This window comes from Rhinoraja longicauda, chromosome 3 (genome assembly GCF_053455715.1).
Source record: "Rhinoraja longicauda isolate Sanriku21f chromosome 3, sRhiLon1.1, whole genome shotgun sequence".
Lineage (NCBI taxonomy): Eukaryota > Metazoa > Chordata > Chondrichthyes > Rajiformes > Arhynchobatidae > Rhinoraja > Rhinoraja longicauda.
In genome coordinates, this window is record NC_135955.1 from 27,411,002 (window position 1) to 27,654,970 (window position 243,969).

Here is a 243,969-nt window from a genome sequence, read left to right on the forward strand (position 1 = left end):
CCACCAAGAAGGGGACACGTTTAGCAGGTGCATGACAATAGCACAACTTAGAAGTTCTCTCCACATCACTCAGCTTCCTAACTTGGAAGTATCTCCCTGCCCCTTTGTATCGCTGAGACTAAATCCTGGAACCCCGCACCCAACCCGTCTGCAGTGCTTCCACTTGAAAGGCGGCAGCAGTTCAAGAATTCGCTTCACTGCCATCTTCTCCAGGGTAATGAAGGATGGGCAATAAACATTGGGGCTTTGCCATTAATGGCTAGATCCCAATAACGTTGAAATATGCTTAGGGGAGAGGAGGGGGTCATACTATCCTGCTCCTAAGAGGAGCTGTGATTTGGTATATTATTATCCAGCCCTCGATGTCTGCAGAAAAGGGTTTTGAGATCCAACCAAACTCTCCCGACACTTTCTCCAATCCACGTGGTTTTGGTGGGAAACTTGTAGCGAAGCCCGTATCTGCCATGATAGTCAATTTATTTGTCACATACACATAAATGTGCAGTGAAATGTCTGTGCTTAGTGGACACCCATCTTCCTTCTCTGGCTGAATTTTAAACAAACCACATCACTTCAAGGCTGTGGGTTTCCACTTCGAAGGGGGTGTGGGTGAAATGGTTGGATCTCGTGGTCCAAATGCCGGGGTGTAGAGGCAATTGTCCGTGTATCTCCAATGATCCGTGGATCTACACTGGTCCATGGATCGACCATGGTACACTGCCTCTCCCTCTCTCCCTCTCTCTCGCCCCCCTTCCCCACCCCTATTCCAGACTTCGACGCATGCTCCTCCGAGCCGGGCTGAGCTGCATCGCACGGTCAGAGCAATCGCAGGTTTTTTTTTAATGGTGTTTTATTTTGTAAATGCAAACTGTCCATCGCCGATGACTGGATTCGCGTGGCTTTGCACAGCGCTGCGGCAAGTTATGCCAGCACCGAAGTCGGATAGATTGTCTTATTTCGTTATTTTCTATCTGCTGGTAGGTATTAATCCATTAAAGCAAAATTCAACGTTATATGCTCTCTGCAGAATTCTGCATCAAAATATGGTTTTTTTCCCAATAAATGAGTCCAGAGTGGTGTAAAATAAATGCACCCGTAAATATAGACTGTCATTGAAAAGTTAGGAAGTACATGTATTTAGTTTGCGATACCCAATATGCAAAAGTAATCGAAATATCATACGATTATAAAACTTTCAACTGAGCAACAACTAGAATAGATTTCAGACACAGGTTAGTAAGTACGGAGTTTAGTGCGACAGTCCCTTTCGCCGGGGAATTCCCATTGGAAGAAGAGACATTTGTAACCAGATTGTTTCAGCCTCTCTTCTCCCACTTTCTCGAGGCCATCCTAACGATCAGTGCCCGAGGATGGCATGACTTGGACAACACCGACTACGACTGCTGGCCCTTGGAAAACCCGCATGAGTACAACATGATAAATTGCCAGGGTGAGTTTCCATTTCATTTTCCTCATTGTCGGCAATTCAACAGAATGGTACAGCGTTGAAAGAAGCCATTCGCCCCATTGCTCACCTGTTGTTTCTTCTGTTAAATCCGGCCCGTTTGCCCCCGCTGCACCCCCCAGGGCCCTTCAAATGTCCCTCATTGAATCTGCTGCCGACTCTGCCCTTCAAGGGCAATGTTTCCGGAACGGCAACCGGTCGAAATTTCTCTTAACTCCGTCTTCTTATTATATTCACAAAATGGCTTAAAAAACGCAAAGACACAACTTGAGACAGGCCGGAAAATGATAATATTAGATAATATTAGATATATATCTCGAATATGCACAGAAAAAAGTCCTTCGGCCCATCGGGTCTATGCTGACTCCTGGTAAAGCAACTCCAGCAGTCACATCTGCCCGTTCCTTCTCTACAACCTTACCCATTCAAGAGAGTCAAGTGTTTTATTGTCATATGTCTTAGATAGAACAAAGAAATTCTTACTTGCAGCAGCACAATAGAATATGTAAACATAGTACACTATGTTTATGATATTGTAAATAATATAATAAACGAGAGAGAAAAGAAAAGTTCAGTGTGTGTATATATATATATATACACACTTACTCACAAATACACATGCATAAAGATATATATACATGGCAGTGGTGAAATGAATGTGTGGCCAGGGTTGTGTGGGTCTCTGATGATGCTGGCTGCCTTTTTCAGGCAGCGACTGGTAAATCCCTTCGATGGTGGGGAGGTCAGAGTTGGTGATGGACTGGGCAGTGTTCACAACTTTTTGCTGTCATCTTCGCTCCTGAACGTTTAAGTTGCCGAACCAGGCTGTGATGCAACCAGTCACTACTGTACACCTGTAGAAGTACAAGAGAATCCTCCCTGCCATACCAAATCCCCGTAAACATTCTCAGGAAGTAGAGGCATTGATGCGCTTTCTTTATAATTGCATTAGTGTGCTGGGTCCAGGAAAGATCTTCGGAAATATGCATGCCCAGGAATTTGAAGTTTTTGACTCTCTCCACCATCGTCCAGTTGATATAAACAGGATTGTGGGTCCTCATCCTTCCACTTCCAATGTCCACAATCAGTTCATTGGTCTTACTGATATTGAGAGCAAGGTTGCTGGGCTGGCACCATTTGGTCAATCGGTCGATCTCACTTCTATACTCTAACTCACGACCATCTGTAATTCGTCCAACAACGGTGGTGTCATCGGCGAACTTCTATGTTCCCACTACTCCTTTCTAGGTGTTTCCCTTTCCACCTCCCTGACAAGCAGATTGAAACTATTCTTCACATTAAAAGCATTTCCGCTCATCCCCTCTGTATCACTTGTCCAACATTTTACAACCTGTCCCTGGCAGAGGAATGCACGTTAATCTTGAAATATTCCATCTATTTGCCCAGCCCGAACCCATCATGCCCTTGCACAATTCTCTCAAATCTCTCATTCTTCTCCCCTTTGGCAAAAACAGCCCCAACTTCCCCAGACTAACCTTGAAGTTGAAAACCCCCAAAGCTTCTTTGGAATATTTCCTGCATCCTTTCCAGGATGTTCACATCCTCCCTAAATCCCCTTGTGGAATTAGACAGAATATCGAACCAGTGCCCTAACTGGAGTTTTATAAAGACTCAGCATAATCTCCCTGGTTTTGGAGCTCATCACCTTTCCCTTTATCATGTACCTGTACACTGTGGATGGCTCGATTGTAATCATGGACAGTCTTTCCACTGACTGATTAGAACACAACAAAAAGCATTTCACTTTAGCTCGGTACACGTGACAATAATCTAAAACTAAACTAAAAAAAATTGTGATTCCAAAGATTTGTTCTGATTTACTCACCATCCACATAATGCCCCCTGCTCCTTTCAAGGTTCCTAAGCCCTGCACTGTTGCCTGTTCTTTGTTTACTGCACTGCAACCAATTGATTTATTATTCTTTATTGCATTTATAAGTGAAAATATCGGGGATGTTTTGAATGTGGGCCATTGCTACTTGATAAACAGTCTATTGCAGTCTGTTTGCCTTCTGAATGCTCAGTATTTTTGCATTAGTACAATTTTTAAAATATTATTTACATGGAATGATTCTGCATTGGTGATAAATTTGGAGAGAAAATTTAGATTTTCAAGTCAAATTAAATAATATATTTGACAAGTAAAATGTTATAATAATTAGACAGAAGAGGCAGAACATTAAATTAAACCCTGGATGTTGATTCTCTTGGTGAAAGGTTTATGAGTTATCCTTGGCTTCGTTGATGCACATTAATTCAATAATAGACTGTTTTTGATGGTTTTGCACATTGAGAGTCAATGGGGCAATGACAAGTATTTTTAGGAACAGTGCTAATTATTTAATATTCTGTACAGCAAATGATTCTGATGATGAATTTTGATGAAAATTTTAGCAAATCAAATATTTTACCGAAAGTAATATTCAGATAGTAATAACAATTAGGCTGTACAATATTCACAATAAAAACACAAAATGAATTAATTGTAATTTAGACCCCAAATCTTGTTTCTTTTGGTTAAAGGTTGATGAGTTATTCTTGGCATTGTTGATACACATGGATTCAATAATGGTCTGTGGAGAGTATACAAAATTGATGGACAGCAAACCAAAGACAAAGAGATGAGTCCAGATTAGTGATGGTTGTACTCACCTTCCACACCATAGGCTGCTTGTCTGTTAACCTTTATATATGTTTTCCCTGGAGCAGAGAAGGCTGAGAGGGGACATGATCGAGGTGTACAAGATCATGAGGGGCATAGATAAGGTAGATGGCGGGGAACTTCTTCCACTGGTGGAAGGTTCAACAACGAGGGGACATAGATACAGGGTAAGGGGAGGGAGGTTTCGGGGGAATGTGAGAAAGAACTTTTTCACCCAGAGGGTGGTTGGAGTCTGGAACTCACTGCCTGGGGTGGTGGTGGAGGCGGGAACACTCACAACGTTTAAGAGGCATTTGGATGGGCACTTGAAATGCTACAACATTCAGGGCTACGGTCCAAATGCGGGAAAATGGGATTAAAATTAGACTGTGTTTGGTAACGGGCGGCGCGGACACGATGGGCCGAAGGGCCTCTTTCTGTGCTGTAGGACTCTATGACTCTAACATTGAAACTACAGCACAGGAGCATGTCCTTCGACCCACAATGGTTGTGCCAAACATGATGCCAAGATAAACTAATCTCAAATGCCTGCACATGATCCATGTCCCTCCATTCCCTGCATCTTCATGCATCTATCCATAGCCACTTAATTGCCACTATCATATCTGCCTCCACCAATAACCCTGGCTACACGTTCCAGGCACTCACTGCCTTTTGTGTAAAAATAAATTGTCACACATATCTCCTTTAAACTTTGCTCCTCTCACCTTTCTGTAACAGTCTCTGGATTAAGCTTTGTGTCAAAATGTGGGCTGGAGTGGAGGTGGTTTAATGATCGTACTCTTTCTTGGTAATGTTCAAAAAAATGTTGCAGTGTAAAATATTTTGTATTTCTTCTATTCGTGGGCATTTTTTTCTTTCTCCAGCAAGTGTTGGTTCTTCTTCTTGCATCTGTTTTCAAAGTAACATCTGCCTTGGTTGGTAATACACTTGGAAATTCCTGTATGTAGGTAATAATCAATGAGTTACAATCCCCGGGGTCAGACCCACAGGTAACACTCAAGGTGCTGCAATCCTTTGTGTAAAACCCAAGGGTATCAATCCGAAGTTTGAATCGTCCTTTTGGCAGGGTTTGCAGATTGCATTTGTCAATCTATTGGTTATAAACCATAGAATTTAAAAGTGGCACTTTTAATCAGCTACAGGGAAAGTGAAAGGAAAAAAATGGAATGGAAAGAGAAGTATTGGCGGTGGCGATGAGGGAGAGAATAAACTGGTGGAAGAAATACACTGAATGAGAGGAGAGAAAGCGTTGCATTCGAATTAACTCCAGAAGTATAAACCCGCTCCTCTTCACATGGCCAGGACAGAATGTGTTACTTGTACTAAATTTACTCCAATTAATCTGTTCTCTTTGAGACTAGTCAGCTGGGCTGTGCACAAGCTGGGTTTGACACTAATCTAGAACAATTCAAAGAACAGATGCAGGACTGCCAAAACTGAAAATAATCTGGTGAAGAAAGAAACATAAAGCTGGAGTAACTCAGAGGGCAGGCAGAAACATCACCCATTCCTTCTCTCCAGAGATGCAGCCTGTCCCGCTGAGTTACTCCAGCTTTTTGTGTCTTGCTTCGGTTTAAATTAGCATCTGCAGTTCCTCCTGTGGATGGTGAAAATCGCCTCCATTATCTCACGATCTGCACTTTCTACTGTCAATCACTAATTTAGGATCAGAAGTAGGCGAACGAGCCTTGCTCTGCCATTAGCAAGAGCACGTCAATCTTCCAGCTCAGCACAAATTTCCCTGCATTAACTGCATAAACTTTGAATTTCATAATAATGTCAAGAATGGACTCCATATTTGAGAATTCCTAAAGTTCATTGACCAGAGTTTGAAGAAATGTCTCAGTATCTCCATCCTAAATTGCCTTTCCCTCATTCTGTGACCCTGATCCTGAAGCCCTTAGGCAAGGGAATCTCCCTCCCTACACCCAACCTGTAATGGCTTTGAGAACTTTGGAAGTTTCGATAAGATCTCCTCTTATTCGTCTAACCTACAAACTTCAAAACAATTGGCTGACATTTGATTTGGGACCTTCTGAGGCTTGTCGATCAAATCCCGAACAAACAGACTTAAGAACAGTTTTTACCCCAGGGCCATACGAGAACTGAACACTACCTTGCACTAGGCAACACCGTTAAAAAATCGGTCATATAATTGTATTTAATTGTATTTATGTATTTATTTGTTTTTGCATTTATTGCATATATGTTTGTACGCACCGTCAGGATTGGCTATTTTTTAATTTCGTTGTACTCGTTGCAATGACAATAAATGAATATTATTATTATTATTATTATTAAGACTTGAGACTTAATACTTCAGAGATACAGCGCAGAAACAGGCCCTTAAGGCAAACCGAGTCCACGCCGACCTCACACTAACTTACACACTAGGGACAATTTACAACTTTACCAAAGCCAATTAACCTTGTACGTCAATGTACGTCTTCGGAGTGTGTAAAGAAACCTGAGCACCCGGAGAAAACCCACGCGGTCACACGGAGAACGTACAAACTCCATACAGACAGCACCCGTTGTCAGGATCGAACCCGGTTCTCTGGTGAAGTAAGGCAGCAACTCTACCATCGCACCATTGTACTGCCTAAATGCTGTGTAAGGCGTTTTAAAACTGCAGGATGTCCTTCAGTGAATTTTGAAGTTGTTTATTTAACATGTATCAATCCTTGACATCTTTAGTCAGTTTTCGGCTTTCTGCTCTAGGTCTGGAGATGGCTTGGGTACAGAGACCTTCAGCGAGGGTGCTGAGTGGTGAAGAATTCAACGTGACCTACGCGGTGACAGTGAACGATCGTTTTTACCGCTGGGCGGTGGAGAGCAGCATTCTCTCACACGGGTGGGTGACAGGTTCCTGCCGCTTGTAAGTGTGTCGACATTGATTGATATGTTTGTGGGATCCCACAAGCCAGGCGGCAAAGGTAATGTGAATTGGCCAGACTATCAAACCAGCTGGCTTCCATCTGCCGCCCTCTGGGTTTACGGGAGGAACAAACTGACCCCCTTCGGGCAAGCTGGTTGTGGCATGCTAATGCAATGTCTGAAAGTCAGGATGTACAGTGGTTCATCTATTGACTGCATGGGCTCCATGTTTGAGAGTCAGGTTGGTGGAGAAAAATCTTTGCCATAGGACAATGGGGAGAGCTTCGCTGAGGTAGATGAACATAGAAACATAGAAAAATAGGTGCAAGAACAGGCCATTTCGCCCTTCGAGCCAGCACCGCCATTCAATATGATCATGGCTGATCATCTAAAATCGGTATCCCGTTCCTGCTTTTTCCCCATATCCCTTGATTTCTTTAGCCCTAAGAGCTAAATCTAACTCTCTCTTGAAAACATCCAGTGAATTGGCCTCCACTACCTTCTATGGCAGAGAATTCCACAGATTCACAACTCTCTGGGTGAAAAGGTTTTCCCTCATCTCAGTCCTAAATGGGCTACCACTTATTCTTAAACTGTGACACCTGGTTCTGGACTCCCCCAACATGGGAAACATTTTTCCTGCATCCAGCCTGTCCAATCCTTTAAGAATTTTCTATGTTTCTATAAGATCCCCTCTCATTCTACTAAATTCCAGTGAATACAAGCCCAGTCGACCCATTCTTTCACCATATGTCAGTCCCGCCATCTGGGAATTAACCCGGTGAACCTATGCTGCACTTCCTCAATAGCAATAATGTCCTTCCTCAAATTGGACTAAAATTGCACTCAATACTCCAATTGCGGTCTCACCAGGGCCCTGTACAACCGCAGTCGGACTTCCTTGCTCGTAAACTCAAATCCTCTCGCAATGAAGGGCCAACATGCAATTAGCTTTCTTCACTACCTGCTGTACCTGCATGCTTACTTTCAGTGACTGATGTACAAGCACACCCAGGTCCCGTTGCACCTAATCTGACACCATTCAGATAATAATCTGCCTTCCTGTTCTTGCCATCAAAATGAATAATTTCACATTTATCCACATTATACTGCATCTTCCATGTTTCTGTCCACTCACCCAACCTATCCAGGTCACCCTGCAGCCTCATAGCTCACCCTGCCGCCCAGCTTTGTGTCATTCGCAAACTTGGAAATTTTACATTTAATTCCCTCGTCTAAATCGTTAATATATATTGTAAATAGTTGCGGCACTAGCACCGAGCCTTGCGGCACTCCACTTGCCACTGCCTGCCATTCTGAAAAGGACCCGTTTATTCCTACTCTTTGCTTCGTCTGCCAACCAGTTCATTATCTATGTCAATATCTTACCCCTATACCATGTGCTCTAATTTTGCACACTAATCCCTCGTGTGGGACCTTGTCAAAGGCTTTTTGAAAATCCAGATACACAACATCCATTGACTCTCCCTTATCCATTCTACTTGTTACATCCTCAGAAAATTCCAGATGAGTAGTCAAGCATGATTTCCCCCTCATAACTCCATGCTGTGGAGAGTGTGAGGGGAGCAGATTGCATTCTTTACCATGGGATACACGCCTCTAAGTGCTTAACACTGAGTATTGAAGTGTGTGAGGGGAGCTGATTGCATGCTCTACTATGGGATACACGCCTCTAAGTGCTTAACACTTAATATTAGAAATTGTGTGAGAAGTTGACCAATAGATACATGCCTATGTGCTTAGCGCTAAACCTTTGAAACTTAGGACTTCCACAACTAGGCATTAACACGCCCTACTAGAAATGATTTGAAAATGTGGCTGTAGGGCCTAACGGAATTCAGTTGAAAGTCCACTTTTCCGTATTGCAAGCTTTTAATCAAGATTTTAAATTTATTTTGTTAAAATTAAATTTTGGAAAAATGACTTCCTGTCCCGGTGATTAACTTGAGCTATTCATTTTGCCTCACACAGAAATGCTGACGAAGCAAAGATATTTTGTGAGGAGAAGGAGTGCCCACTGAATTGGAAGGAGGCAAATGAAGACAACTGCTGTGTGCATCATGCTAACATACATTCCTGCCCTCTGGCATTCATGGTTAGTGCCTAGTTTCCCACCGAGTGTGAGATTCTTTGGGTGGGGGATATACTGTGTGCATATTATTAATTCTTGCCTTGCACTGAAAAGATGCCATCAGTCTGTTGGACCTCAGTAAATAAACGCCATTGTATGGGGCTGATATTATGCAGGTAAAAAGCACAGTAGTTAATCCCCTATCCTGTTGTTCTGAGAGTCCAATGTTTCGGCATCAGACTCACCAGGGCACCCACATCCTGTGCTCCCTTTAAAAATATTGGGGGCCCATTTTAAATACACTGGGTTCATAGAAAATTTGTTATACTACTATGTAACATCTTACAAAAAAGAAACTTAGAATTGTACTGTTGTATATTCACAATGATATTCAATAGTCAAAAAATTCTGCCAGGCCAGTGCACCAAAGTCCAATGTGCAAGAGTACCAGAGCTCTACTGTCATGTTTATTCATTGACTCGGTGAGATCAGGAGAGTAGTCCTTTTCCTCTTGTGGCTATTGGAGTGAATGTTTTCCCCAAGCCAACTATAAACATCACTCAAAAGAACAAAGATTTGCATTAACTTAGTACCTTACACAATCATGGGACATCCAAAATTCCATTCTACCATCAATGGAATGTTTTCTCACCATGACATGAATCATACACTGTCAGTTATCTCATGGCTACTTGTGAGAGCTCGCCAGGTATATTTCTCCACGCAACCACCGCATGATATCACACTTGGACATATTCGAATATATCACCGTGGTTCTTCCAACTGATGTGTATGGGAGTAACTCCCTTCTCGTGACCGCTAGCTGCCCAGTTAAACATTTGTGACAGGGGTCAACCACAATGATGGGACCTTAATCCGACAGCATTCACTTGTTTCCAGGTGGGCCAAGGCATCAAGCCGTACAGCTGACACGCAGTCTTACCCTTGAGTCAAAGTGTGAGTACAAGGGCCAGCACACACACAGACACTGTCAGTCATGGCTGACACCCAGAGCAGCTCTGAATAAGTACTACAGTCTACCTCACATTCCCAGTTGTTTTCTCTGTAGCCTTCTAGCACAAGCCACTGTCACCTCCTACTTGCTCCTTCCCAGAGATATCTTTCACATTAAGTCACCTCCACTTGTGCTACAATATCTCCTTGTCCACTTTCACAGGCTTTCCCTTCGTTTCACTCTGTCCATCTGTAGATTACCACATTAGATCACCTCACTTATTATGCATGCTGCACATTCCACATGTGATCCAGTCCAGATCTTCATCCCTACCTTGACTATGTAAGCTGCCTTACACTGTCTCACAGCAGGCTAGATGCTGACTACGGAGACGACAGCATGTAATGTTTCCTCCGCTTGTGTTACAATAAAACTATGAGTCGTTACTCCTGTGTATGGGTTTGATTCCAACAACATGGTGTCAGAAGTGGGATCGTTCCATTACCTGGCACTCCTGACAGCACGTTCAGCCAGCCCGTTGGACTGTGGGTACTCGGGACTGCTGGTGATATGACAAAAGTCCCAGCGTGTAGCAAAGTCTCTGAAGTGTTGGCTGGTAAACTGACTGCCGTTGTCGGAAAGTAGCTGATAGGGAGCCCCGTGGACAGAGAAGTGGCGTGGCAGTTTCTGGGTTACTGCTGCAGAGGTGGCGCTCAGGACTAGATCAATTTCAAACCCTCCGGAGTACAAGTCGACTAAGACCAGGTAGCGCTTGCCGCGCCAGTCAAAAATGTTGGTTGCTATGGTAGACCAAGGGAGGTCAGGAACTGGGTGTGAGAGAAGTGGTTGCTTTGGTTGGTGCGGTGCTAGGCCGTTGCACACTGCGCAGGACTCTACCTTCTTACGTATATAATCAGTCATTCCAGGCCAGAAGAACATGCTTTTCACTCTTAGAATAGTCGTCTCTGCGCCTGGGTGTCCCCCATGGACACTGTCAAAGTATTTGCTGTGTAGGGAGGCAGGAATCACAGCTTTGTGGCCCTTTACCATAATGCCGTCCTGTAGTACCAGTTCGTCGCGAATGGAGAAGAAGGGCCAAATTGCAGGTGGCAGTCAGTCTGTTCTGCTTGTTCAGCCATGACAGAGGAGAGTGATCGTAAGGTATCGTCAGCAGCAGTCTGGGCTGTCAGGTCTACCAGGCAGGACGAGGGAATGTAAGAGACCATCATGACAACGAAGCTGGAGCACGAGACAGGGTATCCCCCAGGTGCATGTCTTTGCCACGTTTGTAAATCAGAGAAATGTCGTACCTCTGTAGTTGTAACATCATACGCTGGAGACAAGCTGGGGCAGCGTGTATCAGTTTGTTCAGAATGCTGACAAGTGGTTGGTGGTCGGTCTCGATAGTGACTGTTTTTCCGAGGATGAGTTCGTTGAACTTCTTGCAGGTGAAAACGACCACTAGCAGCCCTTGTTCAATCTGCGCGTAGCATTGTTCCGTGTCCATCATGGTGCAAGAGGCATAGGCAACGGTCGCCGTTACCGTCGCCGTTGTTTTGGAGGCAGACTGCTCCTAGTCCATATTGGGAGGCATCGCAGGTCAGTGTGACAGGCAGCTTGACATCAAAATAGGTGAGAGTGGGGGCACAGGACATCTGCTGTTTAAGAGTGTTGAACGCTCTCTGTTGTTGTTCGTGCCTTCCTTCTGAAAGTCATTCTAACTTTTCCCAGTTCTGATGAATGGTTAATCCCGTTACTCCCGTCCCAGATGCTGTCCGATCAACTGTTCATTTCTTGTATTCTCTGCTTTCATTTCAGATTTCATTGAGGTTTTTAGTTTAGCTGCCCTACAAATCAGATTGTGCAGTTATTAACATATAACTACATATAAGTACTGAAAATGGGGTTCTGCTTTGGGCAAGGCTTTAGTCTGAAGAAGGGTCCCGACCCGAAACGTCACCCATGCTTTCTGTCCAGAGATGATGCCAGTCTGCTGAGTTACTCCAACACTTTGTGTCTATCTCTGCTTTGGGCAAATTGGCTGATGAACTTCCTGCATGACATTAACAATTCTGAGAATAGATAGGGTGAATGCACAGAGTCTTTTATTCAGGGCAGGGAGAATCATAACTCAGAGGACAGAGGTTTAAGCTGAGAGGACCAAGGTTTAATGGGAACCTGAGGAGCAACTTTTTCACTCAAAGGGTAAATTGAACAAACTGCCAGAGGAAGTAGTTGAGGCAGGTACTATAACAGCATTTAAAAGACACTTGTACTGGTACTTGGATGGGAAAGATTTAGAGGGAAATGGGGCATATGAAGGCAAATGGGACTAGCTTAGATGGGGCATCTTGGTTCGGCATGGGCAAATTAAGTTGAAAGGCCTGTTTCCGTGCTGTGTGACTCTATGACTTTAAGTAGTTGATTGACTGTAAGTTGCTTTAAAATGTCTGAAAGTGATGTGAATGGCGCTTTTGAAACACATTTTGTTCTCTTTAAACTTTAATAGTACAATTTTTAGCTGTGATTTCTATGCTCCACCATCTTCCATAACCCTGATTTCATTCCCCACCCCACAATTCCTGGTAGCCATGTCTCTAGCAGTGTGTGGCCCGGAATCTGAAATTCCTTCCATTTTGACCTCTGGTCTTTGACCCCTGGTCCTGGCACTAAATGTTACCAGCAGCTGATTGTTGTACACCACTTCCAAAATACGGTTCCATTGGGTAACTAAACCTGGAAATTAAAGGGCCTTTTCCAAAAAAAAGACCAATTTGTAACAAGACCTTTGGCAAAATGAGCTTATATTTTTGAAAGTATCACAAAATGCTGGAGTAACTCAGCGAGTCAGGCAGCATCTCAGGAGAGAAGGAATGGGTCACGTTTCGGGTCGAGACCCTGCTTCAGACATCTCCTGAGATGCTGCCTGACCCGCTGAGTTACTCCAGCATTTTGTGATACCTTCGATTTGTACCAGCATCTGCTGTTATTTTCCTATTATATTTTTGAAATATTTCAAAGTATCCCAAAGTAGTGAAACAACTTATTATTCTTTTACTATTCATTCTCTTTTCATGATTGAAGGTGAAAGAGGGTATTTGTGGTCCTTGGATCCCAGATGATGGTCAGATAGTAACTCATACGGTGTCAACAGCAGGGAAAATGAGTCAAATTAATTGGACCGCCAAGGTAAGTTATGACTGAGTGTTAAATAGAATGAGCACAGAAGTAAAGAAAAGGATCATTCGGACCATGAGTCCTTTTGCGGGGATTTCTCAGAATGATATCAAGGCAGTGGGCCTTTATTTAGAGAGGGTCTGAGTTTAAACTCCTTTGTAGAGGTGGGCAAGGGTAGTGGGTATGATTTAGAAGAATGTATAGACATACAGCTGTACAGCAGGGAAACAAGCCCTTCTGCCCATCTTGTCCATGCCATCCATATAGGCATATTGGGCTAGTCCCATTTTCCTGCATTTGACCCATAGCCCTCTGAACCCTCCATATCCAAATGTTTTTTAGTTTAGTTTAGTTTAGAGATAAAGCCTGGAAACAGGCCCTTTAGCCCACTGAGTCCACAATGACCACTGATCACCCATCACATGAGTTCTATATTATCCTGTGTTCTCACTGACTCCCTACACGATGGTCAATTTTACCGAGGCCAATTAACCTACAAATGTGAATATGTCTGGGATGTTGGAGGAAATCGGAGCACCTGGAGGAAACCCATGTGGTCATGGGGAGAACGTGCAAAATCCACACAGACAGAACCCGAGGTCAGGATCGAACCAGCACCTCTGGCACTGTGGGGTAGCAGCATAACCAGCTGCGCCACTGTGCTGTGCTCTCAAAAGCATGAATGTTATTTGCTTCTGTAGCTACTTCTGGCAACTCATTCCAGATGTCGACTACCCTCTGAGTGAAAATGTTGCTTCTGAGGTCACTCTTAAATCCCCCCCCGCCCCCTCTCACTTTAAGGCTCTCCCTCTAGTTTTAGAATCTTCTACAGTGGGAAAGACTGTGAGCATTGACTTTATCCATGCCCTTCATGATCTTGTGCACCTCAATAAAGTCACTTCTCAGCTTCTTGCGCTTCAAAGAAAGAAATCCCAATTGCCCAATCTCTCCCGATAACTCACCCCACCAGCTCAGAGAACATCCTGGTTAATCCCTTCTGCACCCTTTCCGACTTAATGACATCCTTCCTGCAGCCGGGCGACCAAGATCCAAGAACTATCCCCAGCACCCTGGATCCAAGATTTGGTCTTCGTTCAACATTACCAAGACTGATTATCAAATTGCTGTTCACAGAAACTTGCTGCACAAATTGCAAATTAACTACTGCATTTCTTACATTGCAAGAGTGACAAGAATATAAAAAGTAGATTTGAAACTGTGAGGTGTCTGGAATAATAAATTCATGTTCATAAGTCATAGGAGCAGAATTAGGCCATTCAGCCCATCAAGTCGACTCTGTGATGGCTGATCTATCTTTCCCTCTCAACCCCATTCTCCTGCCTTTTTTCCATAATCCTTGAATCCTTACTAAACAAGAATCTGTCAATTTCCGCCTTAAAAATAACGGCCTCCACAGACGCCTGTGGCAATGAATTTCACAGATTCACCACCCTAATCTAAATTTGTTAGGGGTAGAAATGTAGTAATCCAACTGTAGTCAGACAAAACATGCACTCTGGAGATTAACTGTACACTGCGAGCCAATAATTTATTTTATCAGTTTCTATTGTGAGTTTTAAAGAATTGTGTTTCACAAAGGAGAGTTTTGTTTAGTATTTGCTTGCCAATTCTGAAGGAATTTAGTTCCATTAGAATTGGAGAATGAGAATGCACTGATTTTAATTCCTTGTGTCTTCTGTACATAGGTGATCCTTGTCCATCTTGGTGTAACCTCCCTAATAGCTCACATCAAGGTGGGACGAATGCAAGCAGCATTGGAGGCAAAAACCATGGTGCTACCTGCAAAAGGTAACTCAGAGGAAAATGGACTGTGCAATACTATCAGAGTTCAAATAAAGCAGGGCCCAATAAAATGGGAAAAGCATTAGAGGAATAATGTCACATTGACAGAAACATCTTCCCTGCAAATACGATGTGGCTGGATTTTAACTGGAGGCGTAAGTTCACTTTAATTTGGTTTGCACTGTCCAAGATCCCACCGGCCTTGCACAGTCATACTTGTGAAGCTTGAGGCAAGATCCCACCTGCCTTCTCAATGGCCTTGCTACTGCTTTAAGGGATAGTGTTTAACGCTTGGCTAGTACCAGCAGGCTAATGCATAAAGCGAATACCTCGGCTAATACTATCTGATCATTCTCACATTGGTATTTGTGGGAGCTTGCTTTGCACATATTGGCCACCGCCTTGGTATTGATTAAAAAACAACTTGCAAGAGTAACTCAAGGTGTCAGGCAGCATCCCTGGAGGGAACGGATAGACAATGTTTAGCATCAGGACCCTTCTTCAGATTCTCCATCCCCTCCATAGATGCTGCCTGACCCAGAGTTAAACCAACATTTTGTGTTCTGCTCAAGATTCCAGCAACTGCAGACTCTTGTGCCTCCACTTTGGTGGTGATATTGTTTAAATATTGTCACATGTACCAAGATCTAGTGAAAATCTATTTGTATAGTATCCTGGCAGATCATACCAAACTTGACACAACAGAGCAGTGCATACCTTGCAACGTCAAAAGCACCATATGACTTCCTGAATTGATGATAAATGCCGTATCTTTGTGAATATGGCTCTTCAATGTGCCTCAAGAGTCTAGAGGTTTACAGTATAAACAAGGGACTCACCATTAACAAAATGCCCTTCTCCAGTAAATCTATGCATAATTTTCATTCTCAATTACTTTGATAAACATTTGAAGAGCTTTGGTTATTTAGGAATTATAAGAGGGCCACTAAATGACCCAGTGGGAAAACAGAACTACCCTGAGGCAGAGCGTGGTGGGAAAGTAGATCTCGCTCCCATGGGTATTGGTTGAAGCAGAAAGCAGAAATAGATTTCAAGGAGATGTTGGAAGAACATTTGTGAAAAAGGAAAGATCCTGCCAGTAGGATGAGGTGAAGGAGGGTGGGAGGAGACTGTGGATCAGATGGTCTGAGTGTCCTGTAACTGCTGTTAATTCTAAGCAATACCTAATGCTATTGCCCAGGGTTGAGCCATGTATGAATAAGTTTCTCTTTCTGTGTTGAGTCTGCGGAGATGATAACTGCGATGAAGATGAAACGTGCTCCACCTGTCCTGCAGACTGTGGTGATTGCACTGCCACCATCAAAATTGCCATAAGTTTCCCCATCTCGCTGGTCTGCACTGGCCTGATCCTCACCATCGCGGTAGGTTTTATTCCGATGTTCCACACAACCTTCTGCTCGTTTTCATAAAGAAAAATGTGACATTAATGAATGCTCATCTGGTATCAGTCAATGAACTGGCTGGGAAATCATCGAGCGGCTGCTTCTTCAGGCCTGGGTGTCGAATACTGGCGGAGTGTAGGGGTGGGGATTGGCTTTAGGATGAGGACTCAGCCATAGAGGAGATGTTTTTTAATCAGCATGCTGCGGCCCTTTGGAATTCCTTCCCTTGTAGGTAGATGTTCAGTCATTGACTGTGTTCAAGGCTATCAGAAGATTTGTGGGTGGGGGGGGGGGGGGGGGCACCAAGGGAATGAAAGGATATGTGGACCAGGCAGAAAGGTGGGAGGTAGCAGATCACCCATGTTCTAATTGAACGGCAAAGCAGGCTTAAGGGGCTGAGTGGCCAACTCCTGTTCGTATTTCTTATGTTCTCTTTTTTGATTGCAGTGGGTTCAGTACCAGAAGCAAAAGATGTTGTGGGATGAAAGCTGGATCATTAACTTCAATCAAGTTAAGCAAGGTCTGTAGCACGTCATGAATCTGTAGAAGTTGAGCTGGTGTTATTAACTGGGTCTTTTGTCACCAGCGATAGTGCATGCATGAAATAGTTCATGAAATTTGCATAGAATGCAAGCTGAGTGCAAAAGACATAGAAATTGACAGACATTGTGTGCAACTTGAGATGACCGTTGACTGGTTGCAATGCAACCTTGCAATGATGTTCCAGGCTGGCCTTGATTTACAGGAACTAAATGTGCAAACGTGTGGGCCCTGAAGTCCTGTTGAAAGCGCAGGGATGAGCATGACTGCCGATTATTGAGCACATTGCCGATTATAACAGCAAAGTCTTTAAACTTTAGACTTTGGAGATACAGTGTGAAAACAGGCTCTTCGACTCACCTAGTCCACAATGACCAAGTGATCACCACTCGCATGGTCCTACACAATCGGGACAATTTACAATCTACAGAACCCAAATAATCTACAAACCTGTACATCTTTGGAGTGTGGGAGCACCCAGAGAAAACCCATGCACTCACAGGAGATTGTACAAACTCCGTAGTCAAGATCGAACCGGGTCTCGGCGCTGTGAGGCAGTAATTCTACCACTACGCCACTGTGCCACCCCAGTCATCCTCTTATATCTCTTCATTACAAGTCCAGTTCAGATGGACCCTGAGCCTCCGCCTGTGACGTCATCAACCAAGCATGCATTGTGCACATTACCCACATAATGTCTGCAATGGAGTTTCTAAACCAAAACTCTGCCAGTTGCAGTTCGTATCAACGTTTTGGATTGATTCTCAGAGTATGGGCATCTCTGGGAGGGCTGGCCAAAGACGAATAGGTATGAATGGTAATTGGCTTCTGTAAATTGCCCAAAGTGTGCAGAACATAGAACCAGTATTCAGGTGACCGATGGTCAGTGTGGACTCTATGGGCTGAAACACCTGTTTCTGAGCGGTATCTCTAAGCTCTGAGCTCTAATAAGTCAGCTCATATCTCCATTGTACTGTCGCAACTTTCTTAAATTTAGTTAACTTGGTTTCAATCAGGTTCATCTGTAGGTACTTGCTGTGATTTGTTTTGTAGACCATGCCATGCTAGGCAGTGCCATCAGCATTCCTAATGGAGTGAGTGATTCCAACACCAGCTGCATCACCACTGCCAGCTCATGCACAGGAGCTCTCAATGCATCAAGGAAACAGCACTTCACCCAGACAGGCATCTTGTAAGTGAAGCACAACTAGGAAATTATCCATGACAGTAAAGGTAGCCACGAACATCTTTGGTTTCCATTGTGACTCTTCATCTACTGACCAGTTCTTTTTGCCTCTAGTTTTGTTTCAAGATAGTAGGTGTTGTCTGTATTTAGAGTGCTGAAAATTAGAAATGCCATTTTAAAGGTGAGATTTTAAACTAAAGCCCCACCTCTCCACAAACTAATGTTAAAGATCACTTGGCACAGTTTTAGGAAGTTACCCACCGGCCAAACATTGGCAGTGCAAATATGTTGGTTATTAACATGCTGTTGTTTGCAAATAGGCTGCTGTATCTCCCATCTTATGACTGTGACCACAGCTCAACAAGTGGCATTAAGGTATTGCAGGAATTCTGGGATTATGAAGGAAAAGAAAATTGCAAGTTGAGTTTTCTTATATTTCAAGTAGTTTTACAGCATCAATGCTGTTAGTTGACTCATTGCTCTCCCTCTGACTGATCCTGTTTCAATTAGTTAAAAGGGAAAGCACAGAAACAGGCTGTTCAGCCCATCTGGTTTGTACAGGTGTCTATGACATAAAGTTATTTCCGTCCAATTTCATTTTGGCCTCTCAGCGGATCACTGTATGCACATTGACCCTGAGGTACCTAGTTTAATTACGGCCACATAAGTGAGTCCATCTCTCCAGTTAATGCCTGGTACCAGTGATCAGTATTACCCAGGTCTAACTGCCACATATCATCATCTCAGGGCTACTGAGGAGAAACCACCTCTTGTGTTTGTGGGGAGAAGCTGCTGAATGGCCAAAATCTCCAGGATTAACACCTAATAATGAAAACCAAACATGCCAGAAATACCCAGGAGATCAGGCAGCAGGTATGAGGGGAGACAAATACACATCCACACACAAACATTTGCATAAGCATGCACACATGCACAGATACGTGCATGGGTGCACAGACACACATGCTTGCACGCAATTATTGTTGAAGGGAGCACATATGCATGCACACACACATGCATGTGCACAAGCCTGCATACTACATGCACGGATACATGCATGTATGCATAGACAGAGACTCATGCACACAATTATTGTTTCAGGCCAATGACGTCTCATCAGAATTGTTAAATGATTAATGATATTGGTTTTAACAGATTGAGAGGGAGAGGAAAGAGAACAGGGAGGAAAGAAGTTCTTTGCTAAGATGGAGAAATTGGTTGACAGAACCAATAGATTAAATGATGGATGCAAGGCGAAGGGTCTGATAGTGGACAAGCAAAGCAAAAAAGGATGGATCTGAGGAGATGGAAATGGTAGAAGCAGAATCACCATGGCCGAGACAGTGTGAACAAAACAACTGGGAACGTGGTTTGATCTGAAATTGTTGTATACCTCGTCTGGGGGGCTGCATAGACTCTAAGAGAAGTGCGTCGGAGTGATGTGAGAGCGGGCGACCTGTGGGACATCACGTATTCCACACGGAGACACGACCACAATACCTTGCCATGGTGTTCATTTGGAGAGGTTGAGTGCACTCACAGGAGCAGTTCTTCACTGAGACAAGTTTAGCCAGGTGTGGACGGTGCTGCCGGACCTGGACTGCATGAGCCTCGGTTCAGGGGAGACCAGACAGACCCTGGGATCAAGTTATGTAATTTCTCCCTGCACCAGGTTAATTTTAACTTTTCACTGTTTCAGTATTCATTCACTGGTGGGTGATGCATGGATCATTTCTCTCAGTCGAATTAATAAGCTTTAGTCTAAATGTATAGGAAGAAAATGCAGATGCCGGTTTAAACTGAAGATAGACACAAAAAGCTGGAGTAACTCAGCGGGTCAGACAGCATCTCTGGACAAAAGGAATGGGCGATGTTTCGGGTGTAGACCCTTCTTCAGACTGAGAGTCAGGAGAAAGGGAAACAAGAGATATAGATGGTGAGATAGAGAGATATAGAACAAATGAATGAAAGATCTGCAAAAAAGTAACGATGATAAAGGAAATAGGCCATTGGTAGCTGTGGACTAGATGAAAACAGGTTACAGACAATGAGACTCAACATGACGACTTTGAAGCTAGTACAACTTGGGTGGGGGAGGGAAGGAGAGAGAGGGGAAGTTAGAGAAATCAATATTAATACCGCTGGGTTGTAAGCTGCCCAACGGAAATATGAGGATCTGTCCCTTTAATTTGTGTTTGGCCTCACTCTGACAATGGAGAAGGCCCAGGACAGAAAGGTCAGTGTGGGAATGAGAAGGGGAATTAAAGTGTCCGGCAACCAGGAGATCAGTAGGTTCAGGTGGACTGAGCAAAGGTGTTCAGCGAAACGATGGCCCAGTCTACGTTTGGTCTCGCTGATTTATGAGTCCACACCTGGAACAACGGATACAGTAGATGAGGTTGGAGGAGGTGCAAGTGAACCTCTGCCTAACCTGAAAGAACTGTCGGGGTCCCTGGACAGAGTCGAGGGAGGAGGTAGAGGGACAGGTGTTGCATCCCCTGTGGTTGCAGGGGAAGGTACCTGGGGAGGGGGTGGTTTGGGGAGGAAGGGATGAGTCAACCCGGGAGTTGCAAAGGGACTGACAGCCTTCGTCTAAATGTTTAGCTGAAACAGGAGATGACCAATAATTACTAGCATTGTCGAAGACACCCACATGGAATAAATCAGTGAAACATAGTTATTCCCCACCCCTTCTTACTCTGAATTTGCAAATGCTTTGCCTTTCATCTAAACTCTGTGACAGGCCTCACCGTCGACCCATTGAAATGAACCAACGTCCTCACAAACTTAACAGTGATCTTCAATGCAGTGGCAATCCATCACCATTATTCCTTCTGTCTTTACAGTGATGGTCGAACCGTTGCCATCAAGAAGATAAAGAAGAGAAGTTTCACCCTTTCAAAGTCCATTCGCAAAGAGGTGAAGCATATCCGGTGGGTTGCAAACAGCGCATTTCTGTTTCAATTGACAGGGCTCGGTCACCTGGGCAAATCCACACGTTAAGTTATTTTTGGGTAGTCTACACATTCCTGTGCAAGCACTCACCAACCTACGTTGGGTCTCATTTAATCCCCAAATTAATTTACTCCACCATCAGCTGCTGTGCCTTCAGCTTGTCTCCCTGAGCCTCTGGAATTCCCAGTCACTCCCAGTCATTATCTCCATTCCTCTAAAAAAAGACACAAAGTGCTGGAGTAACTCAGCATTCCATGTTCCATTTTCCAGAACATGGAACATGGAACATGCCTGCCCCATGTTCTCAGGCAACAAACCTGGGGAACATGGATAGGTAATGTTTTGGGTCATAGTCATACAGCCTGGAAACAGGCCCTGCATCCCAACTTCCCCATGCTGACCAATAAGTTTCATCTACACTAGTCCCATCTGCCTGCGTTTGGCCCATATCCTTCTAAACCTATTTTATCCATATCCTTCTAAACATATCCAATCCATGTACCTGTCCAAATATTTTTTAAATGTTATGATGGTACCTGCCTCAACTACCTCCTTTGCCAGCTCATTCCACATACCTACCACATTTTGTGTAAAAAGAAACGCCCTTCAGTTTCTTATTAAATCTTTTCCCCCTCACCTTAAGCCCCTATGTCTTCTGGTTCTTGATTCCCATACTCTGGGTAAAAGACTTTGTGCATTTACCCTTTCTATTCTTCTCATGATATTATACACCTCTATAAGATCCTCCTGTGTTCCAAAGGATAACATCCTAGTCCGCTCAACCCCTCCTTCTAGCTCAGGCCCTCAAGTCCTGGCAACATCCTCATAACTCTTCTCTGCACCCTTTCCAACTTAACATCTTTCCTATAACAGGGTGACCAAAACTGAACGCACAACTCTAAATGTGGCCCCACCAATTTCTTCTACAGGACAAAGGAAGCTCCCAACCTGAAACATTACCAATCCATGTTCTCCAGGGATACTGCTTGAGTTGAGTTACTCCAGCACTTTGTGCCCTTTTTTTGTTGTAAACCAGCACCTTCAGTTGCTTGTTTCTACATCTTCATACTTCTTTTTACTTCTTTAAGACTCCTTAGCTTCTTCCTGGTTGACCAAGTTTTTGGTCAGCTGACCAAATATTTCCACATTTGCTTTGGTGGACAATGTTTGATGACACTCATCTTCTCGGCTTTGGGATTCTTCACTAAATGAAAGGCATCTTATAACTGGAAACAGCAACAGTTTTTGAAGATGCTCTTGCCATTCTGCTATGCCGCTGGTGTTGAAAGAAGGCCACTTGGCCCTCTTATTCTGAGGTGTTTGGAAGAGCCCAGGGCAGTGGTGGAAAGACCCTTGATGGATTTGAGTTTGCTAGAGCTTCAAAAGATCAATGGTTGGTATTCCATTAGGGTTAAAGACAAAGTTTTTAATGTTTCATGGGCATTCTAAAACAAGCTCCAACTGAGACAAAATGAAGCTGGAGAGAGGGATAACTTTCTTGAACATCATTATAACTGTGACGGTGGCTTCCTATCCATTCCAACAGCCGAGAATCCCAGCATCTAAGAAAATTGATGCAGTAGACACAGTTTATATGAATTTTAGTAATGGGTTGACAAATTAGGCTAATCTATGTACTTAAGGCACGTCATGTGGGCAAACTGAGTCCAAAACAAGCTTTGTGCTGGGAAGCATAGGGTAATGGTGGATGATGTTTCTCGGGCTAGAAGCATGAACAAGTGGTGTACCATTGCGATAGGTGCTGGGACCTTTGTTATTCAAAATATACATAAATGACCTGGAAGAGAATGTCAAGGATATAATTAGAACATTTGCAGATGACACGATAACTGATAGAATTGTAGACAGCAAAGAAGATTGTCTGAGGATACACTTGTATCCTGACAGATACTGATAGAGATCAGCTGGAATGTTAAGCAAAGCAGTGGCAGATGGAAGTTAATCTAGACAAGTGTGAGGTAATGTCTCAGGGATGTACAGGGAGAAATTAGAGTGCAATTCCATAGCTCCATGGAAGTGGTGACACAAGGGGACAGAATGGTGAAAAGGCACTTGGTATGCTCGTCTTCACAGGCCCACACATTGAGTGGAAGAGTTGGGAAGTCATGTTACAATTGGACTAAAGATGCACTCTAGATGGTGTGGTTGCCACATTGCAGGAAAGGTTGTGGGAAAACTAGGGAGACTGCAGAAGAAATTCACTAGTATCGCCCGGAATGGTGGAGAGATTAGTCTGGGTTTATTCTCACTGGAACATAGGAAGCTGAGGAGTGACCTTATTGAGGTTTATAAAATGATGAGGTGCATAGGTAGGATAGTCAGAGTGTTTCACCCAGGGCAAAGGAGTCTGGAGCTAGAGGGCACGGGTTTAAGCTGAGAGGGGAGGAATTTAAAGGAGATCTGCGGGCGAGTTTTTTTACAAAAGAGGATGGTGAATATCTGGAACAAGCTACAAGATGGAGGTGGAGGAAAGTACAATTACATAATTTGAAAGACATTTGGACAGATACGGATGGGAAAGGCCAGAGGAATATTGGCGTAATTCAGGCAAATGGAATCAGCTAAGATAGGCAAGACTGTTGGCATGGATGGAGGTGAGTGAAATAACCCATTTCTGTGCTGTACATTTCCATGATTCTATGAACATCCAGCAAATGACACAAATATTGGAGGTCAGGCTGAATGTGGTTATCTTGCAAGTTAACATATTGTGCATGGCATGGTATCATGCTCGCTTTGTCAGAAAAAGGTCTACTCACAACCTTCGGTGTGAGTAACATTTTGATCAAACTAATTTCTGGAAATCCAGGTGCAATTAATGCCTTTCCATTAGTCAATCAAACCACTTATATCTGTTCATCTAAAAGCTACAGTACAATTGGATCAAATGTGTAATGCTGAGACTTGAGCATTGATCCACACTGTGCTGAGGGAGTGCTCCATGTCCTTTGGGTGAGATGTTGGCCCATCTGTGTTCTCAAGTGGACCACTGATCCGAAGAAGAACAGAGAAGGTTCTCCATAGGTCCTGATCAATATGTACCCCTCAATCAACAATTAGAAACAAATGTGTAGAAAGGAACTGCAAACGCTACTTTAAACCGAAGATAAGCACAAAATGCTGGAGTAACTCAGCGGGACAGGCTGCATCTCTGGAACAAATGATCTGGCCAATATCACTTTGCTGTTTGTGGGATCTTGCTGTGTGGGTATATGAGTAAACATGCTTCCTACTTTACAGCAGTGATCACACTTCAAAAGATGCTTCGTTGCCTGTAAGGTATATTGCAAAGTCCTGAGGTGGTGAAAGGTGCTATTGAAATGCATAGTTTTTCTTTCCAACATACAAGTCTTCTGGTATTAGGAAGTGAAAGAAGCTTTACACTCTGTGCGTGTGTTTGGATTTGACAGGGAACTTGATCATCCAAACCTCTGCAAGTTTATTGGTGGCTGCACTGAACTTCCAAATGTGGCATTAATAACAGAATACTGCCCGAAAGGCAGCTTGAACGATGTCTTGCTCAACGAGGACATCCCCTTGAATTGGGGCTTCAGGTATGGATCGAACACAAAGTATTATTCCACTCTCTGATCATTTCTCCCCATTCCCCTTCTCCTTGCGTCTTTAAGTTAATATGTTTGATCAGCCTGCAGTGACAGATGTGGACTATGACAGTTTGAATTCTGCATTTATCATAACTAAGCCCATTTCTGTCTAAACTCAGTGTCCACACTCTCTCCTTCACACACACCAGGCACACCAGTCTCACGCACACTTACACATACACCAACCAGTCTCACGCATGCGCGCAGATTCACACACCAGTGTCCACACTCTCTTTCACACATACCAGTGTTTCACACACACCTACACACCCCGGACTCTCTCTCCCACTTTCCCCCTCTCCCTCCCTCTCTCTCATCCCTTCCCTCACCTCTCATTCACATGAACACACAAATACACGCGCACACACATGGACACACTGAGACACGCACTCAAGACACACTCACTCATTCTCACTCACACCAGTCACAACTCTAATGCAGGACTGAGGGAGAGCCAAATTATTGGAAGTGCTTCCACAGGAATTTATACCAGGCAGTTTCGGTAATCTTTTTTCTGTAGCAGAATCTCAGTGTATTATGCTTTACCTTGGATATTCACTGCTTTTGCCTCTGGTGGAATAAAATTTGGAGGCAGGGCAGCACACAGTGACGTGACTATGTAATGCTTCCATTGCTTCCAACTGAGAGTGAATTTCAAAGCAAGAGTACTTCAGGTGAGATATTAATCAGAGTCTGTGAATGCCCCCTGAGAAGAAATGAACATGGAGTTGGAGAGGGTGAGACGCTGTACAGAAATGACAGGTAAGCTGAGTCAGTGTAATGTTTGGAGGATGTGGGACACCGCTGGTGCCTCTGGCTGCTACAACTGTGGAAAGTGTGTCTGGGTTCAGCTCCTGAAGGACAGTGTTGGGGAACTGGAGGGACAACTGGATGACCTCAGGATCATCTGAGAAAACGAGACTTTCTTGGACAAAACCTTCAGCGAGATTGTTACACCGAAGGTACCGGAAGAGAGAAGGTGGGTGACGGTGAGGAAGCTTGGAGTACAAGAGACCCCGGGGGTTGTACCTCTTGAAAACTGGTTCACCCTCTTGGCAGCAGTCGGGGCAGAAGACACTGTCAGTCTGAGCGGCAGACAAGTCTGCGAGGCAAAACATGGCGCTGAGGCAAAGTCGAAGAGACCAAGTCAAGTCAAGTCAAGTCAATTTATTTGTATAGCACATTTAAAAACAACCCACGTTGACCAAAGTGCTGCACATCTGACTAGGAAAAAAAAAGAAACATACAGTAACGTCAGGCAGAGCCGTGGTAGTAGGGGACTCCATCGTGAGAGGTAAAGACAGGGGTTTCTGCGGCAATAGGCGGGATTCAAGGATGGTGTGTGGCCTCCCTGGTGCCAGGATCCAAGACGTCACGGACCGAGTGCAGAGCATCCTCAAGGATGAAGGTGAGCAGCCAGAAGTGGTAGTGCATGTCGGCACAAATGACGTCGGGAAGAAGAGGAAAGAGATTCTGCAGCGTGACTTTAGAGATCTCGGAAGAAGGCTGAAAGCAGGACCTCCAGGGTGGTTATCTCTGGTTTGCTTCCAGTTCCTCGTGCTGGTGAGGGCAGGAACAAGGAGATAGGATCTGAATGTGTGGCTGAGGAGCTGGTGCAGGGGGCAAGGATTTAGATTCTTAGACCACTGGGATCTGTTTTGGGGTAAGGGTGGATTGTACAAAAGGGACAGGTTGCACCTCAACAGGTGGGGGACCAGCATTCTGGCAGGCAGGTTTGCCACTGTTACACGGGTGGTTTTAAACTAAATAATGGGGGGGGGGGGGGTCAAATGGGATAGACAAGGATGTAATTAAAGGGAAAGAGAGTATAGGAAAAGTTATGAAAGACCCCAGAATTAACGGGACAGAAAGCTCACGAAGGGATTGGAGAGTAAGGCCAAGTGTAATAGGAACCGATGTGGAAGGTGAGATGAGTAAAGGATGAAAAGTATTATATATGAATGCGAAAAGTATAAGAAGTAAAGTGGATGAGATTGAGGCTCAGTTAGAGATTGGTAGATATGACTGTGGGGATTACAGAGACGTGGCTGCAGGAGGATCGGGACTGGGAACTGAATATTCAGGGTTATACGTCCTATACAAAGGACAGGCAGGTGGGCAGAGGAGGTGGGATAGCTCTGTTGGTGAGGGATGAAATTCAGTCCCTTGCGAGGGGTGACTTAGAGACTGACGATGTAAAGTCACTGGATAGAGTTGAGAGATTGTAAAGGTAAGAAGACATTAATGGGAGTTATCTACAGGCCCCCAAACAGTAGCCCGGATATAGGGTGTAAGTTACAGCAGGATGACACAAAGCTGGGTGGCAGTGTGAACTGCGAAGAGGATGTTAGGAGGTTGCAGGGTGACTTGGACAGGTTGAGTGAGTGGGCAGATGCAGTAGAATGTAGATAAATGTGAGGTATCCACTTTGGCGGCAAAAACAAAGAGGCAGATTATTATCTCAATGGCGTCATATTAGGCAAAGGAGAAGTGCAATGAGACCTGGGTGTCCTTGTACACCAGTAACTGAAAGTAAACGTGCAGGTACAGCAAGCAGTGAAAAAAGCTAATGGCATGTTGACCTTCATAACAAGTCGATTTGAGTATAGGAGCAAAGAGGTCCTTCTGTGGTTGTATAGGGCCCTGGTGAGACCACATCTGGAGCATTGTGTGCAGTTTTGGTCTCCTAATTTGAGGAAGGACATCTTTGCTATTGAGGCAGTGCAGTGTAGGTTCACGAGGTTAATCCCTGGGATGGCGGGACTGTCATATGAGGAAAGATTGGAAAGACTGGGCTTGTATTCACTAGAGTTTAGAAGGATGAGAGGGGATCTTATGGAGCTGTATAAAATTATAAAAGGACCGGACAGGCTAGATGCAGAAAAAATGTTCCCAATGTTGGGGAGTCCAGAACTAGAGACCACAGTCTAAGAATAAAGGGGAGGCCATTTAAAACTGAGGTGAGATGAAACTTTTTCACCCAGAGAGTTGTGAATTTGTGGAATTCTCTGCCACAGAGGGCAGTGGAGGCCAATTCACTGGAGGAATTTAAAAGAGAGTTAGATAGAGCTCTCGGGGCTAATGGAATCAAGGGATATGGGGAGAAGGCAGGCACAGGTTACTGATTGTGGATGATCAGCCATGATCACAATGAATGGTGGTGCTGGCTCGAAGGGCCTAATGGTCTCCTCCTGCACTTATTTTCTATGTTTCTATGGAGTTATCACTGGAGTCTGAGCCAATGTTTATCCTTCAGCAACTATATTTTACATTAATTATCCAGTATTCAACACAACACTGTGGAGACTTGCTGGCATAAACATGCTGCTGTTGCCTTCATTTCAAATGTGACTGCACTTCAAAAAATGCTTTATTGATGTGCTTCACGGTATGGTCAAAAGTGAGAAGGTTCACTGGTAATTGCAGAATGTAGCCCCAGCATCTGATGGTTGCTTTGTGCAACAATAAAGTTTATGCAAAATTAGCATTACACAACAAAAGCTGCGCTGGTGCATACTTTGTCAAGTCAAGTCAAGTCAAATTTATTTGTCACATACACATACACGATGTGCAGTGAAATGAAAGTGGCAATGCCTGCGGGTTGTGCACAAAAAGAATTACAGTTACAGCATATAAATAAAGTTAATAAGTTACTATTAGTGTCAACAAAAATTTAGTCTCTGGGGTTATAAAAGTTGACAGTCCTGATGGCCTGTGGGAAGAAGCTCCGTCTCATCCTCTCCTTTTTCACAGCGTGACAGCGGAGGCGTTTGCCTGATCGTAGCATCTGGAACAGTCCGTTACTGGGGTGACAGGGGTCCCTCATGATCTTACTTGCTCTGGATCTGCACCTCCTGATGTATAGGTCCTGCAGGGGGATGAGTGTAGTTCCCATGGTGCGTTCTGCCGAACGCACTACTCTCTGCAGGGCCATCCTGTCCTGGGCAGAGCTGTTCCCAAACCAGACTGTAATGTAAAACAAGCACAGTGATATGTTCATGAAGCACAGTGATATGTTCATGAAGACATTGGACTGAGTTTGAAGAGTCTTCTCATTCCTTCAGGCAGTGCGGCATTTATTGCCCATGCTAATGACCGCTGCACTGCTGCCCCCCCCAGGCCATTTTGGAGAACATACTGTGATCCTGGAGGTACGTACTGGCTTGGTGGGAAATGGACAAAACATACACTTCCCTAAAAGACAGTGAATTAGATAGGTTTTGCAGTAGTCCAGAGGTTTTCCAATCACCTTTGCTGCTACTAATTTCTTATTGCACATTTTTAAAATTAACTGGGTTTCCATTTCTCCACTGCTTTGATGGGTTTTGATGCGTCTCTAGATTATTAATCTAGGCTGCTGGATAACTAGTCCATAACCCACACCACCAGCAGGACAATGAAACAGCTAGGAGAATTGATAGAATTGTGTTAGAAACCTTTCTCAGTTTCTGAACAAATGTTGGGTAACAGAATGTGTTTTTGCCCCAGATTCTCTTTTGCGACTGACATTGCCAGAGGGATGGCCTATCTTCACCAACGTAGGATTTACCACGGCCGGCTAAAGTCTACCAACGCAGTGATCGATGATCGGTGGGTTTGCAAACTTGCAGGTAAGCATTGGCCATTCATTGTGAGAAATAGATGGATAATGGGCTACCGAGCACATGTCAGCCCTGAATATGCTTTTAATGGAGTTACACAGGACAGAAAAAGCCCACTCCACATATCACAGCAGGGTCTGCACTTTGAAAGACCCATTGATTTGGTCCAATTCCACAACTCTTTTCCCATGCCACTGTAAATATTTTTTTTTCATTGGTAGGTCCACATCCCTCAAAAAGTTTAATATTGAATCAGCTTTACTGCATTTTCAGGCAGCACGTCCCAGATTATTTGTTCATGTTGCAGCTTTATAAAACTTGTTAGGCCGTAATTGGGGAAATGTGTGCAGTTTTGGTTGCCCGATCACACGATGTATGTGGAGGGTTTGGAGAGGGTGCAGAAGAAGTTTACCAGAATGCCACCTGGATTAGAGGGTGTTAGGGTTAACGAGAGATTGGACAACTTGGAGTGCTTTCCCTCGAGCATCAGAGGTTGATAGGATAGCAGTGTATCAAATTTTGAGAGGCATAGATCGGGTAGACAGTCAGAACTTTTCTCCCAGGGTGGAATTGTCAAAGATTAGAGGGCATAGTTTGAAAGTCAGAGGGGAACATTTAAAGGAGATGTGTGGGGCAAGCTGTTTATGCAGAGCAATGGATGCCTGGAATGCATTGCCCAGGGTGTAGATGGAAGCAGAGAGTAGTGGCATTTTGGAGGCCTTTAGATAGGCACATGGATATGCAGGGAATGGGATGATACGGATCACATCCAGGCAGAGGAGATTAGTTGAACTTGGTATCATCTTCGACACAGACATTGTGGGCCAAAGGGCTTATTCCTGTGCTATATAGTTCTATGTTCTATCACCACAATTCCTACTTAAAGAAAAAAATTCATATGTTATCCCTTAGATCTGTGTCATTTGATGATGTTTCCTGTTTTTTCCACCAGACTTCTGCTTGCCAATTTACAGGAAAGAGGACATTTTTGACCCCCCTACAACCTACTGTCAGCGTTTGAATGAAGTATACTTACCCCCTGAGGCCCAGGTGGCATCAAACTTTGACCCCACCCCTGCTGCTGATGTTTACAGGTAAACAGCAGAATAATTTCAGTGAACGTCAAGTCACGTCTCAGTGGGTGGCACTCCTTTGCATTAGAAAGTTCAAGTCCTGCCCAAGCTTTAATTATTTTAATTTTTTTAGGTTTATAATGCCAAGCTGAATCCAATGCCACCTTTTGGTCATCATCCCATGATGTAGAGAAATCCACCCTGATACTGCGTGTAGATAGGTGGAGGCAATGGCCTTCAGATGAGACATTGGTCAGTTGTCCCAATTAGTCCCAAGACTCCATACAAAGAAAAGATGACTTCTCTTAAGTATAATGGCCAAATTACTGAAGGTTTTGTTGCTCAGGTGGTCTACCATTTAGTGACCCGTCAGAGGGGCGTAGACAACATATGCTTCACACCAGCAGGCAGTAACCTTTCCCCTTCTGCTTGTTCATCTGGTGGCCAATGATGAGAGTGATGAAGTCCAACTGTGGAGAGGAAGAGGACAATTATTATGAGGCAATTTCCTCTCCAATTTTTACTTCTCCTAACACCGTTTCCGGAAGTTGTTCCCATTTCCTGGCCCCTGTGTGTGAGTTTGATGTGTGTACCACCTGAATGGTGACTGCAGTATTTGATCTCCTGTGCCCGGTTTGTGCACTGGGAGATGGGAAGTTTGGACCCTGCCTGAGCTGGGACACATCATTACCACTTGGAGGTGCTTCGAACTAAACCAAATGTACCAAAGATTAAGATTATGATAGAAGGCAAAAGGAGTCTCAACTCAATAGTCCAGAATTGAAGCTTAGCAACAGTATTTGAGCTTATTATTGTTAAAGGAATATGTTTTGGTTTTTTTTACAGCTACGCGATCATTCTACTGCAAATTGCAACTAGAAGTGACCCTATGCCGGTAAGTTTATTTTAAAAAGCCAGGCAGACTGCAAAGCTACTCTTCAATGAGAATCCTGCAACAAGCTGTTTGATACTCATATTTCTGTAAGCAGCATCAGACCAGAGGAGGCCAGGCAACCATGTCTGATCTAGAACACAAAATAAGGGAGAGTACAACACAGGAACAGGCCTTTCACCCACAATGATATGATTCTATTTTTTTCATTGTGGGCTGATTTTTCCACCTTGGCGCTCAACGTATTAACTGATCTAACATCTGCGTTTTTACATTTTCTGTTGACTCCTGGCTTCAGCTGCTAGTTGAGTTTGGTAATGGGGTGGAGGGGGTGGGAGAGAGGTGAGTTCCACATTACCACTTTCACATCTGTGAGGAATTGCTCCCCTTCGCCTATCATGACTGAGAGCGATTTTTTTACGTGAGAATTTGCTGGATTTTTTATGTGAGAATTTGCTGTATTATTTTGAACATCCCAGAAGAGGAAATAGAGTTTTCTACCTACCTGGTCAGGTCTTTTAAAAACCTCCCTTATTCTCGATACCTGATGGATACAACACTGGTCTGTCCAATCTCTTCTCATTACCTAAACCCTTCAGCTCCAATATCATTTGCGTATATGTAGTCATTGATAACTTGAACAAACTTTCATTCTCTCAAATCTGTTCCAAAACATTCTTTGGAGAAGGATAAATGCAGATAAATTTGACCATGGTGTTATTTTCTAAGCAATTCGCTTAGCTATTTGCTAAATTTGACCCTTCCATATGAGTTGAAAGATCAGCACTAGTAAAGCTGAACACATAATTCATGAATGAAACCATGGCTACGGGAAGAATGGTCACTGAAGCATCTGTTGTCAGAAAACAAAAGAGAAGATTTTATTATTTGGTTTACGTAAGATGGAGATAATTACCCTCCTGGAATATTTCATTTAAAGGGCAGAAAATCCAGCAAATTTGCACATAAAAATAGAAACAGGAGTAGACCTTCAGCCCTTTGAGCCTGTGTCACCATTCAATAAGACCATTGCTGTTCCTCTAACTCATCTCTAGATTCCTGCCTGATCTCATATCCTGTAATTCCCTCAGTATCCACAGTCCATCAGTTTCATCCCTGAACATATCCAATGACAAAACAACACAACCTTCCGGGAAAGTGAATTCACGCCCATCTGAGTCAGGAAATTACTCAGTATATCAGACTTAAATAACCCACCTCCAATCATGTGGCCTAGAGCTGTGAACTTTCCAAAGATGATGGACTACACCTCTCATCTTGAGACCCACATCTGCTTCAAATTTCCCACCATTTGTATAATTACCTTCCAGCAAATTTGTAATCCCTCAGGATTACCCTTGGGATTTTTTCTTTTGCAGTTATTGATAACTCAGGCCATTTTTGGCGTCATTCCTTTGCATAATACGCTTTCACTTTGTTGGTTCACCTCGTGCTCTTAGACACCACATGCCTCAGTGACACCGACTGCATCTCCACGTACCAACAGTGGGCCAATGGCTGACTCTGGCTCCTATTTTTTATGTGAGAATTTGCTGAATTTTCTGCCTGTTAATTGGAGCATCTCCCAAGAGGGTAATTACCTCCATCTCACTTAGCCAACCAAGAAAATCTTGAAGAAACAGGTAAGTCTGATGAAGGGTCCCAACCCAAAACATCAATCTGAAGAGGGATCCCGACACAAAATGTCACCTACCATGTTCTCCAGAGATGCTTCCTGACCCGCTGAGTTACTCCAGCACTTTGTGTCTTTCTTTTTGTAAACCAGCATCTGCCGTTCTTGTTTCAAAGGAAATTTTCTCTTTTGATTTCTGGCAACTGATGTCCAGTCACCATTTTTGGGGTAACCGTGATTTAATTCATGAGTTAAGTGTTCAACTTTATTTGTGCTAATCTGTCATCTCATAAGGAGGGTCACGTCCAATGCAAAATGCAGTTTAATGCAGAGTCGGCTGTACTTTTTAAGAAGGCTCCATTCCGTCAATGTCTGCAGTAATCGGTGGTAGCCAGTGCCATCTTCTATGCTGTCATGTCCTGGGGCAGCACGCTAATAGAATGAACAAACTCATCAGGAAAGTTGGCTCTAGCCTGGGGGCGGAGTTGGATTCATGGGAGGTGGTCTTGGAGGGGAGGATGCTCCTCAAACTGCGGAGCATCCTGGACAATACTGCTCACCCGTTCCACGACACACTGGTCAACCTGAGGAGCACCTTCAGCAACAGACAAGATGCAGGACAGAACACCACAGGAAACCCTTCATCCCTGTGGCTATCAAACTGTACAACTCTTACCCCTTCTGTCATGGGGTAGACTGTTACTGACACTGACTCCCTCCCCCCCTCCCCCAATCTTTCCACATCCCCAATCATTTCCACTCATCACTTTAATTTCATGTTTCATGTATTTTGTGTTTTTATGACTGTTGGCAGATTAATTTCCCTCTTGGGATAAATAAAGTTCTATCGTATCGTATCGTATCGTATTGTATAATGCAGACTGGCCTCCTCACTGCCCACAGTTCACCAGAATAGTCACTGGATGTTGGGCTTATCACAGCACTTCCCTTCAGACTTTGCTATTTTATCTTGCCATGATGGTTGTCCATGGATCTATTTATCAATAGACAATCGGTGCAGGAGGAGGCCATTTGGCCCTTTGAGCCAGCACCGCCGGCTCGAAGATCCTTTTGGCCTTTATATCCCAGGTCTATTTTTGTTTTAATTACGTCATTAAACTGGAAAGAATGCAGAGAAGATTTCTGTGGAGAGAAGGTTGTCCGAGTTTGAGGGGAGGTGAGTGGCTCTTTATCTCAACCCCTTCATCAGTGGGTTGAGAATCAGGGCCTTCAGCCGATTTCAAAGTAGACATCAAGGAAACTCTGACTTGTCTTTTAAACAAAATGATTGTGTTTACATTAATGTTCAACTTGTGTCCTTGAATTATACTCCAGAGAGAAGATGGAAATTTGGCTGAATTTGGGAGGTGTCCACCTTTGCCAGAATTAATAAGTGGAAAATCAGAAAATGCTTGTCCTTGTCCCTCTGAATATGTGATGGTAAGTGAGCCAGTACACCAGGAAAAGCCACGTTTGCAGCATATCTGGGAATTAGCAGATGGCCTTGCAGGTAAAGTGATGCTTTGTTTACAAACATATTTTCTGTTTGTTGCTCCACAGCTGATTAGAAAATGCCGAGCACAGACTCCAACTCACCGACCCTCCTTTGAACAAGTCAATAAGTACCTGCACAAGATCAATCCCAACAAAGTCAGCCCTGTGGACATGATGATGACTCTGGTACAGATGGAAATAATTGCAAACACCATTATCCTTTATAACTGGAGCTGCAAAACTCCAAAGATATATTTTGCTTGTATTTTACTTTATATTATATCGACAGATCATTCCATCCAGCTGCTCTGTGCTGGTCTTTATGCTCCATGCAGGCTAATTCCCACCCCTCCTCATCTCATCCTCCCAACTTATCCTTTTATTTCTGTCTCCATTCTCCAGTGGAACCCCTGCCCATTCCTCTTTTACTGATAACAGCTGTTCAGAAGCTCTCCTTGCTGCCCTCCCTCATTCTGCTCTCAATAAACTTTCAGCTCATTCAAAACTCTATTGCCCATCACGCACCAGTCCCCATTTATTAAATACCCTGTGTTCGCTGATGTAGGTCGGCTCCTAGCTAAACTCCATCTGGATTCTAACTTTCTCATCCTTGTTTTCAAATGCCTGTAAACTCTCCAATCTTCTGGCACTACTGAGCTTCTCTGCTTCAGGCTTCATGCTCATCTGGATTGAATTGTTCCATCATTGGCAGCTGTGCCTTCAGCTACTAGGGGCAGAAGTTCCATAATTTCCTCTCTATACCTTTCCGTCTCTCTCCTACATTAAGCTGTTCCAGAGAATCCTTATTTACCAAGTACAGCAGAGGAACAAGGCCTTCGGGCTACAATGGCCACACCGACCATAATGACAGTCCAGCTAATCCCACCCCCCTGCATATGGTCTGTATCCCTCTATCCCCTGTCTGTCTTCTAAATACCTCTTAAACCTTGCTATAGTATCTGCTTTCACTGTTTCCACCACGTTCCCTGGCAGCGTGTTCCAGGCACTTACCACTCTCTGTATGTAAAAAAAATACCTTGCAGATAATCTTTAAACTTTTCCCCTCTCATCTTAAACCTATAACCTCCAGTATTCCACCTGGGGGGGGGAAATAATATCTATCCTATCCGTGTCTCACATAATGTAGTATCTGCAGATCATCCCTCAGCCTCTGACACTCCTGAGACAACAGCCTAAGTTTGCCCAACCTATCCTTTTAGCTAATACTCTCCAATCAAGGCAACACTGTGGTGAACCTCTTCTGCACCCTCTCCAAAGCCTCCACGTTCTTCTTATAGTGTGCCGATTGGAACTGCACATGATACTCCAACTGTGGCCTGACCAAGGTGTTACACCGCTACAGCATGACTTCCCAACCTTTATACTCAATACCCCAACTTACGCCTTCTTTAACACTCCATCTATTTGTGTTACGACTTTCAGGGAACTATGGAATAACTCATTTATATTTTTGTGTTTAAGATGGAGAAGTACAGCAAACATCTGGAAACATTGGTGGCTGAGAGGACTCAGGACTTGGTCCATGAGAAACAAAAAACTGACCGTTTGCTTTACAGTAAGTCCTTGAGAAAACCCATTCACATTCCTACACAAATGGAATCGAGATTATTAAATGTGATTTTAAAGGAAATCCTCCTCAATAGACATTATTCTGACTAAAGCAGATTATAGACCAGATTAAAATTAGAAATTATCAACAAACAGTTTTATGAGCTCAAATGACGCCCAATGATACCAATGTGTTCTCTATTCAATGAAAAGAATTAACTTAGGAATGTTAATATGGTTAGGACGCTGGGCTTTGTCTCGTATGAGAGTCATACACTTTATCACATTACATGCCTAGAAAGTAAAATAGTCATCTTGAATTCTCTTATTTTTCTCCTATGTACCTATAATCTAATAAACTCTATCTTAATTTATATACTAAGTACAATAGTTCAGCCAACACTGCTTGATTAAAATTTGAAGTAACAATTCTAAACCACTCAGAATGTAGTGGGGATTAGATTGGGTAGATGTGGGGAAATAGCATAAATGCGCGCAGTCTTTTACCCAGAGTAGGTGAATCAAGAACTAGGGGACATAGGTTTAAAGTGAGAGGGGAATGATTTAATAAGAACCTGAGGGGCAACGTTTTCCATACAGAGGGTGGTGGGTGTGTGGAATGAGCTGCCACAGGAGGTACAGTAGTTGAGATAGATACTATAATAGCATTTACGATATATTTGGGCAGGTACATGGATAGGAAAGGTTTAGATGGATATGGGCCAAACACAGGGAGCTGGGACTAGTGTAGATGAGGCATCTTGGTTGGCAAGGGCAAGTTGGGCTGAAGGGCCTGTTTCCATGCTGTATAACATTATGATTCTTAAATTTTTAGTTGATGGGTCACAGCTTCTAATCTTTAGAGGGCAGCAGAAGAAGAGGACATCGGTGACAGATTGGATTGTGTTTTGCATGTAGTTTATGAATGTATCTAAAATATTGTCCATTCCAGGTATGTTGCCAAAGCAGGTAGCTGATGATCTAAGGCAAGGAATCATTGCTCAGGCCCAGAACTACTCAAGTGCCACTATATTCTTCAGGTAAATATCTGTGTGATAAGTGTGGCAAATGCAGAAATTGAGGGAGGTGGTCAGAAATGAACTTAGTCTTCCAGGTGGCCACAGCTTGTAAACTACTGTGCAGGGATATTTAGAGAGCTTTGTAAAATGAGAAGGAATCTATAAAAATAACTAATGTATCCTCCGTGAACTTATGTATAAAAATAACTGTAGATGCTGCTACAAATCGAAGGTACCACGTGCACGAATAGCAAAGAGTCAGCAAGCTGCTACAGAGGTACGTACTTCAGTCTGCGAGACGAGAAACGTCATTGTACATTTATATACTTGCTGCCGTCATCAGCATCTCTTCCTGTTTGGCAAGCAAACAATCCTGACAATGTCAATGATGTATGAAAGGGATGTGCAGAGGGTGTGGAGGAGATTGATTGGAATTCCTATCTCTTGGAGTTGGGGAGGAGAGACTGGAGCTCTATGGAAAAGATTTAGCAGAGAGGTTTAAGATCATGGAGGATCTGGATTTGAAGGAAAGAAACTGTTCCAATTGGGGCATCTCTCAGGAGGCGGTGGTGGCAGAGCCCAGCGGGTGGGTGGAGCCTGCCTGGGTCTACTTGAAGGCTTCTCGCAGAGCCGTGCGGCAGAAGGCTGCAGCTGTGGACCGGGAACCCAGCCAGAGGCCTTTATCGAGGAGCCGTGATCTCTATGCTACCCCGAAAGCCTCCAAGGCTCGACGAACGGCCGAACCCACCCGCCAAGAGAAACAGAAACCAGGTCCCTGGGGATTTTAAAAGAAGCTATGGGAACCTGGGCTCCAGTCGGTGAAAAGGAGCAGTGGAACGAGGCTCCTGTGGACGTCCAGGGCCATTGTGTCAGAAGGAGCGCACGGATCAGCACTCATTGAGCCTGGTGATAATTCAAGTTCTTTACCTTCAGCCTGAATAACACACGTATACTGGATGGGTACATCAGATTGATTCCACAGTGGGGTTCTTCCCGTGAGGATCTCCAGACACAATACTAGTGTCTGAAAAGATCTCGACTGGGGAGAGGGGAAGAACCACTTTTCCACGATTGTTTACTTTTTTATACAGAAAGGAAAAAGGGGTGTGACAGAAAATAAATCAATGACCAATTACAATTCTAATACAATTCCCATGGTTACAGAGAAAACAAAATCATTAATACAGGTCACATGCTCAGAAACCAAACCATTAATATAGGTCACATGCTTTCGGGGAAACGCATCAATTTACCTAGAGTGGATTCAAAACTTTTCCTACTTTCACACACACCCATATAAGGAGTTGTTATTGAGAAAGAAACTTTATCTCTTATACACGAGCAATCTCACAGCTGCACGACCTTGCTTCTAACTGTTTTAATACACAGGCTCACACTGTCAGACAAGGGAGTAATTTAAGAACAAAGAACCCCTATACTCCTCTGTCTACTCCCTCTCACTCATAAAGGGACAAACACATTCCATTCCCAATGATGACATTTCTGCCACAAGCATCCATCTTACTGCTTTCTACTGAAAATAAGCATCCATTTTATATTAGCTAAAACAACAACAAAAGAAACCATCTTCAACAATCTACAACAAAATATCAATATCTCTAATTAACTATATCAGCTAATAGCATAGATTCTCACTGGTACCGAACTGTCAGGATTTCCAAATGGTTGAAAAATAGTGGTTTGTTTTTCAATTGAATTTAGATTCTTGAGGCCATTTCATTTAGACTTTGGGGCAGGCAATTCTGCACTAACTATTGGTTGTACTTTAAACAGAGCAAATAAAGCACATGGGAGGAATTCTAATCCAGTGTGGTTTTAACAAAGCATTTTACCTTGTTGCATTTTCATCTTCCATGAAGAGAATACTCATTGCGCTCTACTAAACATTCAAGAATTTTGCTAAACTGCATTTACTACATTTGCAACAAATAAATTATATTTACATAAAATATGGTTGTACTTAATAAATTCAGTGAGAAGGTCATTACAATAATATGGATGGTTCTGGTAGTAAGAAGGAGGGAAAAAAGGGAAATACTATAATTTTCACAGCACCATTCACAACCTGAGGTTAACCAGAAATGTGATGTAAACATTTCCCAAATCATTTTGCACACATAGTGCAAACAGCTATGTAGCAGTGAGCATTCCTTCTGCTTCCTTGGTGTTAGCTGTGGAATAAATATTGCCCTCAGACTCTGGGGAAACTTCCCTGATTATCTTCAAATGGTGTCACTTATGTCTACCCATGAGGGCAGATGTGTCCATCTATTTGGAGATATGAAAATCTCCAGGTATTGACAGAATTATAACGAAGTATAGTCTTATGTTCTGTCTTAATGTACGAGATGACAAGTAATCCATGTGACAAGTGTGGACATGTGATGTAATGCAAGATTGATGTCATTGTTTGCAATGTGATGCACATATGATCTACCAAAGATTACCAAATGAAAGATTAATACAGTCGCATTAAATTTCTTCCCACAGTATTTGAACTGGTGACACTAATTTTGTGTAAGATAAATGGGTTAACACAGCAGCAACTAGCCAGCTTTAACATTGAGGAAGGTCCCATAGGGGCAACATCAAACAGAAGTTGAAACTGAGCTGAATGCAGAGATATGGGAACTAGTGAGTAGAAGCTAAGAAGTAGGTTATGAGAAGTGCTTTGAGGGGGAAAAAAGAGAAGTAGAGAGGCAGTGGAAGGGGTGGAGGAGGTGTGGAGCATTCCATACCTCAGATCCTTAAAGCCAAACCCATCTCAACAATACCATTTTGTAGTGGTTCCCACACTCATGTCATTATATAAAGAGTTTTAAGTCACTTTTATGTATTTCCCTTTCTTTTTCATAGTGACATTGAAGGCTTCACACAGCTGTCAAGCATTAGTACACCATATCAAGTTGTAGAATTGTTAAATAAATTATACACAACCTTCGATGAAATCATAGACAATTATGATGTCTACAAGGTAGAAACGATAGGAGATGCATGTAAGTATAGCACAAAGATATTTGTTAATCAAAGTACTTGATTGCTTAATCTAAAGCAACTGTTGGGATAAAATTTGTTTGAGGTGATACACATGGGTTGTGGAATTTTGTTGTATATGCTCACAGAAATTTCCAAAATCAAGTTCCACTGAGTCACTGAGAGTGAGTTTTGGAAGTGGATTACAACGCACACTTCTGCCACTTAGTTTTGGTGACCTGTGGACTGCACCTTGCTTTAAAGAGGAACGTTAATGGAGTAAAATGGATCATGGCACTCCACAGAAGTGTCCTGAAATTCAATGTGACAGTTCACCACACAGTGCGGTAATGGGTCAAATGGTGCCAATGACCAGCGGTATTCCATAGAGAGGCATTAGTGAGCTGTGTTAGTCTGGGTGCTGTGGCCCTTCTCACCTGCACTCTACAACATGGAGTCACCATGTGCCTATCTTCCTGTTAAGCCGCGGAGTCTCATTATAAAGTCATATGGAATAGGAGTAGAATTAGACCATTCGGCCTATGAAGTTTACTCCACCATTCAATCATGGCTGATCTATCTCTCCCTCCTAACCCCATTCTCCTGCCTTCTCCCCATAACCTCAGACACCCATACTAATCATGAATCTGTCTATCTCTGTCTTAAAAATATCCAATGACTTGGCCTCTACAGCCTTCTGTGGCAAAGAATCTTTGCAGGGATGATGTTACCCATAGCTGAAGGTACCTGGGATTTACAGTTTCAGAATAAGATATAGGTCATTTAGATACAAAATAAGGAGGAATTGCTTTATTCGGAGGGTGGCAAACCTTCGGAATTCCATAACCTGGAGAGCTGTGGAGGCTTTGCCACTGAGTTTCATCAAAACAGATTCATAGAACTATACTGCTTAAAAATAGACCTGATAAAGCACCTGCTGAAATTCTAACAACCTTCTTCACTTTCTACACTACCTCCTATTTAGTGTCACCTTCAAACTTCCAAGCCATGCTTGTACACTTTCATCCAAAATTACAAACAACAACGCGCCCAACTCTGATCTTTGTGTCACCATCGGAACTGTGGTTCCAGTCCAAAAAACAGTGTTCCACTACCCACTTTCAGGAACACCCCCTTCCCCTCTCTTATCAGGCTTCTGAACAGTCCTTCCATAAGCTTGGGTACATTCTGAATGTCTTCTACTTTGTTGCGGAGATTGGACTTTGTCCCTGGAACTTATTATTTGAATGCTTGTCAAGCATTTATAAATGTCTGTGAACTCAGAGACATTGACAAAACACTGGAAAAGTGCTGGGTCAGCATGAGCTGTCAGAAGGCCACCAGGGTGGTGCATGGGTAGGGCCTGATGGAATGGCCGCAGTTGCAGGGTCAACAAGAAGTTACACAACCACAAAAGGGAAAAGGTTTGCCCTTCTGCAGGCGATCTACAAGGGGAAAATGCTGAGCAGGGTCGGTACTGGTACAATCCGGCTTATCAGTACAAGCGACAAAAGCTTTCAGGGATTTTGTTTTAAAGGAAGATGGGATGGTTTAGGAAGGGAATTTTGGAATTTAAGACCTTAGTGGATGAAGTCAAGGGCACTAACGAAAGAGAGACAATAAGCAATTAAGCAGAACTGGAAAAGTCACAATTTGTCAGGCTGGTGCATAGAAGTTGCAGGAAGAAAGTGAAGTGAGAGACCCTGGATTGATTTCACAATTATCCACACAAGGAGGTTAAACCTACAACCATTGAGAGAAGACGTTTTGTTACTGTGCTCAGTTTTTGGGTTGGGTTGGTAAAATAAGTACGCCATTATTGTAGGATTGTCTTGGGGTCTCCAAAAATTAAGTTATCTTCAGTGAACAGCCAGGGAGAAGAAGAGTCTTTTGAAAAAAGTCTTTTGAAATGAGCTGTATTTTTTGTGTTTCCTTTGAGCATGTATTTGTAAGTCAAAATGTTCCATAAATGAGTGGGCTGTCGATAGCACTGACACCCCTAGCAGTACAAACAAAGCTGACAACTCTCTGGTGAAATATTTTGTACTTTGAGCTCTTAAAACCAGTTAATGTGGCCCACCAATCTGTCCATAAATTGTATTGGTATTAGTTTATTATTGTTATGTCTTACCGAAATACAGAGAAAAACGTTGTTTGTGTCCTATCCGAATGGCCTTCTCCTGCACCTATTTTCTATTGTCTATTGTCTATTCTAAATTATTTCATACATGAGCACAATTTAGCCATTCACAAGTACAATAGGTATGCGTGAGAAAAATAACCAGAGAGCAAAATAGAGTATTATAACTGCAGAGAAGGTGCAGATAAAAAAAAGTGCAAGGGCTGCAATGAGGTAGACTGAGGGATCGAGACAACACCTTTAGCCGATGAGAAAATCATTCAGCAGTCTGATAACAGTGGGGAAGAAGGTGTTCCTGAATCTGGTGGTACATACTTTATGTACCTTTGGCCCTGACGTTTGAGGGGAGGGGTGTGTGACTTGGGTGTGAGTGGTCCTTGTGTATGTTGAAATCAATGGTGGATCTGAAATTTGATTTCATACCAAGGACCTTTTGCAGTTCGTAGTGAGAACTTGAAGGCACAGGTTCCAACTTGACAAACCATGATGCTTAGTCTCCATGTGATGCTTGTGGTAGGGTTTAGGGGGTTTGCGAGAGTTCTGGTATGCGTTGATCCTGACTTTACTCCAAAACCAAGAGCCTTGGTAATTTTCCTAAACAGCCTTAGACTCTGAATAAAATCCAGAGGATTCCTTGTCATGTTTGGTCATTGTTGTTTTCCCAGTGGATCTTAATTGCGATTGGAATGGAACCTATGCTTGTGTTGGGTCTCACAGCAGAACAATGAAGCAACATTCTGGGATTTCTTCCCCCGTTTACTTCACCATCATCCTGGAACAGTAGATACAATGGTGGGATGGTGTAGCAGGGCTTGCTGAGGAAGTGGGAAAGACCGCGACTTGCGTTCCTGTCACTGTTCCTTTGTCCAAACTTTTAGAGGAGCAGCGATTCCATTGCATAACTTTGACCTCAGTCGCTCACTTTCAAAGTGTAATATCACAGCAGCATGCTCACTTTCAAAATTCTGCTCCATATAATGTGTCCTTTCTGTTAATGTGGTAGATATGGTGGTTTCCGGAGTACCAAAGGAAAACGGCATTGTTCATGCAAGTCAGATCGCAAGTATGGCCCTGGATTTGGTAGCCGTGTGTAACACTTTCAAAATTCCACACAAGCCACAGACTAAACTCAAGATTCGGGCTGGAATTCATTCAGGTAATGTGTCCCAGTTTCCAACGGACTGGGAAGACACAAGAGTGTGCAGAGGGACGTTAAAACATTGGGCAATCATGAGCCAGGGATGTTTAATGTGGAAAAATGTGAGGTTTGTCACTTTGGTTGGATGAACAAAAAAAGAATGGTAAGAATTAGTACAGGTAGTTCTGCTATAAAGAGACAGTTGTTTTGCTAAGAAATCTCATGTTATAGAAAATCACGTTATTAAGACAATTGTGTCAATGAGGGAAAGGAGATTGGCGTAAGAGGGGTTCAGCCTCACAATAACAGTTATTTTTCTTACAGGAATTTCAAAAATAAGGGTATTTTCAATAACTATGTTCATTTTTATTACTGCAAGCTAAAAATAGTAAAGATTGTTTAAAAGAGTATAGTAGTGTCAATAGAAGCAATTGCTTGTCAATGTTAATGGCCACCTACGGTTAAAGTAGTCTCTGTTCTTCAGAGACAATGGTGTCTTATAACTGCGGGGTGGTTACGTGGAAACGTGTTTTGTTTTCCCATATTGTCTAAATCCAAGACAACTTTTTTCTACTTGTCAATTTCCAAAGTAACTATTAAGTGGTTCTCGAGTTTACGATGGAGATTGCGTTGTAACCAATTCAGCCCACATAACACAAATAGTGTTACCAAATTCATCAGTCAGGTTATATCCAACTGACATTATGGAAATGCACTTTGTAGCAGAATGACATGTAGATATTGATATGTTACTTCTAGAAATTAAATAAATTAACCTGCAGATACAACACAAATTTTGGAAAGTGGATCCTTCCTACACAAAGTGAATGGTATGTTGGCCTTCATTGCAAAGAGGTTTGAATGCAAGGGTAAGGAAATCTGGCTGGCCACAACTGGTCCCAGGTGTAGTTTTCTCCATAATTATGAAACCTTGGAAACAGTGCTGATGATTGCTTCCTGGGATGAGAAGGTTGACATTGAGCTTTGAGTATAACAGGAATTCCCATTGGGATTCCAATCCCATTGGAATTTAAATGAAAATAATGATCTCATTGACACGCAAGATTTTGCCAAGTATGGGAGGTGGATGCTGAGAGGACCATTACCCCAGCTTGGAAAATAAAACCACAGTCTATGGTCAAAGGATAAGGAGCTGACCATTTGGAACTGTGGTGAGTTCTTTAGCATGTTAGAAATTCCGGACACAACTGGGAGCCCATTCAGCCTAGTTGTGGATTTTAAATGAATCCCACCTTCTAGCTCTTGGTCAATCGGTCTGCAAGTTATAACTCTTCAAGTGAACGTATGGGTGCTTTCTCTCACTACTCCCCCTATCAGTGGGGGTTCCAAACCCCCACTGAGTGAGAATATTTCTCATTAACCCTCCAATAATCCTTCCCACCAATTAACAAATTCATGACCCCTGGTTTTCTTTGAAGATTGTAATTCTCTGATCCAGGGTGATGGGTCCTCAGTCATTGAGTACATCCAAAGCTGAGATGGAAGTTTGTTTCAATGTGCAGGGAATCAAGAAATATGTGGATCAAATGGATCATTAACAACAATATCAAAAGGATTCGTAACAATGGGGGAAAATGGGATAAGATAGGAAAATGAACTAGACTGGCAGAGCCAGCTCTGTGGACTATAGTTGCTTCTCCTCTTCATATGGTGTAATAAGTGTTTTGCCCGAACAGTCCGTGGCTGATAGCGCTGTGGCCGGTAGCGCTATGTTTAAAGCCTCAGAGCGCTCTGGCCGGTAACACTATGTTTAAAGCCTCATGGTGCTGTGGCCAGCAGTGCTATGTTCAATGGCTCATAGCGCTGTAGCCAACAGTGCTTCGTTTAAAACTTTGCGCGCCAAGCCGATAGTGCTGTGTGTATTGCCTTGCGCACCAAGTCTGCAGCCGGTAGCGCTTTGTTTCTAAATGGAGGGGGGTCTCACTCGGATGCACGCCCCAACCATTGATTGCAGTTTGAATTTGGAAACGACACTATTGGCCAGGACTTAACGGTGGTTATTTCAACAGCTGATTTCTTTTGGTTTGAAGGCAGGCGCAGGTAAGCCATGAGTTAGTTCTTGTATGAGGGGTTCACCGATGGGCTGGGTCGCAATCAGCGCCGCGGACGAAAGCGGAGAGAGAGGTGTGCTCCTGTAAAATGGGGCCCGCGCATACCGAGACAAGTATCGTTTTTATTCTCTCTACCCTCTCCTGCCAATAAATCTGATCTGTAACTAAACAGACGAGTGAGATCCTTGAACCTGTTCCCTTGTAACATATGGTCTAGAGATAAGTAGTTGCAGTGTTTCAAAGAACTCCACTCTGAACACCTTTGACATTGTTTTCAGTGACCCATTGACTTATTGGATTGCATCATTGAGACTATAGCTTCCAAGATGTTGTAATGTCACTAAAATCTGCTCTTGTTATGGTAACGTTGGTAACTGTAGGACCTGTGGTTGCCGGCGTAGTTGGGACAAAGATGCCCCGGTATTGCCTGTTTGGTGACACTGTAAACACAGCTTCAAGGATGGAATCAACAAGTGAAGGTAAATTGCATTCTTTGTATGTTTATTCACTAGTTTGTTTCGATATAATTTTTCTGTTATTGATTGTCTCCCCTGTAGCATTGCTTGCAGCTTCATGGAGATCCAGAACAGTACATTGAGTGATATAAAATAGAAGCTCTAGTGATCTGCATCACCACAGACTCAATGCAGAAAGAGAGAATTGTTAGGACATTGTAACACGTCACAATCTTGGATAATTGAAAATCAGGTATCATATAGAATTTGTAGAGCACTAATAGGGCATTTGGTCTAAATGGGCTATATAATACTCTCCCCACCCCGCTTTCTCCTGACTATAACTGTATGCTTCGATTCCTTCATGTGTTTACCAACTTGTTCTTAACTCCATCGTTCCTGTTTGCCTCAGCACACCTTAAGGAGGTGAGTTCACATTCTACACTCGCTGGGTAAAGACGTTTGTTTTGAATTCCATGTCGGACTGCTGTATCTTGATCAACCCTAGTTTCAGATCCACCCCCTCCCTCCCCCATCCTCTTCCACTTAGTGGAATATCCTAGATACACCTCAGCAACACTATGTGTGGATGCTGTGATAGTATTTCCAGGAACTAACCGCAGAGGAATCATTTCATTCAATTACCACCACATAAGTACGGAAAGTGGACTAAAGAATGGTAGAAGTTATGGGTGGCTTTGAGACAAGGGACAATGAGATGTGAGGTAGAGTTGGGTGAGTGGGACTGACTGAATAACACTGTCAAATGGGCTGAATGGCTTCCTCTGTCCTGAATAGCTGGTTGTTAATCTTTCAGCAATGAAGATTCAGTGCAGTTCCAGCACGTACAGTCTACTGGAGCAGTTTGGAGGATACATCTTAATATGTCGTGGCACGTTTCAAATAAAGGTATGTTAATTTTATGTTATATGATGAATTTTCCTCAAACAAATTAAATTACGAAAAAACTTTTTTTATGAATATTGCGTAATATTGAGGATGGACTTCGCTTTCCTATTAATCATACTTATCAGGCAAGAATTGACGAAGACTAATAGCTCTGTGCTTCAGTGTTAACTTTAACCTGGGGATGACAGAAAATCTCAGAAACAGTGAATGTTAAGAGCAAGTTTAATGGCATTATACTTGCCTGTAAAACTCCAAGAGTCCAGCAATGCAAGGGGCTTTGGTGGCTGAACAAGCAGATTTTCTGGACTACTGGAGGTTATTTCTATTAATACTCCAACACTCTAATTCACCTTTGTTGCATATTACAGAGTATTTTAATACATTTCCCAGAGAACCAGCTTCATTTAATGCTACTATGGGGAATCGGGACCCTGATGAATTAAAAGAGAGCATGGGTAGGGGACTGGCAGTGAAATGAATGGGAGCACAGAAACCACTGTCCCAGCAATTCAAAGGGAGCGCGCAAATGGGGCCATGACAAGTTGGAGGGGAATGCAGGAACCAAAACCCCAGTGAGCGTGAGGGAGCACAGAAACGGTTACCAGATGAGCCAGCCACTGAACCTTCAAACCGTCAGAGAGCGGATTATCGGAGTTTTATGGTACTTCAATGGAAAGGACTGTAGCCACCAAGATAAGCTCTTTGAAGTTTTACGGTATTTCAATGGAAAGGACCATATAGCCACCAAGATGACCCATAAAACTAGGGGCCACCAATAAAAGATAATCTGCAGAAAATTCAATAGAGAATTCAGGTGAAAGTTCTTTACCCAGGAGGTGGTAAGAATGTGGAACTGAATGCTTGAGGTGAGCGGCAAAGACCCATCTCTGGGGAAGCGAGATCAGCACATGAGGGAAAAATTATGGAAGGATATGGTGATGGGATGAGTGGAAGAAGGATATGGAGAAGGCTCAAGTGGAGCCCAAATACCAGCATGGACCAGTCGGGCTGAGTAGCCTGTTCTGCACTGCTTGTTTGAAGTAATTTTATGCCTTGGGCCTTCTTGCATTTTGCAGGGGAAGGGCAACATGGTGACCTACTGGCTTGAAGGAAAGCGAAGTCCATCCTCAAACACCTCAGCAAGTACACCAACCAAGGCACCGCTGAACAAAACACGACCAGAAAACATCGCCCCCATCCCAGAGTCCGAGAGAGCGATGTACAGTGCCATTCCTGGGGTGTTGACAAATGATCTTCAATGCACTTCCTGGTAGCCAAACATCTAGAGCTTGAGACCACTAAGTAGACATCGTTCAATGTTTTCAGTAATTCAGAACTAGCAAAGACTCATTCTGAGGGGCAAGGTCATGGGTTCAAACCCCCTGCACAACTGTGGGTAGTGAATAATGACTAACTAGTTATCTAAAGAACAGTGCAATGGAAGACATTTTATTAGGGGCCACATTACAAATAAAATTGTGTTTAGACTGTTCTTTTCCTGGCTTCAGAGCATCAAAAGTGTTTTACAGCTCATGAAATACTTTTAAAGTATGTTTACTGTTGTAATGTAGGAAATATAGCTGCCAGTTTGCGAACAGCTAAGCTCACAGACACAGCAATATGCTATTTGCCAGATGATCACTTTCAGTCATGTTGAGAAGGGGATAAATATTGGCCACGGCATCAGGCTTTGCTTTCAACTTTACATATACATCACGGAAACAAGTCCTTCGGCCCACTGAGTTTATGCCGACTACCGATTACCCCATACACTAGCACCAACCTACACACTAGGGACTATTTTTAGAAGCCAATTAACTTTCAAACCTGCACATCATTGGAGAGTGGGAAAAAATCAGACCTCCCAGAGGAATAGTGCAACTCAATCTTTCACCAACATCCAGGAGTGCAGATTGAGGTTCTGTTTAATGTCTCATTCAAATGATGATCCCTCTGGCAATCCCGTGCTCCCTCTGACAGTGAAGTGCTCTCTCAGTACTACATACGACATGCCAGCCTAGATTTTATGTGTAGGTCTCTGGAGTAGAATGTGAACTCCACAGCCTTCTGACAATGCCAAGGGCTCAACACACAACTATTCCCCACTCGTCTTGGGTGAGGTACGTTTCCCAATATCACAATCCTAATGGAAGGCTGACATCGATTATTTATTTTGTGTACATGAAGGCTGTTTAAAAATTGGATCTGATTTAAAGACAAGCACATGAATTTTCAGAAATAGAACATAAACACTTCTGGTCAATTGTATCATTTGAATCTTTCTAGTTGCCATGTAATTATCTTGTGGTATATATTAGTCTCACATACAGTTAATATCTGTGTTTCATATGCTGAAGAAGTATTTAATAGTTCACGATGGAGGTAACATATTCTGTGCACTTAAGGACATGAGGACACACTCAGCAAGAGTAGGCCATTCAGCTCTTTGAGCCTGCTCGACCAATAATATAGTAACTGACCTTCAACTGCAACTATTTTGCCTCCCAGCCTACAAACTTCTTGATTCCCACTGTCTCCTTAAATGTATTGCTCCCCCTTGACTGTGCATCGCTACTGAGCTTCCATTGTCCATAGGGGTTGAGAAATTCCACGGTTTACAATACTGAGAGTAAAGAAAATTCTCCTTCTCCCACTTCCAAACGGCCACTCTCCTACACTGAGACCATCAACCCTGGTCCTGCATTCTCGAGCCAAAAGAAAGTGCTTATTGCTGATAAATCAGTTGGAATTTTATCCCTGGCCTTTTATTCTTCAAAACTCTGGTTAGCTAGTCCCTCATTTTGAACTACCCCTCAGCCTAGAACTAGACCTATTGGGGGAGAGTTCACATGAGGAAAATAATCCATCAAAAGCATGTTTAGGTGCTGTGACATCCTCTGTGAAAATGTAAGGAACCTGACTTATTTAGAAACTGAAGCATAACAAAAAAGGTATGCCAACAAAATCCCTTATTTTGATCTTCTCATTGCACATTGTTCTGAAAAAATATTTGTGAATGTTGGTTTGTGACTCTTACATTTTTGAAGAAGCAGCTGCTATTTGGAGCCACAATCAGTGATATCGAGAGAGATTAAAAAGTTACATACAGTAGAAAGCCAAGTCTCCATTTATGTGTAGCAGGAACTGCAGATGCTGGTTTACATCAAATATAGACACAAAATGCTGGAGTAACTCAGCATCTCTGGAGAGAAGGAATGGGTGATGTTTCAGGTCAAAACCTTTCTTCAGACTACACTGAATTTATATCTTTGTCATTTATGTAGTCTTTTACACAACTTCGTATCAATTTAGGAAATGCTGATGTTAATTTGCTCAAAGCATGATCTCACGGAGAGCAATTTGAGAATCTTAACCACCTTTTTAGTGAGATAATCTTTCTGTGATGCTAATTGTGGAATAAATATTGGCTACAGGTCATTATTTGTCATTCAAACGATTGCAATAAACTTCTTCACTGAATTGGCTTCAATTTTATTTGTTCTTTGCCGTTCTGTAAATCAGAGTCGGCAATGAATATTACCATCCTAATGAGCAACTCCTAAAAGCCAACTATAAACTTATAACCATATGTGAAAGACAGTAGGTAACATTGGTAACACCTTCCCAAGTACTAAAAAAAATTATAAGAAATTTAGCAGTATATGGCGATTTTGCCACTTGAACTTGGTCCATCATTCAATCAAATCATGGCAGATCTCACCTTGACTTTTTAGGTTAGTTTAGTTTAATATCACGTGTACCATAGTACAGTGAAAAGCTTTGTTGCGTGCTATCCAGTCAAAGACTATGCATGACTACAATCAAGCTGTCCACAGTATACAGATAAAGGATAAAGGTGACAAAATTTAGTGCAAGATAAAGTCTGATTAAAGATAGTATACTTTCTACTCGTTATCCAAGATTCCCCTTGTCCAGAAATCTTACCAATTTCAGTCTTTAATATCATTTTTGTTTGTGTTTTCTTCATTCAGATATAGCACGTCCACTTAGCAGTCTGCCTGACAATAAATGTAGCACTGCAAATGATTCCTGACAGTCATTTTGTCTGGTTGGTTTCCTTCCACTGAGGCTCTTATCTGTGGCTGCAGAAGACTGCAGATGCTGGAATCTGGAGCAGATACTAAACTTCTTGAAGAACTCAGCAGATCCAGCACCACCTGGAAGCAAAGGGATTGTCGATGTTTTGGGGCCTGGACCCTGCATCAAGACAGAGTACAGGGGAAAGATAACCAGTGTAAATCTATGAAAAGAGCAGAAAAGCAATTGAAACAACAGAGGGAGGGCATTGGGAGATAGAGAGAGACGCACTATTATGTGTGTGTTAGAATATCAGATGCTGTTTGCAAGGCTGTGTCACTGTTCTGGAGCAAAATCCCTCAAACCCAGTAGCTTTGGTAAACACTTCCTATTTTATGTAACTGCAACACTCCAAGTGAATCAATTCCAAAGGTCGACAACCAAGCAATTAAATAATTCTGTCTCATTTGGTCCTTAACCCACAAGTATGTATATCCAGTAGGTAAACATGATCTCAGCATTTACCCTGTCATGTCCTCTCAGCGTCTTGAATGATTCAAAGAGTTTAAGGTCTCATTCTTTTAAGGTCCAGGGAGTTTTAACCCACTGAAAGAGTCAGTCATACAGCAAGGATACAGGCCCTTTGGCCAAACTCGTCCATACCAATTCCACTCACATTTAACTTATCTCCTTTCCACGGAATCCATCAATAAACACAAGTTGGATCTCTACTTATTGCAAGAGATTTGTTGAACTGCCCTCTTGCTGCCCAACGCCACCATTGGGAATACTTTAATCAATGGGCTTTCGTGCATTGGTTGAATGTACTCCCACAATGCTGGTGTACTGGGATTTTGTCTCAGTGACAATGATGAAATGGCAATATTTTTCCAAGTCAGTATAGTCTGTAACCTTTTGTGAGTGATGTGCCCATAGAGTGGTTGCCAGTTATTGGCAGATAATCGGTTGGTCAATTTAAAATCTATGAAGGGATCAAGAGAAGGTGTAGTGAGATGAATCTGGGAAGCCGGTAGAAACAGATGCTGCGTTTTCCGATGATTTAACTGAAGAGGCAGTTTGTGGGTGAGAAACGGAATGCAGAGGGACAAGGACAGATCTCTGGCGGAGCTGAAAGGTAACAGTGCAGAAGCAGGAAGAGTGAACATTGCAGGTAATACGATGATAGCTAGAAATGGAAGCAGGTGAGAGTAGTCTCAGCCAGCTTCACGATGAGAACAGGTATTAAAGAGATGGTCTGATCAGTCTGTGCAAAGATGAAGAAGGATGAGGAGGTTGGATTACTGTAGCCACTGACAAATGGTACGTAAGGAATGACTTCAAACAAACTGCTTTTGTATTGTGGCAGGGGCGGAAACTGAATTGGAGGGATTCAAACAGAGTTTTGTGAAAGCTGGAGAAAGGGTCAGTGTGTTCCAGGACCTTGGAGGGAAGGGGAAAAGGGAGAAGGGTCAGGGTGGTCAAAGTTTGATGTTTCTGAAAGAATAATGATGATGAGGGATTTGAAGGAAAGGGCCAGGGCATGAACCATTAATGGCTTTGATTAACTCGGGGTCAGGATGGGAAGTTGGTGGCCAGTAAATGGGAGATGGGGGGAAAACAGGTTTGGGGCTGGGTCGAGAGTGAGTGAAGGAGGGAAGCATCAGAGGTGAAGAGGTTCATGATGTGCTCCCACTTGTAAAAAGTGAAGGTGACAAAAACAAGGGATTTAAGGATGGAAGATATAATCACAAAGTGCTGGAGTAACTGCGGGTCAGGCAGTATCTCTGGAGAAAAGGAATGGGTGACCTTTCAGGTAGAGACCCCTCTTCAGACTGGATTTAAAGATGGACACAAAATGCTGGAGTAACTTAGTGGGTCAGGCAAAATCTCTGGAGAAAAGGAATAGGTGACATTTCAAGTCAGAACCCTTCTTCATACTGACACAGTGAGTTACTTCAGCATTTTGTGTCTATCTTTGGTATAAACCAGCGTCTGCAGTTCCTTCCTACACATGGGATTTCAAGGATAGTTTACAGGGGCAGATACAAGCTGGGCTCATCTTTGCACTGCAGCATGTTTCCGGAATTACGAGCTATCTTGCAGAGCGTACAGACTCCACACAGACAGCACCCCTTAGTCAAGATTGAAGCCGGGGGTCTCTGCTGTAAGGCAGCAAGTCTACTGCTGTGCTATCGTGCCGTCCTGATTCTGTTTTATGTGGTCCAACAAAGTTGACAGTGCATAACATAACATTGAACAGGAACAAGTCGTTTGGCCAACAATGTCCGTGCCGAACATAATGCTCGGTTAAAACAATCTCCTCTGCCTGCATGTGATCCATATCCCACTATTCGTGCATTTGCTTGTGATTACCTAAAAGCCTCTTAATTACCACTATCGTATCACCCACCACCACCTTCCCTGACAGTGCATTCCAGATCCCCACCAGCCTCCCTGTGAAAATAATTTTCCCCTCACTGACCATAAACTTATGCCCTCTTTACGCTGGAAAAAGCTTCTGACTAACTACCCTATCTGTGGCTCTCATAATTTTATATCCTATCTGACTAAACCGGCCACCTGATCCATGTTGGAGCGGGGATGATGGTCGGGGGAACGAGGCAGAAGAGAGGAAGTGATCATTACAACGCAGACAAGGGATGGAATTGGGGATTTGGTTAAGCAGGTCGACCTGCTGCAGAAATGTGGTGGCTGAAAGAAAGCCCAAATGTTAGATGGTCAAGAAAGTTCAAAAACAAACATATGGGAAGAGGGGTGTGAGTGGAGAATTATTAAAATATTCTCATCCTTTCTCCATCTCACATTAAACTTACTGTTGAAACAAACACTTTGAGGTGGAGTGTAGGAAAAAACTGCAGATGTTGGTTTAAACCGAAGATAGACCCAAAATGCTGAAGTAACTCAGCGGGTCAGGCAGCATCACTGGAAAGAAGGAATGGGTGACGTTTCGGTTTGACACCGTTCTTCAGACTATCACACTACATGGATGCTATAATCTCAGTTACCTGTTGTCCTTAATTCTCAATATATCCAGTTCATTGACTACTGCACATTTAACGCTGCAACTAAAAGGAAAACATTTGCCCCTTAAAATTGTCTTTTTTTTTGTAATCATTAAAAACCTACTGAAGAGAGCTCAAGTGATATTGGAGGAACAGTTGATTGGATTTAACAATGTGATAACCCCAATCACTGGACAGTAGGTTCAACAGAGAAGGCTTAAATGCTCATCGTCAGGCAGCACCTATGCAATGAAAAACAAGGTTAGTACTGGGGCGATATAATGGTGCAGGGGCAGTAAATTGCGCAGCTGCAGAGTTACTGCCTAACAGTACTACAAACATCGATCAATTCTGAGCTCGGGTGCTGTCTATGTGGAGTTTGCACGCTTTCCCCGTGACCCGGTGGGTTTCCTCTGGGTGCTCCGGTTTCCTCCCAAATACGTGCAGGTTTGCACGTTAAATGCCTTTAGTATATAAAGCGTGGGTACGAAAGTAGGAATAACACACAACTGGTGTGAATGGTGATCAATGGTCAGCGGTGAGCTGAAGGGACTATTCCCATGCTGTCTCTTTCAATCAATCAATAGCTTTCATCAAATATAGACACAAAAAGCTGGAGTAACTTAGCGGGCCAGGCAGCATCTCTGGAGAGAAGGAATGGTTGACATTTCGGGTCGAGACCCTTGATCCGAAACGTCACCCATTCCTTCCTCCAGAGAGGCTGCCTGTCCCGCTGAGTTACTCCAGCTTTTTGTGTCTGTATTCGGTTTAAACCAGTATCTGTAGTTCCTTCTTACACACAAGCTTTCGTCATTTTGGTTGAGCTGTTTACCAGCACTCTCTCCCTGATCTCCCATAAATGATAAATCAAAACTAGAAAGGTCTTCCTTCCCTTCACAAATGGTACACTTTCTGTATCCCGCCCAAAGAGAATAAGAAATAATGAAACCATTAGGTATATTAGAAAATTATATCTTTATGGCATAGAGTCCACAATTACAATGATGACTACGTTTTAATTGGCTGTAAAATGCTTTGGAATTTCTCCAGTGGGATGTGAGAGGCGCTACAGAAATGCACGTCTTTCTTTCCTTCCGTCACGGTTTGTTTGGGCGATGGTAAATTGCTGCCACAACGTACAACGCGCACCGTACAACCGAGTATCCATCTATTGACAACAGCAGATGAGTGGGAGGTGAAGTGAGTTATCATATCACTCGTGGCAAGCAGCCTATTGACCAGCAACTGAATACTCAGAAAGCAGCAAAAGAAACATGACTTTCGGCAAAAACTACCGCAATTTCACTAACTGGAGCAGGATGATGTCTCCAGAAAAAAAATACAGTGAATGGATTAACATACAAGCGCGGTAATGACATCTACCTCAGCCAGCGACCCCGGGGTTGTCAGCAAGATTATTTCACAGTGAATTACCCAACCATCGCTACTTTACAAATCCTCTCCCCTAAAATATCTCGGGCAAACCTTGTGGATGACCAGCCATGATCACAATGAATGGCGGTGCTGGCTCGAAGGGCCAAATGGCCTCCTCTATGAATATTTTCTATGTTCCTATGTAAACGGTCTCTAAGTAAACGCATACACACACACCAGTCTTAAAATGTCTTAATTGGAGGATAGTTGATTGGCATAAAAAGCTTCAGAAAGCAATGCAAAGGGTTAAGAGACTGCTACTGCTTGCCAACACACATCTTGTACATGGATATTTGACAACATTTACAACTGGACTGCTGTAGTATCAATCAGGGTAACATAATTATATTCACATCGGTTATAATTCACAGTACACGCCTTGTAATATCTAATTGACTCAAACCCCCAGTTGTCAGCGCGTCGAAAAGACCAAGGCTAAGCAGTGGGACATGTTTGGGCGCAGTTGCTGTTCGACTGGCGGGGCTGCGCCTCGGAATTGTCCGCCCACGTTCAGGAACCCCCTGGTTTCTCACACTATGGTCTCGTGGTCCCAACAAAGTCTGACGTGAGGGGTTTCCCCGGGGCTGGGGTAGCAGCAGTAGTACCTCCCGTAGGGCACACTGTCCCGGGGCGAGTAGACCACGCTGTCCCGGGTCGAGTAGACACTGGTGTAGAAGGAGCTGTGCCGGTTTGAGCAGAGACGGGCGAATGCGCAGTAGTTGAATACATCGGAAGGGTAGTAAGTCTCCAAGTACTTTCTGGCCGCTTCCTGGTCGCTCACCCTGATCAAGCTCTTGGAGTCCACGGCCAAACTCCCTTCCTCCGCGTCCGGGGTGTGGGACCTGGTCGAGTCCTGCGAGCTCCCCTGGACACTCGGCCCATCCAAGAGCTGGTCCTCGGCGCCTCTTTTGCGGAAGAGATCCCTGCACCTGGGCCATTTGGAACAGCCGTCCGTCTTCTTAGCCAGGAGTATGGCAGCCAGTCCGGGCAAGAAGATGGCAGGGCCGATGGCAATAAGAGGGATGTCGCCCAGAGTCTCTCCTCTGACTCCGGACACGGTGAACATGAACCCAAAGACTAAGAAGACACTGACCAAAGCTACCACCAGCCCGGTCCGAGGGTTGATGTTGTCAGGTCTCATTGTGACAACTTTGGTCCTTAATCCAGGAATCTTTCAACCCAGGAGACTATCCTATCGTTCAGCTCGGACGGGTAGACAATCCTGTGTTGATCTCAAAAACCTTTCTCACTTCCCTCTGGAAGAAGATGTACCTTCTAGGCTTCGGTTTCAGCCTGTCCCGTCTGATGGACTATGACTAAGAAGATAACTGCAGATGCTGGTACAAATCGAAGGTATTTATTCACAAAATGCTGGAGTAACTCAGCACGTCAGGCAGCATCTCCGGAGAGAAGGAATGGGTGACGTTTCGGGTCGAGACCCTTCTTCAGACTGATGTCTATGACACTCAGCTCTTCGACAAATCTCTTTCTCGCTCTCTTCGAAGTACCAGGGGTGGGCATTAAAATATCCACGACCAGAAACCCGAGAAGGGTAATCAGAAATCCTCCCCATCCTTACTGGAGAATTCGGTGCGTGTGTAGCCAACTGAGTTGAGCAATTCGAACCATCTTTTCGCGCAGGTCTCCTTGACAAGATATCCTTTTGTATTGAATTCCGTTTGAATGCCAATATCTATTTGTTATACGATATATAACCAAGTGGGTAGAAAGATTCTTATATTTATTTATTTATAGTATATGTATCGAATGTCTTGTGTATTTATTCCAGTTAAATATATTGTATCAGGAAACCTTTTATTACTTCCCAGACACTGGAGAGGGTTAGGGGTCAGGTGGAGCGGTGGAGCGATATCCTTTTTTAGTTTGGTTAAACGTACGTCCATAAGATATAGATATCTTTCTGTTTATCTATGCATTATTTATGCAACATATTCTGCATATTCTGGCTGAGATTTGATATTTTGTGAATTTGGAGATGTTATAAATCTGGCCGGTCGTGTCTGTCATGTCTCGCATTTAAAACGTGTTTTACTGTATATGTTGTTGTGGCAATGTGTAGCTTTCCCCCGAATATTGACACAAACTGTTGGAGTAACTCAGCGGGTCAGGCAGCATCTCTGGAGAAAAAAAATAGGTGAGGTTTTTTTTGGGTCGAGACCCTTCTTCGCCCCGACTCGAAACATCGCCTATTCCTTTTTCCAGAGATGCTGCCTGTCCCGCTGAGTTACTCCAGCTTTTTGTGCCTATCTTTTGTTTAAACCAGCACCCGTGGTTCCTTCCCACACATGCTTGTCCCCACCCACTGTAACCACCTTTGCTGCCTGCCCGCAGCAACGTTACCCGCCGTGCTGTTGTACAAAGAGTTAGAGTTACAAGTAACGGCGATGATTGACATAGATTCCTCGCTTAGTAGGATGCTATTATATAATCACTCAACGTAGAAAACAAACCGACAGGTTGCCAAAAGTACTCCGTGTCTCAATTCCCCTTTTAAGCGCTTCCTCGACTCGGATCTGACTTCTCGCGGGTTGAGGAATGCGAGTAAGTGTCTGGGCAAAGGAACTTTTCTAATATCCGAAACACTTCCGTATGAAACCCGAGCCGGGGAACGAGAAGCGCTGGCAGCTCCTATATATAGCGCCGCGTCGCGCCATGCCGAGCCGAAGCAAACTGCTGAATAGTGCACGGATTTGTTCTGATGAAATGGTCAGAACTGACAGCATTTATATTTAACCTAGTAAAATGTCCCAAATACAAATATCTATATCTTTAACCACCTCCCGCCCTCAGAAAGGGTTCAAAAGACGTATTTCTATAGCGTTTTTTTGATACCCTCCAAGTTCAACCAATTAATTAATTTATCTGAAATTGAAAAGCAGCAGAAACATGCTGGTGGAAATTCATCAAATCAGGCAGCATCAGGGTGGAAAAAGAGTTAACGTTAGTGATCTGGTCAGAACCCAGAACTGAGGAAAAAGTTGCTCTGGGTCATAGAGAAGGGGGCAATGGGAGGAACCAGGGGGTATGGGGAGAAGGCAGGAACGGGGTACTGATTGAAAATGATCAGCCATGATCACATTGAATGGTGGTGCTGGCTCGAAGGGCCGAATGGCCTCCTCCTGCACCTATTGTCTATTGTCTATTGAATGTCCCTGATAGGTTGAAAGAAAATGGTGTGGAGGGGAGATGAGCTTCTTTTTGTAAAGTGCTGCTGATGCTATGAAGCCTGTGTCATGTATGATATGATCTGCCTCAATGGAAGGTTTGCATGATGGTCTGGATTACCTCCACAACTCTGCAATTTCTTGCGGTCTTGGATGGAGCTGATCCCAAACCTTGGTTTGATGCTTCCTGATAAAATGCTTTCTATGCCGCATCTGTAGAAGTTGGTGAGGGTTGTTGGGGACATGCCAGACTTCCTAAACCTTCTAAGGAAGTAGAAGCATTGGTGTGCTTTCTTGACCATTGCTTCAATGTGGCTGGTACAGGACAAATTGCTGATGACATTTATTTGTCAGAACTTGAAGCTATCGACCATCTCTACTTTGTTGCCATCTATGTATTGTGCGTACTGCTTCACTTCCTGAAGTCAATCACAATCTCCTTTGTTTTGCTGACATTGAGGGAAAGGATGTTGTCTTGGCACCAGGTTATGAAGTTCTCAATCTCCTTCCTGTGCTCCATCTCGTCATTATGTGCTATCCGGCCAACTACAGTGGTGTTATCTGCAAACTTGTACATTGAGTTAGATTGGTATTTGGCTGCACAGTCAAGAGTGTATAAAGAGTACAGGACACATGCTTGTGGGGCACCAGTGTTGTGGATTATTGTAGAGGATGATTTATCACCTATCTTCACTAATAGTGGTCTGTTGGTCAAGAAGTTGAGGATCCAGTTGCAGAGGGCAGTGCTGACTCCAAGTTCCACGGGTTTGGAGCTGAGCTTAGTTGGGATAATGGTATTGAAAACAGAGCTGTGGACTATGAAATAGAGTCCAACGTAAATGTCCTTTTTATCCAGGTGTCCCAGGGATGAGTGTAGGGCCAGGGAGATGGTATCAGCCATGGACCTGTTGTAGTGGTAGGTGAACTGCAGTGGTTCAAGGCTGCTTGGTAGGCTGGACTTAATGTGAGCCAGAACCAGCCTCTCAAAGGTCTTCATGTTGGTGAATATCAAGGCCACTAGATGGTAGTCGTTAAGGCATGAGATCTTGCTTTTCTTTGGCACTTGGATGATAGTGGTCTTTTTGAAACATGTGGTACTTCAGTAAAGAGTAGGGAGAGACTAAAGATGTCCACCTACCACTCCATCCCCCCGGGCACATTTCAGGATGTCTGACCATCTAGCTATGCTTTTACTCCTCGCCTACACATTAAAATTGAAACGGGATGATCCTGTACAGAAAATATTTCACTGCTGGTCTGAGTTATTCAGGGAATATTCGGGGAATCTGCGGCCAACCTGAATGAGTATGCCACTGCTGTGACTGACTTCATTGGCAAGGGTGTAGAGGAGTGTGCGCAGAAGACAAACCAAGGGTTCCCCAACTGGAAATCATGGGTGAACCGTGAGATCTATTCCCAAGTGAAGGCCAAAGCAGCTCCGTACAAGTCAAACGATCCTGAGTGGTACAAGAAAACTCGCCATGATCTTCGCAAAGTCATCAGGAATGCCAAAAAAACAATGTCGGGACAAACGTGAGTCGCAGTATAATTACTCGGACACCTACTGATTGTGGCAAGGCCTGAATACTATAACTGGCTGCAAAGTGAAGTTAAGCAGCAGCGCTGGTGGTAATGTGGCCCTCCCTGATAAACTGAGTGCTTTTAATGCTCACTTTGAGCAGAAGACCAACGGCCGATGACATCTGTCAGACTCAAGCGTGCATTTTCCCAGGGTCACCACTGCAAAAATTGGATCGGGCCTTCTGTTGGTGTACCCACGGAAAGCAACTTGCCAAGGTACTTCCTACACCCTCGAGTTCAACTGCCCAGAGGGACAAAGGGAGCAATGCATGGGAATACCATCACCTTCATGCTGCAGACCATCCAGACAGATGATGTGGGTTCACTTAACCCCTTATTGTAGCTGCAAAGTACCTGATATCCTTTTCGAATATGGACCTTGGGTGCCTGTTATGGATCTTTACCACAATGGCTTTCAGGTTAAACTGGTCTCCTCTGCCTGCATTCGTTCCATATCCTTCCATTCTCTGCATATCCATGTGCCTATCTAAACCCTTGTTTTGTTGCCTGCGTGACTGCTGGTTGCTTGTGGTCCATGGAGAGGAGAGGAATCGCATGGTAGGGATCCTTGGCAATGGTCTCCCACGATGGAGGATCACATCCACCACCCACAACATGCAACAGTGGGTGACGAGGGATAGTATGGATGGGGGTAGGGTTAGTGTAGTGGTGAACAGCTACCTGGTCTTTACTTATAATGCCATTTGAGGGCTTTATTAGATACAGAACCATCCTTCCCTTCTTTAAAATAGTTCTGTGGGTCCTCTTATGTCCAGTTGAGAGAGTAGATGGTGCTGTTAGTTAACAAATTATCCAAAGGGCGATATTGTTTATGTACCAAGGTTTCTGGAGCAGGACTTGAACCTATAATACTCTAATACAGAATCAGAAATACTGTCCACTAAGTCCATCTGACATACAGGTCTCACCTATTCTTCAACACTACCTTAACCTTAAGCTCAGACTAAGTGCTAAGATAAAATCAGGTATAATTTAGCTCTTTTATCTAAATTAAAGATAATTAGGGGTTAAATTAGAAATACGTTCATCTTTGAAACTTCAAATACATAATCATGATGCAAAGACAATGCAGAATAAATCAAGAAAGTTAATTGCCAAAGATCATGAAAAATTGAGAATAGGTGACAAAACCTAGCCTTAAGCAAAATATAACACGACATATGTAAATGAAGGAAAATATATTCGCCCATGTGAACAAATAGCCCATTTGTTCGCAGGGATCCTTTACCTCTCGTTTCCCGTTCCCATGACTTTCAGTCTGAAGAAGGGTCTCAAACCAAAACGTCACCCATTGCTTCTCCCTGGAGATGCTGCTTGTCCCACTGAGTTTCTCCAGCATTTTGTGTCCATCACCAGAAATGGGACATTTTTCGATCCAGATCTTCCTTTGGGATTGTTCTTTGCTGCTAAAGATCTATTTCACTTCCTTTGATTGGGCTCCCCTGCAATCCCCACTGGCAAGTGTTAAGTACAGTTAAATCCGACAGGTTGAGGGATGAAAAGACTGGATTGGATTTCTACGTTGAGTTAACTGACTGTGCCATCTGAACGATAACATGTGCTCCCTCTCAATTGCAGCTGCTTTAATCACACATGGGTTGCCAAGAGAAATGAATTGCATGCACAGGATACCCCCGGTTCCTGGAATCAGAACAGTTAGAAGATATTTCTTGTATCAATAATCCTTTCACAGCTTTTCCTGAAAGTACCATGTGGCAGATGGAAGGCAGAAGAAGAACTAAATTTAATCCACAACAATCTTTTCAAGTTTTTGTTACATTTTACAGAGCTTCTAGTTTATTACTTTACTTTGTTCATCCAAGTTTTGTAAAGTCACTAGACGGACTCCACAATGAAGATGTGAAAGGAAGTGACATTAGCAGTGTTATTTTTGATCCAGAACACAGAACATTTCTGGTCTTATTCCCAACAACAATTTGCATTTCGAGAGCACTCTTACTAGTAAAACATCCCAAAGGATGTGTTGCAGGGTTTGGAGCTCAGTCTCCAGCTCATGGACCCTGACCTGAATTCCCTTCAGCAGCCAACACTTGTTGCAGATATGGCCACTGTTTACTCCAATGGGATCCACCAGTTCCCACATATTGTGGTTACAATGCACCGAAGGCCCAGCCACCTATTCTGATTTAGTTTAATTAATTTGTATTAGATTTCACCACTTTAATTGTGCATACCTTCCCATATTAGTGAGCCCTGATATAAATCTCTTGATCAATTAGATTAGAAAGAGAACAATAAAAGAACATTCACCCACCTGCTGCTTGTGCCTTCACAATCGGGAAGAAACTACGGGCCGTTTCTTTGTACTCAGACTTAACTCTGAACAGGTGAGTGTGTCCAGTTTTATATAAACTTATTTTCTGCCTCTGTCTTGGGAAGAATGTTCTTGTGTGCCTTCTGCCATCTGCTCCAAATGTAAGAGGAGTTTTAGAGGGATATGGGCCAAACACAGGCAGGTGGGACTAGTGTAGATGGGGCATTTTAGTCGGCATGGGCAAGTTGGCCTGTTTCCATGCTGTATGACTCTAAAATTCTATATGAATGCAACATTGCATAATGGTAATTAAAAAGTTTCTTTGCAGATGAGAAATGTGCTCGGATGTTTGGGCAGCCGGAATGAGCCTGACCCTAACCCTCCCTCCAAGAATGGGCAAGCAACTGGTTCACAAACTCTATCAGGGCTGCTGTGGATCAAGCTAGTAATGAATTGTTTGACAGGATACGAAAATAGAGCTTGCATTTATATTGCACCTTTCATGTCGGCAGGAAGCACTAAAGTACTTCACAACCTTTGAGCACATTTAGAAACCCAACCTTACTGATCTTACTGGACTTTATCTTGCACTAAACATTATTCATGTTATTCCCTTTATCATGTATCTGTACACTGTGAATGGCTCGGTTGGAATCGTGTATTCTGCTGACTGGTTAGCACGCAACAAAAACTTTTCACTGTACCTCGGTACACGTGACAATAAACTAAACTAAAACTCTTTAATTGTGTGAACCTGAATGCTGTACAATCCAACAAGCAATACAATGAATGGTCAGGTCAACGCACAGAATCATATCTTGCAACAGTGGAGGAAGTCATTGGGCCCATCACATGATGCTGAGTCTTTGAAAGAACCATCCATCAGACTTATTCTCCTGTCTCCATACTTTCTTTTTTCTTCTGTATAGTATGTATTTGCCCAATTTCTAATCACAGTTAAATTTCCACTGTTTAAAATGGTTGCAATCCTAATAACGATTGTGTTAAAAAAAAAAAAATCTCCATTGTCCTCTTTATTTTAGACAATAGACAATAGGTGCAGGAGTAGGCCATTCAGCCCTTCGAGCCAGCACCGCCATTCAATGCGATCATGGCTGATCACTCTCAATCAGTACCCCGTTCCTGCCTTCTCCCCATACCCCCTCACTCCGCTATCCTTAAGAGCTCTATCCAGCTCTCTCTTGAAAGCATCCAACGAACTGGCCTCCACTGCCTTCTGAGGCAGAGAATTCCACACCTTCACCACTCTCTGACTGAAAAAGTTCTTCCTCATCTATGTTCTAAATGGCCTACCCCTTATTCTTAAACTGTGGCCCCTTGTTCTGGACTCCCCCAACATTGGGAACATGTTTCCTGCCTCTAATGTGTCCAATCCCCTAATTATCTTATATGTTTCAATAAGATCCCCCCTCATCCTTCTAAATTCCAGTGTATACAAGCCCAATCGCTCCAGCCTTTCAACATACGACAGTCCCGCCATTCCGGGAATTAACCTAGTGAACCTACGCTGCACGCCCTCCATAGCAAGAATATCCTTCCTCAAATTTGGAGACCAAAACTGCACACAGTACTCCAGGTGCGGTCTCACCAGGGCCCGGTACAACTGTAGAAGGACCTCTTTGCTCCTATACTCAACTCCTCTTGTTATGAAGGCCAACATTCCATTGGCTTTCTTCACTGCCTGCTGTACCTGCATGCTTCCTTTCATTGACTGATGCACTAGGACACCCAGATCTCGTTGAACTCCCCCTCCTCCTAACTTGACACCATTCAGATAATAATCTGCCTTTCTATTCTTACTTCCAAAGTGAATAACCTCACACTTATCTACATTAAACTGCATCTGCCATGTATCCGCCCACTCACACAACCTGTCCAAGTCACCCTGCAGCCTTATTGCATCTTCCTCACAATTCACACTACCCCCCAGCTTAGTATCATCTGCAAATTTGCTAATGGTACTTTTAATCCCTTCGTCTAAGTCTAAGTCATTAATGTACCATTGACAATTATTTCAATGGTACTTTATTGTCACGTGTACCTAAGAAACGTATCTTCTTTTGCATAGTTCAGTGACAATCTTACTATACATTAGGCACAATCATACTAAGTAGAAGAGTGCAAGACACAAGAATCACCACATTTCAGAGGCCTTCCTGTACCCTTCAAGACCACAATTTAAAGAAAATATTAGAGTCTAAACTTGGCCATTAAGGCTTATTGTCCTGGCGGCGACTCTGGGTCGGAGTTGCAGGGGTCAGCCTGGCCAGACGATGTGTCGATATCCTCTACTTGTTTTGAGATTTGTTACTGAATCCGTTTCTACAAAGGTATTCTACCAATGACTCGCCCATTGAAGCAGAAATGGATCTGTATGTGACTTTGTGCAAAAGTACATTAGCAGTAGCTCACCATCACCTTTGATGTTTGAAAGTGTGGGTTGCAGTCATAGGCTAGATGAATGAATGAATGCAGCACAAGTGAAACATTCTTGCAGGTGCTGCCACGACAAGAGTGTTACCACTGAACCAACTGATGCATCATCTTGAGATATTCTGGCATCTCAACAATTTAGTGGCTGACACTTGGCAAATGGAATAGAAGCCATTTAGCTTAGATCAAAAGTGTGTATTGAATGGCTGTATCCATCACTTCTTTAGATGTATCGTATTTAATTTCAAATGAATGTGCAGGGTCTTAATCTATTAACCAGCAACATCAGTCAGTTCATAAGCATTCTCAACACCATGCACCTGTTTCCTATTTGGAAATACTCTTTTCAGTACAACTTCCAATGTTTAAATGTTTTTTTTAATATGATGCACATAGTATAAAATCCCTACTCCACTCTCCCCATCTCTAGTCCTTTCCTCCTACTTTCTCGTGAATCTCTTGAAGGTGTTGATCCTTCCCAACCAACAAGAGCAAAATACAGCAGAAACCAGTGATCCAAAATAAGAACGGCAAATAGTTGAGAATGTCGGCAGCACCAGTGGAGAGAGGAGAATTAGCTTCATGGATCGGATGGTCACCTTTCATCAGCATCAATCATCAGATCCACTTCTTCGATGGTTAAACCCTCAGGTATACACTGGGCCAACATAGAAACAGAAAATAGGTGCAGGAGTAGGCCATTCAGCCCTTCGAGCCAGCACCATTTCACTATGATCATGGCTGATCATCTAAAATCAGTACTCTGTTCTGGCTTTTTCCCCATATCCCTTGATTCCCTTAGCCCTAAATCTAACTCTTGAAAATTACACTCACTCAGTGCTTTTCTATGACGGCATGCATACTGGCATCTTGAGAAAGTTAAACGTCATTATTTTGTTTTCCTGCCAAGTGACATGTATGTTTATTAAAGGTGTAAGCCGGCACTTTTTTATCTACAAAACAAACACTGCGCTTGCTCATCATCTTAATCAAGATTCAGATCAAGTGAGAGGAATTTTCTGGAAGTAATCACTGGATAGTGATGAGAAGGTTTGTGTCCTCCAAAGATGCTGCCTGACCCACTAAGTCACTCCAGAACTTCATGTCTTTTTGTCCAGGACGATGAGGTTGTTCTGCCATATTGCCAACTAATTCTAAAACAACCTCATGTTTCCTTTCGGGGAAACATTTATTGTTCAGTTAATATTTATCCATGCTTCATGCTGGACTATTTCGAAAGGAAATCATTTGTGGTGTCTCCAGCTGTCTGGCTTAGCTAGTTATCATGTGTGGAGTCCAAGCGTTGTGCTGTGATACTTCCTGAAAAGATCAGATGATGTAGTTATAATTCTTAAATGCATGCACAAGTCCCAGCATTCAGCTGTGATCCTTTCCCATTGCACGGAACAGAGGGTTCCTGTGGTCACATTTCAGTTTATTTTTTACTCTGTGTAGTCCCCACAGGTCCAAGTTTCTAGCATGAGAGGAGAGGGTTCCTGCACTGGGGAAGGGCGGTGTAAGTGTGTTATTATATTGCTATCGTGGATCATCGGTGAGCTATGTTGTCAGCCCATATCAAAGGTGCAAAAATCATTGAAGTAGAGCTTTGCTGTGCTTATCATGTTTAATTGCTTCTGTGTCACCTCCTGTTTGAAGTGTTAATGAAATGGTAGAAAAGGATCAGGCTTGCTTGTCACCTCAGTGGTAACTGTGGTAGCTGTTGCACCATTGCCTCAACCTCTGGGGTTAGAATTCCCTCACAGGACATCTCTCACTGCTCCTTAAAATCTGCCTGTCTTAACAAGCTTTTGGTTACTTTCCTCAAGTCAGGCCAATGAGAGGGCTCTTTATAAAACAAGTAGAAGCTCAATGGCCTTCTTTGCTCTTTCATTCTATGAGAGCTGATACTTAGGCATCTGAGGAAGGGTCACCCATTCCTTTTCTCCAGAAATGCTGCCTGTCCCGCTGATTTACTCCAGCTTTTTGTGTCTATCTTTGACACCAAGGCAATGTACATTAACATCGGAGGAATCACAGAGCTCTCAGCTGTTTATCCATTTAAAAGATCACTAAACCAAAATGTTAAGAACTTGAGAAACAGAAGCAAGAGTAGGTACTTCTGCCCCTTTTACCTGCACTGCTATTTAATAAGATCACAGCTGATCTTTTACTTCAGCACTACGTCCTTTACTAACCTCATCTGCCTGAATTCCAATAATGTCCACAAAATCTATGATCTCCATTTTGTCCAGTCAGTGTCAGTGAGTAGAGAATTCCCAAAATGCACCATTTTCTGTGCAATAACTATCTCTCTTTTAATTGTTCTCCTGAATGGCAGAGACTGAGAACCCTGGTTCACGACATGTCGGTCAGGGGAAAGATCAACCTTGAGCTGGCTGCTCAAGAGCTTTGCATATTTAAAAATGATTTATGTTACTTTCTAAACAGATGCTGACAGATCTATTGAGCATGTTCAACCTAATTTGGTTATGTTTTGTTCCCCTCCGCTTAGGGGGAAGAAATAGAGCCAATGTGAACAGTTGAAGGTGAGTTAATAAGGAAAAACAACACTCTGTAAGAAGGAATAGAAAGAGTACCTTCCTACTCTGGAAGGGGATTACGTGGCAGGTCTTCTAATGGGAGAGGCAAGCCACATTGCCCTTGGGTAGAATGAAGACCAGAGGTAGACATAAAATGCTGGAGTAACTCAGCAGGTCAGGCAGCATCTCTAGAGAAAAGGAATGGGTGACCTTTCCAATCATCATTAATAACGAACCAGCATCTGTAATTCCTTCCTACACATGAAGCCCAGAGATTTGGGCTTCATCTGCATCGTTAACCTATGTTGGCCCAAGTAACTCCAGATCCTTGGTCAATATGGGTGTGCAATAACTATCACTCACTCTTGCCAATGATGTCCACATTTTAAGAATGCAGTATAAAAATAATAATAGATGGTTATTGAGGCCATTCCAATTATGATGCACCTTTTACATCAAGAAAGGGAAGCAGTACTGCTATAATGTAAAGAGCCAATTTGCACACAGCAAGATCACATAAAGAGAAACATGATAAAGACCAGTTCATCCATTTCCGACTTCTGATCCAGGGCTAAATATTGGCCAAGGCTTTGGAGATATTCTTTCAAAGAGCATTGTGAGATATTTTACACATATCAGAAAGAGCCGACAGAGTCATAGTTTAAACATCTCAGCTGCAGAGCTCGCTAGAGTGCTCAGATTTCTGGTGTGGGATTTGAACCCACTATTTTCTGACTTGGAGGCAGCATACCTGTTCACTGAGCCACAGTGGTCAAATGTCTTGTTTGTGAGTAACAATGTATTTCCAATAAAGGTTACATATTCAATTTATCTGCAGACTGCTTTGGATCAAATTGCCTGACTGCTGGCCAGTGAAGGATAATGAACGTACAGGAATGATTGCAAATCAGTCAACGTATTGAGAGGTAAGTCATGAGAACAACTTCTATGATCTCAGCCCTGGCATTATTACAAACTTTAAATCATTCCTGGAAACACATTATTTGTAATCTGTACCCTAGCATTTCCACCGTCAAGAATTAGTCTTCTAGTTTTACATTGCTGCCTTTATTGCCTGTGTCATGATGAGATATATAAGGAATCTGCAGAGAATTCACACAAAAATTATTATTTTAAAAAAAAGACATGCTTTGCCTCAGGGCCTCTTTATAACCTCAAAATGGTCCAGGCCTTGACACGTATGACATTACCGATTTAACATTATCATTAAATAGCTTGTGGACAAACATTATGAAAATCCATTTATAATGCAAGACAACCTAATATTTACAACCTAATTAAAATGGCTGTGCTGTGGAACCTAAACACCATGAGAAATCTATTCATTACTTCACTAACATTCTTCGGTTCCCTATGATGTCCATGTTCCCATCATGCTTCCCTAGTATGTAGATTCTTGGGTTATACACCACTCATCTTTATAATATTAAAGATTTCTGACAATAGAGTACAGATGCACCCTTGCTATAATGGACCAAACTGGGAGGAATGGTGTCCGTTATTGTAGATTGTCCCTTATAACTGAGTAAGGGATTTGCCCCAACCACCTGGCGGTCACTCTGTGAAGCGACAAATTGTTTTCAAATACAAAGTTATTTTTAACAGTTAAAAAATATATATTTGTTACTGTAAGCTAAATATACTAAAGGCTGTTTGTTACATTATTTAATAGAATATCATTGCACAAGTGTCGATCGAAGTAATTGGTTGTCAATTTCTATGGCCTCCCGCAGTGTAATGAAAAGCCTGTGTTCTTAAAGAGACAGTGATGTCTGAATACTGTAGGGATGATCTGTCCGCTATAACTGGTATATAGTGGTATATAGGGCGGCATGGTGGCACAGCGGTAGAGTTGCTGCCTTACAAGCGAATGCAGCGCCGGAGACCCAGGTTCAATCCCGACCACGGGTGCTGTCTGTACGGAGTTTGTACGTTCTCCCCGTGACCGCGTGGGTTTCTCCGAGATCTTCGGTTTCCTCCCACACTCCAAATACGTACAGGTATGTAGGTTCATTGGCTTGGTAAATGTAAAAATTGTCCCCAGTGGGTGCAGGATAGTGTTAATATGTGGGGATCGCTGGTCGGTGTGGACCCGGTGGGCTGAAGGGCCTGTTTCAGCGCTATATCTCTAAACTAAACTAAACTGGAATTCATTATAAAGAGGTTCATGATTAAAAAAAGTAGACTGTGCTTCAAATTCATAAGCCTGCAGTGCACTAGCTGTGGGAAGCCCAATGTAGCCTTGAAACAACATGTGACAATGTTGTGGAAATGTGTAATTGGAAACATCATTGACTTTTTGAAAAAAGCTATTTTTGAACCCTTCTCATATTCATGACAACTGACGCCATTATCCTTTTCCATTACTGGATAATTGTGAAGCTAGCACAATAAAGATCCTAAGTATAAAGTGCAGAACCAACAATCATGTTTAAAGCAGCCCAGTCATCATATTGGTCAAACCTCTCTTAGACTAAGTTTCTCCAAGGGGTCTCCTTAGTGTTTCATAACCCATGCAGGCAAGTCCACATCAAATGGTTGGCTGATATGAATTGTATTCATGGGCACTTGCACTTGCTGATACATTTATCAGCATCTTCTTAATATGGTACTGGGAACCTGGGTTTGATCCTGGCCTCGTGTGTTGTATGTTTGGTGTTTGCATGTTCTCTCTGTGACGACAAGGGTTTCCTCCAGTGCAGTGGTTTCTTCCCACATCCCAAACAGGTGCTAGTAGGTTCATCCGCTCCTATCAATTACCCTTTATTGGGCACTAACAGCAAAAAGAATCTAAAAGGGATGGAGAGGCATATGTGAGGGGATGCAGGGATACAGCAAACTAAAGGAGAGAGAGAATGGGACCCTCGTGGGTGATCTCGACCTGAATGGCATCTATGTCATCTTAGACTAATACATTAAGAGCAAAATGATAATTATCATCATCAACAATTACAATGATCAACAGTTAAGTATTTAATTGTCATGTGCACTGGGAAGGGAACAATGCAATTCTTACATGCTGCAGCTTTACAGGCATATTACTGCAATGGCACGAGAAATAAATGTACAATAATCAACAACATAATAAATTAATAATCTGTAATACAGGTAACCATGCATTTATAGTGCAAAACCAAAGTACACTGTGTAACCAAAATAAAATCAATACTAGAGTGTTGCTGAAGTAGGGTTGTGTGGTTGAGGCTGTACGGTTCAAGAGCCTGATGGTTGATGTTTTGCAGGAAGAGGCTGCTCTTTAATTTAGTTTAGAGATACAGTGCGGAAACAGGCTCTTCAGGCCACTGAGTCGGTGCCAGCCAGCGATCACCCTGTACACTAGTGCTATGCTACACACACTAGGGACAATTTACAATTATACCAAGCCAATTAGCCTACAAACCTGTATGTCTTTGGAGTTTGGGAGGAAACCGGAGTTCCCGGAGAAAATCCATGCAGGTCACGAGGAGAACTTACAAACTCCATACAGACAATCACCCACAGTCAAGATTGAACCCAGGTCTCTGGCACTGTTGGGCAGCAACACTACCGCTGCACCACCATGCCGTTCTTGAAACTGTAGGCCATGGTTGTTCAGGCTCCTGGATCTTCTTCCCAATAGTAGCAGTGAGATGAAAGCATGCCGGGGTGATGTGGGTCTTTGATGAGATCAGCTCTCTTTTTGAGGCAGTTTCCTACAGATCCCTTCGATGGTGGAGGAGGTCAGTACCCATGATAGACCAGGCAGTGTCCACCACTTTCTGCAGCCTCCTTCTGTCCTGAGCATTTGAATTACCAAACCAGGCTGTGAAGCAAATAATCAATTTACCCTCCACTTTAGACATGCAGATGTTTGATAGAATATTTGGTGACATACTGAATCTCCTTAATCTTCCAAAACAGTAGAAGCATTGATAGTTTTCTTTGTGATTGCATCAATTTGCTGGGTCTAGGAGAAATCTTAAGAGATATGCACACCCAGGAACTTGAAACTGTTAACTCTCTCCACCGCCGTCCGTCTTGATGACGAACACAGGTTCATGGATCCCTAGCTTTCCCTTCCTGAAGTCAATAATGTTGGTTTTGTTAACCTTGAAAGCAAGATTGTTGTTTTGCACCATTCAATTAGATTATTAATCACTCTCCTAAATTCTGACTCATCATTATCCATTTTAGTTGTCCAACAACATTGGTATCATCAACAAATTTGAAGATGGCATTTTACCTGTGTCTGGCTAGACATTAATGGGTACAGACAGAGTAGAACAAGGGAATGAGCACACAGCCTGGAGGTGCTCCTGTGCCAATTCGTACTGTTTGAGGTCTGCCGATGAAGAAGTTGAGGGTCCAAGTTCAAAGGGGTGTGCAGAGACCAAGTTCCCTTTGTTTGATGATGTTTAAAGGGGAGGATGATATTGAACACCAAGCTGTAATCGATGAACAACAGCCTGAAGTATGTGTTCTTAATGCACAAGTGGTCCACGACAGAGTGGAGAGCCAGCGAGATTGTATCAACTGTTGATCTGTTGTGGCGATCAGCAGATTGCTGTGGGTCACCTTGCTCTTCTAGGGCACTGTTATTATGGATGTCCCTTTTAAAGCAGGTGGGGGCCTCGGTCCTCGAACTTTGTTGAAGTTGTCAACAAAGTGTCCAACCAGTTGGTCCGCGCAGGTTTGAAGAGTGCGACAGCTACACCATCAGAACTGTACACTTTCCGAGGTTCACCCTCACAAAGGATCTTTTAACATTGGCCCCAGTGATTGATATCACAGTGTCATCAGGGGTTGTGGGGGCCTGAGAAGGTATATTGATGTTTTCCCTTTCAAGGCAAGCATAGAAAACATCATAGACACAAAATGCTGGAGTAACCCAGTGGGACAGGCTACATCTCTGGCAAGAAAGAATGGGTGACGTTTTGAGTCGAGACCTTCTTCAGACTTCTTCATCCCCGTCTGAAGAAGGGCCTCGACCCGAAACGTCACCCATTTCTCTCCAGAGATGCTGCCTGTTCCACTGAGTTACTCCACCATTTTGTGTCTATCTTCGGTTTAAACCAGCATCTGCAGTTCCTTCCTACCCATAGAAAACATTATGCAAGCCATGCAACATCTCAGATTTTAATCATTACTGTGGGTCAGGCAGCATTTGTGGAGGAAAATTGGCAGATGATAGTCAGGTCCCTCTTCAGACACAAGATCTTGCTGAAGATTCCAGTGTCCGTAATCCCTTGTGTCTGCATTTTAATAATTACATGCACTTTTAAGCTTACCTAGAGGCTACCCTCAAGGTGATTGGATTACCAGCTGTTTCTCAATCCTGAAGAATCTGTCTTAATTTCTGTCTTTATATATTTTATTCTCCAGTGCAATTGTGCTTCATTAAAGGGTTACCTCATGTCATGGTGCAATGCATGAATTTCCGTGTAAACAAAAGAAATGTCCTGCATATTATTAAAGCGTTATCTTGACCGAGATGTCAAAGTAAACATTCAGTTGGAATTCTACAATGTTCATTTAAAAAGTGCTTTTCATATACAATAGTGGCCCAAGGGGTTTCACGGTGGAGTTATCAAATAAAGTTTGGCACTGAGCCAGACATTGGCAATATTAGGGCAGTTGGCCTAACAGCTTGGTAGATTTCGTTGTACATTTATGCTCGATCCGCCTAGGCCTAAAGGAGTTCCTGGTTCCCAACCATTTAAACTCCCCCTTCCCATTCCCATACTGACCTCTCTGTCCATGCGTGAGGCCTCCTCCACTGCTAGAGTTAGGCCACACGCATATTGGAGGAACAGCACCTCACATTTCGCTTGGGTAGCTTACAACCCAGAGGTATGAACATTGAATTATCTAATTTCAAGTAACTTCATCTTATACTTCTCTCCCCTCCTTCCTTCCTCCTTGCCCCCCTTCTCCACCCTAGTCATTCCAACCGTTCCACAGTTCTTCATATTGTTTCACATACATTCCTGAGCCAACAATGGGCCTGCCAGGCACCTGAGGTCATTTGTGGCTGGCCCTGATTGGTCCTGCTCTTTTCTCGCCTCCAGCTCTTTACATCCCCTCCCCACCCCCTACTTTCAGTCTGAAGAAGCTCCAGACCCAAAATGTCACCCATCCTTTTTCGCCAGAGGTGCTGCCTGACACGCTGAGTTACTCCAGCACTTTGTGTACACCTTGGTAGACGAAGGTGTCAAGGAGTGCCTTAATGGAAGGAAAAGTGGGGCCACCCAGGAAGTGAATTTCAAAAGCAGGGCTTTTAGTTAAAGTTATACATGAACTATATGTGTAATGAAAAACACAATTAGAAAACCAGTTCATGGCAGTACAAGGAGTCTGTAGAGTTCCGTTGCGGATTCTCCAGGTCAGTTCAACAACTTAATGGGCGTAGGCAAGTAGTTCCTGAAACTGGTAGTGTGGGACTTCAGGCTTCTGTACCATCTGCCCACTGGTAACAGAGAGAAATGGGCATGCATGTGAGTTTGGGTTTTTATCAAGATTAGGATTAGTGTGAGGGTGAGGGTGAGGCTATGGTTAGGATGGAACTTTGCTATGACAGGCCTGAGAGGCCACCATTGCAAAATAACCTAGAAGCATCTTCATAGGGAAACACATCTCCAGACTGTCATGTTGCAGATAAAAACAAGTGGCTTCAGAGTCAATGCAACTGACTGTTAAAAATCAATTAGCCGATTACATTGTGCACATTTAGTGTTACCAACCAAGGGCAAATTTAGTAAACTGGCCAATATTGATCTCACAACCAAATTAACAGTGCAACCTTTATGAATACTTTTCAAGATCTTGAAATCCATGTTTGGTTTAGTACCATGGTCTGAGTTTTCACACCCTTCTTACTGCTCGAAGTGTTTCTTGCCAACAGCTTGGTCAAAATTGAGAGCAAATGTCAAGTTTGGATCTGGTGGTTACATAATTGCTGAATATGCGAGGCGGGTAATTAGTACTAACTGTCCACAAGGCTTCTTCTCACCACTGTCTGCAAGAAGTACCGATGATATACAGCTTAAATCACACTTCGCCGTCACTAATCTGGGAACAAAATCCATAATATAACTGCAGCATTAGCAACTGGTCAGATGGGTTGCAAATGAAATTTAACACAGTAAAGCAATACAGAGTGGTACCTATAATAGCAACAATGATCACAACATGAAAGGTATAACCTTAAATAAGGTGAATCAGCAGAAGTGGATCTGAGCATGACGGCTGCTGATGCTCAGAAAGTGGTGTCACATTGTACAGGATCAGTTACCACCACAAATATACACACAGTGTCAACGACAAAGTGTGATGGATTCCTAAAAGTGCCAGTAAAATCAGCACCTAGAACATAAAGAGCAAAGTCATGAGTGACAACACCATATCTAGCAATCATATGCAATTCCTCAGTGAGGAAAGAAGAAAACATTATTTTCTTCCCTAAAGAAATGTCCATTCAAAACGCGAGTACTCGGAAACTACAGCATGTTCTTCCAGTAAAAACAAGGTGCTTTCTCCAGAATAATGAAGTGAGTGGAGCATAGTTAAATGCTAACTATGCGCATATAATCAATCTCAGTCACTTTTGTGAGATTGATGGTTATCATCAAATCCATGCGATTTAAGATTGATTATCACATCAACAACCCATACCTAGGTGGTCATCAATCTTAAATCACATGGGAATGAACAATTATTTTCACTCTGGCTGACTATAATGTCACTTGTTTAGTTTAGATTATTATAATGATGATTGCAGATCCACTTCTGGAACCAGCGTGCGGAGTTGACATTTTGGAATATGGCTATACAGCATTACTACCTCACGCTATCACTACCTTACACGGAAGGAAAGATTTGCAATGGTATTACTTTTTTTTTTTAAACCTCAATGGTTATCAAAGCATTTTAGGAGCAACTAGATCATTTTTGACTGCGGACTCAACTCTGTATGAAATTGTCTGTGGCAATTTCTATACCAGAGCAAAGTCCCAACCACATTGATATGATAATGTTCACTGATGTTGGTTGAGGTACCAGTAATGGCCCAGGATATCAGGGACAGAACCACGGCTCTTCTTTGAAGAGTGCAGTGAATCATTCATCAGTGAATCATGTGAGGTGCCAGTGGGAGCCTCAGTTTTAATTTCTCATACGACATTTCCAATGATGTTTTGCTGCAACAGGGAGTAACAGCCTTCAGGTTGCTGCACCAGGGAGTAATAGCCTCCGTTTTGTGCTTTGGAGTGGGACTTAAGTCACAATGTTATGACTCAGAGATGAGAGCCATCTGACTAACATAATTGAGTCATTTCATACAGCTCATCCAAAGTTTTCTGCAGCGTGATATATGTGCTCATTCAGGCAATGGTTATTGGGAAGGATTCTGGGTGGTATATATTGTTCAGGCTGATCACGGCTGATTTTTCATTTAAAGCTAATTAATAGGCAGTCTTCCTGCACAACCCACGTTAATGTTTTTCCTATTTCCGGTGTTCTCTCACACACACTCGCCTGTCCTCCTAGTTTTCTCCTCCCTTTATTCATCCCTCTTCTCCTTGACATATTCTTATTGTCAAGGTGATCTAGGGCTGAACGTCGTAGAAAAGAGACTGCATCCTCCATATAACTATTTTTTCCTGTACACAAAATACAAGATTGTCAGAAAGATGAGCGCAGGTGTGAACTATTACCAATCATTCAAAGAATTCCATTATGCTTAATGTCGCACTACTGGGCAGTCGGCATTGAGACAGTTAATTTTCTTTTTCTTGTGGAATGGAACGATAGCAGTTTCCTCAAAGCATGCGGGGACAGTAGACCATTGAAGTGTGAGCTTGAAGATGAAAACAGTAGCCAGTTGATTGATGCACAATTTCAGAACCTGTCCAGGAATTCCATTAAGGCTGGCCCCCTTCCAAGCATTTACTCCAATTGAAAGGCTGATTGGAAACTGAAGGGAGAAGAAACTCAGTTACAAAGATCTACAATCAATACCTTCACAAAGATAGCATAGAAATGTGAAGTCTGAGGAAGGCATATAGGTGGAAGGGAGTAAGGGAGAAATGGGTGTGAAAGTGGGGTGGTGGAGGTGTGCTGTTTGTAGGTTAGTTACCTAAAATTGGAGAATTCAATGTTCATACTATTGGATTATAAGAGTCAGTTGCTGAACTAAGAACGCGAGGGAGTGAACATAACCCTGTCTTCGGCAACAGAGATCCTGTGGAGATGGTCAACAGCAACACCTTCCTAGGCATCCATAACAGCAGCAACCTAACCCAGTCCCTTCACACTGATGCAGTGATCAAGGAAGCACTTAAACGTATTTATTGTCTTAGGTATCTGAGAAGATTTGGCACATCCGTCAGGACAAATCTTTTGTTTGTTTGTCTGTTTTTATGTCTTGTTTGCTCTGTAAAGCGTCTTTGAGTATCTTGGAAAGCACTATATAAAATAAATGTATTATTATTATTATCCATGATGATTCCCTCGAACGTCTAGAGATGCACTATAGAAAGTATTTTATGGAATGGAATGGAATACTTTATTGTCAGATAGAAACATAGAAACATAGAAAATAGGTGCAGGAGGAGGCCATTAGGCCCTTTGAGCCAGCACCACCATTCATTGTGATCATGGCTGATCATCCACTATCAGTAACCTGTGCCTGCCTTCCCCCCCATATCCCTTGCTTCCACTAGCCCCTAGAGCTCTATCTAACTCGCTTTTAAATTCATCCAATGAATTGGCCTCCACTGCCTTCTGTGGCAGAGAATTCCACAACTCTCTGGGTGAAAAAGTTTCTTCTCACCTCAGTTTTAAATGGCCTCCCCTTTATTTTTAGACTGTGGCCCCAGGTTCTGGACTCCCCCAACCTTGGGAACATTTTTCCTGCATCTAGCTTGTCCAGTCCTTTTATGATTTTATACGTCTCTTTCTTAAAGTCTAGATACACTACATCCATTGGTTCTCCTTCATCCATTTTACTTGTTACATCCTCAAAAAATTCCAGAAGATTAGTCAAGCAGGATTTCCCCTTCATAAATCCATGCTGACTTGGACCAATCCTTTTACTGCTATCCGAATGCACCGTTATTACCTCTTTAATAATTGACTCCAGCATCTTCCCCACCACCGATGTCAGGCTAACTGGTCTATAATTCCCCGTTTTCTCTCTCTCGCTCCTTTCTTGAAAAGTGGGATAGCATTAGCTACCCTCCAATCCACAGGAGCTGATCCTGAATCTATAGAACATGTGGCAAGTCACAGTGAGATTCTTTGCCTGCATATCCTCGGTATGCAAATAGTCGCCACATAAACGGCACTGGCAAAGTTACAAAGTACCCCCACCGGCTCCTCCTTTGTTCTTACCCCCCCCTCCCCGGCAGTCCCTCCATACCGGGTTCTCCATTGTCCTTCCCCTCCCCCCCCCCCCCCCCCACGGTGGGTCCCCCACGCCCTCATCGACCGCCAACTCCCACCGATCCACGAGGTTTCATCGCTGCCGCCACGAGGCTCCTTTGGCCGGGAGGCTCCACCGCCACAAGGCTCCATTGGCCCAGGCAGGCTTCGCTGCCCGGCTTCCCCATGGCCTCCTGGGAGGACTGTGGGGGCAGGACGGGCCTACCGGGTGGATTCCGGTCCACGGAACGGGTCTTCGGCGGGTGAGTTGGGCCCACCGAGCGGGCGAGTCCTCAGTCTCTATGGGACGGCCCCCTGGGATACATTTTAATTTGATGCATTCAGCCTTAAATGGCGACTGCTCTGTTCTTGACCACCTGAAGGTGCAGAGTGGTGAACACAGCCAAGCCTATCACAGGCTCACCACTTCCTTCCATCCAATCCATCTTCACTTGCCTTGCATCAGGAAACCTGGAAATATTGCCAACGATACCTGTCACTCCGGCTATTCCCTATTCTCTCTTCTACCGTCTGGGAATAGATGCCCAGGTGGAGAATGTAGAGGAATTTAATTAGCCAGAGGGTGGTGAATCTGTGGAATTCATTGCTACAGACGGTGGTGGAGTCCAAGTCTTTGGGAATTTTTTAAGTGGAGATTGATAGGTTCTTGAATAGTAAGGGCATAAAAGTTATGGGGAGGAGAATGGTGTTGAGAGGGAAAAATAGATCAGCCGTGATCAGATGGCAGAGCAGAATCAAACGGCCAAATGGCCTAACTCTGCTCCAATGTCTTATGATCTTCTGATGCAGGAACATGAAAGCACGGATGTCCAGACTTCAAAAACAGCTTCTTATCAGACTCCTGAACCAATCCCCTAGTTCACACCCTCGCCCTAAAGGTGTTTAGACTTTGATCTAAAGATACAGCGTAGAAACAAGCCCTTCAGCTCACTGAGTCCAAGCTGACCAGCAATCACCCCGTACACTAGCACGATCCTACACACTAGGAGCAATTTACAATTTTTACCTGCCAATTAACCTACAAACCTGTACGTCTTTGGAATGTGGGAGGAAACCGGAACACGCGGAGAAAACCGAGGCAGTCACAATGAGAAAGAACAGACAAGCACCCATAGACAGGATCGAACCTGGGTATCTGGAGCTGTAAGGCAGCAACTCTACCATTGTGCCACCCATCAGTTGCTGGATACTCTAACACTTAATTCTACCTCCTTTAGTTAGGCCATGGCTGCACTTAAACATCTTTTTGCATTACTTTTAATTTCACTACAATCAGGCACCATTCTGTTATTTTACACTCATCATTGCAGTTATGGTTATTTATCATAAATGTATGTATACTGTTTGATCCATGAGCTTCATGTGAACAAGGAATTTCATTGCATAAACTCAACTGAATCTGATTCTGAGATAAATATTTAGCTTTGCCATTCAAATTTAAGTGAAAATAGAACTAAAAAAGGTCTGCGAGAAAGATGAGCTCTGTGATAAATGAAGCACAATTTTATTGAATACACGACTCAATCAAACAAATTAATTAATTTAAGGCAAGGACTGCTCACTTGTTCAGAAGCTGTTTTATTCTAGTAAGGAAGATGATTATAATACTGTTGATTAGCATAAGCAAGAAGATCCAGTCTAATGCAATGATTAATTACTAGGATAATTGAACCATAACTCATATGCCTAATGGAAAGATTACTTATATCAAAATTTGAATATCTGTATTCAGGCTCCTGCTTAATTAAAAGTCTGGCATGAATATGAAAGGCCTATTTCCTTCCAGCTCCAAGTGACAGCAATGGAAATCCATTAACAGAACCCCTAGGTATAGATCAAGCCACTTGTTATCTGAAGAACACAATGAGTGGTAGAAGGTGAGAGCCACAGTCTTGTTAATTACACAGAAAACAAATGAGGACATTTGTTGTTGGGAATACGGCAAATCAAAGCTGTGTGAGCAAGTGTTCACTGTGGTTGCATTATTGTCTCTGAGTCATAAGGCTGTGGTATAGGTTCTCCTCTCTATCTGAGCATTAAAATGTAGGCTTAGAATCCAGGGCTGTACTGAGGGAGAGAAGCTTTGTCAGAGGCCTCCTCTTTCAGTTGAGATGTTAATCCAAGGTTCCATCTGCTCTCCCAAGTGTGAGATCCCATGATACAATTTTGAAGGAGAGCAGGTAAGCTACAACTCTAGACATCTGTAATGCAAACTATCCCAGAGAGGTAGCCTGATCAAATATTATGCCGCATTTGTGGTGCCTTTTTCGAAGTAACGATTGCAATTGAGATAAAGAAATATTGTATTTTCTATTATGAAAGGAGTGCGGTTATTGAGTCTGACATAATAATTGGATAGCAACTGCCATTGGTGGCCATGCCCTTGACTACCAGGGTGGTGGAATTCTCTCCATAACCATCTTTTTTCTTTTTGTCTCTCTTTTTCTCCATTGAATTATCCATAACAATCTATTTTGGATACCAATATCTTCTATCACATTAAATGAAACAGGCTGATCGGGCATGCATGCCTCAATTGTCATTGTTGGTCTTCCCATACCCATACTCACCTGCTCTACATTCAGAAGCGTACCTTGCTAACTTTGAGCACCCTGGACTCCAGTGGCGTAGCCCAGGGAATGACATAAGCTGGGTCAGTAGATGGAAGAAGCCCTGCTCCTGAAACACACTGAGCTACTTGTCAACTAATATAGCCCTGCCCATTGTTTTGCCTGTTATAAAAGCTGAGGGATATTTTAAATATCACTGCCTTACATTCACAGGCATTTAACAACTATTAAGAATGAATTTAATAGTTTTTAAATTATTTTAAAATAAGGGCACAGTGGCGCCGCTGGCAGAGCTGCTGTCTCACAGTGCCAGAGACCCGAGTTCGATTCTGACCTCAGGTGATATCTGTGTGGAGTTTGCAGGTTCTCCCTGTAACCATATGTGTTTCCTCTGGGTGCTCCAGTTTTTATCCACGTCTTAAAGAGGTGCGGATTTGTACGTTAATATTCCTCTGTAAATTGTACCTATTGAGTAGGGGGTGGATGAGTAACAGTGGCATAAGATAGAATGAGTGAGAAGTCGATAGTCGGCGTTGGACTCATTAGGCTCAAAGGCCTGTTTCAATGCTGTATCTTCAAACTAAACTAAACTAAACCAAAATGTTTTCATTTTGCACAGCTGGCGACACTTTTGGCTTAGCATCTGATCCATTAGAAGGAGCTTGGCTAGAGCTCCAAGGCTCCAAAGAGCAATTTCAGCCAGCTTCAATCAGATAGAGGGAAACCTCGCTCGCACAGGATGTATTATTTGTAATATAAATAGGAACATTTTACTTTTAGAAGCTGCTTTATCATCTAATTTTTCATAGAATCAGGGTAGGACTTTCATCTGACATCCTGTCTGCTTTCTCACATGGATGTAGAAGATCACACAGCACTTCTTCAAGGAAGAACAAGGTGGTTCTGCCTGGTGTCTTTTAATCAATATCGCTACAGCAGATCTGGTTGTTATATTTTGTGGGTGCTTGCTTTGTACATATAAGCTGCCTGATTTTCCACATTACAATACTGGTTTCACATCAGAAGTACTTCAATCGACATTGTGAATGGCGCTTTAGAAACACGTCTTTCTTTTACTAACGCAATATTGAAGTATTATTCTATTGCGACATCTAGTCAACCCCATTCTTTATTTTGTCTGCTCTTTACCCCGGAAAATCTTTTTCTTTTCCAGTATTTTTCCACAGAGTCACAATGCCACAGAGAGATACTGCAAGTATCTAAGATTTACCTGAAAACCTGCACGTCTTTGGGATGTGGGGGGAAACCGGAGCACCCGGAGGAAAACCACATGGTCACGGAGAGAACGTGCAAACCCCAGCACCCGAGGTCAAGTTTGAACCTCTCCCAACTGTGCCACGGTGTCAGACTTGTGAGAACTTGTGGATATAGAGAGCATGGGCAAGGTTTTAAATGAATACTTTATACTAGTCTTTAACAAGGTAGGAGATGCTGCTAGAGTCTCGGCAAATGAAGATTTGATTGAGATGATGAATGAGTTAAAAACTGATAAAAGGAGACATTGGAAAGGCTAGCTTTACTTGCAGTGGATTCATCACCTGGCTCAGATGGTCAGCATCTGAGGTTGCTGAGGGCAGAAAATGAATAGCAATATGAAGTATAGGATACAATTGTTAAAGGGATATAGGAGTAGCAAGATTTGGGAATGTCCTTTTGTAAGTGTTGAATGTGGCAAGGCAGGTAGAAAATCTGTTAAAAAAAGCACACCGAATCCTGGGCTGAGACAGAATGTAGAAGAGCATGGAAGACATGATGATCAGCTACGACACAGCTGGAAAATTGTTTCCTGTTCTGGACGCCACGTTTGGTATGAAGGCATGAAGGCCTTGGAGAGGGTGCGGAAGACATTTATGAGAATGATTCCAGAGAAGAGTGACTTTAGTAACGTGGATTGACTGGAACCAGAGGAGATCTGAAGAGCTATTTATAATCATGAAAGGTCTGGATAAAGTAGATAGAAAGAAAACATTCACGTTGTCAAAGGTGGTCAGAATCAATGGTTAAGGAGTGAAAATGATTGGTAAAAGAATCAAAAGTGACATGAGGAAAAACTTTTATACAGTGAGGTTGAAGGGTCTGGAATGCAATCGGGGAATGGCAGAAGCAGATTCAATCATGGCGTTGAATAAGAAACTGGATAAGTGCTTGAAAGGAAAATTGTGGGGTGTGGGTGGGGCAGTGAGACTGGCTGGGTTGCCCTTGTGTAGAGCCATGAAGACCTGATGGGTACAATGCCCTCTTCTGTGCTTCTACAGTTATTGGACCTTGTGCCACTGGAGACAGTTGCTCCATATGTATTCCACCAATCATTATTTTGCAAACTGATTTTAAATCTGATTTATTGGTCATTCTTTCTGCATCTCCTTTAATTAATCTTTAATTAATGAATGGCAAACGTTCATTGTCTGTTGGCATGGTAGAAACATCAGCATTTATTGCTCATCATAGAATTGAGGAGGCATTTAGAGTTAACTGTGCTGAATGTGTCTGCAGTCAAATGCAGGACTGACCCGATATACTTAGCAAATCTCCTTCCCTGTTGGACAAGTCAAGTCAAGCCAAGTTGAATTTACAGATGCAATGAACGCCTGAGATACTCCAGCACTTTAGTCTTTTTTGCAAATCAGCATCTGCAGTTCCTTGTATCTACATACTTCAGTTAATCACCTGAGCCTTCAGAAACGTTGCCTGACTGATCATGCATTCTGGGGCTGTGAAATGGGCACCATTTTCTATCAACTCTTTGTTTTGCTATTCCAACTTTTGAATTCCCTGAAGTGGAATTCTTGGTAAAATTTCCACTTAGTTCCATGGAAAAAGCTACAGCTTAATCTTTCGATCCATTACTTTATTTGTATTGTCAGCTGTGCCTTCGGGTGCTAAGGCCCCAAGCTCTGAATTCCCTCCTCAGATCCCTCCAACTCCCTGACCTGCGGCCGCTCCTTTACCTCCCACCTCTCCTCAGCCGTTATCTGTTGTTATTTATTCAATAGCGTTGCGGGGAAGTGCTTTGGGACATTGTGTCGTGATGTAAAGGCCTTTTGCTAATGCAAGTATAGAAATATCAATATCGTTGCCATGTCACCCTACCTTTTTGATGAAAATAAAAAATCTGTCCGGTGTTATTTCTGCAGCTAATTAAATGCTACTGAAATACTTGATTAAATGCTGCAGGGCTGCAAATATAGCAAGGGCCACAGCAGCTGCGATTGGAATGAACAATGCCTGATATGCAAATGTTTGCTGCGTGCTCCTACCGGAGGTGATTTTTAATGTAAATGATATGCACAAGCAAAACCCAAGGCATTGTGAAGCTCCTACAAACACCCATCTGATTAGCACAATTAACAAGTCACAACCTTATTAGTTTGGGCATCCTTATTCCAGAGATTCCACCCAAAGAGTGACAGGGATAAAGGGAGATGAAAGCCATGCAGAAATCGAACTCAAAAAGGAAAATTTTGCATTAAAATCGCATCAGATGGGACACTGATGTAGTCAATGTAGTCAATACTTAGGAAACACGATGGACATTTTGAACACTGCAAAGAGAAAATAACCTGCTTCGGCGATGGTCTGAACTCCACAGGAACCCACTTGCTCTGCTTGGAAAGAGTGCTCCAGGATCTTTAATGTCCTCCTGAGAGCAGATGGAGCTTCGGCTTACATGTTGATGAATAGTTTTGATGAGGAGTCATAGAAACAGGCCCTTCAGCCCAACCTGCCATGTCAACCAAGATGCCCATCAACACTAGTCCCACCTGCCTGCATTTAGCCCATATCCCTCTAAACCTTTCCTATCCATGCACCTGTCCAAATGTCTTTTAAATGTTGTTATAAGACATTTGTCGTCGAACAAGTATTGGTATTGTAAGCGAAAGAATTGTCCTTTGGCTTGCATTCATATAGCAATGAAAGAGGATATTTGGCCCATCATATTTGTCCCAGTTCTTCAAAAGACCTCTCCAATTAATCCCACTCTTCTGCCATACACAAGAGCTCTGCACTTTTTAGTTATACTTTATCCAAATCCTTTTTTGGAAGCTTTATGTTCCTTATTGACATTTCTTTGTTGAAATTATTTCCACCATCATCATGCAGAAATTCACAGAAATATCCCTTGTTATCTCTCATTATCTACCATCATTTTCTTTTTCTCTGTACTGGGTTAGGCTAAAGAAATCTGGCCTAAACCAGCACAGAGAAAGACTAAACAATCAGAGGTGCCATTTTAACAAATTATCCCATGTCAGCTATTCATACAAGCATTATTTCTAATGCAGTTCCCGATATTTATTTAGTTAGTCATTATTGGAAAATCAAAATTTAGCCTAATGTTCAGTCAATCAACAACAAATTATTTGGTCTTTATCGTGTGGTTGTTTGTGGGATCTTGCTGTGCTCAAATTAACTGCTGTCTTTACTACATTACAACAGAGACTACATTTTAGGATATGCCAACTGTCTATGGGATGCTGTGGTAGGTGCCGTGGAAATGCAAGGCTTTCTGTCCAAGAGTCTTTATAGAAGGACATTTATCAATAAAGGTTTCCAGCTAATTCAATCCTAGCAATGGAAGTCAGGGAAAGGAATCAAAGATTATTATGACCTGGTGGGAGGAGGTTCATGTGAACATAGTGCATAGAACATAGAACAGTACAGCACAGGAACGGGCCCTTCAGCCCACAATGTTTGTGCCAATCATTATGCCAACTTACACATAAAAAGCTGGATAACTCAGCGGGTCAGACAGCATCTCTGGAGAAAAGACTGAAGAAGGGTGTCAACCCGAAACGTCACCTATTCCTTTCCTCCAGAGATGATGTCTGACCCACTGAGTTACTCCAGCTTGTTATGTCTATCTTCGGTTTAAACCAGCATTAGCAGTTCCTTCCCACACATGATGCCAACTTAAACTGAACTCATTTGCCTGTACATGATCCATATCCCTCTATATCCTGCACTTCAATTTGCTTATCTAAAAGTCTCTTAAATGCCACTATCATATCTACCTCCCCCCCCCATTACTCTCAGTCTTAAAAACATGCTCTGCTCAACTCCATTACACTCAGCTTATAGCTAGGCCCTCCAGTGTTGGACATTTTCATCGTGGGAAAAAGATTCTGGCTACCCTATCTCTGCCTCATTATTTTATATACATCCATCAAGTCTTCAGAGAAAACAATCCAAGCTTTATTCAGCCTCGCCTTGTAGCTGAAAACTTCGAATCTTGGCAGCATTCTGATGAACACAGACATTAAAGTGGACTACGAGGTCCACTACACTTTCTGTGCACTTTCTTTGCGGCATAAATCCTTGTCTCATAACATGTCTCAAATGAGAGATATATGGGGCCCCCTTGAGGCCAATATATATAAGTTTCACTCAGCTGCAAAATATATATTTAGTATTTCCCTACTTTTTCTTCAGTCATATTTTTTACACTTGCTAGTGTATTTCAAAACGAACAATTTGGCCTTTGCAGCTCAGAGCTTCAGCAGACACATTCATATTGCAGCTGTGGGATTGCTTTCAACTGCAGATCTTGATAATACCAGATAGTAAACAAATTTCCCTGTACAGTTAGCTTTGGAGCACATTTTCTCTGTTGTGATTTAGTTAGAAAGTTGATGGTGCGGAGCAATAAAATGTTTTTTGTTTAGGACACAATGAAGGGAGCAAGCACTTCCCACCAACTTCCATGCTCCCAACCCCAAATCCACCAACTATGTTCAGATCCCAGGTTGGGGCTTGGAAAGGAAGAAATGTAGAATTTGAAGAGATGGGGGTTGAAGGATTTGGAAAAAGGAAAATGAAGGGTTTGGAAGATTGAAATAGAGGGTGTGGAGAGAGCCAGATGCAGGGCATGGAGAGATGGGGATGTGAAGTTGGAGAGAGGGAGATGTGGGTTTGGAGATATCGACAGAGTTTGGAGAAAGGGAGATGTAAAATTTGGAAAGAAAAACTAATGAGATTTAAATGGAGGAAGATGTTGATTTGGAGAGAATAAAATATAACATTTGAAGAACAACACGGCATTCTCCTATGAGGGAAGTGTAGGGTTTTCAGAGGGGCAGGTGCCGGTTTGTGGGGAAAACACTGACAATGGGTTTAATGAAACAGTGGTAGTGAATGGAACAATTCATTTGTGGTTTCAAAAGTACAGCCAGAGATAGAATAAGTAAATTTAAAGAGAATTTTACATGCAATCTTGTGCCCAATATGTAGTGAATTTCGTTTTTTAAAATTTATTTCACATGTGCACTAATTTCAGCCATTTGGTCTGGTGGGATTTGAACCCAGGTGCAGCTACAAAGTGCTAATACTAATGTTAAGCCCTCTTCCATCAAGGCAGCATAAAATATGTTGTGAGGGAGGGGTAAAAAGGGATAATTGATTTAGACTAAGGACCCTGAGAAATAGCTGAAGAAGGGGGATAATGAGCTCTCATTATCAACACCCGACCGTGCTCGGCTAGACAAGAACCGCAAGAACAAATGGTAACATTCCAAGGATAAGTGTTAGAAGATAACCACAGAACTAGGGGAAAAGGCATGAACTACTCTGTACTGCGCTTGCCTATAAGATAATGAATATTACAAAAACGCCCAGCATGACAAGATGTCTCATTTAAATGCACATGCGATGTATGATGTGGGAGGCAACAGGGGTGGTGCCGGTAGATTGTGCACCTCAGTGCTCTGATTGGAAGGAGCCCATAGGGGAGGAATTAAAGATGTAACAATTGTAAATTGATGTGAATAAAAAGAAGGGATTTTCCCGACCTCGGTGTGTCTCGAAAGGGGAGGCACCCAACTCTGCAGACTTGCAAATAAACTATACTTGTTTCTCTAGATTGTCTCGAGCATCGTGATTGTGAGCACTCACATTTGCATCTCACAAGCTTGGGGGCTCGTCCGGGATCGCCACTCCGGCCGGCTGACGGGAGTATACGGAAGAAGGGACGGTGCACCCCGCTGAGTTCAGCGGTCTCAGACTCCTTGCTTGCCGTCAGCGGTTTGAGCGAGTGATACCTGGACCAGAGACTCGAGAAACAAGTGGGAGTAGCAGGAAATCGCGAGGAGCCAAATCGAGTGATTCTTGTGCACAAGACCCGGGTAAGAAAACTGACTATTAAGTACTGCTCGGGCAATTACATAAAAGATCAGAGGGGAATTCCGATCGGGAGGATGGGCAGTAAAAACGGAAAGCCCAAAAGGGAGGGGAAGGGCGGTAAGCCCAACCCCCGCATTCCGCCTGATAGTCCGTTGGGGCGAATGCTGAGCCATTGGGGGCAGGGAAAAACCCAGGAATTGGAGAAGACAAAAATGATTAAATTCTGTTATTTTGAGTGGCAGAAATGCCCGATCAAAGGAGACTCGGTCTGGTGGCCGAAGTATGGGTCAGATGAGGATTGGGTGCGGCAGGCATTGAATGTATATGTGGATAATAAACCCCAACCCGTTGATAGAAGAAACCACGTATGCCGCAGTATGGGAGATGGGATGTAATTTGTTTAAATTAAAAGAAGAGGTTGAACAGCCAGGCCCCCCTTCACCTCCATGGGATTTACTGGAGAACCTACCTCCTCCCTGTGTACACACACCACCCGGAGTAGCGCCCATAGGGGAGGCACTACTTGCGGCGGCGGTGGAAGAGGTGACACCCGGACCCGCTCACGTGGTAAGGGGAAAAGTCAGGGTAAAACAAGAACCTAATAATGATGTTACTGATGGGGATGACACCGACAGTGAACCACCGGACCCCGGGAGTGAGGGAGAAAAGGAGATAGAAAGGGAGGAGGCGGCTGGGGTAGATGAATTAAAACCCCCGCTACTGGGAGAGGGAGTCAGGAGGTCGGACAGAGTGAGAAAAAGACTGGTAAAAATTAGTCCCCTAAGGGAGGTACCCATGGGAGGACCCCAAGGGGGAATGGGGTTTGTTAATGTCCCCTTAACTAGTACAGAGGTAAGGAACTTCAAGAAGGAGATGAAAAGCCTCCTTGAAGATCCTTTAGGTCTGGCGGAACAGTCACATCAATTCCTTGGGCCAAACACTTATACACGGGATGAGTTGATGGCCATTATGGGGAATCTCTTCACATCGGAGGAGAGGCAAATGATGAGGGCAGCGGCGATGAAAAAGTGGGAACAGGAGAACCCGCCAGGGCAGCAGATGGCGGCGGCGCAAGATACATTCCCAGTACAAGAGCCAGATTGGGACAAGGGAACAGCAGCAGGGCGGGGAAATATGAAGGACCTGCGGGAGATAATTATAAAAGGGATAAGAGAGGCAGTACCCAAAGGACAGAATTTTGAACGGGCATTTGAAAATGGACAGCAGAAAGACGAGGCCCCGACAGCGTTCCTTCAAAGACTCATGAAAAACATGCAACAGTATTCCAGAATAGATCCGGACTCAGAGGCAGGACAACAACTGCTCAGGGCCAATTTCGTGACCAAATCCTGGCCTGATGTGAGGAAGAAGTTAGAAAAGATGGATGATTGGAATGAGAGACCACTACCTCAGTTGCTTACGGAGGCCCAGAAAGTGTACGTGCGGAGGGATGAGGAGAAACAGAAGGGAAAGGCAAAGATTATGTTGCAGGCAGTAAAGCAAGTAGTAGACAAGGAACAGGGAGGTACAGGACGGCGTGGGAGTTACGCCCAAGGCAGAGGGAGAGGAGGTGGCAGAGGCCGTGGAAGAGGGGGATATGGAGAAGGATACGGCAGGGGCCGGGGAAGAGGGGGATATGGAGAAGGATACGGCAGGGGCCGGGGAAACACGGGTACGGGACAAGGTTGGAGGACAGGGCCTTCAAGATGTTATTTTTGTAATAAGGAAGGACACTTCAAAAGGGAGTGCCCTGATCTTGTAGCGGAGTCCCGCACGTACAGTATGATGGAAAATGAATAGGGGGGTCAGGGGTTCTCGTCCTTGGGGTCGAGGGACTATAGAAGGGAGCCCCTTGTAAATTTAAAAATAGGACCCCAAGGAGAAGATACGGTGTTCATGGTAGATTCAGGAGCGGAGCGATCAAGTGTGACCAAAGTACCAACAGGTATGGAGGCAGGACAAGGGAGAGTAAAAATTACCGGGGTAGGGGGAACTGTGATGGTAGCTCCCGAGATAGGAGGAGTGAATGTAAGGTATGGAAACCGGGAGGTGGTAGAGGACCTGATCTTAGTACCCCAGGCTGGCGTAAATTTAATGGGCAGAGATTTACAAATACAATTGGGAATAGGCACAGCACCGGTAGAGGGAAGGATAGTGGTCCAGTTGTATACTCTAAGGAAGGAGGACGAGCAAAGAATTAATGACCAAGTATGGGCCAAGGAAGGAAACCGAGGAGGGTTGCAAATACCCCCTCTACAGATATCATTAAAGGACGGTGCAGACATAGTACGAGTAAGACAGTACCCCATTTCGACCGAGGGACGAAAAGGCTTACAGCCGATCATTGAGAATTTATTGAAGGACGGGGTATTGGAACCATGTATGTCCCCCTACAATACTCTGATCCTACCCGTCAGAAAGACCGACAGAATGTTTAGACTCGTACAGGACTTGAGGGAATTGAACAAGGTAGTCCGAGCCCGACACCCGGTAGTACCTCTAACCCTTACACCATCATGGGACGGATACCCCCAGGCCACAAATGGTTTAGTGTGGTAGATTTAAAGGACGCTTTCTGGAGTTGTCCGCTGGCAACCGAAAGTAGAGACTTATTCGCCTTTGAGTGGGAGAACCCTAACACCGGGCGGAAACAACAAATCCGGTGGACGGTGCTCCCTCAAGGTTTTACAGAATCACCAAATTTATTCGGCCAGATTTTAGAGCAGGTACTGGGGGATTTCCCAGGTCACGGGGAAACGCAACTATTACAATACGTAGATGACCTTCTCTTGTCAGGAGAGAGAGAAGGAGAAATAAGGGACGCCATGATAGTTCTGTTAAACTTCTTGGGTGAGAAAGGGTTAAGGGTGTCCCGTAACAAGCTTCAGTTTGTGAAACAAGAGGTAAAATACCTAGGACACCTGATAAGCGGAGGAAAGAGACGAATAAACCCCGAAAGGATAGCTGGAATCATGGGAGTACCACTCCCGAGGAATAAGAAAGAGATCCGAAAATTCCTGGGATTGATAGGATACTGTAGACTATGGATAGATGATTACGCCCGACAGGTGAAATTCCTGTACGATAGATTGGGAGTCCACCCTTTCATACTCACTCAGAAATCTAACAGATGGTTAACGGACTCTAGAATTTTAAAGTACGAGGCCATCCTGATGGAAAAAGACGATTTGACTATAATTACGGATAAGAACCTTAACCCGTCCCAATTCCTGTATCCAGCAGAAAACACAGGGCGACGAAGGAGAAGACCCAGTACACTGCTGTAGGGAAATAATAGATTTACAGACAAAAAGTAGAGAAGACTTGGAAGAACAACCTCTGGCTGAGGGCAGCCGGTGGTTTATAGATGGGTCCTCCAGATGTATAGATGGAAAAAGACATAGTGGATACGGTATAGTGAATGGGGAAACTATGGAGGAAATTGAAAGTGGCAGGCTGCCTGGTAGTTGGTCAGCCCAATCTTGTGAATTATACGCATTAATGAGAGCTTTGGAACTATTTTTTTATTTTTTTTATTTTTTAATTCAAAAATATTTATTCAAATATTAAAATAATATATACAATACAATAAAACCAAAACAGAACCCACCACCAGAATATTATACAAACAAATATACCTATTGAAACTATTATACAATTATATTACAATCCCCATCCAGGATACATCCAATCCCCCGTGGCGCCCAGCGGTCCCGGAAATCCTAGCTTTGGAACTATTGGAGGGAAAGGAAGGAACAGTGTATACCGACTCAAAATACACCTTTGGGGTAGTACACACCTTTGGGAAGATCTGGAAAGTGCGAGGAATGATAACAGCTCGGGGGAAAGAATTGTGCTCTTGAGCAATTGATAGGACAGACACTGGAGGCCTTGCAGAAACCAGAACGGGTAGCCATAGCACATGTGGCAGGGCATCAGAAGGGTAACACCCTGGAAGCCCGAGGAAATAGGGCAGCGGATGAGGTGGCAAAAAGAGCGGCCACAGATCAGACGGTAGAAATGATGTCACTGATACCTTTAAGGGAACCAGAGGAAAAGATACCTATCTTTGGTGAAAAAGAACAGGAACACATGAGAAAAATGGGAAATGGTGGACACCGGATGGAAAGCAGCTATTGAACAAAGAAATTATAAGGGAGTTATTAGGGAGGCTGCACGGGCAAAGCCATTGGGGGACCCAAGCCCTCTGTGATACCCTCCTCAGGATCTACGCTTGCCGTGGGATGTATACCATGGCCAAACAAGTCATAGGGGGTTGTGTAATATGTCAGCGAATCAACAAGAAAATCATGAGAGTAGTCCCAGGAGGAGGACAACCATTGGCAATAAGGCCCTTCCAAAGAATACAGATAGACTTCACCGAGTTTCCCCGGCTACAAAGATGGAAATACCTGTTAGTGGTAGTGGACCATTTCACTAGATGGGTAGAGGCATTCCCTACAGCAACTGCCACCTCACAGTCGGTAGCCAAGGTATTATTGGAGCAAATTATACCCAGATATGGGATTGTGGAAACAATAGACTCGGATAGAGGGACCCATTTTGCCTCCAAAACACATAAAATGATATGTGAAGCATTAGGAATTGAATGGAAATTGCATACACTATGGCATCCCCAGAGTTCCGGAAAGGTGGAAAGAATGAATGGCACCTTGAAGACCCAAATCACCAAGTTAATAGAGGAAACGAGACTCCCCTGGACTAAGTGCCTTCCGATAGCCTTGTTAGGAATCCGAACGGCACCTCGGAAAGACATAGGGGTATCACCATATGAAATGTTATTCGGGCTCCCGTACTTAGGAAAGATAGAGGGGGTCCCAACAATACCAGGGAACGACGTGTTCCTAAGGAACTATTTACTGGCAGTATCCCAATCTCTTGCAGAACTAAAAACTAAAGGATTACTGGCCCAGAGCCCGCCACTGGATTTTCCGATTCACTCAGTCAAGGCTGGAGACTGGGTACTAATAAAAACGTGGAAGGAAGAAAAGTTGCAACCTAGGTGGACTGGACCCTACCTTGTGTTATTAACCACCGAGACAGCAGTGCGAACAAAAGAAAAAGGGTGGACACACGCAAGTCGATTTAAGGGTCCCGTGGAGGCCCCACCAGACAATATCAGCCCGTGGACGGTACGTGGAGGAAAGGAGCCATTGACTTTGGTATTCACCAAGACCCCGCACGGAAAATGAAGACTTCGTGCTGGTGGATCGGGTGCTGGGTGGTTACCCAGCTTGTGAGTAATGTAGCATGTATACAAATCACTATACCACAGAATAGAAGGGCCACCACCATCCCATTTGATGTATGTAAAGGAAAATGGTGGTGTGGTTATAGGATGTATGTATGCACCCATCCCTGTAAAAATTGGCGCGAGGTATTCACTTCATCCAGAGAGGGGTGGCATAAGCCCACCTATCAAACTGATAGGTGGAGAGTATATCAAAACCCAAACGAGGGATTGCCAGGGCGTGTATATGTAAGCATACAGAGGGTTCGAATGAAGGAAAGTGGTAGGTATTGGATATGTGCAGATGAAACAGGGAAGGACGCATGCCTGAGGTTTGAAATAGAGGTAGAACGGGACGGATATATGGTAAAATATGAGGATGAGGGGGAAATGTTCCGGATAGATGACAGTCAGAGTAGGGATCCCTGGGCAACCCCAGCACCACCGGTAGTCAGCAATGTCACCACGGAATATGAGCCTAAGGATTTGAAGATAATGATAGTAACAGGAGAAATAGAATTAATGCAATTGTATGAGGAGGGAATACCAACAGGGGGAAAGGGAACCAACACCTGGCTTACATGGATGTTGTACACGGCCAGAAGTATGCAACAAACCAATTGCTACGCCTGCGCCGGAGCTAAGCCTCAGCTGGTCCCAGTACCATTTTCCTTTGAATTGGAATAGGACACCTGGGGCTATGTCATGTATACTACAACTATTCACGAATCCCATACTACCAAAGAATGAGACCTGCCAGAGCTACCATTACCTATTCCCGGTTAGCAACAACAACACGAAGGGCCGAAAGAAAGACCCTCGACCTCCCCCATTCACCATTCCCCTCGGGGAGGAGGGATTTGAGTGCTATACAAGATATAACCCAGATGGACAGGAAATGGGGGAGGTGCTCAACTGCAATCAGACGTATAACATAACAGCTGAGGAACAGGGGTCACTGTTCAGTAGTTCCTGGCTGAGAAAGCAGATAGTCAGTAGAGCCGATGTCTGGTGGTGGTGCGGAGAAAATACCCTTTGGCCCCGGCTACCAGGGTCATGGACGGGAACCTGTACCCTCACACAACTGATGATGCCCTTCACCATAGCAGTAGAACATGTGGTTGAACTCAATGAAGGAGGCCGACGACAAAGGAGAGAGGTGAGAGGATCATTCCACACACATCTGTATAGATGCAATAGGGGTGCCAAGAGGGGTACCCGATGAATTCAAAGCCAGAAACCAGATAGCTGCGGGCTTTGAGTCCATACTCTTCTGGTGGTCCACAATTAATAAAAATGTGGACTGGATCAACTACCTATACTACAGTCAACAACGCTTTATAAATTACACTCGAGATGCGGTTGAAGGATTAGCGGAACAACTGACAGCTACCAGCCTAATGGCCTGGCAAAATCGCATGGCCTTGGACATGCTACTGGCTGAGAAAGGGGGGGGTGTGTGTAATGTTTGGGGAACAATGTTGCACCTTCATCCCCAACAACACTGCTCCTGATGGGTCCGTGTCAAGGGCCCTAGCAAGTCTCACCTCCCTGTCTATCGAATTGGCCGAGAACTTTGGAGTAGACACCTCCTGGACCGGGTTTCTAGACACCTGGTTTGGGAAATGGAAGCACATCTTTACATCAGCCCTAACATCAGTGGTTATGATGGGGTTGCTGTGTCTATTCGGATGTTGTATCATTCCCTGCATACGGGGGTTGTCTCAGCGATTGATAGAGACAGCCCTGACAAAGAACGACATCGCCATGATGGCCTTTAGAACACAGTATGACCAGCAGGAGGAATATAGAGAGGCGAAGACTCTGCTGCTAGCACTAGAAAAGGAGGAAATAGTATAAATCAAAGTAGCGTGGCATAAGAAAAAGGGTGGATTGTGAGGGAGGGGTAAAAAGGGATAATTGATTTAGACTAAGGACCCTGAGAAATAGCTGAGGAAGGGGGATAATGAACTCTCATTATCAACACCCGACCGTGCTCGGCTAGACAAGAACCGCAAGAACAAATGGTAACATTCCAAGGATAAGTGTTAGAAGATAACCACAGAACTAGGGGAAAGGCATGAACTACTCTGTACTGCGCTTGCCTAATAAGACAAATGAATATTACAAAAACGCCCAGCATGACAAGATGTCTCATTTAAATGCACATGCGATGTATGATGTGGGAGGCAACAGGGGTGGTGCCGGTAGATTGTGCACCTCAATGCTCCGATTGGAAGGAGCCCATAGGGGAGGAATTAAAGATGTAACAATTGTAAATTGATGTGAATAAAAAGAAGGGATTTTCCCGACCTCGGTGTGACTCGAAAGGGGAGGCACCCAACTCTGCAGACTTGCAAATAAAATATACTTGTTTCTCTAGATTTGTCTCGAGCATCGTGATTGTGAGCACTCACATTTGCATCTCACATATGTGCTTTTGTTTTTCATCTTTAATCTCTTGCTCAACTGCTACTCGACTTACCTCTGAGTCTAAAATTTCCGGGTTCAATTCCAAATGAGACATTAACCCAAGCTCCCCATATACTCTCCCGGGTGAACATAAATGAGCTCAAGGCAATAGTCAAAGCAGAATAATTGAGACATCCATGAAGTTCATTGCAGGGATTGGAGGGATATGGATTATGTGCAACAGATAAGACATGTTCATGAACATGCATCATGTTCAGCACTTATCTGTGTTGTCCAGGGATGCTGCCTGAGTAACCACTGAGTTACTCCAGTACTTTGTGTCTTTTTTTTTGTAAACCAGCATTTGCAGTGTCTTGTTTCTACTTTCCTACAACTGGAGAAGATTGATAAGTGACATTTCAGGTCGTATTACCTTTTTGGATTTTCAATTATGTGATTCTTCTCCAGGTGAATTTCAAACTCATTCCTCTAAACCCAGGGGATGGGATTCTGGATGCTAATAGGGTTACTTAATCTGCTCATTCTGACAGTTCCCTAAAGATAAATACAGAGGTGTGAAGACCAGCAGAACCCAGAAATGTTTGTTTTACACGTGAGTAAGAGGAAACACACTGTTTGTATGGTCCTTTAATAACTTTGGGATTAGCAGAGGGAAATTCTCCTTCATGTTACTATGTGACCATATAACCATATAACCATATAACAACTACAGCATGGAAACAGGCCTGTCCGGCCCTACCAGTCCACGCCGACCATTCTCCCTGACCTAGTCTCATCTACCTGCACTCAGACCATAACCCTCTAATCCCCTCCTATCCATATACCTATCCAATTTACTCTTAAATAATAAAATCGAGCCAGCCTCCACCACTTCCACCGGAAGCCCATTCCATACAGCCACCACCCTCTGAGTAAAGAAGTTACCCCTCATGTTACCCCTAAACTTTTGTCCCTCAATTCTGAAGCTATGTCCCCTTGTTGGAATCTTCCCCACTCTCAAAGGGAAAAGCCTACCCACGTCAACTCTGTCCGTCCCTCTCAAAATTTTAAAAACCTCTATCAAGTCCCCCCTCAACCTTCTACGCTCCAAAGAATAAAGACCCAACCTGTTCAACCTCTCTCTGTAGCCTAAGTGCTGAAACCCAGGCAACATTTAAGTAAATCTCCTCTGTACCCTCTCCATTTTGTCGACATCCTTCCTATAATTTGGCGACCAGAACTGCACACCATACTCCAGATTCGGCCTCACCAATGCCCTGTACAATTTTAACATTACATCCCAACTTCTACATTCGATGCTCTGATTTATAAAGGCAAGCATACCAAACGCCTTCTTCACCACCCTATCCACATGAGATTCCACCTTCAGGGAACAATGCAGTTATTCCCAGATCCCTCTGTTCCACTGCATTCCTCAATTCCCTACTCCATCGAGAGTGTGCTGGCATACTGTATAACCACATGGTATGCCAGCTGCTCAGAAAAGGACAGGAAGGCCCTTCAGAGGGTCATCACGACGGCCCAGAAGATCATCGGCTGCTCACTGCCCTCCCTGGAGCACCTGTTCAGCCTACGCTGCCTCAGTAGAGCAGGCAAAATAATAAAAGATCCATCCCACCCCGGCCACCGTCTGTTTGTTCATCTGCCCTCTGGTCGACGTTTCAGGTCGATCAAATCCCGAACAAACAGACTTAAGAACAGTTTTTACCCCAGGGCCATACGAGAACTGAACACTACCTTTGCACTAGGCAACACCGTTAAAAAATCTTGTACTTAATATAATTGTATTTATGTATTTATTTGTTTTTGCATTTATTGCATATATGTTTGTACGCACCGTCAGGATTGGCTATTTTTTAATTTCGTTGTACTCGTTGCAATGACAATAAATGAATATTATTATTATTATTATTATTTACCCTGTACGTCCTATTTTGATTTGTCCTACCAAAATGCAGCACCTCACACTTATCAGCATTAAACTCCATCTGCCATCTTTCAGCCCACCCTTCCAAAAGGCCCAAGTCTCTCTGTAGACTTTGAAACTCTACTTCATTATTAACTACACCACCTATCTTAGTATCATCTGCATATTTACTAATCCAATTTGCCACACCATCATCCAGACGCTATCAGGTACATGGATAGGATAAGTTTGGAGGCATATGGACCAAATGCAGGCAGGTGGGAGTAGTGTAACTGGGACATGTTGGCCAGTGTGGGGCAGGTTGGGCCGAAGGGCCAGTTTCCATACTTTCACTCTATGACCACCCTGGCCAGGACGATGAGTGGGCTTGTTGTGCAGTGTCCTCCCTGCCGACAGAGGGCAGTGGAGCGCCTGCGCGGCGTCATCACCACTCGCCAGGTGACGCAGAAAGCGGGCGACGCTGTCTGCTGTGTCCCAGTGACCGCAGCGACCGACCGACCGACCGTCGCTGCAGCAGCGCCCGGGGGCGGCGGTGGTGGTGGCCGTGGCCGAGATGCCGCTCGGTTACACGCCCGAAGAGAAGGCGCGCTTCGAGCAGCTGGTGAAGCTGCGCCGCCGGTGGCTGAAGGACCAGGAGCTGAGCCCCCGTGAACCGGTCCTTCCCCCCGGCAGCACAGGGCCCGTGGCCAGGTTCTGGGACGGCTTCTTGCAGCCGCGCAGCCTCTGGCGGATCTATGTGAGTGTCCGGTTGCAACGGGGGGTGGAGGAGTTGAGGGAAGGAGGAAGGAGGAGGGAGGGGTGGAGGAGTGAGGGAGGGGGTGAAGGAGTGAAGGGTGGTGGAGTGAGGGAGGGGGTGAAGGAGTGAGGGAGGGGAGTGGAGGAGTGAGGGAGGGGGTGGAGGAGTGAGGGGTGGAGGAGTGAGGGAGGGGGTGAGGGAGGGGGTGAAGGAGTGAGGGAGGGGGGTGGAGGAGTGAGGGAAGGGGTGGAGGAGTGAGGGAGGGGGTGAAGGAGTGAAGGGTGGTGGAGTGAGGGAGGGGGTGAGGGAGGGGGGTGGAGGAGTGAGGGAGGGGGTGGAGGAGTGAGGGAGGGGGGTGGAGGAGTGAGGGAGGGGGTGGAGGAGTGAGGGAGGGGGTGAAGGAGTGAAGGGTGGTGGAGTGAGGGAGGGGGTGAAGGAGTGAGGGAGGGGAGTGGAGGAGTGAGGGAGGGGGTGGAGGAGTGAGGGGTGGAGGAGTGAGGGAGGGGGTGAAGGAGTGAGGGGTGGTGGAGTGAGGGAGGGGGTGAAGGAGTGAGGGAGAGGGTGGAGGAGTGAGGGGTGGAGGAGTGAGGGAGGGGGTGAGGGAGGGGGTGAAGGAGTGAGGGAGGGGGGTGGAGGAGTGAGGGAGGGGGTGGGTGAGGGAGGGGGTGGAGGAGTGAGGGAGGGGGTGAAGGAGTGAAGGGTGGTGGAGTGAGGGAGGGGGTGAGGGAGGGGGGTGGAGGAGTGAGGGAGGGGGTGGAGGAGTGAGGGAGGGGTGGAGTAGTGAGGGGTGGAGGAGTGAGGGAGGGGGTGAAGGAGTGAGGGGTGGTGGAGTGAGGGAGGGGGTGAGGGAGGGGGGTGGAGGAGTGAGGGAGGGGGGTGGAGGAGTGAGGGAGGGGGTGGAGGAGTGAGGGGTGGAGGAGTGAGGGGTGAAGGAGTGAGGGAGGTGGTGAAGGAGTGAGGGAGGGGGGTGGAGGAGTGAGGGAGGGGTGGAGGAGTGAGGGAGGGGGTGAAGGAGGGAGGGGGTGAAGGAATGAGGGGTGGTGGAGTGAGGGAGGGGGTGAAGGAGTGAGGGGGGTGGAGGAGTGAGGGAGGGGGTGGAGGAGTGAGGGAGTGGAGGAGGGGGTGAGGGAGGGAGGAGGTGAGGGAGGTAGAGGAGAGAGAGAGTGAGTGTGTGTATGCAGAGCCTGTCACTGACAGAAGATGAACGGAGATGAGGAAGAACTTTTTCAGTCAGAGTGGTGAAGGTGTGGAATTCTCTGCCTCAGAAGGCAGTGGATGCCAGTTCGTTGGATGCTTTCAAGAGAGAGCTGGATAGAGCTCTTAAGGATAGCGGAGTGAGGGGGTATGGGGAGAAGGCAGGAACGGGGTACTGATTGAGAGTGATCAGCCATGATCGCATTGAATGGCGGTGCTGGCTCGAAGGGCTGAATGGCCTACTCCTGCACCTATTGTCTATTGTCTATAAGAGTGATTGACAGCAGAACCCTTCACTCAGAGTGTGTTGGAAGGAACTGCAGATGTTGCTTTAAGATGCTGGCGAAGATGGACACAAAAAGTTGGAGTAACTCAACGGGTCAGGAATTGTTGAAATTTTGGGTTGAATCCCTGCACCATTATTATTCCAGATTCCAGCATCTGCAATCTTTTGGAATCTCCTCCTTTGTGTAGTTTGCCTCAGGCTGACTAAGCTCCAATACCTTTCTCCCTTTCACCTCGGACCTTTGTCCCTTGCTTAATGCTTAGAAAATAGGTGCAGGAGTAGGCCATTCAGCCCTTCGAGCCTGCACCGCCATTCAATATGATCATGGCTGATCATCCAGCTCAGTAACCTGTACCTGCCTTCTCTCCATACCCCCTGATCCCTTTAGCAAAAAGGGCCACATCTAACTCCCTCTTAAATATAGCCAATGAACTGGCCTCGACTACCTTCTGTGGCAGAGAATTCCACAGACTCACCACTCTCTGTGTGAAGAAATGTTTTCTCATCTCGGTCTTCCCCCTTATCCTTAAGCTGTGACCCCTGGTTCTGGACTCCCCCAACATCGGGAACAATCTTCCCGCATCTAGCCTCTCCAACCCCTTAAGAATTTTATATGTTTCTATAAGATCCCCCCTCAGTCTTCTAAATTCCAGCGAGTACAAGCCCAGTCTATCCAGTCTTTCTTCATATGAAAGTCCCGCCATCCCAGGGATCAATCTAGTGAACCTTCTCTGAACTCCCTCTAAGGCAAGAACGTCTTTCCTCAGATTAGGAGCCCAAAACTGCACACAATACTCCAGGTGCGGTCTCACCAAGGTCCTGTACAACTGCAGTAGAACCTCCCTGCTCCTAAACTCAAATCCTCTTGCTATGAATGCCAACATACCATTCGCTTTCTTCACTGCCTGCTGCACCTGCACGCTTGCTTTCAATGACTGGTGCACCATGACACCCAGGTCACGTTGCATCTCCCCTTCTCCTAATCGTTCACCATTCAGGTAATACTTTGCTTTCCTGTTCTTGCCGCCAAAGTGGATAACCTCACATTTATCCACATTATATTGTATCTGCCATGCATTTGCCCACTCGCCTAATCTATCCAAGTCACTCTGCAGCCTCCTAGCATCCTCCTCGCAGCTAACACTGCCACCCAGCTTCGTGTCATCCGCAAACTTAGAGATGTTGCATTCAATTCCCTCGTCCAAATCATTAATATACACTGTAAATAACTGGGGTCCCAGCACTGAGCCTTGCGGTACCCCACTAGTCACTGCCTGCCATTCCGAAAAGGACCCGTTTATTCCTACTCTTTGCTTCCTGTCCGCCAACCAATTTTCTATCCACCTCAACACTGAACCCTCAATACCGTGTGCTTTAAGTTTGTACACCAATCTCCTATGTGGGACCTTGTCGAAGGCCTTCTGAAAGTCCAGATATAACACATCGACTGGTTCTCCCTTATCCACTCTACTAGTTACATCTACTAGTTAATAGGCTTCTGCCTATTAATCCCCCTCACCTGTGTCCACCTATCACTTGCCAGGTTTTATCCCACCCACCTCTCTTTTCTCCCCCATTCTATAATCAGAAGAAGTGTCCTGAACCGAAATAAGGAAAACATTCAAACTCCACACAGACAGCAACCGGAGATCAGGATCGAATCAGGTCTTTGGTACTGTGAGGTGACAGCTCGACCACTATGCCACCTTTTGGAAGCATTCAACCATAACCTTCATATCCTGTATGAAAGAAAATAATTTTACTGCGTGTTTGCACGTGACAGTAAAAGCACCATGGAACCAATGTTAGAATATTCTGAAGATTCTGAAGATTCACCCCACAATTGGTGAATACATTTCTCCTCGTTTCAGTTTCCAACCCCTTGTTCTGTAATCACTGGTTTAGGATTCCTCTGCAAAAGAAACATTCACCCTGCATCTGCCCTGTCAAACCCTGTAAGAAATACCAATATGATCACTTCACTGTTCCAAACTCTGAAGAATACAAACTCATTTACTTAATTTCTCTTTGAACAGCAAACCAAAGTGAGGAGAAACTAACAGGGACACAAAAGGACAGAACATGTTGTAGTAACTCAGCAGGTCAATAGACAATAGGTGCAGGAGGAGGCCATTCGGCCATGGCTGATCATTCTCAATTAGTACCCCGTTCCTGCCTTCTCCCCATACCCCCTGACTCCACTATCCTTAAGAGCTCTATCTAGTTCTCGCTTGAATGCATTCAGAGAATTGGCCTCCACTGCCTTCTGAGGCAGCAACTCTGAGAGCCTGTAGAAGGGTCTCCACCAGAAGACCTGGTCTCCACCAGAAATATCACTTATCCTTTTTCTCCAGAGATGCTGCCTGACCTGCCGAGTTACTCTAGCACTTTGTGTCCTTTTGTGTATTAACCAGAATCTGCAGTTCTGTTTCTAAAAACTGAAAGCCATTTTTCATTGATAGATTTGTTCCAAAAATCTGTATTAAATTATTTGTGGGTTCCAATCTAGATTCTATGAATGGCATTTCCAGATTCTGCATATTGAATCTCTGTGGTTTTGAATGAAATCTTTCTGAAATCTGCCGTACCTGTCATCTTTGTAATTGTTTTAACATTTCAGACTTACAAGGCATGTAATGCAGGTTGGTGGACCCTTAGTCGATTACTGATTCCTGCTTGGCTTGTTCATTACTACGTGAAGTATCATCTTGATGTGAGTACTGATAGAATGACATGCACTGCAGTCCTCTTAATCTTTGGCACATATAAATAATCAGTTAAAGTCTTGCATTTGTATAACATTTTTAAGGACTTCCCAAGGTGCTTTATCCCCAATTAAGTTCTTGTTAAGTGGTTGTAATGCATGAAATGTAGCTTGGAACAGCAAAATCCCACAAAATTAAGTAATATTAAGTCATCACTGATTTATGTTACTTATGGTTGTTGTGTAGACAAAGACATAGAATATTCAGCTGCTCTAGAAAAAAAGTGGCTGGGGGTCCAAAAGAAGTGAGGTTAGAAAACTTGTATACATGGGTTTATCGATCAGAACTCCCTTTATAACCAACAATAGATGTTGACTGTGTTGACACTGTAACTTTAAATCTGGTTTTCATTGTTGGAAGAGGCTTGAATGATTAGGTGGCTTATTCCTCTTTTTCTGCTGCAGTCTGCAGTAAGGGCTCAGCCCCGATTATATGTTCATGTTGCTTGAATAGATTCTACTCTCCAAGTATAAAAACAAGGAACCTATTGTTTTCACCTGAAAAGTGGAGCGGGCAATGGCCAACTCTCCTTATTATACTGAGGTATCAACCCACATTAACATCTGGACATTTGAAAATGGGGGGACTGCAAAGCTAAGAATTACAGTGGATAAAGGATTACAAGTGGAGACTTAAATGGGCCATGTATCTTTCAGATAGTCTCACAAGAAAGGTAAATAGGAACATATACATTTTTGGTATGGAGCAGGCAATTGGTCATCAAGCATGCATGCACCATCATAACCAGGCACGTCCCGTTTGCTCTTGCATCCATCTAATCTCCTGTGAGAGAGACAAAATTACAAAGGAAATATGTTGGGACCAATAAGAGAAAGGGATGCTCAAGGAATTTGAGTGCTCCTTATAGGTATTCAAAAGCAGTCTGGGACTCTTTTGAAGACCCAAAAATGAGTGGCCATGGCTTCAACTGCCAAGACCTTAAACTGTAAATTTCTTTTATTCTGAAGGACATCCTTTAAACCCTACCACTTTGACTATCCTTTTGATTACTCTTCCAATATCTCCTAATGTGGCTCCTTATCAAACTATTGATAATGGCTGCTGAAGCAAATTGAACCATTTGGCCACGTTAAATGAGCTAGAATTGTGCAAGTTGTTGGTTGCTCTTTTTAACATTTGCATAAATATTCTCAGAGCCAAAATGTTACATTTCTTAAATCTGTGTTTTCTGTTCAACAGTCTAAACCATATGGCATTGTGAATGTGAAGCCAAGGATTTTTCCGGTAAGTTACATTGCAGGATAGGTTGAACAAATTTGGTTGTTGATCTTTTCTGAAATAGTGCTCATTAAACTTTAATTGTGCTGTAGGCATTGCTATTTCTTTAAAATACTAACTTGAGGTAAAGGAGTAAAAAAAGTCTGGGTACTGGAAATACAGGTATTAGGAAAATTCAACTCAATAAATGGTTTATGGCTATCAAAAATGCAAGTATTTGTTCTTTCTCTGCAGCCTTATAATCTGGATGTGTTGTTAATCAGTAAAGTATCCATCAATCAGATGGGTAAAATAACGGGGTGGTGAGAAAATAAATCTGAAATTATTTTCGAGTCAGAATTTAAGGATATCCAGATGACAATAGGAGGCGCGTCTTTTCAGAGCTTGAGTTGTTACCCAGGGCATGCAGGGTCTGAGTCATCTGCTGAATGTCACCTACAGCAATGTACGGATTGCACTCTCTCGTCACTCATTCTTGAACTGTTTCAGGCTGAGTGAAAGGACAACAGGTGCCCAAGGAATATCCTGCCAGATATTTGTGTTTGAATCCAGATGTTGAGGCTGCAAGATCTCTTCTCAGTGGGACTTGGAAATGTTCTCATTTTGGAGTGGTGTTTGTTAACGTTAGTCGCAGGCTCTCTGAACGTAGGAATTTCTGTTGCCAAGTAGATGTTATTAAGTAGTTGATTAAGTAGTTGCATTAAATCCAGAAGACCACGTTGCCTTCTTAAGAAGCTCGGCAGATTGAGTCTGTATTCCTTAAAAGTTTAAAAAGTGATGGTGACCTTATTCATACATGTAAAATCGTATTGGGGCTTGACATGGTCTATGTTGAAATGCATTCACAAGTGGGAGAGTCACAAACAAGGGCATATAGTTACAAGACAAGGGACTAGCCATTTAAAACTAAAGTGACAAGAAATTTATTCTCTGAAGGCAGTGAGTTTAAGGAATTCTCTGATCCAGTTGGGGAGATCATTAGAAATATTTAAGATGGGGATAGATAAATATTTGAATGATAAGGGAATTGAGGGTTTGGGAACTAGCACAGAAGTGGAATTGAGGACAGCATACATAAGTGAAAATTAGTGGGGGGAAAAAAGCTAAGAAATGCTTTCGAGTGTGATTACACAGTAACAGAAATGGAGGAACATTTGTTAATTCAGAAACCAGTTTAAAACAAATTTTTCCATTAAGAATAACATGCACTAGGCATTCCATCTCAATTGGGAATTTGTTGAGCTAAGTGTTTAGAGCTGTGCCAAAAGATTCATGCAGGAATTCATTCTAAAGATGCAATATGTAAACTGGATGAACAATGTACTCTGAAGTGGTTTAATTCAGAAGTACAACATGCAGCCTCTACAATTGTGACCGAGTATTTTTTCACTGATGTTGCATACTTTGGTTTGTTTCTGCAGGGTGACACGATTTTGGAAACTGGGGAAGTGATTCCATCACTTGAGGATGAAAATCCCAAGAACTATTAAAGGCTTGCCTTGGCATCTGACATAAATGGCTATGTGATTAACTTCAGAGGAAATACTTAATTGCAGTTGTTCCTTTTTGAATGACTTATTTATCATTAAACTGATGATTTACCAGGATTCATAAAGCTGATTTTATGAACAATTTACAAAATACTGCGACTTTATATCTTAACTGAGATTTTCTTTCCTTCATGTACATCTTTGATTTTAAATTGCATGGTGATAGACAGTCATGCCTTCAGCTGCTTAGACCCCTTGAGCCAGAAAAATGTATTAAGGGTGTGCACAAAGAGAAATTTACTCAGTTCACACAGACATTGAAAATACTTTCAATTTAATAACTTTATTTGCTTAGGTCAGTGAAAATAGCTATGTATGTGTCCAAGTATGGGTAGATGTACATTAAATACAAAGCAATAAGCATTCCAATAACAAAAAAGCTAATGATTATAGTTGTGTTCAATATGGCAATAACTATGCTCTAGTTATGCAACATATTTCAAATTTATAATTAGCCAGATGTACAGTTACCCCTACGGGTAGGGTCATCATGAGGTCCCCCATATCTTGTTGACCAGATTGATACTCTCTTCCATCCAACTGCAGTTTGGGGTTGGGTAGCACGTCGGCACCTTTACTGTGTCCCCATACCAAGCACGTCTAAGGTCAATTCACATCAGTTAATTGCAAGTTGTGTAGGAAAATAACTGCAGATACTGGTTCAAATCGAAGGTATCACAAAATGCTGGAGTAACTCAGCGGGTTAGGCAGCATCTCAGGAGAAAAGGAATGGGTGACGTTTCGGATCGCGACCCTTCTTCAGACTGATGTCAGGGGAGGGGGCGGGACAAATATAGGATGTAGTGGGAGACAGGAAGACAGTGGGAGAACTGGGAAGAGTGAGGGGAAAGGGAGGGACAGAGCAACTATCTGAAGTTAGAGAAATCAATGTTCATACTGCTGGGGTGTAAGATGCCCAAGCGGAATAAGAGATGCTGTTCCTCCAATTTGCGGTGGACCTCACTATGACAATGGAGGAGGCCCATGACAGAAAAGTCAGACTGGGAGGGGGAGTTGAAGTGCTCAGCCACCGGGAGATCAGGTTGGTTAAGGCAAACTGAGCAACGGTGTTGAGCGAAACGATCGCCGAGCCTGCGTTTGGTCTTGCCACTGTAGAGAAGTTGACATCTGGAACAGTGGATACAATAAGGGACAGGTGCTGCATCTCCTGCGGTTGCAGGGGAAAGTACCTGGGGAGTGGGTGGGAAGGGACAAGTGGACCAGGGAGTTATGGAGGGAACGGTCTCTGCGGAAAGCAGAAAGGAGAGGAGATGGGAAGATGTGGCCAGTAGTGGGATCCCGTTGGAGGTGACGGAAATGTTGGAGGATAATTTGTTGTATACCCTGGCTGATGGGGTGGAAGGTGAGGACAAGGGGGACTCTATCCTTGTTACAAATGGGGAGAGAAGGAGCAAGAGTGGAGCTGCGGGATATAGAGGAGGCCCTAGTGAGAGCCTCATCTATACTGGAAGAGGGGAACCCCCGTTTCCTAAAGAATGAGAACATCTCTGATGCCCTTGTATGAAACACGTCATCCTGGGTGCAGATGCAGCATAGACGGAGGAAATGGGAGTAGGGGATAGAGTTTTTACAGGAGACAGGGTGGGAAGAAGTGTAGTGAAAATAGTTGTGGGAGTCAGTAGTTTGGAAGTGGATGTCGGCCACTAGTCTATCTCCTGTGATGGAGATGGTGCATAACTTGCAGGGTGCACTACTTTCTCCTCCAGGATAAATTGGCTGTTTAGTCCCATTAGTCTGTACCTATGATTGTTCCATACTCCCTCTTCATCTCACTTTGTTAGCATATCTTCTTAAAACCTTTCTTCATGTATTTATCCAGCTTCACCTCAAATTCACCCAAGTTACATGCATCATCCACTTCTTTGGCGACAAGTTTAACTTGCTCACCATTCTGCTGAATTCCTTACTGATATATCACTATCTTATGTTTATTGTCCTTAAAATTAAGAGGGTAACATCTTTTATAAGAGTTTTGTTATATACACACACTAGAATTAAGTGACAGAGATTATAAATTAATAAAAAATCAAAATGTTTTGATTTTTTCCTCTGAACTTATCATCCAATACACAAAACCAAGTTATACTGAACCATATTTGCAATGCTCACAACAAATCTGTACACATTGCAAGCTTAGAACATTTGATTTTGGTCCATGTTCTTCCTTTGTTAGTAATAGATGTCAGAACATTTCACATGGCCTCTGTTATGTTTGGTCCATGAGTGATCACGTGTCATCTCAGATAAGAAGAATCATTATGAAGTTCTAATTCGCCGAATTCTCCTCTAGATACCGAATAGCTGTCATCTTGGATGCATAGATAACAAATCCCCAAGATAGTAGAACGATGAATAAGAGTATCTGTATGAAATAAATGAACTTGTTACATCAATGAAATTTACTAGATTTTTTTTAAATGCTGAAAATACTGAGCTGGTCAACCCCTGCAGTTTAGCAAGCTTCGCTAGTCTCTTTCCCAGTTCTGATGAAGGGTCTTTGACCTGAAACGTTAGCTCTGTTGCTCTTCCCACAGATGTGGCCTGATCTGAGTATTTCCAGCATTTTCAGTTTTTATTTTAGATTTCCAGCATTAACATTTTTAAATTTTCAAAACTTGGGAGTTTGTTCCATACACAGGATTCTTTTGGCATTATTTCCCAATGTCAATGGAATTTAACTGAACTTTTATACGTTTTAGTTTTCTTTTACCCTCACAATTAACAATAAAAGTTCCATATAAAAAAGTGATTAATGAAGTTCCAAGCTGTGGTGATACAAGACACATTTAACCAAGAAAATAGTACAGGTGTGGCAAGAAAGGCTTCATTGGCTGATTTCATGGAGTGGTTTTGCAAACAACTATAACTAATCATTTTAATGCAGCTTCCATTGCGGTTCAGTAGAATTCCACAAATGCAGTCAGTCTCTCTAACCTTGGTGATTGAGGGATCATTCAAACAACCGATTGCACTTCAAAAATGCAGTCATGGGAACTTTTCACAACCAAATGAGCAGCTTTGGTGCTCATGACAGATTTTTGTGACTAGTCTCTGGAGTAGAACCTGATCTTCCACCCAAACCCGCTGACTCAAGACAGAAGCACAACCGACTGAAATGTGAGTATTAACTGAAAGCAATGGTTACTTTTATGAGAAACTACATCTGGGTGGAGACACCAATCATGTTTTAAGAAGATGTAACATGACATCCCTGCACTTATTTTCTATCCCATGATTGATGAACGCATGTATCCATTATGCATTTACCATCTTATCTACCTGTGGTATCATTTTGGGGGATCTATGAACTCCTACGCAAAGTCCCACTGTTCATCAACACTCGCGATGGCTTTACCATTTATTATATAATTCCTACCATTATTTGAAATTCCAAATTCCATGACTTCACATTTGTTATGATTAAATTCCTTACCCCTTTGCTCCGGAGAACTCAGATATTCAATATCGCGCTGTAACTCAAGACAATCCTTTTGCGATCTGTGCCATATGCAAACTCATTAACCACACCTCATATCTTCACACTCGAAGTCTTTAATATTTCTCACAAACAATTAGGGTCCCAGCATTGATGACACAAAATGCTGGAGTAGCTCAGTGGTTCAGGCAGCATCTCTGGAGTGTAACAACAAGGAACTGCAGATATTGGTTTACACAAAGATGTTGCCTGACCTTGCTGAGTTACTCCCAGCAGTTTGTACCCTTTTGAGTAAACCAGCATCTGCAGTCCCTTGTTTCTATTCTCAGCATTGATTGTTGTGGTATGCCATTGGTCATGGACTTCCAAACAGAAAAGCAATAAATTACCACTGTTTGTACTTTCAAACTACCTGGCAAGGTTATGTAACTCAGAAGTATCATCTAAACTGTTCAATGAGAACATGATATTTGACCACTACAATAGTTTCCTATAATAAACTTTTTTTCTCATTTCCTATAATATCCACTGATCACAGTCATGAATATAGTGTAAGAAAACTATATCTTTCTTACAGATATATTCGTAAGAAATATCTTACGAATATAAGATCGTACAAATCGAAGGTATTTGTGAATAACTCAGCAGGTCAGGCATGCTGGGAGAGAAGGAATGGGTGACGTTTCGGGTCGAGACCCTTCTTCAGACCCGGTCTGAAGGGTCTCGACCAGAAACGTCACCCATTCCTTCTCTCCTGAGATGCTTCCTGACCTGCTGAGTTATTCCAGCACTTTGTGAAGAAATACAGCCATGAATATACTCAAGCAACTGAGTCTTGATGTCGCTCTCTGGTAGAGGATTCCAAAGATTCACTGCGATGAGGATGAATACATTTCTAATCTCTGTCTTAAATAAGTGACCGCTCATGTTGAAGATGTAGCCTCCTGATTCTAGACACTAGACATTGACCCAGCCTCTATCTTGGCAAACCCCGGAAGAATAGTGTGTATTTATAACGAGATCCCCTCTTATTCTCTAAAGTATAGGCCCGATCTGCCCTACTGACTGTTGTTCACTACATACTTACAAAAGAATAAATCCAGTCGAGAGTTCGCTTACTCACACGAACCATGATAGCCCGAGAGTACCTTCACTCTGCCAATTTGAAGCTCCTCTTCTTTACAAAATAAAGATCCGTGAGCTTTGAGTTTGCCTACACTGTCGGCGAGCCCCAGCCGCCAACGTTGGGTGAGCACCGGGGAGCGGCGGTAACCATGGTTACCCTCTGATCTCGCCGGGCCCAGCAGCGCTGGTCCTCCAGGGTCCCGGCAGGCAGCGCGGCGAGCTGGTCCTCCAGCGTCCCGGCGGCCCCGTCACGCAGCCAGCTTGTGTGATGGTGCAACAGCCTCATAGGCGGCGGCTGCACAGGCCTGTCCCCGGGCGGGCGGGCAGGCAGGCACCGGGGCGGGAATGCCAGTGCAAATGTTGGCGAACGGATCCAAGGGGAGGTGGAGGGGAATGCTTTAACATTTAGATAATAAAATTAAAGGAATTTAACTTGAACCTGAGGGTGATCGGGGACGGAGCGACTGTTGCAGGTAAGAGACTGAGATGTGTGGGGGACGCAGGCCAGGAACAGGCCCGACCCCGGGAACCGAGATGGTCATCAGGGCTGGAGTGGAAATGTTGCAGTCTGGATAAATGTGTGAAGCCATTGACATATTAAAATACAAAAGAATGATGTTGAATTAGAGGCTTTTTTTCTCGCAGACCAAAACAGGGGAATGATATAAAACTTGAAATCAAATCCAACCTTTCCGCGAGGTGTTTAGACAGGCACATGGAATATGAAGGAAATGGAAGAATATGGATCAAGTGCAGACAGATAAAATGCAATGGTTATTAGGTTAGAACCCAGTGTCCAATAATCTGCACTTTGGGGTCTTTGGTAGTGTGCAACCGGCTCGTTTTCTGGATTATTGGATGTTAATCCTATTAATACCCCATGGGGTTATCTAGTATAACTGATAATTTATTGCTTGCCTGGTAGAACTGATCATTTATTGCATTGTTGTTTATTGTATATTTATATTTGTGTTGTTGTGTTAATACGTTTATCAAGCTGCAGCAAGTAAGAAATTCATTTCCTAATAAACAACCTGCCTGTCAAAAAATCTCATCTGTGTTGAAGGCTTTGCCTTGTCCTGCCCCTCCTCTTCCAGCTTTCTTCCCCCTCCCCCCTGCAATCAGTCTGAAGATGGGCCCTGATCCCAAAAGGTCACCTGTCCATGTTTTCCAGAAATGCAGCCTGACCCAATGAATTATTCCTGCATTTTGTCTTTCTTAAGAAATTCATTGTTCCATTCCCAGTGCATATGGTGATTAAACACTCTTGAATGTGGTTATTCCTTCACAGTTAGACTTGCTTACTTGAGCATGTTTTCTGTATGAAAAACATTTTGTAATGGTCATGTTGTCAGATATATTGATCAGTTGCTGATATAGGAGCTGGACTGTCTAAAAGATCTGATTTTTAAATCTAGCATACTGACATTTGCACTGGCACGTGTCCTTGAGCTAATTTGATTATTTACTAATGGTTACTGTGTGAGTGTTTTATAAAACTGATGGGCATAAGAGTGGTGTATAGGGATAGAAAGAAGTGCTGTTTATTCACATTCTATGACTTGCTTAGATTGAGAAATCTTAGTAATAAAGCTGCAAGGAATTTCCTCCTACTGAAGAAGGTGATTGGAATATGCTGTAGGCGACATGACCTATTTGACAACAAATGATGAACAAAGACGTCAGGTTATTATGTTAGCGTTATGTAAAACTGATGGGCATAAGTTTGCGTAGAAGTGTGCAGAGATGTAAGGGGTGTAGTCTATTTGCATTCTTTAACTTACATAGGCTGAGGAATGAATGGCGGTTATATGGTAAGTCATACGGTATTTCCTCTTAATCAAGAAGGTAATTGGAACGTGTGTGTTGTCGCTTCTTTCTTTGCCTCCCATCCTCTGAATGTAGAGAGGCAGTTCAGCTATTTGTTCCATCCATGTATCATGTTGAAAGTTTGATCTTAATTGAGGAAGTAAGAAAGAAGAGTGGAACATAGACCTGTTAGTTTGACGTCTGTGGTGGGAAAATTAATGGAAAAGATACTTGGGAACAATATATATAATCACATGGATAAACAATGCCTGATTAGAAACTGTCAACATGGATTTGTGCCTGGAAGGTCATGTTTGACTAATCTTCTTGAATTTTTTGAAGAGGTTACCAGGGAAATTGATAAGGGCAAGGCTGTGGATGTTGTCTATATGGACTTCAGTAAGGCATTTGACAAGATTCCACATGGAAGGTTGATTAAGAAGGTTAAATCATTGGGTATTAATACTGAGGTTGCAAGATGGATTCAACAATGGCTGAATGGGAGATACCAGAGGGTAATGGTTGACAACTGTATGTCAGGTTGGAGGCCAGTGTCTAGTGGAGTGCCCCAAGGATCTGTGTTGAGTCCACTGTTGTTTGTCATTTACATTAATGATCTGGATGATGGTGTGGCAAATTGGATTAGTAAGTATGCAGACTCCAAAGACGTACAGGTATGTAGGTTAATTGGCTGGGTAAATGTAAAAATTGTCCCTAGTGGGTGTAGGATAGTGTTAATGTACGGGGATCACTGGGCGGCACGGACTTGGAGGGCCGAAAAGGCCTGTTTCCGGCTGTATATATATGATATGATATGATATGATACTAAGATAGGTGGTGTAGTTAATAATGAAGTAGATTTTCAAAGTCTACAGACAGACTTGGGCCTTTTGGAAGGGTGGGCTGAAAGATGGCAGATGGAGTTTAATGCTGATAAGTGTGAGGTGCTGCATTTTGGTAGGACAAATCAAAATAGGACATACAGGGTAAATGGTAGGGAATTGAGGAATGCAGTGGAACAGAGGGATCTGGGAATAACTGCATTGTTCCCTGAATGTGGAATCTCATGTGGATAGGGTGGTGAAGAAGGCGTTTGGTATGCTTGCCTTTATAAATCAGAGCATCGAATGTAGAAGTTGGGATGTAATGTTGAAATTGTACAGGGCATTGGTGAGGCCGAATCTGGAGTATGGTGTGCAGTTCTGGTCGCCAAATTATAGGAAGGATGTCGACAAAATGGAGAGGGTACAGAGGAGATTTACTAGAATGTAGCCTGGGTTTCAGCACTTAAGCTACAGAGAGAGGTTGAATAGGTTGGGTCTTTATTCTTTGGAGCGTAGATTGAGGGGGGACTTGATAGAGGTTTTTTAAATTTTAAGAGGGACGGACAGAGTTGACGTGGGTAGGCTTTTCCCTTTGAGAGTGGGGAAGATTCCAACAAGGGGACATAACTTCAGAATTAAGGGACAAAAGTTTAGGGGTAACATGAGGGGTAACTTCTTTACTCAGAGGGTGGTTGCTGTGTGGAATGAACTTCTGGTGGAAGTGGTGGAGGCTGGCTCGATTTTATTATTTAAGAGTAAATTGGATAGGTATATGGATGGGAGGGGATTGGAGGGTTAAGGTCTGAGAGCAGGTAGATGAGACTAGGTCAGAGAAAGTGGTCGGCGTGGACTGGTAGGGCCGAACGGGCCTGTTTCCGTGCTGTAATTGTTATATGGTTATATGGTTTTTATAGTGCCACGGTTCTCCACAGCTAACTAGATACTTGCTCAGATTTGGTCAATGTAACACAGGAAACATGGCAACTTACTCCACTTAGCCAGCTTCCACAAGCAGTATTATGATAACGAGCAGATCATTTTTTTGTTTAGCAATGTTAATTGTAGGTTAAAGTTGCCCAAGACAGCGGAGAGAACTCAGCTGTTTTTTTAAAATTTTAAATTAATGCTGTGGGGTCTTTTATGGCTGCTGGGAGTGTAATAACCCATCAAGGTAACCGGACGGCTTTTTCATTAATGCATGATTTGTGGTTGTTATTGGTAAAGCCAACATTTAATGTCCTCCTGCAATTTGTTGCCATGGTTCATTAAGTTTGCTTTATTCCAGAAGACTGAATGCTTGGAAACCTTGATTGTATTGGAAGCAACATTTATTGACAATAGGTGCAGGAGTAGGCCATTCGGCCCTTCAAGTCAGCACCGCCATTCAATGTGATCATGGCTGATCATCCACAATCAGTACCCCGTTCCTGCCCTCTCCCCATACCCCCTGACTCCGCTATCATTAAGAACTCTATCTAACTCTCACTTGCAAGCATCCAGTGAATTGGCCTCCACTGCCTTCTAAGGCAGAGAATTCCACAGATTTTCAACTCTCTGAGTGAAAAAGTTTTTTCTCATCTCCGTTCTTGTACAATCTATACATTTAGTACAATCTGTTGCAACAAAATGGAATTAATTTTTATTTTCATTCAATTTGCTTATATTTTAAAATGGTTCTAAAGTTTGTAATGATCCTCAGTATCAGAAAGTATCAGCAATAAATGTTGAGTTCATAAGATGTGTTTTCCATATAGTCAGAAATGATTGGTATTCCACCCTGCAAGAGTGAAATTGGACTTGGTGTAATTCACATATGGCTGTACATACTGCATTCTCCCAAAGAGCTGCACACCCTGAATGTAGTATCAACTGAAAGGGGGACAGGTAATAATTTATCATTGAAGGGTAGGGACGGGAGGGGGGAAATCCGAAGGACAAGCTGGTATGTCTGATCAGAGAAACTGGGCAGCAGATTATAGTGTGTCAAAATAGCTATATTATATTCAATGACCCAACCATCAAAACCTATAATGAACACACTCTTTCCCATTTCAAGTGGTATTGTTTTTAGGTCAGTTTATTTCTACCCTTGATTATTTCAGCTATAACATGGAGTTCTATCAGATTTACATGCTATGCAGCCCAACTAATGCATGTCAATGTTTCTGCTCTCGACAAACCTCCTTCCACAATTTTGCATTTCATCCCAGCAGCATTTTGTTTATTCACACCTCTATCTGTTGTTTCATTATTTATCTTAATTTATCCATGTCGTAGAAAATTCTACATTCTCACTACTCTCTTGATGAGCAAGTTTGTTCTTAATTCCTTACAGAAGTAGAACTAAGAATGCTGGTGCATTGAAATAGTCAGTCGAAAGTTGTGGGTGAGGATTTCATTATCAATTCAACGGAAGCAGAAGCAAAATCATTTTGCAGTGATAAAATAGGGAGTCTTGGTGTTGATGTAAACATATGGTTGAAAGTTCATCCCCAGTTAAGGTTACTAACGGTCAGACTCAATTTCAGGTCCTACCGGGGAATGAGATGGATTTGATGGTCTGGAATGCATCCTCAATTGAGATCTAAATGTCAGCCTCGTTCGCTGTTATGGAACAAATAGTTGAACTGCCACTCCCCAATCTTCAGAGAGGGGAGGAGGCAAAGAAAGAAGCAGTGACAGCAAAAATTTCAATCACCTTAGGAGGAAATTCCTCAGTCTGCAAGTTAAAGAATGAGAATAAACTACACTCCTTTCCATCGGTAGACACAAAATGCTGGAGTAACTCAGCGGGGCAGGCAGCATCTCTGGAGAAAAGGAATGGGTGACGTTTCGGGTCAAGACCCTTCTTCAGTGATCTTTCCACCTTTCCACCTCCTTTTAGACTTCTTTCCACCTCTACACACCAGCTCTAAAATCTTTTGTGAGATTGAGACAAAGTCATAACTAACTATTGGGAAACCAAAAGTTATCAGGAATTGCTGTACTTTAAGATAAACTCTTGTTGATTTCTAGTTTTAAAAAACAGTCAAAGTGGAAAAGAGATTGTACTCGTGTTTGCGTTTATAGTTTGGAACATATTAAGCTGTTGTCATAAGCATGCCTTGGATCCTGGAGTAGGGTACATTGAAAAGCAAGGTATACCTGGTCCTCATTAGCCTCTTGGCAATGGAATACTAAAGGCTGGATATTTGAGCTGGTTGTTCTGTACCCAGGTAGATTCATTTGATTTTATGAGCGAAGACATGGTGACTTTCACAACTTTATATTGTTTAGAACTTCATTGGAGTTTTTACTTTTTATTTTCAGATTATGGCGTCAACCACAGAGGATTTGGATGCAGAAAACCAATTTTCTCCAGAACCTGAAACCAGCAAAATTCAGCATGGAGTGCGAGCCGATGTATCGCCTGATGCAAAGTGTCCCATCTGTCTGGACAGATTTGACAACATGTCTTACATCGATCGGTGCTTCCACAAATTTTGCTTTCGGTGCATTCAGGAATGGTCCCGCAACAAAGCAGAATGCCCTCTGTGTAAACAGCCTTTCAGCTCCATTTTCCACAGTGTACGAACTGAAAATGATTTCCAAGAGTATGTCCTGAAGGCAACAGAGAATGGCTCCTTTGGCAGTCCAGGCGGCCAGCGATTTCGGTATCGCACAACACTAACTCGAGATCGCCGCATGGCCCACCAGCCACGGAGCTCCCCAGTTATTTCCCAGTTGCCTGACAATGGAGTGGTGTTTGAGGGTCTGGGGCGACAGCCCCGGGCACAACAGGGCCGCAGCTTGCGCCGCATGATGACTCGGCTGAGCGCCCGCAGGAGGGCACAGTCCCAAGGTGCATCCACTCGCCAAATCCAAGAACAGGAAATGGTCAGCTTCAGGCGAGAATTGTACCGGTCAGGCGTGAGGGTCAGGAATGTACAAGATGGCGGTCGTTACCGTGATGTCTCTGCTGAGTTCTTCCGCCGCAACACTGCGTGCCTCCATCGCCTGATACCATGGCTAAAGCGGGAGCTCTGCGTCTTGTTCGGCTCCCATGGTTCTATTGTCAACATTGTCCAACACATCATCATGTCCAATATTATCCGGTATGACATGGAAGGGGAGGCATTCCAAGAGGAGTTGAGACCCTTCCTGCTTAGTCGCACCAACCACTTTTTGCATGAGTTTATCAGTTTCGCGAGGGCTCCATTTAACATGGAATCGTATGACCAGCGAGCCAACTATGACTGTCCAGCGCCATCCTACGAGGACGAAAGTGACTCCGATTTGTCTGTCATTGCAATCTCACCTGACGTTGCTAATCCTCGGCAGGGAGACAGACCAACTCCTAACCCCTCAGAGCTGGCACTTAGCCTAAGTCAGGCAACATGGGATGATGAAACGCCTGGCCCTTCCTACTCAGTCACGGAGACCTTGGAGGCAGGAAATTCCTCACCTGATGAAGCCTCTGTTGTTTCTGAAGAGGTTTCATCGCAACTTGAATCATCATTGCCAGTGGTGCCAATAAAGGCTGATCCTGCAACAAAGGAGGACAACTCAATCCGATCGGTAGATGATTGCTTAATCGTGGGTTATGTGAAACCTTTAGCTGAGAGGACTCCTGAGTTGATTGAACTGAGTTCAGACTCCGAGGTTTCCACACATGTCGCGAACACAGAGGTTGTTGGGCAGCCCATGCATACACGTTTCCACAGCATCAGTGCTAGTAGTTACTGCTTGTCAACCAGGTCATCCTCAACCAGATCCACTGTCTCCAGGGATCGGTGGAAAAGGAAGAAATCAAAACGGAAGAAGAGGAAGAAATCAAAGAGAGAGAAGCATCGAAAAAAAAGTTCCCATTCTGGAGGCAGCACCTCGTCTTCGGGTAGACACAAGGCAAGGGAATTAAACAGGGTTAGAAGTCGTTCCAAGGATCGATCCAGGTACCGATCGCAAAGCAGAGACAAACATGATCTTCAGAGGCACCAGCGATCAGGCATCGCAGATAGAACTATGGTGTCTTACTCGTACAATAGAAATGAGCATCGAGCCAAGGACTGGAGCCAAAGGACCAGGAGAGACCATTATTCTTTGGGAGGTAGAGCGAGGTCAGCCAGCCGAGAAACCTGTGGCTATCAAACACATAACAGAAAGAGGTCACGGAACCGAGAGAGGGCGTCATGTACAAGAAGTCGAACAGGGTCCCAGAACAGTGACAACGTGGTTCACAGGCGCCGACCTAGATCACGCTCTTGGAGCAGAGGCTATGCTTTAGTGAGAGACAGGAGAAGGACCAGAAGCAGGGAGAGGACATACAGTTATATGAGGGAATACCAGGAAAGAGACAGGGGGTTCTCATATCAGTGGGAAAGATACAGTTACCATAGTAGAGCACACAATGGTCATGATTCATTAGTCAGAACCAGAACTCACCATAGGAGAACATCACCTTGTTCTGATTATAGAATACGGTCTAGTTCTGAAAGTACAAGTTTAAGAAGCCCGTGTAGTCACAGGGAAGACGTTTATTATCAGTACAGAAATTATCATTCAAGAAGTCCATCGAGTACCAGATCTAGAACTACATCTGGGCGCACTGATAAGTTGAGGCAAGAGAAACCTGGGGGCAAAAGAAAGTATAAAACTCATTATTTGGAAAGTTCATCCAGCAAAGAAGACAAAAGTGCAAATTTACAGATTGCATCAGAGATTCACACTTTGCCCAGGAGGGAGGGAAGCTCTCCCAGGCCTCATTCACAATGCAGCAGTTACTCGAAGAGTGGTTCTGTGGTGGCTGAGAGCACGATAGGCAGTGAGCCCAAGTCGAAAAGGCACAGAGAGAAGCGGAGGAGTTCCAGTGTAGAAATAGTGTATGAAGGAAAGGCAACAGAGGCAAGCCGGCATCACAAGCGAAAGAAGAAACACAAGAAGCAGAGGAAGGAGAAAAGCAGCGAAAGGACAGATTGCTCAAATCAGTCACCAATTGTCATAACTATTGAAAGCGATACCGATGAGGTGACTGTTGCAAGCATGGATAGTGATAACAGCACTGTAAGCAAAAAAGCTAACCATCTTAAGAATAGCAGTTTTGATCTTGTTGAACAACACATCATGCAGACTCAGGCTGCCCAGGATCTCTCCAGTGCAACAGCCAATACTTTATTCAGGAACACCAGCACAGAGTCGTTAGATGTGTGTGGGCTGCCCACTGATTCGGATCTTTCTCCTCCAAATCCAAACGGACAGACTTGTGTTAAACCAGAAGGTGGAAATCCAGTGACCAATGCAGGCGATCATCGGGATCATCGGGATCATCGGGAAGAGCAAAGCAGCAGACAACATTGTCCTTCACCAAGGCCAACTCTTCCCAAAAGCACTTCAGACAGGCCATCTTTGATACTGAAAATCCCAAAGAGGTTCTTTAATGGCACCAACCTATTTAATAATTCAATGAAAAATGCATAGAAATAGTTTCCTGAGAGAACTGATTTGAATTTGGTAATCGCTCCTCCCACCAACCCTTTCCAACCCCACTTCCACTCCAGGGAATTTTATTACATTTGTACTGTAATATCAAGAGGATTTCTAAGTGTGGTCATCAAGCTAGCATCAGATGTACAGATTTGTTTAAAAAAAAAATAAACAAAGAATTCCTGTGACATGACTGCTAATACTGTGCTGATCAGTTTTGCATGAGGATTATGCTTTACTGTGACCAGGAAGGTGAATGGTGTCTCTGTACATTGGAATTTTTTTATCTATTGTATATTAAGGTTGGACTGTCGCAGTCTGGCAAGAAGTTGCGTGGATTTATTTATTTATGTGTTATCTTTTTCATCTTGATTTTATCATTGCCAAAAGTATATAACACAAGCTGGTCCTTTAATTGCTCCAAACTCTCAGTCATCAAGCATATGCTGGCAGGAGGATTCGGAGAGATTAATGGCACTTGCACTTTTGTAAATAATCATTCTTGAATGTTCTAAGATAGTTGCCAACTGTGTAGAATAATCAAATTGGCTGTTGGCGCAATAAAGTTTTTAAAAATCATTTTACAAGAATAGTTTTGATAAATGTTCTGAAATTTATGCAAGTCACCATGAGAGATGCTTTGAAGAGATGTGGAACCCCTGCAACCTCCATTGACGACAGTAACTATTGGATCATGAGCCAGTTCTGAAGGCCCAGTGTCAATCAGGCTTTCCCAGTAATAACAAATCAACATGATAACAATTCAGTGCCCAGACAGGCTGGTTTCTGGTGGCAGCATAGAAGGAGGCCATTTGGCCTGTCAGGTCTGTATCCATTCTATCCATCCAGTCACATTCCTCTCCTATTTTCCAGTAGCTAGCAAATTCTTTTAGATAATTATCCAGGTCCCTTTTGAATTCTGCGGTTGAACCTGCTTTCATTAACTTCCTGACAGTGCATTCCAGATCCCAACGGATTGCAGTGCATAAAAGAAGTAATCTTCATGTTGCATTATGTTATTTTGCAAATCAACTGTGTGTCTGTGTGTTCAGTATCCTATGGTGATGGTGATGGTGATGATGTGCCAATGGGAACAGTTCCTCTCTATCTACTCTTTCTCTACTGCTCATGATTTAAACTCCTTTCCAAGACTTCAGCTTCCTTTTTTCCAAGGAGAGCATCCCCTGACTTTCCAAGCAATCTGCATAATTAAAATTCCCCATTCAAGGAACAATTTTTGTCTTCACCTACTCCAAAGCCTTCAGATTTTCTAAAGTGTGGTGCCCAGAACTGGGCATGGAACTAGTATTTTCATTAGCTTCCCAACTAGGCGTAGACTTCTGTCATCTTTCTTAAAAATTCCAGCAGTCCACAAAAGATTATTGTGATGGTAGTACGTAGATTTTGAATTAAAGAATAGAATGATTTATGTGTGAGATACCTGTAATTTTTAAGACGCGTCTTGTAATGTCTTGAAGATTGCAGGAGAAACGGCTTCTTAGGCAAACCTGCTAGGAACTTGGTTAAACATAATCAATGATGAATGTGGTATAAATTTACTTATAATTGCATTTATGAACTGTATTGTAACAGTGACTTCACTGCAAAGGTACTCTCAAGCAGTTCCCAAGGTTATGAATGGTACTATAAAAATGCATGTTTTGCTTTGCCTTCTGTTTAATTCCATTGTAAACTAATCATGATGGGTTATTTATAATAGAAGTGTAAAACTTTAAATTACTATTAACATAATATTGAAGGATTCAAAATCACAAGACTGCAGATGCTTGAAATCTGTTTTTTTTTAAACAAGCTGGAACTATTCAGTAAGTCAGTGCAGAGAGAAACCTCTCCGATCTCATCAGAAATAAGAAAAGTGTTCTGTTACAGATAAGAAGTAATGGAGACAACAGTGTCAATGCCTAGGTAAACACAGCGGGACAGGCAGCATCTCTGGAGAGATGGAATGGGTGACATTTCGGGTCGAGACCTTTCAGACTTTCTTAACCCAGTGTCAATGCCTATATAGGGAGGAGAGCAAGCTAAATTTAATGACGGAAATGGTGGAAGTGCTGGTGAATAGAGAGTGGTAAAGACTTATCAATCACAGCTTGTGTGTTTAGAAGGAGTCATTTAATGTGTAAGAAGGGACACATAAATGTCAATACGATAAATACTCAGCAGTTCACGCACCATCTTTGGTGATAGAAGAATCATCTTGCCCTTCATTAGAAGCAGCTATTTCTTACACAAATGCAGAAAGGCTAATTATCTGCAATCATTTAATTCAATGTTAATATCTTAGCCGGGATGTAAGCACCTTGCCAGAAGATGTTCCTTGAGCTTTGTTCGAACAGTATAAAAGGCCAAAGGCACTGAGCTCTGAGTGTGTGTCAGATCGAGATTTAGTAAGGTAACTTAAAACTTGGGATCATTTTTGTAAACTGAATGGAGATGTTTTGCAAAACAGTCACACCATCTCTCTTTGATTTCTCCAGTGTAAAGGTGAGCATCAAATGCACCAAGTAGGAGTGAACTTTGCTTTTCCTGAAAGGGATGTTTGGGTTTTTGGGATGGTAAGAAGTAAAAGGGCAGCAGTTGTATCCCCTGTGGTTTCTTAGGAATTTTCTATGAAAATGAGAATGGGTGTTGGAGATGCAAGAGTAGAAGCGGAAAAAAGAGAGAACAATACTGAAAAGGGAAAGATGTTTCTGGTAGTGTCATTGCACTGAAGGTGATGGCAATTATGGAGGGTGATCCATTGAATATGGACCCTGGTGAAGTAGAAGGAGAGGACAAGGAGAATCCTATCCTTGCCCCAGGTGGTTGGAAAACTGATAAATGCAGAAGTTTGGGAAATGGAACAGCTTCACGTGAGGCCTTTCAACTATGCTGGAGGAAAAGGAATGCTATCCAGGAAGCAGTGATGTGGAAAATGTCAGTACACATACAACTGAGCCGGAGGAGGAATTGGGAGATTGGAATGGAATCCTTAAAGGAATCAGGATGGGAGGAGGTGTAGTTACCTTTATCCTGAGATGGAGGTATAGGTTAATGAGGGGAAGGATCAAAGTTAATTCTTTCGAGGTGAAGGAGGTTGAGAATGGAAATGGCATGAGCCATTTTTCTTTTGGGTCGTTTTGCCGGCACTGTTGGAGAAAGGTTTGGCAGAATAATGATGATTCAGAAGAGAGAAAATCAAATGATTGAGAAATAGTGAACAGAGGAAACCAATTTCTAAATAAATTGGTCTGGGCTTTGTTTTATGGTGTATATGTGTAGGAATAAGGAGAGGTGACAGTAGTAAAATTTCAGGGAAATTACAGAGTGCAAAGGGCATGGACGAGAGAGCCTTAGAAGGACAATGGGGAACTCAAATTATCCTGACTTGGACAGAGGTAATTATAAGGGGCAAAATCACCATCAGGGGAGTGGGATTGTAGGCAATTCAAGAGGCTTCAGGAGAAGTTTCAATCAGTTGTTGACATTGTTGGGCATGGTTCTGGTGAATGAAGTGAGATCAATGTTGCAAATATCAGTGAAATTACTTCCCTGATGGAGATTGATCCACTGAACATGGAGTGAAACACGAGGATGAGTAGAACCCTGTCCTTGCTCCAGGTGGAAGGAAAAGGGCTGAAGGCAGAAGTTTGGGAAATGGATCAGATGCATCTGAGAGACCTTTCAACTATGCTATTCCAGCATATGGAAGCAGCATAGTGGCATAATGTAAAGTTATGGGGAAATAATATGGACCACTCTCACCCCAATTGGAGGAGGACAATTTCAAAAGTCAGGAGTGTTTTATTGTCATATGTCCCGAAACAGAACAATGAAATTCTTACTTGCAGCAGCACAACAGATGTATAAACATATTACTCTGTAAAACCCATAATAAACAACAAAACAATGTTCAGTATATATTTAAAAAACAGATAAATAAATAGGCCATAGTAGTTGCAAAGTCAAAAATAATGTCCCAAGTCTACATAATTCGGAGCCTATTTGGAAGTTGTGTTTAATGGGCTGATGGTTGTAAGGAAGAAGTTGCTCCTGAACCTGGATGTTGCATTTTTCTGCACCACCTTCCAATGGCAGGAGTGAAATGAGAGTGTGGCCAGGGTGGTGTGGGGTCCCCAAAGATGCTGGCTGCCATTTCGATGCAGCGACTTTTGTAAATCCCTTTGATGATAAGTCAGTACCCGTGATGGACTGTTCATTCCTGAACGTTCGAGTTGCCAAACCAGACTGATGCAACCAGTCAATATGCTCTCTACACCTGTAGATGTTCAAGAGAGTATTCGTTGACATACCGAATCTCAATCTTCTAAGAAAGTTTTCAATGTAATGAAAACAGGTCTGGCCTGGAAATGAAGATCAGCAGGTCAAACTACTTTAAAAGGCATTTGAGGAGCTTTTGCAGCTGCAATCTAGGGATATCCCTAGGGATATCCCTAGGAAGGAGGAAGATAAGGAAATTAAAGCTTAGCATTCTTGGATGATCACAAGATAGAGAGCAGGAGTGGCCAAATGTCATGCTGATAATACAAGTGAGATCCAGATTGATTTACAAAAGTGTTAAGGTTACTAAAGAGGAAATGTTGGTGAAGAAGGTTTGAGAAAGGAAACTGGCAACAACATAAAATGTAATCAAAAAAATTATCTGGCTATTTAAACAACAAAGGGATAGTAAAAAGAGACGAGAGCTTGTTTAGCGGCCAACTCAATCGGGCCGGGAAGCTGGAAATTATGATAAAATGCTCCTGGAGAAGAGAAGGGTTTACTTTGGGGAGTTTGAAGCTAGTTCAATAGAAGAAATATAAACATAGTAAAATAAATGAAATTCTCAGACTGCTTCACTTCCTTTTCAAATGATGTACTTTATCCAAAATGATTACTATTCAATGCTTTTCTAACAAAGATAAAGATGATAGTATAGATGTACCAAGGTGAAAAGTATGCCAGTCGTATGAAGAATGTTTTGTGGTTGACACTTGGTATTTATTATGAAAATGGCATTAAGTTCAAAGATATTGAGCAAACTGCAGACAATTAAAATGTCATCCAACGCATCAAAGTCCATCTGTTGCAGCATGATTAGCTGTAAACAGTAACGTTTCATATTTAACTGTGATCACTGATCTCTCATGCAAGTTATAGAAGAGGTTATTGTCAAATAATGCTACTTGTCACTGATATGAATGGCATATCAGTCCTTCTCATGATCATTTCATTGCCAACAACTGGTAATGATGTCCAGTGGTGATTCCTGCTCTTGTGAAGCGGCAGGCTAATAGTGAGTTTGGCCAGGGGATAAGGTTGCAGTATTCGAGCCTCAATTCACTTGCCCTCTGTGTGCTAGATTTAGCTCAATGTCACTATGCGTTGCCTCTCGCCTATAAGATTTGAACCCAGCTACATGGTATTGAAAATGTAATCCTGGTTCACACTTCAGTGCAATTTCATAGGTGAACCTCCTGTCTGCGATGTTGGGATTCGTGAGGGTAAGGGTGTGGCGTCATTAGAGGAAGTGGAGTATTTGGATAAAGATGGAGTTTCATGCACTCCAAATAAGAATTGTTTCAGCATCAAAACCACCAGCCATCAACACTAATGATTGGATGTATTTCCATTCTCAAAACACCCAAGTAACTACCAGAATGATATATTCATTGCTGCTGTATTACTGAGGGTTTGAAGGTTTACTCTATCTGTGGCTCTGTTTGCACTCTGCTCATTTCTTTTGAAAAATAATTTGATTCATTGGAATTTCATAATGTTCAATACTACATGAAAAAGGAAAAATATATATATTGAATTACCGGTTGATACCTTATCCTAACTCTATTCTGTAAATTTGCTTGTGTACCGGCTTCAAGGGAGATAATAGGCATCAGTGTAATTAGAACATTTTGCTTTGTTCTCATGGCATCTTTCAATTGCTTTTTTTTCCAAATGTTTTGATAAATAAGCTTAAAGTCATACAGAGTGAAAACAAGCCCCGTTGGCCCTACTGGTCCATTTCAATAAAAATGCCCCTTCTGTGCTGGTCTCACCTGCCTGTGTTTGGCCCAGATCCCTCAAAACCTTTCCTATCCATGTAACTGTACAAATGTCTTTTAAGTATCGTTATAGTACCTGCCTCGGCAACGTCCCAATGTTGGGGGAGTCCAGAACCAGGCACCACAGTTTAAGAATAAGGGGTAGGCCATTGTAAAAGGAGATGAGGAAAAACTTTTTCAGTCAGAGAGTTGTAAATCTGTGGAATTCTCTGCCTCAGAAGGCAGTGGAGGCCAATTCTCTGAATGCATTCAAGAGAGAGCATGATAGAGCTCTTAAGGATAGCAGAGTAAGGGGGTATGAGGAGACGGCAGGAACGGAGTACTGATTGAGAATGATCAGCCATTACCACATTGAATGTTGGTGCTGGCTCGAAGGGCTGAATGGCCTACTCCTGCACCTATGAGGATTCAAGCCTTTTTCATCGGTTGTTGCGACAATAATCGACCAGACCACTGGGTTATCAAAAACGTACGTTTTATTTGAGCAAGAGTCTACATCAGTTACCCGGACGCAGACCAGGTAACACCGCAAAGAGTCACTTCTCTCTTCTTCAGGCATTACCTTATATACCTTTATTTAAACAAAGCTTTCCTTCCCCCTTTTGATCCAATTACATTTTTTTCACCTAGTCCTTTACATCAGTCATCCATTAGCATGATGTCATTGGTCCTCTTCAAATATGGGGTTGTTTTTCACCCTTTGAGGTTGGTTATCAGCAAAATTGCTTAAAGTGGATCACCTCCAATTATGAAGTTGTTTGTTTTCCATTCTTTGCTAAAATCAGTTATCTGCGGTTAGTCATTCTGCATGTCTGCAAGTTGTACAAGGGCAGTGGTTCTGCTATTTGTGTTAGTAGGCTTTTTGCACATGCAAGCTCAAATCTTAAGGTTAGATATTTAATAGAATTAGTGGCATTGGCTGTCTCACATTTAATAGAATTAGTGGCATTGGCTATCTCAATCTTTCCATAGCAGGATTTAACACAACTCCTCACCTATTGTCTATCCTCTGGCAGCTCATTCCATTTAGCCTCAGTGTGAAAAAGTTGTCCCTCACGTTCCCATTATATCTTTCTCTTCTTACTTTAAATTTGTGTCCTCGGGTTCTTGATTCCCCTACTCTGTGAAAAAGACTCTGCATTTACCTTCTCTATCCCCCTCATGATTGTACACACCTCTGTAAGATCACCCCTCTGTATCCTGTGCTCCAAGGAACAAAGTCCTAGCCAGCTGAACCTGGTTTAGGCCCTTGAGTCCTGGCAACATCTTTGTAAATTTTCTCTGCACTCTTTCCAGCTTAATGACATTCTTCCTATAGCAGGGTGACCAAAACTGAGCAAAATACTCTAAATGAAGCTTTGCCAATGCCTTGTGCGGCTGTAACACAACAATTGTTAATGATATGCCGAACAGTCATTATTGCTCAATTATGCATTTTTACAAAAAACACGGCTGTTAAACTCGTTTTGTTGTATTTCACCCCAAATCCTTGCTCCCCATTTCCCAGCATATGTATTTAAATAATGAATACTACTAAATCAATTAAGAAACTAATAAGAATGACTTTCTGAACAAAAAGACAGGAGAACATTGATCTACCCTATTCTCCACCTTGACCTAATTAAAGCCTTATTTATTACATTTGAATGTCCTTCAATCAGAAGAAACAGTACAACCAGCATGACTGTAATGGACGATGAAACACAAAATACACCTCTAACTATTATCTTGTTGCAGGTTGAAAACATGGTCTCACTTTCATTTAAGTGCCTTTAAATTGAGAATTGATTTTTTTTAAAACTAGATGCTGGAAACAAGAAATAAAACAAGAGAATGCTAGAAATACCCAGCAGGCCAGGCAGTATCTGTGGAAAGAGAAACACAAAACATGTTGGGTCGGAGACTCAACTGAACTCAGTCATCAAATTTTCTGGTTTTAGATGTGATTGAGGACCACCTTGTTTTTGGTAATTAAAATTGATATTCAACAAAATGCAGAATGTTAACAGTAGGTCTAAATGAGACTTCCTAAAATAGAATATGATTTGGGGCATAATTTCAGAATGTTTCATATCCGTCGATCTAGTGTGAGGGAGGAACTGAAGGAAATTCACAATAGTCAGGAAATGGTGTTAGGTAAACTGTTGGGACTGGAGGCAGATAAATCCCCAGGGCCTGATGGTCTCCATCCCAGAGTAGTCAAGGAGGTGGCCCTAGAAATCGTGGATGCATTGGTGTAGGAAAATAACTGCAGATGCTGGTACAAATCGAAGGTATCACAAAATGCTGGAGTAACTCAACAGGTCAGGCAGCATCTAGGAGAGCAGCATCTAGGGTGATGTTTCGGGTCGAGACCCTTCTTCAGACTGATGGGTCACAAAATGCTGGAGTAACTCAGCAGGTGATGTGAAGTCTGAAGAAGGGTCTCAACCCGAAACGTCACCCATTCCTTCTCTCTTAGATGCTGCCTGACCTGCTGAGTTACTCCAGCATTTTGTGATACCGTGGATGCATTGGTGATCATTTTCCAAATGTTCTATAGCCTGGATCAGTTCCTGTGCATGAGGGTAGCAACAAAAAAAAAGAGGAAGAGAAAAAATCGAATTATAGACCAGTTAGCCTGACATCGGTAGTGGGGAAGATGCTTGAGTCAATTATGAAAGATGTAATAGCAGCACATTTGTAAGGCAGTAACAGGATCAGTCAGTCAGCATGGATTCATGAAGGGGAAATCATGCTTGGCTAATCTGGGATTTTTTGAGGATGTTACAAGTAGAATGGATAAAGAAGAGAGAATGGATGTGGTGTATCTGGACTTTAAAAAAGCCTTTGACAAGGTCCCACACAAGAGATTAGTGTGCAAAATTAGAGCACATGGTATTGGGGGCAGGGTATTGACATGGATAGAGAACTGGTTGGCAGACGGGAAGCAAAGAGTAGGAATTAACGGGTGCTTTTCAGAATGGCAGGCAGTGACTAGTGGGGTGCCCGCAAGGCTCAGTGCGGGGACCCCAGTTATTTACATTATATATTAACGATTTAAATGAAGGAATTAAATGTAACATCTAGAAATTTGCAGATGACACAAAGCTGGGTGGAAATGTGAGCTGCGAGGAGGATGCTATGAGGCTGCAGGGTGACTTGGATAGGTTGGGTGAGTGGGCAGATGCATGGCAGATGCAGTATCATGTGGATAAATGTGAGGTTATCCACTTTGGTGGCAAAAACAAGAAAGAAGATTATTATCTAAATGGTGTCAGATTAGGAAAAGGGGAGGCCTGGGTGTCCTTTTCACCAGTCACTGAAAGTAAGCATGCACGTACAGCAGGCAGTGAAGAAAGCAAATGGCATATTGGCCTTCATAGCAAGAGGATTCATATCGTGCCGCTTCATATCGTAGCAAGGAGGTCCTATTGCAGTTGTACAGGGCCCTGGTGAGAACGCACCTGGAGTATTGTGTGCAGTTTTGGTCTCCTAATTTGAGGAAGCACATTCTTGCTATTGAGGGAGTGCAGTGTAGAGTCACAAAGTTAATTCCCAGGATGACGGGACTGACATATGATGAAAGAATGAATCAACTGGGCTTATATTCACTGGAATTTAGGATGAGAGGGGATCTTTTAGAAACATAAAATTCTTTAGGGAATGGACAGGCTAGATGCAGGAAAAATGTTCCCGATGTTAGGGGAGTCCAGAACCAGGGGTCACAGTTTAAGAATAAGTGGTAGGCCATTTAGGACTGAGATGAGGAAAAGCTTTTTCACCCAGCGAGTTGTGAATCTGTGGAACTCTGCCATGGAAGGCAGTGGAGGCCAATTCACTGGATGTATTCAAGAGAGAGTTGGATATAGCTCTTAGGGCTAACAGAACCAAGGGATAAGGGGAGAAAGGAACAGGGTAATGATTTTGGATGATCAGCCATGATCATATTGAATGGTGGTGCTGGCTCAAAGGGCCGAATGGCCTACTCCTGCACCTATTTTCTATGTTTCTATTTTGAAAAACTAATTTTTGCCTAAGGCTAGTTAGGGAAAATTGAAGATGCACAAAATGCATATTATTTTAAATAATCCCTGCAAATTTCTGTCAAAATTCTCGCATGAATTATGATAAATCATGGTGGTCCATTTAACCTTTACTGTTATCATAGATCTTATGGTTTTTTTTTAAACTACTGAAGGAACTCAGCGGGTCAAGTAGCATTTGTGGAGGCAAAGGAATGATCAATATATTTGGGTCAAATATTAGCACTGCAACACTGTCCCCTGCTCACTTATTTCCTCCCATTGCCTGCCAGCCCCTTCGCTTTTCCCTCGCACCTCTTTACACTGGCTATCTCCCCGCTACACTCTTAATCCTGAGGCCGGGTCTCAGCCTGAAACATTAATCATCCTGCAGAAGCCGCTTGACCCTGCTAAATTCCTCCAGCAGTTTGTTTGTTTTTTCTCCATATTAAGCATCTGCAGTCTCTTGTGTCTCTATTTTATGGTACGTAATTAGCCAAAATAGATGAACTCTACAGTCATAGGAATATAGAAGTTGCAAATAATCCTTCAGTTCACTCCATATCTCACTGAATCATGTCTGGTTCTGGTTGTACCCTTTTAGGAAAGATGTGCAGAAGGTGCTTGAATTGTTCCAGTGACGACAGATTTCTGCTACAAGCCATGCTGGAGAAACCCGAATTGTTCCGCTCAGGGAAAGGAATAAGAGGAAACCTCATGAAGTTGTACTAGATCTCAACCTGTTTTATTTGAGGTTAAAAAAAGTGAAATTGTTTAAGGTTGAGGTTTTTTTTCCAAAGAGCTGGAAGCACAAATTTAAAGTTTTGAGCAAAGGGGACGTGAGGAAAATAATTTGAATGAAAATAGGCAAAAAATCACTGCCTGTAAAGGTAGAGAAAACAATCAGGGTGTTCAAAAGGTCATTGGATTAGCATGAGAAAAAAGATAATTTGCAGGTCTTTATTAAGGGGGAAAAAAAGCAGATTCCTCCAGATAGTCTTATAATTTTCACGCATAGACTCCAGCCTGGCTGAATAGCAGCCTCCTGCTTCATAACAATATTTTGATTCCAAGGTGGGTCATCCCCCTCACACTAACAGCTGATGGTGGGAGCAAATGTCTTACCATTGTCTGTTGCAATTGGCCACCATTGAGGAAGAGGGTGTGATGGAGTCGCCACCTCTTATTTGCTGTTCAGTTGCCCAATGGTCGAGCATATTTAATTGTCAAATGTACCCATAATGGAACATTGAAATTCTTACTTGCGGCAGCATAACAGGCCTGTAAACACAATGCGCATTGATAACATGTGATAAACAAAGAAAATACAATAAATTAATAACCGCAATACTAGTGCATAAAAGCCCAAAGTCCTAAGTGCAACCAAAGGCCATCTATAGTTCATAGTTTAGTTAGAGTTTATAGGGTTCAAGAGCCTGGGTTGTGGTCTCTGTTTTCACCTATAAGTTCTTCCTGAAGGTAGAGTTAAAATGAGTGTGTGGCCAGGGTGATGTGACTCATTAATGATGCTGGTTGCCTTTTTGATACAGTGACTCCTATAGATCCCTTTGATGGTCAGTAGTTGTGATGGAGTTGGCAGTGCCCACCACTTTTTGTAATCTTTTCTGGGCACTCAAATTGCCAAACCAGGCCATGATGCAATCAGTCAATATGCTCTCTACCACCCACCTGTAGGAGTTCAAGAGAGTATTCATCAACATACCAAATCTCCTCAGTCTTCTATAGAAGTAGAAGCATTGATAGATTTCTTTATGATTTGACCAATGTGCTGGGCCCAGAACAGACCTTCAGAGATATGCACACCCAGGAACTTGAAGTTGTTGACTCTCCACCATCAACCCGTCAATGATGACAGGTTTGTGGATACTTGGCTTCCTCCTTCTAAAGTCAACAAAACGCTTCTTGGACGTTGAGAGAATGGCACCATTCAATCAGATTATCATTCTCCCTCCTATATTCCCACATTTTTACCTGTAATTCGTCCAACAGTGGTAGTATCGTCAGCAAATGTAAAGATGGCATTGGATCTGTGGGTTCAGAGTCATGAGTATAGAGTGAGTAGAGCAGGGGACTGAGCAGACAGCCCCGAGATGCTCCTGCGCTGGTGGTTATCAAGGGGGAAGTGCTGTTGCCAAGTCGTAGTGCTTGTGGTCTGTCCATGAGGAAGTCAAGGATCCTGTTGCATAGGGATGTGCAAAGACCCAGTTCCCTGAATTTGATAACAAGTTTGGAAGGGATGATAGACACAAAATGCTGGAGTAACTCAGCGGGTCAGGCAGCATCTCAAAAGAGAAGGTTTTGAACATTGACTTCTCCCACTTCAGGTAGTCTTTGCTTCTCCTCTCTATTCCCTCCTCCTTCCCAGTTCTCCTACTAGTCTTCCTGTCTCCGTCTGCATCCTATCTTTCTCCCCTGACATCAGTCTGAAGAAGGGCCTCGACCCGAAACGTCACCCATTCCTTCTCTCCTGAGATGCTGCCTGACCCACTGAGTTACTCCAGCAATTTGTGTCTACCTTCGATTTAAACCAGCATCTGCAGTTTTTTTTCCTACACAACTTGGAAGGGATGATGTTGTTGAACACCAAGCTGTAGTCTATGAACAACAGCCTGACGTATGTGTTCTCATTGTCCACGTTGTCCCGTGCAGGATGGGGAGCCAGCAAGATTATATCCCCTGTTGATCTGCTGTGGCAGCATGCAAATTGTAGTGGGTTCAAATCCTTCTAAGGTTAAATTTGACATGTGCCATAAGCAACTTCAAAGCATGGACATGAGTGCCGTTGATCAGTAGTTATTGAGGCATTTTAACTTTCTGTTCTGAGGCACCGGTATAATTGAAGCCCTTTTAAAGCCCTATGGGAACCTTGGACCTGAGTAGTGATAGGTTTAGTTTGTTGTGACGTGTACCGATGTACAGTGAAAAGCTTTTTGATGTGTGCTATCCAGTCGGTGGAAAGACTATATATGATTACAATCGAGCAGTGCACTGTACAAATACAGTATAAAGAGAATAGCATTTAGTGCAAGGTAAAGTCTGATTAATGAGGGTCTCCAATGAGGTAGAGATGGTAGCTCAGGACTGCTCTCTAGTTGGTGATAGGATGGTTCAGTTGCCTGATAACAACTGGGAAGAAACTGTTCCTAAATCTGGAGGTGTGCGTTTTTCACACTTCTGTACCTCTTGCCTGATGGGAGAAGAGGGAGTGACCGGGATGAGACTTGTCCTTGGTTATGCTAGTTGGCTTGCTGAGGCAGTGTGAGGTGCAGATGGAGGTAATGGAAGGGAGGTTGGTTTGTGTGATGATCTGGGCTGTGTCCACAATTTTCTGCAATTTCTTGCGGTCATGGATGGAGCCGTTCCCAAACCATGCTGTGATGCATCCCAATACAATGCTTTCTACGGCGCATCTGCAGAAGTTGGTCAGAGTTGTTGGAGACATGCAGAACTTCCTAAGCATTCTAAGTAGAGGTGTTGGTGTGCTTTCTTGGCCTTAGCTTCAACCATCTCGACTTCCTGAAGTTTATTACTATCTCCTTTGTCTTGCTGACATTGAGATAAAGGTCGTCGTCTTGATGTCAGGTTATGAGGTTCTCAATCTCCTTCCTGTACTTCCATCTCATCATTATTTGTTTTGCAGCCCACTACAGTGGTGTGGTCTGCGAATTTGTATATTGAGTTGGCTCTGTACTTGGCTGCACAGTCGTGGGTGTAGAAGAGTAAAGAAGGGGCAGAGAATGCATCCTTGCGGAGGTTGCAGTTGTCCGCAAAATCTCCAGCTAGTTAGTCTGCCCAAGTTTTAAGATGCTTTCTGAGGATCATCTTTATGAAGAATCTTCTTGGTGACTGAGATTACCATGCCATTGGGACCTATGGGGGCTTGAGAAGGCACATTTGTGTTCTCCCTTTCAGAGTATGGTTTGAACTCGTTTGGGAGTGATGCATTGCTGCCACTGGTTTTGCCTTATAGGAAATGATGGTGTGAAAACTCTGTCAGGGCTGCCGAACATCTGTCTTACCCTCCAATTTAGAACAAACGTGTTTCTTTCTGATGGTACTATCCATGTCCTACCTGGATTTCCTATATGAACCCAGATTGCCGGGTTTGAATGCCCAAGATCTGGTTCTTCTTGACCTTCAGGTTCATCCAAAGCTTCTGATTAGGGAACACCGAGATCATTTTGATGGGAATACACTCCTCCACACATTTCCTTATGAAGTCAGTAATAGCCTTAACATATTTGTTCAGGTCCATTGCGCAGTATTTGAACATGCCTGGTTTACCGACTCAAGGAATCATGGAGTCGTTCCTCTGCCTCCCCTGACCAGCTCAGTGCAGTCCTTACCACTGGAGCTATGCTCTTCAGTCGCTGCCTCTACATAGAGCCAGGTGGCCGGATTTCCCAAAGTGAGACCGAGGGTGATGGAGCAATAGACATCTTTGATGGAATATCAGTGGTCGAGGGTCTTTGATCATGTGGTGCTGCAGGACATGTGCTGGTGTTAGTTAGGAAGTGACTTCCTCGAACTGGCTTTGTTGAAGTCTTCGACTGTGAAACATAAAAAATAGGTGCAGGAGTAGGCCATTCAGCCCTTCGAGCCAGCACTGCCATTCAATATGATCATGGTTCATCATCCAAAATCAGGGCCCTGTTCCTGCTTTTCATATCCCTTGATTCCTTTAGCCCTCAGAGCTAAATCTAGCTCAATCTTGAAAACATCCAGTGAATTGGCCTCCCCTGCCTTCAGTGGCAGAGAATTCCACAGATTCACAACTCTGGGTGAAAAAGTTTTTCCCCATCTCAGTCCTAAATGGCCTACCCCTTAATCTTAAACTGTGACCCCTGGTTCTGGGATCCCCCAACATGGAGAACATTTTTCCTGCATCGAGCCTGTCCAATCCTTTAAGAATTTTATGTTTCTATAAGATCCCCTCTCATAGACAATAGACAATAGACAATAGACAATAGGTGCAGGAGTAGGCCATTCAGCCCTTCGAGCTCATCCTTCTAAATTCCAGTGAATACAAGCTCAGTCGACCCATTCTTTCATCATATTTCAGTTCTGCCATCCCGGAAATTAACCTGGTGAACCTATGCTGCACTCCCTCAATAGCATTAATGTCCTTCATTAAATTAGGAGACCAAACGGCACACAATACTCCAGGTGCGGTGTCACCAGGGCCCCGTACAACTGCAGTATGACCCCCTTGCTCCTATACTCAAATCCTCTTGCAATGAAGGCCAATCAGCAATGAAGGCCAAATTAGCTTTCTTCATTGCCTGCTTTATCTGCACGCTTACTTTCAGTGACTGATGTATAAGGACACCCAGGTCTCGTTGCACCTCCTCTTTTCCTAATCCGACACCATTCAGATAATAATCTGCCTTCCTGTTCTTGCCACCAAAGTGGATAACCTCACATTTATCCACATTATACTGCATCTTCCATGCAACTGCCCACTCACCCAACCTATCCAATTCACCCTGCAGCCTCATTGCATCCTCCTCGCAGCTCACACCGCCACCCAGCTTTGTGTCATCCACAAACTTGGAGATGTCACATTTAATTCCTTCGTCTAAATCGTTAATATATAATGTAAATAGCTGGGGTCCCAGCACTGAGCCTTGCGGGCACCCCACTAGTCACTGCCTGGCATTCTGAAAAGGACCCGTTAATTCCTACTCTTTGCTTTCTGTCTGCCATCCAGTTCTCTATCCATGTCAATACCCTACCACCCAATATCATGGGCTTTAATTTCACACACTAATCTCTTGTATGGGACCTTGACAAAGGCTTTTTTGAAGGTCCAGATATACATCCACTGGCTCTCCCTTATCCATTCTACTTGTTACATTCTCAAAAAATTCCAGAAGATTAGTCAAGCATGATTTCCCCTTCATAAATCCATGCTGACTTTGACCGATCCTATCACTGCTTTCCAAATGCGCTGCTATTACATCTTTAATAATTGACTCAAGCATCTTCCCCACTACTGATGTAAGGCTAACTGGTCTATAATTCCCCGTTTTCTCTCTCCCTCCTTTCTTAAAAAGTGCGGTTACATTTGCTACCGTCCAGTCCACAGGACTGTGGATCCAGTCTATGGAACATTGGAAAATGATCACCAATGCATTCACAATTTCTAGGGCCACCTCGAGTACTCTGGGATTCAGACCATCAGGCCCTGGGGATTTATCTGCCTTCAGTCCCAACAGTTTACCTAACACAATTTCCTGACTAATGTGGGGATAACAGATTGCAGCTTCACGCTGCCGGTTCTTGCCCGGTTCAGCAATCAGGCAAACATCACCCTCTGAGAACAAAAGTAAAGGGCTGTGTCCCTATGAGGAAAGTAAAGGGCTGTGTCCCTGGGAGAAAACGAAAGTGATAAAGGAATCGAAACTGATACTGATTGGAAATGCATGGTGAAAGATGAAAACAAAATCACTTCTTTAAACAAGTTGTTTTTTTAACATTTACTCTTCTTATTACCCAGATGTGAATGTCGGTGTATATTAAATCTTCAACCTCCGATTCTCAAAGCTGCATCGGTTTGGTTTCCATTTACTGGAAATTGCGCAGATGGAGGCGGGGACTGTGTGTTTATAAACAGCCCAGCTGCGGAAACACAAACTCCAGTGAGCTGCGAAAGCGGAGAGATTGCAACGTTGGCTCAGATCGCAGTCAACATTATTTGATTTGTTTTTTTAAATCAAAGTGACTTAAAATGAGCGAAGTTGACAGAGAAAAATTGAAGCAATGGAAAAGCTATATCACCGGCATTCTTCGGCCGAGATACATCCACGGATTTCTCGCAGAATTTCTCTCGCAGGGTGCGTGAGTTCTTGCTTTTCATTACGTGTATTGTGTACGGATAGATAATCTAGGACTGAGTCCTAGATAATGTTGTTTTAAACTTGCTTGGAGCAATTTCAAGCCGAGTCGAGCTTTGCAGGGGGAAATCGTAATGTGATGTCATGCAAGACCGGTTTCGTTTTACGACATTTCCTGCAGCTTTGCCCCCGAAAAGGGCAGTGTGTCAAATCCTGACCCCGGGCAGTGTGTGAAATCTTGACCCGGGGCAGTGTGTCAAATCCTGACTCGGGGCAGTGCCGCTCGTAAAGTCCCAGGTGAAATGGGTGCAGTATTCGAGCCTCAAACAGACCAGGCAAGTTAAGCCCCCTGGTGCTTGCTGGACGTAAAGAGGAAATGTCACTCACTGAATAGAAGTCTCAGAATAGGGAGCAATCACTTGTCTCAAAACGACAATCTCTTGTCTCCGGAGAAAATTCACCCCCCCCCCTCCTTTCAATAACTGGGGACATTGGCAGAAAACCTGCTTAGTAAAGATGGGTGCAAGGTACTAATTGAATATTCTGGTCATGCCTTCTGCTTCTAAACATCACCTTCTTGGCCCCTCATCTCACTTCCAATCTGCTTTCTCTGTACAAGCCTGTACGTGATCTTTAGGCCTCCCTTTGGGCTTCTTCATCCTGCCTCAGGAAAGCAGCCAACATAATCAAGGGTTACGCCCCAGTCATTCTCCCTTATCCACCTTATCCGTCAAGCAGAAGATGCTAAAACTGGAAAGGAAGTAGCACCAGATTCAAGAAGAGCTTCATTCCCTACAGTTATCTAACTTTGCAAGGACCTTTCAGAAGCTAAGGTTATGGTCCTGATCTCGCCATGGACCTCATTGTAGCTCTTGCATCTTTTTCTCTGCGCTTTCTGTAGCTGCAGGACTATATTCTGCACTATTTCCTTTCTCTTTTTGCACAACTTATTGAACTTGTGATTGTACTCCTGTATGGTATGATTCACCTGGATAGCACGCCAAAAAAGTTTTTCACTGTATGTTCAGTTTTATGATTGAAGTACGTTGAAAAAAATTGTTTTGCATGCTATCCAAAAGATCAGGAAAACCATACATACAATTGTCAAACTCAAATACAATCGATAAAGCAAAGGGGAAGATACAGAAGATACAGAATATAGTTCTCAGCATTGTACCACACCAGTTCCATAGACAAACTCCAATGTCATCAATAGGGTAGAGGTAAATCAGATAGTACCTGAGCCTTTGAAAGAACTATTCAGTAGCGTGATAGCAGAGGGGAAGAAGCTGTTCCTGAATCTGGTGGTGTGCGCCTTCAAGCCTTTGTACCTTCTGCCGGATGGGAGCAGGGAGAAGAAGGAATGACTGGGGTAGGACATGTCTTTGATTATGTAGGCTACTTTTCCAAGACAGCGTGGTGTAGATGGAATCTTGATACACATGGCGATAATAAACCAATATCAATACTAATAAGTAAACTTGCACAGAAGCTGCCCGTCCTGCTGATTATTTCCAGGATTTTCTCTTTTTTTGAGTAGATCAGATAAATCATCTCCAGACTTCTGATGCTATGTTGGTGGAGATGATTACATCAGAGGAAAACATTGCAACACATTTTGGCCATCACTCAAGAAAAAGTAGCTGCCTTTTGAGAGTGGAAGGGCAAGAGGAAGTGATGTGGTGGAGGGTTAAAAGAACACAGTCAGAAGTCAAAGAGTCATCCAGTTACAGCCCAGAAAGAAGTTCTTCAACCCACCAAATCCAAATCATTCTCCCACATTCCCATCAAATTCTCCCAGATTCGACTACTTCACCTACACAGAGGGGCTATTTACAGTGGCCAATTAACCTCGCATCCTGCATCCTGCGTGGAAACTGGATCTCTGAGTCAGCCATCCCACTTCAGACTTTGCTTTAGAGATATAGTGCAGAAACAGTCCCTTTGGCCCACAGAGTTTGCGACGACCAGTGATCCCCCCCCCGGTATACTAGCACTATCCTACATACTAGGGGCAATTTACAGTTTTTACCGAAGCCAATTAACCTACAAACCTGTATGTCTTTGTAGTGTGGGACGAAACCGGAGCACATGAAAAAAAAAACATGCGCTTACAGAGAGAACGTACAAACTTCATACAGACGGCATACCTAGCCAGGATCAAACCTGGGTCTCTGTAGCTGTAAGGCAGCAATTCTACAGCTGCACCACTTCAGCCACAAGATTTGGCCTCGGGCACTTAGCCGAGAGAACACCAAATGATGGGAGGAGTTGATTTTCATTTGAGATATCAGAATGGCCAGGGCTTCGTTTTAAATCTATTATGTCTTCCAGTTTAATGTCAGGTCGTCGACCTGTGCTATTAACTTTTTTTCCCAACTGAATATTTCCTGCATTCTCAGATGGAACTGGGAAATTGGAGATGTGGTGAAACCAACAGAAATAAATCTCACCTAAGTTGGCAATCCCTGTATATTACCTTGTTTCTCTCTCTAGGCCTGTGTTCCATTGTTCGATTCTCCCAGCACTTCTCCATTTTAATAAAAAACTAACGTTTTCTCTCTGCAGTTAAGGTTGAAGAGATTTTATCCCTGGAAGAAAAGTCTTGCACAAATTCTGCAATACTCTTTTTTGAAAACTTGGTTAGATTGGAACAAGTAGGATGGTATCAAGCATTTTTAGATCAACTTAGAGCTTCGGGTGAGTGACCTATTGTTGTGTAAACATTATAATCATATGCTTCATATTGTTAGATGTAAAAGATTTCAAATATCACTTTCAAGCTTGCCAGAAAGCTTGCTGCAACGTCCTGGCCAAATCTATCCCCAAAGCAACATTATCAAAACACAGTTATGTGGTAATTATTACACTGCTATTAATGGGAGTTTGCTGTTCCCAAATTGGCTAACCCTGTTCTCTGCATTATACTTCGAAGGCACTTCGTTAGTTGGGAAATGACTTGGGATGTCCTGAGGACACGGAGGCTGCTGTACAAACGCAAGTCTTTTTATGACTTCTGTAATGCCTCACTATTAAAGGCAAATAGTTTACTCAAAGATAGGCACTCTGAACCTGATTATTGACCAATGCCGCAGCTTTTAGTGGATAAAGCCTTCTCAGCAGGAACAAGGATACAATACATTACTTGAGCCACTGTGCAATTGAGGGGAGAGTGAAGGGACATGGAAAGGTATGATCATATTTGGGGAAAATGATTAAGAATTTAGATGATATGCAATAAGTAAAGGAGAATGAATTCTTTTCTGGAAAAGTAATGTTGAACGGGGCTTTCTTTGGGGGATGAGGAGTTGACCATTTATGGGAGTCTCTCTGGAATCGAGAATGTCATTGCTCATTCGTATTCATAAATGAGGCTGAAGAATTCCATTGCCTTGAAATTAGCAGAATAGTGAAATTCGACTCAGAAACTATCATTGTTGTGTTCCAGTCTGTCTGGAATACATTCATTTTCCTATAATGTGACCACATTCTAGGCATTGGAATCAAAGAATGCAGTTGGGAGGTTGGTATGAAGATTGTGGATTTTATAGCCATGTTGAATGAGGTAGCTGGCTAGAGAAGCCAAATTGCTTACACCAGATGCTTTGTAGAATGTTCCACAGTTAAGTCACAGTTATGACCCACAGAGTGTCAAATGAAGGCAAGCAGTCAACTTAAAACTGAGATAAATTGATTGATTGGGTCATACACCCTTGCCTATTATCCAATGATTCCTAAGAAGGCTAAAGGCTGCTAACGTTTCTCTCATTTACTGAATGGTAAAAGTACAAACACACACATATCGCCTTTTGAACCTGGCTACTAATGTACCCAGTGTAGGCTATTCAGTGGGTAACTTGAGTGATTTCACATTCTGTGTCTGTTGTGTTTTCAGGTTACACTGGTCTGCACTACGCCATAGAGAATGTTGATTTTTCTCAAATTGAAAATCTGCGTGAATATAAAGAGCTTTTGATTCTCATTTCTCCAACGATTGTTTCTAACATAAAACCAAATGAAGTTCTTAATTCCATGCAATGCCTGCTACCCAGAGAATATGAAGAGATTCGCAAGGTATTCCTAAATGCTTAAAGATAGTGGGGAAGGTGTTGGGTTGTTGTTGAGGCTTCTCCAGGAATTAATGCTCAGTCTTTAGCATCCATTAGATTGGAAAATCACGAGAACATTTAAAGATATTGTCATTTTTTTCACTGTTCAAATTCTTTTGTTAACAAGCCTTAGAACTCTTTACTTCCCCATTTTTGCATCACTCCCAACTCTATTGGCACAGCTATGAGAATTTGCCTTCTGCTGCCTGTGCCTCAAAGTCGAATTCCTTCCCTAAATCGCTCCAACTTTCTCCTTATTTCTTCTCCCTTTAAAGTAAACTTAAAACCTCCATGTGTCCAAGGTTTTAATTCCCCCATGTACACCTCTATGTGGTGCAGCTTTATTTTTAGATGTTTTATTTTTTTAGGATCTGGGTATTGCTGGCATTTATCACCCACCCCAATAGCGGCAGTCTTGAATCTATGCAATATTTCAGGTGGAGGTGCTCCACTAGGTTATTTGGGGGGCATTTCCAGGATTTTAACCCAGTGATGATAAAGGAGTATCATGTATGCAGGTTTAGTTTAGTTTAATTTATTGTCACGTGTACTGAGGTACAGTGAAAAGCTTTTGCTGCATGCTAACCAGCCAGCGGAACGACAAGACATGATTACAATCGATCCATCCACAGTGTACGAGATACACAATAAAGGGAATAACGTGAATAATGTTTAGTGCAAGGTAAAGTCTGATTAAAGATAGTCCGAGGGATTCCAATGAGGTAGACAGTAGCTCAGGACTGCTCTCTAGTTGTTGATGGGTATGATGTGAATTAGAGGGGAAACCTGCAAGTACCCATGCCCCGCCCGACTGCTCTCATCCTCGGTGGGAGAGGTTGCTGATTTGGGAGGTGCTGCCAGTGTAGTAAGAGCAGTGTATTTTGTAAAATGGTTCACACTGAAATCACTGTGTGCCAATGATGATTGATGGGGTGCCAGACAAGTAGGCCAGCTAGACCTCGATAATGTTGTGCAGCTTGGTAGTTGGTGAATGCAGGAACTGCAGATGTTGGTTTAAACCAAAGATTTAACACAAAATGCTGGAGTAACTCAGTGGGACAGGCAGCATCTCTGGAGAGACTGAAGAAGGGTCTCAATCCGAAACATCACTCATTTCTCTCCAGATATGCTGCTGGTCCCGCTGAGTTATTCCAGCACTTTGTGCCTATCTTTGGTAGTTGGTGGAATTGGACTCATCTGAGCAAGCGGGGAGTATACCATCATTTGTTTGACTTAGTTTAGTTTAGAGATACAGTGCAGAAACAGGCCTTTTGGCCCACCGAGTCCGCACTGACCAGCGATCCCCTGTACACTAGCACTATCCTGCACACTTACCGAACCCAATTAACCGACAAACCTGTATGTCTTTGGAATGTGTGACAAAATCTGAGCTCCCGGAGAAAACCCACGTGGTCGCGGAGAGAACATACAAACTCCGTGCAGACAGCACCCATAGTCAGGATTGAACTCGGGTCTCTGGTGCTGTAAGGCAGCAACCCTACCACTGTGCCAAATTGTGCCATTAAAAGGTGGGGTGTTAGGTGGTGAGTCATTCACCACAGGATACCTAGTCTCTTACCTGCTCCCATAGCCGCAGTGTTTACATTGCTGGTCTTGTTGAGTATATGATCATGGGTGAACCTGGTAGTAATGAGTGGGGGACTCAATGACGGTAATGATATTGAACGGCAAAGGTAGTTCCAGAGGCGTTCTAATGTTAGAGACAATCAATGTCTGCCGCTGGTGGTGGGTATATGGAATGAGCTGTCAGAGGAGGTAGTTGAGGCAGGTACAATATCAACATTTAAAAGACACTTCTACAGGTACGGATAGGTAAGAATTAGGGGAGAGGGATCGAATTCGGGGAAAATGGGACTAGCTTAAATAGGGCATATTCGTTGGCATGGGGTGGGAGTTGGGCCGAAGGGCCTGTTTCCATGCTGTCTGACTGACTCAATGCAAGTCGTGTGAATGTTACTTATCACTCATTGGCCCACGCCTTAATATTGCCAGAGTCTTTCTTGCTGCATGCAGGCATGGGTTGCTGCATCTGTGAAGAACAATCCCAATTTTGACTTTACAATGAACAGAATGAAGATGGTTGGCCCAGCAAACTCATGCAGTGATGGCTTGGGGCGATTGACCACCAACAACCACAACCACCTTCTTCCAATCCAACCATTAGAGTGTTTTCCTTTTGATACCCATTCAGTTTTACCAGAGCTCATTGATGCCAAACTCTGGCCTGATGTCACACTCACTCTCATTTCACCAAAGGAATTCAATCTTTGGGACATCTTTGGATAAAGATTATGATGGGATCTGGAGCTGATAGATCTGGGCACGACCCAAACTGGGTGTCAAAAAGCAGGTGATTGTTGGGTTGCAGAAGATGGTTTCACCAGCACAACCTTCTTCTACACATTGTAATTTAGCCTCAGCGCAGACCTGACTAAGCTGCCTCTGTAACCTCCTTGAGTCCAACAACCTTATTTACCACCCCTTGTAAATGAATAAGTGCACTGACTTGTCAAATATTTGCGCAGGTCTCTGAACACAAGGGCGATATAGCAGGAGCAGAGAAGTTACTCGAATGTTTGCAAAGATCAGATAAACCACAGTTCTTTAAGGAGTTTCAATTTGCAATGGAAACGTACGACTATAATGCAGTGACAATTCTGTTATCTTCAAAAGCAGGTAAAAGCAAAAAATAGCTGGCATATTTTCAGCAGTGTCACAGAAGGAAAAAATGTTGTCAATTAACAAAATGGGAGATTGAGTCAGGGGAGAGGGAATCACAGAGATAAAGAAGTAGATCAAAAGAGATGGAGATCAAGGAAAATGTAGAATAGATCATAGTCAGACTGGTCAGAAAACTGGGAAGGGGGAGGGATGGAGAGAGGGAAACCAGGGGTTACGTGGAGATCAATATTCATACCGCTGGGGTGTAAGCTGCCCAAGCGAAATATGAGGTGCTGTTCCTCTAATTTGCGCTGGGCCTCACTCTGCCAATGGAGGAGGCCTAGGACAGAAAGGTCAGTGTGGGAATGGGAGGGGGAGTTAAAGTGTCTAGCAAACGGAAAATCAGGTAGGTTTAGGCAAACTGAGCGGAGGTGTTCAGCGAAATGATCGTCGAGCCTGCGCTTGGTCTCACTGATATATACGAGTCCACACCTGGAACAGGGGATGGAAAAGATGAGGTTGGAGGAGGTGCAAGTGAACCTGAAAAGACTGTCAGGGTCGGACGGAGTTGAGGGAGGAGGTATAGAGACAGGTGTAGTAGTAACCATCTTTGTAGTTATTTGTGAAGGGCAAATGTGTGAAACTATAAAACTAGTTGTGTGACTCTTGACCTATTTCCACAGATGATTTATCTAATAGCTCTGTAAAAACAGAGTCTGTCATGGACTATTCAGAACAGCCAGAAGACATGGATACTTGCAGTGCGCCAATTATCCACACACGTAAATATGAACTGCATTGTTATTTTGTTGACTGTACGCTGGTAGATCAGCTCCTGTGGAGGAAATTTCCATCCATCCCCCCCAACCACACCAGTCAGATGACCAAGGAAAGAGCAGAAGGAGAGGTCAATTGAATACCAACATCAATCACAGCAAAAACATCCCAATGCACTTTGTAATAGGGATATCAAACAAAACACTTACTTGTAAAGATCCACATGCGAATATCAGGGCAGGAGAGTAAAAGTTTGATCATTAATAAGTTTTTAAGGAGGTGAGAGGCAGAATGGATGGAAATTCCCCAGCATAGCAGTTTGATATCAAAGGCATGGTCCCCAGTGGTGTAATGATTAAATAAACAGGTAACTGAGAGGTCAGAATTAGAAGATTGACACAAAATGCTGGAGTAACTCAGCGGGACAGGCAGCATCTCTGGGGAGAAGGAATGGGTGATGTTTTGGGTCGAGACTCTTCTTCCTCACAGGGTGGATTTAATTATTCCACCCAGTCTTTGTGTTCACCAATAGTTCAAATACCGGAAATCTGAAATGAAAAACCTAAAAGGGAATATAGATAAAATAAAATGATGATTCTGAAAGAATAAAAATCATTGCCAGCAGCTGCCGTTTAGAAACGGTGGGATTTATGATATGAAATAGTTAAGGCTGTACAGAAGGCTGTTATGTGCTTAATAAAAAGACCTTTCCCTTCAGCTTCAGTTGCGCTCCATCATTGCCTCTTACCTTATCACAGACCTTTCCTTTTGACCTCTCCATATCTCCTTTCGTTCAGCACATCTTAAAATTGGTTATAACTTTAACTTTTCCCAGTAATCTGGGGTTCTTCCATTCAGAATATGTATTTGCATATATTGATACTGACTGACCTACTGTACATTTATACCACTTTCCATTGTTTAATTATTGTTTTGCTTCCATGAGCTTGACTCTCAATAAAGGAATGCCTACCCTGCAAATCAGGGGGAAATAATTAGCTAGCATGAATTGTATAGCTTTATCTTCACTGTAATATGAGTTTAGGCTGCCTAAATGCACAACGGGGTGGCTATTGAGGGGAAAACACAGCTGATGCTGGAAATCTGAAAATGTTGGATACACTCAGCAAGTCAGGCAGCATTTGTGGAGAAAGAAGACCTTTCATCCGATAAGGATGGCACATCCTCCCCATGATCATATGGACACCTCCTTGCATCTGGGTTTGAGAGATTTCCTGGATGAACAGCTTAAAATCCAGGCAACTTGGGGGAGAAAATCTGAATGACTCCATCACACCCCTTTGGGATTTGGAACTTGCCTGGAAGGCCACCCTTGCTCCAATCTACTGGGAAACTGTGTAGGAAGGATGTGCATATTGCTGGTTTACACCAAAGATAATGCTGGAGTAACTCAGGTAGCATCTCTGGGGAAAAGAAACAGGCGACATTTTGGGTCGAGAAAGGTCTGAAGAAGTCTCAACCCAAAGCGTCGCAAATCCATTTTCTCCAGAGATGCCGCTTGACCCGATGAGTTACTCCGGCATTTTATGTCAGAAAATAACTGCAGATGCTGGTAATAATAATAATAATACATTACATTTATATAGCGTTTTTCTAACACTCAAAGACGCTTTACAGGGTTTACTAAAACATAAAAGAAAATAAATAGATAAATGAGTAAACGAAGAGAAAAGGAAAAAGAAGGTGAGGTAATGGTCAGTGATTGAAGGCAGTGCTGAACAGATGAGACTTCAGTGATGTTTTGAATGTGGTGAGCGAGGAGGAGTCTCTGACGGTTTGGGGTAGTGAGTTCCAGAGTGTGGGAGCAGCGATGGAGAAAGCCCTGTCCCTGAGATGCTGCCTGACCTGCTGAGTTACTCCAGCATTTTGTGAATAAATACCAGCATTTTATGTCTATCACTTGGAAACTGTAGTTGATTCAAGCTGTCAAGCAGTTAACTGTAGTGGGATTAGGCAGCAGCCACAAATGACTCTTACCTTCACTGTAGACGTCAACAATGTTCTGAAACGGAAATTGCTCTCCTTGTTAAATAACTATTTTCGTGTTTCATTTTTTAATGTAGCAAACAGCCAACAAAATTCAAATGACATTAAACAATTCGAATTGAGAGCCTATCAAGAGGAGCTTGCAGAAAGTGCAATTGATGGAGACAACACTATTATTTGTGCTCCTACAGGTACAATAAGCGAACGATTAACTAACTGTGTTCTATCGGCCTTACCTTTTGCACATGCCTGATTTTAATTGCTCCACCTATGGCAGACGTTGCTTGAACAGAATATGTTAGAGTTAGAATTCCAGGACGGGATGCCAACACATGAGGACAATAGGTGCTTCTTTATAATCTACCGAGCTGTCAAATTTTTATTGCTAACATACCCATTGAGAATCTGGGACTATTTTACTATGCTAAGGTACTGTTTAAATGCATTGATTTTATACCTTGAGTAGTTATCAGACTATTTACCATATTGTAAACTATACCAGTGGTCATAGACCTGCAGCCTGAATATCGTCCTTCCACCACAACCCTATGTCTACTATCAGTAAATCAGTTTCAAATCCATACGACCACGTCACTGTAAACCCCGTGCATCTTAACCAGCTGAGTCAGCCTACCATGGGGGACTTTATTAATTTCCTTACTAACATCCATGCAGACAGCTTCCACTGCCTCCCCACATCCCCACCCATCATTGATCACCCTCAAAAACTCGATTGAGTTACTGGCCCGCTAGCCCAAGTTTTTTTAAAATTCAAGGCATTTGTTGCCCCTCTCTGCTTACCCCTGAACAACCAGTGCAGTGGAGTGAATTAATTTCAGGATCAGCCATAATGCCATATAAATGGAGCGCATTTGCCCAGGCCTGATGAGTAGAGCCGATTCATTTGCAGAAACTAAAAGAAAGCCTTCATACAGCATCTTTTCTGTTGTGTCAAAGTACTCTACAAATAGTGAAAGGTAGTCATGTATAGAATGTAAGAAGCGTATCTGCCAGTTCACACACTAGTTCACACAAGCTGCATTGGGACCATGACCACATGGCCTTAATTGGGAGTGGTTTTTAACACGTATCTCCCAACAGATCAGTTCTTCTGCATTTAGCTCTTCAAGATTCCCACAGTTAATCCATTGATGCCATCACTGTATCTGCGTGGAATTGCTGGCCGTAGTTCTGGTGAAGAACCATGCGGGAGTGGCTGGGACTAACCCTCTATGAAGCAGCACATGGGGGACAATACTCTTGTCACTCTACTCATACACATGGCTCCTTGTAGAGGGGAAGCTATTAATTAAGTGCAGGGTTCCAAAACTTTATAAGGCAATCTTTGCCATGCTGGTGTACTGATCAAATCAATAACTTTTTCTATTTTGTTCCTAAGGGTCTGGAAAAACTATAGTTGCCCTCCACATTGTTGAGCGTCACCTCATGGAGAGGCCTGACCAGGATAAAGGGAAAGTTGGATTCATGGCCACAACGGTTCCTGTCTTTCAGCAGCAGTTGGAATTGTTTAAGAAACACTTCGGGATGACAAAGTATGACCAGAAATTGCTGCAGCTCAACCCCTTGTAATCTCCAGTATCTCTTGTTTCGCTTTTTCCTTTTCGACTGTGTCAATTCCCATTCTGTTGACAATGAGCAGGAAGCATCGAAACAAGCATTTAGCCCAACGAATGATGCTTATGGTCCACAGGTGCTATGTCCACATCTCCCACTTCTCTGCCCTTCTAGTTCCCTCCACATTTGTTCACCCATTTTTCTTTTGAAGGTATTAAACTGTTTGCAGGTCTACCTCAACAACAGCAATATCCCTTCTGGCCCTTCTCTGGGAAGATTTTTTTTGATACAAAATATCATTAACAATATTAATTTTGGATTCATGCATAAGTGGAAAGGGGCTTTGCACATTCATCGTGCCCATTTATTTTGAAGACTTTTGAAGTCCTCTAGGACTCATGCTAAAATAATCCAGCCTGTTCAGTCTTTTCCAGCAGTTGTAATCTTCTGATACTATCTCAGTAAATTTTCTCAAACTATTTCCTTTGCTTCTTTGTTATTATGTGTTCTGTTGAATGCTAAACTGTGCACAGTTAACCTATCTATAAGTTGACCACTTGTACAAGAATAATGTATCTTCACTGCTGAAAATGTTTTATTTCTGTAATTTTATCCTCTTTGCGGTAATAGAATCTAACATCAATTTGTTAAATTTTCTTTCTGGGTTTTCCTAGAAATCTCTTGCATAGAATGAGGCCATTTGGCCAATTGTATCGATGGTGGGCACAATTAGAGTTATTTGAAGATATTTCCACTTTCCATCTCCTAGCCTACTGTCTTTTACGTTGGAAGACCTGAAGCACTTATCCAGTTTTCTTCTAAGTTTATGGATAAGTGCCTCCAGCACTTTTATCAATCCTGAAGTTAAAAAAACATCTTCAACTCACCAATAATCATTTCATCAATGACTCTTAGTTATCTAGCTCTAAGAGAGTGAGATCACAAATCAGCCATGATCTAACTGAAAATACAAACATAGTTGAGCACTGTTGTTCTGCTCCTGTGATCTTCCTGGCATTTTTCAATCAAATGAAGTTTTGCATGCTGAAGTTTTGCAGTTCAGGACATTATTTTCTAATCTTATCACTTCCAAACCTCTGTCTCTACCCCATCTCTCCCTTCCCCACTTGTCTCTATCTCCCCAACACCAGAAGCTTGAAAGTGTGCACCACCAGACTCAGGAACAGCTTCTTCCCTTTTGTTATCATACTTCTGAACAGTCCTTCCATAAATAGAGTATTGTCAACCTCAAAGGGGAAAAAAATCAAAAGATCTGACTAAAGTACAAGTAAAGTAAAGGAACAGTCAAAATGTCTTTACGTGTGACCATCTGTTAGCCCACCTAACTCCGACAGGGAAGTGGCATGCCAGAGAATTGAGTAGAAAAATGTAGCTTTACACTCTGGATTACCAGATCCATGGAGGTTATAGCCCTTCCGTTCTCTCAGATAATCATAGAAGACCTCAGGACACTATTTTGAAGACAACACTGGTCAGTATTCAAACAAACAACATGCTGGAGTAACTCAGCAGGTCAGACAGCATCTCTGGAGAAAAAGGATGGATGACGTTTCTGCTCGGAACCCTTCGTCAGACTGGGGAAGGATAGAGATAGGAAAAGGCTGTCTTTCATACTATGGAAGGGTTCCGACCCAAAATGTCGACCATTCTTTTTCTCCAGGGATACTGTCTGACTCGCTGAGTTACTCCAGCACTTTATGTCTATCTTCAGTATAAACCAGCATCTGCAGTTCCTTCCTACACATCGTTTAAGCAGCCATTCTCATGTTTCTTTTAATCATCTGAGCTTCATCACATTTTTGCAAATTAGCTTCCTAGTCCACATTGCAATAATGACTATATTTGGGGAAAATGCAGCAAATTGGTTGTAAAGCACTTTGAGCCATCATAAAATCACGAAGTGCGCAATATAACTTTTTCTTCTGTTAATTCAGTTTGCTCCATTGACAAAAGTGATTGGGGGGAGAGGTGGTCTGAGTTTGCTTTCCCTGTACCACGAAAAACTAACTTTCTTCAATCTTTACTTCTAGATTCAAAGTGTATGGAATATGTGGTGACTTGGCAGCCAGCTGTCCCGTGGAAATGTTTGTCGAGAAGAACGATATCATAATCCTGACCCCGCAGATTCTGCTAAATTGCCTCAAATATGGCCAGATTTCTTCGCTTTCTGCCTTCACCCTGCTAATATTTGACGAATGCCACAATACAACTAAAAATCATCCTTACAACGTTTTAATGAGTAAATATGAGGATCTCAAGTTGGGCCTGGTAGCAAGTGCCGTTCCACAGGTTAAAATTTCTGAAATTTCAGATTTCTTCCTTATTTCTCATATCCATCTATCGCTATAAATGGAGACACGGTGCATAAATGCAAAAAGGGCAAAGCTATGTGGGGATATATATAAATTAATCCCAGTGTACATACTGCATACAATTCTAGCCACTGTATTGCGGGGAAGATGTTAAAGCTTTCGGGATATGGAAAAGAGATTTCAATGGAATGAAACTGGGCTGAGTGAGTCCGTTTTAGGGAGATGACTGAAAGAACGCCAATCGTTCTACACGGGTCAGAGAGGGTTAGGAAGAGATGTTATGTGATGCAGTGCTGAAAGGTAAATGGAGCCAATTCGAAAAGGTAAAAATGTGACGGAATATTTCCAGGGTTCTAGGAAAAAGGCAGGGCACGTGCAGCAGCAGTAACACTGCTCTTTAAAAGAGAGGATGCAGACATGATAGACCAAATGTTTGCCATTTCACAAGACAAAAGTCCACCTGGGCACTTTGCAACCTCCTGGAATGAACTAGGGGTGAATGCACAGAAACGTTTCCCTAGGGGGATCTTCCAACTTAAGGTAAACTGCACTCTCATTGTTTCCCATTATCGCGCCTGAGTCTGAAGAAGGGCCCTAACACGAAACATCACTGGTCCATGTTCTCCTGAGAAGCCTGAACCACTAAGTTACTCCAGCAAGTATCTTGTGTTCTACGCAAGATTGAAGCAGTTTCTTGTGTTCTTGTTTCTTTAAGATGCTTTGCTAATGGTCAGTACTCGGGCTCCTTATCACCTGATGTGTCCTCATCATTCTCCTCATAGTCTCTAATCGTACACCTCACTCCTCCCTCAGCCCAGCTTTGAAAACTGCAACCCCCAGCCCTCTTCCTCCAGTTCTGAAGGTCATTGACCTAAGATATTAACTGGTTTCTCTCTCCTCGGATGCTGTTTAACCGGTTGAGTTCTTAACACTTTTTCTGTACTCGGACCATTCCTCCCCCTTCTTGTTAATCTAACTGCTGTCACCAATGGTCCAGCCTGAAACTGTACAAGTAAACTGGAAAGAGTACAAAGAGGATTTACGAGGATGCTGCCAGGACTAGAGGAACTGGCCGCGGGAGATATTGGGCAAGTAGGACTTTATTCCTTGGAGTGCAAGAGGCTAAAGGGTGATGTTATAAAGATGTATAAAATCATGAGGGGAATTGATAGGGTGAATGCACAGAAACTTTTCCCTAGGGGGATCAAGAACCAGAGGACATAGGATTAAGGTGAGAGGGGAAAGATTTAAAAGGGCAACTTTTTCACTCAGAGAAATGAGTTGCCAGAGAAGATAGTTGAGACAGGTACAATAACAACTTTTAAAAGACACTTAGACAGGTACATGGATAGGAAAAGTTTAGATGGATATGGAGCAAATGCCAGCAAATACGACTAACTTAGATGGGGCATCTTGGTCGACATGGATGTGTTGGGCAGACTGAGGAAGGGTTCCGACCTGAAACGCCACCTATTCCTTTTCTCTGGAGATGCTGCCTGATCTGCTGAGTTACTCCAGCACTTTGTGTCTATCTTTGGGCTGAAAGGTCTGTTTCTTTGTAGTACTCAATGATTCCAAGAAACTAAACACTTCGAGATCAGCTTGCTTTAAAAAGCACCTGTCATGTAGTTAAAATGTCCCAAAATTTAAAGAAGCAGTTATCAAACAAAATTTGGCATTAAACCTCAAGGTATTGGGGCACATGAGCCACAACTTTAATGAGTGCCTTGACAAGGGAAAGAGAGTTGGGAAAGTTTAGGAAGAGAGTTAGGGTCTTGGCAGGTGAAAGCACACATGTCAGTGGTGAAGTAAGCAAAGTACAAACATGGGCGGCACAGCGACACAGTAGTTAAATAACTCTGTTACAGCTTCAGTGAATCCTGTTCTTCAGTGTCTGAAATTCTTTTAAAATATTCCCCAGATGCTACAGTTTCTTCTCGTATGCTATCAGTGTGTTAATTGGATACAATAAATCATTCCTAGCTAAGTGTTTGGGAGGAGTTGATGCGATTGGGATACAAGAAGGAAAGTAGGGTTTGTGTAGATCTGGGAGCTAGATGGTTGGTGTGGACATAGTGGGATGAAGGGCATGTTCTTGTGTCTATTGGTTTCTATGATAGTGGAGGAGCACATCTACAGTAAGTTGGAGGCTTTTATAGCTGAAGTGGTTTACCGAGAAGGGGAGGGTGAGGTCATGGCAGGATTTGAAAACGCTGTTTAAAAATGTTAATACTGAGACATTGGTTAAGCAGGAGCAAGTATAGATGACCAAGCATTGAGCACTGGGTGGGTGACATTTCGTGTGAGCTTAGATGTCAGCAGAGTTTCTTGAAGTTTGAGAAAGTTCGTTTTAAAGAAGATATGGATATGTGTTCAGAAATTCCAAAGCCCTCAGTTGCCAAAAGTCTGACTTTCAAGGAATTTATATCCCTAAACACTTACCAATATGTCATTGTTTCTCACTCACTAGATATTTTACAAAATCCCATTGAATTTCATGCTGTATTTCTGTCTAAGAGAGTGCGGTCGGGAATGTCTCACATGGGTATGTGTGGTTCTGACTCTGGCATCCACATCAGAAGTCTCCTGCACTGACAGTCACAATCTATTGGATCAGAAGTTAAACTGTGGCTCTATCAGATTGATGTGAAAGAACCCAGTATGTAATTTTGAAGAGGAAGAGCTAATATTTATCTCTCAATTTACATCACTAAAGTTAGATTATCCAACCATTTTCAGTTTGGCATTTGTGGGAATTTGAAGCAGAGGGGAATGGTGGAGGGTGTTACTCTGGCTGGAGATCTAGGACCAGTGGTGTTCCACAGAGATCAATGCCAGCATCTCTGTTTGTAATGGACAAAGGAGTTAATAGGCAACTTGGTAAGTTTGTAGCTGACATAAAAAGTGGTGGAGTTTTGAATAGCGAGGAAGAATGGAAAAGGATTCAGCATAATACAGATCAGGTGGAGATATGGGCAGAAAAATGACATGTGGAGTTTAATCAGACAAGTGATAGGTATTGCACTTTGGGAACTTATGTGCAAGAAGAAAGTATAAAGTAAATCGCAAGATCCTTGGATCATTAACAGCATTGATGTACAGAGTGATCTTGGGGTCTAAGTCCACAGCTCCCTGAAAGTGGCCGCACAAGTAGGTTGGGAGTTAAAGCCATACAATATACTTGCCTTCATCAGTTAGGGTGTTGAGCATAAAGTCAGGAAGTCACATTGCAGTTGTATAAAACTTTGGTTAGACCACATTTGGAGTATTGTGAACAGCTCGAGTCCCCCATTGCAGGAAGGAGGCAGAGTTGAATAGAGTGCTGAAGAGATCATCAGGATGTTGCCTGGTTTAGAGAGTATAATCTATAAGGAGAGGTTGGACTGTTTTATTCTGGGGCATCAGAGGCTGAGAGGTGATCTAATAAAAATATACAAAAGTACGAGTAGAAAAATAGCTTTGTGAGAGAGGAAAGTTTAGAGAACATTTGAAGGGAATCTTATTTACACAGAGAGTGATGGGTGCCTAGAATACACTGCCAGGGTTGATGGTGGAAGCAGATCCAACAGCAACATTTAGGAGGCATTTAGACAGCTACATGCAGGCAAGGATTAGAGGGTATAGATCATGTGCAGGCAGATGGGACTAGTTTAAGTTGACATCATGGTCAGTGCAGACATTATGATCTGAAAGGCTTGTTCCTGTGCTGCATTGTTCTATGTTCCAGGTTCATTTTCTGCAATTGTTATCCATTAAAGTCAATGCGCACTATAATCAAGATCTGTGGGCTGATTTCCCGTTTTGAGTCCTGGGAAATCTGTAGAGGTTTGTACACTTCCACTGCAACCATGAAGTGCAATTGTTCAGCCTTTGATACCGAGTTTCAGACCTCTATGCAATTATGTTGTGGAATGGTGGTAACAGCAGATACCCAGAGGTGAAAGATGATCATTTAAATTCTGTCTTTTTCTCTTTCTAAAAACACAAAGATGTTGAATCATTTGTAAAAGGATGAGAGTAGACTCGACATGCCTTTGATTGCCCATTTTTGTTTGTTTCTTAACAGATTGTTGGGCTAACGGCATCAATTGGAGTTGGCGATGCTGGCTCGGTCAAAGATGCAATGGGTTATATTATGCAAATTTGTGCTAATCTTGATGCTGAAAACATATCAACTGTAAACAGGAATGTGGAAGGACTAAAGGAACATGTTTATTCTGCAATTAAAGGTAATCATTTTTATTGTATTAAATAGCTCATGATCTAAATTGGGCAGTATTGTAGTTTAGGTTCTGCCTAATTCACAATACTTAAAACTGTGAATATAAATTGATTCATGCCATTAATATCAACGTCAGAGAAGGGAGCGTAGAATATGCATCCGGCTCATTGAGTCTCCTGCACCATCCATCAAGACCATGGCTGATTTCCTACACGAGTGTCATTTTCCAGCACTGAAGTCTTGGATTCCCTTACTGTTTAAAAAAATCTATCATTCCCTATTTGTAATGAACAAGCGGGTTGGGCCTCAGCATTCTGGCCTGGAGAAATTTGAAGGTTCACCACCATCCCAGTGAAGAAATCTTTCATCATCACAGTTTTAAAAGGTCTATCTTTTATTCTTAATTGCTGCCCAAGGTCTTCCTAACTGTACCTGTGTGTTGGCCTTTAACGTCCCCATGTACACCCAGGGAACTTTGAACGTCAACACCAACCAGTCTTTCTCCATCCAACAAATATCCTGCTTTTCTGTTATGAGCACCAACGTTGATGACTTAACATTTTTCCATATTATATTGCACAATCATCTTCACGTCTTTTCCTTTTGCCTAACATTCTCACATTCTATCTTGGTTTTCTGAAATTTTTTTTGGTTCTGTTGTGGTGAGCTCTAAAATACTCCCTTCATCAGCCTCTCTGCTATTTCTGGCAACTTTACAAGTGTCTCCCTTTGATTTAACACAATCTTTAATTTCCTTTGAAAGCCATGAGTGAATCACATTTACTTTTGGGATTTTATGCCTTACGGGAATGGTTCCATTCAATTTATGCTTTGTTTTCTTTACATGTTATCCATTGCCTGGCCACTGAGATTACTTTCATTTTTTTTCCTATCAACCAGGCAACTCTTCTCTTCTACCTTTGTGCACCCAGCAGGTCTCGGATCATGAAGTAGTTTTGAAGTTAGACATAAAAAATGTTTCCTCTTGTGTTGGACACCAGAACCAGGGCCATCAATATATGATCATCATTAATAAATCCATTGGGCAGCTCAAAGAAGCCTGTTTCCTATTCCAGCGAGAATAATAAACTCACTACCACTGGTTTAAATGAATGGGAAGGATATGTTTAAGAATAAGTGCATGATGGGGAAAGGAACCAAAGGATTCTCTGATAGTCTGAAATTAGTATCCAGTTTCTATGCTATATATTCTGTGGAATTTATATCCAGATCTTGCATTAGATAAATGTTACACTAAGATTCACTTGAGCATCGCAAGAACAGGAAGCAAACAACTTACTTTGTTCCACTCAACAGGTGGTGAGTGCCAGGGTTGGAGATGGAGGCAGATACAATAGCGGCATTTAAGAGACTTTTGGATAGGCACATGGATATATAGTGGATGGAGGGATAGGTATAGGCAGGTAGATAAGAGTTGGTCTTGGCACTGACATTGTGAGCTGAAGGATCCATTTCTGCACTGTGTAATCCTATCTTCTATGTTTAAAAACAAATAGGAATGTGAACAAGAAGCGCAGGAATTATTCAGGTCCGATAGTAACGGTAGAAAATAAAAGTATGTTAGAGTTTCAGGTCAATGAATTTTCAGCAGAATTATTCTGATCATCAACTGCTGAGTATTTCCAGCACCGTCTTTCTGCACCTGATTCCCAGCTTCCAAAGTATTTGAAGGGGAGGGATTCTAAAGGTTGAGGAAGGGCAACTAAAGACGTGTTTGTGACGTGATTAAATCCTGAAGATGTCAGTGCAGCCAGAATTGGAGCAGAAATCATGAGAGGTTGTGGTGAGGAATGATCATCGTGCAAGAAGTGGGGAGCAAAATAAGGTGGCCTGTAACAGAGAAAGGGGAGAGGACATGGAGAATATTAAAACTGAAGTGGTATTCAGGTAGGGAGCAGTGATGTGTGGACAGGACATGCAGCAGAATTAATTTGAGAATAAACTCACGGAGTACAACAATCTAAGAAAACGTTTGACAATGAGATGGAGGGGAGGGGGCACTGAAATAATTGTGTGTTTCAGTGCAGATAATGAAGCAAATCAGAACAGAGGAAATTGAAGTTCTGTTTAAATATACAGCTCTTTTCAATGTTGTTCCTTAACAGAAACGAGGAAGGCTGCCATGCGTACAAAGAATCCGTTTGCAGACATTATCCGTCAGATAATGGTTCAAGTGGAGGACATGGCCAAGAGTATTTACGACATCGGTAATCTGCTCTGCTCTTTTTTACTCTAACTGTAAGCAGCAAAATCACATACTTCGTGCGCCACCCATTCCTTCTCTCCTGAGATGCTGCCTGACCTGCTGAGTTACTCCAGCATTTTGTGATACCTTCGATTTGTACCAGCATCTGCAGTTATTTTCTTACACATACTTCATGCTATACCTGGCTCAGACCTCACCCCGGCTTCTGGATTAGTACGTGGGAGATTATTTGAATGGGTACTTTAGGAATTTTCAGTGTGTTTGTGATCAGGTTATTTCCTACAGACTGGATGAAGTATTTCCTTTTTAGTTTCTCGATTCTAGTATGTTTTGAACCATAGTTAAATTCATTACAAATAGTAATGGAAATCTTCACTATGCTTTGGGGCCTTCTTTCTATGTCTTCCTTTTGCCTGACTGATTATTTTGGCAGAAGGATTGGGGCAGCTTCCTAAAATGCACCTTTTCTCACCGCAGTCACAGGCTGCGTTAGTTGGAGCTCATGTTGCTTGAAGTCAACGCTCAATGTTTGTCTTGTCCCCGACAGATAATCTGTCGAACATCAAGAATCAAAATCGTGGGTCTCAGAAGTACGAGCAGTGGATCATTGAAGTGCAAAAGAGGTGCAAAGTTCTCCAAATGAAGGATATGGAGAAGGAGCGGAGGACTTGTCGGGCTCTTTTCACATACACTGAGCACTTGCGGGTGAGTGGCATTTGTACTGGTCTTCTTTCCAACCCAACAATAAGTTTGTAAATGTGGAGGATAGTTTCAAGAACAATATGGTTTTCTGTATGCTGCAAAATTTGGATTCCCAACTTAATATTTAAGCTGGAGCACAAGAGACTGCAGATGCAGGAATCTAGAACAAAAACCAAACTTTTGCAGGAACTCAGCAGGTCAGAGAGCATCTGTAGCGGGAACTTCGAAGACCTTTGCTGCCTTGCTGCACTTCAATGATTCCTCCACAGAAGCCGCTTGATCCGCTGAGTTCCTCCAGCTGTTTGTTTTTTGCTTGACATTTAAATCCCACATTTAAAATAAATAGATGTTCAGTCTACTAATCTAATCATTCCTTGAGCCTATTGACTTGATGTTGCTATGCCACTATTAACTTTTTCACCTGCTTTCAACTACCTTGAAGCTCAGGCCTTGAAATATCTCCTTGAACCACTCCAACTATATCTTTCTCTTTTTTTCTTTCATAACCCTTCTGCGTAGCACGTGGGGACATTTCCCTCTTTTAAAGCATTGCATAAAGACAAATTGCTAATCTTTGATTCTGAACATTTATGGTGTACTTTCAAAACAATCGGCACCATCTTCAAATCAAATTGAATTTCTTATGTGCAAATGTACGGTGAGGTACAAGTCCAGTGAAAATCTTGTTTGCATCACATGCATATAGACTCAGACAAACACAATAAGAGTCAAGTCAAGAGTGTTTTATTGTCACTTTTTGAGATACAGCGTGGAAACAGGCCCTTAGGCCCACCGGGTCCACGCCGGCCAGCGATCCCTGTATATTAACACTATCCTACACACACTAGGGACAAATTTTACATTTACCAAGCCAATTAACCGAAACCTGCACGTCTTTGGCGTGCGGGAGGAAACCGAAGATCTCGGAGAAAACCCACGCAGGTCACGGGGAGAACAAACAAACTCTGTACAGACAGCACCCGTAGTCGGGATCGAACCCGGGTCTCTGGCGCTGCATTCGCTGTAAGGCAGCAACTCTACCGCTGCGCCACCGTGACCGCCATGTGTCCCAGATAGAACAATGAAATTATTACCTGCTGCAGCACAACTGAATATGTAAACATAGCACTCTGTAAACAAAATGATAAACGAGAAAGAAAAAAAAGTTGTGTGTAGAAAATACATATACCCACAAGTACACGCATATCCATATATATAGATATATATATATATATACACACACACACTCAAAAAACAAACAATAGCAGTGCAATAATAATAATAGTCTATTGAAGTTCAGATCTTATCTGAGGTTGTAGTGTTTAATAGCTGTAGGTAAGAAGCTGTTCCTGAACCTGGACGTTACAGTTTTTAGGCTCCTGTATCTTCTTCCTGATGGCAGGGGTGAAATGAGTGTGTGGCCAGGATGGTGTGGGTCTCTGATGATATTGGCTGCCTTTTTGAGGCAGCGACTCCCATAAATCCCTTCGATGGTGGGGAGGTCAGTCGATGATGGACAGTTCACAACTTTTTGCAGTCTTTTCCGCTCTTGGGCGTTCAAGTTGTCGAACCAGGCCATGATGCAACCAGTCAATATGCTCTCCACTGTACACCTGTAGAAGTTCAAGAGAATCTTCTCTGACATACCGAATCTCTGTAATCTTCTCAGGAAGTAGATGTGCTTTCTTTATAATTGCATCAGTGTGCTGGGTCCAGGAACGATCTTCAGAAATATGCACGCCCAGGAATTTGAAGTTTTTGACTCTCTCCAACATCGTCCCGTTGACATAAACAAGATTGTGGGTTCTCATCTTTTCTCTTCCAAAGCCCACAATCAATTAATTGGTTTTACTGGTATTGAGAGCCAGGTTGTTGTGCTGGCACCATTTGGTCAATCGGTCGATCTCACTTCTATACTCTGACTCATCACCATCTGTAATTCGTCCAACAACGGTGGTGTCGTCGGCGAACATGAAGATGGAGTTCACACTGTGTTCAGCTACACAGTCATGAGTATAGAGTGAGTAGAGCAGGGGGTTGAGCACGCAGCCTTGAACTGCTCCTGTACTGATTGTTAATGAGGATGAAGTATTTCTGCCAATTCGAACAGTCTGTGGTCTGTGGATGAGGGAGTCGAGGATCCAAATGCAGAGGGCTGCACAGAGACCCAAATTATACATAAATTACGCAAATCCTACAAGACAGCGAAAAGAAAGATTGGGAGACAAAAAACATTAGTGCAAAAATACACAATTGGAAAACAAGTCCATGACAGGCAAATAATGCTTTCCCCATGTACTTTGATGGTGTCATTGTAACAATCGTGTGTGTGTGTTTGAGTTTATGTGCCTGTGATGCTGCTGCATATTATAACAATTGCTAACTGTTTTCTTCCTTTAACTACACCCTATTTGCACCCATAGAAATACAATGATGCCCTCATTATCAACGATGACGCACGTACCAAAGATGCAGTAGAATACCTGAAGTCTTTCTTCGATAATGTGAAGGGAGGTGGATATGATGAGACAGAGCAGATACTGACAGCATTATTTGAAGGTAAGATTTGTTGAGCTTTTATCAGGCTTAATTTTTTGGGGAAATTCGTCAAAAATGTTTTAATGTTTAATTCAGGCAATTTTTATTTACTTGAAATTTGGGGTGTGGCAGAGATAATGTTTTCAACGCCTATTACATGATCACTATTATATCATCTGCCAAATTATATCCAGTAAATGTTCAGAATAAGTCATACCCGCTTCATTTTAAATTTGAGATTCCAGTACAAACGTCAATACTGAGGGCCTGCTGCTGTTTTCTTGTGGACATGCAGCCCTTGACATCAGCTAGCATTGAGTGCCGATTCAATCAACTGCGGTTTGAGTAGAGTGTGGGAAGGTGTGGTGGCATGGGTGAAGTGTTCCTGGGCCCCAGGAGAGTCATTCTCTAGCTAACATGAGGCCATAGCCTTGGTCTCTGTTGGTCCACACCACAACAGGGCAAAAGCCTGGGGACAGTTCAAGTAGCTCTTCTTGATGCTGCCTCGGAACAAGCCATGTAATTCATCAAGGGATTGGATTGCGAGGAGACTCTGCCTCCCTCATTGATCTTCAGTCAAAGAGAGTCACCAACCTTCTTGGGCAGGCTGTGCATTTCAAAAGGTTTGTCCCTTTATCTCTAATCCTATAATTATTAATGCAAGTATTTTTCCTTCATTAATTTGAGGGCAAGTTGAAATTCACTTCCCAGGATTTAGACAAAAATATCATATCCTACCAAACCTAGCATTCATTACTGATCAAAGTTTGTATTTCTCATACTTAAAACTTGTGAAAAAGTCTTAAACTGCAGCAAGTTTTGTATTTTGGAATGTGAGGACGCCTGGTTTTATAATTATCAATATGACTTATTGATCTTTCTGATATAGTTCTTCTATCAAGCAATTTATTAGGGTTTTTGGTCCTCAACAAAGAAAGAAAAACTACTGGGAGGATGCTTGCTTTTATAATTATCAATACTACTTATTGTTCTTTCTGATTTAGCTCCTCCATCAAGCAATTTATTTGTTTTTTTTAATCCTCAGCAAAGGAAGAGCAAATACTAAGAATTGATGCTGACCCAACTAATGAAAATCCCAAGTTGACTGAAGTCAGGAAGATTCTGACTGAGGAATACCAGCACAATCCAATGACCAAGACCATCATGTTTGTCAGAACCAGAGCTCTTGCTGATGTAAGCTATTTTCACCTGTTGAATAGTTTTACTACTTCAGAATCCTCATTTAATACACACTGCCTTATCTACTCTCAGGAGAACAACTTTGTTGTGCTGACCGTATAATAACAGAAGCATTACACTTGGATAATGATCCAAAGACTTTATTAACTACATAGCAAGCACGACCTCATGCCTGCACGTTTCACTTACACTAACTCGAATCTTGCAAGCAGTGGTCACTCAAAAGCTAAAGGGGCGTAACTACAAAAGCATGACGCATAACATGAGTGACACCATTACACTAATCTACTTTGAATACTTCATTCTACTCATGTAAACTGTAATCCATCATCCCTGGAACCATCCCGGTAAATCGCTTTTGTATCCTCTCTAAAGCCATCAATTGTTCCCAAAGAATGATATGATCATTTTTAGATCGTATTAAAATGTCCAAAATTCTGCAAAGGTTGAAACAAAGATGAAGGGAAGGGAAAGCTGAGGAGGGATCATGCACCTGTCTTCATTGACGGGACCGTGGTGGAAAGCGTCAACTGCTTCATGTTTTTAGACGTACACATCCCTGATTTGTCCTGGGCCCAGTGCACTGATGAAATTACCAAGAAAGCTCAGCGGTGCCACTGCTTCCTCAGACGTTTGAGGGGGTTCAGCGTATCGCCCAATCCTCTGTGAAAGTTCTGCAGGTGATGGGTAGAGAGCATAATAAATGTCTGCATCATGGCCTGATTCAGAAATGTGAATGCTCAAGAACGAAGAAGACTGAAGAAAGACGTGGATGCTGCCTAGTCCATTATGGGTACTGATCTTCCCTCCATCAAAGGGATGTACATGATATGATATCACAAGAAGGCAGCTAATGTAATCAAAGACCACATCACTCTGGCCAGACACAAACTGCTGGAGTAACTCAGCAGGTCAGGCAGCATCTCAGCAGAGAAGGAATTGGTGAGGTTTCGGGTCGAGACCCTTTTCAGACTTCACTCTGGCCAGGCTGTCTTCTTGTTGCTATTATTGAGAAGATGGCACAGAAGCCTGAGAATTATTACTGAAGATTCAGTCTGAAGAAGGGTCCCCACCCGAAACATCACCCATCCTTTTTCTCCAGAGATGCTGCCTGACCTGCTGAGTTACTCTAGCACTTTGTGTCTATCTCAGGTTCAACAACAGCTTCTTCCCATCAACCATCAGAGTCTTGAACCAGCCAGAAGAACCTCACCATAATCCTACCTTAGCATCAAAATACTATGAACTTTGCACAACTATGATTATTGTATTTACTTTGGGGTTTGCACTATCATTGTCTAGTTTACTTAGAATATTTTATAATTTATTGTGTTCTTTTGCTGTTTTTGCATCCAACGTGCCTGTAAAGCTGCAGCAAGTAAGAATTTCATTATATAGGTTCCTGTCCAATAAACATATTGGATTTTCAAGCATATGCCAAATAGACACTTTTGATATTTGACTTAATTAAATGGAAGAACAGTTTGAGTTCTATCATGTTTGCTGTAAAAAGTAAACATATTCTTAAATAAATCAATTTCAGAAAAAATAATCTTGCATGCACAACTAGAAAAAAAGTAAAATCTATCCAAATAAGACTTGCTTGATTTGGTATTCGTTTATCATCGTCACATATACTGACAGTCATGTACCCGCTATCCAGGCAAATAATAGCATAGGTGGGCAGGTTTGTCTTTTATTTAGTTTTTTTTGTTGTTAAAAGTGAAATAAATTCCTCTTTAAATGCAGGCATTGAAAAATTGGTTGAAAGAATCGGAGATGCTGTCATACTTACAACCTGGATTGTTGGTGGGTCGAGCAAAGAGCACAGGTAATTTTACCTTCTGTGTAATTATTAAGTCTTTAAATATGGTAAGCTTCTGCAATCAATGGTTAACCACCACACATCACACAACAGGGGAATGAACAGAGAGAATGGAACAAACTGGTCTAATGTTTCGTCCTCGGGCATCCACAAATTCCCATTGGCAGATTATTACCAAACCTCTTGCATCATTGTCCAGGCAGCACCTTCTGCACCTGGTTGTATTGCCAAGTAAATTATGTGTCTTCTGGTCACTGAACAGCAAGGTGCTTGTTATAATTAGCAGTGTTAAGCTGTTGATTGCCACTGGATTTTAAATGGTGAAAGTGAAGGTTTTAGCTGCTTTATTTCATGGCAACACTCTGTGTTTTACCCTTATACACAGCTTCTAAATCAAGGAAAACTGTCAATACAATAGTTGAAGCAAGGAGGAGCATTGCTTGTGTGTTTGGAAAATAAGGTACTATTCTAAGGAATAGGCGGCTTATGTCTAATAAGCAATTTGACAACTTTGTTCATCTACTTACAATCTAGATCTGTTACTGAATTTACAACTTGTTTTGATACCAGCTGTAAAGTAAAACAAAAAGACACAAAGCATTGAAGTAACTCAGCAGGTCAGGCAGCAGCCCTGGAGAACATGGATAGATAGTGTTTCCATTTGGGACACCCTCTTCAGAGGTGGGGGTGAGGGAGAAAGCTGGTAGAGAAGAGAGGCAGGACATAGCATGGTAAGTAATAGGTAGACACAGACAAATGGGATTTCATAGGCATATGGTTGGAACAAAGTCCAGAGAGGAAAGCAGAAGGTGTGAAACAGGATTGAAGAGTTGCAAAATGAGGAATGAATGGAGGGGGAGGGGAGAAATAGGTGGGAGTTCAGATGGGGCACAGAGGAGGGTGCTTTTCAGTCTCTATTCATCCCAAAGCCACTTGTAGCCAATGACAGAAATGCTTTTTAAAGTATAGGCACTGATGCAACAAATTTTCTAAAAGTGGAAGCAGTTTGGAGAGGTGAATCGACAGAATTCCAGAACTTGGGTCCTTGTTAGTTGAAGGCAGGGTTGCCAATGGTGAAACAATTACAATTGTGGATGTGTAAAAGACCAGAACTAGACAGACATATTCGGGATTGTGATGAATGTAGTACAGGCTTGATCGTGGAGCAGGAAGACTTAATAGAGTTGGATTCTATGTATTAAAAGCATTACTTTCTATTAACATAACATTGTGGAAGATACCAAAGTGAATCACTTTAGCAACCTGTTTTTGTTTTACAGGAATGACTTTACCCTCACAAAAAGACGTGTTGACTTCCTTTAGAAATGATTCTGGAAACAAAATCCTCGTGGCGACATCTGTCGCTGATGAGGGAATTGACATTGCAAACTGTAACCTTGTACTGTTATATGAATATGTGGGGAATGTTATAAAAATGATCCAAACACGAGGTAAGATTCCCAACAAAGCCGAATGATTCACTGAATCAATGTTCCTATGGAATGTTACATGTTGACAGTGTAGAGATGTGACATGTAGTAACTAATTATTAAATCTATGAATTAACAAGCAGCAAGCTCCACTAATATAAATGATGTTAGAGTGTAGCGGTTTACCATTAAGATGCAAAGTGTATGTGTTGAGATCATGTCGTCGCGTCCACTTTACGATGATTTTTAAATGGCAAATCTGTTTGATTATGTTAAAAGGGATGATTTAAATATGTTGTTGCTGTTATCACAGGTCGCGGAAGAGCACAAGACAGCAAGTGCATCCTTGTTACCAGCAAGGAAGATCAGATAGAGAAAGAAATGGTCAATTCTGCACAGGAAACAATGATGTACAAAGCTATAAAGGACTTGCAACAATTGGACCGGACAACGTTTATCATAAAGGTAATAATATTTCAGGGAAGCATTTGCAGTAATATTCAAAATTTAATGTTATGCAGTACTCAGAGCAATGTATTTAATCGCAAACACAATACATTATAAAATTATGGGAAATTATCCATTATTGTTGTATTGTGGCTACTTGGGCTGGAGACTTGAGTCTCCAAACTGGTCACAAACTGGTTTACTGAAATTTGCTTTATTAGCCACTGACATTTTGTTACTTAGATATGGAAATTCATACACCTGACAAATTTTCTTTTAAAATATAAACAATATATATTTACAAATAATAAATGATTATTAAAAAGTACTCAATCTCCTGAGTTCCCCCATTAGTTTGCTTTTATTTTGTTCTGGATTACAGCATCTGCAGTCTCCAGCTAGCTTTGGTTACTATGTCAACTTCTTTGCTGAAAATGGAAATTAGTGGCCGTTGCTGTTTGGCGTAATTTAACCTGATTTTCTGATCTGTAGGATATTTAGATGAAAGTTTCGTGTGATTCAGTTTGTGATATGGTACTGTACATTGACAGAGGATTAGTTAATAAACTAATCATAAGGCATCACTCAGCAACAAGAGTGTGTTGCTGAATGTGAATAAACTCCATATGTAGTTTGAGGGAGAGAAGAATTTTAAATTTAAATTAGGGCAATCAAGGGCATGAAAGAAAAGCATATTCAGGTAAGGGATCAGCCAGTTGAGATGCAGTGGCAGAAAAATAAGGGGATCAGTCAGAAAGAAAAATTCCATTGGGAGGACTCGCCATCCATGGTTAATTAAAAAAGGTTAAAGATAGTATCAAACGTAACAAAAAACATACAAGTAGCAACATGTAACAAAGATGAATAAGGAAGGAAAGATTCAATTACAAGATAAAACTGGCCATCAATGTAATAGGTATTTTAAAAGTCTGGTGGCCCTACAGAAAGTGACCTGGGGAATTAATGACGGGAAAACACGGAGAAGTCAAATAAACATTTTTGCAGCAGTCATTACCAAGAGGGTAAAGTAAATCAGGAATAGGATCTGCCTCAGAGGGAGGGAGAACGAGAAAACATGAGAGAGAAAGAGGGAGAAAACAGAGGTTTTTTAGCCCACAGAGACCACGCCGACCTTTAATTACCCATCAACATCAGTTCTATGTTATCCCACTGCCTACACAATAGGGGCAATTTTACAGAGGCCAATTAACCTACAACCCTGCACGTCTGGGATGCTGGAGAATAACTGAGCACCCGGAGGAAACCCATGCAGTCATAAGGAGAACGTGCAAACTCCACACAGACAGCACCTGAGGTCAGGATCAAACCACAGTCTCTGGTGCTGTAAGGCAGTGGTTCTACTAGCTATGCCATTGTGCCGCCTGCTGGAATGCCAATACATCCTTTCATGAACAAAGGTGTTACATTTGCCTTTTACCAATACTCTGGGACCATCTCCATGGGGAAGTTTGGTTGATTATGCAAGATAATTCTACCATTTCCACCCCAACTTCCCTTAGCAAACTGGGATGCAAGCCAGAGCACATGAGACTGCAGATACTAGAAACGAGTTTAAAAAAAACAGTGCTAGAGGAACTCAGCAGGCCAAACAGCATCTGTGGAGGAAAATGGACAGACATTTTGGGTCATGACCCTTCTTCAGACAATGAAAGCCTTCGAGACCAAGCAAAGCCAACCTCTCCAGTATATCCAGCCTATCAATTTTCACCCAATCCATTACCTCCCTCTAATTCCAGTATTTTCTTGGAATCCTCTTCTCTTGTAAACATCAATTCAAAGTACCCTTTAAGTAGCCTTACCTGAGACACATCTTTGCTCCTTTAGCTCATAGTCAATCCCTTACCTGCCATGACTTTAGAATTCATTTTTGAATTAAGTTGAATTCTATTTTCATATACATTATTTGCCAGTATCATTTTCCTCTTCGCTTCCCTTTAAGTTTATTGTATTTACCCCAGTTCTCACTTGAAAAAGTTGACTTGATGTAGATCCTGGGCAAGGTTTTTGTTTCAAGACATTAATTGATCCAAATCATTGAAGTTGCTCTGGCAGTGGTTTTCCTTCCATTCCTTCTTTTAGAAACGTTCTTAACATGCATCTGAAACATCTTGTTAAAGATCACCTACTTTTCTATGAAGCCAAAGGGCTCCAGATGCTAGAATGTTAAGCAATAAAACAAGCTGCTGTTGGAACACAGCAGGTCAGGCAGCATCTGTGGAAGGGAATGGGCAGTTGACGTTTCGTGTCTGCTTGTGAGGTAACCACCTTCCATATCACCTGAGCCAGAAACATTCAGCTTCCCTGATGTTCTGACAAGGCAATTTTCAATTGCAAACCTTGGCCATAATATCGCTGGAACACAATTTATAATATTCACCTACCTGCCTGTGATTTTATTTTTCTTGGTAACTCTGCAAGCTTATACCCCTACGGCCTCTCATCCAACCTCAATTAGTCAGAACACATAATTTATAATTTCAAATAGTCAGAGTAACATTCTTAATTACCAGTAGAGTAATGGGAGACGTTTCAGCAGTGGACATAATGTTTAAAGATGTGAATAATTCTGCAATAAACGATACAATTCTAATCTGTTCAATTCTCTCCTCCAAGAAAAACATGATTCAAGCAGAAGAGAAAAGGATGGAAAGAAAGATTAATGAAAATACTGACAAGGCAGCCGAAAGCTATAAACTCCTTTGCGCAAAGTGCAAGATTTATGCATGCCTTTCTGATGACATAAGAAAAATTGAGGCAAGTCCATATTTAGTAATCTACCACGGTGTCTTAAGGTATTGAAATAGTAAGGGTTATTAGATACTGTTAAGTGCAACCACTTTTATAAGATTTGTTCAATATTACCTTTCGAACTTGGTGCATCACCGTGGCTGATAGGAAAGGGAACCAGGTACAGATTCCTCGTCGAGTCTCTCATTGTCCTGGTTTAGACGCAATTCAACATTACTTATGAACTTCTGAATTTCATTATCACCAGCTCAGTGTATTGGAACACCCACCTAACAATGCCGTTGCAGTGTCTATCAAAGTGACTACAGTGGTTCAAATTTGTGCCACACCATCACTTCCACAAACTGGCAGGTGGACAGTAAATGTTGGCCTACTAACAAGGCCCACAGATCATGAAGATGTAAAAATATTTATAACATTACTTGGGCGTTAATTATTAATTTTGTTCCCATGTACAATTTTTTTTAAACATGTTGATAAGTACTCCCACTCACCTTTAAAATGTCAACACCGTATCTATAATTTAAGACAGTTCAAAATTAGTTTTAATGTAGTAAACTATTTTAACACTTGGTTACAGAGAACATTTGCAATTATAAAATTTGGTGCATGAATAGCAGAAATCAAGAACAGGTGCTCCCCGACTTGCGATCGTTCGACTTTGCGATGGTGCAAACGGCAGGGACCCGTAGCGAGCCGCCACTCGCTTCCGGCCACATGATCGCGTGTATTACAATGCATTTCGACTTACAATACTTTTGGTTTCCAATGAGTGTCTCAGAACTGGACCCCATTGGAAGCTGAGGAGCGAGGACCTGTAGTAATAATTTTGAGAAACAAAGGAGCTCCATTTATTTCAGAGGCTTCGTCTGCCTTTAATGAATGGCAAAGCTGTGGTTCAGTTTGACCAACTGTGAGCATGATTGATGCAAAGTTGAACAGAGGGAAACTGAGGATAGGTTGGCATGAACAAGCAGCTGATCATCATAACCAACTTATCAAAGCATTTCATCACCAGATGGTATACTGTAGGTATTCAGTGGGTCTGGCTGAGGAATGTGAATGGGTGATGTTTCAGGTCGGGTCCCTTCTTCAGATTGATTGATTCTTCATGATGTTCATCATACTGCGACTATGCGAGTTTTCACTTTGTGCTCCTGTCTCTTTCCGTGTGCTAATAGTATCCTTTTGGGTTGGTTAATTGGCTACATAAATTCTCCCCACCATAAGTGGGTCACAGGAAAATTGGTGTAGATAATGCAAGTGGTAAAATATGATTAGTGTAGATGGATGTTTGATGTAGTGAGCGGAAGGGTCTGTTTCCATGCTGTTATTTTATAGAATGACTTTCATATTGTTTACTTTTTGCACCCAAGTGGAATATTTATCGAACAATACCTATTACAAGTAATTCCTACTCCTAACCGTGGGCCTGGTTAATAGTACATTCATGAAAACGAGATGGAGAATGCTTTTCATATATTTATTTTTAAAATTACTGTACAGCCATTTGTACACAGTAGTCAATAGAGCTTTATTTGTCACGTATGCAACTGTAGTGAAATTCTTTTTGCATATATTACACATGCAGGCACTACCATTATTCAAAGTCCAGTTGGCCTGTCTGGCCATCTTTGTGCCCGGGGGGCACCTCCTGCAGCCGACACTGGAGGCATTACCCCAGTTCACCCTCCTACCGACCCTTGCTCCTCACATCTGACGCCTCCAGCTCCCTCCCGGTTATGCCATCCGATGAGCCTTCAGACCAATCCCCGGTCCACCGACATAATTTATCACGCGCTATATCCCATTCATGTTACTAAATCAAGTGTTATATCTGAACTATGTTTGGAATGCATGTATTGAATGGGCAATTATGTGTGATTTTTTTTTTCTTCAGGGCTCACATCACGTAGTTATTGACAAATCATTCTCGGACAGATATCAAACTCGACCTCACAGAAATCCAGTGCAGATTGGGTTTATGCAGAAGAGAGAAAAATTGCACTGTAAGGATTGTAGCCATAGTTGGGGAATCACTGCAAATTTCAACCCGTTTAAAGATCTACCAGTAATTAAATGCGACAGCTTTGTTTTCCATCATGTCAGCAGTGGCAGCCCACAGATTGTGAAGAAATGGAAAGATGTCCCATTTTTAATCAAGAAATTTGAAGGTGTTGAATATCGTCAAGAAACTAAATAGGAAAAAAAATCTTTTGTCAATTTCTTTGTTGGATGATATTCTTAACTAAACAGAAGGTTGTAGACCTCGTAGGAGGAATGAAGACAGTGAGAAGAATTTATCTATAAAATCCATCAACAAGACATTGGAATTTTAATTCAACATCTAACCATTAATGGTCACTTTTAACTATTGATTTCCAAATAATCTGAATATTCAAAAATTTCAAAGATATATAAATACAGACACCTCACCTTTACGCAAGATATACGTGCGACTATGCTGTCAGCAGCAAATATGAGCACGTACATGAAACTTTAGTATTAAAGGACAAGCATAATTTCAAAAACACATAAATCAAACACATAAAACGCAAAGCGCATGTACTCGCTTTCAATTTCATCTAAGTATGCATTTCTCTTTCTCTCTGGAATAATGTACTGATCAATACATTAGAACATGGAGTAAATGGATGCACAATAACTAAGATATCATGCATTTTGTCAAAATCTTGCTTTGGCAATCATACACTATGTTGATCAATGGTAAAGCTGATATTTTCATTCTGGTGACAAATAATTGTAAATTACCAATTTCCCTAGGAGGGAATTCAGGAGAATTTTTTATACTAGTGAATGGTCAATACCTAACCATTAGGGAGTGGTTGTCAAATAGATATATTTAAGAAAGTAGATAAATGCAGACAAATAAATGGGTTAAGTGAGGTCTGTGTGGAACATCGGTCAGTCAGTTTGGCATCTTTCTGTCCTGTACATTTTATGAATATGTGAATGCAATGCTTTAAAAAAAAAAATGCTTGAAGTTTTAGCAATATTTGTACATTACCCTTTTAGAGGGGCATTGAATTTACTCGGCTGCTTCACCGAATTAAAATGCACAACTGATTTAAGTGACAAATTATTGTGTTGTAACTATAAATAGTATGTGTAGGCCACGCACAAGAGACGCCTACACTAGAGTACTAGGGTTTCTTTTTTTTTTGTGTTGGTTGCGATTGTGTGTGAAATTGTTTATTTTTATTGCTCTATTGCTGGACTGTGGGTGACCTTTCATTTCACTGCACATCTTGTATGTGTATGTGACAAATAAACTTGATTTGACTTGAAGTAGTACAGATTTGACTTGAAGTAGTACACTCCAAACAAGGAAGGTGCATTAAAAGAGTAGGGCGGTATATTTTTCAAAATTATATTAGGAAAGCAAAGAGGGGGCATAAAATATCAAGTTAAAAGAATATCCTGGTGTACTTAATTTATACATTAAGAGCAAGATGGTAACCAGCAAAAGATTAGGGTTCATTAGGGACCAAAGTTGCATCTGTGGGAGAGGAGCCTGAAGATATATGTGAGGTCTAAAATGAATACTTCTCACTTGTACTAACAGGATATTGTGGCTGAGGAATTCACAGAGGGGGATGGTGAAATTGTACAACTATCATTCAAAAGGAAGCATTGAATGGTTTGGGCTCAAAGATGGATAAATCCCAAATGACTCAAGATGTATCCTAAGCTGCTATGGGTGGAAGGGAGGAGACTGCTGGGGCCCTGGCAAAGTATTTTAAACCAGGTGTGCTAAAGATGGCAGGGGAACAGTAAATGTGGTAGCTTATGTTCAAGAAGGGCAGCAAAGATAACCTAGGTAAGTCCTGCAAGAGTAGTAAGAGAGTGGGTAGGCTGAGTTTGTTTTCCTTGGAATAAAGGGCGGGGGGGGGGTGATACCCGAGGGAGATATACACAATGATTGAGCATCAATAGACAGCAGGGGTGTGCAAAATTGGATGGCTTCAGGCAAGGGACAGGAGGTTTAAGGGGTGTGCAATGGAAGAATCTTTTCACCCAGAGGGTGATTGGAGACATTTTCACCACATTTAGGTGTCTTGGACTACTTGAATCACCAGGGTGGAGAAGGCTGCATGCCAAGTGTTGGAGAATGGTATTACAATCGATGGGTACTCGATCATCAGTATGGAACAGTGGGATGAAGTGTCTGAGGCATTGAGTCATCCAGCATGGAAATAAACCCTTCAACCAAAGTCGTCCATGCCGACCTAGATGCTCCATTTAAGCTAGTCCCATTTGGCTCATACCCCTTTTCTGTCATGTGTCTTTTAAATGTTATTATTGTACTTGCCTCAAGTACTTCCTCTGGCCACTCATTCCATATACCCATCATCTTCAGTGAAAAAATTGTCCCTCGGGTTACTATTAAATCCTCCCCCTCTTGCGTTAAACCCATGTCTTCATTCCTCTGCCCCTGGAAGGTCTCACCCCAGTTTAACTTCCCAAAATGCAGCACCTCACATTTATCTGCATTAAATTCCATTAGCCATTGTTGAACCCACTTACCCAGTTGATCAAGATTCTGCTTTTGGTAACCATCTTCACCCCCGTCTACAATACCACCTACTTTAGTGTCATCTACAAACCTTTCTAATCATGCCTTGCACATGCTCAAGCAAAGGGCTCAGTGACCATTAAATTCAGTGAGGTTATCCAATCCCTGATTACAAGGGTGACTAGCAAATGCCAGACATCCAAGTTCAAGACAACTTGATGGTTACTGCTATTCATCAATCCAAACATTTATCAGTAAATATCAACACAAATATTTTCACTATCAGTGAAATATTCTGTCATCAGACAGATTGCTAAGGGAGTGGTGCAGCGGTAGAGCTGCTGCCTTAGTGCCAGAGATCAGGTTTCGATCCTGGTTACAGGTGCTAACTATTCGGAGTTTGTACGTTCTCCCTGTAATTGCGTGGGTTTTCTCTGGGTGCTTCAGTTTCCTCCCACATTTCAATGGTGTACAGGTTTATAGATTAATTGGCTTTGGTAAAATTGTAAATTGCCCTTAGTGTAGGATAATGCTAGTGTACTGGGTGATCGCTGGTCAGTGCAGACAGTGGGCTGAAGGGTGCATTTCCACACTATGTCAAAAGTAAAGCTTAAATAGAAATAAATGGGGGGGGGGGGGGGGGGGGAATTGGGGGAAACTTTTTTTCAATCTCTTACCTGGACGGAGATGCGATTTTTCTCCGTATCGTATCTCCATCCCCACTGCGGCCTAACATCATGGAGTGGTGCGGCCTTTCCTGGAGACCGGCCCAGCGCTTCAAGCCGCGGGCACAGCGCGGACTTTAACGTCGGGAGTCGCAATCCTTTGCAGAGGATCGACTGTGAAGAGCTCCAACTGCAGGGCCTGTGGACTTTAACACTGTGAAGCCCATGGTCTCTGGTAAGAAGAGGCCGACTCGGGAGCTCCAATGCCGCGGAGTGTTTCAATCCGTCCCGACGCCAGAGTTTCAATCATCACGGACATCGGACCGTCTGCAGCGGCGACTGCGGAAGGTTCAACAGCCCCGACTGCGGGTGAACAAAGAGGAAGATGATTGAACTTTATTACCTTCCATCACAGTGAGGAATGTGGATTCCGCTGTGGTAGAAGTTTATGTTAAATTTTATTTTATGTGGCTGTGTGTCCTGTCACTTTTTACTTAGTATGGCTGTATGGTAACTCAAATGTCACTGTACCTTAATTGGTACATGTGACAATAAATTGAATCTTGAAATAGAAATCAGAATTTCTGGAGGATGCAACCACCTGCAGGAAGTTTAACCACCGATCAGCCAAAACATTATGACCACTGACAGGCAAAACATTGATTATCTTGTTACAATGGCACCTGCCAAGGAGTGGGATATATTAGGCAGCAAGTGAACAGTCAGCTCTTGAAGTTGATGGGTTGGATGCAGGAGAAATGGGCAGGAGTAAAGACCTGAGCGACTTTTAACAAGGGCCAAATTGTTATGGCCAGACGACTGGGTCAGAGCATCTCTGAAACAGCAAGGCTTGTGGGATGCTCCCGGTCAGCAGTGGTGAGTACCTACCGACAATGGTCCGAGGAGGAACAAACCGCAAACCGGCGACAGGGTGTTGGGCACCCACGGCTCATCGATGTGCGAGGGCAACGAAGGCTATCCCGTCTGGTCCAAACCGACAGAAGGTCTACTGTGGCACCAGTCGCAGAAAATTTTAATAGTGGTCACGGGAGGAATGTGTCACAATACACAGTGCATCGCACCCTGCTGCTTATGGGGCTGTACACGGAGGACCAACAGCATTTTAGGCAGGTGGTCATAATGTTTTGGCTGATCGGTGTATTCGAGTAGATTTATAAAGGATTGTGTACTTTAGTGCAATTATCAAGTCCCACAATACTGCAGGTAACTTGCCAGAGAATATTTAAAGAATGAGATTCATGTTGCCTCCCAATACAACACCACTTTTTATTATAAAAATCATATCCACATTTACAAATTTCTGTGAATATTTTCTTCCACATCTCTACAATGCCACATCCTGTATCCCTGTTCCTTCAATTCTGATCTATTGAGCCTTGAGTTTCCAGGAATGCTCTGCCATTACTATAACCTGTTTAAGCAGTAAGCTATGGAATTCCCTCCTCACCCCTTCAAAATTCCCCTTAGAACAAACCTTTATAACCAAGCTTTTATCACCTGTATCAATTTTTGCCAAATAATATTCCTATGATGAACCTTGGAGATTTTACTCTGTTAAAGATGTATAAACTAGAATTCTTGTTGAATAAAGTTGGAAAGGCAGGGCTGAATAAGCAGAGAAGCTAGATTAGCCTGGGTGGTTTCTTCTGTTTCTCTTTGCTGGATTTTTCATGTTATCAGACAATGATAGAAACTTTCATGATTCATTTCAAATGCAGTAGCAGTTTCTTTAAAAGCAGTGCGGGTCATTATATTACGTCAGAGGGCTTGAGGAATTGACCGACCACTGCAAACCAGAATCAATGTTCGAATGGACAGTGCAGGTTCTCATCCATACAGCAATTGTACTTTTAATGATAAACTTTAGCTTTCCTGGCAAAGTCACTCATGACCAGGCCCCATTTGTTGAATTAAATTTTCAAAATTCTTGTGAACCAATCACCTCTAGGTCACTAATCCCATTCAACAATAATTTGCATTTGTTTAGCCCCTGCAACACTGTACCAGATGCCCTGCACATCTTAGATTTTAATTCCAAAGCCAACAACCTGATGATCTGAGAATCTCCTCATCTCAATCTTTCATCGGACCAAAAATGCTTAATATGCCATATTAATTGTTTTGTATTTCATGATGTTTTCACATTCGTTCAGCAGCCATGGAACAATACAGCAAAATGGAAAAATAAACAAGGTCTATTCATCGAAGGAATGTTATTCATTAAAGAACAGCAATATGTTTTTATATCCCATTTTTAATGGTATTGCAAAGGTTGGTGGCTTCCAAAAATAGATCACATTATTACAACTAAACAGACAACACAGGTTCTGTGAAATTTGAGGTCATTATAAGGAATTATTTTTTAAAATTAGCTCATTAATATTATAAAGTTGCTGATAAATCTTTTATCTACTTAAAAACCTAAAATACACTGCTCCATCCAGATGGAAATAAATGGGTGTATATCAAAATTTACTTTCAATGATTAGTGCATTAAATCTGTATTCAGACATGATTGAACAGCCTCCCCCACCATTACAAAATTATGTTGTGTTACTGATGTATCATCTTACGAATCATATAATTTAGGATACCACCGTGGTGGAAATAGGCAAGTTCTACGTCGGTATCAAATCTCATGGTAACTTGGAATGATTTCCCAGTGTCAAGCTGGTGGATAAAAAGAGAAATGTTGTTCAAATATACATATACATTTTTATATTTGTATAATTCACATTTCCCAAGAGAAACAAGGCCATTTGGTTATAATCCATAATATTAAAGTTTTCCCCAATATGTTGATTTATTCGATTTAACAAATATTGAAAATAAATCACAGGATAAAAATCCAATGTGATGGTATCGCTCGCTACCTGTTCCACAAATAATCAAGTGTCAATTACAGCACTGGAACTAGTTAATATTACTAAAGTAATACATTTTCAAAACTTTCTATAAAATGCTAATAAATTACTGTTATCTGCAATTGCACTGCCTAAAAGAACAAATAAATACTTTCAGCAATAACTTTCAGAAAGGGAATTGAATACATAATTGAAGGGAGTAAAATAACTAGGGCTATGGGGAAAGAGCAGAATCACTGTGCTGTTTATTCTATGATTCAATGTACGAGGACTCACTGACATTTTTTACAACATCGGTCTAACTTGGCTCAGCAATTCCACATTATCTCTCGGTCCCATAAAACATTCTTGGTTTCTTCTCAAAATTCAAGGGTTAAGTTGTCTTTGGACCATCCCAACCTGGTGAAAATAACTGGGTTGTTCCTGACTTTGCTCACCTTAATCTCGACCTTCATCCTAGGCTTCAACATCTCAGAGATGATGATGGTGTACCGTTCACGGCCTGTAAGTTGCAGACTGTCGGATGTCTGGCCAGGCAGATACTCCAATGGAATTACCCCCATCCCTACGAGGTTGCTGCGGTGAATACGTTCATAGCTCTCAGCAAGGACAGCTTTGATTCCCTGATAGGCCAGACAAAGGAGAGTCACTAGGCGTTGTTTACTTAAATTTTCAGAAAGCCTTTGATAAGTTGTCACACATTAGGCTGCTTAGGAAGATAAGAGCTCACGATATCAAAGGTCAATTACTAGCATGGATAGCAGGTTGGTTGGATGGCAGAAGACAAAGAGTGGCAATAAAGGAGGCTTTTTCTGGTTGGCAGCCAGTGACTTGTGGAGTTCCGCAAGGGTCGATGGTGGGGCCGCTACCCTTCACATTGTATATTAATGATTTGGACGAGGGGATTGAAAGCTTGGGGCAAAGTTTACGGATGATACGAAAATAGGTGGAGGGGCAGGTAGTGTACAGAAAGCCGGGACTTTGCAGAAGGACTTGGAAGAGTGGGCTGAGAAGTGGCAGATGGAATATGGTGTAGTAAAATGTGGAGTCATGCATTTTGGTAGGATTAAAGGTGTAGACTATTTTCAAAATGGAGAGAGAATCCAGAAATCTGAGGTGCAAAGGGAGTTGGGAGTGCTGGTGCAGGATTCCCAAAAAGTTAATCTCCAAGTCAAATCAGTAGTAGAGAAAGCAAACTCAATGCTAACATTTATTTCAAGTGGCCTTGCATACAAAAACAGATGTAATGCTGAGGGTCTACAAGGCGCTGGTAAGGCCACATTTGGAATATTGTGAGCAATTTTGGGCACCATATTTGAGGAAGAATGTGCTGGCTCTGGAGAGGGTCCAGAGGTGATTTACAAGAATGATCCCAGGAATGAGTAGGTTAACCTATGATGAGCATTTGTCGGCACTGGGCCTGTACTCGCTGTTGTTTAAAAGAATGAGGGGGACCTCATTGAAACATACAGAATAGTGAAAGGCTTGGATAGAGTGGATATGGAGTGGATGTTTCCACAAGTGGGAAAGTCTAGGAGTACAGGTCATAGCCTCAGAATTCAAGAATTTTCTTTCAGGAAAGAGATGAGGAGACATTTCTTTAGTCAGAGGGTGGTGAATCTGTGGAATTGTTTGCCATAGAAGGCTGTGGAGATCAAGTCAGTGGATATTTTTAAGGCAGAGATAGATAGATTCTTGATTAGAACAGGTATCAGAGGTTATGGGGAGAAGGCAAGAGAATGGGGCTACGAGGGCGAGATAGATCAGCCATGATTGAATGGCAAAGTTGACATGATGGGCCACATGGTTGGTCACTTCCTTCAATTATAGCATGTAGTCTGGAAAAGTAACTCGTCATAACCAAAACATGCCTTCTACTATGTAAAGAATTTGAGCCCATGAGAACATCATAATCATCAAGTCACTTATCTTGAATTGGATATTATACTACATCTCCTTTGGCAAGACAGAATTAAAATCCTGCAATTCTCTATCCAATAGGACTGTGGGCAATCCTGCGACATTTGTACTGGAGATATTCATGAAGACAGTTTAACAGTACCTTAATAAAGATAAATAAGATAGCTTATAAATGCTGACCTTGCAATGAACTCACATCGCATAAAATAATAATAGTTGACAGTAGAAAGTTTAAACAAAAACACACCCAAATACAAGTCGGAAATACAGCTTCCAATTGGATTACATCTGGGTACAAATTGGGTAAGTTTAAAAAAAAAGATAGCTTATGCTTTTTTCAAGGTCACTAGTTTATCCATATGTAGAATCCACAATCTTCATTCGAAAACTCTATTCCTCACCTCAGCCACATTGCCAACTTTTGTATCATCTCCCAATTTCTTCATCAAGCTTTAAATTTAAGTCTGAACCACTGATTATTAAAGAAAGTGGTGTTATTGGAAAATGCCTTCTACATGCCAAAGCAGACTTTATTTCCTGCCACTTGGCTAATTTTGGAATTAGTCTTCCACTTTCTATTTGATTGCACTAGCTTTCACTCTCCTGGCCAATTTTGAAACGTCTTCACTACTGTGTAATGCATTTGTACAGCCACAGTTGGTATTTCTTGTTGCAATCAAGGATTGCACATTTTCTGTCCAATGCCAACAACTCACCTGCAAGTAGGGTCCCTTGGCAGCCCAGTCTCTTGAACTACCCGATCCATATTCTTTACCAGCTAATATAATCAGAGGATGCTCTTCCTGTTGATAACGCTCTGCAGCATCATACACATCAAGCTATCAGGATTAAAGATACATGAAAGATTAGAAATATGTAATTTAGAGTTTTTATTTACAGATGTTTAATTTTAGCCATAACACAGTGCTGGAAAAACTGAATGGGTTACTCAGTATCTGCGGAAGCAATGTACAGACAACCTTTCTGTTGTCTGTTCTTTTTCTAACTGCTTCTGACTGATAGTAATAATAATAATAATAATGCATTACATTTATATAGCGCTTTTCATATACTCAAAGACGCTTTACAGGGATTTAGAGAACATAGGGAAGTGAATAAATAGATAAATAAGTAAACGAACAGAGAAAGGAGACAGAAGGTGAGGTGACCTTCAGTGGTTGAAGGCAGTACTGAACAGGTGAGACTTCAGTGATGTTTTGAATGTGGTGAGTGTGGAGGAGTCTCTGACGGTTTGGGGTAGTGAGTTCCATAGGGTGGGAGCAGCGATGGAGAAAGCCCTGTCCCCCCAGGATCTGAGTTTGGTCCGGATGTGGGGGGATAGGAGATTGGCAGCAGCAGAGCGGAGGGTGCAGGTGGGAGTGTGCCTGTGGAGGAGGTCGGTCAGGTAGGATGGGGCCAGGTTATGGAGGGCTTTGTAGGTCATGAGGAGGATTTTGTACTGGATTCTCTGGGGGATGGGGAGCCAGTGGAGTTTGTAAAGGACGGGGGTGATATGGTCACGGATCGGGGTGTGGGTGAGTAGACGGGCAGCGGAGTTTTGAATGTATTGAAGTTTACTGATGATTTGAGGGTGCGCCATAGAGGAGGCTGTTGCAGTAGTCCAGACGGGAGGTGATGAAGGCGTGGATGAGGGTTTCTGCAGCTGTGGAGGAGAGGGATGGACGGAGACGGGCAATGTTTTTGAGTTGGAAGAAGGCTGTCTTTGTGATGTGTTTGATGTGTTTGTCGAAGGAGAGGGTTTGATCAAAGATGAATCCAAGATTCCGGATGTGAGGGGAGGTGGATACTGGGAGACCATCAATATTGAGGATGAAGTTTTGGGTGGATTTGGTGAGCGTTTTTGGACCAATGATGATGATTTCAGATTTGTTGCAGTTGAGTTTGAGGAAATTTGATTGAAGCCAAGATTTTATTTCAGTGATGCAGTTTGTCAGTGTAGAGTGTGTGGTGGTGGAGATTGACTTGGTGGAGATGAGGAGCTGGATATCATCGGCGAAGCAGTGGAAGTTGAGACCATGACGGCGGATTAATTGACCAAGGGGGAATAGGTAGAGGATGAAGAGGAGGGGGCCAAGGACTGAGCCTTGGGGGACACCTTGGGGGAGGGGAGCGGTGGGGGATTTACAGTTGTTAATGGAGATGAACTGGTGCCTGTCCTAGAGGTAAGATTTGAACCAGGATAGGGCTGTGCCGGTGATGTTAAAGGAAGTTTCAAGTCGGGTGAGGAGAATGGAGTGATTTATGGTGTCAAAGGCGGCGCTGAGGTCAAGTAGGATGAGGATGTTGAGGTTGCCAGCGTCGGAGGAGAGGAAAAGGTCGTTTGTGATTTTGAGGAGCGCAGTTTCAGTACAGTGGTTGGAGCGGAATCCGGATTGGAAAGTTTCATACAGGTTATTGGTAGAGAGGTGGTATTTGAGTTGGGAAGCTACAGCACGTTCCAAAACTTTGGACAGAAAGGGTAGGTTGGAGATTGGTCTGAAGTTGTTTGGGGTGTCAGGGTTGAGACCAGGTTTTTTCAGAATGGGTGTGACAGCAGCAATTTTGAGGGATGGCGGGACGGTGCCAGTGGACAGGGAGGAGTTTATTGTTGCAGTGATAAGTGGAGAGAGAGCGGGAAGGCAGGCCTTGACAAAGCTGGAGGGGATGGGGTCCAGAGAGCAGGTGGCAGTTTTTATTCCTGTGAAGAGGTCAGAGAGGTCGGTGGTGGAGACTGGGGAGAACTGAGGCAGGGGTTGACAGGATAAGGGGGGGCAGGTGGTTTGAGGGGGAGCAGGTGCGTTTGTGGTTAAGGTGCTGTAGATGTTGTCTATTTTGCTTTGGAAGAATGAAAGGAAAGTGGTGCATTGGTCAACTGTGAATGATTGGGAGATGGTGTCCAGGGGGCTGAGGAGTTTGTTTATTGTAGAGAAGAGTGTTTTGGGGTTTCCGGAGCCAGAGTGAATTATTTGAGAGTAGTAGGTGGAGTGGGCACGGGAGAGGGCATCTTTGTAGTGCTGCAGGTGGTCTTTGTAGGCTTGGGAGTGAATTGTGAGACCTGTTTTGTTGCGGAGTCTTTCAAGTTGGCGGGCATGACCAGGGAGCAGAGTGGGTGAAGGAAACTGTTTTGGTTTCTATAGGTGCAAGCTGGTCGAGGCAGGAGGAGAGAGTGTGGTTGTAGTAGTCAGTGAGGTCAGAGGGGCTGTGGAGGTCAACGAAGGGAGAGGCGGACATTATTTCAGAGAGGGAGGATGAGAGCGAGGTAGGTGAAACAGAGTTCAGCTTACGGAAGTTGATTTTGCGTTTTTGCCTTGGAGCTGGGGTGGGAATGTTGACAGACATGTAGAGACGAGAAAGCTGGAAAAGAGGCGAGAGCGGAACAGCTTGGCAAGTGATAAGTAAATCAAGTGAGGAGGAGGGGGGCTGTTTGATTGGCAGATGGGTGGAGAAAAGCGACAAAAGAGTCTTTAACTTTGGAGAAGGTTCTGAAACCGATTGTGTTCAATTCAATATATTTGCAGATAAATGTTGTTAAATATTTTTATATTTATTCAAGATGGAATGGCAATATGCAAAAGGCAGAGATAGTTTAACATATACACATCATGTGTGTCTGATGATTATAGGGACAGTGCATGGTATCATGCATCCTTCAGCTGAGCTCCAACACACTGAAAGGCAAATGTTGCTGGCTGTGCGCTGAAAGAGGGGTTCCAAAAAATCATTCATGGCCCAAATAACAGAAAATCCAACTATCATTAATCACCAAGACAATAACATTTATTTTTACTTGCATGTAAAATTTTGTTAGAAATTTCACAACAGCATTACTGCTGACCAGCTCAATGTGTACTGAGACAAAGGATGAACGCTACACAATTAGTGCAAGTCCCAGTCACTGGGGTTCAATACACATTAGGGCGGCACGGTAGCGCAGCGGTAGAGTTGCTGCTTTACAGCGAATGCAGCGCCGGAGACTCAGGTTCGATCCTGACTACGGGTGCTGCACTGTAAGGAGTTTGTACGTTCTCCCCGTAACCTGCGTGGGTTTTCTCCGAGATCTTCGGTTTCCTCCCACACTCCAAAGACGTACAGGTATGTAGGTTAATTGGCTGGGTAAATGTAAAAATTGTCCCTAGTGGGTGTAGGATAGTGTTAATGTACGGGGATCGTTGGGCGGCACGGACTTGGAGGGCCGAAAAGGCCTGTTTCCGGCTGTATATATATGATATGATATGATATATGATTTCAGGGTTGACAGTATTATAAAACATTTGATTTCTCACTTACCGTCTCTCCACTGGGGAAGTGCAGCGTCTGTGGCCCTTGCTTGTCTAGGAATTTGTTGACCAACCGGATATTTGCAAATGTCCCCCTTGCCATAACTGCATCGTTGCCCCTGCGGGATCCATACGAGTTGAACTGCCGGGGAGTTAAACTGAAAGAAGATAAGAAATTTAAGTTATATTTCAAACAGATTTTTTAAGTGGCAGTCTTAAAAGAAATCCACGACTTTAACATTACCAGTATAAGGCATTTTTAACATTTCTCCTCGTCTTTCTTCCATCCTTCAGGTTTGTGCCTTTGTTCATCCAACCCCCACAATTCCCTCAAATCAAAATGAAGCGTTCAAAGCATGAAGGTAACTTGAGCCGTTATACAGGGGATATAACTGAGATTTGGACAACCGGGTTGGTTTCAAACCTCGGGGTTCCAGCTTTATTATTGGCTCCTGCCATTTTAAGGAGGCAATGGAACTGTACTGAAAACTACAGTTCAACCGTGCTTATGTAAGGTTGCAAGCAATTCCTTTACTTCTAGAATTTTGTAACACTATTCTTAGTGACAATGGGCTACAAAACAAACATAATTTAGATCTCCCAAATTTGCTTTACAATGAACCCATTCCTCAATTCACCAACCTTCCTTTTTTTCCACCTTGTATTACTACATGCCTCCTAGACCATCACTGGATCAATAGTATAAGAAAATAACTGCAGATGCTGGTACAAATCGAAGGTATTTATTCACAAAATGCTGGAGTAACTCAGCAGGTCAGGCAGCATCTCAGGAGAGAAGGAATGGGTAACGTTTTGGGTCGAGACCCTTCTTCAGACTGATGTCAGGGGGCGGGACAAAGGAAGGATATAGGTGGAGACAGGAAGATAGAGGAAGATCTGGGAAGGAGGAGGGGAAGAGAGGGACAGAGGAACTATCTAAAGTTGGAGAAGTCGATGTTCATACCACTGGGCCTCACTATGGCACTGGAGGAGGCCCATGACAGAAAGGTCAGACTGGGAATGGGAGGGGGAGTTGAAGTGCTCGGCCACCGGGAGATCAGTTTGGCCAATGCGGACCGCAGATGTTGAGCGAAGCGATCGCCGAGCCTGCGCTTGGTTTCGCTGATGTAAACAAGTTGACATCTGGAGCAGCGGATAGATGAGGTTGGAGGAGGTGCAGGTGAACCTTTGTCTCACCTGGAAAGACTGTTTCAATAAATCACTGGATCAATAATCACCAACTATTGGTCCTCTAGTTATGTCCAGCCAGTCACTGGTACAACAGAGGGAAGCCAATCTATCTCGGTGTGGCCCTTGTACTTTTGGGTTGGAACTCTTCTTCAGATTCAGGTTTCCAGTCTGAAGAGGGGTTCTGACCTGAAACGTCACCTATTCCTTTTCGCCAGAGATGCTGCATGACTCGCTGAGTTACTCCAGCTTTTTGTGTCTATGTTTGGTATAAACCAGCACACTATATTCTGCACTCTGCACTGTTTATTTTCTGTTTTGTACTACCTAATGTGCTCATGCATGGTATGATTTGCTTGGACACCATGCAAAATAAAGTTTTTCACAGTACCTTGGTACGCATAACAAAAATAAAGCTATAATGAATGCCTTTGAAGTAGCTAAACAATTAGCCTCAATTTCAAACGATTGCTCCTCACATCCCAACCTTGCTCTTTTCGATTGATATATTTATCCTAAATCACTTCTGCATGTTATTTTGATTTTGCCTCCGTTATAGTATCAGGCAGGACGTTGTGGATCATAACAACACCCAACAGAAAAAAAAATATTCTTCATGTTCGGCCAAATGTCAATCCTGTGGCCATATGGAAATAATTTCTCCTTATTTGCCTTATCGAAACACTGCATGGTGTAAAACACTCCAAAAAACCCATCCTCTTAATCTTCCATGCTTTAAAGGTCAATTGTTGATCTTAAATATGGAATTGAAAGACTTCTATTGAAGACTTAAAAGTTTATTTTTAAAAGTATAAAATCATGAGGGGAATAGGAAGGATGATTGCTCATCGTCTTATGCCCAAGATCAGGGAATCAGGAACCAAAGGACATAGGTTTAAGGCGCGAGGGACAAGATTTAATAGAAACCCAAGGGAAAACTTTTTCACTCAATGGGTATATGGAATGAGCTGCCAGAGGAGGTAGTTGAGGCAAATATTATAACGACAGTTAAAAGACACATGGGCGGGTACATAGGCAGGAAAGATTTATAGGATATGGGTCAAATGCAGACAAATGGTGCCGAACGTCACCCATTCCATCTCTCCATAGATGCTGCCTGACCTGCTGAGTTACTCTAGCATTTTGTGTCTACCTGGAGACAAATAGTATTGGTGTAGATGGGGCAGCTTGGTTGGTATGGACGAGTTGGGCCAAAGATTCTGTACGACTCTGCCTCTCAAGTTTCTCTATGTGGAATAGATGGTAGAGGTCATACACTGGCCATAATAGGGCTAAATTACCTCCTATGTTCTAAGTAGAGATACTAATCCTGGTGACAAGGGACTACAGGCTTTTACTAAATTCTCAGAGATTTATAACACAATTATATTCAGTTTTGCCTCCTCTCACTTTGAACATCTATTAACATAAATACAGAATGAAGCTAACTGTTACAAAAAAGTGTCAAGGTGGAAGTCAATTATTATATTCACAGATCATAACCAAACATCAAAGTTCCACATTGACAAGTGACCTATAGCAGCATGGACAGTAAATATTAACATCAAAATAGTATTTACAGCCTGTGCTTACCCTTGATCAGTTAAATACCGTGCAGCAGGGCTGTTTCTTGCAATATTCCCTGCTGGAGAGATGTGATCAGTTGTCACTGAATCACCCAGGTTCAAAAGGACATATGCATCTATGATAGATTTAGGAGGTTGAAGATCTAAGGTCTGGACAAAATTTTAAAAATACAAGATTGTTTCTTAAAAAATCTACATGCAATGTATCTTACATTAATTATTCTGCAAACCAACTATGGTTGTTACATACAGGCAATTCATTACTAATACCCAATTCATAGCCATCGATGCCAAATTAGGAAGTAATTTGGTCATCTTAATATATTTCCATGTGACTGTGTGTCATTTCATTTGATAAATGATATGACAGAGTAATATTTTATTTACAGATGACACTAACATATGTATCATTGAGTGCAGTGTATAAAATTAAAAGGGGAATAAATAGGGTGTTGCACAGGATCTTTTTCCCAGGGTAGGGGAATCAAAAATCAGAGGGCACAGAGTTTAAGGTGAGAGGGAAAGATTTAATCAAAACCTGAGTGGCAACTTTTTCCACTCAGAGGGTGGTGGGCATATGGAATGAGCTGTCAGAGGAGATATTTTAGGCAGTTACTATACCAGCATTTAAAAGACACTTGGACAGTTACAATGGATAGGAAAGGTTTAGAGAAATATGGTTCAAATGCAGGCAAATGGGACTGTCTTCGATGGGGCATCTTGGTTGGCATGGATGTATTAGGCTGAAGGGCCTGTTTCAGTGCAGTATGCCTAAATCATTTTCTTGAAATGCATTGGGATGTTTTACTATTTTAAAAGGCACTATATAAACGCAAGTAACACAGTTTGGCAGAGGCAATGGGTTCAAACCCTGCTCCAGAGACTTGAGCACAAGGATGCAGTCAACACTTGCAGTGCAGTAGTGAGGTAGCACAGTACTGCCAGTGGAGCATTCCTTACCTTGAAGAATTAATCCTAAACCCAATATTTCTGGTACTCGCAAAAGGTTCCATGGCACTATTTCAAACAAAACTAGCAGAATGTCCTGAAGCCTGTATAAACTTCAATCGCATCATTAAAACTGATCATTTGTTCATTGTCAAATTGCAGTTTGTGGGATCTTGCAGTGAGGAAATTAGCTACTGCATTTCTTGCCTAAACTTCAAAAATATTTAGATTGATAAGCTATTTTAGGATATTCTGAAATCATAAAAGTCAGCAGAGAAATAAACATTCTCTCTTTTCTTTACTGTTCATTAAATACATCAAATACATCTCAAACTCTACCACCCATGAGATTATTTATCTGAATATTACAGAGATATTGAACCATGAAAAATTGAAATCTTTTCCTTTACGATTTGAGGCGTTGAGCCCAGCTATTGAAAACACCACAAGTACATACCAGGTTTTCAAAAAAAGGTGGGGACTTGATGTATGTCGATTGGGGATTCCATGTGTAAAGTATATCATTGGGAGCATTCAACGAATTCCAGGATTCGTTTCCTTTCTGTGAGGAAATACAACAAAGAAGTTCTCATCTACAACACCTGAATCTCAAACCCACTGAAGGGGTGTGCTATGGATTACATTAAAAAATATAACATTTTGTGTGAGGCCAGAATTTCAAATGACAGCTTGATATCATAATTAAATATTAATTTAATATATTTATCAGACAAAAAATAGATTTTTAAAACACTTTTGTTTAATGTTACTGAACTTTCCAATTTTCAGGGTAAAGCCCAAGTAGTTACCTCAATGTTCTCATAAACCTCTTTGAACATGGCAGGAATAACAAATTTCCTCTCAATTGCTTGCAGCTCTTCTCTAGTTGGCCAAATATCCCTCAGGAAGATTTCCTTACCTTCTGTATTGACACCTGAAAAAGGAAAGTGATGCTCAGCTGTAAGCACTAAATTGTGCTGCATTATGCAACATCCCAGAGGATAAACCCAATTACTACCTGGATACAAGTCCCCAGTCAAAATTTACGTGTGCAGAGTATCTTTTTATAAGTGCTTATAAACCTCTAAATCTACAACTGAATTACCACCCTTCTCCAACAAAGTGCTACTGCTCTTCGAAGCATGCCTCAGCTGGAAGCATGGTTGCCTCCCAGTCAGATGTAGGTTTAAATACCCTTCTAGATAAGCAAGGATTATCCAGGTTGGCACTTCCATGCAGCACAGCGGTTTTAGATGTGCTGTTTTTGGAAGTTTCATTAATCTGGTCTAACCTGCCTTGTCTGGTTGGCACAGAAGATCCCATGGAAATAATATAAACAGCAGCCCAAGAATTTTCCTGGGGGGTAGTATTTCTCAACCAACATAATTAAAATAGATACTGGTTACATTTATATCACTGATTCACACATTTCCATTTTTCCTTATGATGGCAGCGGCCATTTAGGCCTATCAAATCTATACCACTCCCCATAAAATATTTCCTGCAACCTATTTTCTGCACCTTCCCATCAAATATTTCCAGATTCTACTAGTGATCTGAGGCGATTTAGAGGTCAGTTAAGTTATTCAACCTTTTCGAATGTGGGAACTGAACTCAGCTGCATCACAACACTGACTATATATCATAAATACTTCACTACCTATTTGGGACATGTGAGCACTTGAAAAGCACTACAGTAAACTGAAAAAATGATGTGTTAAGTAATATGCAGGATTTTAATTCAGTGGCAGTCACATTATTCTTAGTCCATGTTTACAGGGTTTCAGTGCAGATTACCAAACTGCTGAACATACTGAGCAGTCAAATGTATAACTACTTCATCTGCTCTGAGAAGAATTATTTGTTAAAAACAGGAATGTGACCAAGGAGGAAATGCTATACATAAAGTTACACAGCACATACCTACAGGCACATCTCCTTTTAACAGTTGCACTTTCAGAGTTAATGAAAAGGAGATATAAGGTACAGGGAAGAATTAATTCTGGTTTGAAGCATAATGAAAAGGAGAAACCAATGGAAAAGTATTTGTAAGCAACTATCTCCCAATGCTGCCCACAGAACAATATTGCGGAGCTACGAAACGTTTAGATCAATCCTTATGGGAGTATATATTTTGTATAGTGCACGAAATTCAGACATTCAAGTGTAACTGTGCAGCATACACATTGTAACTATTCAGACATTCAAGTGTTAACTGTGTAGCATGTGTACTATAGACAATAGACAATAGGTGCAGGAGTAGGCCATTCAGCCCTTCGAGCCAGCACCGCCATTCAATGCGATCATGGCTGATCACTCTCAATCAGTACCCCGTTCCTGCCTTCTCCCCATACCCCCTCACTCCGCTATCCTTAAGAGCTCTATCCAGCTCTCTCTTGAAAGCATCCAACGAACTGGCCTCCACTGCCTTCTGAGGCATAGAATTCCACACCTTCACCACTCTCTGACTGAAAAAGTTCTTCCTCATCTCCGTTCTAAATGGCCTACCCCTTATTCTTAAACTGTGGCCCCTTGTTCTGGACTCCCCCAACATTGGGAACATGTTTCCTGCCTCTAATGTGTCCAATCCCCTAATTATCTTATATGTTTCAATAAGATCCCCCCTCATCCTTCTAAATTCCAGTGTATACAAGCCCAATCGCTCCAGCCTTTCAACATACGACAGTCCCGCCATTCCGGGAATTAACCTAGTGAACCTACGTTGAACTCCCCCTCCTCTTAACTTGACACCATTCAGATAATACTCTTAGGCATTCCTCAGTTAGCCTGGCATTATTCCTCAGTTAGCAGTCCTTAGATCCCTTATACAATATTTGGTCCTTAGACTTAATCTTTAGGCATTCCTACTTTGGTAACCTTTGACTTAGGGATTGCCTGTATACCATTATCTCTTTGTCTTGTCACATTTGGATGAAAGATAATGGTGGCAAGAGAAGAGAAGACATAGGCCTTGGGGTGATGGATGGATGTGAGGGATGGACTAGCAGGGAAATAAGGGAGGCGAAGTGTGAAGAGATAAGAGTATTAAGATAAGGGTAAGTCAGTAAATGGGATTTAATGGTGGCAGACCAGACAGGAGGACTGCAAAGAAATGAATTATTATAGAGCAGGAGTGTGGGTATGAGGTAATGTAAAGAAGATAAGGTTTGGAATAATCCTATAAACATAGACTGCCCGATGTACTAAGTGAACAGTCAGGGCAGTCATGCGGTTGACTTCCTGATTGTTCCAGCCGTTGTTTGCAAATAAAGGCTTTTAACTTCTCGAAGAATTCTCCATGTCGCCTGTCTTAATTTCGAAGTTAAAGAAAACCACGACATCCTTAGAATAAATTGAAGGTTACCTGCAGAATTTCTTTTTTTGGTCAGGAATTCCTTCTATGGCAATTCCAAGGATGAAAGAGGCACAAAAGTAGCTTACCCAATGGCTGCTCCTCAAAGTTGATGCGAATGTTCTGAGCTATGGCATATGCAATAACCAATGGTGGTGAGGCCAAGTAATTAGCACGTGTGTGGGGATGTACACGGCCTTCGAAGTTTCTGTTCCCAGATAACACACCAACAGCGACAAGGTCACCCTGAACAAAGATAATATTTTTTTCAAATGTGATGCCATTAAGCATTACTGTTTATTAGAATAAGTACACAGATCACAACACATTTCTTGCTGTATCTTTGCCTCTCTGAAAAATTACTGCAAGTTAATTCTTCCTCTTTTGGCCTTGTGGTCCTTTGAAAAAACTCTTAAACTAAATGCCTCCTCCATGACAATCTCTGGGAGAAGACCACTGTTACCAATCCACATCATCATCAAACCAAAATCATCAAAACTACAGAGTACAAACTTCTCATAAATTAGTCAGTTAAAAATGTGACAATACCATTATTTTCTCACAACTTCCAATTTGACAATTTGTGCTGCACTTGCATTTAAATGTAGTTTTAAAATTTCAGGATATCTCAAAGCATTTCTGATTGCTGGGAATTCTTTGGTCTACTTTATACTTCCCTGTGCATTCACCGCAATGCCCAATTACATTGAAGGTTAAAATGTTGAGCAATTTAACGTACAAAGGATCAAAATGATTCGATACTTTGACAGCATAAAGTGGAGGTGCACCAACAAATTGTATTTCCATAGTACATGGAACATAGTTCCATAGTACATAGTACTTCAATGGAGGAGCCAGCGCTGCCCTTGCAGCTGCGGCTTGCCTGCAGTCCGTTTGTCTTTTGTGTTTTTTGTTGTTTTTGTCTGAATTGTAGTTTAAATATGATGTAGTGTTTGTGGTGGTGTATTATGTGTGGGGGGGGGGTGGGAACTATATAAAGTGTCTCTCCCGAACGGAGAAGCGACCTTTGTTTTCTGCGTCGTGTCTCCGTTCCCGCTGCGGCCTACCACCGGCCATGCACCTGGAGCTGGCGGGCTCTGGCTGGGACCACCTGGGCTCTGGTTCGCAGAGCCAGCAGCCCGGACTCACCACCTGTGGCGCTGGCTGCCTTCGGATGCTGCGGGAGCGGCTGCGACTCGTCTCCGGAGGCTCCAGCGCGGGCCATGTGGACGTCGGAAGCCCGCAGGCCCCTGGGTGGGGGCCGACATCGGGAGCTCCGGCAGCGGCAGCGTCTTCGCCCGCCCCGAATCGCGGGGCTTGGGTCGACCCGCCACGGACCTTTCACCGTCCGGCACGGCCTGGAATAGGCCGCGGGATTTTCTCCGCCCGGCGGGGGCTTGAATGTCGGGAGCCCCGACCGCCCCGACGTGGCAACTCCAACAGCCTGACCGCGGGAGAAGACGGCAGGGAAGAGAAAAATACATTCTGGCCTTCCATCACAGTGAGGAGGTGACTGGAGGAGACTCACTGTGATGGATGTTTCTTTTGTTTGGTGTTTTGTTTGGTGTTTATGATTGTATGTGTTATTGCATTTTTATTGATTATTCTTATTGGTCTTATTGTTGAACTGCGGGTAATTTTTCATTTCACTGCACATTTATGTGTATGTGACAAATAAATTGACTATTGACAATTAACATGCCTAATAGATTAAAGTTTTTCACAGGAATATTTTCATAAAAAGTTTGACAACAAGCTACACAAAGATATTAATGCTGATGACCTGAAACCTGATCCAAAAGGTAGATTTTTAAAGAAACAACAAAGAGGAGGAAATTTCCATGCTCAATATCCAGGCAGCCATCAGCACAGCAGTAAACAGTGAACTGATTCAACACTGAAACAATTAATATGCCAGAGTTGAAGGAGTGAATAGAAAGAGGAAACGACAGAAATGGGGAAAGGAATGGCCATGGAACGATTTGAAAACATGGGTGAGTTAAAAAAAAAAAAAAAGTATACATTAACCAGAAGCCAGTGGTGGTCATAGGCAAATAGGAACTGACGTGAACTAGAACTCAGGCAGCAAAGTTTTGGATGCCTTGGGTTTAAAAGGTAAAATGCGAGAGGTTAGCCAGAAGCAATCCGGAATAGATAAATCTGAGGTAATCTCAGAAATTAAAGATCTCATTTCAATACTGTCTAGAAATAAGCTTTTCATTTTATTTCAGTACATGTAACAATAAACTAAACTAACAAAGATATTAACAGTAATTTACCTTAGTAATGGCTTCCACAACAGTCTCTGGGAGAGGACCACTGTTACCGATACATGTCATGCAGCCGTAGCCAACAACATCAAACCTGGAGTACAAAAATAACTTCTCATAAATCAGACAATTAAAAATGTGACAGCATTGTTCTATTCACCTACATTTTCCAATTTAACATTTTGTTTTGCACTTACATTTAAATGCAGCTTTACAACTTCAGGATATCTCAAAGCACTTTGATAGCTGGAAATTATTTGGTCTGCTTTAAACGTTATGTACATTCACAGACCACTTGTTGAACTCCTTAACCAAATCCAACCATTTAAATACAATGCATGCCATCACAAGCACTGGTATTATCCACATTAGAATACTGCTAATTGGTCTAGCGTAACCGTTCCTATATAAAAACATTGGCAGACAAATCAATGCCACAATGAGAGTAATTAGCAGCAAGTCTTAACTTCCAATCCTATCCACGTCCATTGGTTCCATCCAATATTCTGCCAACATAAATCAAATTAAAGTTACGGTACTTCAACGTTTCTGCAGGATCCTGGGTTACTCACAAAAGCCAATGTACTAGGATGTAGAAGTGTGCTGTTGAACAAACCTTTTTGAAATTATTCAAATGACCCAAAAGAATGCCAGCAATGAGTGGTCTGCAATGGGCCAGCCACTCAACTTAAGAGCCTAAACAGGCTTCACCCAGTGGAGGTAGGTGATAGGGTGTTGCAATGTATTACGTTTGAACAACACAAGACAGGCTCCAGACAGAAACATCCAACTTCAAAAGTGAAGTGATGTGAAGTCTGCCTATTACGGGCGACCATCGACAACTGTACAAAGACGTAGAAGGTACTGACACAAGTCAGCCTTTGATGCCACAGAATAGATCAAAAAAAACATTCAGATGTAGTTTGGCAATTTGCTTATCAAATTTCATAAATAAACAATTTTTCTATCACCTTACTAGATTTTTTCATAATTGGGAAAGGATTCAGAACAAATGGCAGTCATACATTTAACTCAGCAAGTCTTTCTTGCTCATTTAGCCAAGGTCCTGCACACAAGCTTATGGTGTGAAAGTAGGTTTGGATCTTCCTTCTAAATCAAGTACCAAAACAAGATCTGATGAGGGGGTCAGAATTAAACTGTAGCGCATTTAAACAAAAACTATTAATGTACCAGATTCAGTGAGATGGCTGCATGAGAATGTCCATTTTTTTGTTCCATTTGAAGCTCAAAATTCTTTCAGATTTAATTCTGACGAGACCAAGTGGACCTGTTGGGCCCATTCCTCGTAGAGGGGGAATAGGGAAGGGGGGAGGGTGTCGTCACTGAGTGAGCCCTGGACTCAAAGCCTCTCCTGTATTGGTGTAGCACCCTCAACCCCCCCCATTCAATCCCCCTTATCCCCCCCTCCTCCCCCCCACTGACCCCCTCCATCCCCTCTACCCCACCCCCACTTGTCCCTCCCCTGCCCCCACCCCCACAGCTCTGCCTCCACCCTCCCCACCCCTATTACCCCCTCCCCTGCCCCCCACCTCTCTCCCTCCCCTCACCCCCACTCTCCCCTTCTCCCCACCCTCTCCTGCCCCCCACTGTTCCCCTTCCCCCCCCCCCCACTGGTCACTGGCCCCTGCCCCCACCCCCTCCTCTTTTTAAACTTTAAAATGTCTGTAGCTTTAAAATGTAGCTTTAATTTAAATGAGAGTTGTTAGACATTATACCCAGGATAATGGTGAGTTACATGGTGCAAACATTGTGGCGCTATGGTGTACCGTTTTGGCTGTGCGAAGCACCAAAGTTATGCTGTGAACAAACACACATACACACGGACAGAGTATATTAGTAATATATATAGATAGATATAGATAGATGTACAAAGAGTCAGGAATTCTACCCAGCTTTGTCAAGGCCTGCCTTCCTGCTCTCTCTCCACTTATCACTACAACAATAAACTCCTCCCTGTCCACCGGCATCATAATAATAATAATAATAATAATAATATTCATTTATTGTCATTGCAACGAGTACAACGAAATTAAAAAATAGCCAATCCTGACGGTGCGTACAAACATATATGCAATAAATGCAAAAACAAATAAATACATAAATACAATTAAATACAATTATATTAAGTACAAGATTTTTTAACGGTGTTGCCTAGTGCAAAGGTAGAGTTCAGTTCTCGTATGGCCCTGGGGTAAAAACTGTTCTTAAGTCTGTTTGTTCGGGATTTGATCGACCTGAAACGTCGACCAGAGGGCAGATGAACAAACAGACGGTGGCCGGGGTGGGATGGATCTTTTATTATTTTGCCTGCTCTACTGAGGCAGCGTAGTCTGAACAGGTGCTCCAGGGAGGGCAGTGAGCAGCCGATGATCTTCTGGGCCGTCGTGATGACCCTCTGAAGGGCCTTCCTGTCCTTTTCTGAGCAGCTGGCATACCATGTGGTTATACAGTATGCCAGCACACTCTCGATGGAGCAGCGATAGAAGGACATGAGCTTCTCCTGCAGGTTGGTTTTCCTGAGGATCCTCAGGAAGTGGAGTCTCTGCTGTGCCTTCTTTACTGTGGTGATGGTGTTGGTAGACCAGGTAAGATCCTCTGCGATGTGCGTACCCAGGAACCTGAAAGCTGGTACCCTTTCCACACAGACCCCATTGATGTAGAGTGGGTCGTAATCTCCACTGGTTTTTCTAAAGTCAATTATAAGTTCCTTTGTTTTGGAGGAGTTCAGGACCAGATTGTTCACTGAACACCATGCTGCCAGCCTTTGGATTTCATCCCTATAGGCTGTCTCATCTCCTTCTGAGATGAGTCCAACCACAGTCGTGTCATCCGCGAACTTGATGATGGTGTTGGTGGGATGGGTGGGGGCGCAGTCGTGAGTGTAGAGGGAGTAAAGGATGGGGCTCAACACACAGCCCTGTGGTGAGCCGGTGCTCAGTGTAATGGTGGAGGAGAGGTGAGGGCCTATTTTGACGGTCTGGGGGCGGTTGGTCAGGAAGTCCTTGATCCATTGGCAGATGGTTTGGGAAAATCCAAGGTCGGAAAGTTTGGTGACCAGTCTGCTCGGGATGACCGTGTTAAAGGCAGAGCTGAAGTCGAGGAAGAGCATCCTCACATAGCTCCCCTGGTGTTCAAGGTGGGTCAGTGCAGTGTGAAGAGCAGTGTCGATGGCATCCCCTGTAGACCTATTTGCTCTGTAGGCAAACTGGTGTGGGTCGAAGGTGGGTGGGAGGCTGGCTTTGATGTGCTGCAGGACCAGTCTCTCGAAGCACTTTGTGATGACCGGTGTGAGTGCTACCGGACGGTAGTCGTTAAGGCCGCTGATGACAGACTTTTTCGGCAGTGGGATGATTGTGGCGGACTTCAGGCAGGGAGGGATGGTGGATTTTAAAAGGGACAGGTTGAAGATTTTTGTGAAGACCTCAGATAATTGGTCTGCACATTCCCTCAGCACTCTGCCCGTCACACCATCGGGGCCTGCAGCTTTCCTGGGATTCACTGCTCTGAGCACGCGCTTAACATCATACTCCTGCACAGTGAAGGTGTTGCTGTCAGGTGCTGGAGAGGGTGTTATGTCTGCCACTGTAGCTTTCACCTCGAAACGAGCAAAGAAACAGTTAAGTTCCTCTGCCAGCGAGGCGTCGCCGTCGGCAGTCGTGCGGTTGCTGGTCTTGTAGTTGGTGATGTGCTGGATGCCTTGCCACACCCGCCGTGGGTCATTGTTGGAAAAGTGGTCCTCAATCTTCCTCTTGTAGGACGCTTTGGCATCCTTGATGCCTCTCTTCAGGTTGGTTCTAGCAGCACTGTATAGAGCTCTATCACTAGACCTGAAGGCAGTGTTACGGTCCTTGAGGAGAGACCTGACATCCTTTGTCATCCAGGGTTTTTGATTGGGATACAACCGGATGCGTTTGTCGACGGTGACATTGTCAACACAGTTTTTGATGTAGCAAAGTACAGTTGATGTGTACTCCTCCAAGTCATGATCCTCAAAAATATCCCAGTTGGTCCTTTCGAAGCAATCCTGCAGCTGCGAGGAAGCTCCTTCAGGCCATGTCTTAACAGTCTTTATGGTGACTGGAGCTTTCCTCCTGAGTGGGGTGTATGCTGGAGTTAGGAATATGGACAGGTGATCTGACTGCCCCAGGTGTGGTAGTGGTGCTGACCTGAAACCCTTCTTAATATTTGAGTAAACCTTGTCTAGTGTGTTTTTCCCCCTGGTAGCACATCTTATGTGTTGTTCAAGTTTCGGGAGAACTGACTTTAGGTCTGCATGGTTGAAGTCCCCGGCTATGATGTGGGCTGCTTCTGGATATGTGCTCTGTTGTGAGTTTATTGCACCGAGCAGGTAGCCTAAAGCTGTGCTAGCGTTAGCATTCGGTGGGATGTAGACTGCTGTTACTATAACCCCTGTAAATTCGCGAGGAAGGTAAAAAGGCCTGCATTTAACTGATAGGGACTCCAGATCAGGAGAACAGTGGCTATCTATGATTTGGATGTTAGTGCACCAGTTGTTGTGCACGTAAATGCATAACCCCCCCCCCTTGCTCTTACCGGAGTCGATGTTTCTGTCCCAACGAAACGCTGTACGCCCGGCTAGCTCAATGGCTCCGTCTGGGATAAGTGGATGAAGCCATGTCTCTGTTACTAAGAGAATGCAACAGTCCTCCACGAGTTTGTTTGCTGATATTCGTAGTTTTAGTTCGTCCATTTTGTTGATGATGGATCTGGCGTTGGTGAGAAACATGCTGGGTAGCGGTGGTTTGTGTGGCTGTCTCTTTAGCTTGGCAAGTATACCGGACCGGCATCCTCGCTTTTGCTTCCTGTTTCTCCTCCGCCTGCGACGCCTGTTCGCGCCGACAACTATCCACGGAGCGCCCGGTGTCCTGGCTATCTCTTCCGGTATATTTCGCGGGTGTGGAAATTCGCGCACAAGGTCCCGATTGCACTGGAATCCTATGAACAGAAGATCCTTTCGGTTGTAGGTAGGATTTGCCTGATTTGCCTGATTTTCATGACTAAATTTGACTAACAGACATAACACAGATAACACACATAAAACGCACCGAAAGGGAGAGCTGTGAGCCGCTGCGTCCGTGCGCGCCGCCATCATCCCGCCATCCCTCAAAATCGCTGCTGTCACCCCCATTCTGAAAAAACCTGGTCTCAACCCTGACACCCCAAACAACTTCAGACCAATCTCCAACCTACCCTTTCTGTCCAAAGTTTTGGAACGTGCTGTAACTTCCCAACTCAAATACCACCTCTCTACCAATAACCTGTATGAAACTTTCCAATCTGGATTCCGCTCCAACCACTGTACTGAAACTGCGCTCCTCAAAATCACAAACGACCTTTTCCTCTCCTCCGACGCTGGCAACCTCAACATCCTCATCCTACTTGACCTCAGCGCCGCCTTTGACACCATAAATCACTCCATTCTCCTCACCCGACTTGAAACCTCCTTTAACATCACCGGCACAGCCCTATCCTGGTTCAAATCTTACCTCTCTGACAGGCACCAGTTCATCTCCATTAACAACTGTAAATTCCCCCACCGCTCCCCTCCCCCAAGGTGTCCCCCAAGGCTCAGTCCTTGGCCCCCTCCTCTTCATCCTCTACCTATTCCCCCTTGGTCAATTAATCCGCCGTCATGGTCTCAACTTCCACTGCTTCGCCGATGATATCCAGCTCCTCATCTCCACCAAGTCAATCTCCACCACCACACACTCTACACTGACAAACTGCATCACTGAAATAAAATCTTGGCTTCAATCAAATTTCCTCAAACTCAACTGCAACAAATCTGAAATCATCATCATTGGTCCAAAAACGCTCACCAAATCCACCCAAAACTTCATCCTCAATATTGATGGTCTCCCAGTATCCACCTCCCCTCACATCCGGAATCTTGGATTCATCTTTGATCAAACCCTCTCCTTCGACAAACACATCAAACACATCACAAAGACAGCCTTCTTCCACCTCAAAAACATTGCCCGTCTCCGTCCATCCCTCTCCTCCACAGCTGCAGAAACCCTCATCCACGCCTTCATCACCTCCCGTCTGGACTACTGCAACAGCCTCCTCTATGGCGCACCCTCAAAAATCATCAGTAAACTTCAATACATTCAAAACTCCACTGCCCGTCTACTCACCCACACCCCGATCCGTGACCATATCACCCCCGTCCTTTACAAACTCCACTGGCTCCCCATCCCCCAGAGAATCCAGTACAAAATCCTCCTCATGACCTACAAAGCCCTCCATAACCTGGCCCCATCCTACCTGACCGACCTCCTCCACAGGCACACTCCCACCTGCACCCTCCGCTCCGCTGCTGCCAATCTCCTATCCCCCCCACATCCGGACCAAACTCAGATCCTGGGGGGACAGGGCTTTCTCCATCGCTGCTCCCACCCTATGGAACTCACTACCCCAAACCGTCAGAGACTCCTCCACACTCACCACATTCAAAACATCACTGAAGTCTCACCTGTTCAGTACTGCCTTCAACTACTGAAGGTCACCTCACCTTCTGTCTCCTTTCTCTGTTCGTTTACTTATTTATCTATTTATTCACTTCCCTATGTTCTCTAAATCCCTGTAAAGCGTCTTTGAGTATATGAAAAGCGCTATATAAATGTAATGCATCATTATTATTATTATTATTATATGTCAAAGAAGTTGAGAAACAACTACACTGTAATCAGCATTTATTAGAATACCAGACTGCAGAAAATCCCAGCAAGGTCCAAGACTGCTAACATAAATTGTAGACAAATTCTGGACTTACCCCAGTTTGGCAAGATATGGCATGACTCCACTCTCCTTTAAATAGTACGTAACTACGCCACTTCCTGGAGATAAACTGGTTTTGATGTATGGTTTAACGTCAAGACCGGCTTCTACTGCTTTCTTTGCCAATAACCCTGCCAAAAAAAATTGAGAAAGGAGAAAAATGAAGTAGACTCCCTGAACAAATCACAGCATTAGAATGAAAAAAGGATAGTGTTGTGCTCCTGAAGGCCCAATTGGTGATTTCATAAGTTTCTTACACTATTTCCTTAATGAAGCCATTTCTTCGATAATTAAATGTTGAAAACTGGACAGATTTTGATGCGGTGTGCATCAAATAGACAATAGGTGCAGGAGGAGGCCATTCGGCCCTTCGAGCCAGCACCGCCATTCAATGTGATCATGGCTGATCATTCTCAATCAGTACCCCGTTCCTGCCTTCTCCCCATACCCCCTGACTCCGCTATCCTTAAGAGCTCTATCCAGCTCTCTCTTGAATGCATTCAGAGAATTGGCCTCCACTGCCTTCTGAGGCAGAGAATTCCACAGATTCACAACTCTCTGACTGAAAAAGTTTTTCCTCATCTCAGTTCTAAATACAAGTTTAGAGAATATATTTCTTCTTGCAAATTGGATAATTGTAAATTGTAGATTTAAATTAATTGGCGGAAACTGGGGAAATTTCCCACAATAAGAATTGTTAAAATGTAGAAAGTGATGGATCAGTTTCAATAGAAGTTTATAAATCTGAATCTAACCGCTTCTCTTTGCATTTGGTATCAGTCCTGATGGGTATTTGCAAAATTATCAGTTTCTATTCAGAATGCCAGCATTCAGAATTATTATTTTAGTTGTATCATGAAGTCTGGGAACTGTGGAGTGAGTTAATCTCTTCTGTATAAGAAAATAACTGCAGATGCTGGTACAAATCGATTTATTCACAAAATGCTGGAGTAACTCAGCAGGTCAGGCAGCATCTCAGGAGAGAAGGAATGGAAGATCTCTTCTGTGATCTGTCAATCAGCACAACAGTGGAGCAAGTGACTGCTCCAAAATCTAAGCAGCCAGTTTATATGCCTGTTCGATTCCCCATTCCTTGGGAAATACCCAAGGTTTCAATCAACATTTACTGTAGATTAAGAGGATCAACTACCTATTTGTTATAAACTGTAGTTGCATACTTACATTCCACCACTTGAATGTGGCTGTATTTAAGGAATACAGTGCACTTGAATGTTGCTGAATACAGTGCACTTGAATGTTGCTGTATTTAAGGAATTGTGATCAGACACTACAAAAGCGAGTTATCAAAGTGACCCTAACCACAATTTAATCTTGGTTACAATCATTGAAATTACCTACTAGTTTCACATGGATAGTCAGGAGAGAAAGGCACAGGAGGCATCTTAGGCACCAGTTAACCTCAAAACTTCCCTCAACACAAAAAAAAAAATTCTAACCAATTTTTAATTTTGCTGCAACTTAATACTTTCTGTAGCTTTAAAAGAGACACAAAGAAGGCTAATCTAAACTTAGCTGCACTTCAGCGGTGTAAAATACATGGTGTCATGCTCCTTGGGAAACAAATTGCCTTATCAACTGAATCTGCAGCATAGTATAGGAATTCTATATTATTCTGCAAAATACTTCACAAGCAAAACAGTGCATGCATATAATAATAATAATAATAATATTCATTTATTGTCGTTGCAACAAGTGCAACAAAATTAAAATATAGCAATCCTGACGGTGCGTAAAAAACATATATGCAATAAATGCAAAACAAATAAATACCAATATATTAAATACAAAAGTTTTAACAGTGTGACCTATTGCAGAAAGTGGTGTTCAGTTCTCGTATGGCCCTGGGGTAAAAACTGTTCTTGAGTCTGTTTGTTCGGGATTTGATCGACCTGAAACGTCGACCAGAGGGCAGAAGAACAAACAGACGGTGGCCGGGGTGGGATGGGTCTTTTATTATTTTTCCTGCTCTACTGAGGCAGCGCAGGCTGAACAGGTGCTCCAGGGAGGGCAGTGAGCAGCCGATGATCTTCTGGGCCGTCGTGATGACCCTCTGAAGGGCCTTCCAGTCCTTTTCTGAGCAGCTGGCATACCATGTGGTTATACAGTATGCCAGCACACTCTTGATGGAGCAGCGATAGAAGGACATCATGAGCTTCTCCTGCAGATTGGTCTTCCTGAGGTTCCTCAGGAAGTGGAGTCTCTGCTGTGCCTTCTTCACTGTGGTAATGGTGTTGGTAGACCAGGTAATATCCTCTGCGATGTGCGTACCCAGGAACCTGAAAGCGGGTACCCTTTCCACACAGACCCCATTGATGTAGAGTGGGTCGTGTTCTGCACTGGTTTTCCTGTAGTCTATTATAAGTTCCTTTGTTGTGGAGGAGTTCAGGACAAGATTGTTCACTGAACACCATGCTGCCAGCCTTTGGATTTCATCACTGTAGGCTGTTTCATCTCCTCCTGAGATGAGTCCAACCACAGTCGTGTCATCCGCGAACTTGATGATGGTGTTGATGGGATGGGTGGGGGCGCAGTCGTGAGTGTAGAGGGAGTAAAGGATGGGGCTCAACACACAGCCCTGTGGTGAGCCGGTGCTCAGTGTAATGGTGGAGGAGAGGTGAGGGCCTATTTTGACGGTCTGGGGGCGGTTGGTCAGGAAGTCCTTGATCCATTGGCAGATGGTTTGGGAAAATCCAAGGTCAGAAAGTTTGGTAACCAGTCTGCTCGGGATGACTGTGTTAAAGGCAGAGCTGAAGTCTAGGAAGAGCATCTTCACATAGCTCCCCTGGTGTTCAAGGTGGGTCAGTGCAGTGTGAAGAGCGGTGGCGATGGCATCCCCTGTAGACCTAATTGCTCTGTAGGCAAACTGGTATGGGTCATAGGTGAGTGGGAGGCTGGCTTTGATGTGCTGCAGGACCAGCCTCTCGAAGCACTTTGTGATGACCGGTGTGAGAGCTACCGGACGGTAGTCGTTAAGGCCGCTGATGACAGACTTTTTCGGCAGTGGGATGATTGTGGCGGACTTCAGGCAGGGGGGGATGGTGGATTTTAAAAGGGACAGGTTGAAGATTTTTGTGAAGACCTCAGATAATTGGTCTGCACATTCCTTCAGCACTCTTCCCGTCACACCATCGGGGCCTGCAGCTTTCCTGGGATTCACTGCTCTGAGCACGCGCTTAACATCATTTTCCTGCACAGTGAATATGTGGTTGTCAGGTGCTGGAGAGGGTGTTATGTCTGCCACTGTAGCTTTCACCTCGAAACGAGCAAAGAAACAGTTAAGTTCCTCTGCCAGTGAGGCGTCGCCGTCGGCAGTCGTGCGGTTGCTGGTCTTGTAGTTGGTGATGTGCTGGATGCCTTGCCATACCCGCCGTGGGTCATTGTTGATGAAGTGGTCCTCAATCTTCCTCTTGTAGGACGCTTTGGCATCCTTGATGCCTCTCTTCAGGTTGGTTCCAGCAGCACTGTATAGAGCTCTATCACTAGACCTGAAGGCGGTGTTATGGTCCTTGAGGGGAGACCTGACATCCTTCGTCATCCAGGGCTTCTGATTGGGATACAACCGGATATGTTTGTCGACGGTGACATAGTCAACACAGTTTTGGATGTAGCAGAGTACAGCTGATGTGTACTCCTCCAAGTCCTGATCCTCAAAAATATCCCAGTTGGTCCTTTCGAAGCAACCCTGCAGCTGCGAGGAAGCTCCTTCAGGCCATGTCTTAACAGTCTTTATGGTGACTGGAGCTTTCCTCCTGAGTGGGGTGTATGCTGGAGTTAAGAATATGGACAGGTGATCTGACTGCCCTAGGTGTGGTAGTGGTGCTGACCTGAAACCCTTCTTAATGTTAGAATAAACCTTGTCTAGTGCGTTTTTTCCCCTGGTAGTACATCTTATATGTTGTTCAAATTTCGGGAGAACTGTCTTTAGGTCTACATGGTTAAAGTCCCCGGCTATGATGTGGGCTGCTTCTGTATATGTGCTCTGTTGTGAGTTTATTGCACCGAGCAGGTAGCCTAAAGCTGTGCTAGCGTTAGCATTTGGTGGGATGTAAACTGCTGTTACTATAACCACTGTAAATTCACGAGGAAGGTAACTCGAGGCAAGCCCAGCAAGATAACCAAGTACCACAGGAAGTAACAAACCTGCTCCCAACATTACAGATGGATTGCTGGTGTTGGTACAGCTGGTGATAGCAGCAATTACCACCGAGCCATGGCACAATTCATATTCATGCTTGTCATATTCAAACTTTATCGTGCCATTTTGACGAGCTGGTGGAATCTGAAATCCCTTAAATCCTTGCTAAAGTTGAGACGCAGAAGGAGAGAAACAAAAACAAAGTAATCTTAGTTTTATTACAATTCTTTATCCTTGATTTTCCATTCAAAACTTCCAGGAGATGATTAAATTGGAGGAGAAATAGAAAGCTGAGGGAGCATTTACAAGACTGAGCCACGCCATCACTTATCTTCTTTAGATGAATAAATTGACTGGAAAACAACATTGCAATCAGAAAGAAACATTACCTTTATTCCTTTCAGCACATTTATCTTCTCATTATCACACTGGAGTTTGATTGAGCAGTAGACACCTCGTTGGACATTTTGAAAAACAGACAACTAGACAAATCTCATGTGCTAATGTAAAAGCCCCTCAACTTAAAAAACAAAAGAGCATGGACTGAGCACGATCTTTAAAGCATAGGCAGAACACAATTATTAAAGGAACAACATCTACTTTCGTGCAATGGGCAGGATGAGATGGGAGGAAGAGAGAAGAATCTTGTAGAGGAAATAATTTTGTTCCATTGCAAATGCACTGGTTTAACTATGGATAATTATGAGAATTAAAAAGCATACAAAAAATGCTCACATAAATGAACAATCCACTGTCTTATGAATATCCAAACGCATTTACCTATTTAAATGTGCAAAAACAATATAGATAAGACTGACAAATATTCTTTTAATTTCCTCTCTTTATAGGCATGTTGATACAAACCCGATGATACAAGATTATGATTTAAGATAATTTTTCTGGAACATTAACTTTGCTTCACTTATCAGATGCTGTTTAGTCTATTGAATACTTCCAGCATTTACTTTGCTGAACTTAGATTTGCACAGTATTTGGTTTCTGATTTTGTCTTCCTGGGCTTAGTGATATACAAACACTCAGTAAAATTTAGAGTGTGCACAAATTTGCAAGGATTAGAAATGGATCAACCGACCTTAATTCACCCATCCACAGATTCTAATGCCCCACCCTTGCTACCATTTAGAGTCCTACAGCACAGAAATAGGCTCTTCAGCACAGAAATAGGCTCTTCAGCCCAGTTTGTTTGACAAAGATGCCCCATCTATGCTTCCCATCTGCTCGTGTTTGGCCCATATCCCTCTAAACCTTCTCTATCCATATCATATCATATCATATCATATCATATATATACAGCCGGAAACAGGCCTTTTCGGCCCACCAAGTCCGTGCCACCCAGCGATCCCCGTACATTAACATTATCCTACACCCACTAGGGACAATTTTTACATTTACCCAGCCAATTAACCTACATACCTGCACGTCTTTGGAGTGTGGGAGGAAACCGAAGATCTCGGAGAAAACCCACACAGGTCACGGGGAGAATGTACAAACTCCTTACAGTGCAGCACCCGTAGTCAGGATTGAACCTGAGTCTCCGGCGCTGCATTCGCTGTAAAGCAGCAACTCTACCGCTGCGCCACCGTGCCGCCCATACATGTCCAAATAAATTTTATGTTGCTTAATGCCTCCACCACCTCCTCTGGCAGCTTGTTCCATCACCACGACTCCGTGTGGAAAAAGTCACCCCTCAGGTTTCTATTAAATCTATCCCCACTCACCTCACATCTATGTGTAGGGAAGAACGGCAGATGCTGGTTTAAATCGAAGGTAGACCCAAAATGCTGGAGTAACTCAGCAGGCCAGGCGGCATCTTTGGAGAGAAGGAATGGGCAACATTTCAGGTCGAGATCCTCCTTTGATCCGAAATGTCACCCATTCCTTCTCTCCAGAGATGCTGCCTGCCCCACTGAGTTATCCCAGCATTTTGTGCCTACCACCTCAAATCTATGTCCTCTGGTTCTTGATTCAACTACTCAGAGTAAAAGACTCAGTGCATTCACTCTATAAATCCCCCTTGTGATTTTATATGCCTCTAAAAGATTACCCCTCATCTTCTTGCATTCCAAGGAATAAAGTCCTAGCGTGCCCAACCTTTCCCTATAGCTCAAGTCCTCGAGTCCTCGTAAATCTTCTCTGCATTCTTTGCAATATAATGATACTCTTCCTATAGCAAGGCGGCCAAAACAGAATATTCCAGACGCAGCCTCACCAATGTGTTGTACAACTGTAACATGACATCCCAACTTCTCTACTCAATACCCCAACAGATGAAGGCCAAAGTACCAAAAGCCTTCCTGACCACCCTATTTATATGTGATGCCAATTGTATCTGCACTCCAAGATCCTTCTGCTCCAGCATTTTCCAGAATATTAGCATTCGTAGTAGTGGACTAATATTGGCCAAGACTCTGAGGAATATGCTAATTGCTCCATGGTAACACTCGAGTTAGAAGTCAAAGAACATTACATCTACTCAGGTCTCAACTCAAAACGTCACCCATTCCTTCTCTGAATTCTTCTCCGCCTGTCCCGCTGAGTTACTCCAGCTTTTTGTGTCTATCTTCGGTTTAAACCAGCATCTGCAGTTCCTTCTTCCTCATAAAATCTACTTCCTTACATTCATATCCCTTCCACTTGCACTGCATTTTCTGAGCCAATCCCTCAGGCTTTTTGAAACTGTCGATAAATTTAACCAGTATCCATGCAGTTTCTGAACTCTGGATACTTATTCAATGTAAACAGCTGGAGTCACAAGCACTAAGACCCAAGGCACTTCAACTCAAGCTTCACTCGTGAAGGTACACTCCTCAAACAAGCACATAATTGACTCTCAGCTTTTGGCCAGTTTATGCTCAAACAAATCATTCATGTCTATCAATAGAAATTCATAGCAAACACTTTAGCAGCTCACCTTTGCAGTCAGACAACTTTCAAAATCATTCTTCATATCAGACACAGCCACTTTGTCCTGAGGACGTTTAGGACCACTGCAGCATGATACCACAGTGCTCAGATCCAGTTCCGCAATCTGTATTGAACAAAAGAACACAGATTGCAAGAGCTCAAAGCAAACACTATGAAAACAGTATTTTAAAAATGTTGTAATAACTATTTTGTTGAAATAGCTAAGAATTTAGCATGCATCAATATCTGATTGTGCAGCATCTTCTAGAGCATTTTACATTAATTACATGTCACTAATCAACACGAGACAGGTTCCAAAAGTGGAAAGGCAGTGTCCAACCCACACCACTGTTAAAAGCACAGCTTGTTGCATTGGCTGACCATCTAATATAAGCCACTTAGTTATTGTTACTGATGTAGCATCTCAACATATTGTGCAACACATTGGTTTGTAGGAATAGTTTTCTCATAACTGAGAGGAAGGTTAGTAAAATCAATATATCTATGGGAATGATCCCCACTAACTAAATTAATCAGAGACTACAAACTAAATGCCAGGATGCCCTCACACCATGGAAGTTGCTCAATCAAATAAGATAACCATTTCAAAGAAAAAAAGTTAAGAATAACTGCACTGTGAGATTTGAACAATACAGCCCTGTCAGTACTGCTAGCCAGTCTCATTGCACTCAGGCTTCTGTGTGGTCATAAATAACCTAACAAAGCTCGCATTCCCAAATACTACATTTTTCAGTTGACATTGGGCAAGGAATTTAAGGGCAACTAACACATAGGGACCCTAGAAAAGGTTGCTGTTGTGTCTAAAAATGTAAATAAAAATACTAGTTGCGCCAGCAGATATTGTTTTGAGTGTGGTCGTCCACAACCCGTCCGGGTGTGCGCCCGATGGGCGGGGCCAAGCCCTCCAGTAGGCTCAGCTCATCCACAGCGAATATTGATGGGGCCTGTGTAGCGAGAGCGAGGAGGGACCCGCGAGCAACCACCGAGAGCAAGGTGGGCTGTCGGAGAGTGAAGAGGCGGGCCGGAGAACAAGGCAAGCCCGAGAGCACGGCAGGCCGCTGAGAACGAAGGGGGATGCGGCAGGAGTCTGCTGTCACATGCAGCGGCAGGCAGAAGATAGGACTGTTCGGTTTAAACTTTGGCGCAAAAACATGGTGACACCTGTGTATTGCCTAGGTGAGGTCTGCAGCATGATTTTACCGGGTTGCATGCAAAACAACGCATTTCACTGTACCCAAGTACATGTGACAATAAAGTATCATTGATTTGTTAAGATGAGGGTGCAAGAATAAGGACATATGTTTTGGAACGGAGAGAACTGCAAGATTCCTTATACCTGTGGAGTTCACCTCCAACGTCTGGAGGGATAAATCATGTCAACATTCAAGGCCAAATTTAAGAAAATCAGTCTGCTTTTCATACCACAGATGCTGCCTAAAGTTTCAGGCATTACCTGTTATATTTCAAAATTCTAGTACTTGCATTGTGTGCTTTTATTGTGGATGACTAAGCATAGGAAGAGATAATGAGGAGCTTTAGGAAAAGCATGGACAAATGTAATCAGAACTAATTGCTTGTGTGAAGATAAGTGCTACCAGGAAAGTGATTATTTGGTCATTATCACATTCCTGTTTGCAAGGCTTGCTGAACAAACACCAACTGACTTACTTCTTACAGTGATTCACTGGCTGTAAAGTCTCAAGGAAACACACTTAATCCTCAATATCTGTCGAGTTGCTCCTGCTGTGCATTATTCTAAGAGAGCAGCCTTTGTGTACACTGCAGGCATCTTGTATGACCAATCACAGCTTGCAAATATCAATACATTCAACTGTAGTACATTGCTAGATAATATAATTTCCTTTAGCATTTACATATTTCACTGTGATGAACACTTTTAATGTCTGTAAATTCTTCTGGAATATCACTAAACATACTTTTATTTGGGGAACTTATTGGTTACACAGGAGACAGCTTTAGTACCATTCGTATTTTTTGTTCTCCATGGAAAGTACCTGCCTCTATCCTTTATGGATAACAAGGATTTAATTCGCTGAAGGTTCTAATAAAAGGATGCTTATCCTTTTATGGTGATAAGATGGGTGCAGTTTTTTGAAAAGAAATTCAAAAACTAGATACCTGAGTAAACTCTGGGTCTTGGGATGGATCATTGAAATCTCGGAACATTCCAACAGCTCGGAGATATCTTTCAATGTAACTCAGTTTACTTTGATCTCGACCTTAAAGAAGGAACAGAACATAGCAAGAACTGTTGGTTTCTAGAAACAGAAAATATTTGCTTAATAGTCAAACAGAAATTCTGATGTTAAGATGCAAAAGGTTACACATGCTCTAAAAAGCAAAACATTTTTGTACTATCAATATGCAACTATACAAAGACAATTGGCAAATGTTCTTAAATGCATTTTCCAACAGCATTAAGTTTTGAGATGTTTTGGTTTACGATAAAATTGCGACTTCCTCCCTTTGCACATTCAGGTTTCACTGTATCACACACTTTTCCTGTGGCCAGTCAACCTTCTTCCCAAGCTTCCTGGCTCCATTCTTCAATTTGTTACAGCGTCACCATGTTGATGCCATCTATTATTATTTGTTAATGCTCTTTTGGGCGGCACGGTAGCGTAGCGGTAGAGTTGCTGCTTTACAGCGAATGCAGCGCCGGAGACTCAGGTTCGATCCTGACTACGGGTGCTGCACTGTAAGGAGTTTGTACGTTCTCCCCGTGACCTGCGTGGGGTTTCTCCGAGATCTTCGGTTTCCTCCCACACTCCAAAGACGTACAGGTATGTAGGTTAATTGGCTGGGTAAATGTAAAAATTGTCCCTAGTGGGTGTAGGATAGTGTTAATGTGCGGGGATCGCTGGGCGGCACGGACTTGGAGGGCCGAAAAGGCCTGTTTCCGGCTGTATATATATGATATGATGATATGATATGATATTAGAACATTCTTTTCGCAATATATATTTTTTAAACAAGTCTGAGAAAAGCTTCCTAAATCTGGAGTGCCTGAACTGCAGCTTGAGAGTTGTAGAGGCCTACAGGCCGGATCAGCTGGCCCTTAAAGTCACAAAACATTGTTGATTTTTTCCACTCTTGTAATTTAAACTGCTTACTTTTCTTAAAAATAAGCAACAGGAAGATTTGGTCTCCGATCTGCTTCCACAATGATGAATAAATCCCAGATGGGTGTCAAGTCATGGCAGTCTTCATAGATTTTACATAATTAATACACCGATGGTGTAATATGGGTTAAAAATATAATTATTTTTAAAAGCAGTCCACTGCAAATAGGACATTAGAACCTGGAATGCACTGTCCATATAGGCAGTGGAAGCACGTTGTGCAAGTCTTTAAAAATTGAATACTTGAAAGCAAAAGGAAATAGCAAGTTTTAAGAATGGTTTATAGCTCTTTCTTAAGCCTGTGCTTGTCATTGCTTCGAGTAGCCTCCATCTGTGCTATAAATGTCCACAATACTGTTGTTGGATATTCATCAGTACTTCAGCACAATTCTCTTTCAAAGCAGAAAAGGAGGAAGAAAGTATCCAGATTATTGCACTGTTCATTCATGAGTTTCTGTGTTCTTACCTGTTTGCTCCAGGTACTTTATGCTTATGTTATCCACTGGAAAAAAAGCTGCTGTTGCTCCATACTCTGGGCACATGTTGGCTATAGTTGCTCGATCAGCAATGGATAGTTGTGCCACACCTGGACCAAAGAATTCCACAAATTTCCCAACAACTCCAACCTGACGAAGGTGCTTTAAAGAATAATTTAAAAAAATGAAAAACCTCAATGTCAACTAATTATCCATGTTAACAATAATGTCATTGTTCTTAAGTTGATGACATAACCTGGAAAAATGAAGTGATTACCATTCACTTTATAAAAATATAATACAAATTTGATATCCGTTGGGTTGAAACATCGTAATATTGAAATTTATCCACACATGCTCAATGCTCATTGTACAGTAGCTGCCTGTTGATTTGCAAAATTCAGTTCTAATGACTTTGGATTGAATTACTACTTCCTTATATTTACTCAGTTTATGAGGATATAGTCTACTTACTTTTGTGATTGTGAGGACTATATCCGTTGAAGTTGTAAAAGAGTTGGGAGTACCTGTCATCTTATAACCAACTACTTTTGGTAGAACCATGCTGATGGGTTGACCAAGCATCACCGCCTCGGCTTCAATGCCACCCACACCTGCAAAAGACCCAGTTTTAAACCATTAGTTTCACATTATTTGCAACATCCAGCACATACAAATTCCTGATGTTTTAATCCAGAATTAAACTATATAATTTACTGGCAATGGAACACCTGTTCTCTACACAAGGAAGGATTGGTCAGAGGGGTTTTGAGGAGCATGATATAGGAAATTTTGGGAAGAAATTACACAGCTCAGTAAGGAAGAAGCTGAAGGTATACTAGGTAGCTGAAGGTATGCAGTCAAATAAATTGGGGATAGACACAATAATGTAATATGATTAACATCCATTGTGAATGGAAATGGATGTCTTTCACACTTGCATGGACTTCACTGTGCTTTCATTAAAGACACAAGGCCTTAATGTGTATTATTTACAGGCTGCAAGATGTAACACAAGAAACAGAGGCAGATGTTGAATTTATGACTTTTTAAGCCAACTCTGCCATTCAATAAGATCATGTTGATATTCTACAACCTCCCGTTTTCTTATCTGAACCACATATTCTTTGATTCCATTTATGTCAAAATGCCATAAAACTCAGCCTGGAATAATCTTAACTTCCACCTCCCACTGGATCCCACTGGAAATAGAGAAATCCATATAATCATAATGACATTTATTGTATCATGAATATGCAATGACATTCATTAGAACATCTGAACAAAGTGTTGTTACCTCAGAGCAGATGCTTTGAATATAAACTTAAATTTCCCATGTCTGGTTTTTCAAATGCATCCTCTTATAATCTACATTTAACTTAACAGTCACACTTCAACAAAACATAAGCAAAGTGTATTACCATAAATCCTAATAAATAACAGTGGGCTTCCACATAATCTCCAGATTATTGAAACTTTTGTCAGAAAATAGATTCAAGACATCTGATTTAGGGCGAGACTGATGATTCCAGATTTTAAAAATTCTACAAGTTTAAGATTTTTAAACAAGCATAGATTAAGCCAATCCAGAGCTAAAAGGATTTTGGAAGGAGAGAGCAGGCACTTTCAAACAAAGCTAATAAAGTTAGTTCTCAATCATTAATGCTTAGATAAGAAAACATCCAAAGAGCAGCTTACCCCAGCCGAGCACTCCGAGGCCATCAATCATCGTTGTGTGGGAATCCGTACCCACGAGACTGTCAGGATAGTAGCAGCCATCGTTATCAAATACCACCCGTGCTAAATATTCCAAATTCACCTGGTGGATAATTCCCGAGCCCGGAGGAATGATCTTCATATTTTGAAATGCTTTAGAGCCCCACTTCAATGTACACAGAAAGGCAAGAAAATAATTTAAAGTTGAATATAATTAATACATATGCTGTCACAAAATCCGCAAATCAAAGGTACCCAAACCTTTGGACTTGCGCTCAAACCAGAAAAATAGGGCAAAAAAAATCTTTCCCTAGTCAATGTTTCTTTTTACCGGACAGATTAATCTTCAAAATGTATATTATCTTGACAAAAAAAGGTATAGGGAAGATAGATAAAGCAGGAATTTTTTTCATTTTTCTAGAAATTGGTGTTTTTCTGTGGCACGCTTATTTTGGCCTTACACTCCTTTTCTTATGGATATCACTATACATTACCACAATCTACATCACTACTGCGCACATGCATGTTCACATTTACAACTTGAAACTATATTTACTGAAAGCATGTAGATATTTTAACTAAAGAAATTACTGCCAAATGATAATATATATATTTTTTAAATCACTGTAGGTAAACAGGAACTAAACCAGTTACATTTAATATTTAATGTTGTTATTCTCATCAGTACTCTCTTTCAGTAAGCCTTGAAAGATATGCCAGAGGCCATGATTTGAGTTTTCTTAAAATGAATAATTACTTACAATCCCTATCTCTTTAAATTCTCTGTTAATAAGTAGTTACTGTTGGTACAAATAAATATCCTGCACATGTTGCAGTTTCATATCATTATTTATCAAAATACCCCTTTGGCGATTTACCTATTCACCTTACTGAGTGAAAGCGTAAGCAAAATTTCCCATAATGGTACTGGGGCACCAAAAATAATAGCAGGAAACCTTCCTCACCCTCTAACACAGAGGAAGTCCCAAGGCAATTTTGACCTCCCAAGGTCACTGTGATTGTGATCAACCAATGTAAAAGGCCAATGTGGTTGTGATCAACCAAATCAAAAGACTGGGAATCAAAAACAAACTGCAGATGCTGAAAATTTAAAATGTTCAGAAAATCTGGAAATAATCAGCATGTCAGCCCACATCAGTAGAGAGACAGAGTCAACATAGGGCAGAGCTGTGTCTCTGTAACAGCGAAACCAGGGTGACCATGGGATAAGTTGTAAACAAGGTTATCTAGTCAGAGTGTGATTGGGATCAGTTCCAGAATGAGAACATGAACTAAAGAATATGGGAGTAGCGCAATGCAAATCAGGAGGACCTGCCCAGCATGTCAGGCTGGACAAATCCTCCATCCTGGAGTGAATAAAACAAGGCGAGCTAAAATCACAAATGGATTACAGATACAGATCGAGAAATCAAGTTACCTTTATGTTGTAGAATTCAATATCGACTCATTCCCCTCCTTCAATTGAAATGCTGAATCTGTTTCTCTTCTCAGAAGTAACTAGTCCCATTGAGTATGTCCAGCATTTTCTGTTTTTGTGACTAGGAACCAACTTTGGTATTTTCTGGCTCACAATTTAGCCGCATGTCACTTTTGTCGGCAATATGCGCCAGAGTATGGACTTGTCACTATTTTAATCATATATCAACAATGATCATCAGACCCAAATGCTGGGAAGCAGGGAAGAAATTCTAAAATTACTGAGATAACCAAAATTTATAGAATGGGCTTTTCTCAAGCATTTAAATGATGTAAACATATTTGATCTTAGCTCATGGGATTTTCCATCATCTCTGCTCATTCTGCAACTGTGGGTGGAATTGGACAAGTTTCAGGATTCTGGTCCATGTTCACGCCCTTCCTACAAGCTTCCTGGGCAAATCTTTCTTTCAGTTCACAAGGTCAAAACCAAAAATCACTAGATCTTCCTTCCCAGGCAAACAAAACTCTGAAAATACATTTTTATTTCAGAACAGATGACAACATTGTATATAAAAATGGATACCTTTAAAAATTCAAATCTTTCTTTGTTTCTTTCAAATTCCATATTTTGGTTTTTTTCCAAACTATCCGGCCTGAAACACAAAAGAGAACCAACATTTGTTGCTTAGTTTATCAAAGGACAGTACTCCAATTAAGCTACTAAAGTGAACTGAGCAGAATTTAATTGTAATGCAATTCACTATATTGAAGACTGTTAACAACCAGCTACCAATCATAATGGCATATTTTGTTATATGCAGCTATATAATGTAAAGAATAAGCATTAAGGAATTATTCAATTCAGATTGCTAATCTATATGCTGTAGTGGGTGCGGTCACCGCGGTAATCAGGCCAGACGCCAGGTGAGTAGTTAATAACTTTATTACCTGGTGCACCAAACACCGCACTCAAGAACTCGTGAGTCGACACACCCAAAACCTTTTATAGTCCCAGACCACCTGACCCAAGGGGACTGACCCAGGAAGTGACCTAATCCCTCCCGTCCACTGAGTGCCGAGTGGAATGACCAAGGGAGTGGCCTAGCCCCCGGGTGCCGCCACAGGACCCCCCCCCCCAAGAACCGAAGGCACGAAACGGACAGGGGGACGGACAAAACGGCCAGCCCATGTGCGCGCCACGGCGGGCGCTGGAAGCAGAACCACCCCGCCAGGGGAAGGCACCCGCGGGAACTCCGGGGGTAAGGGTACCATCCGCGGGACGACCCCGAGGGCGAGGCTGCCCCAGTAGAACCGGCTGGTTAATGTCCACATGCGCCGGCTTCAACCGTGAAAGAGAGACCGTCTCAAGACGACCCCCCATGTCCAACACGAAGGTGGCAGAGCCCCGCTCAAGCACTTTGAACGGTCCCTCATAAGGCCGCTGAAGGGGTGGCCGGTGGGCATCCCGTCGCAGGAACACAAAAGGACAGTCCTGCAGGGCGGAAGGGACATGTGACAGCACCGAACCGTGGCGAGACGTCGGCACTGGCACCAGCGAGCCCACCGTCTCCCGAAGGCGTTGCAGGGCGGCCGAGGGCTGTTCTGCCTGACCCTGGGCGGAGGGAACGAACTCCCCGGGCACCGTCAATGGAGCCCCGTACACCAATTCCGCCGAGGAGGTGGCCAAGTCCTCCTTGGGGGCGGTGCGGACACCCAGTAAAACCCATGGCAACGCGTCAACCCAGTCCGGGCCAACGAGCCGGGCCTTCAGAGCGGCCTTGAGCTGGCGGTGGAAACGCTCCACCAGGCCGTTCGCCTGCGGATGGTACGCTGTGGTGCGGTGCAGGTTAACCCCCAGCAGTTGGGCCATGGATGACCACAGCTCGGAGGGATTTGTGCCCCCCTGTCGGACGTAATATCGAGCGGAACCCCAAATCTGGCAATCCAATTTGCCGCTAAGGCACGGGCACAAGTAGAGGCACACGTGTCCGGCAGTGGAACTGCCTCCGGCCACCGCGTGAAACGGTCCACCATTGTCAGGAGGTAGGTGAAACCCCGAGAAGGCGGCAGCGGCCCCACGATGTCCACATGGATGTGGTCAAAACGGTGGCGAGGGACGGGGAACTCCTGGAGCGGCGCACGCACATGCCGCTGTACCTTTGCAGTTTGGCACGGGATGCAGGTGCGTGCCCAATGCCCAACCTGCTTGCGTAACCCGTGCCAAACGAAACGGGAAGCCACGAGGGTCGTCGTCGCCCGAATGGAAGGGTGGGACAGCCCGTGGAGCACCTCGAACACCCGGCGTCGCCAGGCAACAGGCACGATTGGGCGTGGCTGCCCGGTGGACACATCGCAAAGCAGCGTCGCACCCCCAGTGCCACAGGGAACGTCCTCCAACCTGAGGCCCGAAACGGCGGTACGGTAGGCGGACATCTCATTATCGGACAACTGGGCCGCCGCCAGGGCTGAGTAGTCGATTCCATCAGCCACTTGCAGGACGGCGTGGACCGCGGGTCGAGACAAGGCGTCGGCCACCCGGTTGTCTTTACCCCCGATGAAACGGATGGAGGTAGTGTATTCCGAGATGTAAGCCAGCTGCCGCTGCTGGCGAGCTGACCACGGGTCGGACACCTTGGCGAAAGCAAAGGTGAGGGGCTTGTGGTCCGTGTACGCGGTGAAAGTCCGCCCCTCGAGAAAATAGCGGAAGTGGCGGACCGCAAGGTAAAGGGCAAGGAGCTCGCGGTCAAAAGCACTGTAGTTCCGCTGTGCGCCGCTGAGGTGCCTACTGAAGAAAGCAAGAGGCTTCCAACACCCATCCGTGTGCTGTTCGAGCACCGCCCCAACCACTACTTCCGAAGCGTCGACCGTCAGGCTGGTTGGTGCATCAACCCGTGGATGCACGAGCATCGTGGCCGCAGCCAGGGCTTCCTTGGCGTGTTGGAACGCCGCCACCGCATCGTCGGTCCATTCGACCTCCCTGCGCTTGCCCGCCATGAGGTGGAACAGCGGGCGCATGATCCGGGCTGCAGACGGCACAAATCGGTGGTAAAAGGCCACCATTCCCACGAACTCCTGGAGGCCCTTCACGGTGGTAGGGCGTGGAAACTGGCGCACCGCGTCCACCTTGTTCGGGAGCGGCAGCGCCCCGTGCGGGGTCACGTGGTGGCCCAGGAATTCGATGGATGCCACCCCAAAACGGCATTTGGTGATGTTGATGGCCAGCCCATGATCGCTAAGGCGTTGGCATAGCTGGCGGAGATGGGCAATAAGCTCCTGTCTCGAGCGGCTCGCCACCAAAATGTCGTCCAGGTATACGAAAACGAATTCTAGGCCACGGCACACGCAGTCCATAAGCCGCTGAAAGGCTTGCGCAGCGTTCTTGAGTCCGAACGGCATGCGGAGGAATTCGAATAGGCCAAATGGCGTCACGATTGCCGTCTTGGGAACGTCGTCGGGGTGGACTGGAATCTGGTTATAGCCACGCACCAGGTCGACCTTGGAAAATACCGTGGCGCCAGCCAGGTGGGCATTAAAATCCTGGATGTGAGGGACCGGATACCTGTCAGCGATTGTGGCAGCGTTAAGCCGGCGGTAATCCCCGCAAGGACGCCAACCACCGTCTGCCTTGGGGACCATATGGAGCGGGGACGCCCACGGGCTGTCTGAACGGCGCACGATCCCCAGTGACTCCATAAGGCGGAACTCCTCCCGAGCGAGACGGAGCTTGTCCGGTGGAAGACGCCGTGCCCGGGCGTACAAGGGCGGGCCAGTAGTGGTTATATGGTGCACCACCCCATGCTTCGGGGTGGCGGAGTGGAACTGCGGGTCCAGAATATCGGGGAATTCGGCCAGAATTCGTGAGAACGCGGCGTCCACGGACGACAGGGGCCCATCAGGACGCACGACCAGGTCACCCAAGCGGAGGAAAATGGGCTGCAGAGTGACAGAGTGCACTAAACGCTGCCGCTTAACGTCCACGAGCAGGGAATGTGCCCGTAGGAAATCCGCATCCAACAGCGGCTGGGACACATCCGCGATCACGAATGGCCACGAGAAGCTGCTCGCCCCGAAGTTGAGGGAGATCGTGCGCACACCATATGATCGGATTGTGGTCCCGTTGGCTGCGGCGAGGAGGGCACCGCGGTTACCACTGCGGATGTCAGCCTGCGAAGGGGGAACAACGCTCACCTCCGCCTCGGTGTCCACGAGTAAACGGGCCCCGGAACGGCGGTCCCACGCAAACACACGATGAATCTGGCCGGCCGCCGAAGCAATCACTGACGGCCGGCCTCTGCGTTTCCCGGGAATGAACAGGGCTGCCGGCATTGACGGGCCGAAGGGCCCCACCGCCGATGGAAGTAGCACCAGCCCCCTCTGCTGGCTTCCGTGAAAACGGGCGGGTGTGCGGGCCGATCCGACCACCAGCGCCCTCCGGTGGCGTATGGAGGAACTGCCGGCAGGCTGCGCGCGACCCCCGGGTCCGACCACCAGCGACCTCCGGTGGCGGGTGGGGGAACTGCAGGCGGGCCGTGCGAAAAAGACGCGCCGCCGGCTGGGTGAGCTGCTGAAGCCGGATACCGACGGGAAGGCTGTCGGGGAGCGGTAGTGATGCGGGCGATTGAGGCTCCTACCTGCGGGTAGTCGTCGGCCGTCGGATGGACTTCCAACGCGTCGAGGGCCAGGTGATGGGCCATCATGAGCTCATCGGCGCGCCTGCCCAACGCCTGCATGTTGGGGAATGGGGCGTGGAGGAGCTGCTGGCGGAGGTCGGACGGCAGCAGCATCAGGAAAACATGTTTAAAGAGGAAACCGGGCTCGTAGTCGCCTAGCAGTGCCTGCATGTCGGCCAGTAGTACCGACGGGCGGCGGTCACCCAGGCCCGGCATTCGGAGGATCCGGGTTGCCCGCTCGGCCTCGCAGAGGCCGAACTGCTGACGGAGGAAGGCTTTAAGGGCCACGTACTTATCGGTTGCCGTGGGGTTGCGGAGGAAGGGTCGGACCAGGCGCGCGGTGGCCGGGTCGAGGGCGCTGACCACGTGAAAGTACTTAGTGGCATCGGCAGTTATGCCCCGCAGGGCGAACTGTGCCTCGGCCTGGTCAAACCAGAAGTCGGGGTCCTCGGTCCACAATGGAGGCAGCCACACCGACACGGCGTGGATAGCGGCGCGGGCAGCAGGGTCCGCGGCAGGGTCCAGAGGTGGCTGACTGGAAGAGTCGGGTAGTAGCGGGTTCTGGTCCATCGCGACTTGCGAGGGAAAGTCGGGGTCACCAGTGTAGTGGGTGCGGTCACCGCGGTAATCAGGCCAGACGCCAGGTGAGTAGTTTATAACTTTATTACCTGGTGCACCAAACACCGCACTCAAGAACTCGTGAGTCGACACACCCAAAACCTTTTATAGTCCCAGACCACCTGACCCAAGGGGACTGACCCAGGAAGTGACCTAATCCCTCCCGTCTACCGAGTGCCGAGTGGAATGACCAAGGGAGTGGCCTAGCCCCCGGGTGCCGCCACAATGCACATATTCTACTTCACTGAATAATATCTTCAATATTTATATTCTTATTGATTACACTGCAAAGCAAGAAATGGAGTGCCACTGTAATCTCAGGGTCATTAAAATAATGACTATGTTACTCAGCTTTACAACATGCGCCACTTGCAATAAAATACCAGGCTTATCAACTTAGTTACATCATATTGTATTCGTCCCGTTTTATTAAAATTATACTGGAGTTAGGAGAGTTAAATTTCAAAGATGTTCCATAGATTAGAGGCACAAGAGTGTGTAAATGCTCAAATCTGAAGCAAAAACGGAGAGCAGCTGGAAGAACTCAGCAGGTTGACTGGCACATAGCAGTTAGGGAGGGGAGGGAAAGGTGGAGGTAGCAACAGAGGCTGGGAGGTGATGAGTGGAGAACACAAAGCTACTGTCTCTGGAATCTGATGGGAAGTAAGGTGAAGAACAGAACTGGATGACAAGTGCTGACATACGAGAGCAAGGGGAAGGAAGGAGTGGGCAATGGGGACGGAGGGATTCTAGTCAGAAGAGAGTATGGGGAAGGGGGGGAAAAGAAACAAGGCAATTCAGGGCTGGTGGATAAGATGGGAAGAAGATGTTATGAGAAGGGATCAGGGTGGATAGAAGGAGAAAGGAATAGAGGAAGTACGGGATAGCTGAAATTGGAGAATTCAATATTCATGATATTGTGTTGTTTTCGTCTGAATGCCACTCTGGCAGTGGAGGAGGCCAAGAACAGATTGGTGTAGGAATGGAAAGGAGAATTAAAATGACTGGCAATTGTACTCACAGCGGACAGAGTGCAGGCGATCGGCAGTGTTTGCCTAGTCTGCTTTGGTCTCACAGATGTAGAGGAGCCCGTATCAAGATTACCGTATGCAATTGATAAACTTGGAGGTAAACCCCCATCTCACCTGGAAGAACCATTTAGGTCCTTGCATAGAGGCAAGTGAAGAGGTGTGAACAGATGTTACATCTCCAAAGGTTACAGGGAAAAGTGTCTGGGGAGGCAGAATTGGAGGGGGGAAAGGAAGGGATGAGCAAACCAAGGTGCCATAGAGACCCATTGGAAATTGGAGGATGTGACTGATGGTGGAATCATGTGAAAGTCACCGGGAAGTAGATGGGAAATTGGAGTTGAGGTTACAAAAGGATAAGCCCTGATCTTGTTGCGCAGTCTCAAGGGGCCATGTACTCCTGCTAATTTTTAAGTTAATATCTTCAATTAAACCATAAAATGTAATGCAGAATAAATGCACAGTTTAATAAATACATCAAAATAAGTCAATAACTGCAGATGCTGGTACAAATGGAAGGTATCACAAAATGCTGGAGTAACTCAGCAGGTCAGGCTGACCTGCTGCCTGACCTGCTGAGTTACTCCAACATTTTGTGAAACCTCAAAATAAGTCAATGTCAGGAAATATACTGCATAAGATACCAAATGTTTCTCAAGTCATTTTCACTTTGAGTGAATATAGAATTCTTCCAACATTAACAATGCTCATTAAAATGAATACATTTCAAGCATTACTTTGGTTTTACGAAAGGAAGTTCTTACAAACCTTGAAATACGGGTTCACTTGAAACAAACACCAAGAAAGTGATCTGCAAGGTCATATCACATACCAGTGTTCAAAAGCAACTTTTGCTCCATTACCAACCTTGCCCATTTCCTTCCCCCCCCCCCCCCACCCCCCCCATAAGAAGAAAGACCATTGCGAGAATAAAAATTGAGTCGGTTCTGGGTGGGATGTTGCTGATTTGCCTCAATCTTAACCATATAACCATATAACAACTACATCATGGAAACAGGCCTGTCCGGCCCTACCAGTCCACGCCGACCATTCTCCCTGACCTAGTCTCATCTACCTGCACTCAGACCATAACCCTCTAATCCCCTCCTATCCATATACCTATCCAATTTACTCTTAAATAATAAAATCGAGCCAGCCTCCACCACTTCCACCGGAAGCTCATTCCATACAGCCACCACCCTCTGAGTAAAGAAGTTCCCCCTCATGTTACCCCTAAACCTTTGTCCCTCAATTCTGAAGCTATGTCCCCTTGTTGGAATCTTCCCCACTCTCAAAGGGAAAAGCCTACCCACGTCAACTCTGTCCGTCCCTCTTAAAATTTTAAAAACCTCTATCAAGTCCCCCCTCAACCTTCTACGCTCCAAAGAATAAAGACCCAACCTGTTCAACCTCTCTCTGTAGCCTAAGTGCTGAAACCCAGGCAACATTCTAGTAAATCTCCTCTGTACCCTCTCCATTTTGTCGACATCCTTCCTATAATTTGGCGACCAGAACTGCACACCATACTCCAGATTCGGCCTCACCAATGCCCTGTACAATTTTAACATTACATCCCAACTTCTATACTCGATGCTCTGATTTATAAAGGCAAGCATACCAAACGCCTTCTTCACCACCCTATCCACATGAGATTCCACCTTCAGGGAACAATGCACAGTTATTCCCAGATCCCTCTGTTCCACTGCATTCCTCAATTCCCTACCATTTACCCTGTACGTCCTATTTTGATTTGTCCTACCAAAATGCAGCACCTCACACTTATCAGCATTAAACTCCATCTGCCATCTTTCAGCCCACCCTTCCAAAAGGCCCAAGTCTCTCTGTAGACTTTGAAAATCTACCTCACTATCAACTACTCCACCTATCTTAGTATCATCTGCATATTTACTAATCCAATTTGCCACACCATCATCCAGATCATTAATGTAAATGACAAACAACAGTGGACCCAACACAGATCCTTGGGGTACTCCACTAGACACTGGCCTCCAACCTGACATACAATTGTCAACCGTTACCCTCTGGTATCTCCCATTCAGCCATTGTTGAATCCATCTTGCAACCTCACTATTAATACCCAACGATTTAACCTTCTTAATCAACCTTCCATGTGGAACCTTGTCAAATGCCTTACTGAAGTCCATATAGACAACATCCACAGCCTTGCCCTTATCAATTTCCCTGGTAACCTCTTCAAAAAATTCAAGAAGATTAGTCAAACATGACCTTCCAGGCACAAATCCATGTTGACTGTTTCTAATCAGGCCTTGATTATCCAAATAATTATATATATTGTCCCTAAGTATCTTTTCCATTAATTTTCCCACCACAGACGTCAAACTAATAGGTCTATAATTGCTAGGTTTACTTTTAGAACCTTTTTTAAACAAAGGCACAACATGCGCAATGCGCCAATCTTCCGGCACCATCCCCGTTTCTAATGACGTTTGAAATATTTCCGTCCTAGCCCCTGCTATTTCTGCACTAACTTCCCTCAATGTCCTAGGGAATATCCTATCAGGACCTGGAGACTTATCCACTTTTATATTTTTCAAAAGTGTCCGTACCTCCTCTTCTTTAATCCTCCTAATTTCCATCACTACTCTACTTGTTTCGCTTACCACACATAATTCAATATCCTTCTCCTCGGTAAATACCGAAGAAAAGAAATTGTTTAATATCTCCCCCATTTCTTCCGGCTCAGCACATAGCTGTCCACTCTGACTCTCTAATGGACCAATTTTATCCCTCACTATCCTTTTGCTATTGACATATCTGTAGAACCCCTTGGGGTTTACTTTTACATTACTTGCCAAAGCAGCCTCATATCTTTTTTTCGCTTTTCTAATTTCCTTCTTAAGATTCCTTTTACATTCTTTATATTCCTCAAGAGCCTCATTTACTCCCTGCCGCTTATATTTATTGTATATCTCCCTCTTTTTCCGAACCAAGTGTCCAATTTCCCTGGAAAACCACGGCTCTTTCAAATTATTATTCTTTCCTTTCCACCGAACAGGGACATAAAGACTCTACTCTCAAAATTTCACCTTTAAATATCCTCCATTTCTCTATTATATCCTTTTCATAAAACAAAAATTTCCATTTCACTCCTTTTAAATCCTTTCTCATCTCCTCAAAATTAGCCTTTCTCCAATCCAAAATCTCAATCCTTGGTCCAGATTTGACCTTCTCCATAATGATATTGAAACTAATGGCATTGTGATCACTAGACCCAAAGTGCTCCTCAACACATACCTCCGTCACCTGACCCATCTCATTTCCTAACAGGAGGTCCAACACTGCCCCTTCCCTGCCCCTTATCATTTATCATTTTTTGATCCTCTAAAATTTCTATCACTAGGAAGATTTAGCGAAACTAACACCGAACTACGATTGCTTCCTTCAGTATTAATAGCATTTTTTTTTTAACATCCTTGGAAAGTGTAATAATAATTCAAACGCAAAAAGACTTTTTCCCATTAGTTGACGTTTATCATTTTTTAAATGAACATGCATCAGTTCAGATTAGAATCTAGGCTTCAAAAGAATCAACTTAATTTCTACTTGATCTTTCAGCAGGTCCTCAAAGTAGCACGATATACATTGCCTGAGATTTTGAGCAAACTAAAATGAATTTAAAATGTTGGAAATAGAAAACATCAAAGAACTTTTCATTAAAATTCTGTTTTTGTAAATACGAGTTTAAGTATACAATTTAGCCCATACGCAGCTTGCTGTAAAAAATATACACAGCTCCCTATTTCCCATTTCCCCAGGGAGCCATTTGTGCTTCATAGATCAAAGTAAGCCTATCTGGAAAAAAAAGTGCATAGATCAAGTCCATATTAAATTAAAAACAAAACAAGTCGTGCAAATCCAAACTAAAACCACTAAAAATAAATTAATGGATTTAGGAAACTATCCATGCTTATGTGAAGTCAAAACAAGTGGCCTTTAAAAAAAGGGGGGAAAAACAGAAGAGACAGAACAGAACAGGGTTAGAAGAGAGTAAAAACATGACTGATCTATACTAAAGAAATAACATGCTGCAATACTTTGTAACAAGCAATACCAACTATCTGAAGACCACCACCAAATAATCCTAAAGATTCACATAACAACTCAAGCAAAAAAAGTTCATAAACAATAGGCATCTCCATGGGTCATAAGCAAGGCAAGTAGTTTGCTAATCTTCAGAATCCCGTTGATTGACTGGTTCAGGAATTTAAAGTAAAAATGTTCCACTCAGGCAGAAACTAATGCTATTAATTTTATACGGTTTGTATTTGTTGCAAGATGTTGTACTATAAGTTTTGTTGCTTAGGAATTTAACATTTGTGGGAAAATTATATAATTAATTAGATTTTACATCTAAAATCAAATAAGTGAGTATCTGCATAAAACTGCATTTAACGTGTGTATTAAGCAACAATATAATTCAGCTAAAAAGTAGCTGTATAATTACTTAATGTTAATGTTAATTTATTGGGGACAGTTGACATTGTTAAACTGCATCCTAACCGGAATTAGGATTAACCAAGCTTTCATTTTAAATCTCCAGCAGTATCAGAAACATCACCTATCCATATTCTCCCTAGATCCTGCCTGACCTGCTGAGCTACTCCAGCACTTTGTATATGAATTAACATGCTGTCTTGTTATGTAACATTATGAAGTACTAGGAATAATAGCAGGTCTCAGTGCCTTGAGCCTATCTATCTTTCATTAGGAGCATGGCCAAACATGTACACGAGGTCATTTTCTCAAATTATCTGCACATACCTTATTTAAGAACCTTCTAATTTTAGTTCAAAACATACATAACATTGCAGCCTTCTGGCATATGGCTTCAAATAATCATTTTCAAGTGAGGGTATCACAAAATGCTGGAGTAACTCAGCAGGTCAGACAGCATCTAGGAGAGATGGAATGGGTGATGTTTCGGGTCGAGACCCTTCTTCATACTGATTTTCAAGTGAGGACATTTTCCACCTCATTCCCAAATGCGAACCTCTCATCTTGAAATTTTGCCTCATTTTAAAAACTTTCCAATAAAAATAATAGTATTTCAGCCAGGAACCTGACAAGCGCTCAAACAACTGCACTTCTGTCTATCCATTACAAGCCTTGCAACTGGTGAGACTTCCTGTCCAAAGTTGGTCAACTCATTCCTCTTCAAAATACCCTGTGAATATGGCAAGATGAGTTTATGTACAGTAAACCCTCGCAGTAATAGACCTCTTCAGAACGGATTTTGGTTATTGCAGATCAAATCTGTTTTAGACCCAGTTCATTGTTTCAGATGGAGTGATTCTTGGTTTAGTTTAGTTGTTGAGATACAGTTGCTGTACATTGATGTTTCAACCATTTCACCTTAGTTTAGTTTAGAGATACAGCATGGAAATACTGAGTTCACGCCGACCAGCAATTATCTCCTATATCAGTTCTATCCTATACCCTAGGGACAATTTACAGTGTGTAAGATAGAACTACAGCAGTAGTTCTATTAGCGACCTCCCATACACTAGTTTTATCCCACACACTAGGGGCAATACACAGTGCGTAGGATAAAACTAGGCTTGCACGTCTTTGCATTGGGGGGGGGGGGGGGAGGAATCAGCACCCGGGGGAAACCCACACTTCCACAATGTCTTTGTGTTTGCAACGTGGAAGAAATGATAGAACTACTGCAGCACCACTGTGCTGTCCCAAGGTATTGTGTGTTTTGTGTCCTTTACTGTTTATTGTGTAGTGTATGTTTATTGGCTGTTTTTCTCTTGGTACTGTACATATTAACTCCCTTATTCAGTTATAGTGGACAATCGATAATAACGGACACCATCTCCCACTGTGTGGTCCTGTCCGTTATAGCGAGGGATTTATTGTAGTCTCATGCCATATTAGAGGAGTCTGCTACTATGAAATTGTGCCCAGTCTCAGAACATCCACTAGCTCCTCTCTATAAAGTTTCAGAATATATGGCTGTCACCTTTAATTTTCAGCCACCATAATTCAGTCACAGATCTTAGCAACATCTTTCAATGTAGATATTAATGTAATGTTAAATATTATCCTTGCTTTCTATGTTGTCAAGCAGTTTTCAAAATATATTTTACTGTCTCACCTACATGCTCTTTATAAGACTACATCTATTTGTTGATTATCAAAAATACCAAGTAGATATTAAATAGATTTACTGTAATTATTCCAGCAGCATAGTATAATCAATCATATGGAAGCACAAGTACTGATATTGGAATTGGTTTTTACCAAAGATAATTTTTAAATGCAAATTTAATTACAATTCAATAGGAGACCAACAAGTAATGAAAGGTTAATAAAGCTTTGTTACCACTACTTTTTAGAAAACAAATTGATAAAGTATTTTAAAAAGCTTACAAGCTCTGAAACAAGAGCTACAAATGATTTTATCATTGTAACTTACCATCTGTTAAAATCTACTTGGATGGAATGGTCGATTACCAAGTCCGCTGGACAGATTGGGTTGATATTCTCTGGATCACCTCCTAGCTTTTTCACAGCGTCTCGCATGGCAGCAAAGTCTACCACTGCAGGCACACCACTGTGGACAAACATAGGCATGATTATTTTCATAGAAATTCTTTAGTTTTGAAGTTATAGGGGCGTAACCAAGCTTTTCTCTCTTCAAAGCAGATGGAAATCAAATGTCCAAAGATTCAAAGTCAAAGGTTTTGGGCCTGAAAAACATTCCCAGCAATAATATTACAGGAGTTGTACAAGATGGACAGAGAACTGCTTTTGCCTTTGGGATCCTTGCCCAAAATTAATCCATAATGAGGAATTAACTCGGCCTCAACAGCAAACATTTATGTGCATGCAATGGACTCAAGCATCTTCAAACTTCCAGATCACCGTGCCCAGGTAGTTTTGGAATTAGAGCACCAGGCTTTGATCTTACTTAAAATGGATATCACAACAAAACAGATTTGTGAGCAGCTATCTGTCCAGCCTTTCAATATGATAAAGGCTGAGCAATCATAAGGCCAAACTCTTTCTGTAGCAGTCTCACTCAGCCTTCAATCTTTTTTTAAAAAATCTACTTCTAAATACTTAATATTTAATACTTTAAATACTAAATAAATAGTGCCATAAATAGTGCCTTGGCCGCCACAACCCTACAGAATCCCAATGATTTACCACCCTCTGTGAGAAGAAATTCTCATGTACCCCAGTTTTAAATGACTGACCCCATATCTTATAATTATGGTTCCCTTGTTTGAGATTCTCCCACCAATGGAAACATATCAACATCAACCCTGTTATGTTCCATTAGGATCTTAAATTTCTCATTCTCATTCTGTCCCTTCTCATTCTTCTAAAACATTTTCTATCCTCATCTTTCTGGTTTTATTCATTTTTTTTATTCCTCTTTCTTTTCCCAGCTTACCTTTCAGATTCATAGCTTTTGGCCAATTGCACAACCTCCTCTGCTTGGCAACATCGATTGCTACAAGCCTCTAGCTTGTCCCAGGGATCAAGCCAAGTTTCCTTTCCTCTCCATCAAATACTTTCTTCTGACCACCATTCACCCGATCAACCTTGTGGGGGAGCTTGCATGACTTGCACCCTGTGATGAGCGCACCCAAATTCCAGATTTCAATTAATTTAGTGATACCAAATTTCTCAACCATCAAGGTTGTCCAACCAAGCTGTAGATTTCAAGAGGTCTCCTATTTGGATTAATCTTTATGCCGATCTCAGCTATCCTTCAAACAACCTAGTTTCTCCTTGATATGTAATCCATTGGGCATGGATGAGAAGATAAAATGCCTTTGCCCAACATGGCTGTGATGAGTTGGAATGCTCTTGTTTTGTATCTTGCACAGATTCAAGCCGAATAGCAATTAGAGAAATAGAATGTACTAACCACACACGATAACGTACCATCAATCCTGGTAGCATAAATTAGCTTTTTTTAACTTCACATTTTATTTAAATTTACCCATAAATGGAAACTAGTTTTGTGGTAATCTTAATAGACAAGTAATGTCCAGTACTCGACTTTGACTAAGATGAAGGTTAAATCACTTATGTCAATGAATGTGAATTCATGGTCAAAGCCTTCTTACATTCAAAAGAGAATTCCGATGGAAGAGGTTGAATGGTCAGAGAATGAAATACTACCCTCAAAGCCCACCATTATTGGATGAAAAAAATCAACTAGTCATTAAGTTTCTTTCCAAGTACAAAATGGGAATTATCCCTATAGAACTCTGATTGGATTACCATGCTCAGATTTTTTTTATTAACAAAAGACGGTTTCAGCATTTTACATTCAAGTTACCCTTACGTGAAATCTTGCAAGATGACACGAGCAGGCTTAAAAGGCACCTCAACATTTTGGTGCTGAGTCACCTTCCAGTTCAATATGTTTTCAACATCTTCTTTTTTCACAAGAAAACTGTCACAGTTTCTGATTGCTGCTTCCAGAAGTACACGGATAGAGAATGGCAACTGTGCTATTGAGGGAAAGGAGGAAAAGTTATTTTTAAATAGTAAATGTCACAGTACACAAATCACATTAGCAGCTATGGACTGGCAGCAAGATAGTAAAACTGTTAACAACATAAATGGCTGGTGAGCAAAAAGAAAAAACAATGATTTTTTGTTTTTATTGTGCCTCTCTTGAAAGGCACAATAATGTAAAGTATTTTTAAAAAACAGGAATACTTTAATTGCTCAATGTCCAAATTGCAGCTGGAGTTTGCCAAAGCCTGGGCAACCAGCCAGTAGCAGTGCAATATTGCAACTATCCCCAAACACTAAAATCCATGGAAACAAACAAAAAGCATGCAAACCAAACAGTAGAAAAAGTGGCTTGTAAAAAACTATCCTCTGTTTACCAAATCAGAAATATTTTCACCCACTGAAAACTTAACCCTGTACAAAACCAAATATGTAAAAATGCACATTCCATCAGTGCATGGGATGAGTTAATCTGCAGTGTGGAAAGTTGCTAACTTTTGATGTGGAAGATTTATTTAAAGAGCGAGACTGGGGAACAATGCTCTCTCAATTAACAAAAGTTATTTTGAATACAGAGAAATTAACGTCAATATTTTAAGAGTCTTCCCAACCTATTTGTTGGTGCCACTGTGCAACATATACTCCAATTCCTGAAATATTGCAAAGATCCTTGCCAATGTACATTATAACACGAGAGCAGTATTAACAATGTACAAGGATATGTTAAGACAGGAAGCTGGGGATTGCAGAAAAAAGGTCTCTTAGCAATACTAGTAAAGGAACAGCTACTTTTTTAAAAGATGTGATTAGCCCACAGCTTTAAAGAAATAGTGATTCAGGATGATATTTCTGCAATATTAGTAATTCTTTGGAATGGGTAGTTTGTGAATGCAGATATCCTATATAAAGCATAGATTCAGAAATTATAAATGATTAGAAATAATGACATTTATTTACTACACCAACCTCCTCCCATCACTGTTTTTCAGTTTATGACATTTCTGCATTTTCTAGAAAGCATAATCAGAGGCCACGCTTGTTCTGGTATCACCTCAACAATATTCAGCTTTTACAGCTTGTAAATATGAGCACTCTGGCTTGCTATTTAAACATTTGACACAATCAACGTTTCCAATTTCCAATAATTGCCATCCTGAAATAGGCCGTGGGATTTTTCTCTGCTCGGCAGGGGCTTCAATATCGGGAGCCACGACCGCCCCGACGTGCAGCAGCAGCGGCGGCGTCTTCGCCCGCACCGGATCGCGGGGCTTGGGTCGGCCCGCTGCGTACCTTTCACCTTCCGGCGCGGCCTGGAACGTGGCAAGTTCAACAGCCTGACCGCAGGAGGAGACGGCAGGGGAAGAGAAAATTCATTCTGGCCTTCCATCACAGTGAGGAGGGGACTGGAGGAGACTCACTGTGATGGATGTTTCTTTTTTTTTGTGTTTTGTGTTGGTTGGGGTTGTGTAATTTGCTTATTTTATTGCTCTTATTGTTGGACTGTGGGAGGCGAAATCTCGTCCAAAAGACTTGTTTTTTGGATGACAAATAAAGATATCCTGAATCCTGAATTAACTGAGATGATATTAGCATAATACCCATCTTTAGTTGCTAAAGGAACTAATTAATAGGGAGAAAGCTGAAATGACTCGACTTTAGCACAGAAGAAAGCATGATGAAAAATAATTCTAGCTGAGGCAACAGCACCTTCCATGTGTTTACTATCTCTTATGTACTGAAAGGTTCCAATGCACTTAATAAGTTCATAAGTTCAAGGAGCAGAATTAGGCCATTCAACCCATCAAGTCTTCTCCGCCATTCAATCATGACTGATCTATCTTTTCCTCTCAACCCCATTCTCCTGCCTTTGCCCCATAACACCTGACACCACATGCACTTAATGGCAATTTTATCACATGAAAAAAAAATGCAATACCCTACAGGGTTGTGGAAGTTATAGCTTTTCAGGAGCATTTTAAAGGAGAAATGAAAGGGAGGCAAAGCATGTGGGAAAAAGTTTTCAAAACTAAGGGCAAAGTGGTGAAGTTAAAATCAGAAGACTATATGTGGGGTAAAGTATTCTATAAAGGTTCATGGTACGATATTCCCTTCACTGTGGTTATTAATTTACTTGTGCTAAAATTGTGAGAAGAAATCTCTGCAGGTTGCACCATGTGCAAAGGTTTCATTAGCTACTGGATATCGACATTAAAGTTCAAGTGAATCACAGCTTATTTTACCCAGTCTTTGCACTTCTATTTCCTAAATTTCACACACTCAATGACAAACAAGTTATTGCTGGTTTCATCAAACTAAAATTAAGTTATGATTTATTCAAGGATAAACTTGTGGCAGTGTCATAGAAGGAAAAATGAGTTTTGCTTACCATATCTGTCATCTCTCAATTTGAGCAGATTGTAGAACTTCTTTTCCTTACAATTAGGATCAAGGGGCTCCAAGAGCTGTCCATATGGGTTATTCATTATAGCACCTGCACACAATGGATAAAATAGATCACCTGTATAAATTTAGATATTATTGCTCCAGCAAAACAAACACTACCACAATAGTTGTTAAAATATAAGTCACAAGTCACTTTAGTTCCCAAATATGAACATGTACCGTAACCAAGAAAATATCACACAGTTTATTAAGTACCACTATAAAGCCAAAACAATTCCAACAATTATTATACTGCTTGCATTTTTAGACTAGAAATTTGTAATTTAAAATGTGGCAGGCAAAACATGGTATTAGTACACCTATTACAAGGCATAAGTTGGGCACAATATGCAAAATATGGCACCAAGGCAGTCATATTGAAAATACTGTAAATAAATGACCTCAAAGTAAACCTTATAACCCATGTCCAAATCCCTTACTAAAGTCTCATTAATGCATCATCCTGTGGTAAATGGCACAATATGACTCTCCTTTGCACTGGGACTTGGAAATGTATCACCATTCTCTCATTATTACAGGGTACAAATCCTGGGATTCTCTCACCAATTGTATAAGTACCTTCACCCGAAGAACTAGCGGTTCAAACTGGTGGCTCAGCAGATTGTTCGCAAGAATTATTTCAGATGGTTTGATTCCAACTTTGCCAGAAATACCCAAACGCCAACTTTGCCAGAAATACCAAAATCTCAAAACAAAATAGAGCAAAAGAAAAATTGCATTTGCCCTACTTGTAGAGAATTATCCTTACTCAGTTGACTATTATTAAATACCTAATTCATTAGAGTAGAAAATGCAACAGATTGGTTGGTGTGTCTAACGCAATTCCATTTACTGACAAGTTTGAAACAATCCCCTCCCACTGAATCGTTAGGGAGCAATGAAAAAATTCAGACCATGTGATAAGGACTGAGTGATTCCTATTGTACTTTTTGCTAACAGGCTCTTGCAACAGGACGGTTAGCTTATATCTTTCTGCAAACTTGCTGCTTCCCATTATACAATGCCATCAAAAGTACTTTTTGTTCTCTGCTGTGACAGATCACAAAAGATGCAAAATAAATATAGGTCTTCCTTATCATGTTTTTGTTAGAAACAAAGAAGATATTTCTCCTTCCTAGATAGTCCACTAGTAGAAATTATCCGTTTGTGATTATTTGATGAGATGTTGTCTGACACTTAATAAAACAAAGGAGAATCTCTGTGCACAATGAAATAGGAGGAGTGGGCAATCTTGCCCACATGCCTGCCCCATAGTTCAATGTGATCAAGCTGACCTGTCTCAGACCTCAGCTCTCCTCTGTGTCAGTTTGCCACAGCCCTCAATTACCCTATCTCCACCTTACATACTAAGAACCTAGCCTGTACAACCTCTGGGGTTGAGACGGAGAACTATAACAAAACTTCACTACTTCCAAACTCCAACCTCTTTGCAATAAAGGCTAATAAATCATTTAATTTATCCTGCACAACAGTATCAAATGCAACATTTCAAATGAAACTTAAAACATCCTCAAATCAGATAAAAACATTTCTGGTGTGCCACACAAGCCAGAACACAAAGAACATTACAAATATTTTGCTACATTCAAAGTTTCTCCTGAGCAGTTTTAAGTAATTATTAACAATATTGTCCTTTGAACTAAAATGTCATTTATTTCACTCACTGAATATAAATATACAATGCCAGCTCAAACATCATGAACATAGCTTTAAAATAAGATCAGGTAATTATTGTATAACATTATAACAGTGGTTTATGTCAGGAACATTATGGCATAATGACCTGTGAAATAACTCTCATTCACAAAGTTAATTAATTGATTTGCAAAACCTCTGTTTCTTTGCTTATGTACAATAACCATTTGATTTCATCTTAGCCTTAATTCTTTGAGCTCGTTGAATCTGGAGAACTGGTAAAAGTTGCATCATGGATGGTGGAATTAACCCAATGAGAAATTCATTACTGTACTGTTAGTTATTGAGGGCCAGAGATTTTTCAAAAGCTGTGAATAAAGGTTTCTAGTTTCCAAGGAGAAGTGGAGGATGGAATAAAATTGGGAAAGGCCTAAATAAATATTGATTACTACTTCCCTTTCACTTCCAAAGTGACATTTCATAACCAATTAAAACTGATATTATTTTTACAATCCATACCAATTTCTATTCCCCCCCATAGGAAACAGGTAAAAAGAATATCCAAGAACAAAGCAATATCTAAAATCACTTCAGAATTTAAATAATGGATACTGTGCAAAGCATCACACAACTCCATTTATAAACATGTGCAATACTGATAGAAAAATATTCTTCAAACTGATGCCATGAAATCTGCAAGGTCGTGCTGATGGTTTTCAAAGGCCAGTCAAAACACATATTTCAAACAAAGTTTCACAAATTTTGTCTACATTTCCTGATTTACTCATGAAATGATTCATGTTGACAATGAAACGTATCACATGCTTAAAGTCTATCCTAAAACACTTCACAATCAATGCCATACTCCTGAAGGGCAATCAAATTTGCTTAGTAAACACAGCAACTAATATGCAAGCAGAATTTACCACAATAAAATTAATAACCACTTTTTAAAAAATCATTTATGGATGGGAATGTTCTTCATTCAGGAGATCTGGGTGTTGGTAGTAAAGTCCATTCTTTAAATGCACTCATGAGAGTGGTGGTGATTGACAATCGTAAATGCTGCAGTTCATATGAAGTTACACCAAAAAAAGTTATACCGGGAAAAAAGTAACCAATTCCAAGATATTAACTCAACAGTCAGTATACCTCAGTATACATTGACAGTACCAAATTATAAATGGTTGAAAGCTTCAAGTTCCTAGGAATAAATATCACCAGCAACTTGTCCTAGCCACATCAAAGCAATGGCCAAGAAAACACACCAACTCCTCTACTTCCTTCAGCTTTGGAAGTTCACCAGGTCCCCAACAACTCTCACCAACTTCTACAGCTGCAGTTGAGAATTGTGAATGGTGGCCAGGCAATCAGACAAACCAAGGTCCCTTCCATTGACTCCATCTACACTTCACACTGCATTGGCAAAGCCACCAACATAATCAAGCACGAGTCTCACCCTCTTCTCCCTTCAAGCAAGAGGTACAGAAGTGTGAAAACACATTTCTCCACATTCAGGGACAGTTTCTTCCCAGTTGTCATCAGGCAACTGAACCATCCTATCACCACTAGAGAGCAGTCCTGACCTACCATCTACCTCTTTGTAGACCCTCGGACTATCTTTAATATTAGTTTACTGGTCCTTATCTTGCTCTAAAGTGTCTGTACACTGTGAAAAGTTTGATGTAATCATGTATAGCCTTTCCGCTGACTGGATTGCACGCAACAAAAAATAGCTTTTCACTGTACCATGGTGAACATGACAATAATAATAAACTAAACTTCTGTTAAAGTAGCCTTGCTGAGCAATGGCACACTCTCAAGAGATGATATGCAGTGCTGCTACATGTGGCTGTGGTGGAGGAAGTTCAGGAGGTTGATAACCCATCATGTGGACTGCTTTTTTAATGTATGCTGGGAACTCATGTTCATCGAGTTAACTGAAGAGTATTCAATCCTGCCTTGAGCCTGTGTGTGGCAGGAAGACACTATTGAATAAAGAGGTAAGTCACTCATGAAGGAATATTCAGGGTCAGATCTACTCTGCTAAATACTGCTTTTATCTAATTAAACTGTTTAAAGTTAAGGTCCATGATAACCACACCCAGGGTACTGATGTGGAAGATTCGGTGCCAGTAATATCATTAATCACAAGGAGGCGTGGTTACTATCAGCACCACAAGCCTTTTACTTCTTCAAAATAGCCTTTGATGCGGCATTTTATCAAAGGCCTCAGGAAATCCAAATAGACCCACCACAGCCTCCTTATCTGTCGCACATTCTACTCTTCCAAGAAATGTTACTTGCCAATTATCAGCTACACTTGGACACTGTCCAGGTCTTACTCCTTGAGAAATTTGCAGTGGTGAGTCTCCATTTTGGGTACCTATGTGGGTACGAGATGGAAAATATGATGAATTGGACATAATTAAATTTTTGTCTTGGATCTTCTTAGGCCCCCTCAGTCATGGCTGACCATGTCTTGGATAGAGTCTGAAGAAGGGCCCCGACCTGAAATGTCACCTATCCATGTTCTCCAGAGATGCTACTTGACCAGCTGAGTTGCTGGTGCACTGTGTTTCATTTCGATCGATTTCCTAGAGGATCAGTGCGCTTCAACGAAGAAATTCCAAACAAAATGGTTTGTGTACACTGAGAAATTTAAACAAACTGACAGAAACTGAATGTGTGAACCAATATATCTGTGAAAGAATCAAATGAGCATGTGGAATGCGCCTAGCCAGGTTTTTAACCACAGACAGGTTTGATTTTCTATGTAACTAGTTTGCATAACCACATTAAATCTAATACCCACCCCTAAACACTCTGTTTTCATACAACCTCTACATTTCCCTCGCCCCGCCGCGCTGCCACGGACGCCACCCCTCGTACAACGTGGGCGGGCAGGGCCAGGGCAGGACGACCCTGCCTCCCGGGGGCAGCACGGTCGGGTTGGAGGCGACTGGAGGCCGGGTCTCCCGGGCCGGGACAGAAGCCTCGCGGGCGCCCCGGGGAGACTTGAGCCGGCGGCCTGGAGCCCGAAACCGGGGCCGGAGGAGCAGCAGCAGCCGACGCTCCCCACCTGGCGGGCTACGGAATATCGCCCGGAGAGAACCGCCCCCCCAAGTCGTGGGATCAGCCGCAGAACTAACCCTACCTCCACGATGTCTCCACTGTCTTGTGTGCATGCCACAAGTGCAGTCGGCAAGTCATTGGTTCCAGCAGCTTTAAGGCTTGTCTACCTAGCATGTGAAGCCTGGGTTCGGCGGATTGCGCGGAGGAAACCACCAGAATGTTCAACGGGCAGAAAGACGATCCCAGCAAAGCGTCGTGGAGCGCAAACAGGGCAGAGTGAAATACGTAGGACACTTCTGACCATCCACTGCATCCTGACCTGTCCCCAGCCGTCTCGACTATGTCTTGCTGTTGGAACCCAATAGGCCAGGACGAGAGAGTGAGGCCGACGATCTGCGCAACTCCCCCTCACTCAAATCCAAGTCACGCGCAAGTCATGACTTCAACCTCAGCCAGCATACGGGGTTCCCAATCAGCGGTCGAAATAATAAGATTGAAAGTGAAGTCATGGTCATCTTCGAACCCGAAGGACGAACAACAACAACATTTCCCTCAGCTTGCTAACTTTCAGCAATATTTTGGTCTTTGCACAAATGCTGACAGAGTTCTCCCAGAATTTTCTGCTTTATTTCAGTTTCAACATCTGCAAGGTTTTGAAAAAAATAACTGTTCTTTGATCCCAGCCCTAAATGCACTGCTACCACTGTACATAATAATGCACCTCCCTCTTACAATGTTGGCCCATGCAGCTTCTACCTTTGTGACTATCATTGTACAAGGTTCTGTACCCTTTCCGTGCATTCATATCATATCATATATATACAGCCGGAAACAGGCCTTTTCGGCCCTCCAGTCCGTGCCGCCCAGCGATCCCCGTACATTAACATTATCCTACACCCACTAGGGACAATTTTTACATTCACCCAGCCAATTAACCTACATACCTGTACGTCTTTGGAGTGTGGGAGGAAACCGAAGATCTCGGAGAAAACCCAAAAGTCTTCCAATGAATCATAAACATAAGCTTTTCAGTACACTGTCCTGCATTGCAGGTAGACACAAAATGCAAACTCAGGCAACATCTCTGGAGAGAAGGAATGGGTGATGTTTTGGGTCAAGACCCTTCTTCAGGCTCTGATTCAGACTTCATTCCTCCTATCCTGCATTGCTATCATTACATACAATATTCAATCTACTACCATTTTAATGAATCATACAATTGACATCATACAGGATCATTCACCTTCCTCCAGCATGCTTCACATTACAGTGGTTTCTAATTTCACAATACGGTTGGGTGTAGAAGGAGTGTGCACTACCTATCTGCTTTGGTGTCATTCAACAACATCAATGCTTCTTTCTGAATAGGCATCACCCCACTGTCGATGCAGCTTTTCCCGGCACCAGAAAAATACAGTTCCAAATACACTACCATCATTGAACTGGACTCGCATCTTCTTCCCACTGGAAACTACACCTTGCTCCATGATTGACGCCATTTTAAAGTCAAGTCAAGTCAATTTTATTTGTATAGCACATTTAAAAACAACCCACGTTGACCAAAGTGCTGTACATCTGATTAGGAAAAAAAAGAAACATACAAGGACCTGCACCGTTCTCCTGCATCGTACAGGACCCCGCAGCCTTTCCCACACTTCAGCCATTACATAGGATTCTACAACTTACACTAATTGCATTAGTATTAATGCACAGAACCCTGCACACACCCTCACTATTCGTCACTACACAGTCTGCTGCGGCACTGCATTGCTGTCAGAGTATCAAAACCTACACTGGAATCATTGCACAGCTAGTTGTCTGTTCGCCTTTTGTTAGATTCACTGGACACTGAACCCAGCCGCTCCCCCCTCCACAACATGACTGTCATTGCACTGGATTCTGGATCGTCCCCAACATTGGTGTCACTGACTCCCGTGCTTTCACCATCCATGCACTCCAGCCACTGCATTTTTCCTGCACTTTGCCCCTGTACCGGTGTCAGTCAGTATCCGGGGGACCTTCCCGTCTGAAGAAGGGTATCGACCCGAACCTTCACCCATTCCTTCTCTCCAGGCAGAGATGCTGCCTGACCCGCTGCGTTACACCAGCAGTTTGTGCCTATCTGCGGTTTAAACCAGCATCTGCAGTTGCTTCCCGCACATGCCCTCTCGTACATTGACAAAGTGCTGGAGTAACTCAGCAGGTCAGTCAGGCAGCATCTCAGGAGAGAAGGAATGGGTGACGAAGAAGGATCTCGACCCGAAACGTCACCCATTCCTTCTTTCCTGAGTTGCTGCCTGACCTGCTGAGTTACTCCAGCATTTTGTGAATAAATACCTTCGATTTGTACCAGCATCTGCAGTTACTTTCTTACACTCTCATACATTGATATCAGTGCACGGAGTCCGTGGTGGACGGCGGTGCAGGACGAAGGCAATATACCCCACTGGCCGTCAGAGTCAGCGCCAGCCGTGGCTCCCGTTACCTGCCGCGAAGCTGGGGGCCGCCGGCTCCCTGTGGCTGTGCTGTGGGTCGAGGCTTCAGGTCGCGGATCCTCCTCCTCTTCGCCTCCTTCCCGGGACCAACGGCCGCCCGCACGACAGCGCACCTCCGCGCATGCACCAACCGCGGATCAGTTGACCGGCCGCGTTACGCGGTGACGTCGAACGAGAGGCAAAGGACTTGCATATCGTTCGACGTCACCGCGTAACGCGGCCGGTTAACGTGCCCACGCCCGCCAAGCACGTGGAGCAGGAGGTGCGAATGTTGCATCTCCCCGTCGCGGTGGCTGCAGAGAGGGCTGCATTCAGCTAGCTTCCTGTCACTTCACTTGCAGCGCCAGTTTCCTGCCAATGAAGGCTCCTTGAAGTGCACTCACTTCATAAAGTTGCAAACACGGTGGCCAATGTGTCCACAAACAGCAACGTGATACTGAACAGGTATTCTGTTTTAGTAGTGCTGATCTGATAAGGGGGAAGTTTAGGGGAAAAAACTGCAGATGCTGGTTTAAATCGAAGGTAGACACAAAATGCTGGAGTAACTCAGCGGGACAGGCAGCATCTCTGGAGAGAAGGAATGGGTGACGTTTCGGGTCGAAACCCTTATTCGGACTGACCAGGGTTTTGTGTTTTGTGTCTACCAGGGGAAAGTTTATGAGTTGGAGGGGCAAGTTCTTTTTTGTGTACAGGGTGGTTGCACGGCAGGCGAGGTCACGACGTCTGACCCGCGCTGTTCCCACACAACGCCGTCTGGAGGGCAAGCCGTGTACTGCAGTTTAGCATTTACCATGGACATCAGCAAAGCGGGGCCGTCTTCTGTCCCAGCATCCGTTCAATTGTCAAGTGTTGTGCAGAACATAAATACCAAGTCTTGCATTGCACTGCATAAAACCACATAATACGACATTTTGTGGTCGTTTTCACACAACAGTCTCTTTTTCAATGTTAAATTTAAGTTTAATGTTAAAGATTTTGAAGTGCACTTTAACGAGACAATAGACAACAGACAATAGGTGCAGGAGTAGGCCATTCGGCCCTTCAAGCCAGCACTGCCATTCAATGTGATCATGGCGGACCATTCACAATCAGTTCCCTGTTCCTGCCTTCTCCCCATACCCCCTGACTCCGCTATCATTAAGAGCTCTAACTAACTCTCTCTTGAAAGCATCCAGAGAATTGGCCTCCACTGCCTTCTAAGGGTGGGAATTCCACTGATTTACAACTCTCTGAGTGAAAAAGTTTTTTGCTCATCTCTGTTCTAAATGGCCTACCCCTTATTCTTAAACTGTGGCCCCTGGTTCTGGACTCCCCCAACATTGGCAACATAGTTCCTGCCTCTAGCGTGTCCAATCTCTCCCGAGATGCTGCCTGACCTGCTGAGTTACTCCAGCTTTTTGTGAATAAATCGATTTGTACCAGCATCTGCAGTTATTTTCTTATACCCTTAATAATCTTATATGTTTCAATAAGATCTCCTCTCATCCTTCTAAATTCCAGTGTATACAAGCCTAGTCGCTCCAGTCTTTCAACATATGACAGTCCCGCCTTTCCGGGAATTAACCTAGTGAACCTACGCTGCACTCCCTCAATAGCAAGAATGTCCTGCCTCAAATTTGGAGACCAAAACTGCATACAATACTCACTTGGGCCCTGTGCAACTGCAGAAGGACCTTTTTGCTCCTATACTCAACTCCTCTTGTCATAAAGGCCAACATGCCATTAGCTTTCTTCACTGCCTGCTGTACCTGCCTGCTTACTTTAAGTAACTGATGAACAAGGACACCCAGATCTCTTTGTACTTCCCCATTTCCTAACTTGACACCATTCAGATAATAATCTGCCTTCCTGTTCTTACCACCAAAGTGGATAACCTCACATTTATCCAGATTAAACTGCATCTGCCATGCATCTTCCCACTCGCACAACCTGTCCAAGTCCCCCTGCATCTTCATAGCATCCTCCTCACAGTTCACACTGCCACCCAGTTTTGTGTCATCTGCAAATTTGTTAATGTGTTCTGTGTTTTTATTCAAAGATTTGACAATTACTTACAATTTCATTCATAATGAATGCTAATGAGCCGTTATTTTTTGAAAGTTTTTTCTGTTCTTATGAATGAATAAATGAATGAATGAATTAATGAATAAGTTTATTGTCCAACTATGTACACATACAAGTAATGTGCTCCGCTCGCAATTAACAACACGAACAAACAGTAAACAATTAAGAAAAAAGCATAAAACATTAAAACATTAAGAATACAACATTAAAGTTTAAACATGTGCGTGAAATAAACCAGACCAAAAAGAGATTACAGACATATATGCCCCATACGAAAACACAACTAACTGTACCTACTGTGGGACTATGGATTCATTTAAGTTGAAAAGTGCACAACAGATCGGTGCAATTTTATCAATTTTGGGTACTAGAATTTCAGAGCTGGTCATCATGTACCCCAGTGGTACAGTATGACTTAGAATTAGGTATTTTTGCTTGACAGCACCAATCACACGCTCTACATGAATGCGTAAATTTGCAATTTCATGAGTTTTTTCCACATCCAGCGCAGATAGTTGTGCTTTCCCTCTTGTAAATGCAGGAATTTCTGCTTCACAACCGTAAAATCCGGCATCATCTTTTATGTCAAAACCGCGATCAGCTAAAATGACATCCCCAGAGAGCAGGTGGTCAAAAAAGTTAGATGAAAGTGTAATTGTTTTATCTGTGTCTCTGCCCCCCCCCCCATGCCGCAGATAAAAATGAAATGACACCACATGGTGATATACCTACATATTTTTTAAGTTACAGAGGTTTTAAAGCGCTGCCCCCCCTGATTTATCGAAGGTTTTACAGAAGGGGGGCGCTGCGGTGCGGATTTAGTCTTCAGCTTGTGACGGCTACATTGTTTCGAAAAGTTTCCAAAAAAGCACAGATTGTTTTAAAGTAGTGTTTTTTGTTATTGCAAGTCACTTGACAGATCAGGAGGACGGGCCCATTTGTTATTGCAAGTCACTTGACAGATCAGGAGGACGGGCCCAACGGGCACACTTGGAGAGTAAGAGTGGGGCTGGGGAGGAGAGAATGGGGGGTGTGGGGTCGGGCCCAACGGGCCCGCTTTGCTAGTACCTATTAAATATTTGATGGTGTTGTGGTGTTTATAGTTTGACCAAGTCTGGGCGTGGGTCTCTAAACTCGTAGGTCTATTACAAAATACTTCAATGCAATCTATAATCACTGCCACATGCTTTCCAAATGTCCGCCGAAATTGCATGGGCATGGTCATCCACAGAACTTCTCTTTTGGACCAAGCAATTAACTGGGATATGCCGTAAAGTGCATCAATCCCAGTATTGAATATGCACGATATTGTGGATTCACTAACAAGGAATCGATACGCAAGATCTTCATGAGGCACTGCAAATCTGAGCTTCATCAAGATGATCAGCAACTGCTGAAAATGTGTTAATGAATGTTTAGTGGGGAGCTTGTCCTTAACATATTTGAAGACCACCATCAAAATGGCAAAAGTTGGTAAACCCGTGTGGAACTTAACCTTTTTGTCACCCTTGGAAAAGCTTTCTTCAGTAAGCTTAATTTGGGCTGCTTCTTGTCTTGCTTTAGCGGGTTCTTTATTGTTGTTGTCTGCTGGTGCTTCCAGTACTGTTATGTCTGCTGCACACATTTCTGTTTGTGTTGATGTGTCCATTGTCTCCTTGACTGGTGTTTGTGTTTCCATGTGAAGTTCATGGTGTACTTGCAGCTCAAAGTTTTTTTCATCATTAACCTGTTCAGCATCATCTTGCGGAGCAAGTTCAGCATCAACTCTCAAGGTTACTCCTACTCCAACAATTTTTTACAGCACAAAAAATGACCATTTTGGAGGTTTTTTCATGGTAAGAACGCACTTTGACCTTATGACCTTACCTGCAATCCCCCTGCAGAGAGTGGTTGATGCCCCTGTTGGAAAATCATGGAATCTTTTTGGCACAGCTTAGTGAGCATCGTTTCAATCAAAAGGCAACTTCTTTGACTATGCAGCACTTCCTGGGAACCAAAAGGAGTGCAGCTGAGGGTTTGTAAAGATCCTCGAATAGAACTGGCAGCCACAACTGTTGCCCAAGAGGAAAAAGTGCTACCAATTTAGTTACACCTAAGGTTGCCAATGGCCTAATTTTGGATAGAATGCCCAGTTATTTAAATGGCAATTGGCTACCCAAGCATTTAAGCGACAAAAATAAATTCAACAGAGTTGAGGCAAATGCTTCTTTTTAGTAAATTTTAGTAAATTTTTTAGTACAATTCTTTTTAGTACATTTTAGTAAATTTGTGTGCAAACAAGATAATCCTATTTTTAATTAAAGAGTGAAAAACAGTACATGTGGAAAATCTGAAATAAAAACAGAAAATGCTAGAAATACGTAATGTCTCTTATTTTAAACAATGTAGTCATTACACCTTTCAAAATTACTCTTCTCTTCAAGAATGTGCCATGGGATATTTTGTAACTTCATGAGAAAATGTAAATAGGGTCTCATTTCATGAAAAAAAGCAGCATCTCCAACAATGAAGCATTCTCTCGGTACTATCATTTGAACCAATGGTTTCAATGGTGCTTTATTTGTCACATGTGCAACTGCACAGTGAAATTCTTTTTTCATATTCACACATGTTTTGGTACCATTTCCAAAGTACAAATTCCGGTCCACCGTTTAGCTCTCCAAGGTGTAATTTGAACCTACAGTCTTCTAACTTGGAGATAAGAGTCCTTACAGCTCGATCACATCAACACTGAAAAGGTTATGTTACCTTCAAGTAAGTGCCTGTTTAAGCCATTTTAGGCAGGGTTAGAGTCATTGTTCTTGGCAGTCAGCCAGGATCCTAAACAAGTACGTGCAGGTTGGAAGTCATGAGGTCTGGGATTGTGTAATATCCAAGTAAAAAGCACTCTTACAGGTTCTTATCAGCAACTATTTATTTAAATTTGATTTGTTTGTGTCACAGTCTAACTTTATTTCAAAATTTAGGATTTCGATGTGTCAAATTATTTTGAAGGCTGTTTTTACCCAATTTTATGGGAAATGTACACACAAACCTTTAAAACACCAATTTCTACCTGAAGGTGATTTTTTAAACACTTAATTTTCAATTAATCAATAAATTAACCAAATAATTTTCCTATCTCTTTAGGATCAGCTGATGACCAAGCCTTTACTTAACTAAAGGTGAGCAGTCATAAGCAATAGGAGCAGACTTAGGCCATTCGGCCCATCAAGTCTACTACGCCATTCAATCATGGCTGATCTATCACTCCCTCCGAACCCCATTCTTCTGCCTTCTCCCCATAACCCCTGGCACCCATACTAATCAACTACCAGTCTGCTCATGTTATTTGTAAAATTGTACTCTCAGCATGACTGAGTTTGTGGACAAAAGGATCTCAATCTGAAACATCGATTATCCACATCCTTCAGAGATGTTGCCTGACCTGCTGAGTTACTCCAGTACTTAGTGTTTTACTGTCTGAGTTTATGGATCCCGGTCACTTTTAACTCTCTATCCCATTGCTACCCGATCAGAAACATCCCACCTTCACCATCCTGGCGGTTTAATAATTTTTTTTAATCTCCTGCAGCAAAAAACATAATGCTGGAAGAACTCTGCAGGTCGCAGCATCCCCCACATACTCATCTTTCCACCTAGTTTACTTCTCCCTTTATTCAACTTCCCATCCTTTCTCCCCACCTGATTCCATCTACTCATCTTGCCCTGTTCATCCGGTACCACCTTTAACCTACCAGATTCTGCCCCTCCCCCCCCGCACTGCTGTATACTGACAAATGTTCCTACTCTTTCTGAAACTTGATCCACAAATATGATCCGAATGGTGACGTTTGCCTCCACGGGTGCTGCCTAACCTCTGTTCTTTCAGTATTCAGTTATTTTCTAGATTCCAGCATCTGCAGTCTCTTGTGTCTTCAGTTCTGATGAAGGGCCTTTGACCTGGAACATATGCTCTGCTTCTCTTCCCATAGATATAGCCTGTTGCATATCTGCAACATTTTCTGCTTTTATATTGCAGTAGAAGTCTCCCTTTCTGGGGCTGGTTGAGCAATAGTGGATAAAAGTACGGGTATAGTGAAGCATCTATCAAAGCTGCTGCCTTACAGCTCCAGTGGCCTTAAATTAATTCCGACAACCAGTGCAGTCTACAACATTTGCGCGGTCTTCTTGGAACCCCTTGGGCTTCTCCTGGGTGCACTTCTTTCCAGGCCATATCACAAAGTTGTTTTGGTTGGCTGCATTGACCTTGTCTATTCTCATAATTTCATACCCATTTCTCCTCATGACTTTATACAGTGTAAATTTCTGCTCAATGGTTGGTACAGGTTCAATGGGCCAGATGGGTTGTTCTTGTGCTCTGGGCAACAATGTGGAACGTGCAATGTGGGGAAAAAAAGAAATGCTGAATAATTTTTAAATGGTGAGAGATTGGAAAATGTTGGTGTTCAAAGGTCCTCTATGGCCACGTTTACAAGTCACTGAAGCTTAACATACAATATGCAGCAGACTATTAGGATTGTGTTAAAGGATTTGAATACAAGAGTTAAGACATCTAACTATAATTATATAGAATCGTGGTAAGAATAAATCTGGAGTATAGTACTATTTTGGTCCCAACTACAAAAATAATACATTTGCTACAGAGAAAGTACAGCTAAGATTCACTGTACTGGTTCTGTCAATATTCTGGGATATGAGAGATTTGAGTAGGCTTTGTTCTTTGGACCTTAGAAGAATGAGAGATAATTTCATTGAAAAATATACAAATTCTTAGAGGGATTTGACAATATAGGTGGGGATATTGTTTCTCCAGCTGAGGAGTCTAGAATCAGGGGTAGTTGTCTCAAAAAGTAAGGGTTTGGATATTCAATACTGATATTTGTTACTCACAGGTAGTGATCAGAACAGGAATTAATATATCTTACCTTACCAGCTCTCTATAATTTTCTGGAAAGGTACTGACAGTGATCAGGAGTAGTTTACTGATCTATCCCTTTTGGAGACAAGTCCAAATTTAATAGCAGTGAAAGATAGACAGAAAATAATATAAATTATATATATATATATGTGTGTGTATGTGTGTATGTGTGTGTGTGTGTGTGTGTGAGTGTGTGTGTGTGAGTGTATATACGTTCCTTAGAGTCAACCAATTTAATAGCTACTAGACCAAGTGGACACATTGGGCCCATTCCTCATAGAGGGGGAACAGGGAAGGGGAGAGGGTGTCGTCACTGAGTGAGCCGTGGACTCTAAGCCTCTCCTTTATTGGTATAACACCCTCAACCCCCCCACTCAATCCCCCTTATCCCCCCCTCCTCCCCCCACTGACCCACTCCATCCCCCCTACCCCATCCCCACTTGTCCCTCCCCCGCCCCCACTCCCTCAGCCCTGCCTCCACCCCATTCCCCCCTCCCCACCCCTATTCCCCCCTCCCCCTCTCCTGATTTCGAATTGGATTTTGAATGTGAAGTAGAAAAATGCATCTGCAATCTTGCATCCTGTTTGTGATTACCAACTGGAGAGGAATTTCTCAGCATTCGACCTCACCAAGACACAGGGCAGTGGCCCTACCTGGTCCATGCTGCTGATCATGCTCTCCACTTCACTCCATCAACATTATCTTCTCTTCCTTTCTTTGTGTAATAAGAACACAAGAAGGAGATGCAGAAATGGGCCATTTAGATGGATGTGCCTACTTCACCATTCATAGCCGATCTTTTACCTCTCTGCCACTTTTATACATAAACATCAAATTCCTTGACTTGTGTAATTATTTTTGTCAAATACATCTCTGATTTAAGTACATACTTTCTTAAGTAAGAAGACCAAACCTTTATGTGGTCTCACCAAAGCTCTACACTTGTAGCAAGACTTTCCAACTTTATAACATCCTCGTTGCAAACACTCCAGTTTCCTTCTTAATTACTTGCTACACCTGTATTGTAACGTTATATACTTCATAAATGAAGACTCCCAGATTCCTACACTTATATTGAATATCCCTAATTTTGATCAAGCAGAAACATATTTTCTACACCTGCCTTTTCAAACATTTATAGTTTCAAACATTTCTGCAGGGTCATCCTTCATTCAAACAAGACATTAAACTGAGACCCAAATCTCAGTTGGAAATAAAAGATCCCATGGCTACAACCTTGATTGTATTTATGTATGGTACATCTGACCTGTTTGGATAGCCAGCAAAACAAAGCTTTTCCTGTACCTCGGTACACATGACAATAATAACCTTAAACTGAAATCTGCCTAACTGAGTTCTTCTCGTGTTTCTATCTTTGTTCAAGTCAAGTCAATGCGTTTATTGTCATATGCACAAATACTGAGGGACAGGAGCAATGAAAAACCTTGCTTAGAGCAACATCACAGCTACGATACAATACGATAGAACTTTATTTATCCCAGCAGGGAAATTGATCTGCCAACAGTCATAAAACACAAAATACATGAAACATGAAATTAAAGTGATGAGTGGAAAGGATTGGGGATGTGAAAAGCTTGGGGATGGGGATGGGGAGGGGGGAGGGTAGGGTGGGCAGTCAATCTACCCCACAACAGAAGGGGGAGGAGTTGCACAGTTTGATAGATACTGTTACATAGATTCTGACAACAGACAAAACATCAATTATATCTATGATAGACACAAAAAGCTAGAGTAACTCAGCGGGTCTGGAGAAAAGGAATAGGAATAGGTGACACTTCGGGTTGAGACCCTTCTTGAGACATATCCAAATGAATAACTAAATTGCAGACAAAATAAAATTACATAACTA

General features: G+C 42.9%; 5 protein-coding genes across 9 annotated transcripts; 3 read left to right on the top strand and 2 right to left on the bottom strand.

Moving 5' to 3' along the window:
* The first annotated feature begins 362 nt into the window (after positions 1-362).
* On the top strand, positions 363-48,028 carry LOC144592235 (atrial natriuretic peptide receptor 1). The gene is made up of 23 exons (XM_078396767.1): positions 363-455; positions 1,345-1,450; positions 6,873-7,016; positions 9,023-9,144; positions 13,160-13,264; positions 14,959-15,061; positions 16,298-16,437; positions 16,906-16,978; positions 18,052-18,190; positions 21,031-21,117; positions 24,571-24,714; positions 29,254-29,375; positions 30,319-30,460; positions 31,286-31,334; positions 34,300-34,404; positions 34,525-34,644; positions 35,941-36,034; positions 36,980-37,067; positions 39,924-40,063; positions 43,184-43,336; positions 45,771-45,869; positions 46,663-46,754; positions 47,831-48,028. Exons 1-23 carry the CDS (start codon positions 363-365, stop codon positions 48,026-48,028), a joined length of 2,658 nt encoding a protein of 885 aa, XP_078252893.1.
* A 7,750-nt stretch (positions 48,029-55,778) lies between these two features.
* LOC144592347 (transmembrane protein 215-like) lies at positions 55,779-56,390 on the bottom strand. The gene has a single exon (XM_078396892.1). The coding sequence runs from the start codon at positions 56,388-56,390 to the stop codon at positions 55,779-55,781; it is 612 nt and encodes a 203-aa protein (XP_078253018.1).
* Positions 56,391-97,507: 41,117 nt separating this feature from the next.
* ndufb6 (NADH:ubiquinone oxidoreductase subunit B) lies at positions 97,508-107,216 on the top strand. The gene is made up of 4 exons (XM_078395112.1): positions 97,508-97,799; positions 101,900-101,992; positions 103,245-103,289; positions 104,705-107,216. Exons 1-4 carry the CDS (start codon positions 97,617-97,619, stop codon positions 104,771-104,773), a joined length of 390 nt encoding a protein of 129 aa, XP_078251238.1. The 5' UTR covers positions 97,508-97,616; the 3' UTR covers positions 104,774-107,216.
* A 2,445-nt stretch (positions 107,217-109,661) lies between these two features.
* Positions 109,662-169,582, top strand: LOC144590621 (antiviral innate immune response receptor RIG-I-like). Of its 4 annotated transcripts, XM_078395119.1 has the most exons (19): positions 109,662-109,888; positions 135,094-135,430; positions 137,999-138,130; positions 139,326-139,504; positions 142,086-142,236; positions 142,905-143,003; positions 145,083-145,196; positions 146,405-146,558; positions 148,632-148,890; positions 152,980-153,142; positions 155,262-155,363; positions 155,910-156,067; positions 158,488-158,623; positions 159,648-159,796; positions 161,552-161,633; positions 162,908-163,078; positions 163,371-163,522; positions 166,139-166,279; positions 168,174-169,582. In XM_078395119.1, the coding sequence occupies exons 2-19, from the start codon at positions 135,325-135,327 to the stop codon at positions 168,474-168,476; spliced, it is 2,751 nt and encodes a 916-aa protein (XP_078251245.1). In that variant the 5' UTR covers positions 109,662-109,888; positions 135,094-135,324; the 3' UTR covers positions 168,477-169,582. The 4 variants fall into 4 exon arrangements, with proteins under 4 accessions (XP_078251245.1, XP_078251244.1, XP_078251247.1 ...); XM_078395120.1 differs by lacking the exons at positions 109,662-109,888; positions 135,094-135,430; positions 137,999-138,130 and adding an exon at positions 138,262-138,427; XM_078395121.1 differs by lacking the exons at positions 109,662-109,888; positions 135,094-135,430; positions 139,326-139,504.
* Positions 169,583-172,748: 3,166 nt separating this feature from the next.
* On the bottom strand, positions 172,749-235,261 carry aco1 (aconitase 1, soluble). Of its 2 annotated transcripts, none has more exons than XM_078395124.1 (21): positions 235,104-235,261; positions 227,832-227,936; positions 225,270-225,438; positions 223,383-223,520; positions 211,184-211,253; positions 209,143-209,326; positions 207,919-208,058; positions 207,435-207,606; positions 205,965-206,065; positions 203,812-203,928; positions 200,885-201,044; positions 196,719-196,854; positions 189,911-189,995; positions 187,721-187,877; positions 185,089-185,213; positions 184,737-184,841; positions 183,339-183,481; positions 180,568-180,715; positions 176,997-177,119; positions 174,798-174,983; positions 172,749-174,166 (listed from the first exon to the last, which is right to left on the bottom strand). In XM_078395124.1, the coding sequence occupies exons 2-21, from the start codon at positions 227,926-227,928 to the stop codon at positions 174,050-174,052; spliced, it is 2,673 nt and encodes an 890-aa protein (XP_078251250.1). In that variant the 5' UTR covers positions 227,929-227,936; positions 235,104-235,261; the 3' UTR covers positions 172,749-174,049. The 2 variants fall into 2 exon arrangements, with proteins under 2 accessions (XP_078251250.1, XP_078251251.1); XM_078395125.1 differs by lacking the exon at positions 235,104-235,261 and adding an exon at positions 235,003-235,024.
* Between the last annotated feature and the right edge of the window lie 8,708 nt (positions 235,262-243,969).

Excerpts from the sequence above, each read along its gene's own strand:
- LOC144592235 (XM_078396767.1), top strand. The coding sequence starts at position 363 with ATGTCTGCAGAAAAGGGTTTTGAGATCCAACCAAACTCTCCCGACACT. Across the intron at positions 1,451-6,872 it reads CAACATGATAAATTGCCAGG|GTCTGGAGATGGCTTGGGTA; the intron begins GTGAGTTTCCAT and ends TTTCTGCTCTAG. Across the intron at positions 30,461-31,285 it reads CCTGCTGCTGATGTTTACAG|CTACGCGATCATTCTACTGC; the intron begins GTAAACAGCAGA and ends TTTTTTTTACAG.
- LOC144592347 (XM_078396892.1), bottom strand. The coding sequence starts at position 56,390 with ATGAGACCTGACAACATCAACCCTCGGACCGGGCTGGTGGTAGCTTTG.
- ndufb6 (XM_078395112.1), top strand. The coding sequence starts at position 97,617 with ATGCCGCTCGGTTACACGCCCGAAGAGAAGGCGCGCTTCGAGCAGCTG. Across the intron at positions 97,800-101,899 it reads GCAGCCTCTGGCGGATCTAT|ACTTACAAGGCATGTAATGC; the intron begins GTGAGTGTCCGG and ends TTAACATTTCAG. Across the intron at positions 103,290-104,704 it reads TGAAGCCAAGGATTTTTCCG|GGTGACACGATTTTGGAAAC; the intron begins GTAAGTTACATT and ends TTGTTTCTGCAG.
- LOC144590621 (XM_078395118.1), top strand. The coding sequence starts at position 115,361 with ATGGCGTCAACCACAGAGGATTTGGATGCAGAAAACCAATTTTCTCCA.
- aco1 (XM_078395124.1), bottom strand. The coding sequence starts at position 227,928 with ATGAATAACCCATATGGACAGCTCTTGGAGCCCCTTGATCCTAATTGT. Across the intron at positions 185,214-187,720 it reads CTTTGAGGAGCAGCCATTGG|GTGTCAATACAGAAGGTAAG; the intron begins GTAAGCTACTTT and ends TTCCTTTTTCAG. Across the intron at positions 174,984-176,996 it reads CCAAGGGACCCTACTTGCAG|GGAATCAAAGCTGTCCTTGC; the intron begins GTGAGTTGTTGG and ends CTGGCCTATCAG.